Source organism: Hypanus sabinus, chromosome 9 (assembly GCF_030144855.1).
Source record: "Hypanus sabinus isolate sHypSab1 chromosome 9, sHypSab1.hap1, whole genome shotgun sequence".
NCBI lineage: Eukaryota > Metazoa > Chordata > Chondrichthyes > Myliobatiformes > Dasyatidae > Hypanus > Hypanus sabinus.
In genome coordinates, this window is record NC_082714.1 from 142,420,823 (window position 1) to 142,637,991 (window position 217,169).

At 41.2% G+C, this 217,169-nt stretch overlaps 1 protein-coding gene across 5 annotated transcripts; it reads right to left on the reverse strand.

Annotated features, from left to right (window-relative positions):
- Nucleotides 1–72,534: 72,534 nt before the first annotated feature.
- On the reverse strand, nucleotides 72,535–205,788 carry LOC132399865 (rho GTPase-activating protein 18). 5 transcript variants are annotated; one of them, XM_059980716.1, is made up of 16 exons: nucleotides 205,560–205,788; nucleotides 200,079–200,145; nucleotides 116,911–117,104; nucleotides 106,141–106,361; nucleotides 100,984–101,086; nucleotides 93,289–93,449; nucleotides 91,566–91,731; nucleotides 91,009–91,100; nucleotides 90,578–90,655; nucleotides 90,305–90,464; nucleotides 86,482–86,564; nucleotides 82,604–82,810; nucleotides 81,277–81,402; nucleotides 78,564–78,718; nucleotides 75,830–75,888; nucleotides 72,535–74,650 (listed from the first exon to the last, which is right to left on the reverse strand). In XM_059980716.1, exons 3-16 carry the CDS (start codon nucleotides 117,080–117,082, stop codon nucleotides 74,544–74,546), a joined length of 1,890 nt encoding a protein of 629 aa, XP_059836699.1. In that variant the 5' UTR covers nucleotides 117,083–117,104; nucleotides 200,079–200,145; nucleotides 205,560–205,788; the 3' UTR covers nucleotides 72,535–74,543. The 5 variants fall into 5 exon arrangements, with proteins under 5 accessions (XP_059836699.1, XP_059836698.1, XP_059836697.1 ...); XM_059980715.1 differs by lacking the exon at nucleotides 200,079–200,145 and having other exon boundaries at nucleotides 116,911–117,107; XM_059980714.1 differs by lacking the exon at nucleotides 200,079–200,145 and having other exon boundaries at nucleotides 205,560–205,787.
- Nucleotides 205,789–217,169: the final 11,381 nt, after the last annotated feature.

Below are 217,169 nucleotides of genomic sequence, written 5' to 3' on the forward strand. Positions count from 1 at the left end.
GAAGACATATCCCTGAATGTGAGCATGTTTAATAATAGATGTGGCCTTCTTTAGGCACCATCTCTTGAAGATGTTCTCAATGGATGGGTGTGTTGTGCTTGTGATGAAGCTGCCTGAGTCTACAAACCTCTGGAGTCTCTTGTGATCCTTTACATTGGAGGTACTAAACCAGACTGTGATGGAACCAGTAAATTTACAAGAATTTTCATTCCCTTTGGGAACTATGATAAAGCAAGGTTGTTGTGTATTTTACCAGAAAAAAAATTATACAAAACGCAGCTGGTCTAGAAAGTCATCTCTCGATAAAAACTGAGCTAAATTGGCGTTTTGTTGGACACATGCTAATTTTGTGTGGGGATTGATTTTCCCACACACAGACAATGTAATGTACTGTTCTATGAAACAACAGATCTCAGGTTCTTTCTTTGTTAATATGTTAGCTGCAAATTAGAGTGTGAAGTTGGAAATTCACAGTGTCAAAGCTCTCCATTACTGTTACTCTTAAAGCTACGGACTTCTGCTTCTTCACTCAGGATTAGATTTGAAGCCAGTGGCTGATGGAAATAAGCAGTAACCGACATTGCAGACTCATTATAGTCGCGACTCCCTTGCGGAGAAAACCAACAACTTCAGCGTTGGGACTGACTGTTGTTACGAATGTGCCACAACTCTGAGGGGCCGAAGGGTACAAAGTCACCCCCTCCTTTTTGAGAATCGCAAGATCGCTATTAATTCGGGTCTGGGACCCAGGAAATGAGAGAGAATCCACAAGGTTTGGAATGTGTCCTGGCCTCAGCAAAACAAAACCATTGATAATGGCTATTGTCTCTTGGAGATGGAATTGTGTATTGAGTACTGTACTATTCATTGAAGGCCCTCAGGGGATGACCAGAGTGGGCTGGTTGAGGAAATGAATCATCCCAAAATGATTGATATCTGAGACCCCATGAGTAAGGATAAAAGAGGGTCTGGGGAACAACCCCTTTAGACGCACCGGGAGAAACGCTAGAAATCTCGTGACAGCGTTTAATAGCGACAGCCGGTGGGAGACTCGTGTGCGTCCTCCCTTGCCTGGGATTGGTGGGCTCGCCACGGAAGAACGGCTTAGCTAAAGGAGAGGCCACAAGTGAACGGCCACACCAACGAGACTCCGACAGATCAAAATCATAAAAGGAATCGGCAAGTTTTTCTCCAAATCTCTCTCTCTCTCCAACCATTGCAAACCCAGCGGTCCCCAAAGGCTGCAGCCTGCATGAACTGAATGACTTTTATATGTCCATCGGACAATACATTATCCCCTAGACAAAGATAGAGCTTATTTCTTATTGATTATTATTATACCCGTACTTTTAGATTTAGTATTGATGACGTATATTATCTGTATATTTGCATTGATATTATTTTTGTGTATTTTTACTAATAAATACTGTTAAAAATAGTACCATCAGACTTCAACAGACCTCTCTATCTTTGCTGGTAAGTGACCCATTTAAGGGGTTTGTAACACTGTGAACATTTCAGGACTTGCTTCAGTTGTGCAGTCCCCCAGTAGCATCTCAGGTGAAGAGCGTAGCAAAGGTGAACTGAAACAGACCTTCCTCCCGAGTAAAGACTTGATCCTGCATTTGAGGTCTACAACATCATGTATCCACACTGCAGTACGGCATCTGTGATATCAGTTGGCAATTGCAATAACACAACGAATTTGCTAAAGCACATTTTGATGGCAGTTAGAGCTTTTTGCAATCAACTTTAGAAACAAACACTATCACATTATGTAAAAAATGTGAACACAAGGTATTCTATAGATGCTGGAAATCCAAAGCAACACATACAGATTAGATTTGTAGCCTAATGTAAAAATTAGCTCAGTATTCATATGTTTCTTTACTTGTATTTTCTCTTAAGACAATATTTAGCCAAAAGCAATAATAATAATAAAAAAAGAAAATACCAGAAATATTTGTAACACTCACTAAATGCTGGAGGAACTCAGCAGGCCAGGCTCATCCATGAACCCATGACACCACCTTGTTATTCTTCTTTTGAAAGATATTATTTCAGATTCAGAATATTTGAGAGAACAAGCTATAAATTTACTTAAAGCAATGCTGAAAATAGCTGAATACCCAAACACAACAAAGCTGCAAATCAGCTCAGTGAGAAGAGATCAAGAGATTAGAGAAAGTGGAGAGAACAAAAATACAGTCATTGGCCACCTCATTACAGACAGTTGTACACCAGCTCAGTAATGCAAATCATGATGCAGCAATTCAATGCATAAAAGTAGACAGGCATAGTCAAAAGATACAGTTGTTGTTCAGACCAATCATCAGAATGGGGAAGAAATATAATCAAAGTGACTTTGACCATTGAATGATTGTTGGTGCCAGACGGGGTGGTTTGAGTATCTCAGAAACTGCTGACCTCCTGGGATTTGCATGCACAGCTGTCTGTAGAGTTTATAGAGAATGGTGTGACAAACAAGTCAAGTCAAGTCACTTTTTATTGTCATTCTAACCATAACTGCTAGTACAGTACACAGTAAAAATGAGACAATGTTTTTCAGAACCATGGTGCTACATGAAACAGTACACAAACTACACTAGACTACAGACCTACTCAGGAATGCATAAAGTGCACAAAAACAGTGCAGGCATTACAATAAATAATAAACAAGACAATAGGCACAGTAGAGGGCAGTAAGTTGGTGTCAGTCCAGACTCTGGGTATTGAGGAGTCTGATGGCTTGGGGGAAGAAACTGTTACTTAGTCTGGTCGGGAAAGCCCGAATGCTTTGGTGCCTTTTCCCAGACGGCAGGAGGGAGAAGAGTTTGTATGAGGGTGCGTGGGGTCCTTCATAATGCTGTTTGCTTTGCGAATGCAGTGTGTAGTGTAAGTGTCCGTAATGGCAGGAAGAGAGACCCTGATGATCTTCTCAGCTGACCTCACTATCTGCTGCAGGGTCTTGTGATTAGAGATGGTGCAATTTCCGAACCAGGCAGTGATGCAGCTGCTCAGGATGCTCTCAATACAACCCCTGTAGAATGTGATGAGGATGGGGAGTGGGAGATGGACTTTCCTCAGCCTTCACAGGAAGTAGAGACACTGCTGGGCTGTCTTTGCTATGGAGCTGGTGTTGAGGGACCAGGTGAGATTCTCCACCAGGTGAACACCAAGAAATTTGGTGCTCTTAACGATCTCTACCGAGGAGCCATCGATGTTCAGTGGGGAGTGGTCGCTCTGTGTCCTCCTGAAGTCAACAACCATCTCTTTTGTTTTGTTCACACTCGGAGACAGGTTGCTGGCTCTACACCAGTCCGTTAGCCGCTGCACCTCCTCTCTGTAAGCTGACTCGTCGTTCTTGCTGATGAGACCCACCACGGTCGTGTCATCGGCAAACTTGATGATGTGGTTCGAGCTGTGTGTTGCAGCACAGCCGTGGGTCAGCAGAGTGAACAGCAGTGGAGTGAGCACACAACTCTGGGGGGGCCCTGTGCTCAGTGTGATGGTGTTGGAGATGCTGTCTCCGATCCAGACTGCCTGAGGTCTCCCAGTCAGGAAGTCTAGAATCCAGTTGCAGAGGGAGGTGTTCAGGCCCAGTAGGCTCAGCTTTCCAATCAGTTTCTGAGGAATGATTGTGTTAAATGCTGAACTAAAGTCTATGAACAGCATCTGAATGTATGTGTCTTTTTTGTCCAGGTGGGTTAGGGCCAGGTGGAGGGTGATGGCAATGGCGGCTGGGATGGTATGCAAACTGCAGGGGGTCCAGTGAGGGGGTAGCAGGGTCTTGATGTGCCTCATGACGAGCCTCTCGATGAGGCTTCATGATGATGGATGTGAGTGCAACTGGATGGTAGTTATTGAGGCAGGACGCTGAAGACTTCTTTGGCATGGGGACGATGGTGGCAACCTTGAAGCACATTGGAACAACGGCGCTGCTCAGAGAGACGTTGAAGATGTCAGTGAGAACATCTGCTAGCTGGTCTGCACATCCTCTAAGCACTCTGCCAGGAATATTGTTTGGTCCAGCAGCATTTAGTGGGTTGACCCTGCACAGGGTTCTTCTCACATCGGCCATGGTGAGACACAGCACCTGGTCACTTAGAGGAGGGAAGGATTTCCTCGCCGCCACGAGAAAGAACATCCAGTGAGTGGCAGTTCTGTGAGCAAATACACCTTGTTAATGTGATAGTTCGAAGGAGAATGGCCACACTAATTCAAGCTGTCAGGAAGCAATAGTAGCTCAAGTAACCAGATGTTACAACAATGGTGTGCAGAAGAGCATCTCTGAATGTACAGTAAGTTGATCTTTGAAGCTACAGCTGATGACCATGAATAAACACTCAGAGGCCCTATGCTAGGTACCTAATAGTCTGATGGGGAGTACCTAATAAAGTGGCCATTAGTGTAGAACCGGGCTTTAACCTGCTGTCTTGGTAGCTGGCAAACATGCACTTGGCAGAGAAAGTCTGCAAATCAGAACTACAATCATTACTTCAGTCTTGATAATGGTTTTAACAATGAATACGAGGAACTGTTCCAGACTATTATGAAGCACTGTTTACCATGTACACAGTGCTATTCTCAGGAGATCTCCTGGCAGAAAAATATCAATAAAGGAGAAAAGAAATAGACTCCAATCTGTGTATTAGTCCAAGGGAAATATTAATTAAAGCTGAAATAGTTTCCATTATCTTTAAATACAGCTAGAAATGAATTCACAAATAAAGCTGATTGCCAGATTGATTGTTTTCTGTTCTCTGAGGACTACCTCTGGATATATGTTTGCAATCTTTTTCCACACTGATAAATAGTTAAGAGGCAATTACAATGTTAATTTGTTGAAATAATTCGCTGCAGGGAGCAGGAAGTGAAGGCAAAATATATGACCTAATGGAATCAGACAGTGGATGTTAACAGCTTAGACCTCTGTGGGAGCTCCCTGTCCGAAGGGACAAATTGTCTCTTATCAGTTTTGACACAGAAAATGATGCAATGATCCATTACAATCCCAGTAGGCCATAGGTGTGATAAAATCTTAACCAGTTAAAAAAAAGACAGCCATTGTTCAGGGTTGACTCACAGATAAAAATGTTTCTTTTTAAAAGCACCATAATTAGGAAATCATGCATCAGAAATCAATTTCAAATGCACTTTTTTATTTTTAGTTATTTAGAGAAATAGCACAGTAACAGACCCTTCTGGCCCAATGACTTTGTGCTGCCCAGATACCACCATGTGACCAATTAACCTACGAACCTTCTAATCCTTACATCTTGTGGACATGGAGAGGATATTTCCTATGGTGGGGGAGTCTAAGACCAGAGGACACAGCCTCTAAATAGAGGAGTGTCCTTTTAGAAGGGCAATGAGGAGGAATTTATTTAGCCAGGGTGATAATTCTGTGGAATTCACTGCCACAGGCAGCTATGGAGGCCTAGTCTTTAGGAATATTTAAGGCAGAGGTTGATAGATTCTTGATTAGTCAAGGCATGAAGGGATATAGGGAGAAGGCAGGAGACTGGGACTGAGAGGGAAAATAGATCAGCCATAATGAAATGGCAGAGCAGATTAGATGGGCCGAAAGGCCAAATTGTGCTCCTATATCGTATGGGTTTATGGTCTTTGCAATGTGAGAAGAAATCAGAGCAGCTGGAGGAAACCGGGGGAGAACGTACAAACCCCTTACAGATAGTGGCAGGAATTAAACCTGGGTTGCTGGTACTGTAATAGCATTCCTGAACTGGTACACTACTATGCAGCCCCTTCTATTTTCGGCAGGCAGAGTAGCAAGATTTTTTAAAAATCTTAATGTGCTTAAACATCAGGTATTCTGCCATTACTCTGACTTAGTAGAATGTGACCTTGAAAGATTAAATGATTTCCTTCTATAATATAATAATCCAATAATTTCACAAATTAGAAGCTGCATCTTGTCCATGACCATCAAAGATATTTAGAAGCACTGCAAAAGACCTTTGATACCTTGAGCTGAAGCGGGAAATTTAATTTCCATCGCTTGTGGCTTGATGAGTGTACACAGTCTAGTCTGTCTTCAGAAGTACTGGTGTGCAACTCCAGAAGGACACTATTAGCCATGCGGCTATGAGTGGTGGGTCTGACTAAGATGGCAGCGCATGTGATTACAGCAGCTTCTATGGCGTCAGTCAAAGGTGTTATTGTCCTTCTTAAACATTTTTTTTTACGATCACAGGACCCTGCTGGACATTAAAAACTTAAAATACCTCGGGTCTACCCCATCGGCAATTGCTCATTGGTGGAGAAAATGAAGGAGCTGGACTTGGTGCGTCAGAGGAGCTGGTGTATGAAGGAGGTGTGCAGTCCAACAATAGGTAATCCTCTTAGTCGCTTTTCTCGTGATTGCAAGACCCTGTTGGACATTGTTGATGTGGGATGTTGCAAGGTCAATTCACTGAGTTGTTGACGGATGGCAGGGGGGAATGGTGAGGGAGCACAGTGTCAGTCATAGCAGGGATTAGATCTCAGCCCACGGTGTCACCTATTTACAGCTGTCCAGGAGAGAGGCTGGAAGCGGTGCAGCATTGGATCCAAGCTGGAGTCAGTACTACCTCCCAATGTTTGCTCGGCAGAAGACAAGCTGTATTGTGTTTGACTGCAGATATCTGCAACATTCATAGGCTCAGGGTCTTGGACAGCATATGTTTTTGTGTGACTGTTTTATTAGTATCTTGTGTGTGACTGTTAGTTCTTGGCCCTGGAGTAATGCTATTTCATCTGTCTGTATTCCTAAGTATTCTTACATAGTTCAATGAAAATTAAACTTAAGCTTGACTTTGACCCCAGAGCTAGCAAATGGCCAATGTGAGGCACCAGCTGCCCCTGCACATCCAGCCCTGTTGAAACACAGGGTTTTCATAAATTATATCAACTCTTTCAAAAGAACATAAAAATCATGTTTCTTTGGTTCATACGTATTTATTCATTTTAAAAAGTCTTTCTTCCTTAAGTTAATGTTCAAGTTTAATCATTGTTCAAGCATACATAAATACGGCCAAATGAAACCATGTTCCTCCAGGGCCAAGGTGCAAAACACAGCACCAATGGTCATACACAGCACATATAAGGTAGCAATAAACATACAGTCACACAAAAAACTATAATATAGCCCCAAGTCCCTGAGTGATGTGTCCTGTACATTGATGGTGCATGGAAGTTAACGGCAAGAATAAGCCCTCAGCATTCTGCAGACGAATGAACACACGTACGCTTTCACTCATACAATCCAACTTGTTTCCCACTGAATGAGCACTGGAGGGTAGCACTAATGGGAGGTGCTGGCCCCCAGTCCAGCATATGCTGTGCCACACCACCTCGAGTGTGTTCCCTCCTGGGCAGCTGCAACAGGTGAGCCTGCAGCATGAGGCCCAGTCTGTGCTTTCGCCAAGGCCATGAAGCTCCAGCTCCCCACTGCGGTACTCTTCACTAAACCAGTGAACTGGACTTGCAGTATTCTACATTACCAATGTCCAACAGAAATAATTTGTTATGTTCTTAAGGAGAATTTTTACCTGTATTATACAGTATACACAAATTAAAATATGCACCTAGATAATCCACTTATTGAATAAAAACAGAGAGTGTTGGAAATACTCATCAGGTCTCAGAAAAACACGGTTAATGTCAGAAGTGATTGCTGTTTAAAACAAATGGGTTGTATTTCCTGAAATAAAATGCTGTGGCATGGAATGACTATGTTTACAGGAAGTCAAAAGTTAGTTAGTTGGTTTTATTGTCATTGCTCAGGTCAAAGAAATTACAGTGCTTCTGCATTCAGTGCAAAACAGCCTACTGGCAATTCAATTACTAAAAACACAGTGACTAAATTTAAAATAACGTCTGAGTTATTTTGAATGACATCTAAGTTACAACTGAATTAAAAAAAACATCTCTAAAATTAAAATAAACAGTGGCTGCCCCATTCAGGTATTGTACACGTCCGTGTTATAAAATGCAATAATTAAACAGAAAATAGCATCAAGAATTAAAGCTGAAAATGAGTTCTGAAATCAAAGGAAGGTAGCTGCCCCATTTAGACCCAAATATAGCATGTGCCCATGTATTGCAGTAGAGGTCACCCATAGTGCCTATGGACTATGGGTGGGCGGAAGGGGGAGGGCACTGTTCAGTTGTACTACAACCCTGAGGAAAAAGCTTTTTTTTTTCAGTCGGGATGTCCTTGCAAAGATGTTCCTGACTCAGCTGTCGGATGGTAGGAGATTGACCAGGTGATTCCTGGAGTGGGATGAGACAATCACTGTAACAGCATGCCTACTGTAGACCTGTAGGCAGCATGCACTGTAGATAGTTTCCATATCTGGTAGTTGTGTCCCATTGATGTTCTGTGCAGTTCTGATCACTCTTTGAAGTGCTTGCTGGTCTTGTTGCAACTCGTGTATGCCCTAAAGGGCATATTGGTAAAAGTTTGCCAGCAGTTTTGGGGGCAGATTTGCTCTCTTTAATCTCCGAGGAGTTCAGTAGGTACTGATGAGCCTTTCCTACTATCAAAAAGGAGTTGGTGGGTCACTGCCAAAAAATTAAAACAGGAGAACCTTTCCACTGCTTCACCGCTTAGGGGTAGTGGAGCTTGTTCATACCTTCTTGAAAGGATGTGCTGACATTAGAGAGGGTTCAAAAGAGCTTCATGAAAGATCCTTATCACCCAGGAAATGCTCTTTTCTCCCTGCTGCCATGAGGTAGAAGGTATAGGTACCTCAGGACTCACAATGTGAGGTTCAAGAACAGTTACTACAACCATCAGGCTCTTCAAAAAAACGGGATAAACACACTCATTCTGCTTCTGGTGTTCTTACAACTGATGGTCTCACTTTGAGGACTCTTGTTATTTCATGCTCATTATTTAATGCTATTTGGTTATATTTGCATTTGCACAGTTTGTTGTCTATTGATCCTGATAACAGTTACTGCTCTATAGAGTTGCAAAGTATGCCCACAGGAAAAAGAGCCTCAGGGTTGTACCTGGTGACATGTATGCAGTCTGATATTTAATTTTACTTTGAACTTTGTACATGAACAAAGAATGACTGGGCTTTCTGTGACTTGCTCAACAGTTATTCCCCATCTGATCTCTGTTGTTGGATTCCTCAAGGAATTCTCCTTCTCTTCCCTCAAACTTCTTATATTGACTTCTTTCCCCTTCTTTTCCATTCCCAACAAAGGGTCACAGTCTGAAAAGTCATTAGTTTATTCCTCTCCAAAGCTGGTGCCTGACCTGCTGAGTTCCTCTAGCATTTTGTGTGTGTTACATTAATTCATTTTCTCTTTCCGCAGAATCTGCCAGTCCTGCTTGGTGCTTCCATGTTTGTGACATCAATCTCACTGCTGGACATGTGTTATGGAATGAAAACTGTTTCTATTTTAGTTCATAACTGAAGTGATTATTATTGTCTGTGAATAGTATTTGTTATCGTCATAGAGTCAAATCACAGCAGCTGAAAGATTTTATAAATACATATGTATTGAAAAATCATGACAATTCAGTGTAAATTTAGTTGGCTGCACAAGTAGGAAGGATTGTTATCATCACAGTGATTCTTCATTCGACGTTAAAAGGATTTAAAACGTCCTGATTTCCAGTGGAAATGTATTTGTACAAGGAACACTCGGGATTTCCCTGCATAAGAGCCAATAAATTTGGGATTCTGCTTATGCAAGTGCCAATGTATAATTCAAAAAATTGTTCTGTCATCTTTTGTCACTCCCCACTTCACTCTTCATTGTGTCTAACAGTGGCACATGTTGTCATGACAGTTCCCTCAGAATTATGCTGGTGAACTATTTGGCAGTCTTTTGCTGTCTTTGACCTGGTGCAGCAAAGAGCACTTCTCAATTCAAGCAGAAAAGAATGACCTTGAGATGCTGCACAGAAAATATTTTTTTTTTGAAATTTTAATGAGGTAAGTTAAATGCTGCTGATCATTTAAGTGTTCTTAAATATTTTAGCTTATAGTTGTTTTTATTTTAATTTGTTTTAATTTGGTACATGAAGAGTCCTGATGAAGGGTCTTGGCCCAAAATGTCAACTGTTTACTCTTTCCCATCGATGCTCCATGGCCTGCTGATTTCTTCCAGCATTTTGTGCATGTAGTCAGCATTACCCTATTGTTCAGTAGAAGCATGGGTAAGACAATGGCAGCAGATTCTGTGCCAATAACACATTGTAGGATTTATGTACAGCAACTGTCCTTAATTTGATTAGTCATAAATTGCTACTCCTTCCTTCTGTAACTTCTGAAAAACAAAATTCAGCCGTCAAGGCAAAAATCTAATTGACTGTAATGATCTGCAAAGCTTTGCTGGAAGAGGTTCACTGAGCTGAATATCTAGCATTACTGAAATTGCAGTTGACAGCAAATAAAGATGCAGAGAAAAATGCTTGGAGAGATTTGAATTCCTATTAGTTTATGCTTCAATAATAGTGAAAATGTTATTATTGAGATGAACATTGATGCTAAGGAAAGATACATTTGAAAAATTAGCTATATAGTGAACAAAAATAGAAACAATAAGTTACAGCTAAATTCTAGAAATCATAGTAATTTGATAAAAGTGGGATTGTTTTATATTAAAAGGTCTAGTTTTTTTATTGTATTTTTGAATTAGCTGTCATGTGCTTTCCGAACCTGAAGGAATGCCATTATATAAAGGTTTATGTCAAAGCCAATAAAAGCTTGGTAATGACAAAATAAAAGATTGCTAAATGATCAGATATTATTTTAAAATCTTGCACAACCTCAATGCATCAATCTAAGAATTTCATCTAGAATCTGCTGCCATTGAGAACACATTGAGAACATAGTAAAAATAAAGAGATGTGCAGAAATGTTACTGACAGACCCTTCCCTCAAAATTTACTCACAAATTAATCTCCATGTGTCCCTTCAAAGCTCTTTCCCACAGGGATCATTTGAATTCAAGTACAAAATGTGATCAAGTTAAAGAGCTGTCCCCAAGTAGCTCAACATCTTTGTGCTCCAAAATATAGGGACATAATGTGAAAGGTCCTGAAGTATAATCTTCAAAAACTGGGGAAAAAATCAGATCTAAATTGGTAAAATAATAGTTAAATTCATAGCGTGTATGAATGTGTTTTGCAATTTTAAGGATTTATTCTGCAAAAAAAAGAAGACATGTTCATTAATCTAGTCTTCAGGACCTCAAATATTATGACATAATTATATTCAGCTGCCTTGCCGGTAATCTTTCTTCCATCATGATCTTGGATCTGGGGATGTTTGCTGTTAATTGCACAAAGTCCAATTCTATTTGTAGCTCCTCAGCAGATGAAGCACTCCATGCCTGCATTTTGGCAAGACCAAGACAACAGTGAGGCTTCAGCTGAAATATGACAAGTAATGCACCTCTTATATCCCAGACATTGACCAGTGAAAGTACCCAACCATTTATCCCTTCTATTCAATGATATTATCGTCAGAGAGATGGCACCATTAAAATTCTTAGGAAGAATTTTCTGAGGAGACCTTAACTGGACCAGACACACAAATACGGAAGCCACAGAATGGATGATATCCTAAACCTCCAGCAGCAAGTGATTTACCTCCTGACAAATAAAGACAAGCAAGAGAATATGTAGGCAGTGGCAGTCTTGATCAGTAAATGGATGAGATAATTGTACCAATGGTCTTAGCGGGATGCCCAAATAAAGAGGGACTTTGAGACTCATCTCCAGGAAAGTGGTCAATGCATATGCCATTTTGGTTTGTGTATGCAGTTTTGCCAATAAGGGCCTGAAAATTTTCAACTAGTTGCAATGCCAAGGAACCAGAGATGGATCTTGAGAGAAAGGGGCAAATTGTGAGGAAGAGAAGCAAGTCTGAGCTAGTGGAGGTTGACGAATTTTCATGCGCTATCAAAATAAAGCCATATTCTTTTGTGGAAGACCACTGGAAGTATAAAAAAAAGCAGTGTAATATCAGCCAGCTGACTATCATGTTACTGCAGCCAATGGAAGGGACTAAATTAGCATTTTCTAGACATGTTGGCTTAGCCAACATTTTTTTCATTCCCAAGACATGAGCAGCACTAGTGTGGCTCCAACAGTGTGCTGAAATAGTCAAAGCTGGAGAAATACAAGGTGTAGGCGAGGTACAACAGCAGCTGAGACAACTGTGGAACTGGGTGATGTTCCAGAGGTGCAAGTATGATGTAGATATGGGGCCAAAACCACTCAGCAGTCAAGTTTGCAAATTATCCTTGTAAAATGATGGAGGTAACGGCCAGAAAAATGACTTTGCCACGGGGACTGAAAAATGGCGTCAGCTTTCTCAGTATTTACAGAACCTGAAGCAAACATCTGCTCATCCATGCTACTGATAATTTGGAGATGGGGAAGAGGGGGGGGGGAGCATGAAAATGGAAGGGAGCTAAGGCTTTATCTTTAGAAAGTTCAGCACTACAGAAAAAGAAGCTGAATGGATTTAACAGTTAATGAGAATAGGCATGATAAAGCACGAGGTGGTTCACACTAATTGTTTGAAGATTGAAGGAAAACAAGGGAGCAAGGGTAGGGAAGAGCAAAAGATGTAAGTTCAGTGCTGAGTCTGAGGAGGACTGTTATAAGTTGAACCTGATGGACAAGGTGGTGTCAAAGATTGATGGATGGGTAGTCTTAACTTTAATGAGATGAGCTCCAGTGCTTCAGTGGTGCCAGTGGTCATCTCAGCTGAGGAGGGAATCCACATCTGTATTGTGCAAATGATAGAGACCTGAGGTTCTGAAACACACTGATATTATCAGTGTGTTAATATCTTTAAATCTTTAATTGATATTATCTTTAAATCCTACAGAAATATTGTTTGAAAAATGTTATTAGCTTGACTTTATGTATCCAAAATATCATAGTTAAGTTCAAATCCTTAGAAAAACACTTATGCCCTTTGAAGCAGCCGGGTTATCTGCAAGATTGAAAACCATAAATAGCACTTTGACAGTTGTAATAAATCTTACAGATTGCAGAAGAAACCTTATTATTAACACAGCAGAATTGGATACAAATATTAGTCAAGATAGAATCAGATGAATACTTATCATTGATATATATTGCAATAATAATAAGACAAAAAGACAATTAACTATAGCACTTGTCACTTTTCCCACCCCCACACCACCCTGCGTTCAGTTTGTTTAAGTAAGGGAGTGACTATTTTACTGAAATACACTCAGTGTCCACTTTATTAGGAACAGGAGGCTCCTGACCATATGTTTGTGGTCTTTTGCTGCTGAAGCCCATCCATTTCAAGGTTCGATCTGTTGTGTATTCAGCAATGCTCTTCGCCACATCACTATTGTGGCCATAAGACATAGGAGCAGAATTCAGCCATCGAGTCTGCTCCTTCATTCCATCATGGCTGATCCCAGATCCCATTTAACCCATACACCTGACCTCTCACCATATCCCTTGAAGTCCCGACCAATCAGTAATCTATCAACTTCCACTTTGAATATACCCACAGACTTGGCCTTCACTGCAGTCAGTGGAAGACCATTTCACAGATTCACCACTCTTTGGCTAAAAAAAAAAAGTTCCCACTTACCTCTGTTCTAAAAGGTCGCTCCTCAATTTTGAGACTGTGCTTTCTAGTTCTGGATACCCCCACCAGAGGAAACATCCTCTCCACACCCTATCTAGTCCTTTCAACATTCAGTAGGTTTCAATGAGATCCCCACGCATTCTTCTACGTTCCAGTGAGTACAGGCCCAAAGCTGCCAAATATTCCTTATATGTTAACCCCTTCATTCCTGGAATATTCCTCTTGAACATCCTCCGGACGGTCTCCAATGACAATACATCCTTTCTGAGAAAAGTGCCAACTGCCACTTTTTTGCCCATTTTTCCAATTTATCTAAGTCCTGCTGCAATCACGTTGCTTCCTCTGCACTATGTACTCCTCCAACTATCATTGTATCATCTACCAACTTTGCTACTTACTTGCTACCAAATCTACTACTTACTATTGGCTAGTTTGCCCTCATATTTCATCTTTTCTCTTTTTTTAGCTTTATTGCTTCCAATTCATCCAACACCCCACTCACTTTTGCTACCTTATATATCCCTTCCTTGGCTTTTATGCATTTCTTAACTTTCCTTGTCAGTCACGGTTGCCCAGCTCTGCCATTTGAGAACTTCTTCCTCTGTGGGACACATCTACCCTGCACCTTGTGAACTATTTCCAGAAACTTCAGCCACATCTGTTCTGGCATTATCTCTGCCAATATTCCCCACCTTGCCAAGCACGACTCTCATTTCCTTTATTCCAACATGATTCTGATACATGTGACTTATGCTTCTACCTCTCAAATTGCAGTATGAATTCAATCATATTATGATCACAGCCTCCTAAGGGTTCCTTAATGTTAAGGTGACTAATAAAATCAGGGTAATTTCACAACACCCAACCTAGCCTTTCCCGAGTAGGCTCAAGCACAAACTGCTCTAAAAAGCCACCTCGTAGGTATTCAACAAAATCCCTCTCTTGTGATCTGACACCAACCTAGTTTTCCCATTACATATTGCATATTGAAGTCCCCCATTACAATTTTGTCATTACCCTTATTACATGTCCTTTCCAGCTCCCTTTGCAATCTCCACCCCACATCTGTTCAGAGGCCTATATATGATTCCAATAATGTTTTTTTCACCTTGGCAGTTTCTTAACTCCACCCAAAGAGACTGAGCATTCTCTGACTCTATGTCACCTCTTTCTAAAGATGTAATTGCATTTCTTACCAATAGACACACACCTAGGACTTCCTGCCTGTCCTTTCGATACAAAGTAGATCCTTTGTTAAAATCCCAACTATAACCTTCTTTCAGCCATGACCTAATGATACCACAATGTCATACTGATCAACCTTTAATTGCACCATGAGTTCATCCACCTTATTCTGAATGTTCACATATTTAAATACAGCACTTTCATTCCTGCATTCTTCGCCCTTTTGAATTTTGCTTCTGTGGTGCAACTTAACTCTTTGTACAGTCTGCAGTTGTACCCAATCATTGGCTTGTCCTTCCTTCCATTCACATTACATATTACATCCATGATCTACTTGTAAACCTGCTGGCTCATCCTCAGCTCTATCATACTGGTTCTCATCCCTCTGCCATTAGCTTAAATGACTCTCAGCTGTATACAGTATATCTGCCCGTAAGAATATTGGTCCCCATCAGATTCAAGTGCAACACTTCCTTTTTGTACAGATCATACCTGCCCCAGAAGAGTCCCAATTATCCAGAAATCTGAATCACTGTCCCTGCTCCAATTCTTCAGCCACTCAGTTATCCATCACCTCATTCTATTCCTATCCTCACTGTCACATGTCACAGGCAGCAACACTGAGATTACTACCCTTGAGGTCCTGCTTCTCAGCTTCCTTCCTAACTCACTGTATTCTGTTTGCAGGATCTCCTCCCTTTTTCGATCTATGTTGTTGGTACCAATTTCCATCACAATTTCTGGCTGCTCACCCTCCCTTTTCAGGATATTGTGGATGTGTTCAGAAACTTCGCAGGCCCTTGCACCTAGAAAGCACACTACCATTTGTGTTTCCTTTTCGCATCTACTGAATCACCTATATTTCCCTCTAACTATGGAGCCCCCCCCCCCCATTACTGTTGCCACCCTCTTCCATTTCCTGCCTTTCTGAGCCACAAGGCCAGACTCAGTGCCAAAGGCATGGCTGCTGTTGCTCCCCACAGGTAGGCTGTTCCCCTCTGCCCGCCAACAGTAGTCAAAATGGAGTGCTTATTGTTGAGGGGGATGGCCACGGGGTGTTCTCCACCATCTGATGTCCTCCCTTCCCTCTCCTGACAGTCACCCATTTATCTGTCTCCTGCAGTCTAGGGGTGACTGCCTCCCTGCAGCTTCTGTCTATCATGGCTTCACTTCCCCTATCAAGCTGCAGCTCCAGTTCTTTAGCACGTTCCCTAAGGAGCTGTACCTTATTCCACTGGCGCAGATGGGGCCATCAGGGAGGCTGGTGGTCTCCCGGAAATCACACATCTGACACTTAGACCAGAACACTGGCTCTGCAGACATACCCCCTATACTCTGAAGAGTTAATTCAGAAAAAAAGAAATAAGAAAAAAGAAATGAACTTACCTACTTACTTTGCCTGTTCTCGCCAAAGCCCTGTTGAACCAAAGCCGTACTACTCTGACTCAGACTACTTCGACGACAACCGCTCCCATGATGACCAATCCACTAGGTAGTACCTCCCTTTTATAGAGACTGTGTTTTTCAACACTTCGCAGGACATGCGTGGGAATGCTTCTGTTGTGTCTGCACGGTACTCTAATCAAAGACTCCGGCCAAAAAACTTTCTACTTTTTAAATCTCTTCACTGGACCTGCACAGGAACACTTCTATTGCATCTGTGCAGAACTCCAATCTAAGATGTGTGGTTATTTGAGTTACTGCCACCTTCCAACAGCTTGAATCAGTCCAGCCATTCTCTTCAGAAATTTCTCATTAATAAGGCCTTTTCACCCGCAGAACTGTCACTCTCTAGATGTTTGTATATTTCTTCACACCATTCTCTGTAATCTGTAGAGACTAGTGTGTAAAGTTCAAAAGTTCATGTTCAAAGTAAATGTATTATTGATGTATATGTCACCATATATACCCTTGAGATTCATTTTCTTGTGAACATACTCAGTAAATCCAGAGAATAATAACCATAATGGAATCAATGAAAGACTGCAACAACTTGGACATTCAACCAGTGTGCAAAAGCCAACAAACTGTGCAAATTCAAATTAATAAATAAATAAGCAATAACTTTTGAGAACATGATATGAAGGGATATTGAAAGTGTGTCCATAAGTTGTGGGAACATTTCAATGATGGAGTAAGAGAATTTGAGTGAAGCAATCCCCTCTGGTTCAAGAGCCTGGTGGTTGAGGGATAATAACTGTTCCTGAACCTGGTGGTAGGAGTCCTGAGGCTCCTGTAAGTTCATCCAGCTGGTAGCAGTGAGAAGAGAGCACGTCCTTGATGATGGATGCAGTTTTCCTGCAATAGTGTTTTGTATGGATGTGCTCAATGGTGGGGAGAGCTTTACCCATGATGGACTGGGTCATATCCATTACTTCTTATAGGACTTTCCATTCAAGGGCACTGGAGTTTCCACACCAGGCTGTGATGCAGCCAGTTGATATACTCTCCACTACATTATCACTGTTACCATCAGCTAGGAGATACAGAAGCCTGAAGGCACACACTCAGCAATTCAGGAACAGCTTCTTCCCATCTGCCGTCCGATTCCTAATTGGACATTGAATCTTTGGACACTACCTCACTTTTTTTAATATACAGTATTTATGTTTTTGCAAATTTTGTAAAATAATCTATTCAATATATGTAATTGGTTACTTGTTTATTATTAAGTTTTATTTTTTTATAATTTTCTCTCTCTCTCTCTCTCTCTCTCTCTCTCTCTCTCTCTCTCTCTCTCTGCTAGATCATGTATTGCATTGAACTGCTGCTGCTAAATTAACAAATTTCACATCACATGCCAATGATAATAAACTTGATTCTGATTCTGAAGTATTCGACATCATGCCAAATCTTCACAAGCTCCTAAGGAAGTAGAGGGTCTGCCATGCTTTCTTTGTACTGTCACTTACGTGCTAGGCTCAGGACAGGTCCTCCAAAATAATAACACCAAGAAATTTAAATTTGCTGACCCACTCCACCTCTGATCCTCCGATGAGGACTGGCTCATGGACCTTTCATTTCCTTCTCCTGAAGACAATAATCAGCTTCTTGGTCTTGTTGATAACTGAGCAAGATGTTGTTGTTATGACAGCACTCAGCCAAATTTTCATTCTCCCTCTTATCACTACATCTAGTTAGGCCTACAACAGTGCTTGTTGTCAGCAAAACTGAATATGGCACTGGAGCTGTGCTTAGCTACACAGTCATAAGTGTAAAGCAAGCGGAGCAGGGGGCTAAGCACACAGCCTTGTCATGCACCTGTGCTGAGGGAGATCGTGGTGGAGATGTTGTTGTCAAACCAAACTGAGAGGGGTCCACATGTGAGGAAATCAATGTATCAATTGCACAAGAAGGTCAAGGTCTTGAAACTTATTGACTAGGTTTAAGGGGATGATGGTGTTGAATACTGAGCTTTAATAGATAAAGAACATCTTGGTGTATGCATCTTTGCTGTCCGGATGTTCCAGGGTTGAGGGAAGAGCCAATGAGGTGGCATCTGCTATAGACCTGTTACATCTGTGCATGTAAATCCCAGGAGATCAGCAGTTTCTCAGATGCTCAACTATCATTTGACAATCAAAGTAACTTAGGTTATCATTCTCATTGGCTCTCCACTCAGCATTGGATCATTTAGACCATAGCAGTACTTACGTAAGGCTGCTGTTTATTGACTGCAGCTCAGCATACAGCATGGCCATATCCTCCGTCCTAATCAAAAAGCTCCAAAGCCTGGGCCTCTGTACCACTCTCTGCAACTGGGTACTTGACTTTCTCACCTGGTGACAACAGTCAATGCAAATCAGAAATAACATCTCCTCCTCCTCCTGTTAGATGTTTGTAACAGAATTTGCAACTTTCTGCAGCCCGTCAAATGACAGCAACTCATTGCACAAAAGCATGCAGATGTGGTCAAGACATTCAGTTGTTGTTCAGACCAATCATCAGAATGGGGAAGAAATGTCCTCTAAGTGACTCTAGCAGTGGAATGATTGTTGGTGCCAGGTGGTGTGGTTGAGTATCACAGAAACTGTTGATCTCCTAGGATTTTCATGCACAACAATCTCTCCAGCTTCCAGAGAACGGTGAAAGAAACAGAAAAAATCCAGTGAGTAGCGGTTCCATGGGTGAAAATACTTTGCTAATAATGGAGGTCAGAGGAGAATGGCTAGACTGGTTCAAGCTGACAAGAAAGCGACAGTAACTTAAGTAACTATGGATTACAACTGTGGTGTGTAGAAGAGCATCACTGAATGCACAACATGTCAGACCTTGAAGTGGATGGGTTACAGCAGTGAAAGAGCACAAACATACACTCATCCACTTCATTAAATACAGGAGGTATCGAATAACTAAACCACTGAGTGTTTGTCACCATATGCTATCCTGAGATTCATTTGCATTTTCTTGCAGGCATTCACAGTACAACAAAGAAATACAATAGAATCAATGAAAATTTATACATGAACAAAGACTAACAAACAATCAATGTGTAAAAGAAGACAATCTGTGCAAATACAAAATAAACAAACAAACAGGCAGACAGGTAAATAAATACTGAGAAGATGAGTAGTAGAGCTCTTGAATGTGAGGCAGTGGAATCAGTTCAGTTTTGATGAGAGTGAAGTTATCCCAGCTACTTCAGGATGGTTGAAGTGTAATAACTTCTTGTATCTGGTGGTGTGGGACCTATGGCTTCTGTAGCTCCTTCCTGATTGCAGCAGTGAGAAGGGTGTAAGGGGACTGGATGGTGGGGGACTTGATGCTGGATGTTGCATTCTTGTTGCAGCACTCCTCATAAATGTGCTCATGGTGAGGAGGGCTTTGCCTGTGATGGACTGGGCTATATGGTTTTTCCATCCTTTGGCATTGATGTTTCCATACCAGACCATGAAGCAACCAGTCAGGATGCTCTTCACGTGTATCTAAAGAAGCTTGTTAAAGATTTAGATATCATGCTGATTCTGTACAAACTTCCAAGAAAGTAAAGATGTTGTTGTGCCTTCATTGAAGTAACACTTTCATGATAGTCCCAGAACAGATCCTGAGATATGATAATGCCAAGGACTTTAAAGTTATTGATGAGAAATTGCAAATCCAAATCAATTGTGTTACTGGATCTTGCCATCGGAGTTTCAATTTACTCTGGACTGTGATATAAACAGTACAATAAAATTCTGTAAAGCTACAATGAGAGTGCTACAATACTAAACTGGTGCTGATTCTCAAAAACTTAAGTTAAATGAAAAGCTGTCATTGGCTGGTTGTAGCTCAAGGTGTTCCTGTATCAGCTAAGAGTTAAATTAATCTTCTGCTATGTAGGAGATTAATTTAAGTGTAATGAGTTAGTGATATCATAATGCATGTTTAGTGCTTGCAACCAGAGAAGAATTTCTAACCCTTAATATCTATTACTTTACACCCTTTTGGAACAACAGTTGTATTACAAATATCTCTGGTAATTTTTCATTTAACATCACATCTTCAAAATACTTGATGGAAATCATTACCTTGGAGACGAAAATAAATGTGATTGTAAGTTATAAATATAGTGCAGTTTTTATCTCAGTCTACAGACAATCTAGGAAGAGATTGTTTTATCTTAGAAAATGAATCATTAATCATGTTGAGATATTCACATTAATCTGTATGATTCAGTGAACCAATTGTACCAAAAATTAAAAAGGAGAAAAAATATACAAATATAACCTAACAAAGAAGATGAGAACGGACAAAATGAACTTCTTTAGGTGTGCGGTATATGGAGGAAGAAAGTAACTGAAGTAAAATTTATAAAACCATAAGATATAGGTGCAGAAATAGGCAATTTGGCCTATCAAGTCAGCTCTGCCATTTTATCATGGCTCATCCCGTGAGACCATACAATACAGGAGCAGAATTAGGTCATTTGCCCCATTGAGTCTGCACCACTATTTCATCACGGCAGATCCAATTGTCCTCTCAGTTCCAATTTCCTGATTTCTCCCTGTATCCCTTCATGCCCTGACTAACCAAGGACCTATCAACCACCACCTTAAATATACCCAATGACTTGGTCTCCATGCTGCCTGTGGCAATGGATTCCACAGATTCACCACTGTCTGGTTAAAGAAATTCCTCCTCATCTTCATTCTAAAAGGACATCCCTCTATTCTCCGACTGTGTTCTCTGGTCCTAGATTCCTCCACCATAGGAAAGATCCTCTCCACATCCACGCTTTCGAGGCCTTTAAACATCTGATAGGTTTCAATGAGATTCCCCCTCCCCATTCTTCTGAATTCCAGTAAGTACAGGCCCAGAACCATCAAACACTCCACATATGATAAGCATTTCAATCCTTGAATCATTTTTGCGAACCCCCTTTTGGTTGCTTGGAAAAGCAGACAGAAATCGTTATGAGGAAATAGATGGTAGAGATTCCAAATGATCAATTTGGATCATTCAGCAGAAAGCACTGGAAGCATCCTAATTAAAATAGACCATCAAGCATTTATAGGGAGGAGGAGTTTAAAACAATCATTATCACTGAAACAAATGTACAGTTTCGGGCAGACTAATGGGTCCAAGGATCAACAGGACCTGATGGACTGTCTCCCACTTTAATTCCACTTCCCATTCACATTTTGACATGTCAGTCCAAGGTCACTTCTACTGTGGCGATGTGGCCACGCTCAGGAGCAACACCTTATATGTTTATATATGTAGCCTCCAACCTGATGGCATGGACATTGATTTCTCAAACTTCCAGTACTGCTTCCCCTTTCACCAATCCTATTTTGCTCTCTCACCGTATCTCCTTACCTGCCCATCAGTTCCCTTTGGTGCTCCTCCCCCTTCCATTTCTTCCATGGCATTCTGTCCTCTCCTATCAGATTTCCAGCCCTTTATCTCTTTCACTAATCGACTTCCCAGCTCTTTACTTCACCACTTCCCCCTCGCAGTTTCACCTGTCACCTTCTACCTTGTATTTCTTCTGCCCCTCCTCCCACCTTGAACTCTAACTGCTCATCTTTTTTCTTCAGTTCTGATGAAGGGTCTCAGCACAAAATGTTGACTGTTCACTCTTTTCCATTGATGCTGTTTGGCCTGCTGGGTGCCTCCAACGTCTTGTTTGTGATGTCTAGGGTAATACGTGCGGTTCACCCACCACCCCCCCCCCCCCCCGCGCCCACCCCATGTTTAAGGAAAGATAACCTTTAATGGAGCTTGTGCAGAGAAGGTTTATGGGATAAATGGGGTGATGTTGAACAGCTTGACAAATTGAGTCACAGAGCAGCTCAGAGATATTGCTGTGTCTATGCCCCCTTCTCAGATGCTTCAGAAAATACATAAGAAAAATTGTGAGTGTTAAGTTGTGCCAGGTGTAATTCACAGTTCAAATTCCAATGGATGTATCTATACTGTTGGAAATGCTACCTAATCTTACTATACAGAAGGAACTATTCAGCCCATTGGTCTATACCTCCCAGGGGATGGATCACATCACGCTCACCTTTTTTCACTATACTGAGCAATTTAGTCTCTGTTACATTTCCATCAGCTCCAGTTACAGTGAACTCCATCAACATAGCAACATGTTTTGCAGATTTGGGGGGAATCTGGACAGACATGGAGAAAATACAATCTGTAGATCAGCAAAGGCAATACCCAAGATCAAAATCAAGCCTTCAGTAGGTCCATATCTGTGAAAGCAAGAACACTAACAGTTCCACCATTTTACCTTCCAGGTGCTAAAATATTGGAAGAATCAGGAGGAAACTGCTGGATATTTATTTTGTAAAATCATCAGAGCCAATTATTGAAATATAAAATAATCGTTTGAAATTTTAACTTTGATCCTACCAAAAATATGACTGAAATTCACCATTTCCATTCTTCTAATGTAGTTTGTCATAATTGTTAAAATTAATTTTGAGCTATAGGAACCTGAATATGCATTTTATTTAAGGGCCTGTTAGTCAATAAAGCATATGTTCAGCAGATCATCCTCCGGGATTTTCTTAAAATACATGAGAAATAAAATAAAACATTTTTGAGATGAAGAGAAACAGCAAATATTCCCCAATTAAAGCATGAAATACAATAAAGTTGAAGGTTAGATTATGTCTTTTTTACTTCGAATTCATGATTTTGCTAAAATTGCTATAAAATGGTTGCTGTGGAAACTGTAGTCATCCATTCAACATATGTATCTAATAAAAATAAAATGACTGCTACCGGGGCATGACCTGATAATAGTGGAGTGCAGGTGACAAGCTACAAATGCAGATAGTTGCTGTGGAAACCGAATGATTACTGAAACCCATAAATGTTAAAAGCCCAATTATCCATCAATTAGGACGATGTAGCCAAAATCACATTTCTGAAAGGGAGATTGAAATGCATTACCACAAAGTGGTAAAAACAAAATAATTTTACACAATCTTGGAAAGCACACATGCAAGAATATCCACAAACGGCCCACCTTGAAGTTCAGAGTTTCAGCATTTGAGGGGGCAGCTGTCATGTTTTATTTTCTGTGCCCTAATTAGCAAAATTACAGAAGTTGCCTTTTAGTGCTCCCAAAGAAAATTTCACACTCCGCCTTGGAGATTAGAATGGATAACCAAATGTTTGCTCAAAGAATGAAGATGCTTAGAAACTAAAAGTACAACACACAAAATTCTGAAAGCACTCAGCAAATTGGAGAGTATCAGAGTTCGTTCCATAATGCACTTTGCATGCTCACCAGTATGGTCTTTATTTAACTCCTCACTTATGCATGATGATGTGGTTGACTCTAAATCAGTCCTTCGTTACATTTTGTTTTGGTGCTAGGACCATCTATTTTTGACCACAGTCACTCTTGTCTATTTCCGTCTGTTTTTTAAGGGAAAAGCAGACAAAATGCTGGAGGAAATCAGCAGGTCAGGCAGCATCTATGGAAAGGGGGTCTGATGAAGGACCTTGCCCAAAACACCAACTCTTCATTCCATTCTGTAGATGCTGCTTGATCTGCTCAGTTCCTCCAGCATTTTGTCGTTGTTGTTCTTCTTCTTCTTCTTCTTAAACCCATCATCCACACTGGGTCCCAGGCCACCGACAGCAGCTCACCAGCATTCTCTGCCCTAGGCCAGTTTTTCAAGGTGTGGTCCATCTGAGGTCCTTCCTCTCCCAGCTTCTGATTGGAGTCTCTGTAGCCATGGGTTTTTATGGGATGGGGTCACCTAGCCCCATGCCTAAGCTTCATCTTTTAACAGCTAGCCACAGGATCCATGGCGGGGGGGGGGGGCGGGGGGAGGGTGTGTGTGTGTGTGTGTGTGCGCGCGCACACGCTGAGCATGAAAACTTCTCATTAAAACATAGGGCATATTGCTTTGGTAAATTTGTCAGGGAGGTCTTTCATGCACATTTCATTCCTCAGGTAAACTGCAAATACAAGTACATCATTTTCACATCTCTCTCTCACACACACACACACACACACACACACACACACACACACTCACACTCACACACACACACACACACACACACACACACACACACACACACACACACACACACACACACACATACCACCACCACCACCACCACCACCACCACCACCCCCCCTGAAAGATCTTGGCCTCTCGCATTACTTTTTGCCCCTCATCAACATTCCTCCCTACCTCCGCTCTCCAACGTTTATCCCAGCCACACACCTGGCCAATGCTTTCAACCTGGATTTAGCTGCCTTCCTGACCATTTTCTCCATGTCTCTGGTAACCATCTGGTCTAATCTCCCAAGGTGCTTCAAACACATGGATCTTGACTTAAAACTTCCCACATTCTTAATCTTTTAATCCTGTTTACTGGAAGAGCAAAGTGGAGCTATATAATTCCACTCCACTATTTTTTTCTCAAAAACATATTTATTTATAGAAATCTACAGCACATTACAGGCCCTTCGGCCCACAATGTTGTGCTGACCATGCGACCTACTCTAGAAACTGCCTAGAATTACCCTACAGCATAGCCCTCTATATTTCCAACCTCCATATACCTAGCTAACATAAGGTCTCTTAAAAGACCCTATTGAACTTGCCTCCACCACCACTGCTAGCAGTACATTCTATGCACCTACCACTCTCTGTGTAAAAAACTTATCCCTGATATCCCTTCGGTACCTGCTTCCAAGCACCTTAAAACTATGTCCCCTCGTGTTAGCCATTTCAGCTCTGGGAAAAAGCTTTGATCGTGTCAGACTATCCACATGGTCAATGCTTCTCATCATCTTATACACCTCCATCAGTTCACCTCTCATCCTCTGTCACTCTAAGGAGAACAGGCCGCCAAGCTCACTCAATCTATTCTCATAAGGAACACTCCCTAATCCAGGCTGAATTGGATTAGGCCTGGTCCTTCTGGTCCTCGTCAATCTCCTCTGCACTCTTACACATCCTTTCAGTAATGAGGTGACCAGAACTGAACGCAGTACTCCAAGTGGGGTCTGACCAAGGTCTTAAATAGCTGTAACATTACCTTATGGTTCTTGAACTCAATCCCACAGTTGAAGAATGCCAGCGCACCATATGCCTTCTTAACAACACTGCCAACCTGCACAGCAGCTTTTAATGTCCTATGGACACAGACACCAAGATCTCTCTGATCCTCCACACTGCCAATAGTCTTACCATTAATGCTATATGTATTCTGTCTTCAAAATGGACTACCAAAATGAACCACTTCACGGTTCAGCCAAGACAGAATGAGAATCAGATTCAGGATTAATATCACTGGCATATGTCATGAAATTTGTTGTTTTGCGGAAACAATACATTGCAAAACATCATAATAAAAATTATAAGTTACAAAAGGAAGTGTATACAAAAACTTGAAATAAATAAGTAGTGCAAAAAGAAGGAGAAAATAGTGAGGTTATGTTCATGAGTTCATTGTCCATTCAAAAGTCTGATTGTGGAGGGGATGAACCTGTTCCTGAAACTTTGAGCCTGTGTGTGTTCAAGCTCCTGAACCTCCTCCTTGATGGTAATACTGAGAAGAGGGCACATCTGGTGATGAGGGTCCTTAAAATGGATGCCACCGTTGCCTTTTGAAGGTATCCTGGACGTTAGGGAGGCTACTGTCATTGATGGAGCTAGCTGAGTTTATAACTTTCTACAGCTTTTTCCAATCCTGTTCATTGGCCTCTCCATCCCAGACAGTGAAGCTAGAATGGTCTCCACTGTACATGTCTAGAAATTTGTGAGTGTCTTTGGTGACAAACCAATTCTCTTCAAACTTGCGATGAAATATAACCACTGTGATGTCTTGTTTGTAATTGCAGCAATTTCTGTTGTTGAAAAGCACTGATCTAAACTACACGCTAATCTATTTTCCCCTTCTCAACTCTAATGCAATTTGGTTTCCTGGAGGTGTTAGCTGAAGTTAAGTACAGGTCATAAATTGGGATGCATCTGAAGATTTACTTTCAGACACCATTTTTTTTGTGGAAAATCTCAAATCATTTGTAGAGTTAATTGTGTACTCTTTTGATATAGTCATACAGTCGTTGCAATGTAGAGAAAATCCATGAGTAGTGGTGTGTTAATAATCCCATAATCAGATTGAGACAAATGGGGCTCCCTCCTCCCATTCTCACCACATTCTTCTGGAGTACCATCAAGAGTATCCTGACCAGGAGCAGCACCATTCGGTATGGGAACTGCAATGCATCAGGTCGCAAGACCATGCAACAGATAGTGAGGACTGCTGGGTGCCTCTGTCCTCATGCAGCACATCTATCAGAAACACTGCATATGTCATGCCTCCAGAATTGTCAAGGATTCCTCCCACCCTTCCCTCAATCTCTTTGACCTCCTGCCGTCAGACAGAAGATACCCAGTATAAGGACCAGAACTGTCAGGCTGGATAACATCTTCTTCACCCGGGTTTTAGACTTCTTAACACCCTTCTGCCACCCAGGACACATACACCCTGTCTGAATGCCCAGCCACCCTAACCCTCCCTCCCCACTCCCCAACACACTCTCATCCTGCACTGGTCGCCTTTTATCTTTTATTGCTGCTATTTTACATATTCATACAACTGCTTGGTTTATTATAATAGTCTCAGTAACACTATAGTTACTGGGCGTGACCACATGTACTGTGTGTGATTATACGTACTGGGTGTGACCATATGTACTGTGTGTGACCATATGTACTGTGTGTGACCGTATGTACTGGGTGTGACAACATGTACTGGGTGTGACAACATGTACTGTGTGTGACTGTATGTACTGTATGTGACCGTATGTACTGTGTCTGATTATACGTACTGGGTGTGACAACATGTACTGTATGTGACCGTATGTACTGGGTGTGACAACATGTACTGTATGTGACCGTATGTACTGGGTGTGACAACATGTACTGGGTGTGACAACATGTACTGTGTGTGACCGTATGTACTGGGTGTGACAACATGTACTGGGTGTGACAACATGTACTGTGTGTGACCGTATGTACTGGGTGTGACAACATGTACTGTATGTGACCGTATGTACTGGGTGTGACAACATGTACTGTGTGTGACTGCATGTACTGGGTGTGACAACATGTACTGGGTGTGACAACATGTACTGGGTGTGACAACATGTACTGTGTGTGACTGCATGTACTGGGTGTGACAACATGTACTGGGTGTGACAACATGTACTGGGTGTGACAACATGTACTGGGTGTGACAACATGTACTGTGTGTGACTGCATGTACTGGGTGTGACAACATGTACTGGGTGTGACAACATGTACTGGGTGTGACAACATGTACTGTGTGTGACTGCATGTACTGGGTGTGACAACATGTACTGGGTGTGACAACATGTACTGGGTGTGACAACATGTACTGGGTGTGACAACATGTACTGTGTGTGACTGTATGTACTGGGTGTGACAACATGTACTGGGTGTGACAACATGTACTGTGTGTGACCGTATGTACTGGGTGTGAAAACATGTACTGTGTGTGACCGTATGTACTGGGTGTGACAACATGTACTGTGTGTGACAACATGTACTGGGTGTGACAACATGTACTGTGTGTGACTGTATGTACTGGGTGTGACAACATGTACTGGGTGTGACAACATGTACTGGGTGTGACAACATGTACTGTGTGTGACTGTATGTACTGGGTGTGACAACATGTACTGGGTGTGACAACATGTACTGGGTGTGACAACATGTACTGGGTGTGACAGCATGTACTGTGTGTGACCGTATGTACTGGGTGTGAAAACATGTACTGTGTGTGACCGTATGTACTGGGTGTGACAACATGTACTGTGTGTGACAACATGTACTGGGTGTGACAACATGTACTGGGTGTGACAACATGTACTGGGTGTGACCGTATGTACTGGGTGTGACAACATGTACTGGGTGTGACCGTATGTACTGGGTGTGACAACATGTACTGGGTGTGACCGTATGTACTGGGTGTGACAACATGTACTGTGTGTGACTGTATGTACTGTATGTGACCGTATGTACTGTGTGTGATTATACGTACTGGGTGTGACAACATGTACTGTATGTGACCGTATGTACTGGGTGTGACAACATGTACTGGGTGTGACTGCATGTACTGGGTGTGACAACATGTACTGGGTGTGACAACATGTACTGTGTGTGACCGTATGTACTGGGTGTGACAACATGTACTGTGTGTGACTGCATGTACTGGGTGTGACAACATGTACTGGGTGTGACAACATGTACTGTGTGTGACCGTATGTACTGGGTGTGACAACATGTACTGTATGTGACCGTATGTACTGGGTGTGACAACATGTACTGTGTGTGACTGCATGTACTGGGTGTGACAACATGTACTGTGTGTGACCGTATGTACTGGGTGTGACAACATGTACTGTGTGTGACCGTATGTACTGGGTGTGACAACATGTACTGTGTGTGACAACATGTACTGGGTGTGACAACATGTACTGTGTGTGACCGTATGTACTGGGTGTGATTATACGTACTGGGTGTGACAACATGTACTGTGTGTGACCGTATGTACTGGGTGTGACAACATGTACTGTGTGTGACCGTATGTACTGGGTGTGACAACATGTACTGTGTGTGACAACATGTACTGTGTGTGACCGTATGTACTGGGTGTGACAACATGTACTGTGTGTGACCGTATGTACTGGGTGTGACAACATGTACTGTGTGTGACCGTATGTACTGGGTGTGACAACATGTACTGTGTGTGACCGTATGTACTGGGTGTGACAACATGTACTGTGTGTGACCGTATGTACTGGGTGTGACAACATGTACTGGGTGTGACAACATGTACTGGGTGTGACAACATGTACTGTGTGTGACCGTATGTACTGGGTGTGACAACATGTACTGGGTGTGACAACATGTACTGTGTGTGACAACATGTACTGTGTGTGACAACATGTACGGGGTGTGACAACATGTACTGTGTGTGACCGTATGTACTGGGTGTGACAACATGTACTGTGTGTGACAACATGTACTGGGTGTGACAACATGTACTGTGTGTGACCGTATGTACTGGGTGTGACAACATGTACTGTGTGTGACAACATGTACTGGGTGTGACAACATGTACTGTATGTGACCGTATGTACTGGGTGTGACAACATGTACTGTGTGTGACAACATGTACTGGGTGTGACAACATGTACTGTGTGTGACAACATGTACTGGGTGTGACAACATGTACTGTGTGTGAATGTATGTACTGGGTGTGACAACATGTACTGGGTGTGACAACATGTACTGTGTGTGACTGTATGTACTGGGTGTGACAACATGTACTGGGTGTGACAACATGTACTGGGTGTGACAACATGTACTGGGTGTGACCGTATGTACTGGGTGTGACAACATGTACTGGGTGTGACAACCTGTACTGGGTGTGACAACATGTACTGGGTGTGACCGTATGTACTGGGTGTGACAACATGTACTGGGTGTGACAACATGTACTGGGTGTGACAACATGTACTGGGTGTGACAGCATGTACTGTGTGTGACCGTATGTACTGGGTGTGAAAACATGTACTGTGTGTGACCGTATGTACTGGGTGTGACAACATGTACTGTGTGTGACAACATGTACTGGGTGTGACAACATGTACTGGGTGTGACAACATGTACTGGGTGTGACCGTATGTACTGGGTGTGACAACATGTACTGGGTGTGACCGTATGTACTGGGTGTGACAACATGTACTGGGTGTGACCGTATGTACTGGGTGTGACAACATGTACTGTGTGTGACTGTATGTACTGTATGTGACCGTATGTACTGTGTGTGATTATACGTACTGGGTGTGACAACATGTACTGTATGTGACCGTATGTACTGGGTGTGACAACATGTACTGGGTGTGACTGCATGTACTGGGTGTGACAACATGTACTGGGTGTGACAACATGTACTGTGTGTGACCGTATGTACTGGGTGTGACAACATGTACTGTGTGTGACTGCATGTACTGGGTGTGACAACATGTACTGGGTGTGACAACATGTACTGTGTGTGACCGTATGTACTGGGTGTGACAACATGTACTGTATGTGACCGTATGTACTGGGTGTGACAACATGTACTGTGTGTGACTGCATGTACTGGGTGTGACAACATGTACTGTGTGTGACCGTATGTACTGGGTGTGACAACATGTACTGTGTGTGACCGTATGTACTGGGTGTGACAACATGTACTGTGTGTGACAACATGTACTGGGTGTGACAACATGTACTGTGTGTGACCGTATGTACTGGGTGTGATTATACGTACTGGGTGTGACAACATGTACTGTGTGTGACCGTATGTACTGGGTGTGACAACATGTACTGTGTGTGACCGTATGTACTGGGTGTGACAACATGTACTGTGTGTGACAACATGTACTGTGTGTGACCGTATGTACTGGGTGTGACAACATGTACTGTGTGTGACCGTATGTACTGGGTGTGACAACATGTACTGTGTGTGACCGTATGTACTGGGTGTGACAACATGTACTGTGTGTGACCGTATGTACTGGGTGTGACAACATGTACTGTGTGTGACCGTATGTACTGGGTGTGACAACATGTACTGGGTGTGACAACATGTACTGGGTGTGACAACATGTACTGTGTGTGACCGTATGTACTGGGTGTGACAACATGTACTGGGTGTGACAACATGTACTGTGTGTGACAACATGTACTGTGTGTGACAACATGTACGGGGTGTGACAACATGTACTGTGTGTGACCGTATGTACTGGGTGTGACAACATGTACTGTGTGTGACAACATGTACTGGGTGTGACAACATGTACTGTGTGTGACCGTATGTACTGGGTGTGACAACATGTACTGTGTGTGACAACATGTACTGGGTGTGACAACATGTACTGTATGTGACCGTATGTACTGGGTGTGACAACATGTACTGTGTGTGACAACATGTACTGGGTGTGACAACATGTACTGTGTGTGACAACATGTACTGGGTGTGACAACATGTACTGTGTGTGAATGTATGTACTGGGTGTGACAACATGTACTGGGTGTGACAACATGTACTGTGTGTGACCGTATGTACTGGGTGTGACAACATGTACTGGGTGTGACAACATGTACTGGGTGTGACAACATGTACTGGGTGTGACCGTATGTACTGGGTGTGACAACATGTACTGGGTGTGACAACCTGTACTGGGTGTGACAACATGTACTGGGTGTGACCGTATGTACTGGGTGTGACAACATGTACTGGGTGTGACAACATGTACTGTGTGTGACCGTATGTACTGTGTGTGACCGTATGTACTGGGTGTGACAACATGTACTGTGTGTGACCGTATGTACTGGGTGTGACAACATGTACTGTGTGTGACCGTATGTACTGGGTGTGACAACATGTACTGTGTGTGACAACATGTACTGGGTGTGACAACATGTACTGGGTGTGACAACATGTACTGTATGTGACCGTATGTACTGGGTGTGACAACATGTACTGGGTGTGACAACATGTACTGTGTGTGACCGTATGTACTGGGTGTGACAACATGTACTGTGTGTGACAACATGTACTGGGTGTGACAACATGTTCTGTGTGTGACAACATGTACTGGGTGTGACAACATGTACTGTGTGTGACTGCATGTACTGGGTGTGACAACATGTACTGGGTGTGACAACATGTACTGTGTGTGACTGTATGTACTGTGTGTGACCATATGTACTGTGTGTGACCATATGTACTGTGTGTGACCGTATGTACTGGGTGTGACCATATGTACTGTGTGTGACCATATGTACTGTGTGTGACCATATGTACTGTGTGTGACCGTATGTACTGGGTGTGACAACATGTACTGTGTGTGACCGTATGTACTGGGTGTGACAACATGTACTGTGTGTGACTGCATGTACTGGGTGTGACAACATGTACTGGGTGTGACAACATGTACTGTGTGTGACCGTATGTACTGGGTGTGACAACATGTACTGTGTGTGACCGTATGTACTGGGTGTGACAACATGTACTGGGTGTGACAACATGTACTGGGTGTGACAACATGTACTGTGTGTGACCGTATGTACTGGGTGTGACAACATGTACTGTGTGTGACCGTATGTACTGGGTGTGACCGTATGTACTGGGTGTGACAACATGTACTGGGTGTGACTATATGTACTGTGGTTTGCACCTTGGCCCCAGAGGAATGATGTTTACTTTCACAGAAATAACCCCAAAGTACTGGGGGGACGTTACACCATATTTACACCAAAGTATCACACTATTGGTGGAGCTATGGTGGTTCACCCTAGGTGAACGGGGGTAAATTGGAGGCATGGAGGCTACACATAGAAGAATTCAGACTTACTGTATATAGGGCTTTATGCTTTGGCTCTTGGAAAAGTCCCCAGACAGACGAAGAGTGGTCCACCAATCCTCCAGGTTTGAGGGTTCAGCTCAGGGTTAACAACCCTGACTGGTCAAACAAAACTGTTATGGAAACAGCAGTGAAGAATCCTTCTACATCTGTGTGTGACAGGATTCTTGAGTCTCCATCCAGGACTTGCATGACTGACAGTAAACTGAGAGGAAGTTACTGACATGATGAAAGAAGCCATGAACGCTACCATTCATGGAGGACCTTCATTGCTGCTCTCAACACCAGTGGCGTAATGGGCAAAACAAGAAGCACATTCATGCATCCAACTGTAATGTAACTTTTCCCACGCAATGCCACAGCTTCCATTGCGGTACAAGCAAGAGCTACCCAACATTTTGATGCTGAGAAGCTGTAAGCTCAGAAATCCATATCCAATAAACTTTGCCAGATGTTATCACTGGAATTACTACTGAATAGCCTATTCAGCTTATTTTGATATATGCTGGGCAAAGATATGATCTTTGGGCACAAGTATAATGGCATCTCCAGTAATCAGAGTGATCATTTAAGACTGCAGAATGAGATTGGTAGATTTTACATTGAGGGATAAGCTTTATACTGATTGCGGAGAATGCTCACATTACAAGATGCTGAAACAATATTTGGATTATGATACAATGCTCAAATCTATCTAATCATCTAGTCAAATTGGTTATTTCTGTGAAAATTGAGTCATTTTTCAATCATTAAGGAATGCATATTGCTTGAACATCAAGAGGCTGGATAGCATCTTTCTGATAAATTTTCTGCCTATTTTCTTTTTATAGAAGAAATAATCATTTGTCAATTGAATCTCTCAAATAAATTCAAATTTGAAGAGATTGAAAATTGTTGCAAGTGCCCAAAACTGTAGACACACTTAACTGAACAGATTGCATTCTCTGTGTAATATGCATGCCATATAACTTCTCAACGGCTACTTATGTATAAGATAATGGCATCTGGTGTGTAGTGAGCACATGACTTGAGGAACTTCAAGTGTGTGTGTGTGTGTGTGTGTGTGTGTGTGTGTGTGTTTGTGTGTGTACACAGTGGTAGAGATTGTGGAGGCATTAGTAATGATCTTTCAGAAATCATTGGACTCTGGTATAGTGCCAGAGGACTGGAAAATTGCAAATGTCACTCTGCACTTTTATGAAAGGAGGAAGGCAGTAGAAAGGCAATTATAGACCAGTTAGCCTGACCTCAGTGGTTGAGAAAATGTTGGAGTCAATTGTTAAGGATGAGGTGATGGAGTACTTGGTGACACAGGACAATATAGTACAAAGTCAGCATGGATTCCTTCAGGGTAAATCTTTCCTGACCAATCTGTTGGAATTTCTTGAGGAGATTACAAGTAGGATAGATAAAGGGGATGCAGTGCATGTTGTATATTTGGAGTTTCAGAAAGCCTTTGACAAGGTGCCACACATGAGACTGCTTACCAAGTTAAGAGCCGTTGGTATTATAGGAATGTTACTGACATGGTTAGAGCATTGGCTGATTGGTAGGAGGCAGCAGGTGGGAATAAAAAGATCCTTTTCTGGTTGGATGCCAGTGACTAGTGGTGTTCCACAGGGTTTGATGTTGGGAACACTTCTTTTTATACTGTATGTCAATGACTTAGATGATGGAATAGATAGATGGCTTTGTTACCAAGTTTGAAGATGATATGAAGATTGATGGAGGGGCAGGTAGTGTTGAGGAAACAGGCAGGATGTAGAAGGACAGATGGATTAGGAGAATGGGCAAGAAAGTGGAAGCAAAATACAATGATGAAAAATGCATGGTCATGCACTTTGGTAGAAGAAATAATTGAGCAGACTATTTTCTAAATGGGGAGAAAATCCAAAAATCTGAGATGCTGAGGGATTTGGGAGTCCTTGTGCAGAACATCCTGAAGGTCAACTTATATTCAGAGTTGGTAGTGAGGAAGGCAAATGCAATAGCATTCATTTCAAGAGGTCCAGAACAAAAGAGCAGGGATGTGGTGCTGAGGTTGTATAAGGCACTGGTGAGTATTATGAACAGATCTGAGCTCCTCCATCTATGAAAAGTTGTGCTGGCATTGGAGAGTGTTCAGAGGAGGTTCACAAGGATGATTCTGAGAATGAAAGGGTTATTATACAAGGAACACTTGATAGCTCTGGGCCTGTACTCACTGGAATTTAGAAGAACAGAGGGGATCTCATTGAAACCTTTCAAATGTAGAAAGGCCTAGGCAGAGTAGATGCAGAAAGGATATTCAGCATGGTGGGGGAGTCTAGGGCAAGAGGGCACTGCCTCAGGATAGAGGGGCGTCCATTTAAAACAGAGATGCAGAGAAATTTCTTTTGTCAGAGGGTGGTGAATTTGTGGAATTTGTTACCACAGGCAGCTGTGGAGGCCAGGCCTTGATTGGACACTGCATCAAAAGTTATGGGGATTGGGGCTGAGGAGCAAGAAAAAGGAGTAGCCATGATTAAGTGGTGGAGCAGATTTAATGGGCCAAATGGCCCAATTCTAATCCTATTTCTTATGGTCTTATGGTAAGACTTAGTTCCACAATTTTAACGACAACTACCGAAGATACAGTGCGTATCCTGTCTATAAGATGCAGACTTGCTTGGAATGGTCATGTATGTTAGCTTCCTCTTGTAGCTCTTAAGCTACTCAGCAGCACAATAAATGTCATCTGCATGCAGCAGCAAAGTAAATGGGCAGCACAATGTTGGCAGGCTGCCTGCAACAGAATGACTGATCACAGCTTCATTGTACATTGTAATTGCATCATCCATTCTAGCAGATGAATAATTTTAGCTCAGCTCTCTCACTTGACTTGTGCAAAGGTGTAAAATAGATCTTGATGAGCTTGATATACAGTATATTTCTTCTGGCTCTTATCTTGACTGGGGACTTCTGATTTACATTAGGGAGAATACATCAAGAGTAGTGTCTTTGTTAGTAATCTTTTCTGGTAATTCCCTTCCCAAAGAGAAATGGAACAATCCATAAGCATTTCCATGATTAGCCATCATCTTGAGCTCTATCTTGTAATTGAGTTGATGCAGTTAGTGGAACACCCTTCTGTGCATTGAAAATTGACACCAGTGGTTGGCGATCAGTAATGAGGGTAGACTGTCTCCATACAAGTTCTCATTTTACAACTGAGTCAGACTCAAGGCCATTCTGAAAATCTTTGTGTAATTTTTCTCAGCAGCAATAAGGGAACGTAATGCAAAGACTATGGGGCATTCGCTTTCATCACTCATAACATGTGACATGATAATACCTCTACCAGAAAACAAGGCAAGCTTCACTGAATGATGTGGATTATAATGTGTGAGTACAGTGTCCAACATTACCACTTCCTTTGTCTTTTGGAAAGCAACCTCACACTGCTTTGTCCATCGCTTTTACTTCCTGATCTGCAGTAATGGTTTCAAGGGGTGGAATACAGTCAACAGGTTTCGCAGGAACCTGTTATCAAGTCAAGTCAAGTCAGTTTCATTGTCATTTAACTATATACATGCATACCTTCAAATGAAACAACATTTCTCCAAACCAAGATGTAAAGCACAGTCATATACATAACACACAATAATTTGGGAAAATAAGAATAAAATCTACAAATGAATTACATATAAATAAGATGCATAAAATTAAATATTGTAGGGTACAGAACAAATCCTAATTGACAGATTGACAAATCCTAAACTGGACCACAACTGTGACACATCCTTTGGCCTTGGGGCAATTACCACTACTGAAGTTCCTTAGCACACTTGTGTAAACCTTGTGCATCAATGGCATGACAACAGTAAGTAATGCTTGATGTAAAGAATTCACATTTGTTGTGTCATGCTCTGAGATGATAATCTTCTAATCTTTATAACGCTGAGCTGAGATTTTGGAAATATTCCTCATAATTATGTCATCCAGGTAACACAGAGTGGCTTGGCCATCTTGGAGCACCTGGTCCATAGCTTTCTGTGAAAGTGCAGTTGCAGATGCTACTTCCAGAATATGTTTATATTAGCAATAAAGCCATTCTGTGTGTTTATACAGTGAGAAACATTTTGGACTGTTTTTCCATCTCTATCTATAGGTAGGCCTCAGCTAAGTCCACTTTGCTAAACTACTTCCCTCCAGAAAGGTTTGCAAAGATCTCCTCTATCATGGGCAGAAAATATTGAATTACTTTCAGTACTGGTTTGATGGTAACCTTAAAATCACCACGGGTCCTAAAGGACCCATCTTTATTATTTACTAGGACTGCTGGCATTGTCCATAGTCTCCACTCAATCTTGGAAAAAATTCCTTCAGCCTCCATGTGATCTATCTCACTGGCTACTTTATCATGCATGTTATAAGGAATCAGACAGGCTTTGTAAAACTTGGGTGTGTTTATTTCATTTAACACTGTTCCTCGTGAGGTGTTTGAGCTTTCCAAAGCCATCCTTGAACGCTGCTGTGGCATCATTCAGTACCTTTATAATTTGTTTTCAGTTGACTCAATTGCAGGGGATGTGGCATGCAAATTGCAGATGGATCTCCAATCAAGTTGCAGTTGTCTCAATAATCATGTCCCACAATGCTGGATCTCCTATTTGTACCACATACATGCCCAATATGGCTTGTTGGTTGTTGTATTCCCATTGGAGTTATCTTTTCTCCAGTATAAATTCTTAGATGGATTTCTGCAGGACTCAGTTCAGTATCTTTGAAATGCCATTCAATCTCATTTTGTTAAAGGTCTGAAACAGCCAAGCCAGGGTCCAATTCCATTTTCATTAATTTGCAGTTCATTTTCAGTGTAAGCCAGATAGCTGGTCTATTCTTAGTTTTCACGCTGTAGTTCTTAGGGCTATCCAGTCCTGTGTCAGGACCAGGTAGCCTGGAAGAAGAGGAGGAATATAGGGTAGCAAGAAAGGAGTTTAAGAAGGGGCTGAGAAGAGCAAGAAGGGGGCTCGAAAAGGCCTTGGTGAGTAGGGTAAGAGAAAACCCCAAGGCATTCTTTAATTATGTGAAGAACAAAAGGATGACAGGAGTGAAGGTAGGACCGATTAGAGATAAAGGTGAGAAGATGTGCCTGGAGGCTGTGGAAGTGAGCAAGGTCCTCAATGAATACTTCTCTTTGGTATTCACCAATGAGAGGTAACTTGATGACAGTGAGGACGATATGAGTGAGGTTAATGATCTGGAACATGTTGATATTAAGGGAGAGGAGATGTTGGAATTGTTAAAGTACATTAGGATGGATAAGTCCCCAGGGCCTGACGCAATATTCCCCAGGCTGCTCCACGAGGCGAGGGAAGAGATTGTTGAGCCTTCTGACTAGGATCTTTATATCCTCGTTGTCCACGGGAATGGTACCGGAGGACAGGAGGGAGGCGAATGTTGTCCTCTTATTCAAAAAAGGTAGTAGGGATAGTCCGGGTAATTAGAGACCAGTGAGCCTTGCGTCTGTGGTGGGAAAGCTGTTGAAAAAGATTCTTAGAGATAGGATCTATGGGCATTTAGAGAATCATGGTCTGATCAGGGACAGTCAGCATGGTTTTGTGAAGGGAAGATCGTGCCTAACAAGCCTGATAGAGTTCTTTGAGGAGGTGACCAGGCATATAGGTGAGGGTAGAGCAGTGGATGCAACCTACATGGATTTTAGTAAGGCATTTGACAAGGTTCCACACAGTAGGCTTATTCAGAAAGTCAGAAGGCATGGGATCCAGGGAAGTTTGGCCAGGTGGATTCAGAATTGGCTTGCCTGCAGAAGGCAGAGGGTCACGGTGGAGGGAGTACATTCAGATTGGAGGGTTGTGACTAGTGGTGTCCCATAAGGATCTGTTCTGGGACCTCTACTTTTCGTGATTTTTATTAAAGACCTGGATGTAGGTGGTTTGGCAAGTTTGCAGACGATACAAAGGTTGGTGGTGTTATAGATAGTGTAGAGGATTGTCAAAGATTGCAGAGAGACATTGATAGGATGCAGAAGTGGGCTGAGAAGTGGCAGATGGAGTTCAACCCGGAGAAGTGTGAGGTGGTACACTTTGAAAGGACAAACTCCAAGGCAGAGTACAAAGTAAATGGCAGGATACTTGGTAGTGTGGAGGAGCAGAGGGATCTGGGGGTACATGTCCACAGATCCCTGAAAGTTGCTTCACAGGTAGATAGGGTAGTTAAGAAAGCTTATGGGGTGTTAGCTTTCATAAGTTGAGGGATAGAGTGTAAGAGTCATGATGTAATGATGCAGCTCTATAAAACTCTGGTTAGGCCACACTGCGAGCACTGTGTCCAGTTCTGATCACCTCACTGCAAGAAGGATGTGGAAGCATTGGAAAGGGTACAGAGGAGATTTACCAGGATGCTGCCTGGTTTAGAAAGTATGGATTATGATCAGAGGTTAAGGGAGTTAGGGCTTTACTCTTTGGAGAGAAGGAGGATGAGAGGAGACATGATAGAGGTGTTCAAGATATTAAGAGGAATAGATAGAGTGGATATCCAGCACCTCTTCCCCAGGGCACCGCTGCTCAGTACAAGAGAACATGGCTTTAAGGTAAGGGGAGGGAAGTTCAAGGGAGATATTAGAGGAAGGTTTTTCACTCAGAGAATGGTTGGTGCATGGAATGCACTGCCTGAGTCAGAGGTGGAGGCAGATACACTAGTGAAGTTTAAGAGACTAACAAACAAGTATGTGGAGGAATTTAAGGTGGGGGGGGGGGTTATATGGGAGGCAGGGTTTGAGGGTCGGCACAACCCTCAAACCTTGAGGGGCAGATAGTGTTGAGGAAACAGGTCGGATAAAGAGGTGGCAAATGAAATACAATGTTGGAAAATGTAAGGTCATGCACTTTGGTAGTAGAAATAAACATGTAGACTATTTTCTAAATGGGAAAAAATCCAGGAATCTGAGATGCAGGACTTGGGAGTCCTTGTGCAGAACACTCTGAAGGTTAACTTGCAGGTTGAGTTGGTGGTGAGGAAGGCAAATGCCATGTTAGCATTCATTTCAAGAGGTTTAGAATACAAGAGCAAGGATGTGATGCTGAGGCTTTATAAGGCGCTGGTGAGGCCTCACCTTGAGCATTGTGAACAGTTTTGAGAAAAGATGTGCTGGCATTGGAGAGGGTCCAGAGGAGGTTCACAAATATAACACTCGCTTCGCCTAGCGGTTTGATCTCGGGGGTGATAAACCCCTGCCCGGCTAAACTTAAGAAATCTCATTTGGGTGGATGCTACACGATGTGTCCGGTTACAAATCAATACCCTGAAATAACAAACAGTACACAATATGCAATTAAATGATTAAGCTTTATAACTCTTACTTTGACTATGTGGTTAGTATAGAAACAAAATATAAAAGAAAAAGGGCCCAAATCTTATTAAACAGTCTGTGCACAATCATTGGAGCTCACTCAGTAGTCTTTCTTCCACCATTCGATCCCCTCCGAGTATTGCCATCCTTCAGACCCCCACTTGGGGTCCACCCTGTCCTGCAGCCTACCTTATCTCTCCATTCGTCTCTTCTCTCTTCATCCTTCTCGCGCCTTCTGGCAAAAGCCAGTGAAACCAAAAGCTTCCAGAATCACCAGACAGGGCAACAGAATCCTGATTGGCTAACATGCATAATTATTCCCAGCCATAACCCAAACATTTCTGCTACAGAGAAACCATTACCTCATCAGTAAACATTACAGAGAAGCCATTACACAAGGATGATTCCAGGAATGAAAGGGGTTATCATACAAGGTACGTTTGATGGCTCTGAGGCTGTACTTGCTGGAATTCAGAAGGATGAGGATGAATCTCATTGAAACTTTTCGAATGTTGAAAGACCAAGACATAGTAGATGTGGTAAGGATGTTTCCCATGGTAGGAGAGTCTAAGTCAAGAGGGCACAGCGTCAGGATAGAAGGGCGCCCTTTCAAAACAAGAGATGCAGAGGACTTTCTTTAGCCAAAGGGTGGTGGATTTGTGGAATTTGTCACCACATGCAGCTGTGGAGGCCAGGTTGTTGGGTGTATTTAAGGCAGAGATTTATAGGTTCTTGATTCAATGTGACATCAAAGGTTATAGGGAGAAGGTCAGGAACTGAGGTTGAGAAGGAGATAGAAAAAAGGATCGGCCATGATTGAATGGTGGAGCAGACTTGATGGGCCAGATGGCCTAATTCTGCTGCTATGTCTTATAGTCTTATTTTCTGAAAATTTCAACTTTAAATCTGCATTGGTCTGATGTATGTGAGCCCCTGCCACAATGTTAACACAATTTGTCCAGCCGGGCAGTTTTCTGTTTAGATGTTGCAATTTTGTTTACACTTTCTTTCAATCCTGACTGCAACTCAATTGCATCTCAGTCTATTATTTCCATTGATACAGCTATTTCAACTGCAACACACACAAAATGCTGGAGGGACTCAGCAGGTCAGGCAGCATCTATGGAAGAGAGTCAACTTTTCTGGCCTAGACCCTTCTTCAAGACAACTATTTAGTCTGCCCTTTTAACTGTGAGCTTCAATTAGGAGTCATTTTTGAATGTATTCTTGTAAGATTCCACAAACTAAACAGTCTCTCAACACACAATTAAGCCCATTTCTGACCTGACAATGCTCAGACAATATCATCAGTACAGCCACGTATGATTCCACTTCTAAAAACAAAAAAAAATTCTACAATCAACAATGCATTACTTTCACAATGTCAGCAAAGCTCATTTGGCTGATGTGGTTGGAGCAGTCGAACTTCTAAACAAACTGTATGCCTTTCCACCTAAAGTACTCTGCCAAAACTGACACACATTTTGCATTGGCTATTTCATTTGCTTCATAATACTGTTCAATTCATTCAGTGTACAATATCTGGTTAACACCCGTGCAATCAAACACATCTATTTTTCCAATGTAGCTAGCTAATTCTGCTTTTTATCATTTATTTTTATTATTACCTGGTTCTTGGTGTTTATGACCCCATGAATTTCATCCACTTGATCGTATCACTGCAAGAAAATGTGCTGTGTTTTATTTTTTAACTCAAACATATTTCTCTACAACCTGAGAAGAAAAAAAAACATGCTGCACTTCAATGGGTAGATAGTTGTCATGGCATCTTGGATTTATTTTAATATTTACTTGTCACCACTGTTATGTTTTGTAACTCCAAAATATAAAACTAATTGAAAGAAAAACACAGGAAAAACCTGTGATATCTTGTGTTCATTTAGTTTTTTTTTACTGAAGCATGCACTTATGATGTATGACATTCATGTGCTTCTTACATATAACCTGTAATGAACTATGTAAACAAAGTATGCTTAATCAAACAACATATATACAACATATTAAATATTACTGAAAGATTAAATACACAACAGTGACTGAGACTACCCAGTACGTGTACTCGTTCCATATGCATGCGCACGCACATACACACACACACACATTCTGCTGTCATGGCACTGGGTGTATGCACTTCAGTATATTCACATAATAACCCACTGTTTTCCCTCCTACACTGCTACATACCTGCAGAGTCAGACATCAAAGTTTAGTTCAATTTCATTCTTGATTTGTACTTAACTGTAAGTGTGCAATTGTGTTGAGTGTCCTACTGTTCCATGCTGCCATCTTCCAACAGTTCCATGGCATTGACTGGGTGCTAAACCATGCTGATGCACTCGGACTGGGTTGATGGTGCGTTTTCTGCCATATATAGCAGAATATTCCATTTCTTTAGTAATGGGGATATGTAAATACGTGTATGTTATTAGTATACTCTACTTAATGTAGAGATTTCTGTTTATTTTGTCATATATATGTAATTACTTTATGGGGTGCATAATATGCTAATTCATGTGTAGTCTTAAGTTAACTTTGCTGGCAAATAAAGGTGGTATGTCTTTGCAGTGCCTATAAAAAGAGCTCATCGCCTTCAGTATGAGGGAGTTATTGGGGCTGCCATGAGTTCCCATTGGACAAGAGTAAGTATGGGGCTATTATAGTGTTTTCTTGTAGGTATCCTTTTGTAAACACTTGTACTTTTGCACTATTTTCAATCATTTTCACTAATTTTTGTAAGTTTGGTTTTTGACGCACCTGATAAACACCCTTACATTGATGAAGGGTCTCAGCCCAATATGTTGACTGTTTAATTCCCCTCCGTAGATGTTGCCTGAGCTGCTGAGTTCCTCCAGCATTTTGTATTTGTTACTCCTGCATGCAGACTGCAATGGCCAGCCTGAAGACCTAGTTACTGATCATTTCAACTCCCCTTCCTTTCCCAAGCTGATATATCTATCCTTGCCCTTCTCTACTTCCAGGATGAAGCTAATGCAACTGGATGAACAACATCTTATAATCTGCCGGGATAACCTACAACTATTGAGTTTTCCAAAATTAGGTTTACCCCCCCCCCCCCATTTCCTTTCATCCCCTCTCCTCTTTCCTCTTTCTGGTATCCCGTTCCCTCACCTTCTGATCTTCTAGTTCTTCTATTTTTGTCTCCTTTCCCACACTTCCACCATCTTCATCTTCTTCCCCTTCTGGGCTCCCTTATTCAGTTTAGACTGAGGTTTCCCCACCCTACTCCCTCCATCCCCTGTCTGATTCCAATGCTCATTCATCTTCCCCTTCATGGTCCCCATTCTCAGATCCTTACCCAAATCCAGCTCTGGTAGTGCTTTGTGTTCCTGCTTATCTCCCTCCAAAAGCTGTCTCACATCTTCATGCTCACCTCCCCCCGCCTTCCTTCATACTTATCCACTCTTTTTTTGTCTGCCTTCATCTATCAGTCACCTGCCCCAATCACCCCCTCTACCTGGTAGCAGCTGCCTGACACCTTCCACCACTCCTCAGTTCACCAATCATCTCAGAATCCTTTCTTGCCGTTCCCCTTCTGCTCTTTATATTGGTGTTCTTGCCTCTCCATTATAAATGCTGATGCAGGTTTTTGACTCAAAATGACTACAATGTCTTTCCTCCCACAGGTACTGCATGAGCTGCAGAGTTTCTCCAGCAGATTGTTTTCCCGGATATTTGTGCTGGCCAATACAATGTGAAAATTGCTGTACTTTCAATGGTGAATGCCACTGATCCTGCTTGCAACCACCTGAGAAAAGAAACATTTGATCCAATCTATTATTTTTCAGAAGAGCACACGCAAAATGCTGGAGGAACTCAGCAGGTCAGGCAGCATCTATAGAAATGAATCAAGAGTTTTGGACCCAGACACTTCTTCTGGACTGAAGCTATTATTTATCATGTTGTATACCGCCTTAGTTGTCAGAGTACTTTGCGTCAGTAATTGAGCGATTTCAAGTGTCCAGTACAATTCCATGCATTAGGGTCACTCTGTGTACTAAAAAACATCTTACCATTTTCAGTCATCCATTTATGATCAAGTTTACATAGACTGACTGTAGGTAACTGCTCATCCATCTAAGCATAATCTTTAGAACAAAGAACATAGAAATCTACAGCACATTACAAGCCCTTTGGCCCACAATGTTGTGCCGACCATTTAACCCACTTTAGCAACTACCGAAAATTACCCTACCGCATTGCCCTCTATTTTTTTAACCTCATGTACCTATCTAAGAGTCTCTTAAAAGACCCTTGTTCTCATTGAGATCAGGTATTATTTAATTCATTGGGCAGCCAAATTAATAAGTCTCAGCCACGATCCAGATGATGTGCTCTTCCCTTGATGTAATGAGATTGTAAAGGGCCAAAGGATCTGACCCAGCACCCACAGACAAACGTCCCTGAGGTGGATTGGGCTTGAGCAGTAAATTGGCTTCAGGTTCTGTAATCTGAGGCCTCATTCCTGGAATGTCCTAATGGACCACGGATAGCTCAGAAATATGCTTCAAAACTAGTCAACAAGAGTTAAGTAACTAAAAAACCAAAATAATTTTAAAATATTCTAGAATATATTTATTAAAATGTTAACCAATAATTTAAAGCATTAAAATGAAGTAAAATAACTCTTCTTGTATTTGATATGGCCAAACCTGTTTCTGTGCTCTATGACTTTACAACTAACTCAAATGTTTACTTGCACTTGCATCTCCAGACAATCTGTGGTTCTGTCTTAAAGTTCAGGGACTGGATGTTTCCAATCTTCAACACATCCATGCTTCCTTGCTGGACTCAATACTGATTCCATACTTCGACCATACTGATGTCAGACATAAACTGAACCACAAAGAGTTGTCAGTCAGTGGTTCCCTATATTTCATGTATTTGATTTAGCACAACAATTTTGAAAGAAATCTGTAACTTTCATGGAAATTCCTTATACCCATTAACAAGACTAAACATTTTTCTCAGTTTTATAACAGTGCAAATGTACTTTCTTTCAATGTTATTGAGTAGAATACCAAATTTGAAATAAAACCATTCCTAACTTGCTAGCTCCAAGATAATTACAGTGCCATGCTGCTTTGTACATCATTATTTATTACTGCTATAAGTAGATACATAACAGCAAATCTTATTACCAGTTTACACCATGATGGAAACTGAGCATGGATCGGAATAATGAGCAGGTTTCTGTCTATGGGATTAATTACCACATTGAAAAGGTTTCCAACCGATTTTCTCAAAAATCAAAGATAGTGTTAATACTTCTGTTTAAAAAAATCTAGACTTTGCAGTGAAGAAGATCAATTGTAAGAAGCAAAATCCGTACATTAGCTCTGCTATGAAATTGAAAAGGGATGTTTTTTTGCAGGCCCAGACTGAGGATTAATCTGCGTTGCTAGGTAACGTAGGAACCTGCATGCTGCTGATAACACTTAAGGCGTCATTTGCCCAACCAACTGCACCGAATCAGAACAAAGCTGAGTTAATGAAGCTTTCAGCCACTGCAGGCTCTTCCTTTGACAGCTAACCAAGGTTTCCAGCGTGTGTGACATCCAAAAGCTTTAATGCTGTGAGACTGAGTATCCCCTGCAACTATTGTACCTTAGGTTTAATCCCAGAACATTGCAATGAAATGTGACAGCAAGACAGAATGACACTGGCTGGCATAAGAGACCTACAACAAATAACAATAAAAAAAAGAATATTTACATTGTAGTTAACTTTATATATGATGTTTTGAAATAAAATTTCAAACACTTTAGATGAATCCAACTGCAGGAATGCATACAGTATTTATACTACAGATTGTTTGAGTTTAAACATGTACAATCATTACATTTTGCTGGTTAGAAGATGTAAGTAACTTGATGACAATAATCAACCATTTACTCTCATTCTCCTTTACATGGTCAGTTAATATGGAAATGCAACCTAATTCACTAAAATTGATGTGCACTTTATATCATAATAGGGACAGATATTTTGGGTAAAAGGCATATTACATTAGGTTTCTATACAAACCTAAGGCATGTATGGAATCACAAAAATTAGAATGCTTTCTTTAGCTTAAGTGTACTCTCTATCGAAACTGCCAGCACCCAGTTACACATTGAATTTTTAATAAATATGCATTCAGTTCATTGCATTTTATTGAACGTTTGACAGAAAAAGATAATTCCTGACTTTGATCATATGAAGTTTATCTTTGAAGTTGAAATTCACCACTGTATGTCTCATATGTGTAATCACTTTAACATGCAAAACTGAAAATTCCACACAAGGCTGAACAGTGTATATTTTAAGTCATTATTTTTTTAAAATTGTGGTGTTCTCTAGCTTTCCATATCTGCCCAAGCTGAGTTGGCCTCACTTTGGAAGGCCAATGACTGTCATGCTGGAACAGGAATGAGGAGCAACACCTCATATTCCACCTATGCACTTGCACTGTCTCTCTGTTCCTTAATATTTCCCAGGGCCCAACCATTCACTGCACAAATCTTACCTCGATCTGATCTCCCAAAATGCAATACTTCTCATTTATCTGGATTGAAAGTCATTTACCAATTAATATCACTAGCTTATGTCATGAATTTATTGTTTTGCGGCAATTGTACATTGAAATACATAATAATAAAACACTATAAATAACAATATTGTTTTAATTAAATGAATTAAGTTGTGCAAAATGAAAACAAAACAAATTGAGGTAGCATACATAGGATCCTTATCCATTCAGAAATCTGATAACAGAGAAGAAGGTGTTATTCCTAAAATAATGAGTGTGTGCCTTAAGGCTCCTGTACCTCCTCCTTAACAATATAACAATTATAGCATGGAAACAGGCCATCTTGACCCTTCTAGTCAGTGCCGAACGCTTACTCTCACCTAGTCCTACCGACCTGCATTCAGCCCTTAACCCTCCATTCCTTTCCTGTCCATATACCTATCCAATTTTTTTTTAAAGACAATACCAAACCTGCCTCTACCACTTCCACGGGAAGCTGGTTCCACACAGCTACCACTCTCTGAGTAAAGAAATTCCCCCTCATGTTAACCCTAAACTTTTGCCCCTTAACTCTGAACTCATGTCCTCTTGTTTGAATCTCCCCTACTCTCAATGGAAAAAGCCTATCCACATCAACTCTATCTATCCCCCTCAATTTTAAATACCTCTATCAAGTCCTCCCTCAACCTTCTACGCTCCGAAGAATAAAGACCCAACTTGTTCAACCTTTCTCTGTAACTTAGGTGCTGAAACCCAGGTAACATTCTAGTAAATCTCTTCTGTACTCTCTCTATTTTGTTGACATCTTTCCTATAATTCGGTGACCAGAACTGTACACAATACTCCAAATTTGGCCTCACCAATGCCTTGTATAATTTTAACATTACATCCCAGCTCCTATACTCAATGCTCTGATTTATAAAGGCCAGCATACCGAAAACTTTCTTCACCAACCTATCCACATGAGATTCTACCTTCAGGGAATTATGCACCATTATTCCTAGGTCACTCTGTTCTACTGCATTCCTCAATGCCCTACCATTTACCATTATGTCCTATTTTGATTAGTCCTACCAAAATGTAGCACGTCACATTTATCAGCATTAAACTCCATCTGCCATCTTTCAGCCCACTCTTCTAACTGGCCTAAATTTCTCTGCAAGCTTTGAAAACCTACTTCATTATCCACAATGCCACCTATCTTAGTATCATCTGCATACTTAGTAATCCAATTTACCACCCCATCATCCAGATCATTAATGTATATGACAAACAACATTGGACCCAATACAGATCCCTGGGGCACTCCCTGATGTTAGCAATGAGAAGAGAGCATGTCCTGGGAGATGGGAGTGCTTAATGGTGGATGCTGTCTTTTCGAAACATCACCTTTTCAAGACACCCTTGATGCTAGCGAGGCTAGTGTGCATGATGGAGCTGATGAGTTCACAACTTTCCGCAGCTTTTTCCAATCCTGTGCAGTCGCCCCTCCATACCAGATGGTGATGCAACCAGTTAGAATGCTCTCCACAGTAGATCTGTAGAAAATTGTGGGTGTGTTTGGTGTCATAACAAGTCCCCTCCAATTCCTGATGAAATATAGTCACACTGTGCATTCTCTGTAATTGCATCAATATGCTGGACCCAGGGTAGATCTTCAGAGATGTTGATACCCAGAACGTGAAACTGCTCATTCTATCCATTGCTGAACCCTCAGTGATGATCAGTGTGTGTTTCCTTGACCTCCCCTTCCTGAGGTGAACAATCAATTCCTTAGTCTTACTGATGTTGAGTGCAAGATTGTTGTTACAACACCACTCATCCAGCTGATGTATTTCACTTCTGTACACCTCCTCATCACCATCTGAAATTCAGCCAACAATAGTTAAGTCATCAGCAGATTTCTAGTTGGCATTTGAGCTGTTGTGTGTGTAGAGAGAGTAGAGCAATGGACTAAACATGCATCCTTGACGTGCACTACTGTCAATTGTTAGCAAGGAGATATTATTTCCAACCCCACAATGCAGCATCATTTACTCTGTAGATGAGGATGTCAAGGATCCAATTGCAGAGGGAGGTACAGAGGCTCAGGTTTTGGAGCTCGGTGATTAGTGCTGAGGGTATCATGGCGTTGAACACTGAGCTGTAATCAACATCCAGTCTGCGATTGTCCAGGTGATCCAATGCCGAGTAGAGAACCAGTGATATTGCAATTGCTGTAGATACATTGCAGCAATTGACAAATTACAGTGATTCCAGGTCCTTGCTTAGGCAGGAGTTAGTTCTGGCCATGACCAAGTTCCCAAGGCACTTCAGCACAGTCAATGTGAGTGCAATGGAGCAATACTCATTGAGGCAGCTCACCCTGCTTTTCTTGGGCACTGGAATGATTGTTGCCCTTTTGAAGCAGGTGGAGACCTCCAATAGCAGTGCCAAGAGATTGATAATGTCCTTGAATACTCCCACCAGTTCATTGGCACAGGTTTTCAATGCCCTACCAAGTACACCATCAGGGCCTGACACCTTATGAGGATTTATACTCTTGAACAATATTCTGACACTGGCCTCCAAGTTGGAGATTATAAGGTCACCAGATGCTGCAGGAATTTCCACATGTGCATAAAAGATATTGAGCTCATTTGGAAGTGAAGCATCACAGCCATTCATGATGTTAGGTTTCACTTTGTAGGAAGCAATTGCCTGAAAACCCTATCAGAGCTGATATACATCTACATTCCATCTCTAAATTCAATTGGGATTGAATTCTCAGCCCTGATCCCTAGCTGATTAAAATCATCTGTAATTTTTCTTAGCCCCTACACTACCTGCAACACCATCTATTTTAGTTTCATCTGCACACTTACTAACTATGCCTTGTATATTCACATCCAAAACTTTTATATGAATTACAAACAATAAAAATCCCATCACTCGACCCAGGCCTCCAGCCTGAGAAACAAACCTCAATCATCACCTTCACCACTGAGCTGATTATGAATCTAATCTATTGTCTCCCCCAGAATCTTCTGTGACCTAACTTTCTTGACTTACTTTCCATGAGGGACCTTATCATAGGCCTTGTTAAAGTCCATATAGTCAACATCCATTGCCCTACCTTCATCTATCATTTAACTCCTCAAACAATTCTGAGGGGTTTGTCAGAATGACTTTACAGACTCTAAATCAGGGGTCCCCAGCCCGAGGTCTACAACCCCTTGCTTAATGGTATTGGTCCATTACATAAAAATGATTGGGAACTCCTGGTCTGAATGTTGGTAGAATCTCTCTGAAACATCTCCAGCAATTTACCCACCACCGATGCCAGACTCACCGGCCTGTAACTTTCTGGCCTCTTTTTGCTGCTTTTTTCAAAATCAAATGATACTATATTAACCACATTCCAGTCATCCAGAACCTCAACTGTGGACAGAAATTAAGCAAAATTATCTGCAAAAGCTTCTGCAGTTTCTCTCTATGGTGATGAAGCAGTGAAAGTTCAGAAATAGGCAGCAAAGATGTAGCAAAGGCAGGCACAATGGTTTCAGCAGCAGATGAACTATTAGTGATCAGAGCTTCATATAAACAGTGTCAGACAAGGGAATGTTACAGGGTTGGAATCAATGATATTTCATATGGAAATGGTGACTATTAGCCATAGAAAATTCAATGATTATTGTAAGTCAGAGAGCAGCAGATAAATACTTCACAGAAAAAGTGATTAGGATTCTGGAAGATGAAGAATATCAGGAACACATTCATCAACATCAAGTAGGGTTGAACTACAATTTCTTTAATGCCTGGGGATTTTTTTTCCCCAAAGAAACTGATTTGAAACTTTGCATGTTGAAATCATCGCCAAACAACTAATCTAAAATGTGCATATAAGATTTTACATGCTAACTTGATGTGCCAGGTTCCAATGCATGAAAGGAGAACAAACTTAAAGTATTATATTGATCTCTGAAAATGGTTTAATTATGTTAGTGATTTCTTTGATTATCCATGATATTCAGGTACTGTTTCTCACTAATCTTCTAAAATAGAAATAATAGCAAGCCGAGATATATCAACACAATTAAACAGATCAACAGCCAAACAGTCAAGAAGACAGACTTCAAAATGCTGATCATTTTACAGGCAAATAAATCAATAAAGAAGTCATTACATTCTGCAGTAGGAGGCACCAGAGAGTCAAATGAGTCTAGCTCTAAGAGAGGGTAAGGGCATTGTGTCCAGTTTTTCCAGGGGTAAGTAACATACAAAATAATTAAAAGCAACTGGATAGGATTCACAGAAGTCAGACCAATCATCCCATGAACTGTCCTTATCAATCAGACATGATACTACTGTAGATGTTACTTCAGATTGTATTTTTTAACAATATCTTCCACATTAAATTAAGTCCAATATGCAAAGTTTCAATTTGAACAATGGCTTGGGTCTAAGGTGCATATGATTCCCACATTATTGCTTTTTGGCTATTGGATGAAATGCAGATTGTTAAATCTCACAAGTATATTGTTAATGGTAATGCTATTATGTTTCTTCAGTACAATATTGTCCAAAATACTTGTGGCTGCCTGCCTGTGAGGAGACAGATCTAAGATTGTATATAGTACATGCACCTTCATAATAAATGTACTTTGAACTTTGAACACCAACTGAGAGAAAAATATATAATTGTTGTGTGAAAACACAGCAATTGCTTTCAATATATCTTCCAAATTCAGTTAAGCAAATAAAAGCAAAATAGGTAACTGGTTACAAACTAGTGTTCACAATGCACTAGATTAGGTTAAAATCGCTTTGAATTTCTTATTCATTCAGAAGTGGGTAAAGAGAATTTATAAATTAAGCTTGTTGTTTTGCAATCTGTCTATTATTTCATCAAACAATCCAGAGACAGTAACAATTATACAGAAATAATTACTTACAGTGTAGTACTCTCTCTCTGTGCTGTCCATCATAAACGGCATTGTCCATAATCAGACAGAGCAAAGCTACGCAGCAATTCTTGTTCTCTCATGTATCTGGATTGGTTGTTTTATTGTTAGAAAATAAATAAATCTAAAAACAGGTATTAAAGTGTAAAGTTCCTTCCTCCTTTGGAAATATTACATACTTTAACTTTTCAATGGTGACACAAAGAGCCTAATCAGTCAATAAATTTTTACTTTATTATCAGTGCAATCCGATCCAACATCTTCAAACACCATCTGTATCTATATCACTGTTGCCTCTAAGATGCGCGGGTGCGCGGCTGCACAGTAACAGAAGTGCTCCCATGCACATAGAATCTGTTGCCGCACAGCAGAAATGTTCTTTTATATGATGTTTTATGAAAGTGCCACATGGTTTTCAGGATATGTAAAAATTGCCTGCTCAGTACAATGGTTGGTCCACGCAGCTCTAAAACAAAATTAGTGGGAAAATTGATCCATATGTTTAGACTACACGTGGGATTCGTGACTGGTTTCTCAAATGAAAATGTCTTCACCTATTGTGCTCTCAAACATTCAATGTTGATCTAGTTTTCATTCAGTACTGAGAATTAAATATGGCATGTAACAAAGTATGTTGAAAAATGCAGAAATTACACAATGATTGATATATCTAACCAAATATCATATTGGAACTCATCTTGTTCCTCATTAGAAAAAAAAACCATTTTCACAATCTCCATTGATGCGGAGTGAAGGGATAAAGTGAAAACACACAAAGGTAGAAAATAATTTCTTCACTTCAAAGAGCTGATGAAATAATTAAAATATTATTTTTATCCTTTAAAATGAAACACTAATTGACCTGCATTAAATGCCAAAGCATAACTAACACAAAGTGAACAATGCTCAATCAAGTATTTTTCTGCAACTGAAGGGTAGCTAGATGTAAACACTTCACACCATTGCAGAGTAATCTTACATCATTATGTTCTTTACATCTATTATACTTGTATTGATAATGTCAGGAAGATTATAGTATTTTGCATTCATTATTAATCTATTATTAAGTTTGAGATGTACATTCCTTCCTCTTTAAAATTTAATCCCTGCAACTAAGCTAGACATTAAGTCAAATAGAATACTGTATTTCTTATAAAAGTCAAAAAGTAAAGACCTTAATGAGACTCCCTAATAATTTTGGATTGTAAAATAAATCAGAATCAGATTTAATATCACCAGTATATGTTATGAAATCTGTTGTCTTTGCGGCAGCTATACAATAAGTAGATAATAATAGAGAAAAAATGTGAATTACTTTAAGCATGTATATATTAAATAGTTAAATTAATTAAGTAGTACAAAATATTTGAAATAAAATGTATTCATTTCCATTCAGAAATCAGATGGCAGAGTGTAGAAAGTTGTTCCTGAATTATTGAGAGCTTCAGTACCTTCTAGCAACGAGAACAAGGCATGACCTGGGTGATGGAGATCCTTAACAATGGACGTCACTTTTTGAGGCATCACTCCTTAAACAAAGGCTAGTTCCCTAGAAGGAGTTGACTAAATTTACAACTCTCTTCAGCTTATTTCAATCCTGTACAGTAGCCCCCTGAAATCAGATGGTGATGCAGCCAGTTAAAATGCTCTCCACAGTACATCTGTAGAAATTTAAGTTTTTGGTGATATATCAACTCTTCTCAAACTCCTCATGCCTTCTTTGAAGGTGCATCGATACGTAGGGTTCAGGTTAGATCCTCAGACATATTTCTGTGGATGACCAGGATGCTCGTGGTCAGCTGAGGGTTAGATCAGTGGCATTTAAGTCTGGTGACCCAGGTCTGTACAAGAAAATCAAATATGACTTTAAGGCTATTTCAAGAGTGAAGGAACAATTCTGAGCAAGGTTGGAGCTGACATTGGATGTGCATCAACTCCTACAAAGCAAAACCCAACATCATGAATGGCAATGATGTTTCACTACCAGATCAGCTCAATGCCTTCCATGCCTGCTTTGAAAGGGAGAAGAGGACTACAGCTGTGAGGATCCCTGCTGCACCCGGTGACCCTGTGATCTCTGTCTCAGAGGCCAATGTCAAGCTCTCTTTAAGTCGGGTGAACCCTCGCAAGGCTGTAGGCCCCAAAGGAGTACCTGGTAAGGTTCTGAAAACTTGTGCCAACTAACTGGCGGGATTATTCAGAGACATTTTCAACCTCTCTCTGCTACAGTTGGAAGTTCCTACCTGCTCAAAAAGACAACAATTTCACATGTGCCTAAGAAGAGTAGTGTGAGCTGCCTTAGTGTGAGGATGAGAGATGACCTGATAGAAGTGTACAAGATGATGAGAGGCATTGATCATATGGATAGTGTTACGCACCCCGTAAAAGATTAAAAAGAACCAGCAGAAATGGGCACACCTGGAGTCTGAGTCTTCCATTATGAACTCTATTTTACTAGTAACTACGTGAATAAAGTAATATAAAACAAGATAAAGTAAACAGGTTAGCAAAGTATATGCATGTATATAGGTGAGTAGATAAGGTTCCCAAGCTTTGCCAGCTCAGGTGATTAGGTGATAGTCTTACTGTGGTACAGTAAGTAATCAGTTCAGTTTTGGAATTTGGTTTGAGTAGAATTGGAGAGAGAGAGATAGAATGTTGATTTGTCTTCCCAGCTGATGCCGATGCTGATCCTCTACGTCATCCTCCTTGGTCCTGAAACTTACAGTCACCAATTTGAGACCACAAAAAAGGGGACCGTTTCCACGGTAACACTATCAACCCAGGCCAGGATTGAACACACCAATAGTGTTCCACCGGCCACTCCTTTGTCCACACTGAGAGCAAACACCCCACCCTTGTCATGGGCACACAAAGCTCACCAGTGCCCTTCTTGCCTCTGGAGTTGTGTGTCTTGTGTGTCTGATTAAAAAGTCAACTGACCTTGTATATACTGTAACTCAGTAGTGCGGAACAGCAGCTGTCCATTATATAGCTCCGCCTTTCAGTTTCCAAGGCAACTCACCGACCCTCTCTCTCATCCCTGCTGCTGAATTAGCAAACAAGCTGTTTGCTCCCTCTCTCTCTCTCTCTTTTAAAGGAACAGTCCACTTTAGAATAATCCTTCAGGTCTCATCACAATAGTCAGAGGCTTTTTCCCAGGGTTGATACAGTTGCCACAAGAGGACACAGGTTTAAGGTACTGGGGAGTAGGTACAGAGGAAATGTCAGGGGTAATTTTTTTACGCAGAGAATAGTGAGTGCATGGAATGGGCTGCCGGCAACAGTGGTGGAGGTGGATACGATAGGGTCTTTTAAGAGATTTTTGGATAGGTACATGGAGCTTAGTAAAATAAAGGGCTATGGGTAAGTCTAGTAATTTCTAAGGTAGGGACATGTTCGGCACAACTTTGTGGCCAGAAGGGCCTGTATTGTGCTATAGGTTTTCTATGTTTCTATGTTTAATGACTATCACCCAGTAGCACTCACATCTACGGTGATGAAATGATTTGTAAGGTTGGTCATGGCCAGAATGAACTCCTGCCTCAGTAAGGACCCGGACCCACTGCAATTTACCTATCACCCCATCACCCACAGCATGCCCTCTTCTCATTGTTACCATCAGGAAGGAGTACAGAAGCCTGAAGGCACACACTCAGCGATTCAGGAACGCTTCTTTCCCTCTGCCCTCTGATTCTGAAATGGACATTGAACCCCTCAACACTACCTCACTTTTTTATAAACATGTATAATTTCTGTTTTTGCACTATTTTTAATCTATTTAAAATGCATATACATATTTACTGTAATTGGTTTATCTTTTTCTTCTTCTATATTATGTTTAGCATTGAACTGCCACTTCAAAGTTAACAAATTTTACGACACATGCCAGTGATAATAAACCTGATTCTGATTCTGATATTGACACTCAGAAACTTGAAATTGCTCACCCTTTCCACTTCCGTTCCCTCTATGAGGACCGGTGTGTGTTCCCTCATTTTACCCTTTCTGAAGTCTACAATCAGTTCTTTAGTCCTAATGATGCTGAGTACAAGGTTGCTGATGCGACTCCACACAATTAGCTGATACATCTCACCTTTGTATGTTTCTGATATGTTTGTTTTTTGTTAATTCAAATTTTTAATTTGGCTCAAGACAGTCAAGCACTTTGTTTGACTGATCTGAAGCATTTCCTCATGATTTTAAGCAGATTCGAAATGCAGAACTGAATGTAACTTGGTGTTAATTCACTCCAAGTACAGCATTGGAAGAAAAACTCTGAATAGTTGGAACACTAAAACGATAGTGTGCATGAACATGTGTTTGCCTTGGTACAATTCCTCAATGTTATTAGTTAAATACAAAACAAAATGGATCTAAAGTTCATTATTAAGCATACAATGAAAGATTAAGGGAAAATTCAGTGCAAGGCAATGTTATTGTAAGGGAAGATTTCAATCTCAGGTTGTATAATCTTAGGCATGTCTTGGGGTTACATGGTTTACCATAGATTCAATGGGTCAAATGACCTAATTCTGCTCCTCTATCTTATGGATTAGCCCAGCATGGTAACTGGTGAATGAATCATGGGCAAAAGTTTGCTTTCAGCAGGACATCCATGCTCACCACTGATCTATCTGCTAAGTTCAAACTTAACTATTTGGGATCTGCTGCTGCTTGGTATGTTGTTCCAAAATAGCGTTGTCCAGAGTGCCATATGTAATGTCATGCTATCACACAAGCTGACCCAAGATATTGGAACCAGTAAACCTGTACTCCCAAACTTTGTCAAAGCTATCAAGAACTCAATGGCTCCAAATCGCTTTGATATTCAAAAAACATTAAAAAAAAATATTAAGTTCAAATTAGGCAAATTGAAATACTTAAAGATCATTAATATTGAAATACTTCTCAAAAATTTTCAACTCTTAAACATTGGATAAGCACAAATCATTAATCATTCACACTTTCTAATGTCATTTGAAGCTCTCCATTTAAATGATTGCTCCCTTTTCGTTGCGATTTTGTGCGATTTTGATGGGGGATGACTGGCTCTGCAGCCTGAAGTTAGCAGACGACACAGAGCTAGATTGAACATAATTGAGCTGAACAGAGTATGCCTGGACTAGTTGGATGACTGGTGGTTTGGTGTTTTATATTCTGCGTTTTTCACTCATTTGTTTGCCGATTGTGGAATTTGTTCTTTTTTTTTATATGTGTTGGGGGGGTTTGATATTTTACTTTAAACAGGTTCCATAGTTTTTCTTTCTTTGTTTCGTGGCTGTCTGTGGAAAGATGAATCTCAGGGTTGTATACTGCATACATTCTTTGAAAATAAATGTATTTTGAGTCTTTGAATTTTAATGCATGGAATTGACTTTCTGCACCAGGTTTATCTCAGTTTAGGATCAGTAACCAGATTTTCCAGTCAGCACTATGGAACTGCAGCTAGACCACACTCTATACACTCCAGCAGATGTTCAAATGAACAGCAGTAATAGAAAGTCCAGCAAAGAAAATATAAATTCAATACCATAAAAAGGGCAAATTGAATAGAAGCATTTGATTTCTGGGAGAGTCAGAGGATAAAAACTAATGTAGAGGTAGAAGTAGTCCACTTGACCTCTGTGACTGTTAAATATTCAATTATATCATGACTAATCTTTTACCTCTGCATCATTTTTCTGCATTAATCCCTCAGCCTCAATTCTCTTTTTATCTTAAAATATACTGATCTCTATTTTGACTGGACTCCGCAAATGAGTTTCCACTTCCCACTTGTGCTGAAAATTCCAAAGAGTCACTAACCTCCAGATGAAAAAAAAATCCTTTTATTTCTCTGCTGAATGACTGATCACACATTTTGAGTCTGTTCATGCATTAACTGGGATAAGTATCAAACCTGTTTTTATTCTGTCAAGCCCATAGGAATCTAGTATATTTCAATGAGATCATCTTGTATTCTTCTGAACTCCAGATAATAAATTCCTTCATATCTACTCATACAACAAAGTGAAAAAAGTAATTTCTGATGATCAATGATAAAAGGGGTTTGATAATAATAGTAATCATATTCATCCAAGCATTTTAAAAATAGAGCATCTATTACCATACATAGCTACTAAAACTGATTCAAAGATGTTCAACTTCTACAGAAAGGATAGAGTTCCAAACTGAATGTTGCACCCAATATTTATCCAGGGTCAGAGTTACTGTTATGTCCATCCTGACATGGTTTGTTATTTTATTTCTAAGTACTAGATCTCACTACTTACTTGTAAATTCACAGCAGTTGTTGATTATTTATTATTGTGTTGTTCAGCAACTATGGGACAATTAAGCAAGTAGCCTTCAACATTAGGTCAGCAATTATATAATCACTTTTATATTCACTCATTCATCAGAAGCACCTTGTTAGAAGTCAAAGGAATTTTAATCAATAATTGAAACTACCTTTTGTGAGAATGCTGAGAGGTGCTGTCTTTTCACATCAACTCCTTGCATAAAGTAACGTGCTGGTGAATAATAAAACCGTCTTCAAGCTACAACTTTGCTGGGACTGAAGTTTACCTATCTGTCTAGCTTAAGAAAATAGGAAGACTCTTGAGCGATGGCAAAATAGTTACATCACTATTAAAAACAAACAAGGAAATGGGATTAGGAACTGATCTCCACAGATGTCTTCTACCTTAATCTTCATGTTTGATATAAATGTAGATTAATGAAGATTGCAGTACAAATAATATGGGTCAAAAAAATATAAATGGGCCAAGAGTCCTTCATGTATTGTGTGTAGTCTGTTATCCGTAATTAATAAGTTCTTTGATCAGGAATATGATATCTATTCACGTGCATGTCCTACACCATGCTGCATCTGTCACTGGGACGCAGGTTTCGTTTCCAGGACGTCAGGGATGTCCTGCTTCTTCAAAGAATCTGGTTTCCCTTCCTCCACTCTTGATGCTGCTTTCGACGCCTCCATTCCCTGAACAACCTGGCTCATCCCCTCTTTCTGCCACCTGAACAGTGACAGAGTTCTTCCTGTCCTTACCTACCACCCCACGAGCCTCCGTGTCCCACGCATCATCCTCCGCGACTTCCACCACCTCTAAAGGGACCGTACCGCTAAACATGTCTTTACCTCTTCCCCTTCACTTTCCACAGATATTGCTCCCTCCACAATTCCCTTGTCCATTTATCCCTCCCTACTAATCAGCCTCCCACCATCTATCCCTGCAAGTGGCTCAAGTGCTACACTCATCCCCCTCCTCCACCTCCTTTCAGGGCCTCGAGCAGTCTTTCCAGGATACGTAACATTTCACCTATCAATCTGCAGGGGTTGTCTATTGTGTCCCATGCTGCTGACACAGACTTCTGTGCATTGGTGAGACCCTTCATGAATTAGGCAGTCACTTTGTCAAGCACCTCCGCTCCATCCGATAAAAAACGGAACCTCCCAGCGGCCAGGTGTTTTAATTCCATTTCCCATTCCCATTCCCAAACCAACATCGGTTCATGGTCTCCTATTGTGCCAAGATGGGTCATCCTCAGGATGGAGGAACAACACTTTATATTCCATTTGAGTAGCCTCCAACCTGATGCATGAAGATCGATTTCTCCTTCTGGTAAAAATTATTTTTTCCCTACCCCTCCCCTCTTTTTTCTATTCCCCACTCTGGCTTTTCACTTTTTCTTAACTGCCCATCACTTCCCCCTGGGTCCCCTCCTCCTTCCTTTTCTCCAATGATCCACTCTCCTCTCCTATCAGATTCCTTTTTTTCCATCCCTTTACCTTTACCACCCTTCTATCACTTTCTAGCTATCCTTCTTCCTCTCCCCCCACCTTTATATTCTGGCATCCTCCCCCTTCAGTTCCAGTCCTGAAGAAGTGCCTCAGGCCAAAATATCAACTGTTTGTTCTTCTCCTGACCTGCCAAGTTCCTCCAGCATTTTGTGTGTTTTACTTTGGACTTCCAGCATGTGCAGACTTTCTTGTGTTTATGTGTACGCCAACGCCTAGACCCCTGACCTCAGTTGCAGAAGTACTGACCAGAAGCATACACTTTCTCAAGACACCATTGTTCAAACCTATTTGAGTGTCAGTCTGAGCGAGATTCTAAATGAAAGGCAGTCTCGACCCACCTGAAGAACTTGTCAGTGTGTCCCAGGTTGCAATGGCTATTTAACTATTTCATCAACAGGTAATCAATAACACTTTATTTTACTCTAGTATTGAGGCTTTGAAGGTTATGAGAAACCAGACATATCCACAATCTAATTATCAAGAAATATTTTAAAGGAAGTCATCAGGGGAGAAGGACTCGGAATATCCAGTGCCACTTATTGCCTACAGGCACTTCTCAAGTTGGAAATTGTCCATCACAATCAACAGCCTCAGAGTGGTATTCTCACACAGGGCATTTATTTTAAAATGCAGCCTGAACAGTAAGAACCATTGAACCCTGCAGAAAATCTGAAATGTGAATTATCTCTCCGTGCTCCCATGCAATGATACAGCTGTGCAAACAATTTGTTTTTGACCTTCAGGCTTCATGTTTTACCTCTGGAGCCTTCAGTTCTCTTTTAATCCTGGTTCACTGAATCCAAACAATATACTACATTCTTGGAGATCAAACATCACAGTCTATTTTAAGGGCTCCTGAGTCATCTGCACATTTGCCATCATCCCTCACTTCTAGAAAAAGTTACATTCATGCAAAGCCTTCACCCAGTGGCACATTTCACCACAAATTATTGTTAACTGTTTCTAATGGTTACAAAATGAAAAATGTGTGATAAAATAATTATTCTATGCATAGATTTAGCTGAATGTGATTCCGGCAATTGTGATGTCATTTTTTTAAAATACTCAAATTTTCTGATTTCACTACCTTTCTTCAGACACAAGATAATCAAAATATTGAATATAAGATTAATTTATAGTTTGCACTCAACAATAACAACAACAACTGAGCCTAAGTCTCATACCTCAGCCACAATGAAATTCCTCTACTATATAGATCAGACTCGAGATGTCCTGTCACCTCACCTGATTTGCCAAAAGCCTGTCCGTCATCTACGAGACACAATTCAGGGGACAGAGGAAATACTTGCCACTTTTCTGGGTGACTGCAGCTCCAAAAAACTAAGCAGGAATTCTATAAGCATCAAGGCCTAAACATTCCTGTATGCCCAATGCACAATGGCTGTATTGTCAATCCATTGTGTAGATATCTCCTGCCAAGAGTACTCAGAAAACCATTTCCAAACCTCTGCCTCTGCTGTCAGGAAGGACCTGAGCTGTAGCCACTAACTCCAGCTTTCCTTCCCAGTTCCACACGATTCGGACTTCGAAAGATATTGCTGCTCCTTTCTTCCCATTGGATCTAAGTCTGGAACTCCATACTCAACTATGCTGTGGAAATATCTTCAGCAGATGAACAATAACAATTCAAGAAGGTGTCATAGCAGAAGAGATTCTGGCAATGTTGAAAATCTTGAGCAATATCTTGCACTCTCCTCCATCTGCAGAATCTCTTGTGACATCCATAGTTCTATGAAGATTAATTTCCCCTGTGAGTGGCCAACTAGATCTTCACAAACTAATCTGTGTGACCAAAGGTACCAAAAGCTATCACTGCCTTTCAGAGTGCCCTCATCAAACATCATGCCCATTAGCACAGACAATAAAATGAAGCCCAAAAAGCATGCTGGTAACAAAGTGGCCAGTGCAATATTTACAAGATAGTTGCACTGATAAGAAATTTGATTTGCATTCATTCCTGCTGACATGCAAAAGAAATTACTTAACTGTCAGTACCTCCAGATGAACTGTCTTTTTGAATATTTTCCCCCAAGCCATCAGTCTGGTTTTGTATTGCCATGTGCTGTTGTTTGTTTTCATGCTCCATGTGCTCCTGTCCCCGGTCCTGCTCTACTCTGGCCCCTGTATCACTGAGTACTCCACCTCTCATCTGTTTCTCATTATTACCTGTTTTGCTGCCGCTTCTGTCTCATCGTGCTCCACCTATCATCTGTCTCTCTGTTTATTGTTCAGTGGATTTCAGTCCTGTGGTTTCACCTGTTTGTTGCCAGGTTGTGCCAGTGAGTTTTCCTGATCTGTTCCAGCATTTGTATCTGCACTCTGTCCATCTGAGTGTCAACTCTGCCTGCTTCCCGATTCTGGTTTATGGATTTCTCTGGAATTTCTGATCTCCGCCTGAACTTTGACACTGACTTTGATGCACCCCCCTCCCCCGCCACTCCCTGGATTTGTTACTCAGTAAATATTACAGTGCCTACAGTACATGGTCTGCAATTGGGTCCCTTCTTCAGTGTCCTGACACTTAACATTGTATCCCATATGAATTAGCATGTTTGGAATGGAATTTCAGTGCAGGTCATGCATCAAAATCTTAAGTTATTGGAAATAAGTCAAAGCACCATCTTTTGGCAGTTAAGGAATGAAGAAAATTCAAACAGAAACTTTACTGATCTGAAGTAGTGAAGTGAGCTCCTCTTGAGAGAGCATAATAAGCTATAATTTTGCTGCGGCACAGTATCCAACATCATCTCCTGTTTATCGATAAAATTATTAATAGTATTAAGCTTGTCATTTTAATTCTTACTTTTTTCATGGAAGCTGATAATGTCACAGTTCAAAGAACTTGGGGTCTGTGTGAAGAAGACAAGCAAAAGTGAACCCTCTTACTCAGACTGACAAATTATGTCCTGAGCTAGAAAGGCAAGTGAATCCAACTCCCCAAGCAAGGCAAAAAGAAACAGAAAGGAGGAAGGATTAAGAGAATGAGAGAAAATAGAGAAAGGGCAACAAGTATGAAACAAAAATTGGCGTCATGAAGTAAAATGATGTCTTAAAATGGACAAGGGCTGAACTTTCAGTGACCTATTTAATTTGCATATATCACAAATGCAGGAAATTTCACCATTTTAACCATTTCAATATTAAGGTACATCGATGTAAGATTCCTTGTCACAATGATTATTTGTCTTTATTATGAAGCTTTATTTGAGTTTAGTGATGTTTGGTTGTGGAAAAAGTGATCATTTTAACAACAACATATTTTGGCTCAATATGAGTATGTCTAACCACAGAGTATACACATGTTAATTTTTATTTAGAAATACAGTGTAGAACAGGCCTTTTTGGCCTAGTGAGCTGAACTGCGCAGCAACCCACCTATTTAATTGTAGCCTATTGGAGGACAAGATATAATCACCAATTAGCCGACTAACCAGTATGTCTTTAGATGTGGGAGGAAACTGGAACACCTGGAGGAAACCACACACTCATGGGTAGGAAGTACAAACTTTTTACAGACAGAGTCAGAATTGAACTGCAAACTCTGATGAACCAAGCTGTAATAGTGTTAGGCTAACTACTAGGTTGTGATGGCACCCCAACATGTAGAGCAGTCTTTGCTTACTCAGTTTGGTTGATGTGTCTCTATTTATATTAAAGTACAAATGTGAAAAGGAAATAGGCTCATTCATGACAGAACGTTCGACCTGTGCACTTCTTTTTAAAGGTTTCTGTTGCAAATTTGCTGAGATCCTTCTTAATTTTTGTCTTAATTTTGTCTTAAGCACATGTAAAAATAATCTGTAAGCAGAGATCCTTTCATAAATAATGAAATGAAAACTTACTATAAAGACCAGTAAACAGTTTAAAAAAAACTAAATCAAATCACTATTTGGTGTGACCACCCTTTGTCTTTAAAACTGCATCAAATCTCTCAGATGAACTGTTGTGCCCTTTTATAAGAAAATCAGTTGGTAGGTTTTTCCAAGCTTCTTTGAGAACTTGCCGCAGTTCTTCTGTAGACTTTGGTTGTCTTGCTTGCTTCTGTCTCTCCAGGTAATCCCTCGCTAATGTTGAGATCAGGGCTCAGTGGAGGCCTTACCATCCAAAACCATATAAAAAAAATCTAGGGTGCCTGAGATACTAAACTAAAATACTTCAACATTTTGCTAAGAACATCTCTTCCGGGCAGGATTTTTTAACTAAACAGGGATAGAGACAACCAGTTTCTCAATTCTCAAAGCACATGTTATTTAATTGCTTAGCATTAAATTTTAAACAAAGAAAGATTTAATATGTGAAATTTAGCAACGGATTAACTATGTTTAGAGGGCTAAATGTTTAAAGCGAGATAATTGGCTAACATTTTATGCTTGGATTAAGAGGTCTGTGTTTAAATGTCATGCTTGGACCACAAATTTTGTAAAATAGGAATAAATGGCAAGGGAACTACAACTTGGACTTTGCGAGATGGGTGACTCAAATGCTCCTAGATACCCTTCTGTACTTGTTGAAGATAATTGATACAGACGCAACAGGTGACAACTTGACAGGTTATTGTGAACAATTGCCTCAAGGCTTAGTATGACTTTACTTACCACTTGGCATTTCTGATAGCTTTCAACAATGACTGCACAAAATATACAGTACTGTGCGAAAGTCTTAGATACATGTGGGGGAAAGAAAGCTCTGTACAGTGAAAAGGCTTTTAAAAGTCATGAAATGAAAAAGTGTTTAAATATCAGAAAAATATTATAAAGAACATTAAACTGTAAAAAACTAAATCAAATCAATATTTGGTGTGATCACCATTTGCCATTCCAGCAAACCCTCTTCTTAAACCCTACCCCGTCACCTCTACTCTCACCTTCAGTGACATGTGTAGAGCTCATTTTGACTATTTTATCATTGAAATAATCCAACCGGTCACATATACTGATATTCTTGCCCTCTGGGGCAAATATCTGAAGAGTTTACCCCTGCTCTAGCGGCCAATTTGGGCCTTTCTCTATTTAGTCTTGTATTTATCTTCATGCCTGTCTTGAGGTCACAGAAACTACCTGCTGCTTATCAACTTTGCCAGGGTCAGACTTTGTATGGTAACCTTGAGGAATTTGTATATGTCAGAGAAATCATGCAAGTGCAAGATGATGCTTATCTATGACTTCTTGATCTATAGTTCCTATTTTTTGCTATCTATTAATTTTAATCTCATGCAAAAAATAAACCTGTTGCATCATCTCTTCTTCCTCATTACACTGCTACTTTACTCAGCTCTGTATCTGAGCATCTTTCATCAACAATCATTTGTGACGTCATTAAATGATAGCATTGAAGATGAGTTTGGTTGTATTTGAACTTCAATTCCTAGGTAGAAAGGATATCACATCTCTCCATTCAAATTATCTTTCATTTGTAGGCATTTTGTTTTATATATTGAATTGTGTGGTTGAAACAATGACTTTCAATTGGATCCTGGGAGAAACTGACAGAAACATGACAATATGACATAAAACACACGATACATGAGCTGTACCCCACAAAGGTGGGTGAGATAACAGCAATGGTATGGAAGATAGACTTAAAGGCAGAGCAGCAAAATTCTGGAGGAACAGCAAGTTAGGCAGCCTCTATGAAGGCAAATAATCAGTCAATGTTTCGAGCCTGATGAAGGGCCTTAGCCTGAGACATTTACTTCCCTTCATAGGTGCTCCCTGAGTTGCTGAGTTCCTCCAGCACTTTGTGTGTGTTGCTCTGGATTTCCAACACCTGCAGGATCTCGTGCATAAACACAATCCATGGACAGAGTTTCAAACAGCAACATAAACATATCAACTGTCCACATCTAGCAAATGAATATCTATTTCCACAGAATCTGTGTTTTAATTTTCTGTTTTTAGAGTTTGTTTTCAGTGAATTATAATATTAAAAGTTAAAATCATGCATTTTTGGCATTTACTTAAAATTGCTTTCAGTCAAGCATTTGTCAATGGTTAGAATAATTAGTTATTGGTTGCATTAGCTTACTTATTACTGTATAACCATTCTGTATGTAAAATATTATTCATGGGATTCTTTCATAATTATACAAACAAAAGCAAGTATTATAAAATTTTGCCCAGTTGCAGTCTGAACTATACTAATGGAATTTGACTATCTGGATGCTTGGAATTAAGATTTATTTATTAGTGAGGCAATGCTATTAATTCTTTAAATTTGAAATGGTTAAATTTCATGTAATATTGAAATGATATTGATAGTTCCTCAAAGAAATCTCTTTTGCTGCCTACTAATGCATGTTTTGCCCAAGCCCTATCCATTTTTTTCTGGATTTTCTCTGCCACTATTAAGTTCAAACCTGTCTTCACCCATGGTCAGGAACACTGGCTGTTGGTCACTACCTGTTGGAGTGCTTGGAAAGCATGAGGCTACACCTTACAAGTGTGGAGCAGCATATGTCAGCCAGACGGGACGCAGGGTGGAAACCCGCAGCAAGGAGCACAGGAGGTGTACCTCCTTGGGTTACCCAGAGAAATCAGCAGTAGCAAAACATTACATTTGCAATGGCCGTAGGATTGACTTCAATAGCAGAAAACTATTGTGTTGCGTTAATAGCTTCTGGGGCCGCCTGGTAAAGGAAGCTATTGATATAGAACTAGAGAAAAAGAATTTTAACAAAGACAAAGGTTTCTCTCTAAGTAAGAACTGGAATTCGATTGTAAGAAGGTGAGAGAGCAGAAACCTGCTTGGATGAGGAGTTTTTCAAGAGAGAAATCAGGAGAGGTAAAAATACCACCAGACTAGACGATGAAAATGACAGAGTTTGTCATTGAAACGTTGATTATAATCAATACCTGAACCCGGCTAGAAGCCAAAGAAGAGTGTAGTCATCATATACACCAGGAAAGCACTAGATCTTTTTTCCCTAATAGTGTTATACAATATTATCTACCAAACTACCATCACTTTGACAAAATGTAGGGTTGCAGCAATATACAACTATTCTATGAAAATTCCAATTTGAACTCTGAACAGTTTAATCAGATTGCTCCATATACTTTTTCCAAATTTTTTTCAATTGATCCTGTGTTACATTTAAGATTTCTGCAGACTTCAATTTTTTCAGCTGCTTGATGAGGCACTTGTGATTTTATCATCTACCACAAGAGGGAGACAGCAGTACAACAATAATTTTATTTATTTCGAGATACAGCATGGTAACAGGCCCTTTCAGCCCTACAACCCCCCACACTGCCCAACTACACTCATGTCACTAATTATCCAACTAAACTGGACATCTTTAGAATATGAAACAACCTAAAGCACCCGGAGCAAACCCATGCTGTTATGAGAGGAGCATACAAACCCCTTAAAGACAGCGGCGTCTTTGAACCCAGATCACTGGCCGCATTACAGAGTTGCCCTATGTGTAGCTATTAAAAGAAATTGTAACTGGAAGCTGAGTATTAAATTGTGTCTCTGCATTCCCCACTGAGCACTGCAGCTTGCATCAAAAGATAATTTTCTCTGGTAGCAATTCTGAATTGAATTGACTTTATTTCTTACATCCTTTACAAGTAACAATCTTTATGCTATGTCTCCATTTAAATGTGCAATGTGCAATCATAGTCATTTATAATAAATAGAACAGTTAATGTAACATAGGAATACACGCAAATCAGCGTGAGTTAATCAGTCTGATGGCCTGGTGAAAGGAGCTGTCCCAAAGCCTGTTAGTCCTGGCTTTTATGCTGTGGAACCATGTGGTTGGGGTGGCACGGGTCCCCAATGATCCTACGGGCCCTTTTTACACACCTGTCTTTGTAAATGTCCTGAATCACGGGAAGTTCACAACTACAGATGCACTGGGCCATGTGCACTACTTTCTGCAGAATCCTGAGATTAAGGGAGGTACAATTCCCAGTCAGTGATGCAGCCAGTCAGGATGCTCTCAGTCATGCCCCTGTAGAAAGGATTTGAGGGCCCATACCAAACTTCCTCAACCATCTGATGTGAAAGAGGTGCTGTTGTGCCTTTTTCACCACACAGCTGGTGTGTACAGACCACGTGAGGTCCTCAGTGCAAAGGAACTTGAAGGAACTTGAAGCTGTTCACCCTCTGAACCCCAGATCCATTGATGTCAATAGGGATGAGTCTGTCTCCATTCCTCCTGTAATCCCACAACCAGCTCCTTTGTTTTTGTGACATGGAGGGAGAGTTGTTTTCCTGACACCACTGTGTCAGAGAGATGACTTCTTCCCTGCAAGTCACCTCATTATCGTTTGAGATTAGGTCAATCAATGTAGTGTCGTCAGCAAATTTAATTAGCAGATTAGAGCTGTGGCTGGTGACACAGTCATGGGCATACAGGGAGTAAAGGAGGGGACTTAGGACACAGTCCTGAGGGGTTTCTGTGTTGAGAGTCAGAGAGGTGGAGGTGAGGGAGCCCACTGTTACCACCTGCCGGTGATCTGACAGGAAGTCCAGGATCCAGCTGCACAAGGCAGAATCAAGGCCGAGGTCTCTGGATATTTCCCATTATCATTAGCAAATTTTCAATGAATCATTGGAATTGCAACCACAACATATGCACATGCCTACATCAAAGTATGCAGCTATCAATGGGTGGCACCCGGTGCATCTGTGGAGCAACGCTAGTACATCTTCCTTCTTTATCCCCAGAGGGCTGCAAGCTCTTTTGATTCATGAACTTAACCAGTTTCTGTAAGAAATTGTTTATCTGCACTTCCATCAACCGCAACAGTAAAAGTTTCCTGCTCATTGTCGGTCATTGACGAGAGATGTTCTTCCTGGCACCTTTCATGTATCTTTTCTCTGAAAGCTTACATTTCTCCCCATACCATTAGATAAAGGGAAGAGATTTCATTTAACTACAACATATCACAGCTCTATCATAACTCCACTCAACCCCAACCTCTCTTACTAGACCTGGAAATATTCCAGTCAGTAAAAGCACAGCTGAACATTCCAGAGGAAGGTTCATTTTGGCTATGTTGGTAAATTTCCTCTGCATCCTCTCAAGGACTCCTAAATCCTTCTTATGCTAGTAATGAGAACTTTAACCACATTATTCCTTTTATAACATTTTGTAGTTTTAATTCTTTATGAAAAGCATTAAATTGTGGATAAATTCTGTAATTTTAAAACAAAATGAATACAAACAGCTTTAAAACCACGGTTTGATCAAGGAACAAGTGCATGCAGGTCAGTGAGTTAGACCAGTGGAATGAATTTAGAAGGAAGACAGCTTTATAGAGCGAGCATCTGAGGAGTGGGTGACAGAGTAGGAAGGCTTCGACTCAATGGAGCTTCAGTGATAATGGGATGAGGCGATGTAAATTACTTGTGAAGATTAGGAATAGGCAGTATGACTGCGAGGCCAGTGTTCTGTACCGGATGTCAGACGCAGGATGTCCAGGAGACTCCCAGCCTACAGGGCAGCCACATCTGCACCAAGTGCATCGAGCTGAAGATCCTTAGGGACCGGTTAGGGAACTGCAGATGCAGTTCGATGACCTTCATCTGGTCAGTATAAGTGAGGAAGTGATAGAGAGGAGTTATAGGCAAGTAGCCACACTGAGGTCTTGAGAGACAGATAATTGGGTAACAATCAGAAGTAAGGGCAAGAGTCAGATACTAGGGAGTACCCTAATGCTGTCCCCCTCGACAATAAGTACTCCTGTTTGTGAACAGTTGTGGGGGGGAGCAACTGTGATCACGCCTCTGGCACAGAGTTTGGCCCTGTGGCTCAGAAGGGTAGGGAAAGGAAGATGAGGGCAGTGTTAGGGGATTCTATAGTTAGGGGGTCAGACAGGCAATTCATGCATGGTAGCTTCCCCCAAGGTGCCAGGGTTCGGGATGTTTGTGTCCACGATATCCTGAAGTGGGAAGGTGAACAGCCAGAAGTTGTGGTACATATTGATACCAATGACATAGATAGGAAAAGTGGGGGGGAAGTCCAAAAACAGACAACAGGGAGTTAGGAAGGAAGCTGCGAAGCAGGACCGCAAAGGTAGTAATCTTAGGATTACTGCCTGTGGCATGCAACAGTGAGTACAGGAATAGAGTGAGGTGGAGGATAAATTTGTGGCTGAGGGATTGGAGCAGGGGGCAGGGATTCAGATTTCTAGATCATTGGGACCTCTTTAGGTGTGGCCTGTACAAAAAGGACGGGTTGCACTTGAATCCAAGGGGACCTATATCCTGGCAGGGAGGTTTGCTAAGGCTATTGGGGGGAGTTTAAACTAGAATTGCTGGGGGGTGGGAAATGAACTGAAGAGATGGAGGAAGGGGCGGTTGGCTCACAAATAGAGAAACTTGTAGGCAGTGTGAGAGGGAGGGCAGGCAGGTGATACAGAAGGGATGCACTCAGACTGATGGTTTGAGATGTGTCTATTTTAATGCAAGAAGCATCATGAACAAAGCGGATGAGCTTAAGAGCGTGGATCAGTACTTGGAGCTATGATGTCGTAGCCATTACAGAGACTTAGGTGGCTCAGCTTTGGAACTTCTTAATCTACAGGTCACATCAGCTGCTTAATGTGGTCTTTGAACAGCATTGTAATGACTTTGATAATACATTCTGGGTGGTGGGTTGGAGATATACCTCTACCAAAAGAGGCGTAAGATGCTCCTTCCCGCCGCTGGCCTGCAGGGCACCCTTGTGCAAGGTGTTGCACCTGCTCAGCCTGTCGATCAGGATCACGTGCAGCCATAGGAGCAGATAGTAGGTGGCTGTATGAACAGCTAGTGCAGATTACAAGCCCTGCTAATGCGGCCACTGACACCAGGCAGACAATCTCTGAAAAGTATTGGTAATGGTTTGGCAGGGGGAGGGTCACCCGCCTTGTAAAGACACTGCCGAGAAGAAGGCAATGGCAACCACTTTGGCACTTGTGTAGAAAAACTTGCCAAAAGCAATCATAGTCAAAGACCATGAATGCCCACATCACACAACACAGCACATAATAAAGATGATGAATGCACTTAATTCTGTGTTTCTTAGCTAAGTCAATTAATAACCAGGTGAAATTGGAATCATAAAACTAATGTGAAAATTGGTGTTAAATGAGCAAGTAAAACCCTGGTGGACATTTCAGGAGCTTTCAAATTCTGAATAGGTTCAGTTGTTTATAGGCAAAGGGACCTTGGGCAAGTGGGAGTAAGATATTGAGAACTCATTGGGAAGGCAAAAAGGAGCCAGAGATAACTTTGGCAGAGAAAATTAAGGAGAATCCAAAGAGATATCACAAGTACGAACAAGAGAAAATCTGCAGATGCTGGAAATCGAAGCAACACACACAAAATGTTGGAGGAACTCAGCAGGCCAGGTAGCATCTATGGAAAAGAGTACAGTTGATGCTTTGGGTTGAAGCCCTTCATTAGGACTGGAAAAAGAAGATGAGAAGTCAGAGTAATTCGAGAGAAAATGCAACCCCTTAAAAGACTGATGTGATAGCTTTGTGTAAAACTACAGGATTGAGCTAAGTCCTGAATGAATATTTCTCCTGTTTTTTCTGTGGAGGACACAACGACTTTAAAACTAAGAAACATAGATGGAGAAGTCTTGGAAATAATCTGCATAACCATAAAGGAAGTGCTGAACATCCTAACATGTATGAAGGTAGACAAATCTCTAAGTCCTGACCAGGTATACCCAAGAACAATCTGAGAAGATTGAGAAGAAATTGTGGGCACCCTTGCTGAGATATTTGCTTCACTGTTAGCACTGGGTGACGTGCCTGAAGACTGAAGGGTAGTGAATACTGTGCATTTATTTAAGGATGACAAAGAAAAGTGTGGGAATTATAGGTCACCAAGTCTAACATCCATGGTAGGTAAGCTACTGGAAAGGTTTCTACAGGACAAGGTACATTTGCATCTGAAAAGACAGGGGCTGAGTAGTTAACATAGCTTTGTGTGTGGGAAATCATGTCTTACAGACGATTGAATTTTTATTTTGAATGATCTGATCAAGAAAGTTATGGTTTATACAGACTTCAAAAAGGCTAATGTTCCACGTGGTAGGCTGTTCTAGAAGGTGAGATCACATGGAATTGAGGGAAAGTTGGCTTATTGGATATACGATTAACTAGATAGCAGAAAGCAGAAGGTGATGGTGCAAGGTAGTTTTTCCAGACAGGAGGCCCATGACCAGTGGTGTTCTCTGGATTGTTTGTCATTCTTGTCAACAATTTGGATGATAATGTACAAGGCATGGTTACTAACTGGACAATGAAGATGGCTATTGCTTCATGCCAAAACCACATTTCATGTCATACGAGATAGTGATAATGAACTTGATTCTGATTCTCTAAAAAACACAGGAAGATCTTGATCAGCTGAGTAAGTGGGCCAAAGAATGTTAAATGGAGTTTAATTCAGATTATTAAAGTGTTGTGCTTTGAAAAGTCAAATCAATATAGGACTTCTACAGTGAATGGCAAGCTCTGGGAAGTGTTATGGAACAGATGGACATTGGAGTTCAAGTATATGGTTCCTTGGAAGTTGAGACAAGGTTAGACAGGGTGGGGAAGATAGCATTTGACACATTAACGTTCAGAGTTTGGGCATTTGAGTATAAAAGTTGGGAGATCCTAGTGAAAGGTACAATATGCTAGCTCAGGCTGAATTTGGAGCACAGTATTGAAAGAGGAAGGATTTACTATGATCCTGAGGGGCAACACTTTTTTTAAACCATACTGGAGTGTATCTTTGTGAAATGAGCCGCCAGAGAAAGTGGTTCAGGCTTTTAAAAGTCATTTGGAAAGGTTTAAAACGTTATGGGGCAAATGGGACTAATTTGGATGGGGTATTTTGTTCACCTTTGGCCCAACTGGCCCATGTCCTGTTTCCATGCCTTATTGTACCTTGGCTATTTCATAACAGTTTTCATTTTGGGTTCAATATTTATCTCCCATTTGTGAAGCAGTGGCTCAAAATTTCATTCAGACTCATTCATGCAATAACAAATACTAAATTTTCCAACCATCCAGTAACTTAAGTTTATTCTTCACTCTGCATCAAAATTTAAGTGTTCAAGAGTGGTAATCAGGTTTTATATATATATATATATATATATATATATATATACACACACACACACACACACACACACACACACTTTCACAAAAATAGTCTGAGAGTTGTCATCCACCTGTAATTCATTTTAACTTTATTATAAGTAATAATTAGAAAACTATAGTGAACCACCTCCTTTAGAGTATAAATGTCAGTTCTTTCAGTAAATTAACTACTTTTAATGCACATACAACATTTAAAACACATGTCCTGATGATTATGCACCAAAAAAACACTAATGTGAAAAACTTTCTGCTATGCCCACAAGTAGACACTATTAATTCTGGTTTGCAGGAGCGGAAATTTTGTGAGTAGAATATTTTTATTACTTAGCTTTGAAGACCACTGGATTTTTGTTTGTGCTTTTTTTTTAAAATAATCACTTCCACAGGTTTGACCAAAACCAACACAAAAATGCAGCAGCATTTGACCACGTTTAGAGTACTGACCGAATCATGCCATACATTCAACAATAATTCAAAGTTTCAATATATTCAAAGTTTTCACTGCTCTTTACCTGTTGTAATGCATCTCCAGAGAGTGGTTATATTATACCTGTAGTTGTTAAGAATAAGCTGAATGTTTGAAAAGACCATGCTTTATAACTTCTGTATATTATTATTGGCACTAGCATTTACTGGACATTATCAATTGCCCTAAGGAAGGAGGCAGTTAAGAGCTCATCATATTGGGAAGTCTGGAGTCATATGTACCAGGTACAAATGACTGATTTCCTTACCCAAGGGATACTAGTGAACCTGGCGGGTTTTTGTAACAATTTGACAGCGTAATAGTTTTTCTTTAAATTTGAATTCCAGATTAATTTAAAGTATTGAATTTAGAATCCAATCACGAAAGCTAGGAAGCTATGTTTTTATCTCTAGATCAAAGGTCTAGAACATTGGTTGTGAAATTTTGTAACTTCACCATACTCATTATTGGACATATCTGAATAAGAGAAATTCTTGGAATTTAAGATCATCTCTTAAAATCAAAAGTGTTCAGCTGAACATTTTTAAACTGACACAATTGCAAAATTTCTCAATTGCTTTGTTAATTCTTGCAAGCACTGACATCTGGGACATTGTAAAGCTTATACTTCTTTAAAAAACAACCACCACCTCAGACACAAATAACAGATTAAAATAGTCATTTAACCAGACTGTAAAAAAAATCTGGTTGTAGATATATAGAAAATAAAAACCCAAATGTAAATATAGTTATAGTAACATTATTCAGCAGGAAAGTTTATCAGTAATTACAAGTAGGCTCGCACTTCAAAAAATTGCACAGCCCATGGATTTCAAAAAATATTATACACAATAAGGCCTGTAAGTTACATCGGTTTGATTGCAGTTGTTTTTTTTTCACACAATCATGTCACATTCTCTGTAACGAAGCCCTGACAATTATAGTTCTCTGTCTCAAGATGAAGATCCCCAGTTGCTTTGAGGAGTTTGATGTGTGCAAGTAAAAATGGCTTTGTCACAAATAAACTGCATACACAGATTCATGTTTCAGTTCTCATCCTTCAATAAATAATTAACAGGCAGGATATTTTGGCACAAGCCAAGATTTTCCTCTCTGTTCCATTTTCTTCTCCTTATTTATTTTTTTTTATTCCAAGCATGTCCAAGTTAGGCAAAAGAAACTTTAAAATAAAATTCCAAGAAAATATATATAATCATGAAGGAGATACACTTTTCTCTTCCAGGATGCTAAGTTTTCCTTGCAAAATTTGGCAGTGCTTAATGAATGTCATGCAATTAAAAAAAAATCCATGGTTAAATATAAATTGCATATAAAATTCAAGTTCTCAAATTCACCTGCCAAAAGATCTGCAAATAAGAAAAGCCAATCTGATTTTACCTTCATTCAGTGGTAAATATCCCTTTGTTTAATGAAAGTGCTGTGCTTTACTGAATAAACTGCTTCATGCATTGCTTTGAAAAAGTATTCTTACTCCTTTTCTTCACCTTGATCAGGTCACACACTTCGAACAATAATCTGAAGTACAGATATTATTTAACCAGCAAATTGCAAATTCTGTGGTTTTAGATGGCGAATGCTCACAAAAAAAAGTTAGCTTTCCTTTGAGAATGTTGCACATTGTCTTATGATCCACTCAGCATGAGGATTAACCTTGTAAAGTTCACATATGTTTATGTCTGGGTCAAGACACCGTTCACCTAACAAAGGAAAGAAATACACAATCATTTCAAAATACTTGAAAAGGCACTCAATACTTTTGCATACAAATACAGAAACGTTAAGGTTACCAAAATAATTCAATGCATTTTTACACAACTGCATTCAAGATTCACGGATTTTGGTGTTAATTGCATGTATTAAGGGATTAGTTGGTTTTAGACTTTTGAGACCCTTGATTACAAAACAAAATTGGTCAGCAAAGGCTTAACTGGGATGAAATCGCACAGAAATGATTCCAATTGATTACCTTCACACAAAACTAAACTGGGGAAAAAGCCAAGAGAAAAAAAAAGTAATTAAAGAGATACTTACCTAAAATTTAATTAAAATATAATTAAATTAATCTAGTAAATTATTTAAAACAAAGATGTATCCAAATTTTAAAGAGATATTTAAAGTAAGAGTAAAGGAGCTTACTTCAGATCACAATTTGTTAATACCTTGTGGTGGGATGACTGGAGCAGAGGTATCAGAGAAAAATGATAATCCAAGGATTTGACTAAGCAGCAGGTAAGGATATAAAAATTGAATTATTTACATATTTAAAATATACAGCAAACATTACAATCTATTGTATAAATTAGTGCTAGATATTTACCTTCAAGGTATAATGTTGCTTCAAGGTAGATATCTTTCTAAAAGGAAATACCTTATTGCAGAGCTAATGTGTCTGCATTGTAACCAAATTGCTGTGTTATTGCATAAACATTTTACTTATATTCCAGTGCAGTAAAAATATTACCAATACTCATCATTCAGACAAGATTCTCACAGTGTGAAATGTTAAAGTTTTTTCTCCTTAATTTTGTTGTCTTCCAGTATATTACACCTAGAGAGGAGTGCTAAAAGCTTTGGGAATATGTCCAGACTGCTCTTTACATTAGTAGTTCGGCAGATGCTAGACTTGGAAGGAAAATCCTACACTTCATGGAGCTCATAATAGGGCAAGAGAATTGTTTATTAAAACTGAATCATGTTAAGTATATGCTGCTCTACAGAATCCAGTTTCTTGGCTATGACATTGTCTATGAATTGCCACGCTAAATAAAAGCAATTTTGTCCATCACCTCTTTTAAAAAATTTGAGCAACTTATTCACTTTGACACAAAATGTCAGAAAGATATTGATGTTCACATTATGTTTGGTGTATTACTCACCTATATTACCACCCACTTCATACAAGCAGAACTCTGAACATTCTGTGGAGTCATTGCTTCTGAAAAGAAAAAGACATCATGTTCAATGATAATGGATTTATTATGTCTCAACAAATATTACTGACCTAAAATGAAGTTTGCATGAGTTCTCATTTTACATAATTTCCATGCTGAGGTTGTGTTCCAAGTGTGGAATGAAAGTTGAGCTACCACTGGATGCACATTTCTGTACCACTGTATCACCTTGGTTGTGTCACATCCAAAGCAATGATCCAACAAATGTTGTTTGTATTCAATAGTGCATTTAAACCCACCTCAGTAACCAAAAGCTCATCACTGGTCATGACACAATAATGGCCAAGCTTTGACTGAAACTGCCTCTAGCTACTTACTGGTACAAGTAGAGTCTCTTGGGTCGGATAAATTTAGAATGGATTTTTGTATAGTCAAGCTGTGGTATAGAATAACTCTGCTGCCCCACTTCTGTCTGAAATTGGAAGTGTACTGAAGTCAAGTTCCTTCTACATAAACTGTTTGAATAGAGAGACTAATTAGCTTTCTTTAGGTTCTCTGTGACTGCATTATTTTGGCCAAGATATATATAGTGTGACATTGTTCACCCAGACTAAGTGGACTGCATTTTCAGAAATTCACAAACATGTAACTAAACATTGTTTTGCAGATGCTGTTTAGGAGATGTGTTAAAGAACTCCTGCCAAATGAATAATTATCATAAATAAAAACAATATTTTCCCGTCTCCTTCACCACATCTCTCTACCTCAACTTGCTTCCAAAACCTTCATTTCACTTTTTTTCCTATATAAATTTAGATTTAATTTGCATAGAAGATAGAACATTGCAGCACAGAAAAGACTCTTCTACAAAGGAATACTTTCAACCTCTCCAAGATCAACCTAACCCTTCCTCCAACCCACACCCCAACACACAGCCCTCAAATTTTCTATCATTCACATGCCTAAGAGCCCCTTAAATGCCCCTAATATATTTACCTCGACCACCACCTCTGCCAGTGCATTTCACTTTCTGTGTAAAAAAAATCTTATCATTGACATCCCCCCTATACTCTACTCCAATCACCTTAAAATTATGTCCCCTCATTTTAGCCATTTCTGAATGGGAAAAAGTCTTTCGCTGTCCAATCTACCTGTTGCTATCGTATTTTTTGCAGTTTACTTGTTTTGATGAGAATTATTTAACTGAATGAATAAATAGCTTCCCTGGTTCTTTACTGACTTAATGATATCAAAGATCACCTCATGCAATAACCTGTTGTTAGTAGGAACCCATTAGCCTTGAAGCAAATGATAAGCATTCTCACTTATAACCATGTAACAATTACAGCACGGGAACAGGCCATCTCGGCCCTTCTAGTCCGTGCCGAACACTTAATCTCATCTAGTCCCACCGACCTGCACTCAGCCCATAACCCTCCATGCCTTTCCTGCTCATATACCTATCTAATTTTTTTTTTAAATGACAATATTGAACCTGCCTCTACCACTTCTTCTGGAAGCTCATTCCACACAGCTACCACTCTCTGGGTAAAGAAGTTCTCCCTCGTGTTATCCCTAATCTTCTGCCCCTTAACTCTCAACTCATGTCCTCTTGTTTGAATCTCCCCTACTCTCAATGAAAAAAGTCTATCCATGTCAACTCTATCTATCCCCCTCATAATTTTAAATACCTCTAACATGTCCCCCCCTCAACCTTCTACACTCCAAAGAATAAAGATCTAACTTGTTCAACCTTTCTCTGTAACTTAGGTGCTGAGACCCAGGTAACATTCTAGTAAATCTCAAATTACTATTAGAACTTCTAATAGAACTTCGCTATTACCCACAACAGTTATAAGACTTGGGTAGAATTTATAGTTTTACAGTGGAAGCAAAGAGCCTTCAAAGGAATTTAAACAAGTTGAATGAATAGGCAATACATGTCAGCTACAGTATACTGAGGACAAATATGAAGTTCTTCCACTTTGGTAGAGAAAACAAAAAGGCAAGATAGTAATTAAATGGTGGTAGATTGGGTAATGTTAATGTACAAAAGGGTCAAAGTGTTTTGTATATACGTCACAGAAAGTAAATACGTAATAAGCTGGTAATTAAGCAAATGACATGTTGGTCCTCATTGCAAGAGGTTTTGAGAACAAGAGCAGAATTCCTTACTACAATTATACAGGGACTTGCTGACACCACAACTTAATGTTAGTATTCTTACATGACAAATGAAATATCTTGCCACAGATGAAGCAAAAATTCATCAGACCAATTGCTGGGATTACAGGATTCCCCAAAGTGGAGAGACTGAGTTGAATTTGTCTGTGCTCACAAAGTCAAAAGAATGAGGAAAAGTCTAATTAAAATGTACACAATTCCAATAGACTGGGATCAGGGCGTTCAGAATGCATCGATTTCTCAGGTTACAGGAAAAGAAATTAAGAGTGAGATGAAGAGAAATTTCTTTACTCTGACAGTGAGGAGTCTGTAGAATTCCCTACCACAGATGATGCAGGAGGCCAAGTCACTGAATACATTTCAGAAGGAGATGGACTGATTTCCAGACATCTAAAGGAATGGGGAGTGAGCAAGAATGTGGAACTGAAGTAGAGGATCAGGCTCGAAGGATACTCTTTATCCCACTTTTCGATGCTTCCAATATTCTGACACACAACTGAAGCATTAACTCTTGTGCCTTGGAAGAACTAGTTACCGTTTTGTAAGATTGGTGCTTGTGGCATCACAGTCTAACTTCTTCCGAAACTGAGCCAAAAGATCCCAAATAGTCATCTCCGGTTCCAGTTGAATATCCAATGTACCCTTCAGTAAATTGGGGGCTTGAACTTTTATTGTCTTGTTATATGGTAGCTGAAGATAAAAAGATAAGGTTTCATTTCACATTATTGAAAAGCTTAAACAATTGGGTTGGATTGTGTTTGGCACCACCTGTGCCTGTCACCTGCCCCAGTCAGATTCCCACGACTGCATTTGTACGAATCCTATACAGCACTATGCAACGGTCTTAGACAAATAAATACTGCATATAGGTAGGGTGCCCAAGATTTTTGCACAGTACTATAGTAATTTTATGCATGGCACTGTCTTGCTTCTGTTTAAAAATTCATAACATATGTGAGTGATAATAAGCCCAATTCTGATATGGGTCTCTATTGTAGACTGAAAGTGGGAAGGGGGCAGGGAGAGGGATGGTTGGGAAAAGGGCAAGGGAGAGGTAAGGGAGTGGGAAGCACCAGAGAGACATTCTGCAATGATCAATAAACCAACTGTTTAGAATCAAATGACCTTACCTCCTGTATAAGGGCTAGGTGTATCTGCACCCACACCAGCCCCCATCCCTGGCACTCCTTCTCTACCACCTGTCCCACACACCTCCTCTCACGGCACTCCACCCTCACCGTTCCCAACATCTTACACTCCCACCAAATTTTCAAACTTGCCTTCTGCTCCACATTGACAAATACAGTACTGTGCAAAGGTCTTGGGCACCCAAGATTGTCAGTTTGAGGTTGACAATCAGAAATAGTTCATGTGGTGCTCCAGAGGGGTCTGTGTTAGGACCAATTCTTAAATTACATGTAAATGATTTGGATGATGGAATTGATGGCTTTGTAACAAAGTTTGCAGATGATATGAAGATAGGTGGAGGGACAGGTAGTTTTGAGGAAGTAGAGAGGCTACAGAAGGACTTCGACAGATTAGGAGAATGGCAACGAAGTGGAAGCTAGAATACTGTTACAGGAAGTGTAGGATCATACTCTTTACTTGAAGACTTGAAAGAGTTGACTATTTTCTGAATAGAGAGAAAATACAAAAAACTGAGGTTCAAAAAGACTAGGGAATCCTTGCGCAGGATTCCCTGAAGATTAATTTGCAGGTTGAGTCTGTGGTGAGGCAGGTAAATTCAATGTTATCGTTCATTTCATGTGGTCTAGAATATTAAAACAAGGATGTAATGTTGAGACTTTATAAAGTACTGGTGAGGACTCACATTGAGTACTGTGAGCAGTTTTGGGCTCCTTGTCTTACAAAGGATGAGCTGAAACTGGAGAGAATTCAAAGGAGGTTCACAAAAATTATTCCAGGATTCAATGGCTTGTCATATGAAGAGCGTTTGATGTTCCTGGGCCTGTATTCTCTCAAATTCAGAAGAATGAGGGGTGACCTCATTGAAACCTATTGAATAGTGAAAGGTCCTGATAGAGGGTTGTGGAGAGTCTAAGACTAGAGACTGCAGCCTCAGAATAGAGGGGTGCCCTTTTAGAACAGCGATGAGACGGAATTTCTTTAGCCAGAGAGTGGTGAATCTGTGGACTTTTTGCCACAGGCAGCTGTGGAGGCTTAGTCTTTATATATATTTAAGGCAGAGTTTGATTGATTTTTGGTTGGTTAGGGCATGAAGGGTTATGGGAGAAAGCAGGAGATTGGGGCTGAGAGGAAAATTGAATCAGCCATGATGACATGGCAGAGCAGACATGATGAGCCAAATGGCCTAATTTCTGCTCTTATGGTCTTACTTAACATAAATGAATTTTATATTTATATATATATACACATACATACATACATAAAGTACATTGATATGGATTTTCAGACAGGGGGTGTTAGAAGATAAAAAAGACTATAGATATCTTGGGTAGTGTAACTTCCCAAAGTATGGGGGAATAAGTTACGTATGCATGTGAGTTATTTCCCTTAGGAAGCATTTCCATTTCAGCACTGGTTCCTTATGAAAAACTAGTTTTCTCATCACCCAGCTGGAAATGACTAATAATATGCACTCAATTGCCACTTGACTAGGTACACATGCACATGAGAATATCTAATCAGCCAATCACGTGGCTGCAACTCAATGCATAAAAGCATGCAGACATGGTCAAGATGTTCAGTTGTCATTCAGCCAAACATCGGAATGGGGAAGAAATTTGATCCAAGTGACCTTAACCAGGGAATGATTGTTGGTGCCAGACAGGATGGTTTGAGTATCTCAGAAATTGCTGACCTCCTGGGATTTTCATGCATAACAGTCTCTAGAGTTTACAGAGAATGGTGTAAGAAACAGAAAACATCCAGCGAGCAGCACTTTTGTGGGTGAAAATGAGTTTTCATGAGCGAGGTCAGGAGAGAATGACCAGACTTGTTCAAGCTGACAGCAAGGCAAAAGTAATTCAAATAAACATTCGTTATAACAGTGGTGTGCAGAAGAGCATCTCTGAATGCACATGTTGAACCTTAAAGTGGATGGGCAACAGCAGCAGAAGACCATGAATAAACACTCAGGGCCACTTTATTCGATACAGGGGTAGCCACTGAGCTTAAATCACAACTGTACAGTACGCTTAGCATAGTGACAAAGCAACCTGGCCCGAAGCGGAATTGTAATAAAAATTCAGACTGCATATGCGTACTTCTGTTAATTGTCTGTCATGCTTGTCTGTGTGAATCTTCTTCAGCAGGTTTTTAATACGCTTATCATACTTCTTGGTGCTGTTCTCATTCAGTTTTCTCACTTGTGCTACAAGGAAGCATGGAACCTAAAATACAAAATTATTGGGAATATATATGTCAGCCTTCTATGTTCCTCTTATGCTTGGCCAAAAAATAGAGAACACTTCAAATTCAGCTGTATTCAAATTTGTCTAGTCTCAATGTATTTAATTGCAGAAATAAACTGATCCCAACAAATAAAATGCTCGAGTTCCATTTGTGTGGTAAATGCTGTTTATCTGTGATATTTCAGCTATAAGACTTACACCTATTTGTCTGTGTCCTTCTGTATTCGTCTGTGTTATGTTGGGAGAACAGAAATACTAAAAAACTGGCATATGTCATGAAATTTATTGTTTCGGATAACAGTAATTTTTTTGTCATGCACTGTTTTTCTGCACACAAAAAAACAAATTTCATGGTATATGTCAGTAATAATAAATCTTATTCTGATTCAATTCTTTATCTCCTTCATAAATCTTACAGCCAATATTAGGAATCCGTTCTATTCTAAGTTGAGGGCTGGATTTATTCTTTCCATGCTTTGCCATATAATGTTGGCAATCACAGTCTTTCCATAACCATGATTATTCTTGTCAAATTTTTCTACAGAAGTGGTTTGCCATTGCTTTCTTCTGAGCAGTGTCTTTACAAGATAGATAATCCCAGTCATTACCAATACTCTTCAGAGATTATCTGCTGGCATCAGTAGTCGCAACACCAGGTCTTGTGATATGCACCAGCTGCTCATACGACCATCCACAGTCTGTTCCCCTGGCTTCACGTGACCCTGATTGGGGGGCTAAGCAGGTACTACACCTTGCTCAAGAGTGACCTGCAGGCTAGTGGAGGGAAGAAGTGCCTTACACCTTCTTTGATAGAGACATAGCTCCACCCCGCCACTCTTTTAAAGAGGGCTGGGTAGTCAGTTTCAAATGCTTATACAAGTTTTCCTTCAATTTGTGAAGTGTCCAGAGAATACAATACAGGACTGAATAATAATTTAATAAAATTTGACGCAGATCTGAAGTTACTCCCATTCAATGTCAAGGTGTTGCGGGACCACTTGTGGTGTAAACAGGGTCTTGCAAGCAGATTTCAGTTTTACTTCTGTATGACCTTATGTAGACTGCACTTTTAACCAAACTTGTAAATTGTTGATAAGCAAGTAATTTGCATTTTTTTCTAGAACAAAGAGAGTTAGAAAATAAATGCTTATGCATATTTATGTGCAAAATTTTAACGTACAGTCCAAAGAAGATCCTGGTAATGGATAAGCAACCGGACAACATTTGCAGCCTTTTCCGCGTGCTGTTTTTCATTTCCGTTAGGCGCCTTGTTTGTCATTCCCTTGTGCATGAAAAGGTTGGGAGCAATTATAGTGGATACATTCCAGAGGTTCATCTTGTTTCGCTGCTCTTTTTTAATCACCTTGCGAAGAAACTCCAACAGCACCTACAGAAAGTGAAGCATTTTGTTATTTATGGAACGGTTACTCATCAGCTTTGTGACTAATACAAATAAATGCTACAAATAGGCATGTTTTAGCCTTTACAAGTGTTTTTATACAAGTTATCTGCTGTGCTAAATCACAGACTGGAACCTGGGAACCTGTATGAGCTCATTCAGCCTTTGTAGATAAGCATCATCTCTCATTAATATCATACTATCTACAGTGCTCTTTCTCACTTTTCATCATCTCAAAATGGGAAAAACACATTTCAACCAATTGTATTTTTAATGAATAATCAATACAAGAAACTCTTAAAAACAGCCATTTAGGCACATCACCAAGTGCTGTCCTTGTTATCAATTCTGAACTAATATGGCAATTTTTTCAAAGTTCAAAGTGAATTTATTATCAAAGTAGATACGTGTCACCATATACAACCCAGAGGTTCATTTTCTTGTGGGCATACTCAGTAAACCCATAATAGAATCAATGAAAGACTGCACCAACTTGGGCATTCAACCAGTGTGCAAAAGAGAACAAACTCTGCAAATGTGAAAAGAAAGAAAAAAGAATACCTGCAATAATAAATCAGTAAGCAATAAATATCAAAAATATGAGATGAAAAGTCCTTGAAAGTGAGCCCATAGACTGTGGGAACAGTTTAGTGATGGAGTCAGTGAGGTTGAGTGAAGTTATCCACTCTGGTTCAGGAGCCTGATGGTTGAGGGTTAAAAACTATAACTGTTACTGAACTTGATGCTGTGAGTCCTGAGGCTCCTGTACCATCTTCCTGATGGCAGTAACGAGAAGAAAGCATGACCTGGGTGCTGGGGTCCCTGTTGATAGATGCTGCTTTCCTGCAACAGCTCTCCATGTGCTCAATGAAGTGGAGGGCATTCCTACAATGGACTGGGCCGAATCTGCTACTTTCCATTCAAGGGCATTGGTGTTTACATACCAGGCTGTGATGTAGCCTGTCAACATACTCTCCACCACACATCTATACAAGTTAGTTAAAGTTTTAGATGTCATGCTGAATCTTCACAAACTCCTAAGAAAGAAGAGCCACTGCCATACTTTCTTCACTTACATGTTGGACCCAAGGGCAGATCCTTCAAAACAATAACATTAAGGAATTTAAAGTTGCTGAGCCTCTCCACCTCTGATCCCAAAGTGAGGATTGTCCATTAACCTCCAGTTTCCTCCTCATGAAGTCAATAATCATCTGCTTGATCTCGCTGACATTGAGTAAGGGGTTGTTCTTATGTCACCACTCAGCCAGATTTTTAATCTCCCTCCTGTATGCTGATTCATCACTACCTTTGATTCAGTCTAGGACAGTGGTGTCATCAGCAAACTTAAATATGTTCACAAACAACAGCAAGTCTGTAGATGCTGTAAATCCAAGCAACACTCACTAAGTGCTGGAGGAACTTCAATTCCTCCAACATTTTGTGTGTGTTGCTTAAATATGGCATTGGAGCTATTCTTAGCCACACAGTCATAAGTGTAAAGCAAGCAGAGCATGGGGGCTAAGCACACAACCATATCTAATAAATTCACAATATTTTTCTTGTCAAAGTTTATTTGTATTTATGCACAAAATAAAAAAATAATTATATCTTGGGGGAATTAAAGAATCACTTTCCTTTGAGTCTGTATGTTTGTCTACCTCCTGGTAAATATTTAGTTTATCTGCCTTTGTACTGCAACATTTTATTTACGTCTTACCAATGAGTAACATCAAATGTATTGTATTTTCGGTAATGTGCTTAATATCTACAAAACTTACTCTCACATTTGCTTTTCGTTTCCTAGATGTACTTACCCAAGCAACTGACAACCCACTTCCACTCAACTCCACAGCATCCACTTTCCTCACTGCCAAATAACACCTTTCATATATGTAGCTAACCCCAATACAGATTTTCCCTGTTCTATCCCTGCTTCCTGCTTTTACAAAACAATTTGCCCTCTCTTCCTTTGCTTTATTTCCTTGCATCTCCTTGCATCTCCACTTGTACTGAATTAATGGGGAAAACGAAGTGAGCGAGCCAGATCAAAGCAGGATCTGAAAAGGCAGTGAGTGGCAATGAAGCTGATCTGTGTCCAGGGGAGTCATATTATTAGAGAATTGGATGCAGACTGAAGTAGGAAAGAAAGTTATCATGTCCCTAATGGTAATTATATAACTTTCTGATCTTGACAATAGTAGGTAAGAGAACAGGAGCTTCCAGTCTGTTTGTAACAAATCAGATGGTCAAGCATTTCACTGTTTAAAGGAACAAAGATGAAAAGCATGGACACTCCTCTGGTTTTTATCCAGGAAACCATTATCGAGTAAGCTTCAAGCCCTGTATAAAGGAGTGTGAATGTTATCTTTCTGTTTTCTACATAATTTACAGATTAATAAAAAAAAGAAATAGGGATTTGTCTCCATACATTGGTTTTAAATTAAGTTTAGGATTATTTTGAAATAAAAACATCCATTTTATTCAAATTTATTGCCCAGGACCCAAAGTTGTAACTACAGCAAGAATGCCACTACCTGCAGGTGTTACCGTCAAACTGACATCAACATCTTTAGCTGCTATCAGTGTTAATATCGTCAAACACTCATCTTGCAACAGCAGCCCTGGCAAATGCATATCTTCAGTGCAGGCAATGGATTGGCGTTTTTTTTTTCTGTGCACTATTGTCACCACCAAGCAGCACACTGAACCATTATTGCTGAACACCAAGCTGGCACTAAGAAGTTAATCATATATTATATTTTTTTTCCCTCACCCCTTATGGGTGGTGTGTACATGTATTACTTTTTCCTCAATCTCCAGTCCTCTACCAGAAGCTTGGGAGCTTGAGGATTTGGTGCAGTATCCTTATTGTGTGATCTTCTGGACTGAGATCATAAATACTGTTCCCAGGATTTGTTGGAACCACTCTCCCAGTCCAGGTGTCACAGCACAAAGTGCTCCTATTTTATTACTCTGGTTTTAACCTTTCTAAGTGCTCTTTCAAGCATTGGTATTTCTCCAGCTTCTCATATTCTTTCCTCCCGATGTTATTGTCATTTGAGATGGCCACATCTATTACTATTGCTTTCTTCTGTTCCTTGTCCAGTATTACTATGTCTGGTTGATTGGCCAGTACCTGCTTATCAGTCTGTATTTGGAAGTCCCACTGGATCTTAGCTCTGTCATTCTCCACTACCTTCTCGGGTGCTTGCCATTTTGACTTGGAGTGTCTAATCCATACTAAGTGCAGATGTTCTTGTACACGATTCCTGCAACCTGGTTGTGCTGTTCAGTGCATGCTGTCCTTGCCTGCATACGGCACCCTGCTATTACGTGCTGGGCAGTTTCGGTGAACTCCTTGTTAAAGAATTCTTCAATATGAATCCCTGAACATCCTGGTGCATGGCTTCACAATTGCTCAACAGTAGGAGCCCATCACAGATGTGACTAAAATCAAATTAATTTTGGGAAAAGCATAATCCATGATCAGATCTTGGGCAGAATGGGCACAGTTGATAGTGCCGATGTTATCTTTCAAAGGCAGACAGTATAGGAGTCATTAAATTTTGCTAAGTGATTATGCAACATAGGATGTTCTACCATCAATACCCAGCAGATCATGGTTTGGTCTAAGTTTTCACTTCCATTATAAATCCTACCTTTAATGTGGCTCTATATACATCTGGAAGGATCAGCACAAGAAGATTTAGAGAATGTATCATCTGGACTTGATCAGTGATATCTGAGAAGAAAAAAAAAGTTGCATTAGGAAAAATTATTAATTATATGTTTGGAACAATAAATGAGACATCATAATTTTAAAAACTGCCCAATATTGTGTTCTTTGTTTAGTAAAATTATGTGTACAAACTATCGGTCCATATAGCCTGTAGGAGAAAAATGAAAGTCTCATAGAACATAGAACAGTACAGCCCTTCAGCCCACAATGTTGTGCTGACACTCAAACTCTGTCTCCCATATAACCCCCCATGCTAAATTCCTCCATATACCTGTCTAGTAGTCTCTTAAAATTCACTAGTGTGTCTGCCTCCACAACTGACTCAGGCAGTGCATTCCACACACCAACCACTCTCTGAGTGAAAAACCTTCCTCTAATATCCCCGTTGAACTTCCCTCCCCTTACCTTAAAGCCATGTCCTCTTGTACTGAGCAGTGGTGCCTTGGGGGAGAGGCGCTGGCTGTCTACTCTGTCTATTCCTCTTAACATCTTGTACATCTCTATCATATCTCCTCTCACCCTCCTTCTCTCCACAGAGTAAAGCCCTAGCTCCCTTAATCCCTGATCATAATCCATTCTCTCTATACCAGGCAGCATCCTGGTAAATCTCCTCTGTACCCTTTCCATTGCTTCCACATCCTTCCTATACTGAGGCGACCAGAATGATTCTAACGGAATCATTGAGCAAAATAACAGGTTGAAAAAACTCTTGTTGAACTTCAAACTGGGGACAGGTATCAGTTTTAACTAACATTTCAATAACAGAGTCTGTCACTGAAACGTCATTTAAAATCAATACCTGTACCTGGCTAGAAGCCGGTGAAGAGCTTATTTATCATATATGCTGGGAAAGCACAAGATCCATTTTTTTTAAAAAATAATGAGTCATTTATCAAAGCTGGTGTGCACCATGTCATAGCTGATCCACCTGAGCATAAACTTAGCAAAAATTTTACATTCTCAGCTGAAAAGATTACACAGAAACTTGATTTACAGTAAAACTAGGCTTTGATAGCAGAATGGTGATTACAGAAAGAATTAAGTAACATACTAGATCTTGATTACTGAATAACTTATTACTGCAAGTTTAATTTAGTTAGCAATAAATCTGGTTTACTGTTACAACATGGCTGCCTACTATAATATAATAAATGAAGTTCCTGAAACTTAGATGTCGTCACTGCTGAATTCATGTCTCTACTTTTAGACCGTCTGCAAGTTCCATTATCACATTTCATATCTCTAGTAGTTATTAGCCCTCACTGTTCTTCCGCTACAACATAATCAAAACCTAGTCAGCCCAATAGCTCTTTTGGTAGAGCTATCCAGACATTCTCAAAGCCTTGTCATCTTATTGCCCTTGCCCTTGCTAAGTGACCATTGAATCTACAGCCAGCACCAATTTCAGGCAGTTCATTTCAGAACAGATCTTTTCCAGGATGGTATGGGCAGCAGGGAGAGAGAGTGAGAAAACATTGAACATAAAACAGTAGTGCGCAGGAACAGGATGTTTGGCCCACGATGTGGGTGCCGAACATCTGCTTACACAAGATCTATATCCCTCCATTCCCTGCCCATTGACATGCATGCCTAAATGTCCCTTAAAAGTAGTTCCTTCCAGTAATTCCACGGCAACACATTTCAGGCACCTCATGCTACGAATCTGTGAGCCTTACATCAGTGTGTTATTGGAAAAAATGCAAAAGGACAGGACAAAGTGCATACTTAGAAAGGCAGGGGATGATCAGGAATGGTCAGGATGACTTTGTGGAATGTGGAGAGGGGCAGGTTTCCTGTCTCACTAACTTATTTGAGCAAATTTTTAAGATACAGGGAAGATTGATGAAGACAGGGTAACAGACAAGGTGGACCTGTAATTAGTATTAAACACTTAATGTAGCTAATCATAAACACAAGACATTCTGCAGTTGCTGGAAATCCAAAACGACATACACAAAATACCGGAGGAACTCAGCAGGTCAGGCAGCATCTATGGAAATGAAAAAACAGTTGATGTTTTGGACCGAGACCTTTGCCAGGACTGGAAATGAGGGGGATGATGCTAAAATAAAAATGTAGGAAAGGTGGATAACTAGAGGGTGATGGGTGAAGCCAGGAGGGTGGAAAAGATAAGGGGCTGGAGATAAAGGAATCTGATAGGAGATGACAGATGACATAGGAGAATGGGAATGAAGAGGGGCACCAGGGGGTGATGATACACAGGTGAGAAGAGGTAAGAGGCCAAGGTGGGGAATAGAAGAAGAGGGGAAGAGGAGGAATTAGCTTGGTGAGAGGAATCAAAGGATAGTGCTGCAAAATTGCTTTTCAGACTTGAAGTTTATATCAAATGGTATACTGCAGGGGTAGGTGTTGGGAATTTATTGTTTGTCACTTTCTAAGTTACTAGGAAGACAAGATCTGTGTCCTGATAGTAAGTTTGCTGATCACACAAAATTTGGAGGATGTTTGCCCAAGGGTACAGAGGGACATAGGACCAGATGGCTGGTGGATTTAATTTAATCCAGAGATGGTTGAGGTAATACTGGTTGGTCATAAATGGTACACAATAGGGACCTTAGAAGCATTGATGCACAAAGAGATCTTGAGTGAAAGTTCATTGCTCTCTAAACATGACAAAATAACTGGATAGGGTAGTAATGAAGGAGTGCAGCTTAATTGCCTTCTTATGCAAGGACATCAAGTGTAAGAGTGTGTGCACATGATGTTGCAGCTGTACAAGATGTTTGTTAGGCCTCACTTGGAATACTGTGTGCAGTTCTGATCACAAAAGCAATGCGTTAGCACTCGAAGGAGTGCTGGTGGGATTCACCAGGATGTTATCCAGAACGGAGGGCTTTAGTTTCAAGGAGAGATTGGACAGCCTGGAACTGTTTTCAGTGGAACACTGGAAGCCAAGACGTGATCTTATAGAGGGTTATAAAACTACTCAGGGCATAAATCAGTAGAGAGTTAGACTTCTTCCCAAGAGATGGCACAGGGTTAAAGCAAGAGGAGAAATATTTAAAGGGGATCTGAGGGACAAGTGTTTTCATAAAGTATAAGACGGGAATTTAAAACAAACTGTCAGGGGAGGTGGCAAAGAAAGGAATCAATTAAATATTGGCAGATAGGGAGGAAATGGGCATGTTGGCCCATAACACCACAAGTCACAGGAACTGAATAAGACTATTCGGCCCATAGAGTCTGAAGCACCATTAGATCATGGCCAATTTCTTTTCACTCTCAACTACATTCTCCTGCCTTCTACCTGCAACCTTTGACACTCTTTCTAATCTAGAACCTTTCACTTTCCTCCTTAAATAGACTCAATATCTTGGCCTCCACAGCTATCCGTGGCAATGAATTCTACACATTTGCCACCATCTGACTGAAGAAATTCTTCCTCATCTCTGTTCTGAAGGGATGTCCTTCTATTCTGAACTTGTGCCCTCTAGACCCTCCCACTATGGGAAACATCCTCTCCACTTCCACTCCATTTAGGCCATGAAATACTTGGTAGGTCTCAGTCAGCATGTACAAATTGGCCAAGAGCCATGTATACTGTATATATACTCTATGACTGCACCTATTCAAAGCCCACACCACCATCTACATTGTAATCACATGAATCAAGGAACTCAAGCAATATTTGGCTCCAACTAATAATGACCGACTTTCACCATTTGGCATATATGGATGATTATTTTTTCTTAAAATAAGCGATAGAATGAGGAAGGACATACCTCCGACTGTTGCAAAAGCAGTTACATACTCTGTTGTTAACAAGGGACACGGCATTTCACGGATAAATGTTTTCAACAAGCTTGCCCCGTCATTTTGTTGAACTTTCTTCCAGTCAAAATTATTTTGGTAAAAATTTGATTCCAGATCCTGTTGCAGAGTCTGTGAACAAGGCAAAAGTACATACACTTAGGTCAAAAGATTGCTGGATGTTACTAATAGTTGGTAATTAACTTTTATCTTTTCTCTATTTTCCACCTGCTTAGCAGCACTACCTTTATTCTGGCAAGAGAACCTGAAATACGAAGAATTCCTTCAGTTTCCAAACCCTTATCTTCCAGACTGCAGAGCAACTGTGGGGAAAATTGAAATTTTGCTTTATTTTTGAGGACTGAATGTGTGCTTAACTCACTCATTTCAAACTCCTGCTGGTGAAGGAATTAACCCATCTGTATGTTGACAGGCTGCTAATATGCAGATGATCAAAATACAGACAAATGTCTCAAGATGTCATAAGAACTGCAAAACAAAATCTTAAATGACCACATTTTCTTCTGCTGCTAGATGTTATTTTTAATACTTGAAGCTCTGCGCTTTGGATTTTCTAGATGTAAGGTACTTCAAATTGTTTAGAGATTTTACATTCCATACACAGCATAAAGTGCTCATTTGTTTTTGAAATGCCCAGTGCTATAGAAGGACCCACCTCTTTAAGAAACAGTGGAACTTTGGTATTGGGTTCAATCTTCTGATCATTTTCAATCAGCTGTGTGAGCGGGACACCAAAGAGTTTATTTTCTGTTCAGAAACAAACGCTGTATTAGTACTGTGTTCCTGGTTAGACCTTCTAATGACAATTCTGCAATCTCCAATGTTATTATAACATAACATTAACTCAAATGTGGTGGGCACTATCTGCGTCTACAAACCTTCCTACTGTGAGATGATCCATGCTAAGTAAGATGAAAGAAACATCTCAGTTCTTAGTGTCCATATTTAGAGGACTATTGGGAAAGGGTTCAAGCCAAACTACATGCTTCAAATTAAGAAACTGTATTAAACCTCTGATAAACATAAGCAACTGGTGCTTCTCCACAAAGGCTTGATAAAATTTGCTAAAAACTTCCCCAAAATTTTCAATTACTCTATGCTGACCAGCGCAGCGTAATTTACTGTTCACTTGATCACACTAAATGCACACATCGTAACATCTTCACAAAATATTTTTGAGTAGAACTGAAGGAGTATGAACTTGGCACCGACCTGGTGTTTTCACTTTTGTTGCTTTGTTACGCTTCACCTCTATGTCCAAGACATCAAAGAGAGCTGTAAGCTCAATTAGTGCCAAGGTGCGTATTTTTTTCATGTCCTGCTCTGAGAGATCCTCCATCCTGGTTGTTCCAAGTTTACTCTTGTGTATTCTGAATTGCTGTTAAAACAGGCAGAACAGAGTATTTACTTAGCAGGCACAGTAATGCAACAGTATTATCAAGATCTGCTTATATAACCAAATATTATTTGATAATGACTGCCTTCATTCAATACCTTCATAGTACCTCACTGGTTGAAATAGTAAAATTGTTTTATTTACACTCCTGGTCGTTTCTAGCATCTTTAAGCCTGAGTACTTAAAACCGCAGTGAGTAAAGTAGTTCTAAATTGTCTTACTGTTTATCTCTTGCCAACTATCAGTGACAAAAAATCACTTCTCTTTGAATGGAAACACATGCAGCTGGCACTGTTTAAAAGCTGTTTGCTCTAAATGTGTTATGGTGGTCTAACTGCCATGCAAGTCCATGGGGCTGACACTAGTTAGAAACTGTTCGGCAACAGCCGCCTGTGCCAATTAAGTGGCACAGTGTCCCAAATAAGTGAAGGGAATCCTGGCTTTTTTCTCAATTACCTTGTGTTGAGTTGTCTCAAATAAGCAGCTGCCCTGTTGAACTGATGGACCAATTAACTGGAATCCACTGTACTTTCATCCCAAAGAAAAAGGAGAAGGTCAAGTGAGGAAAGTATAGCTTATCTCCCGTGAGCTCTGTATTCCATCCTAGGCCTCCTGTCATTACGAGCCAGTGGCCAAGAGCTAAGTTATCTGAAGGTGACAATGCAATTTGCTTCAAATAACTTAAAAACTGATCTAAACAAAAAAGAGTGGAATACATTTGTAATCCCTCAAGTAAGCAGATGAAAGATAAAAGATTAGCTTTATTTGTCACATGTACATTTCAATGTACGAGGCTCACTGGCTACCATCATCTGGTTTAGCCTGCCTGTTGAAATGGTGTACCGGGGAATGGCCGCTGCTGCATGCAAGCAGTTACTTGGAGCCACAGGTGAGATCTGACTGTCCAGTGGGGTCTAAAGGTGAATGAGCTGCCCCAGAATGGACATGATAAGCCTCTTCACCAGAGGCATTAACCCTCCTTGTATACCCCATACACCACCGCAGAGGCAACATGAATGCCTCCATTGATAACTATTAGGAACTAATACACAGTTTTATAGTATTGTAATAGCACTGGTAGTGTTTCAATTTGTTTAGCACTTCATTTAGTACATAATTTGTTACTCAGTTAAATGGTAGTTTGTCTTCTTTTATATCTTTCTCCACAAAACTTTAACTAATCGGCCAAAATGTATTGGACCCAATGAATCCCAATTGGCCAATATCCACTGTATTTTTCTTCCTTTACTTCCACTGCATATTTCTTCCTTACCAAGTGGATTTTTAAAAGTGCTTTCTACAGAGCAAGGCAATGCCTAAATTTAACACACAGTATATTTATTTTTAAAGAAAATCATGATTCAAATGCCTACATTACTGAATTACAACTCCCTTCTGTGCACAACATAGTGACTGATTCAAAGTGAGAACAATAGTTTCTCTCTGATAATAAGTAAGCGTTCAGCATTAAAGAGCTGTTGAGTTTTTGTTTAAGTTGCTCTCTGAACAAGTACAGGGAAAATAAGAAAAAATACTTACAGGCAAAGTTCCATCATCCTTTTGCTTCCTCTCTTTGCAAAAGTACATTCTATTTCGTAAAATCTGCGCTTGTTCAGAATAAGAAACATCAGAAAATAACATTTCCTTTTTGGAAAGTTCATATTGCCCTGGTGATGAATTCCCATGTTCATCAGAACAAGCTGGAGAAAAATAAGGCAAAATAAATAAAATAAATTCAGTGTCAATATCAATGGGCTTTTGCAAAATAGTTCTGTAAGCAAAGACAGATATCCAGCAGCAAAAGTTCTGGCATGACTAAGTTTAAGTTCTAACCATAATACACTTGTTTCAAGCAAAAAGGATTAACATGCAAACATAAGAAAACACATGTGAGGAGGAGGAGTACTTGACCCCTCAAGCCTACTCTGTCACTCAATATGACCATTGCCGATCCAATTACACATTCTTGTCCAACTACAGGAACTTTTCAATCCCCTATTAATGAAGAACCTGTTGACCTCTGCCAGAAAAAATATACAAAGCCAATGCCTTTGAGAGAGAAAAAAAGCTGAGAAGACTCACAATTCTGACAGGAAAAATTCCACTCTGTCTTAAATAAGCAACCAAAATTAAATTCATGAAATACACTTAAGACATGTCTCATTTCCTACATTTTGAGCATTTCTTATTTCAAAAAAAATTTAGATTTCCATTTATTTTTTAAATTGCCATTAGAGAATGTTAGAGAAGTTGTTTTTCCATTTCCATAGACACAGAAAATAAGATGAGTGAAATACTATTTATGAATCTGAGGACCAATATTATACAGTACCGTAACTGAGCAATAGACTGAAGTAGCTGCTTCCATGGGAATATTCTCTCCCTCCTCGAAAAACACTCTAACATTCTATCTTTATGCTGTCTGGGACTTCCCATGTAAATATATTCAAACTGGAAGAATTGAGGCACTTAAAGAATAAACTTAATGAATTTGCAAAAGTTAATGTGTGGCATCTCATCTGGGTGGATTAATGGTGATACATTTGTCAAATAATATTTCATAGTAATTTTGGCACTCTAATTGATAACACATGGTTATGACTGGAGAAAATATGAGGGAGTAAGTTTACTAGCAAAAATAATTATGCAGACTGTTCTAGTCTTCAAACACAAGTCCTCATGGTGCAGCTGGTGAAAAGTGAAAAATATGTATTTCCATTTAAATGAAAGAAAAAAAACAAATTACAATTCCATAAAAAATAAAAATACTAAAACCAAAGTAAGCCTGAAACAGTACACTCATTTCTGATGGAATTAAAAACAGGCCTAAAAATCTAGATGGAGAGCTGATTTCACAACAAGGCAGATTCATGCAGCCATTCATTCAACCACTAAGAGATCACAATACTGTGAGCAACATAACAAAAGCAGACACGACTTTTAAAAAAAACTGAAATATTCTCTTGCAAAGCTAATAACCATATAACAATCACAGCACGGAAACAGGCCATCTCGGCCCTCCTAGTCCGTGCCAAACTCTTAATCTCACCTAGTCCCACCTACCCGCACTCAGCCCATAACCCTCCACTCCTTTCCTGTCCATATATCTATCCAATTTTACCTTAAATGACACAACTGAACTGGCCTCTACTACTTCTACAGGAAGCTCATTCCACACAGCTATCATTCTCTGAGTAAAGAAATACCCCCTCGTGTTTCCCTTAAACTTCTGCCCCCTAACTCTCAAATCATGTCCTCTCGTTTGAATCTCCCCTACTCTCAATGGAAACAGCCTATTCACGTCAACTCTATCTATCCCTCTCAAAATTTTAAATACCTCGATCAAATCCCCCCTCAACCTTCTACGCTCCAATGAATAGAGACCTAACTTGTTCAGCCTTTCTCTGTAACTTAATTGCTGAAACCCAGGTAACATCCTAGTAAATTGTCTCTGCACTCTCTCTAATTTATTGATATCTTTCCTATAATTTGGTGACCAGAACTGCACACAATATTCTAAATTTGGCCTTACCAATGCCAATGCTGAAAAGTTACACAAAAGTGAAAGCGGCATGAATGGGACAAAAATCCAGGAATACCTTAATTCAAAAGAAATCCAATTTCAGTCCCAAAACACTGAAAACAAACTTAATTCTGACGAGGAAATATAGGAATGAGACCAAAACAAGAAGTTGAAAATACAAGTTCATTTTGGATGGCAAAGGTTTTAGTGAATGGAAAGTGCAAAGTGCTAGCCTGTACTTTGGATGATTAAAAGGAAGTTTCAATTCCCCCTCTGAATTCTGACCGAATTTCCCATATAAATGGGAACGGAGCAAGTATATTAGTATTGATACCCCACCTCGCCACTCTTCTTCAAAGGGAAGAGGGGAATAAAACCAAAAAAAAAAGAGTCAAAGTGCTCTTTAGTAGATTGGGGTCTTTTTTGTCCAATAATAGTGACATTTACAACTGACAGACAGCAGAGAAGTTCTTCCTGGTCAATAATATCATACACTAATGGTAGCCATTTTGGTTTGAGTACAAAAATTAATTTCTTTTTGGGGCACACTACTGCCACTATATTGTTTTAAACACTTTCAACCAAGGTTGAACTTGTTCCATTGCAATACACCAATGGAGAAAATGGGCGATAACTCTTCTAACAACAGAAAATGTCAAAACTGAACTTCAGTAATCTTTATTGACTAACTACTGCAGAAAATAAAGTCAGAAAATTAAGATTAGTATTCATTTGTAAAGCAAGAGAATTTAGGATTATGGGAAAAGGCAGTATTTGATTAGACTGTTTAATTATTACTTTCCTTGCAGCTTAACAATTAATTACCTGCTTGTATTTTATAAAATTATTTACACACACATAACTTCTTGGTATGTTTCTTAGTGGTCACAGTGTGGTGACCCACTTTACAGTGCACTCGAACCGGCTCACAAAATGGCGCACGCCGGCAGAGAGGCCGGCCCCAAAAAGAGCGCCAGACCTCCAGCAAGGGGAAAAGCCCGCGCGTGGGAAGGGGCTGTGAATATGCGCCCCCTATAGCATTCCCGCCCGGGGAGGGTGGAAACAGGAAGGCTTAAAAGCGAGGCCACGAAGTTTGAATAAATCTTTTACGCAACTGCAACTCACCGTCTGCGTGTTGTTATTCCAGCGCTGTGTGTAGCACACCGCTACAATTGGTGTCCCCGACGGCCTAAATGATACTTGGACCAAAGATGAATGATGCCGCATCTGTTCATGCAGTTTCGTTAAAACTGTCAAGCTTCTGGTCACTGCAACCTTACCCATGGTTCCAACAAGCAGAAGCCCAATTCCGCATTCGGCAGATAACCTCGGATTCCACACGTTACTACTACGTGGTGAGCTCCCTCGACCAGGAGACAGCAACCCAGGTTGAGGAGTTCATACAGTCGCCCCCGGAGGATGGCAAATACACAGCTTTCAAAGCCCTGCTCATAAGGACTTTTGGACTCTCACAGCGCGAGCGAGCTGCCCGCTTACTGCACCTGGATGGTTTGGGAGACAGGCCGCCGTTGGCATTAATGAACGAGATGCTGTTCCTGGCCGGAGGTCACAAGCCCTGCCTCATGTTTGAGCAGGCATTCCTAGAGCAGCTGCACGAGGACATACGCCTGCTGCTGTCCGACGCGGATTTCAGCGAGCCAGCCCCGGAAGGTGACAGCCTAGGTAGATGTGCTGTGGAAAGCCAAGGAGGAGAGTGGGGCGTCCGTCGCACAGATCACCAAGCCACGCGCCCAACAGCAGACCAGACCAGGCCTGGCAGCAGAGCCCATAAAACCCAGAGGCAGGAGTGCGGAGGCCAACAAACAATGGTGCTTCTACCACCAGCTGTGGGGCACAGAAGGCCACTGCTGTAGCCGGCCCTGCAACTTCCCAGGAAACGCCAGGGCCAGCCGCCGCTGATAACTACGGCGGCTGGCCATCAGGATAGCCTCCTGGATGTCTGGGACAAACAGTCGGGACGCCGCTTTTTGGTCGACACTGGGGCTGAGATCAGTGTCTTACCTCCGACAAGTTACGACACCCGCAACAGAGAACCGGGTCCCACCCTGAGGGCCACAAATGGCAGCACAATACGGACCTATGGCATCCATATGGTGCAAGCTCGCAGCCTGCTGGTCGACCTGCAAGGGAAGAGACTAGTCCATGCCAAGACATCTCAAACGTTCTCCCTGGCTGAAGCCAAGTTGCCAGCCCCACACCTGGCCTCCATCACGCTGTCCAACAACGAATTCACCCAAGTCCTGGCCGACTTCCCATCAGTTCTGGCACCGCAGTTCACGGCAGCCATGCCCAGACATGGAGTACAGCACCACAGCCCGACCCAGGGACCACCCCTCCATGCCCGTGCTCGAAGGCTTCCCCCAGACAAGCTCTGACTGGTGAAGGAGGAGTTCATGAGGATGGAGGAATTGGGGATCATACAGCAGTCCAACAGCCTGTGGGCTTCCCCCCTGCACATGGTGCCCAAAGCAACAGGGAACTGGAGACCATGCGGCGACGACCGCAGACTGAACGAGGCTACAACACCAGACCGCTACCCTGTGCCACACATTCAGGACTTTGCAACAAACCTGCACGGTGCAAGGATCCTTTCCAAGGTAGACCTAGTCCCGGGATACCATCAAATCCCGATGCATCCAGACGACATCCACAAAACAGCAGTCATCACTCCGTTCGGCCTTCTCAAATTCCTCCGAATGCCATTCGGCCTAAAGAATGCCACACAGACATTCCAGCGGCTCATGGACGCGGTGGGACGCCACCTGGTCATTGCATTCATCTATTTGGACGACATCCTCATAACCAGCAGCAGTCGTCAGGAGCATCTGTCCCACCTCCGTCAACTCTACGCCCGACTGAGTGAATACTGCCTGACAATCAACCCAGCCAAATGCCAGTTTGGACTCCACACCATCAACTTCCTGGGCCACAGGATTACTAAAGACAGGGCAACCCCTCTGCCCACCAAGGTAGACGTGTGGTCCGCCACTTCCCCCGACCCAACATAATCAAAGACCTGCAGGAATTCATGGGTATGGTGAATTTCTACCACCGCTTCCTCCTCTCAGCAGCTCAAATCATGCGTCCCCTGTTCGCCCTGATGTCGTGTAAGGGCAAGGACATTACCTGGGACGAAGAGGCTGCAGCCACTTTCATTAAAACCAAAGAAGCCTTGGCAAACACCACGATGCTAGTGCACCCCAGAACGGACGTCCCTACCACCCACACAGTGGATGCATCTAACAGGGCAGTCGGTGGAGTGTTGGAACAACTCGTCAAGGGTCATTGGCAACCCCTGGCGTTCTTCAGCAAACACCTACGACCACCCGAACTCAAATACAGTGCTTTCGACCAGGAGCTGTTGGCACTATACCTGGAAATCCAGCATTTCAGGTACTTCTTAGAAGTTAGGCCCTTCACTGCATTCACGAACCACAAACCGCTTACCTTTGCATTCACAAAGGTGTCCGATCCCTGGTTGTCCCGCCAGCAGCGACGTCTGTCCTACATCTCCGAACACACGACAGACATCCGGCATGTCTCAGGAAAGGGCAACGTCGTGGCGGACGCACTATCCAGACCTACCATCCAGGCCCTGTCCCGGGGGGTGGACTATGCAATGCTGGCGGAGGCACAGCAGGCAGACGATGAGATACCTAGCTACAGAACTGCAGTCTCCGGTTTGCAGCTCCAAGACTTCCCCTAGGCTCAGGTGAGAGGACCCTACTGTGTGACATAGCTACTGGCCAACCTCGCCCCATCGTCCCGGCAGCCTGGTGGCGGCGAGTTTTCAACACTATTCACAACTTACTGCACCCCTCCATCAGGACAACCGTCTGGATGGTCTCCAACAGGTTCGTTTGGCAAGGACTCCGGAAGCAGGTCAGTGAATGGGCCAAAACGTGCATGCAGTGCCAAACAGCCAAGGTGCAGCGGCATACCAAAGCCCTGCCACAGCAGTTCCACCACACCTGCTGGCGTTTCGACCACATTCATGTGGATAATGTGGGGGCCCCGCCTGTGTCACGAGGAGTGTGGCACTTCCTCACTATCGTAGACCGGTTCACAAGATGGCCAGAGGCAGTCCTGCTCACCGACACCACCTCCGAATCCTGCGCCCGAGCACTGATTGCAACCTGGGTATCTGGCTTTGGTGCACTGGCCCACATTACCTCCAACAGAGACACCCAGTTCACCTCCAGCCTGTGGTCAGCTATGGCCAGCCTTTTGGGAACACAGCTACACCACACAACTGCCTACCACCCACAGTCGAACGGACGAGTGGGACGCTTCCACCGTCACCTGAAGTCGGCTCTCATGGCCCACCTGAAAGGGCCCAACTGGGCGGACGAACTTCCCCGGGTCCTGCTCAGAACCCGCACGGTGCCCAAAGAGGATCTGCACACCTCGTCGGCCGAGTTGGTGTACGGCGCACCCCTGGTCGTCCCAGGGGAGTTCATACCAGCCCCAAGGGGGCAAGAGGAAGAACCCGCAGCAGTCCTGGGCAGACTACGCGAGAGGCTCGGTGACCTGGCCCCCATACCCACTTCACAGCATGGATAGAGCCCGACCTGCATATCCAAAGACCTGCTGCACTGTAAGTTTATTTTTGTACGATGGGGTGGACATCGGGCACCGCTACAGCAGCCCTACGAGGGGCCATTTAAGGTGATCAGGAACAACGGGTCCACGTTCGTGCTGGACATTGGGGGGAAAGACGAGATTTTCACAGTGGACTGACTCAAATCGGCCCATGTGGACTTGGAGCAGCCGGTCGGAACTCAGGCACCACGGCACAGAGGCAGACCTCCCAAACAGAGGCCGACTCAGACTGTGGACATTGGGGGTGGGGGGGGGGGTGTATCGCCAGTTGTGGGGGGGGGTGATGTGATGACCCACTTTCCAGCGCACTCGAACCGGCTCATAAAATGGCGTGTACCGGCAGAGAGGCCGGCCCCAAAAAGGGTGCCAGGCCTTCTTCACCAGCAAGGGGAAAAGCCCACACGCGGGAAGGGACTGTGAATATGTGCCCCATACAGCATTCCCGCCAGGGGAGGGCGGAAACGGGAAGGCTTAAAAGTGAGGCCGCGAAGTTTGAATAAATCTTTTACGCAACTGCAACTCACCGTCTGCGTATCGTTATTCCAGCGCTGTGTGTAGCATACCACTACAACAGTATGTATATGCAGTTGCTCAGTGTGTTCCCAGTGGTTACAGTTCTGGAAAGTTTTGGAGGCTTCTTTGCTGTTATTTAAATAGGAGCTATCTGATTTGTTAACTCTTACCTACAAACTTTAACAGAATACTTCTTACCTATGGGTATTAAAAAAATGCTAACCACGTGGCACCACCGTATTTGCTTCTTCTCTCCCTTCCATTACTTGCCTCTGCTCCTGTTACTGTCAGGTTTCTATTTTCTTTGTTCCGTTAACACTTAATAAAACAATTGTGAAGCAACAAGTTTTCTGCCTCCTTTCTGACTTCCAAAAGAATCTTAAATTAAAAACATCAGAATCCAACAGCAGGTATGTAGACAAAAGAGTCCACAGCCAGATCATCTTTGCTGAATGGAGGAGCAGGCTCAGTGGACCAGATGGCCGTCTCCTGCTTCTTGTAAGTTCCTATGTTCTTATAAATTCACCATTCCACTCTTCAAGGTAAACATCTGATAAAATGAAATGCAATATTACCTTCATGTTTGTCGTCTCCTGGAAGCATCTGCTCAAGTTGTTGATCTTGTTGTAATGGGGAAAGAACAGAACCATGCTTGTTTCGATGCTCAGAATCACTGCCCTAAAAGAAGCAAATTACAGAAAGTTAGTATGCATTTTGTATTTTATGTATATACTGTGCTATCATAAAAGCATGCACAACATCAACGGCTGGGACGATACTGGAAAATATTCTGAAGGACAGAGTCAATGATCACTTGGAAAATCGGGGACTAATCAGAGACGGCTAACATAGCGTTGTCAAGGGAAGATACAGTCTGAATAATTTAATTCAATTGTTTAACGTGTATCAATGAGGGCAGGGCAGTGGATGGGATTACAGGGACTTTAGCAAAACCTTTGACAATGTTCAACATGCAGGGCTGGTTCGAAATGTTGGGGTCCCTAGAATCCACAGCAAGTCAGCAAATTGGATCCAAAACTGACTTCACAAGGAAAGACAAAGGATGATGTGGTAATTGTTATTTTTGAGATTGGATGTCTATGACTGGTAGTATCTCACCAGTACTGGGACCCCTGTTGTATGTAATACATGTTAATGAGTTGGATGTCGATAATGGGAAGAATAAGACCGTAAGACATAGGAGCAGAATTAGGTCATTCAGCCCATTGAGTCTGCTCCACCATTCCATCATGACTGATCCCAGATCTCACTCAACCCCATACACCTGCCTTCTCACCATATCCTTTGATGCTTTAACCAATCAGGAAACTATCAACTTCCACCTTAAATATACCTATGGTCTTGGCCTCCACTGCAGTCTGTGGCAGAGCATTCCACAGATTCACTACTCTGGCTAAAAACAATTCCTCCTTACCTCTGCTCTAAAAGGCCACCCCTCAATTTTGAGGCTGAGCCCTCTAGTTCTGGATATCTCCTCCATAGGGAACATCTTCTCCACATCCATCCTATCTAGCCCTTTCAACATTCGGCAGGTTTCAATGAAATCCCCACGTATTCTTCTAAGTTCCAGTGAGTACAGGCTCAAAGCTGCCAAACATTCCTCGTAGGTTAACCCCTTCGTTCCCAGAATCACTCTCGTGGACTTCCTCTGGACTCTCTCCAATGACAACACATCCTTTTTAAGATATGGGGCACAAAACTGTTGACAAGACTCCGTGCAGCCTGATTAGTGTCTTATAGATGCTCAGCATTATCTCCTTGCTTTTATATTCTACTCCCCTTGATATAAGTGCCAACATTGCATTTGCCTTCTTTACCGCAGACTCAATCTGTAAATGATCTGTCTTGAAGTCTTGCATGATGACTCCTAAATCCCTCTGCATCTCTGATGTTTGAACCTTCTCCCCATTTAGATAATAGCCCACGTTATTGTTTCTTTTACCAAAATGCATTAACATATATTTCCTAATAATGTATTCCATCTGCCACTTCTTTGCCCATTCTTCTAATTTGTCTAAGTCCTGCTTCCTCAGCACTACTTATCCCTCCATCTATCTTCGTATCATTTGCAAAGTTTCCCACGAAGCCATCAATTCCATTATCCAAATCACTGATAAAAAACGTGAAAAGTAGTGGTCCCAATACTGACTCCTGAGGAACACCACTAGTCACTCGCAGCCTCCTCCCTGTCAGCCATTCCATTATTCATGCCAGCATCTTTCCTGTAATATCATAGGATTTTATCTTGTTAAACAGCCTCATGTGTGGCACCTTATCAAATGCCTTCCAAAAATCTAAGTAAATGACATCCACTGCCCCTCCTTTGTCCACCTTTCTTGTTACTTCCTCAAAGAACTCTAACACATTTATCAGGCAAAATTTCACTTTACAGAAACCATAATGACTTCGACATTTTATCATTAACCTCCAGATACCCTGAACCTTGATCAGTGAGTTTGTAGATGACACAAAGATTAGTGCAGTTATTGATAGTTTGGAAGTACTCAGGCTGGAGTGAGATAAGCAGTGTTAGTGAGATGAGCTGAAAGATGGCAACTAGAGTTTAATCCAGACAAATATAAGGTGATGCATTTTGTTAATACTATTGAGTCTTAAAAATATAGCATGAATGTGCTACTGAGTACTGAGAAACAGAGGAACCTTGTAGTACACCCAAACAGATCCTTGAAGCTGACAACACAAATGGATAATGTGGCAAGGAAAGATTCCAGGATATTGGCCTTGATTAGTCAGGGAATGATATAGAAGTGGGAAAATTCTACCCCAACTTTATAAAACCTCAGACAGACCTCAGATTCAATATTACATGTTTACTCAGGCAAAGACATGACTGTGCTTGAGAGGTTGCCTAGGATGTTGTAGCTCTGCTGAGATTGAAGACACTGGGTCTATTCTCCCTGGAGCGGAGGAGGTGAAATGGGAAATAACCGAAGTACAAGAAATGATGAGAGGTACAGATAAAGAAGACTACAAGAAACTTTTCCCTATGTCAATAATGGATAAAACTATAAGGTAGAGCTTTAAGGTAAGGAGAAACAAATTGAGAGTGGATATGAAGGGGACCTTATTCATTCAGAGAGTGGTAGGTACCTGGAATGCACTGCCTGAATTTGGTTGAAGCTGGGATGCAGACAGTCTTTAAGAAGTGTCTAGATGAACACTTGAATTGCCAAGGCATCGACAGCCATGGACCAAGTGTTGGGAAGTGGAATTAATGTGGAACGTGCCCATCGGTTAGTGTGGATGTATTTTCATGTTGTACAATTCTATGAATCCAAAACTAAAAAATATTTATAGAACTGTAAAAACAATATTTAGGAGGCAGAATCTTTTTATGCTGATCTTGGATGTTATTCCATTCAAACTGTTGCATTTTTAATAGAATACACAGCTGCTTATTATTGTTATTGCACAATCTAGTACCCCAGTGCAAGCGTACAATAATAATCAGCCACATTCAGTCGGTTGCTCAAAATCTTCATCAGGATTACTATAAATGCTTTGTTTAGGAATGTTCAAGTTTGTGGATTACGTATCCCTATGAGTAACGGGCAACAGCAGAAATTTTACTTTCTAAAAATTGACTTTAGTTAGTTCACACAAACTCCAGGCATTATGTGCAAAGTAGGAAATGCACAAGATTTGATTCCTAGTCTATCCTAATCTCAGCCAAGGTAAGATTGGACTACTTTAATGACTTTAAAGACTCCTCACTGAAAGGTCAAGTCTTTGGAATTTCTGCAGTTGATCATCAACCAGGATTGTCTGGGGCAAAAAATGTGTGGGAAACAGGCTCAATTGGATGTCTGCCCAAAATGTTGCTGATTCTAAAATAAAGTTAAAATCTGGGTCAAAGAACAAAGAACAATACAGTACAGGCCATTCAGCTCACAATGTTGTGCCGACCCTTAAACCCTGCCCCCCCCCCCACCCCATATAACCCTCTACCTTAAATTCCTCCATATACCTGTCCAGTAGTCTGGAGGATTTTAAGGTGGATCCAGAAGTTTAATAACCAAGCATGAAGTTCACACTCAGTAAATGGGGGGGGAGACATAGTACAAGTGGGCCAGGAAAATAATCAAAATTTTTGCCTCAGATTACTTTCCTGGTATGTACCAGTGAACAGGTACTACTTCAGAAGGAAGTCAGCTTTTACCCGTATTCTTTCAAATAAACTGAATATAGCTGGTTTAGTAAATTTCTATGACTCTCTATTAGACAATTCTCTGGTACTTGGCTGAAGAACTCAGGACAATACTCCCAGAGGTAGCCATTCATGAGCGATTCATTTGAATAACCGTTCCTCATCTGACCTTCCATTTTTGCTGCAGGACTTCAACGGATAATAACACACAAAATGCCTTAGATTTGAATTTCACTTTTGACATGTTCCAGTCTTCTCAAGTTCTCTGGCCAAAGGTAGAATTCTGATAAATCTAACCGAAGTGTTGTCCACCCACGATCATTTAGTTTCAGTCTATGCTGAACCTTAGTGGTCAGTGGTGACACTCACATCTTATTTAATTCCCTTCAATTCATTTTCCAACAACAATCAATCATGGAAAGCAAGAGCCAAGGCCTGGAGGGAAAGGGTCTAGTTGGAGGCCTCCAATTGTATCTTATCAGGATCAACCTAGTAAATAAAAAATTGTAATCAAATCATGAATGCATTTTTGAAGTGATGCTTGTGTCAAATGTTCCCTATTTAACTGAAACCACTATACTGTAAAACTGAAGAAATGTCCATGGAATAATGTCAAAGTACTACATGAAAGTCTACCTTCACCAGTTCTCTCATAACTCCATGAAGCAACCCTACTAACCCACCCCCAACCACTCATGGCAATGGTAGAAATGCATTGTTAATGAGTTAGGTATAGGAGCACAGGAAGTCTATCAACTGGAAATTCTAAGTGCCAAATGTGAACATCAAACAAGGGCTCAATATAGAGGCATCATGGTCACTACAAAATGAAAACAAGAGCATTCCGTCATGTAGGATGCAGGGTATTGATCCAAAATACTGACAATTCCTTCTCCACCCCCTTGCCTGAGACACTGCTTTACCCAAGTTCCTCTAGCAGGCTGGCTGCTGCTCCTCATTCCAGCAGCTACAATTTCTTGTGTCTCCATTCAATCTATCATCGTCCAACCACCTAATGAGGTGAAGAGAAGAGGTGGAGATTGACATTACCAAGGATATGCAAGAACATGTTCCAACAGTCAGACATTCTTGGGTACTTTGGGATCAGTGTAGCAGTACTGGCAAGAAAGTGGAAGAAATCCAGGGCAGAGGAGACACAAAGTTATTTTGCAAGTAACATTCCTTAACATTCTTGATAGCACCAAATTTCCTGGGCAATACCAAGACCAGGCATCCAACATTGAGAAGAGCTTAAAACTTTATAAAATCCAAACAATTAAATGGATTCACAACTTTTTTCAGGAGGGTTTCATTTGCCTGAACAAAATTACAATTGTGCTCACAACAAGCCTTAAGTATTGTGCAAACATGGAGTGTAAGTGAGGCAAAAGTCACTGTCAATATTTTACTATTCCACTCCCTTCTCTCCCATTAGACATATACCAATTAAAAAGCTAAACGCAGGCCATGTTAGTTTTTAAAGCAGCTTTACAAATGAATTAAAACTTTTGTAATTGGTTAATAATAGATAATTGAGACTTACTGAAAACTTCTGTCCTTGAAAAACATCCCTGACATCACGTACAGGTTGTTTGCTCTTTACCCGCAAAGACAAAGTATAGCTGTTGACTCTGCGCTGTACTGCTGCTGACTGAGTACGTGTTAGAGTAGAAAGCAGAAATATACTGTCATCATCTTGACTGTTTTCATTGATAAGAGTGGACAACCCAGTATCCTTCAGCCAATCAGCATCCAGCTCCGCATCTATAAAGGAAAAACAGAAGTATTTAAATTTAACAATAGACTACAAGTTACCCAGACCAAATCTATGTGGGGTGAACTTTGCATGAAATTACGGTAAGATCCTCATGAAAGTATAAGCAAATAGGTGTTTCCCACACATGCAGGCCCAAGAATTCTTCTTTGTGGACTGATGCTTGCCCAAGTTATTTTGATTATGCTCCAACAAAGCATTTTTTGTAGAGTCTAGTTTCAGAGCATAAACTTGCAATGGATCTCCATCACTGACGATGAGGAATCCAAGCAAGCAACCTGCATTAAGTTGGTCCCAGCACAAAGTTCTTCCTGGATTTCAATTGAAGAGAATGGATACCTAAACAAAAGTTAAACGTGATTGATTTGGTTTTTTTTTTGGGGGGGAGGGATAGTTTAATGTTTTAGTTTATTAATTATTTGGATTTTTAAATAATTTATACTTTTCAGATAGGTGATGTAACTACTGTAGGTGAGATTGAATACGAAATTTTTCGTAAGTTTCTGTTATGTTTTGTAACTCCAAAATATAAAACTAATTAAAAGAAAAATACAGAGCTGGGAGATGGGTGTCTTAATTTTGTTTTACTTTTAGCCTAGCATGCACTTATGACATAGCAGTATAATGACATATGCTATTCATATACTTTTACATATACAGGTGTCACCTGCTTTACAAATGTTCGCTTTATGCCACTTTGCTTTTACAAAAGACCTACATTAGTAACCTGTTTTCTCATTACAAAGAGGATTTTCACTTCCACAAACATTTTTCCCATATAAATTAATGGTTCTTTGCTTTACGCCATTTCGGCTTAAGAAAGTTTCATAGGAACACTCTACCTTTGTAAACCGGGGGGACACCTGTAATCCATAATTTGTCAAAGAGATTTGTCACAGTGCTGAACAGAAGTATATTCCAGTTAAAAGTAAGAACAGTAAGGGTGGGGAGAGCCAGGTTTGGGTAACTAAGGAAATAACAGAAGGCATCAAACTAGAAGCTCCTGAATACAAAGCCGTCAAGAGTAGTGGGAAACTGGAAGATTGGGAAAACTTTAAAAAGCAGCAAAGTTCCACTAAGTGAGCAATAAAGAAAGGGAAGCTAGATTATGAAACTAAACTAGCACAAAATGGATAGTAAATGTATTCATAATTACATAAAGCAAAGAAGGATGGCTAAAGTGAATGTAAATCCCTTACAGGACGAGAAGGGGGAATTGATATTGGGTAATGAGGGAATGGTCGAAACTTTGAATGACTATTTTGTGTCAGTTTTCACGGTAGAGGACACATCGAACATGCCAAAGAGAGATGTTATGGATGTGATGGGAGGTAAGGACCTCAATATAATAGCCATCACTAAAGAGGCAGTGCTGAGAAAACTTGTGGGCCTGAAGATAAATAAGTCCCCTGGTCCTGATGGAATGCATCCCAGGGTACTGAAAGAAATTGCAGAAGTTATGGTAGAGGCTTTGGTAATAATTTAACAAATTTCTCTGGATTCTGGGCAGGTCCCGGCAGATTGGAAGACAGTGAATGTCACACCACTATTCAAAAAAGGATGTAGGTAACTGTAGGCCGGTTAGTTTAACATCTGTAGTTGGGAAAATGCTTGAAGGAGGCATCCGGAAAAAAATAGATCCATCAGACAGACGTAGGATGGATTCTGCAAAGGTAGGCCCGGTTTGAAAAACTGACTGGTGTTTTTTGAGGATATAGTGAGCACAATGGATATAGGGGAATAGATGGATGTTATTTACTTGGATTTCCCAAAGGCATTCGATAAGGTGCTACATAAAAAGCTTATCCACAAGATAAGGACACATAAGGTTGGGGGTTAAGTATTAGCATGGATAGAGGATTGGTTAGCTAACAGAAAGCAGAGAGTTGGGATACATGGGTGTTTCTCTGGTTGGCAATTCTTGGTGGGTGGTGTGCCACAGGGGTCGGTGTTGGGCCTGCAACTGTTCACGATATACATTAATGATCTGGAAGAGGGGACCGAGTGCAATGTATCTAAGTTTGCTGATGATACTAAACTGAGTGGAAAAGCAAATTGTGCAGAAGATGCAGAGAGTCTGCAGAGATATAGATAGGTTAAGTGAGTGGGCAAGGGTCTGGTAGATGCAGTACAATGCTGGTAAATTTGAGGTCATCCACTTTGGAAGGAAAGATAAAAAAGCAGATTATTATTTAAATAGTAAAAAATTACAGCATGCTGCTGTGCAGAGAGACTTGGGAGTACTTGTGCATGAATCACAAAAGATCGGTTTGCAGGTGCAGCAGGCTATCAAGAAAGCAAATGGAATGTTGTTCTTCATTGCTAGAGGGATTGAGTTTAAAAGAAGGGAGGTTATGCTGCAACTGTACAGGGTACCGGTGAGGCCGCACCTGGAGTACTGCGTGCAGTTCCGGTCTCCTTACTTGAGTAAGGATATAATGACTTTGGAGGCAGTGCAGAAGAGGTTCACCAGGTTGATTCCAGAGATGAGATGGTTAGACTATGAGGCGAGATTGAGTCAACTGGTACTGAAATCACTGGAATTCCAAAGATTGAGAGGTGATCTTATAGAAACATACAGAACTATGAAAAGCATAGATAAGATAGAGCAGGAAAGTTGATTCCACTGGTAGGTAAGACTAGGATTAGGGGACATAGCCTCAAGAATCAGGGAAGTAGATTTAGGACTGAGATGAGGAGGAACTGCTTTTCCCAGAGAGTGGTGAAGCTATGGAATTCTCTGCCCAATGAAGTAGTGGAGGCAACCTCAGTTAATATATTTAAGACAAGTTTGGATAGATTTTTGCATAGTAGAGGAATTAAGGGTTATGGGGCAAAGGCGGAGAGGAGTCCAGGGCCAGATCAGCCAGAATCTTATTGAATGGCGGAGCAGGCCCAACAGGCCAGATGGCCGACTCCTGCTCCTATTTCTTATGTTTCTTATACAGCTCCAACTACAATATGCAAGAGGGTCAGGAAATGTGACACTCTTTGTAGAGACTAATCCCAAATAGAACTTTATGCTCGACGAGCTATTCTTAGAACATATGTAGAGAGAGAATACAACAAGCTCCTTTTACCATAACAGAAGGAAGGACTTGATGCCTGTCCAAAAAAAATTCTTCAGCATGGCACGTAATGAACAAATTTTGTAAGCAATGAAATAATGTGACTTGTTCTGTAGCTTGTGTATGAATGTGCTCTATTTTGTATTTACAAATTTTAAAACAGAATATATTTTGAAGGGAAAAAAATCTACCCAACACTTTTGCAGGCTTCGCACACAATCATTACTACCTCTTGCCTCGGTAGTGACTACGCCCTACATTCTCCTTATCTTAACCACTTACCTCCATGCAGGCCCAACCACAGTTTGCAGAGCTGACACCTCTCCCCCCCCCCCGCCTCCATCCTTTAATCTACCAACACAACTCCACTGCAACCAGCAACTTAAAAAATTGAGCCCCTCATACCACTTCGTCCAATTATAATAACATGACAGAACAAGTCAGCAGCTCTTTCAATTTTTTATGTGGGTTGTCCACAGTGATGAAAGTTGAAACCGTGATGTTAAATGAGCCAAGCAAAAATGACAAACCAAAATAAAATATAGTCCAAGTCGATAGCAACCCACAAAGGCTCCAGCAAAAATAAGCAAGACTATCAATTTTGATATGTTGAAGCAAAAATTCAAATTCTAAATAGCTTTATAACACAGATTTGTGCAATAGAAGATACAATATAAAACAAAAAAAATTCTGAAATCATGCAACCAAGTGGATACAAACACCCCTAATGACTAAACTTAAATCATCTGATCAATAAACTAAAGATTCAAATCAAAAATGCATAAAAGCATTTAAATTATCAATAGTCCGGGCTCAACCAGGGATAAGGTCAAAAAATTCAATATTGAGAAGCTCAAAGGAGTAATTTTCAAGGACCATTTAACCCCAGCACAAACAACATAACTGAAAAACTTGACATCATCCACTATACAGAATTCTGTTATGTTCCAAAGGTAACAATACTTCTATGATTTCTCGCTATGTGCCTTTCCAAGCACTCCATCGTTGTCCACAGACAGCATAGCATTGATGAAGGGGAAATGTTAGAAACATAGAAAACCTACAGCACAATATAGGCTCTTTGGCCCACAAAGCTGTGCCGAATATGTACGTACTTAGAAATTACCTAGGGTTAACCATAGCCCTCTATTTTTCCTAAGCTCCATGAACCTATCCAGGAGTCTCTTAAAAGACCCTATCATATCCGCCTCCACCACCGTTGCCAGCAGCCAATTCTACACACTCACCACTCTCCACATAAAAAGCTTACCCCCGACATCTCCTATGTACCTACCTCCAAGCACCATAAAACTGTGCGTTCTTGTATTAGCCATTTCAGCCATGGGAAAAAGCTTCTCTGACTATCCACACGATCAATGCCTCTCATCATCTTATATACCTCTATCAGGTCACCTTTCATCCTCCGCCGCTCCAAGGGAAAAAGACGAGTTCACTCAACCTATTCTCATAAGGCATGCTCCCCAATCCAGAAAACATCCTTGTAAATCTCCTCTGCACCCTTTCTATCATTTCCACATCCTTCCTGCAGTGAGGTAACCAGAACTGAGCACAGTACTCCAAGTGGGGTCTGACCAGGGTCCTATATAGCTGCAACATTACCTCTCAGCTGTTGAACTCAGTCCCATGTTGATGAAGGTCGATGCACTGTATGCCTTCTTAACCACAGAGTCAACCTGCGCAGCAGCTTTGAGTGTCCTATGGACTCAGACCACAAGATTCCTATGATTGTCCACACTGCCAAGAGTCTTACCATTAATACTATATTCTGCCATCATATTTGACCTACCAAAATGAGCCACCTCACACTTATCTGGGTTGAACTCTATCTGCCACTTCTCAGCCCAGTTTTGCATCCTATTGATGTCCCGCTGTAACCTCCGACAGCCCTCCACACTATCCACAGCACCCCCAACTTTTGTGTCATCAGCAAATTTACTAACACATCCCTCAACTTCTTCATCCAGGTTATTTATAAAAATCACGAAGAGAAGGGGTCACAGAACAGATCTCTGAGGCAAACCACTGGTCACCAACCTCCATGCAGAATATGACCACTCTACAACCACTCTTTACCTTCTGTGAGCAAGTCAATTCTGGATCCACAAAGCAATGTCCCCTTGGATCCCATGCCTCCTTACTTTCTCAATAAGCCTTGCATGGGGTACCTTGTCAAATGCCTTGCCAAAATCCATATACACTACATCTATGGCTCTACCTTCATCAATGTGCTTAGTCACATCCTCAAAAAATTCAATCAGGCTCGAAAGGCACGACCTGCCTTTGACAAAGCCATGCTGACTACCCCTAATCATATTATGCCGCTCCAAATGTTCATAAATCCTGCCTCTCTTGATCTTTTCCATCAATTTACCAACCACTGAAGTAAGACTCACAGGTCTATAATTTCCTGGGCTAACTCTACTCTCTTTCTTGAATAAGGGAACAACATCTACAACCGTCCAATCCTCCGGAACTTCTCCTGTCCCCACTGATGATGCAAAGATCATTGCCAGAGGCTTAGCAATCTCTTCCCTCTCCTCCCACAGTACCCTGGGGTACATCTCATCCAGCTCCGGAGACTTATCCAACTTGATGCTTTCCAAAAGCTTCAGTGCATTCTCTTTCTTAATGTCTATATGCTCAAGCTTTTCACTCTGCTGCAAGTCATCCCTATAATTTCCAAGATCCTTTTCCGTAGTGAATACTGAAGCAAAGTATTCATTAAGTATCTCTGCTATTTCCTCCAGTTCCATACACATTTTTCCACCGTCACACTTGATTGGTCCTATTCTCTCATGTTTTATCCTCTTGCTCTTCATATACTTGTAGAATGCCTTGGGGCTTTCCTTAATACTGCTTGCTAAGGCTTTCTCATGGCCCCTTCTGGTTCTCCTAATTTCATTCTTGTTCCTTCCTACTAGCCTTATAATCTTCTAGATTCATATCATTGCCTAGTTTTTTGAACCTTTCCGTAAACTTTCTTTTCTTCTTGATTAGATTTTCAACAGCCTTTGTACGGTATGGTTCCTGTACCCTACCATCCTCTTCCTGTCTCACTGGAACGTACCTATGCAGAACGACACACAATTATCCCCGAACATTTATCTACATTTCTGCCATACATTTCCCTGAGAACATACGTTCCCAATTAATGCTTTCAAGTTCCTGCCTGATAGCTTCGTATTTCCCCTTACTCCAATTAAGCACTTTCCTAACTTGTCTGTTCCTATCCCTCTCCAGGGCTATGGTAAAGGAGATAGAATTGTGATCACCATCTCCAAAATGTTCTCCCACTGAGAGATCTGACACCTGACCAGCTTCATTTCCCAATACCAGATCAAGTACAGCCTCTCCTCTTGTTGGCTTATCTACATATTGTGTCAGGAAACTTTCCTGAACACACCTAACAAACTCCACCCCATCTGAACCCATTACTTTAGGGAGATGCCAATCAATATTAAGGAAATTAAAATCTCCCACCTTGACAACCCTGTTATTATTACACCACTTCAGAATCTGTCTCACTATCTGCTCCTCAATGTCCCTGTTACTATTGGGTGACCTATAACAAAACACCCAGTAGAGTTATTGACCCCTTCCTGTTCCTAACTCCCACCCAGAGAGAATCAGTAGACAATCACTCCCTGACTTCCATCTTTTCAGCAGCCGTGACACTATCTCTGATCAACAGTGCCACGCCCCCAACTCTTTTGCCTCTCTCCCTGTCCTTTCTGAAACATCTAAAGCCTGGCATTCAAAGTAACCATTCCTGCCCTTGAGCCATCTAAGTCTCTGTAATGGCTACATCATAGCTCCAAGTACTGATCCACACTGTAAGCTCATCTGCTTTGTTCATGATGTTTCATGCATTAAAATAGACACATCTCAAACCATTAATCTGAGTGCATCCCTTCTGTATCACCTGCCCATCTTCCCAGTCACACTGCCTACAAGCTTTCTCTATTTGTGAGCCAACCGCCCCTTCCTCCATCTCTTCAGTTAGGTTCCCACCCCCTCCAGCAATTCTAGTTTAAACTCTCCCCAACAGCCTTAGCAAATCTCCCTGCCAGGATATTGGTGCCCTTGGATTCAAGCGCAACCCATCCTTTTTGTACAGGTCATACCTGCCCCAAAAGAAATCTGAATCCCTGAACCCTTCTCCAATCCCTCAACCACGCATTTATCCTCCACCTCTCTCTATTCCTATACATAATATACATATTCCCATGTTATTATATTTTATCCACAACATAATATAATGTTATGGATATAACATTATCCCTCTTGAAAAAATACTTCAGCCACCTACTATTCTCACAAATAAACTGAAGTTCTTTAAAGACCAGCCACCTATACTGCGTAACCTTGTTCAAAGAAGATCCACTATCTGGTTGTGCTGTGCCTCCTAATTTTGGCTGTCTTCACAGCTAAGCATTACTTCAACATGTGACCTAAAGTCTGAATATCACCACCTGAAGATTATATCAAGATTGGGTCTTAACTATGGAGAGACATTATATCATAACAAAGGAAATTTACATAATCATTCTTTTTAAAGGCATAAAATTCATTTAATATAGTCATATGACTTTGGAACGTTATTAAAGTGACTTACCTCAACTCCCTGCTTTGGCAAACAAGTCTATCAAATAGACTTCCCATCCACCAACGGAAATTAAAACTCCCATCTTGATTTCCTGTATTATTCACATTTCTAACAAGATATCCCCTCCATCAACCCTCAAACACCTTATCTCTACCAAGTTTAAGGACTACACCTGGATGTGTAAAGGAATGCACAACTTCTAAGGCAGAAACTCAACTTATTTTTTGAATGTTTTCCTTGTTTCATGTTCAGAACCTAGCTGTTTCTAGGGAAGGTCCTCTTCACCAGCACCTTAGCCTTTACCACTGTTTCCTAGGATGTACCACACTGAGGAGGGACAGCCTAACTACTACGCTTAGTTTGCCATGACACACTGGAAACTCAAAATCAAAATAACTGATGGACCTCCACCTTGCTAAGGCCCAGCAGCAACTCTCAGACTCCTCCTCTTATTTACCTCTCAAACAGAATCCCACTAAGGAGCACCAGGCCATTGTTTCCCACACCAGCAATCTGGGGATCTCCCATCCACTGCCACCAACCTCATTGTTCCCTCACCCTGCACCTCCTGTTTCTACCTCCTACTCAAGATCCACAAACCTGCCTGTCCATGCAGATCCATTGCTTCAGCTCATTCCTGCCCCAATGAATCAATATCTGCATACCTTGACTCAGTTTTATCCCCATGGTTCAGTCCTATCCCTCCTACACCCCTGACACTTCTCACGCTCTTAAATCTTTTTTTGTCACTAATTTTTATTGCAACACCAACAAATTACATTCAATACAACCAGTTGCCGATTACATTTTGACTGTTTAACCCAGCCACACCCCAACCCTCATCCCCATCCCCACCCCTCATCCTCTTCTTCATCCCTCTCCCCTCCACCAAACAACTGAATAGTAGTGCATACACAGACAGAGCATTCGTATTTTAACAGAAGATCTTTTAAGTTAGATATCAAATTTGTCCACATTAAGATTGTGTTTGGTTATGCATCATTTACTCTTGCTGTTGATATTTCCAGGTAAGAAATGTCCAAAAAGCTCCGAAGCCAGTGAGTACTTGAAATATCACGAGGAGGTTTCCAATGCTGGACTACATTCTTCCTCGCTTCAGTCAAGCCTGCCAGCCAGATTTTGCATGTATTTTCCATAAGGGAAAGGTATGAGTCATCATTTAGAAGATGTACAGTGGGATCCATTATTAATTGTACCCCAATTAGTTCTGTAAGAGCACTGATAACCTTCCCCCACAAACCAAAAACCCCTGGACATTCCCATACAACATGTATAAAAGAGCCAATTGTTCCACGGGGGCAAAATGAGCAATATGGGTCAGGAACCAGTCCTATTTGATGTCTAATTCTCAGTGTTATATATGCTCTATGACAAAATTTCAAGGGTATATACTGATGATTTGGGTTTTCCAAAGCACCAGCAGCATTATCCTAAATTGCATCCCAGTCTAAGTCTTGTCCCAATTCAGATACCCATTCTTAATCTTTTTAATGATTTCAGGTTCCCTGGTCCGAGCAACTCCATCGACCACCAAGAAGGCCTCAAAAATCTCTGTTTCTTTCTGGACACCAGACCTAACCAGTTCCCCTCTACTTCCACTCACTTCTGTCCAGCAGTCTCAATAATTTCTCCCTCGTCTCCTCCCACTTCCTTCAAACAAAAGTGTAGCCGTGGGTATTCGCATGAGTACCAGCTATGCCTGCCTTTTTGACAGCTACATGGAACAGTCTATGCTCCAAGCCTACACTGGTGTCACTCCCCTCTCTTCCTGTGCTACAGCAATGATTCCATTGGTGCTGCTTCCTACATCCACGCCATGTTTGTCGACTTCATCAACTTTGCCTCCAACTTCCACCCTGCCCCCAAATTTCCCTGGTACATTTCTGACCACTACCTCCGCTTTCTTGATCTCTCTGTCTCTGGAAGCATCTTATCCACTGATGACTATTACAAACCCACCGACTCTCACAGCTACCTGGACCATACCTCTTCCCACACTGTTACTTGTAAAAATACCATCCCCTTCTCTCAATTCCTCCATCTCTGCCACATCTGCTCTTAAGATGAGGCTTTCTATTCCATAATGAAGGAGGTGTCCTCCTCCTTTAAAGAAAGGGGCTTCCCTTCCTCCACCATCAACACTGCCCTCATACGCATCTCTTCCATTTTGTGCATGCCTGCCCTCGCCCCATCCTCCCGCCACCCCAACAGGGACAGGGCTGTTCTAATCTACCACCTCACAGGCCTCCATGTCCAACACATAATCCTCCATAACGCTCACCATCTTCAATGGGATCTCACTACTGAGCACATCTTTCCCTCCACACCACATCCTGCATTCTGCAGGGTTCACTCCCTTGTCCATTCATCCCTCCCCACTGATCTCCCTCCTGGCTCTTATCCTTGCAAGCAGAACAAGTGCTACACCTCCTTCCTGACTACCCATTCAGGGCCCCCAACACTTCACCTATCAGCCTGTTGGTGTCATTTATTGTTCTTGGTGCTCCCAGTGTGGCCTCTAGTGTATTGGTGAAATCCGACATAGACGGGGAGACGACTTCGCTGAGCATCTATGCTCTGTCTGCCAGGAAAAGTGGGATCTCCCAGTGGCCAGCCATTTTAATTCCAGTTTGGTTTGAAGGAAGTGGGAGGAGCCGAGGGGAAATTGTTATGGGTGTGGACCAGTTCCACCAGATGGAGGAGAGCGACAATGGAAGGGGACTGCTTGTCCAGAAAGTAGCAGAGAGCTTTAAGGCTCATCTAACCTAATCCCATTTCATCTACTATATATCATTGTTAAACAGAATAGGTCTTAAAACATACCATCTGATGTTTTCACATCACTGTTTTCATCCACCTCTGTCTCACAACTCTCCTTAATGTTCTCCACCTCTGTCCAGAAGTCATCCAGTGACTGGTTGTCCAGAGAATCCTGGGAACTGGAGCAATCAGAAGACAGCTGATCTTGGAAATGGTGTGCTTGAAAGTGGCTCATAATTGAAGGACTTGACTCACTTCTGCTGTCCACAAAAACATAAAATCATGACTCAGACAGACACATTTTTAGAAACATAATTACCACCTTTGTCTCAACAAAGGTCTATTAACTTAACTATTCATTCTATTTGATGAGTTGGTGACATCTAAAAGTGTTGTCATGACTGTTTAGGAAATTAAAGCAGCTAATGAAACTGTATATTAACATTCACTGACCAAGATGTTAATGTGGAGTGAACGTCAGCTAACGTTTTCAGTTGTGAGTCAGGCTCCTTGAATGAAATGTTTAGCCAAGAGTTCAGTTACATCAACCAACTAACGCAACCAACTTTCAGTGAGCAGTACTTCTCCCAGGAGAAATACTAGCATGTTTATTGAAAAATGAAATAGCATGGATGCCTCAGTACCGTAGTGGTTAGTGTGATGCGATTATGGCTCGGGCTGTTTGAGTTCGGAATTCACTTCTAGCGCTGAAATGAGTCTCTATACATCCTCCCCGTGAAACGCAAGGGTATTCCCCGGGTGCTCCCATCTCCTCCCACAGCCCAAAGACTTACTCAGTAGGTTAAATGGTCATTGCAAATTGTCCCTTGATTAAGTTAGGGTTAATTGGGGTTGTGGGGTTTACTGGGGCAATGTGGCTTGAGGCTGGAAGGGTCTAATCCATGCTGCAATGCCAATAAATCTATTAATAAATTAAATCTGTACCCAGGCCTTTCTGCTCATGAAAAAGAAACTCGAGCTGTCATGTACAATACACTGGTACTTTGACATTGTAGCACGCTACCAAGTAGCAAGGAAGTGATCATGGTACATCCAGATGAGATCCTACATCACAATGACAACACACCAAGTCTGTGCCTGATTTCCCATACTGGCCCTGTAAATTTGCCTGTTCTCTCTGTGGCCTTGTGGATTTCTTCAGAGTGTTCCAGTTCCCTCAAACATCCCAAAGACATGTAGGTTAATAGATACATTGACTAGTGCAAATTTTGTTAGGGTGTAGATGAGCAATGGAATCTGGGATGTGTTGATAGGAAGACGAGGGAATAAAATGGGACCAGAGTATGGTTAGTGTAAATGGGTGATGGATGGCTGGTACAAACTCAACAGGCTGAAGTTTTGTGTCCTTGTTCCATGACTATATTTACTGCAATCCACCCCACAATACAACTCCAAGTCCAAGCAAAACAATCCTTAAGGGGAATAAAGTACAAATATTAAATGCCATGTGAGCAAAATTGTTTTTACAGCCTCTGGACATTGGGTCAAAGATATGAAACTAATTATTTTATTTTCAAAATAACTGAAGGTATGTTTGAACATTCGAAATAAGCACAGCAAAGAGCAACAAATCACGTACAACAAGAGTACAATTTCACAATGGGTTATTATGGCATTTCATGACATCCATCTAAAAAACTTGGAAACTCTAAATGCCAAATGTGAACACTGAACAAGGGCTCAATATAGAGCCCTATTACAAGGATGTTGCTGGGTCTGGAGGACCGGAGTTATAAGGAAAGATTGAATATCCGGAGAACATTGTCTCATTTTTAACTGCATTGTATTTGTGGTTATAAATGACAATAAACTGATAAAGTTATGATGGATGTAGATGAGGTAAATGCAAGCAGGCTTTTTCCACTGAGGTTGAGTGGGACCACAACCCAGAAGTCAGAGGTTACCATTAAAAGGTGAAAAGTTTAAGGGGAACATGAGGGGAAACTTCACTTAGAGGACTGTGAGAGTGTGGAACAAGCTGCCAGCACAAGTGGTGCATATGAGTTCCATTTCAACATTTAAGCTAGGTTCAGATAGGCACATGGAGGGCTATGGTCCACATGCAAGTTGATAGAAGTAGGCAGTTTAAAATGTTTTGGCATGGACTAGATGGGCTGAAGGGCCAGTTTCTGTGCTGTACTTTTTCTATGACTCTATATAATATATGTGCTTGTCTATTAAATAAATTTCTTCCTCAACTTAAGCATCAGAAAGTACATCATTCACATATGTAAATACCAAGCGAGTCAGGAAATTCCAGTTAACCCTGCACCAATCAAATAAATGTTAAACTCCATTCAATTACAAAGAGGGCAGTGGGGGACAAAGTGATAATATGCACCATACCCTTAACCATGTGGAATATAATGACAGAGCAAAACATATTCCAATCTCTACCTCATGGTGGCAACAAAACAATAAACTTAACAAATTGAACAATATTCATTTTCATATTCCCTCTCTCTCTCTCTCTGATCCTCCCTCTCTACATATATCATCTTTCATCCCTCATCTCTGAAAATGTCATACAACACCATATTACTCAATAAATTTACAAATGTTTGCTCAAAAATCATTATAATAACATCACCATATCTACTAATTGGACAGAGTCTCACTTGAGAATTAACGCTGTGTAAACTATGTTCCCCAGTAGTTATTGGCATTAAAGGACATTGAAATACATCACTATCTGAGGGGGAGGGGTGGGGTGTGGCTACTGCATAAGATTGAAATAAGATGCAAAAACTTGTAAAATTAGTAAATTTTTAAAAATTGTACAATTAGCTTCATCATGGGTACCAGCCTCTGTAGTATCCAAGACATCTTCAAGGAGCGGTGGCTCAGGAAGGCGATGTCAATCATTAATCATCCTCACCACCTAGGACATGCCCTGTTCACACTGTTACTGTTGGGAAGGAGGTACAGAAGACTGAAGGCACACACTCAGCGATTCAGGAACAGCTGCTTTCCGCCCCTGCCATCTGATTTATAAATGGACATTGAACCCATGAACACTACCTCACTACTAAATTATTTCTGTTTTTGCACTACTTTTTTTAACTTATCACACACACACACACACACACACACACACACACACACACACACACACACACACACACACACACACACACACACACACACACCCACACCCACCCATCCACCCACCCCTGGTGGAATGCAGCAGGCCAGGAAGCATCTATAGGGAGAAGCACTGTCGACATTTCAGGCTGAGACCCTTCATCATGACCACCAGCATTTTGTGTGTGTTGCTTGAATTTCCAGCATCTGCAGATTTCCTCATGTTTAAATATAGTAGTAGGCAGCATTTTAGTCTGTGACAAACTGTAAACAGACTAATTACAACTACTTGCCAGTATTAGTATATGGTGCAAAGCAATTGGAACTCTTTGCTGCAAGCAGAAAGGAAAAATAAGAGAAACTCAACAAACTATTCCCCACTTAAGGATCTATGGAGAGATCAACAACGCAATCCAATTTAATGAAAATGTATAAATCGATTCTGCCATCCTTCAACTTCATTAGCAATGGATTCCATGGTAATTGTTCAATTAACTTTCCAACCACTTACCCCCTAAGGCACTCTTACTCTTTCTCCCTCGACTACTCTTCCTCCGAGCTCCTATTCTAATATCCCTCTAATTGCTCTCACTTTGTCCACAAACATCCTACTTTAATCAATCTCCTAAATCTAGCTTGTCCAATTTATCCCCTCAATTTCTATGTCCTACACTTCTTTTTTTATTCTTATTGCACAATCAATAAGAAGTCATTGAGCTCAATAATGGCAATTGTAAAAAAAATTCATCCAGTTCTAAGGATCAAACCAGCAAAAAGGTAAAAACATTCTAAAAACCTTGTAAACAATTGTCTTAAAACATTGCATTATTGATGGCAGATTAAAAATATCTTCAAATTCGATTTTGTGAAAAAAAAATCCTGATTACACTGTCAGGGTGTTGTTGGGAGTTAGGGTATATAACAAGTATTCCATTTAACAGCAGCTTTTCACCAAACATGAAAATAGATTGTAGATTAAATATAAGATGCAGCCCTGAACAATGGCCTTCCTGAAACTGTGGACACAATAGTTGATTGAAAACCAGACAACGCTGATTAACATTCATTTTGGGTGACCAGAGTGTGGGTGTGAAAAAGGACGTGTATGAAAAACATGTGTAATTCAAATGAAGCATTCTAAGTATGGAATAGTACTGCTGTTGCCTTTGATCTTTTAGCATATAAAATGTCATGTAACATTGGGTTGAGCAGGCCTCTTACTCCCAGAGTGTCTCATTTTGTTGAATATAACACTTCTATATCACTAGCTTCAGTATTTTTCCAGTGACTTTGTCCTCATTACAAACAATTCTTTTTTTAAATGCATGCACTATCCCAACTCATGAGAGGGTATTAATGTTTTTAAACTGGCAGCAGTTTTTTTGCAGTAAAATTAAACATCTTATAAAACAGCACTGAAAATATAATAAAACTTTGTTCTAATCATTTATCACTTGCAGAACATTTGACCAAGACAGAGATTTGCAACTTACTACATGGAGTATTCACACAATGAAAGGAACAGCATAATACTAGATTTGCTTTTAAAATATTTTTCTTTTTATATTAAGCAATAACAAAATGTAACAACATCCCCAACAAAAATTGAAAAGTAGTCGGAGCAGCTGAATATCTGTGCCTATGTAAACATGAATCCAAGTCAAACTAGTTTGGTTTGGTCCAAACATGAACTGGTAAAGATCTCGTGGATGAATTTATTTTTGTCTATGGCTTGGCATTGGTATGCCTGGCTTCTTCTGAAACCCGTGGGAAAGCAGGATCAAGGATCAGAAAGCAGGGAAAGCAGAAACAAGCTCCAGGATAAAAACCAAGGGATACTGCCATATCACGGATACTGTACTTAGTAGCAGTTGGCACAATGACAAATCAAAACTTATCCCCAAAACTGATACGTTTGCAACAATTTAGTACCAATTAGCAACACATCTGTGGTGGCCAGTGGCAGTAACAATGATTATTGAGAGTGACCTCAAACCTAAACAAAATTGAAAGATGAAGGCCTGACGAAGGGTCTCGGCCTGAAACTTCGACAGTGCTTCTCCTTATAGATGCTGCCTGGCCTGCTGTGTTCCACCAGCATTTTGTGGGTGTTACTTGAAAGATTACCAAGTATGTAATAACATGGCATTTGAGAAATTGGTCATATGTCACTCAAAGCATATTGACCAGAAGATGAGTTCCAAGGCTTTGTTGAAGTTTGAAACTAATAAGGCATCCTGCTCCCTTCAACCATTGTTCTACCATCAGTAATAATGACTAAATCATAAAAAATACTTCATACAGCAGCTTTCCCCACCTTGGGTCATCCCAAAACTGTTTTTACCCAATTAAATATTATTTTGGGCTTCAGTTATTTTTTAATGCAGGAAAACATGGCCAGATATCACATACAGCAAGCATCCACAAATAATATTATGATTGCTGCCCATGTAACTTGGTTTAGTGAATATTGATTGCTAAAGAGATGTTGGCTTTGATAACAGAGGAGATTCCGGTCTTCTTCTAAATAAGACCATGGAAACTTTAATGTCTGCCCAAAAGAGCAGACATGGCCCAGTTTAAATGTTTTGTCTCAAAAAGAGCATGTATGACAATTCATCATTCTCTCAGTAACACAGGAGTTCCCAACCTTTTTTATGCCATAGACCAATAGCATTAAGCAAGAGGTCTGTAGACCCCAGGTTGGGAACACCTGCAGTAGCAGATTGCCATTCCAGATTTTTGTGATCAAGTCTCTAGCATGTGCCAAGATTGTGTTAGCATTATTAAGACTAATAGCTAGAGTGCTGGGCTATTAATTCAAAGACACAAGTTTGAAGCCCTCAGCTGTGCATTTAAAATTTTGAATTACTAATCTCACATTAATCTAAATGCTGGAGTCAATAATGGAAACATAACCACTTTCAGGCAAATGGCAAATCTCTATCAGAGATCACAATACACACCAGATGGACTTCTCAGTTGGACACTCAAAGCTGCACCATAGAAGCTGCCGAGAAGCAGGATATTTTTGGACATGAAGCAAAGGATGTGATAGGTGTATGCAACCTCTCATATGTGTAATGTGTCACTGTCAAATAACTGGAGGAATTGAATTCCCACGGGTGGCATGATGCTGCAAGTTTCTGCAATGACATCTTCGGTCGTGGATGAAGTGTCTACTTGAATGGATCAGGCATGCTATTCTAGTAAATGCATGTAGGCCTTCACTGAAAGCCCGCACTCTTTCATTCCCAACCATAGAGTTACCAATACTTAGTCACTTACTGCAGCAAATTGTAGAGAAGTGCTGTGAGAGGGACTCTAACTGAGGAAGAATGGTGCCTGGAGAGTGGATATAGAAGCTCAAATCAAAGCACAGCTTTATCAACTTCCATAAAGTCACAAGTTGCCAGAACAGCCAGATAGTGGTGTCTACACTGTATAGCTGCAGGTTAGGTAATGGACAGACCCGTGCGAGATACAAATGATGCTGTCGACCATTTCAGCCATCAGAACACAGCTATATGGACCCAACATTTGCCTTTATTGTGCCCCACAAGGTGGCCACAAAGCTTGTAGTACCAGGGATTTCCAGAAAAATGAAGAATGGGTATTGGGAATTGGTGTTTTTTTTTTAAACAAAATATACTTTATTCAAGAATAAAATTAGTTACAATGGACCATTCAATGACTTTCAATCCGTTACAGACGTTTCCTCTACATTCTATACATTTCCACACTTCCAGCCACTCACGTGGCTCTATATTGGGTCATCTTTGCACACCATTGTTGAGGGTTATACTCCCCACCACCCCACTCCCACGGGAGAAGAACCCTAAACTGTGGTCCTTCCCCACTGGGCCCTTGCCGTGGCTGCACCAAGTTTCAGTGTGTCCCTCAGCATGTACTCCTGCAGCCAAAAATGTGCCAGTCGGCAGCATTCCCCCACGGACATCTCCATGTGCTGGTAGACCATCAAGTTTCAGGCCGACCAAAGAGCGTCTTTCATCGAGTTGATGATCTGCCAGCAGCACCGGATGTTGGTCTGTCTGTGTGCATCCCCGGGAACAGCCCGTAGATCAAGGAGTCCTTTGTTACGCAGCTGCTGGGGATAAATCTTGACACTAACCCTTTCGCCCTCCTCCACACCTTCTCCACAAACTCACATTGTGCAAAGAGGTGTGTTACTGACTCCTCCTCACTGCAGTCCTCCCGTGTGTAGCGGGGTGTGGAGACAAAGTCCCAGGCATACAGGAGGGTTCTGACTGGGAGGGCCCCTCTCACTGCCAGCCATGCAAGGTCTTGATGCCTGTTGGTGAGGTCTGGCAATCAGGCATTTTGTCAGATAAACTGGACAGTCTGCTCAGGGAACCACCCCAATGTGTCCATCACGTCCTTCTCCTGCAGTGCCTGTAGGACATTACATGCTGACCACTGCCTGATGGCCATGTGGTCAAAGGCATTGATCTGGAAGAACTTTTCTATGAAGGACAGGTATGGCAGCAACGACCAGCTGACTGGAGCGTTGCATGGTAGTAGGGCCAGACCCATCCTTCATAGCCAGGGTGACAGGTAGAACCTGAGCACATAGTGGTACTTGGTGCCCACATACCTGGGTTCCACACACAACCTGATGCAGCCACACATGAAGCTGGCCATCAGGGTGAGGGCAACATTGGGAACGTTTTTATCCCCATTGTCCAGGGACTTGGGCATGGTGGCCCATCTGACCCGCTCCCATCCTCGATCCCCAGACGAATCTGAAGACGGCTCGGGTGATTTCCGAGCTGCAGGAGCGGGGGATGGGCCACACCTGTGCCAAGTACGGCAGCCCTGAGAACACCTCACACCTGATGACCAGGTTCTTGCCCGTTATCGAAAGGGAGTTTCTGTTTCACCTTGGCAGTCCGCTCCTGCCAGTATACAGCAGAGACACAAGAGACTGCTGGCAACCTGAACTGAGCAACAAGCTGCTGGATCTACTCCAAGGGTCCGACACAATGTCCCCTCTGATTTGTAATAACCAGTGTGTGCAAAACTCTTGTGCTGTGCAATTTTTTGCCCAGTGACAACAATGTGCGCACAGAATAAATTCTGCAATAAAAACAGTACAAAATAAGCCAGCTCTAAAATCTGCAGATAAATCATCGCAAACTCCATATCATCAACAACATTTGCATCAAAAACCGGAAGAGGAAATGTGATTGTGTTAGATCGTGAAATATACTTAACATGCAAACAAGGTAGAAGATGACAGCCTTTTGTGTGCAGTTTCAATTCCTTTGTGCACTAGTAGCAAAGGAAGTATGCACGTGCACAAGCGCACAACTTAAATGGAACACTGGTCAGGCAGCATCTGTAGAGGAAAACAGATCATCAATGTTTCAGGCTGAGACCCCATCCTGATGCAGGGCTTTGACCCAAAACATCGACTGTGCCTTTGCCTCCTCAGATGCTGCCCAGCACACTGACCTCCTCGAGTTGCTTGTTGTTTACACTGTTGAAGTACGACGGGTCCCTGGTCTGCATATTCTGAACAAAATCATTTGGACATCCCTTTCAGAACTGCAGCAATTATTATCACTTGCATGGCATAGAAAAGCATGGACTGGTGTTTGCAAAGTGCACAACATTTTCTCCACATGCATTAATTTCTACCTAAAACATAGTACTCGGAGATGTTCAGTATTCGCAAACTTTGGTCTCCTACTGAAACATGACATCTCCCCTCCCTTACTATAACTCTTTCCGTTATATTCTGTCCCTTGTTAATGACACTTAATGGTCTACAGTATAGTACTGTACATGAACTCAGAAGTTTATTTGGGCCACAAGCCCCTTTAGCTTTTTACTAATTCGGAAGTTCCCTTATCAGGTCCAAGATAGAAGATTCAACATCGTCTTTTGTCATTCTTCAGTGCAGGAGTATAAAAGCGAATGAAATGATTATTCGTCTGGATCTGATGCAGCATAAAAATACAATAAGCATAACGAAGTGGGTAACTTCAAGTTCATCTGTAATGAAAATCATTCATTCAAATTTTGTCTACTTCCATGTAAGGATGTAAGAAATCATTAAAAACATTAATTATAGCTGACATCATCATTAAAAGCAGAGAGATGAAACTTCTTTTTGAGGTGAATGCATGCATTGAAACATAACTGCATAAAAAAACTAAGTAATTGGATGCAGTGCTGGAGGGTTGTAATGCTCCAGACAGACAGACAGACATACCTTATTGATCCCGAGGGAAATTGGGTTTCGTTACAGTTGCACCAACCAAGAATAGAGTAGAAATATAACAAAATAAAACCAGAAATAATTAAATAATAATAAGTAAATTATCCCGAGTGGAATTAAGTCCAGGACCAGCCTATTGGCACAGGATGTCTGACACTCCGAGGGAGGAATTGTAAAGTTTGATGGCCACAGGTAGGAATAACTTCCTATGACGCTCAGTGTTGCATCTCGGTGGAATGAGTCTCTGGCTGAATGTACTCCTGTGCCTAACCAGTACATTATGGAGTGGATGGGAAACATTGTCCAAGATGGCACGCAACTTGGACAGCATCCTCTTTTCAGACACCACCATCACAGAGTCCAGTTCCACCCCCACGACATCACTGGCCTTACGAATGAGTTTGTTGATTCTGTTGGTGTCTGCTACCCTCAGCCTGCTGCCCCAGCACACAACAGCAAACATGATAGCACTGGCCACCACAGCCTCGTAGAACATTATCAGCATCATCCAGCAGATGTTAAAGGACCTCAGTCTCCTCAGGAAATAGAGACGGCTCTGACCCTTCTTGTAGACAGCCTCAGTGTTCTATGACCAGTCCAGTTTATTGTCAATTCGTATCCCCAGGTATTTGTAATCCTCCACCATGTCCACACTGACCCTTTGGATGGAAACAGGGGTCACCGGTGCCTTGACCTTCCTCAGGTCCACCACCAGCTCCTTAGTCTTTTTCACATTAAGCTGCAGATGATTCTGCTCACACCATGTGACAAAGTTTCCCACTGTAGCCCCGTACTCAGCCTCATCTTCCTTGCTGATGCATCCAACTATGGCAGAGTCATCAGAAAACTTCTGAAGGTGGCAAGACTCTGTGCAGTAATTGAAGTCCGAGGTGTAGATGGTGAAGAAAAAGGGAGACAGGACAGTCCCATGTGGAGCCCCAGTGCTGCTGACCATTCTGTCTGACACACAGTGTTGCAAGCGCACATACTGTGATCTGCCAGTCAGGTAATCAATAATCCATGACACCAGGGAAGCATCCATCTGCATCACTATCAGCTTCTCACCCAGCAGTGCAAGGCGGATGGTGTTGAATGCATTGGACAGGTCAAAAAACATGACCCTCACAGTGCTCGCCGGCTTGTCCAGGTGGGTGTAGACACGGTTCAGCAGGTAGATGATGGCATCCTCAACTCCTAGTCGGGGCTGGTAGGCAAACTGGAGGGGATCTAAGTGTGGCCTAACCATAGGCCAGAGCTGCTCCAGAACAAGCCTCTCCAGGGTCTTCACGATGTGGGAGGTCAATGCCACCGGTCTGTAGTCATTGGAGTTCCATAGCATGCAATGTGTAACGTATTGTTTGTGGCAAAATCACCAACTAGTCCTTCAGATATTAGCCACATACTAAACAAAGTATGAACTTTGCTGCTTGATTTTCTACTATCATGCAAGCTCTTAAAGCAGAAGTTCCCAACATGGCACAGGCTGTGCTTCTGAGACAGATTTTCTCTTGGATGCCAGGGGTAAGATAATGGGGCCAACCATCATGTCTTTAAATATTCACATGATATCTTCCCTACAGATCTGGACACCCAGATAAACCAGTCACTAGTCCTGGGATTGGAATGGACAGTTTCAGAAGAACCCAGCTTGATTAAAGATACTGCTGCCCTGTCTGAGTCAAGAGCTGGGTCAGGTAAAAGTAAGCCATTTGTGTACGCCTTCATCCTCTTGTCTTCAAGTACAAGGTCTATACCACTGATAAAATGGGCAGTAAAAATTGTGCAAATGACCTAAATGTACATAAAGAACACCATGTAAAAGAATCTCTAGGCCTATCCATGGCCTCCTCTACTGTTGCAATGAGGCTACACTCTATTTGGAGGAGCAACACCTTATATACTGTCTGGGTAACATGAACATCGATTTCTTGAACTTCTGGTAATTGTCTACTTCCCCCCCCCCCAACCATTCCTCATTCCCATCTTTCACCTTATCCCCTTACCTGCCCATCACCTCCCTCTGGTGCTCCTCCCCCTTCCCTTTCTTCCATGGTCTTCTATCCTCTCCTATCAATTTCCCCCTTCTCCAGCCTGTTATCTCACCAATCAACTTCCCTGCTCTTTACTTCACCTTCCCCCCTCAGTTTCACCTATCACCTCGTACTTCTTCCTCACCTCCCTCCACCTTCTTACTCAGACTTCTCATCTATTTTTTCTCCAGTCCTGATGAAGGGTCTGGGCCTGAAACATCAACTGTTTAGGCTTTTCAATACGTGCTGCCTGGCCTGCTGATTTCCTCCAGCGGAGTATGTGAGAAACTAAGTATATACAGCTTATGCGTTTCTGGTGTATATACTAATTTAGATATTTCTGACTGCTTTCTAACAGGTTTGGGGCACACGGCATGTTATCATTCACTGGACAGCTTTGTTCAATTATCCCTTGCATTTTGCTTTATTTAACTGAAGCAAAGTGAACTCCTATTATAAACTGAACCTGACACTAGGTGCTCAACAGAAAGGCATTTTGCATTGCTTGCTAACACTCCTTAAATTTACTCACTAATATCCTGACTGAGAGCTGTTAAAAGAAACAATAGTTCAAATCCTCCCTTAAATATCTGTTTTAGGATAAAATGGGTACATCTAACAGATATTGTTTTTCAATTTATTCCCAAGATGTGGCAATTCTATAAAAGCTGCATTTTGCTTATCCTTAGTGGCTTTTCTTTTGGATGAAATACAATTTTGTACATTGATACTAGTTTATTATTGTCACGTGTATTGGGACAGCTTCCAAAGGACCACAACCTCGTCTGGGTTTGGAAGCTCAATGACCTGGAGAGCTATGTTGGCTGGAATCAGGGAGTCATGCTTTGGCTCTTGGTATAGTCACCCATGCCAAACAGGTCAAAGAGTAGAGGCCAGACTAAAAGTGGTCCACCAGTCCTCCAGGTTTGGGGGTTCAGCTCAGGGCTAACAACCCTGATTGGTATAACAAAATTACTGCAGAAACAGCAATGAAGAATCCTGCTACATCTGAGGGTAATGGTATTCTTGAGTCTCCTCCTGGTACTTGCATAACTGACAGTGAAAACCAAGAGGAAGCTACTGGCACGGTGAAGGAAGCCCTAAATTCCAGCAGTGTAACGGGCAGTAAGTAAATGCTGGGAGATTGTGAAAAGCTGTTCTGCATGCTATCCAGACAGCTCATGTCATAGACCAGTACACCAAGGTAGGAAAATGAAACTGAATTCAGAGCAGTGTTACACAGGGAGTATGGTGCAGTAGACAAAAGTGACAGGCCTATAACAAAGTAGATTCATAAACTAATAGCTTATCTTTTATTGTACAAGAAGCCATTCAAGAGTGTGATAGCTGTCCTTGAATCTGGTGGCACATGCTTTCAAGAGGAAGAGGAGTGAATGGCCAGTTTGGAAGAGGTCCTCGATTATGTTGGTTGCTTTCCTTAGGCAGCGGAAAAGCTAGACAGAATCAATGATAGGTAATCTTCTTCACTGAGCACCAATGAAGAGCTATGACCAACAATGACTGCATTGACTGCAGAATGACTGCATGCATGAGGGAACTAAAGCTTCCTTATATGTACTGAATGACTGGCACTGGCAGCATCAAGGAAATGAGGTTGTGGCCAATTGAAAAGGCAGCACATACAACAAACTGGAGGAACTCAGAAGGTCAGGCATCATCCGTGGAAACGAGCAGTCAACGTTTCGGGCCGAGACCCTTCGTTAGGACTGGAGGAGGGGAAGCAGGGAGGGGATAGGCAGCTTAACACTCAAATCTCCGTCTGATATGCAGTGAAGTGTCAGTGCTGTAAAACACCACTAAGTAGCTGAGCTCAACATTCTACAAGGAAGGAAAAGAAAGAATGAACAGTTTTTGTGGATTTGTGGATCCTCAAAAGCACATGAAATTAAATACCAGATATGGCAGCTGCTATGACATAGGACTAATATTTTGCAACACTGGAAAGTTAAAGGCAGAGGGATATGATGACATATAGGGATACACAGACTGTCAAAACATATACATCATGGCAATTCATGTGTGGATGGGAGGATACCTTGCAGCTATTTAAAGACTACCAGCAAAAGAAGCAAAGCGATGGCTACATGAGGACTTCAAGAAAGGCAGCATCAAAGATGAGCATCAACTAACAGAGGTCTTGAGAGGATATTGAATCATGGTAAGGGCCATAGCTAGAGAGGATCAAAAGTTTAAGTGGTAGAATTAACTACAAGTCCAGTTTTGAACAGCATTGACATAATGTGCCCAATAGTCACCTTCTTCGACACAAATTCCAATGAATCAGTGATTCCATGAAGGTTGGGGTTATTTTCAGGAAAATGCACGGCAGTTAGAGCTGATTGACATTTAGCACTGGGTCCAGAATTAAATCCATTACCCACCTGGGTAACTTGGCTGTATTTCCTCATCTGCAGACCCCAGTCAGTTCCGATTGGTACCAATGTCTCCTCCACAATCTCCATCAGCAGAGTGCATCAGAAGGCTGTGTGCTTAGTCCCCTGCTCTACTCACTTCACACTGTGTGGCTAAGCACAGCTCCAAAATCATATTCGTGTTTGTTAATGACACCACTGTCTTGGGCAGAATCAAAGGTGGTGACGAATCAGCATATTGGAGTGAATTTGAAAATATGGCTGAATGGTATCATAACAACAACCTCTTACTCAGTGTCAGCAAGACCAAGGAGCTGATTTTAGACCAGGAGAAGAAACCACAGGTCCATGAGCCAGTCCTCATTGGAGGATCAGGGGTGGAGAGGGCTAGCCACTTGAGTTCCAAGGTGCTATTGTTGCGGAGGACCTGTCTGGCGCCCAGCACATATGTGCAATTATGAATAAAGAATGGCAGCACCTCTATTTTCATACGAGTTCAGAGATTTGGAATACCATCTGAAACTCTGGCAAACTTCTACGGATGTATATTGGAGAGTATATTGACTGGCTGCATTACCACCTGGTATGGAAACACCAATGAATGACCTTGAACAGAAAAATCTTACAAAAGGTACTCAATATGGCCCAGTCCATCAGAGGTAAAGGCTTCCCAACCATTGAGCACATCTACATGAAATGCAATCACAGAAAAACAGCATCAGTCATCTGGGACCCCCAACTCCCAGGTCATGCTTCTTTCTCACTGCAGCCATCAAGATGGTGGTAAAAGAGCCTCAGGACTGACACCACCAGGTTTAGGACAATTATCACTCCTCAACCATCAGCCTCTTCAACCAAAGGGGATAACTTCACTCAATTGCACTTTCCCCATCATTGAAATGTTCCGACAACCAATGGACTAACATTCAAGGATTCTTCATCACACGTTCTGGATAGTTATTACTTATTTATTTATGATTATTATTTCTTATTTTTGTATTTGCACAGTTTGTTGTCCTCTGCACTCTGGTTGAATGCCTTAGTTGGGTGGTCTTACATTGATTCTATTATGGAAATAATTCTATAGATTTATTGAGTATGCCCACAAGAAAATGTGACATATATGTATTTTCATAATAAAATAAACTTTGAAATTTGAGCCTTCTAGCCACTGAACTCTTGCACTGTAAACATATTTCATTGTTTCAGATGTCACTAGGAATATGGCTGAACCAGTCTAATTTACATCCAAGAAAACAATAGTGAATTGTTTGGCTGTTTTACTGCTTTTCATACTAGGTTAAAATATCTACCAAAATGTCTCCAGGAAACTTTGTATCCACAAAACAGGAAGTAGGGGATGAAAGAGTTTATTTTTCTATTCAAAATACAACTTTGCATAATAGAATTCAAGATCTGTAATCTCTTGTGGCTTGTCACATAATGCACTTTGTTTACCAATACAGTGTTCAGTTTCAGGATATGCAGATAGTGAATAAAAATACTTCTATTGACATATAAACAGCTTCTTCAACCAATAGACCCAGCATAAGTGCTGGGTCTGTTGAAATAAGCTTATGTGAGGTTTATATTCGCAATTTTCTTTCCAGAGCCAATAGAACTTCCTGCATATTTTCACAGTAAAATCAACTGTGAACACTTTAATTTGATAAAAGTGTGTTTTTTGTTGCATATTAATTAAGTTTTTCTAGGAATAATCCTCAAAGCAAACTTTGAAACACTAAGACAACAATGCATGTTCTGATTCGCGGGGAAAGATTCAGCCCCCATGCCCTGAAAACAGACAAAACTCTGTTTTCAGTTTCCTTTGAAAGGTGCAAAGTACCCACTTAGTGGCCTTGTGTTTGTGAGAATAAATAAGCTAGTCCCTGTATTGTCCTCTATTTCAAGAATAGTTTCCCCTATAACAGGGTCAAGTACATGCTACAACAGTTAGAGTAAGTTTTACCTGCTGAATATGGAATCAGCAGGAGAGCTGCACTCACAGGTGACTGGACACTGACAGTTGCCCATTTCATGCCCCAATGATTGTTGATGCTCCCTCCAATATTCCAGTAACATTCCATCCAATCAGCAGATACATCTAAAGATCACCAATACTTTTTGATCCAGATGAAGCGCCTTGGCCAAAACTTTGTTTATTTTTCTCCATAGATGCTGCCTGAACTGCCAAGTTCCACCAGCGTTCTGTGTGTGTTACACTGGATATCCCACATCTGCAGAAATCTCTTGTGTCCTTATTATATTATTCTGCAAATAGCTCTGGCCAACTTCTTGCCAGCAACATTGATTGTTGGTTTGCTTTCACTTATTTCGAGATACAGTGTGGAACAGACCCCATCGGCCCAATGAGACGCGATGCTCAGCAGCCCACCTGTTTAACCCGAGCCTAATTACAGGATAATTTACAATGGCCAATTAATCTACCAACCAGTACCTCTTTGGAGTATGGCAGGAAACTGGAACACCTGGAGGAAACCCATGAAGTCACAGAGAGAACATACGAATTTCTTACAGATGGATCTCCGAACTCTGACACCCAGAGCTATAATAGCATTGCGTTAACTGCTACACTATCATGGCACCGCTTTGAAAATGTTCTTTGAAAATTAAAGCAGAGACCAATTTTAGTGTGGAAGGCATAGGAAGGATGGAATTTTTAAATTGCTTTGAAGAGAGATTCTTTTCTGTAAGAGTACAACAGTAGTTCAAAGTAGCTATTATCAATGTATATACTGTATAAGTGTACTACTCTGAGATTCATTTACCTTGTGGGCACACTGTGCAAATCCAAGAAACACCATAGAATCAATAAATGACCTCACCAACTTGGGTGTTCAACCAGTGTGCAAAAGACAACAAACTGCAAATACAAAAAAAATAATAAATAAACAACCAATCTTGAGGACATGAGATGAAGAGTCTTTGAAAGTGACTCCATAGGATGTCAGAACAGTTCAGTGATGGGGCAAGTGAAGTTATCCCCACTAGATAAAGAGCCTGGTGGTTGAGGGTAGTAGTAGTAGTAGTAGTTCTGTTAGTGAAAGAATATAACTGAACCTAATCTCAAGGAATGTGGCTGGACAAGTGGTTGAAGTACAAGTGGCATAACCTTGCAAGCTTCAAAGTAGTTAAGGAAAGAGATGAAGACTGCCCAGAAATTAAGGGCCTGAATTGAGGCAAGACCAATTTAGAAATAATTAGACAGGGCTTGGCAAAAGTAGACTGGTAGCAGTTACTTACAGATAAGTCTGCACTGGACAAGTGGGAGTCATTTAAAAGTGGAATAATGAGAATTGAGGGCCATCATATTCCTATATAAAAAAAAAGGAGAAGGGTATCGACATCCAGTCCAAGGAACCCTGCATATCAAGGGCTAGACAAGGAAATAAATATAAATGCTTGGCAGGTACAGAGAATGGAGAGCCAACAATGTCCATTAGGACTATGAAAATTGTACTGGGAAACTTTAAGGGCAAGGAAGTGAGATGTAATTTTAATTGTGTACAAATAGCAAAAAATCTTGAAGCATTTTATAAATACATTAAGGACACTGGGGAGCAAAATGACAATCTCTTCATGGGAGCCGGAGGATGTAGGTGAGGCCTTAAATACCTGGAAGTACTTTTCTTCAGTATTCCTGAGAAAAAGGACATTTTTATGTCGAAAACATAAACTGCAATTTCACAAAACAAAAGAGGCATTAGATGGTTTAGTCAGCTTAAAGGTCTATAAATCTAAGTGGTCTGATGAGATGTATCTCAGACAAGGGACAAAATTTCAGGGTCCCTGACACAGATTTTTAAACCTTCATTGGCTACAGACAACTAGAGGGTGGCAATGTTCTGAAAATCTTACTGTTCGCTGCATATTCATGCTTTGGATATGAATGCAGGAAATGTGATTAGTCATTTCAGAGATGTTGATAATAGAAAGAATGATAGGAGTAGCCTGTAGTATATTTAGAGTGCAGGACATGGGTTCAGGGTGCTCCAGTTTTCTTTAGGTTAATGAGTTGTGGACATTCCATGTTGGCCCCAGAAGTGTGGCAACACCTACAGGTTGCCGACACAATCCTCACTGATTTGATTTGACACAAAATGTATTTTCACTGTACATTTCAATGTACACATGACAAATAAAGCTAATTTCTTTTCTTTAATATTATTGATCATTCGGTAAGATGGATAGATCGGTGGCTGGTTGGTATTCATATGGAGCTCTTTCTGTATTTTATGACTATGACTTCCCATTCAGCTGCACCCCTCCCTCCCCAATTAAATGCACATGCTGATACAACTAATCAGTTCTTTAGTTTTTCAAGGCATAACAATCTCATTTACACAACTATATTTGTTCATGTAATGCAGTGAAGCTGTTGAATGGTATTTATAACCAAAGCAGTCATGCAAAAACTTTACTGCACATGTAATACAGTTGAAGCATTAACCTGGCTTTCACAATGTTGCCACAATGAAGAAACCATGTATGTGACTCAAAGGGCCTCAAATTCAACATCTAATATTTCTACTGATCTCAGCAATGTATGGAGAAATACAGAACGGCAGCAGAGTTTCTGGCCTAGGGCTTAGGCCTAAAGACCCATAACCCTATTGGAAGTGAGCATTTATAGGCATTAATGAGCACTGGGCCCTCATGTACAGTGAGAAGACACTTATTGCTTCTCAATTCAAAGGATACACACAGTTGTGATTTACAAATATGGTCTATTCCTTCACCATCATTGGCTTGATCCTGAAAAATCTCCATTCAACACAAGAACTAAAGTGGTTCAAGAAAATAGCTTAATACCAGCTCTTCAACAGTAATAAGAGTCATGGAGTCATACAGCATGGAAACAGGTCCTTCAGCCCACCTCCACCATGTTGCTCAGAGAGCTTGACCTATCTCTCTACATTTGGCTCAAAGCCCTCTAAACTCTCCCATCCATGTATTCATCAAGATGGCTTTTAAATGTTGCTAATCATTAGCCACTGTTTCTGTTATCTCATTCCAAACAGGCACTGTAACACGAATATGCTGTCCTGATGTTCCTTTTAAAACTCTTGTCACTGTTCTTAACCTTAACTCTTTTGTTTTAAGCATTCCCTCACTAGGAAAAAGGCCCTACTTTTACCCTCTCTATGACTGTCATGATCTTATATGGCTCTATCAAGTCACCCCTTAATCTCCTACATTCTAGGGAATAAGAGAAATGGGTATTACGTTCCAGGTTTGCCCAAGGTATCTATGTCCTTTGAATGAATACAAAGCTGAAATGCTAAATCCTTTATTACTCACGCAGTTTCAAGAAAACAAATGGATTGATTTTTCCTTATCAATCCCAGGCATGCTTTGCTAACAAAGAGCATCTTGCAACTTTTCTACAGCACAGGTGAACTGCAAGCCTGAAGTTGCGATGGACAGGTGTATCTGCAACTGTCAAGTTGGGGAGCATTGTCTTCATCAGCTGCTACAAAATTGCCACCACAGATCAGCAAATTTGTTTTCAAACCTTGGCCAATATTAAATGCCAAGGTCTGCACTCCGCTGGATCGTCTAACACCCAAAATTAAAGTCCATTTTAATTCTAAAAGTTTATCATCAAATTCTTCAAGAATGGCTTCTAAATTATTTCCACATCATGGACAGTACCCAGGAAGAAGAAAGATGCAACTACAAGTTGAACTTAAGATCAGCAATTTTTTAACCATAGAACACTACGGCACAGTACAGGCCCTTCAGCCCTCCATGTTGTGCCAACCCATATAATCCTTAAAAAAAAAGTACTAAACCCACACTACCCCATAACCCTCCATTTTTCTTTCATTCATGTGCCTGTCCAAGAGGCTCTTAAATACCCCTAATGTTTTAGACTCCACCACCATCCCTGGCATTTCATTCCAGGCACTCACAACCCTCTGTGTAAAAAATGTATCCCTGATGTCTCCCCTAAACTTCCCTCTCTCAATTTTGTACCTATGTCCTGGAATTACTGGAATTCTGAAATAATTCTGAAATTATTACTGGAATAAACTGGGAGAAAATGGTCGTGTAACAACAACATTTTACCGGAATATGAACGAAAGTATTAAATTTATTTGTATGATAGTAATTGAGCAAATAAAGAAACCCCTCAAGCCAACACTTCCCACTAATTCAATAAACAATTTTTCACATTGTAATTCAGTGACATCAGCAATAAACTGGTAATAGTGTTACAGCACAGAAACTGACCCTTCAGCCCATCTAGTCTATGTTGACCTGACCTGTCTTGTCCCATCTACTTGCTCCCAAACCATATCCCTCCAAACCTCTTCCATCTATGTACCTACCCAAATATCTCAAAAATGTTACAAGAGAATCTGTATCCTACCACTTTTGCTGGCAGTTCATTCCACACTCACACAACATCCAAATGAAAGAGTCAACACATCTTCAACTTTATCAGCCAAATCTTTGAAAGGATCATGCATCTGTGTCATTCAGTAAATACAGAATGGTCTGATTTATCTACATTTTACGATTGCACTTTCTCTGTAGTTGTCTACGTAGATAACACTACTAGTAGCCAACAACAAAGGCAAATGTAATAATAGGCATCCTTTAGCCTCATGAGACCATGGATTTGTGCCTTGAAAGGTTTCCAGGGCGCAGGCCTGGGCAGGGTTGTATGGGAGACCGGCTGTTGCCCAAGCTGCACGCCACCAATGTTGTCCAAGGGAAGGGCACTAGGACCCATGCAGCTTGGCCCCAGTGTCATCGCAGAGCAATGTGTTATTAAGTGCCTTGCTCAAGGACACAACACGCTGCCTCAGCTGATGCTCGAACCAGTGACCTTCAGATCACTAGACCGATGCCTTATCCACTAGGCCATGCACCAACACAAAGGCAAATATAACCTCTCTACTAAACTACAATATTTCCTCATCACAGCTACTGATGTCTACTGAATGATCCTAAGTTTGTTACCTCTATTAAATGACCCAGAAAACAATAAAAGATATTAACCATACTTTAAGTAAAGACATGTTTTCTGATACCATTGCATGTGTTGTGCTCTTTTGTCCCCTTTGTCTTGCAGTTACACTCTAATGAGAAATATGTGAAAATTAACCTTCCACAAGTATTAGGTATTTTTAGGGTACCACAGCAGCCTAGCAGTTAGCACAACCCTATTTTAGCTCCAGGCATTCAATTCTGGCAATGTCTGCAAGGAGTTTGCACATTTTCCCTGTGAACTGCGTGGGTTTCTTCTGGGTGCTCCAGTTTCCTGTCACAGTCCAAAGATGTCATTGTAAACTGTCTTGTGGTCAGGCTAGATAAAATAGGAAGGTTGCTAGGGGTTGCAGATCATTGGGCCAGAAGGGCCTGTTCTACACTGCATCTCCAAATAAATAAGTAAATATTTTCTATTCCTTCCCATTTTACATGCAGCAGGAACTCCTTGCATTTGCCTTTTTCCAAAGTTGACAAATACAATATTTCAAATGTTTTATCATAAGCCATATTAAAACATCTTAAATCATGTTAGACACTAGTAATTCGATGCTTTGAGACTTCATGGCACTACTTCAATGGTTTGATATTTTTTGTGCCTCAGGAACCCAGATCACCCATACTACAACATGGTGTTGGTTCAGTTTCATGGGCTCAGATTTAAGACTGCCATTTATTTTCCCTTCAGCAATGTATCTCATTTGCGTCTCATTCATTTTAAATACACCTGCTTAACATTTTCATTTATATCCTTAACCAAAATAAAATACTTCATCACTTTACAATCAACAATGATTCCACTTGCATAACCTGTGATATTGTGCATCGTGTTGCTACACTTTTGGAAGGATGTGTTTAAGCTAAAAAGAGTGAAAAGTTCAGAGTGGATTTATGATCAAAGCATATATACCATATACAACCTTGAGATACATCTTAAGGAATCTGCTGGAAAAAATTCACAAGTGTGTTGCAGGAACTGAATGGTTTAAGAAAGACTGGATAGGTTGGGACTGTTGTCCCGGAAGCAAAGGAAACTAAGGGATAAGCTTACAAAGGTTTGTAAAATCATAAGGAACACAGATAATGTACATGGTCATTACACAAGATAGGGGAGTGTAAAGCTAGAGTATATTTGTTCAAATTTGAAAAAGGAAAGGGGAAGTTTTTTCACACAAAGGGCATTGGTGATATGGAATGTGCTTCCCCTGATATGGAGGCAGGTACAAGTAAAATGCTTAAAAGACATTAAGGTGGATTCTTAAATAGGAAAGGGATAGGGATCAAAGGCCAGCAAATGGGACTAGCTTAGTAATGGATAAGTTGGGCTTGCTTCCTTGCTGTATAACTCAATGACTATGAAATGATGGGACTCTGGATTGAAAAGAGTATGGTCACCAGGTCTTCAGGGCATTCAGGGCACAGGAACCAGCACCCAAGTATGTTAAAAAGTTCAAAGGAACCAGGGTCTTGGTGAATTAAAGGATGCACAGGAATCACCACACTTTGAGCCAGACAGTGAATCAACAAGATTTCTAAACTTTTCTATTGAACTTTATTGGAGTTTTACTATAGAAAGAACTAAAAGTAACATTAGGAAATTTGCTGATGACACAAAGCTGGGTGGCAGTGTGAAATGTCAGGAGGATGTTATGAGAATGCAGGGTGACTTGGACAGGTTGGGTGAGTGGGCAAATGTACGGTAGATGCAGTTTAATGTGGATAAATGTGAGGTTATCCACTTTGGTGGCAAGAACAGGAAGGCAGATTACTATCTAAATGGAGTCAAGTTAGGAAAAGGGGAAATACAACGAGGTCAAGGTGTTCTTGTACATCAGTCAATGAAAGCAAGCATGCAGGTACAGCAGGCAGTGAAGAAAGCGAATGGCATGCTGGCATTTATAACAAGAGGAATTGAGTAGAGGAGTAAAGAGGTCCTTCTGCAGCTGTACAGGGCCCTGGTGAGACCCCACCTGGAGTACTGTGTGCAGTTTTGGTCTCCAAATTTGAGGAAGGACATTCTTGCTATAGAGGGAGCGCAGCATAGGTTCACAAGGTTAATTCCCAGAATGGCGGGACTGTCATATGTTGAAAGATTGGAGCGACTGGAATTGTATACACTGGAATTTAGAAGGATGAGAGGGGATCTGATTGAAACATACAAGATTATTAAGGGATTGGACACACTGAAGGCAGGAAGTGTGTTCCCGCTGATGGGTGAGTCCAGAACTAGAGGCCACAGTTTAAGAATAAGGGGTAGGCCATTTAGAACAGAGATGCGGAAAAACTTTTTCACCCAGAGAGTGGTGGATATGTGGAATGCTCTGCCTCAGAAGGCAGTGGAGGCCAAATCTCTGGATGCATTCAAGAGAGAGTTAGATAGAGCTCTTATAGATAGCGGGTCAAGGGATATGGGGAGAGGGCAGGAACAGGGTACTGATTGTGTATGATCAGCCATGATTACAGTGAATGGCGGTGCTGGCTCGAAGGGCTGAATGGCCTACTCCTGCACCTACTGTCTATTGTCTATAGTCTATAATGGACATTCTGTTCTAAAATACAATAAATTCTATCAGAAATTAAACATTTTTAAAGTTTAAAGTTCAAAGTACACTTATCATCAAAGTATGGATATTGTCACCAAATACTACCCTGAGATTTTTCTTGCAGGCATTCACAGTAGAACAAAGGAGCCATAGGTTAAACCCACTGATTCTCACACCGACCTGGACTATATCTTTTCCTACCCTATGACTTGTAAAATTGCCATTCTCTTCTCTCAGTTCCTCCATCTCCGACATATTTGCTGTCAGGATGAGGCTCTTCATTCCAAGAACTAATGAAATGTTATCCATCTTCAAAGAAAAGGACTTCCCTTCCTCCACCATCAACCTGCAACTCTTCCATTTCACACATGTCTGCCCTCACCCTATTTTGCTGCCACCCCACCAAGGATAGAGTTCATCTTATCCTCGCCTACCACCCCACCTGCCACATCCAGCACATAATTCTCCATAACTTCTGCCATCTTCAATTGGATCCCACCACCAAGCACATCTTTCCCTGCCTCCCACTTTCTACTTTCCGCAGGGATTGCTTGCTGCTCAACTCTCTTGTCCATTCATCCCTCCCCACTGATCTTCCTCCTGGTTCTTATTCTTGCAGAAGGAACAAGTGCAATACCTGCCCAAACACCTCTGCCCTCACTACGATTCAGGGCCCCAAACACTTGAGGTGACACTTCACCTGCAAGTCTGTTGGGGTCATCTACTGCATCCAGTGCTCCCGATGAGGCCTTCTGTATATCAGTGAGATCCAACATAGATTGAGAGACTCGTTAGCTGAGCACCTACACTCTGCCAGGAAAAGTAGGATTGCTTGCTGGTCACCCATTTTAATTCTACTTCCCATTCCAATTTGACAGTCAATGGCCTCCTCTGCTACCATGATGAAGACACACAGGTTGGAGGGGCAAGACCTTATATTCTGTCTGGCAAGCCTCCAACCTGATGGCATGAACATTGTTTTCTCAAGCTTCTAGTAATTGTTTCCACGCCTTTCACCATTCTCGTTTCCACCTCTCACCTTGTCTCCTTACCCGCCCATCACCCTGCTCTGGTGCTCCTCCCCCTTCCCTCCCCCCCCCCACATGGTCTTCTATCCTCTTCTATCACATTCCCCAGCTCTTTATCTCTTTCACTAATCAACTTCCCAGCTCTTTAGTTCACCACCCCCCCCCATCCACCAGAAGGCTTTACCCATCATCTAACACCATACTTCCTCTTACCGTTCTCTACTAATTAAAGAGTAAGTAGTAGAAATTGGTGTAAGGATTTGAATCTTACAGCCTCAGTAACTTTATTCTTTAAAAATATAAATTATAGAACAGTTCAAATCAACTTAATTGAGAAAATAAGTAAAAGAGTATGTTGTACCAAGTTTTAAAATACTTGGTTCTGGGTTTCCATCGCCCTAGGGATCTGGTTCCCATGCTCCCTTTAAGTCCTATTGGAATAATGAAGTCCTGACTTCAATGATTGTGAAAATGTTGGGAATCCATTATGAAGGATGAGGTTTCAGGGTACTTGGAGGCACATAATAAAATAGGCCAAGGTCAGCATGGTTTTGTTGAGGGGAAATCTTGCCTGACAAATCTGTTGGAATTATTTGAAGAAAAGACAGGCAGGATAAACAAAGGAGAGTCAGTGAATGGTGTTTACTTGTGTTTGCAGAAGGTCTTTGACAAGGTGCTACACATGAGGCTTCTTAACTAGAGCCCATGGTATTAGGGCAAATACAATAACATGGATAGAAGGCTTCTTATGGCACATGTGTACAACATTCATTCAGTCGACATCTTCTAGATAGATCATGAAACCATATATTTAACTTCTTTTATGTTGTTTATATTTGTTTTTTATCTTGAAGTTGATTCTGGAGCCTGTGATTTGCAGTTTGAAGATCGTTTGGGTGTTTCAGCGCTGCACAATCTCTCAGAGGATTCTGGGAGACAGAGGCAGTGTGCACAAACCTTGTGGCGAGAAGGCTACAGGATGTGGCGCGACCTGATTTTCAACTCCATTTTGCCAATTAAAGCTTCCATTGTTTGCTGATCAAAACAACGTGGGAGATTGAAAACTGAGGTGAATGCAGAAGGTGAGCACCGGCTGCCTACCTTCTGATCGCTGGTGGAAACACTCTGCTGCTGGAGAGGGGAGACTGCCTTTTGATCACTGGTGGGAATGTTCTGCTGTCGGAGAGGGAAAGGCAAACTGCTGTCCAGAGACTGTTACCCAGGTTTTCTGTATTTTTGATATGGACTTGGACTATGGTCTTCTTGTTTCAGTCTAAAAGACTTTTTTTTATATTCAGTGTTTTCCACCCAATCTTTCTTGTTTTTTTTTGTGTGCAAGTGAGGGGCATTTGAAGGTCAATGTGGCTATTCTATGTTTGTTCATTTTTTGGGTAGCGAGGAGGGGTTTGAGGGTTGATAATTGTGCTGTCATTCTTTTTGGTCTTGGGTTTTGTGGCTATCTGGAGAAGAAGAATTTCAGAGATGTATACTTTGATAAATGAAACTTTGAAGACTAACTGACTCAGAGGAGGCAAAGAGAGTGGAAATAAAGGGAGTGTTTTCTGGTTGGCTGTCAGTGACTAGTGGTGTTCCACAGGGGTTTGGTTTGGGGTTACTTCATTTCACATTATATGTCAATCGTTTGGAAAATGGAATTGATAGCTTCATGGTTAAGTCTGCAGATAATACAAAGAAGAAGGGCTAGTGGTGTTGAGGAAGCAGGAAGTCTGCAAAAAGATGAACAGATTGGGAGAACGGACAAAAAAGTGGCAGATGTAATGTAGTGTTGGGAAGTGTATGGTCACACACTTAAGTAGAATAAATAAGACCATAAGATTTAGGAGCAGAATTAGGCCATTTGGCCCATCTAGTCCGCTCTGCCTTTTCATCATGGCTGATCATTTTCCCTCTCAACCCCAATCTCCTGCCTTCTCCCCATATCCCTTCATGCCCTGACCGGTCAAAAACTTTATCAGCCTCTGCCTTAAATATACATGAAGACTTGGCTGCCCCAGCTGCCTGTGGCAAAGCATTCTGCAGACTCACCATAATCTGTCTATAGAAATTCCTCCTCACCTTTGTTCTGAAAAGGACATCCTTCTATTCTGTGGCTGTGACTCTCCTACAATAGGGCACATTCTCTTCACATCCATTCTACCAAGGCAGTTCACCATTTGGTAGTTTTCAATTAGGGAACTCCTCATTCTTCTATATTCAATTCCAGTGAATACAGACCCAGACCATCAAATGGCCTTCAAGTCACAAGTCATTTAATCCTGGAATCATTTTCATGAACTTCCTTTGAAAGCTCTCCAATTTCAGTATATCCTTTCGAAGGTAAGAGGTTCAAACTGCTCACAGTACTCCAAGTAAGTCCTCACCGGTGCTTTATAAAGTCTCAATGTAATATTCTTGCTTTTATATTATGGTCCTCTTGAAATTAATGCAAACATCATATTTGCCACTGACTTCACTTGCAAATTAATTATCAAATTAATTCTGCACACGGACTCCCAAATCTGTTTGTATCTCAGGTTTTTTGTATTTTTTCACCATTTAGAAAATAGTCAATCCTTTCATTTCCTTTACTAAAGTGGATGACCATACATATCCCAACACTGTGTTCCATCTGCCATTTCTTTGCCCATTCTCCTCATTCGTCTAAGCCCTTCTGAAGCCTCTCAACTTCCTCAAAACTACCTGCTTCGCCACCCATCTTCATATCATCTGCAAACTTTGCAACAAAGCTATCAATTCCATAATCCAAATCATTGATATATAACATAAAAAGAATCAGTCCCAACATAGACCCCTGTGTAACACCACTAGACATCAGCAACCAACCAGAAAAGGCTCCCCTTATTCCCACTCTTTGCCTCCTGCCAATCAGCCACTGCTTTATCCATGCTAGAATGTTTCCTCTAATACCATGGGCTCGAAGCTTTTTAAGCTGCCTCATGTGTGGCACCTCATCAAAGGCTTTCTGAAAATCCAAGTATACAACATCAACCAAATCCCCTTTGTCTATGCTGCTTGTTATTTCTTCAGAGTTCTAACAGATTTATCAGGCAAGATTTTCCCTTGAGGAACCCATGCTGACTACTTTATCACGTGCCTCCAAGTACCCCAAAACCCCCCTCCCTAACAATCTAATCCAACATCTTCCCAAACACTGAGATCAGACTAACTGGCCTATAATTTCCTTTCTTCACTTCTCGAAGAGTGGAGTGACTTTTGCAAAATTCCAGTCTTCCAGGACCATTCTAGAATCTAGTGATTCTTGAAAGATCATTAATGCCTGGACAATCTCTTTAGCCACCTCTTTCAGAACCCTGGAGTGTTCACCATCTGGTCCAGGTGACATCTACCTTTATCGTTTCACGTTCCCAAGAGCGATCTCCTTAGTAATTGGAGAAATAACTCACACTTCGTGATCCCTGACAACCTGGAACTTCCACCAGTCTGCTAGTATTTTCCACAGTGAAGATGATGTTCAATTCATCTGCCATTTCCTTGACCCCATTACTACAGCATTGTTTTCCAGTGGTCCAATATCCACTCTCACCTCTCTTTTACATTTTATGTATCTGAAGAGACTTTTGGTATCCTCTTTAATATTATTGGCTAGCTTACTTTCATATTCCATCTTTACCTTCTTAAAGATTTTTTAGTAGTTTTCTGTTGGTGTTTAAAAGCTCCCAATCCTCTAACTTCCTACTAATGTTTGCTGTATTATATGCCCTCTCTTTGGCTTTTATGTCGGCTTTGGTTAGCCATGGTTGTGTTATCTTGCCTCTAGAATACTGTTTCCTCTTTGGAATGTATATATCTGGTGCCTTCCGAATTGCTTCCAGAAATTCCAGCAATTGCTGTTCTGCCATCATCCCTGCCAATGTTCTTTTCCAATAAATTCTGGCCAACTGCTCTCTCATGCCTCTAATTTCCTTTACCTCATTGTAATAGTGATACATCTGACTTTAGCCTCTCCTTCTCAAATTTTGGGTGCACTTGATCATATTATGATCACTTGGTCCCAAGGGTTCTTTTACCTTAAGCACTCTAATCAATTCCGGTTCATTGCACAATACCCAATCCAGAATAGTTGATTCTCTAGAGGGCTCAACCACAGGCTGCTCTAAAAATCTATCTTGTAGGCCTTCTAGAAATTCTCCCTCTTGGAATCCTGCTCCAACCTGATTTTCCCAGTTTATCTGCATATTAAAATCCCCCTTGACTATTGCAACATTGCCATTTTGGCAGGCATTTTCTATCACCCTTTGTAACTTGTAGGCCACATCCTTACTACTGTGTAGGGGCCTGTATATAACTTACATCAGGGTCTTTTTACACTTGCAGTTCCTTAGCTCTATCCACAATGATTCAACACCATCTCACTCATGTCACAGCATTCTAATGATTTAATTTCTTTTTTTTACCAACAGAGCCACATCACCCCCTCTGCCATCCTGCCTATCTTTTTGATACAATGTGCATCCTTGGACACTGAGCTCCCAGCTATCATCTTCTTTCAGCCATTATTCAGTTATGCCTAGAACATCATACTACCAATCTCCGACCGTGCTACAAATTCATTGATCTTATTCTGTATACTGCACGCATTCAGATATAACATTATATTGTTATATACAAATACAACAGGGAAGAATTGGATCAGCCCATGATCGAATGGTGGAGCAGACTCAATAGGCCAAATGTCCTACTTCTGCTCCTATATCTTATGGTCTTATCTTTCATCCTGTATTCATCCTTTTCGATTTTGTCTGCCTTTTACATTGCAACACCCTGTTGACTGTGATTTTGCCCTATCAACAGCCTCTTCCTGTTAGGAATTTCACGCCACATTGATTGTAGCCCAACGACCTTATCTTCAGCACTATCACTCCAGTTCACATCCTCCTGCCTCATTTGCTTAAACCCACCTAAGCAACTCAAGCCAAACTGCCTGCAAGGATATTGAACCCCTCCGGTCCAAGTGTAACCCTTCCTTTTTGCATATGACATACCTATCCCAAGGTCAAAGAGATTCCAATGATCCATAAATCTGAACTCCCTTCCCCCACACCAGTTCCTTACCCACGCATTCAGCTGCCAAATCGTTCTATTTATAACCTCACAGGCACGTGCCACAGGCAGCAATCCAGAGATTACTACCCTGGAGGTCCTGTTTCTCAATTATCTTTCCCAGCTCCCTAAAATATCTCTTCAGGACCTCCTCACCTTGTCTACCCATGTCATTGGTGCCAATGTGCACCAAGAGTTCTGGCTGCCCAACCTCGCCCTTGAGATTGCTATGGACACGATCCAAGGCATTCTTGATCCTGGCACCAGGGAGGCAACATACTACAGATCCTCATCTCTGACTAAGGAATCGCCTATCAACACTGCAGCCCTCTTCACCTCTCTACACTTCTGAGCCACAGCACCAGACTCAGTGCCAGAGACCTGGTTGCTGTGGCTCTGCCCGGTAGGTCAACCCCCTCAAACGTATCTAAAGTTATATGCTTATTATTAAGAGCAATGGCCAGAGGTGTACTCTCCACCGGCTGTACATTTCCCCTCCTTCTCCTGACAGTCACCCAGTTACCATTCTCCTGCTATCTCAGACTGACCACCTCCCTGTAGCTCCTTTCCATCACCTCTTCATTCTCCCATATGAGTCCAAGGTCTTTGAGCTGCAGCTCCAGATCCTTAATACATTATCTTAGATGTTGTAGCTCGGTACACCTGGTGCAGATGTGCTTATGTGGGAGAATGGAGCTCTACCAGACTTCCCACATCCAGTATAAACTACAGCCCCTGGAGCCATTCTCACTATACTATGCACTAAAAGAGGAATGAACAAACAAGAACACAGAGAGAGTAACTTACAAGACAATCTACCTCACCCAAGCCCAAGCCTGATGAAACAAAGCCACCCTAAAGACTGGCACACTCCAGAAAGAATGGCTGCTCCGTTTGCACCTGCATTTCTTGTATTCCCCCTTTCTAATGAATCCCTCTTGCTGATTCGTCACTCCTCAAATCAGGAAAAGCTGCTGCGAAATTCTGCTTTCAAACTCTCGATCACCGCCCTGATTAAAAAGTATCTCTTCTCATGCGCTACTGGTGTGGACTCTCCGAACAAAAGGAACAGACCATTTTCTAAAGGGAGAGAAAATTCAAGAATCAGAGGTGCAAAGGGACTTGGGAGTCCTTGTGCAGGGTTCCCAGAAGGTTAACTTGCAGGTCAAGTTGGTGGGAAGGAAGGCAGATTCAATGTTGTCATTCTTTTTTCAAGGGGACTAGAATATAAGAGCAAGGATGTAATGCTGAGGCTTTATAAGGTATTGGACAGACTGCATTTGAAGTATTGTGCATAGTTTTGGGCCCCTTATCTAAGATGTACTGGCATTGGAAATGGTCCAGAGGAGGCTTACATGAATGATTCCAGGAATGAAATGGTTAACATACGAGGGGTGTTGGATGACTCTGAGCCTGTAATCATTGGAATTTAGAAGAATGAGGGGGATCTAACCTATTGAATATTGAAAGGTCTGGATAGAGTGGGCGTGGGGAGGAAGTTTCCTATAGTGGATGAGTCTAGCACCAGAGGACACAGCCTCAGAACAGAACACAAGAATGAGGAGGAATTTATTTAGCCAGAGAATGATGAATCTGTGGAGCCCAAATCATTAAATATATTTAAAGGGAAGCTTGATGGGTTCTTGATTTGGCAGGGTGTACAAGGTTACAGGGAGAAAACAGGAGAATAGGTCTGAGAAGGATCATAAATCAGCTATGAAGGAATGGGTCAAATGTGCTGAATGGCCTAATTCTGCTCCAATGTCTTACAGTCTTAATGATAAAGTTAAAAGTAGCAAATTCAGGAGTAGTGCATCTATACATTTAAAAGTAGCAAGATTATTTCAGCAGAAGTGATACCGTAATTCTGTGGTGGTGCATCTGAACAGTTGCTATCAGATTTGGCCCATTCCATTGTTAGTTATGCAAAATTGACACCTCACTTCCTGCTCCACCACTACAGTACTTTAAATGAAGTATACAACTATAGTAAATGTGTGGTGAGTAAATTTTCAGATGACATTGAAATTGGTGGTCTCTCTTCCCACTATTACAGACATTTATACCACATGCTGCACCCACAAAGCTAACAGTATTGTGAAGGACCCCACACACCCCTCACAGAAACTCTTCTCCCTCCTGCCATCTGGCAAAAGGTACCAAAGCATTTGGGTTCTCATGGCCAGTCTGTGCAACAGTTTCTTCCCCCAAACCATCAGACTCCTCAAAACTCAGAGTCTAGACCAGGCATGGGCAAACTACGGCCCGGGGGCCATATGCGGCCCGTTAAGCTTTTTAATCCGGCCCGCAGAACTTGATGAAATTATATTAATAAACCTTGTTAACGTTTTTCCCCCCGCAATTCTGGCGTTTTCCCAATAGATGACGCACTCTATATACATTGACCTTTGTTGAGGTGCAGCGTATTACTCCACATTTGCGCTTTACTCTTTGTTCGGCTCGACCTATTTGTGTGAACAGGCGTTCAGCGTCATGAACATCAACAAAGCCAGCCACAGATCCAAGTTAACTGACCAACACCTCAGATCCATCCTGAGAATCGCCACAACAAAACTAAATCCAGACTTTGATGCGCTGGCTAAAAAGGGAGACCAACAACACTGTTCCCACTGAAATTAAAAATAAGTTTCTTCGTTGTGTTATATAAAAAATGCATTTGAAAATATTTTTCTCAATAAGCCTTACATGTTACATGTCATTTCTGTTAAGTGATGGACATGAGTAGTGCGCAGGTGCACGTACGTTCTCAAAATAAAAAATGCGCTCCAGATCAAATAACACGCTCCGCATACTGGCGCGCTGTCACTGTTCTGTCCTTGTGCTGGTCGTTGTTGAGTTTTGGCACAGGGGACAATTGAATAAGAAGGAGCAGGACAAGTAGACCTGCATCTCCTACCGTTTTTGAAATACAGTCAGGAGGAGAGTGATGATGATAATATCTTGAAGGATAACAGAATTTTCAGTGCTTTAAAATAATAACTGTTACTATTAAAAAAGCTGTATTTTATTCATTTAATTTTCAGTGTTTTAAAAGTCATTTCAATAAATAGCTAAATACCATGGGACTTCAAAGACAGATATTTTGTTGTAATGCATTTGTTCATTTTCAATTGAAATTAAAGCACATGCTTTCTACATATCCCATGATATTTTATTTTCTGTTATGAAGTGTATTACCAAAACACTCCGTCCATCTGCTCCTGGTCCGGCCCCCCTGTCAAATTTTAGAACCCTTTGTGGCCCACAAGTCAAAAAGTTTGCCCACCCCTGGTCTAGACTGACATCTACATCATTTATTATTATATTGTGATTTGTCCTCTGCTGTGCCTATTGTCTTGTTTATTAATTACTGGTCTGCCCTGCACTGTTTTGTGCACTTTATGTAGTCCTGTGCAGGTCTGTAGTCCAGTGCAGTTTTTATGTTGTTTTACATAGAGTAGCCTTGTGCTGTCTTACGTAGTCTACTGTAGTTTTGTGTTGTTTCATGTAGCATCAGAGTCCTGGAGGAACATTGTTTCGGTTTTACTGTTTACTGTACCAACAAATTATGGTCGAAATGACAATAATCATTTTCGCTGTCAAGTTAAGTCGTTTATCATGATTAATAGAGAGATCATGATGAGTAAGTGTGCCAAGGAATGGCATATGAAGTTTAATTTGGATAAGAGGTGTTGTTGCATTTTGGAAAAACAATTGATGGAAGGAATTTCACAGTGAATCAAGTCAAGTCTTTTATTGACTTTTATTGTCATTTCAACCATAACTGCTGGTACAGTGCATAGTAAAAATGTGACAATGTTTTTCAGGACCATGGTGTTACATGACACAGTACAAAAAACTAGACTGAACTACGTAATAAAAAAAAAGAGAAAGCTACACTAGACTACAGACCTACATAGGATTGCAAAAAGTGCACAAAAACAGTGCAGGCATTTACAATAAATAATCATCAGGACAGTAGGGCAAGGTGTCAGTCCAGGCTTCTGGTTTTGAGAAGTCTGATAGCTTGGGGGAAGAAACTGTTACATAGTCTAGTCGTGAGAGCCCGAATGCTTCTGAGCCTTTTCCCAGACGGCGGGATGGAGAAGAGATTGTATGAGGGGTGCATGGGATCCTTCATAATGCTCTTTCCTTTGCGGATGCAGCGTGCAGTGTAAATGTCCATGATGGTGGGAAGAGAGACCCCAATGATCTCAGCTGACCTCACTATCCGCTGCAGGGTCTTGCGATCCGAGATGGTGCAATTTCCGAACCAGGCAGTGATGCAGCTGCTCAGGATGCTCTCAATACAACCCCTGTAGAATGTGATGAGGATGGGGGGTGGGAGATGGACTTTCCTCAGCCTTCACAAAAAGTAGAGACGCTGCTGGGCTTTCTTTGCTATGGAGCTGGTGTTAAGGGACCAGGTGAGATTCGGGTGAACACCAATAAATTTGGTGCTCTTTACGATGTCTACCGAGGAGTCGTCGAAGTTCAGCGGGGAGTGGTTGCTCCGTGCCCTCCTGAATGATAAAACCGTAGTAGTTTTGTGGAAAAGAGGGAGCTAGGAGCACAAGTACACAGTTCCCTGAGAGCAGGTAAATAGGGTGATGAATATGACTTTTGACACACTGGTCATCATCAGCCAGGGAACTGAGAAGATGGGATGTTATGTTGCAGGTCTACAAGATGTTGCTGAGTTCATGTTTGAAATACTGTGTTTAGTTTTACTGTCAGAAAGAGGTATTGAGCTGTAAAGAATGCCAAGGAGATTTACAGAGCTTGAGGAGTGACTGAATCAAGGAGAAAGATTGAGCAGGTTGGGACTTGGGAAAATATTCATTGGAGCATAGAAAAATTGTTGGGTGATCTTTTAGTGATGTATACAATTATGAGAGGTATACACAGATGAACATGCACACATTCTTTTCCCCAATGATTGAGGAAATTGAGAATTAGATGACATAGGTTTAAGGTGAGAGAGTAGAGATTTAATAGAAATATAAGGGACAACTTTTCACTCACAGGGTGGCCAGTACCTGAAAGAGCTGCCAGGGGAAGAGGTTGAGGCAGGCTCATTAACAACATTTAAAATCTACTTGGCTAGGTACAGAGATCAGGACGGTTTGGAGGGATATGCTCCAAAAGTATGCAAAGGGTTCTAGCTTAGGTGGGAATTTTGGTCAGTAAAGACCAGTTAAACCTGCTTCTGTGCTATATCAGGGGTCACCAAACTTTTTTGCACCACGAACCAGTTTATTATTGACAATATTCTTGTGGACCAGCCGACGGGAGGGGGGTGGGGGGGAGGGTGTTAATCACGAACAGAATATAGATGATAAGTCAACTATAAATCACTTATCAGCGGCTAATACACTCAATTTTGTTTCAAAAAGGGTTTATCTAACGAATTTAATATTAAGCACACTGCGCATATTTTCCTCGCATGAATATAGTGATAAGTCAATTATATGTCACTTATAAGTCAATAGCATCATAACATCTTAAGTTTGGATATTAAACACCACATATTTTCCTCGTATGAACATATAAAATCATTGCAACACACCAATATCGCTGAATCACTTAAGTGTTTTTGAAAATATTGTCATTGAACATTTTTGTTGCTAGACATTAAAATTCTCAGATTTAAAGTGTTAGAACTATTTTAAATTGCCTTATTGTCTTTATCCAATATTTCATTCTATACCAGTATATCATCTCTTATTAAATTCAATGATTTTATACTACCTTTTCCCTCAGGCAAATCTTTTAATCTGTGATAAGCAGGTTCTTAGTTGACTACACTTCACTCGGATCCCAAAGCCTGGCTTCCTTCAAATCACACCTTTTAACATATTATCATACAGAAGACATACAAATCGAAGTGTGCTGTCTAAATAGATAACAAGAGAAGATTATAGATGTCTAGCTTCTGCAAGCTATGGACCCATTGACAAATTCAGCATCACTACTGAATATAAATCTAAAAATTATTGTTTGCATGAATGTACTTGAAAAGTTACTAGAAGGTAAAGTGTAAAATTTTGTAAGTAAAAAAGTATAATTTTGAAGGGTATAACTTTAAATTCCTTGGTGTTATCATTTCAGAGGACCTATCCTGGGCTCAGCATGTAAGTGCTACTACAAAGAAAGCACAGTCATAACTCTACTTCATTAGAAGTTTGTGAAGATTCAGCATGCCATTTAATACTTTGACAAATTCTATTGATGTGTGTTGGAGAGTATATTGACTAGTTGTATCACAGCCTGTTATGGAAACACCAATGCCTTTGAACAAAAAAAATCCTAGGAAAAGTAGTAGATAGAGCCCCCTCCATTGTGGGTGAATCCCACCCCTTCACTGAGCACTTGTGACATACATGTACTTTGATAATACATTGAACTTCGATTATTTTGTGGAATAAAGTTAACGACAATGTAATAATGCGAAAACATACATAACATATATGTTATATCCTTCAATGATATGCTGCAAAACAAATCTCCAATTGAGAAAGTAACAGATCTGGAATCCCTTTAAAAATTACCTTTAAATAGTACTGTAGCTCTAAATTTGATCTAAATGATAATCGCTTATGTACATAGATTTAATGCTTAATAACACTAATACAGAATGCTATGAATGACACAAAACAAATGATTTTCTAGCTCCATCTTATACTACTTATAAATCAGCAATAGCGAAGTTACACCATGAAATACATTACAAAATACCTGCGGGAATATCTTGGATGTGAGCAATTGCAGGTAGCAGATGCCATTGAATCCGTATACAATTTTGGTCTTGTGATACGAGAGTAAGTTTTGGAAATGAAGTTACTTTTCTTCCTGTCCATTGTTAGCTGACGAGTTTATCTTTCACAGTATCCAAAACTCTACACCCAAAACAGAAAACTCAATAAAAGAAAATATTCTATCTGACACTTCTTTTCTGGCCGAAGTTTGCTCAGGAGGAAAGCATTGTCAAGCTTTCTGCTATAGCAGCTCTGTACAGCTGGGAGCAATGACTCCACCCCCTTGTTGAATGCATGCACGTCAATAATTTACTATCAGCCATTCTACATATTTCTACGCGCTTCCTCAAAAAAATCATTTGCGTTCTTTATTTCATCCAATCAGCTTAAAATTTTTCATAGTGTTATTTACTCTGAATTTAAAAGAAGGAAATGTTTCATTGAAAAATCTATCACAAGATATAGGGTTGAAGCATGGGCTGAACAGGTTTTGTTTCATTCTTTTGCAGGGTTTAATCACATAGCAGATCACTGGCATGGTCTCAATAATTCTAGTTTTGTTAATGATTCTATGAAGCTGCAGTAGAAATAATAGGGCTCTATCTTTCAATGACAGACTACAGTCCTTGGATTGAGTGAGGGCACCTGGACTTGCTTTATTAAAACTATAATTAATTTGTCAACTTCAGCTTCATTTACAAATGGATTGGGAAGGCGAGAAGCCAGGAGGGGCAAATTGCTAGACCACTTATTTTTACTATACAGTGGCATGCAAAAGTTTGGGCACCCCTGGTCAAAATTTCTGTTACTGTGAATAGCTAAGCGAGTAAAAGATTACCTGCTTTCCAAAAGACATAAAGTTAAAGATGACACATTTCTTTAATATTTTATGATTTTTTTTTATTTCCATCTTTTACAGTTTCAAATTAACAAAAAAAGAAAAAGGGCCTGAAGCAAAAGTTTGGGCACCCTGCATGGTCAGAACTTAGTAGCACCCCCTTTGGCATGTATCACAGCTTGTAGACACTTTCTGTAGCCAGCTAAGAGTCTTTCAATTCTTGTTTGGGGGATTTTTGCCTATTCTTCCTTGCAAAAGGCTTCCAGTTCTGTGAGATTCTTGGGCCATCTTGCATACACCACTCTTTTGAGGTCTATCCACAGATTTTTGATGATGCTTAGGTCAGGGGACTGTGAGGCCTTGGCAAAACCTCTTGAGGTAGTCTACTATGGATTTTGAGTTATGTTTAGGATCATTATCCTGTTGTAGAAGCCATCCTCTTTTCATCTTCAGCTTTTTTTTAGACAGATGGTGTGATGCTTCCAAAATTTGCTGTTATTTAATTGAATTAATTCTTCCCTCTACCAGTGAAATGTTCCCCATGTCACTGGCTGCAACACAAGCCCAAAGCATGATCGATCCACCCCCATGCTTAACAGTTGGAGAGGTGTTCTTTTCATGAAATTCTGCACCCTTTTTTCTCCAAACATACCTTTGCTCATTGCGGCCAAAAAGTTCTATTTTAACTTAATCAGTCCACAGGACTTGTTTTCAAAATGCATCAGGTTTGTTTAGATGTTCCTTTGCAAACTTCTGACGTTGAATTTTGTGATGAGGACACAGGAAAGGTTTTCTTCCAATGACTCTTCCATGAAGATTATATTTTGCAGGTGTCGCTGCACAGTAAAACAGTGCACCACCACTCCAGAGTCTGCTAAGTCTTCCTGAAGGTCTTTTGCAGTCAAACGGGGGTTTTGATTTGCCGTTCTAGCAATCCTAAGAGCAGTTCTCTTGGAAAGTTTTCTTGGTCTTCCAGACTTCAACTTGACCTCCACCATTCCTGTTAACTGCTATTTCTTAATTACATTACAAACTGGGGAAACGGCTCACACTTTGCTATCTTCTTATAGCCTTCTCCTGCTTTGTGGGCATCATTTATTTTAATTTACAGAGTGCTAGGCAGCTGCTCAGAGGAGCCCATGGCTGCTGATTGTTCGGATAAGGTTTGTAGAGTCAGGGTATTTATAAAGCTTTGAAATTTGCATCACCTGGACTTTCCTAAAGATGACCGTAAACAAGCCATAGCCCTAACAAGTTAATTAAGGTCTGAGACCTTGGTAAAAGTTGTCTGAGAGCTCAAATCTCTTGGGGTGCCCAAACTTTTGCATGGCAATCCCACTCTAAAATTGTACAAAACAAAAATCAGAATCAGAATTTATCCGGCAGATGTTGTCTCTCTGCTCATAACAATAATAATGATAAATATAAATGAAAATATAGATTATACATACAAGTAGTGCAATCCAAGTAATAGTTAGCCAACAGTTAACCGGCAGTTAACTGTTCAGCAAAGTGACCACAGTAGGGAAAAAACTTCTCCAGTGCCTATTAGTCTTAGTCTAGAGGGATCTGAAGTGCCTACCAGATGGAAACAGTCCGTGCGCAGGATGGGAGGAGTCCTTTATGATGTTCCCCGCCCTCTTCTTCAACCTGGAAGAGTACAGATCCACAATAGAGGGCAGGGAGGCTTCAATGATGCGCTCAGCAGTCCTCACTGTGCGCTGTAGTCTGGTTCTATCCTGCTTGGTGGCGGCTCCAAACCACACAGTGATGGAGGTGCACAGGACAGACTCAATGACTGCAGTGTAGAACTGCAGCAGCTGTTCCTGAGGCAGACCATATTTCCTCAAGAAATACACTAATCGTGCTTAAAATGTTGAAAAGAATGTTTCAGCTTTAACTTTATGACTTTTGGAGATCTGTTCACCTTCTACTCACTTAACTATTCACAGTAACAGAAATTTTGACCAGGGGTGCCGAAACATTTGCAAGCCACTGTATATTCAAGCAAACGATAATGAAACAGGTCAGGAAAAAGGGTACAGGCTGTTTCCCTTGGTCTTATATCAAACAGCACAGAACAGGTGGAGGGCAAGACAATGGATGAGAAACTTTTTTTTTAAATGAAAATTTAAATTATTTTTATTACTTATCTTTCAAGTCCTCCACTTTTATGGTACATTCCCAGCCATTAGTTAGGGGACAAGCAATCTATCATCAGGATTCCTCGCCAGAAACAACTACAGAATGGTACACAAAATCATGCCTCTTACCATCATTCTTTCCTACTCCTGTACATCATCTTATCTTCTGACTGGATAGATTACAAGCGCCTGGACTCAACAACAAACTCAACATTGATGGGCCATTTCAGCCCTGTACATCACATTTCCAGTCCAGAAAAATTAACCTATTAACATCTTAAGCAACAATTACAAAATGCTGGAGGAGCTCAACAGGCTGGGTGGCATTTATGGAGAGAATAAACAGTTGGTGTTTTGAGCCAAGACCCTTCATCAGGATGGGGAAGGAAGAGAGGAAGAGAAGAAGTCAGGGTAAGAAGGTTGGGGGGGGGGGTGAGGGAGGAAAAAGTACAAGGTAGGTGACAGGTGAAACTGGGAGAGGGTGAGGGGTGAAACAAAGAGCAGGGAAGTTGATTGGTGAAATAGATTAAGGGCTGGGGAAGGGGGAATCTAAAAGGAGATGACAGAAGACCATGTAAGAAAGAAAAGGGGGAGGAGAACCAGAGGGATGTATTACGCAAATAAGGAGATAAGATGAGAGAGGGAAATGGGAATGGGGAATGGTGAATTAGAGCATGGGGGGGTGGGTGGGCAATAACCACAAGTTTGAGAAACCGATGTTCATGCTGTCAGTTTGGAGGCTTCCCAGAGAGACTACAAGGTGTTGTTCCTTCAACATGAGTGTGTCCTCATCACTGCAGTAGAGGATGCCATGGACTGGGAAGTGAAAATGGAAATGGGAAGTAGAAATGAAATGGGTTGCCACCAGACAATCCCATATTTTGTGGCGGATGGAGTGATGGTGCTCAGTGAAGCAGTCTCCAAATCTACTTAGGGTCTCATCGATATATAGGAGCCCACACTGGGAACACCAAATACAGAGGATGACCCCAACAGACTCGCATGTGAAGTGTAACCTCACCTGGAAGGACTTTTCAGGGCCCTGAATGGTAGTGAGGGAGGAGGTGTAGCACTTGTTCTGCAAGGGTAAGTGTCAGGAAGGAGATCTGTGGGGAGGGAGAAAAGGACAAATAAGTTGTATAGGAAGCATTCCTGTGGAAAATGGTAAGTGGCAGGGGAGGGAGAGATGTGCTTGGTGGTGGGGATTGCAGACATTGTGGAGAATTAAGTGCTGGATGCAGAGACTAGTGGAGAGGTAGGTGAAGACAAGAGGAACCATATCCCTGGTATGGCAGCGGAATGATGGGGTGAAGGCAGCTTTGAAGGTAGAGGAAGGGAAGCATCTTTCTTTGAAGGAGGAGGACATCTCATTAGTTCCAGAATAAAAAGCCTTATCCTGATAGTAGATGCGAAAGAGACAGAAGAACAGAGAGAAGGGCGTGGCATTTTTTTTTAACAAGTGATATAGGGTGGGAAGATGTATAGTCCAGACAGCTGTTAGAGTCAGTGGCTTTGTAATAGACATCAGTAGATAAGCTGCCTCCAGAGATAGAAACAGAGGGATCAAGAAAGGGGAGGGAGGTGTCAGAGGTAGCCCAAGTAAATTTGAGGCAGGGTGGAAGATGGAAGCAAAGTTGATGAAGTTGACGAGCTAAGCATGGGTGCAGGAAGCAGCATCAATGCGGTTGTCGACGAAGAGCTGGGAAGCGATGTCAGTGTAGCCTTGGAACATGGACTGTTCCACGTAGCCGACAAATAGGCAGGCATAGCTGCGACCCACGTGAGTGCCCATGGCTACACCATTGGTTTGAAAGAAGTGCGAGGGGCCAAAGGAGAAATTATTGAGAGTGAGGACCAGTTCCACCAGACAGAGGAGAGTGGTGGTGGAGGGGAACTGGTTGGGTCTGTCTACTAACATCTTTCTGGGTACAAATCATTTCCATGATTGACATGAAGCAATTAGCCCAGATACTTTAGTGACACACACATTCACTGAAGCCTCGGTGGTGGAACTACAGTCAGGAAACAGTTACAGTTACACAAGATTGGCTAGTGCCTCAGGTGAGGAGGCAAACAAATGTTCATCATGAAGGGACTATTCCCACAGAGACATCCCACCACTGCTTGGCTCTCTGATGAAACTGCACTCAAAGTCTCAGGTTTGGTAAATTCATTTATTATTGTCACATGTACAGAGGTTCAGTGAAAAATAACTGTGGTGGACCTTTGCTACATCTCCAGATCTAGTGCTCATGGCACCATGAGGGACATTACTAAGGCACCAAAAAACAAAACAGCAGTAGGAACAAGGTCAAGCAGGGGGACAAGGAAGGCCATCACTGGGAAGTCCTGACAGAATACCACCAGCCTTTTGTTTCCAGTAGAGCAGGATGAGACTTAGCACATGGGCAGTGAAGGAATACATGATGGAGTCATTTCATAGGCTAACATTAAAATCTAACTATATTGATCATACTCCAATGCTTTACAGAGAATAGTTCACTGGTTGTTGTCCAAGAGAGCCCAGATGACAAACTCTCTTTCGCAGGAACACCCTCATGATCATATAACACCTGGCTATAACAACTGACTCTATGAACCTGTGAACGTTTACAGAAATAACCTCATACAACTTCTTTAAGTTAAGGGGAGCCCCTCTTGACATACTTTGTGTGTGTATATTAGATGAAGGAGAGGAGATTTTCTGACCTGAATAGGACAGCTGTAGGCCATCTGTCAGTTCCTTCTCATAGCTTCCTGAACCAGCTGAAATGCAGGATCTCACTGTGAGTGCCATTTCCCTTTCAGTAAATTTGAGGGTCTCTCCCTATAGTCTGCAGAGCTAATCTCCTATATCATGTGCATTGTTGGTATCTGGCTCTATGCCGTTAAAGGTTAACATCCTTCTCTGTTAGGTGAGCAATAAAATATCTAAGATAGTATCAAACTCAATGAGCTCCCATCAAAAACATCACATGACCCATTTTACTATACCAGTCCAAGTGTAATCTGCTTCTTAAAGACTTGGGGCAAATTTCACAGTTTGTTTACATGGGATTAATGAGCATTAGCACTCTAGGTAGCACATGTTCAGTACGTCAAAATAATATTCAAATCAAATTCTAAACATCAGTTTCTTTTTCCTTCTCTTCCAGTTAGAACAGATTTCATTCACTTCTTCCTGTTTGTACTACTTCAGACATTTTTTTGATGTTATTCACTGGCTTGTATCTTTTTTTCTCTGTCAGCACCACTACCACTTACATCTTCTGGGCACCACCCCATTAGAATTTTTACTGTTCTCTCTGCCATTCTGCATGCCTCTGCCACTTAAAAACTGTTTGGTTTGGTTTTGCCCGACTGTAATTTCTGTTATATTGCAGGTGGTTTTATGTAAATGGTTTCTGAGACTGAGGGAACTCAACTCTGATTGAACGGAGAACCTGACCAAAGGCTAAATCACTCATTGCTAGGTCCAAGGATTTTACTTTGAATAGTTATGCATTGATGATTCATAACCAGAAGGATGTCAACACAATCATGCACTGTTGAACTTCAAGATGCTTTTAAACAAATGGCTTTTTGAAACTAACTGCTCCAAACTAAAGATGTGCATATATCCAAGAAAAAAACAAGATTGCTGTTAGCTGACAGACGAAAGCATTTCACAGGTATGCAGATTTATAAATATCTATCAATGTCTTTATTTGGTTTCTAGGAATATCCCAAATTTGCTAAACAATATCTTCTTCTGATGATACAGTTGTCAAAAAGAATATTAAATAATTATTGCATTGCCAAACATTTATTGCAGGGGCAAAATTAAAGATTAAATAATGATTTTGTTTTCATTTTATTGAACTTATAAACTTAGATTCAACTCCAACTTATAAATCTCCATTAATTAACCCATAAAGGTTGCAGAAATGACACCAAAAAAAAAAGAGCTTGGGGGACCATAAATAACAGTTACTTGTTCCTTCCAGAATGATGTATTTAACAACCTCGTAGATGTACTGGTGTTAATCTGACATTGGTTATGGATAAAATCCCAGTACTTGGTAATTATCTGATAATTTCCAATTTGTGGAATAGTTTCAGCTTCACTATCGGAATTGTGATCCAAACTCCTAAACTGACAGTTAATTTTTTTTAAATTTGGCTTCATAGCTGGCACATTTAAAGGTGAAGTGTCAAATAAATTTATTTGCTTTTAGGTTGGGACAGCAGTGTAAACATATATTTTAAAAACTACAGCTGCTTAAACTTTTAAATAAAAACAAAATATGCTCATAAAATGAACAGCTTAAGTAGCAACAGAGGGAGAACAAAGTCAGAAATGTCAGCATAATACACCAAACCACTGCCAGAATATTCAGTTACAATAACTCCTTTATAACCATGTAACAGTTACAGCACAGAAACAGGCCATCTCAGCCCTTCTTGTCCGTGCCAAATGCTTACTCTCACCTAGTCCTACTGACCTGCACTCAGCCCATAACGCTCCATTCCTTTCCTGTCCATATACCTATCCAATTTTAGTTTAAATGACAATACAGAACCTGCCTCTACCACTATTAATAATACTATTATAATAATATTATAGTATTATAATATTATACTATTAAATTTCCTCAGTGCATGCACGTTCACATACACATACACACACACTTACTTCAGCTGGATAATTAGACTTATATGTCACTGATAAAAACTAAGTTTGAGAGGTTAATGAATGAGATTTTATTTTCTGCAGATGGTGAAACAGAAACCAATGAAAATAATAAGTATTTCAAGTGCAATTGGTAGAGTGGATGATTTCAGCAAACCAAACATTTGGGTTTTTTTCAAGGGGGGTGGGTGGGAATTAAAAGTAGAGAATTTATATCATTGATGTAAGAAAGAAGATAAATAGAGTGTTGTTCTGGACTGTGGTTCTGGCCACAATATTTTTGAGAGGCATAGAAGTAGAGAGTTATGTTACACGAAGATTCCAAGAAATTAATTTTATCTACTGCAGAAGGCTGAGCAGCCGTGGCCTTTTTGGTTAATGAAACTGAAAAACTGACAACTTTAAAATTGGACAGGGAGAGAGCATTTCCAATCCAGACGAAGAACAATATAATCATTCTGAGATACTGATCAAAAGAATTGGGAAATTAAAAGAAAACCACTCCCAGAGATAAGTGAGAATGTGGAACAAGCTATACCAAGTAAGGGTTGAATTGAATTGTACATTGTACTGGCTGACACAAATTGTCTTTATCTCTGCAATGTATGTATCCCTGAAAGTTATAGCAGCATTCTCTTCCTGTGAACTGGTTGCAACCCAAACAGTTTGCAGGTCAGAAGTAAAGATAGATAGATACTTTATTGATCCCAAAGGAAATTGCAGGTCACAGTAGCATTACAACTGTATAGATATACAAATATCAGAAGAGAAGTAAGAAAGAATTGAAAATGTTACCTCAAGAAGTCTAACAGGAGAAGTCACCACTTGCCCAGCTATAGGTTGACTCATTATAGAGCCTAATGACTGAGGGAAAGAATTACCCCATATAGCACTCTTTGGAGCAGCGCAGCTGGCTTTTACTAGAAGTGCTCCTCTGTTCAGCCAAGGTGGCATGCAGAGTAAGAAACATTGTCCTGAATTGCTAGGATTTGCCGTGGGATCCTTTGTTCTACCACAGCCTCCAGTGTGTCCAGTTTGACTCCTATAACCAAGCTAGCCTTTCTAGTCAGTTTATTGACCCTATTGGCATCACCCTGTTGATGCCATTGCCCCAGCACAAGATTGTACTGGCAACAGCAGACTGGTGGAACATGTGAAGGAGAGGCCTGCATACTCCAAAGGACCACAGTCTCCTCAGGAAGTAGAGGTGACTCTGGCCCTTCTTGTTCACAGCCTCTGTATTAGTGCTCTACTCAAGTTTGTCATCCAGGTGCACACCCATGTATTTGTAGGTCCTCACCACATCGACGTCCTCACCATCACAAGTAACAGGAAGCAGTGTAGGCTTAGTCTTCCAAAAGTCCATCACCACCTCCCTTGTCTTATTGATGTTGCTAAACAAGCTAAGAACCCATGGAATTACAGGGAAGTTACTAGCAATGGTGGAGCATTGCCTGATCAGCAGAAAACAAAGAGTGGAAATAAAGAGATCCTATTCTGGCTGGGGGCTGTTTACCAATGGAGTTCCAGAGGGGTCAGTGTTGGGACCATTGCTTCTTATGGTGTATGTGAATGATTTGGACTATGGGATTAATGGATTTGTGGCTAAATTTGCCAATGATACAAAGATAGGTGGAGGAGCTGTAGTGTTGAGGAAACAGAGAGCCTGCAGAGAGATTTAGATAGTTTAGGAGAATGAGCAAATAAGTGGCAAATGAAATACATTGTCGGAAAGTGTATGGTCATGCACTTTGGTGGAAGAAATAAATGGGCAGACAAATATTTTGATGTGGAGAGAATTCAAAATGCAGAGTTGCAAAGGGACTTGCGAGTCTTTGTGCAAGATACTATAAAGGTTAACCTCCAGGTTGAGTCGTTGGTGAATAAGGTGTACGCAATGTTGGCATTCATTTCTAGAGGTATAGAATGTAAGAGCAGAGGTGTGATGTTGAGGCTCTATAAGGCACTCATGACTACTGTGTGCAGTTTTGGGTTCCTTAATTTAGAAAGGATATTATAGAGGGTTCAGAGAAGATTCACAAGAATGTTTCCAAGAATGAAAGGGTTACCATATGAGGAGTGTCTGGCAGGTCTTGGGCTGTATTCCCTGGAGTTCAGGAGAATGGGGGGGGGGGGGGAGGGGTATCTCAAAGAAACATTCAAACATTCAAAATGTTAGAAGGCCTGAACAGACTGGATATCACAAGGTTATTTCCCATGGTAGGGGATTCTAGGACAAGTGGGCATGACTTCAGGATTGAAGGACAACCATTTAGAGCAGAGATGCGGAGGAATATCTTCAGTCATTGGGTGGTAAATCTATGAAATTTGTTGCCATGAACGACTGTGGAGACCAAGTCATTGGGTGCATTTAAGGCAAAAATAGATAGGTTCTTGATTAGCCAGGGCATCAAAGGGTATGGGGTGAAGGCAGGGGAGTGGGGATGACTGGAAGATTAAGATCAGCCCATGATTGAATGGCAGAGCAGACTCAATGGGCCAAATGCCCGTTACTTCTGCTCCTATATCTTATGGTTTTATATTCTATCAATTAAACAATTTCATCTTTTGCCACTGCTGTTTCATCTGGGCAATGTTAGTGGTAATATCAATACCCAATTCTGATATAAATTATGAATTGTGACATGAGAATTTAGCCAGAAACAGCAGCATTCATAAAATGATGTCACTGAAACAGGAAGGGAACCAATGTTTACGAAAAAAGGGAAGTTGGATTAGGCAAGACCATACTGTAAAGCAGAGCAGGCCCAAGCAACAGAAGGACACACAGTTCTTTCTAACTCTTTTGGTGCCATGGTCTTGCAAGTGTAATATCTCCCATGCAATGCATAGAGTGCACCACCCTCTACCCTCCACATTGCAGCATCAGCAAAGAAAACATTTCAGTCACCTGCACCATGATCATTAATTGATAGAAAAGGCATTGAAGATATAATTGATGATGCATACATTTTTCTTAATACACCTTTGATTTACTTGATTTGAAAATTGTTTTGTTAATTGAAACTAAAACTTAACTTCTGATTCAAAATGGATACTTTCATGCTCATTTAATAATTTGATCCCAACAACATTCAATATTCATATTAAAGCAACATGATGAGGCAATAAACCCTGACTGCCTATGATCAACTCCAGCATACTTATAGTTCCACAGCGCACATCTCAAGCACGATATTCCGATAGGATTTCAAGATTTATCCAAATTACTGTCACCTAGTGGTTATTAGAGGAAAACAGTTTGTTGTGCTCTGTCAAGTATAAAATTCAAATCAAGGGGAATGTTTACAGGATGAAACTGCCGGTCATATTACTTTTACAGAATCAATTAAGGATTCAAGATTCAGATTGATGATCTGAAGGATTAACTCTCTCCCCTTCAGTGTCCTTTGCACTTAAACAATTTCATCTTTTGCCTCTACTATTCCATTAGATTATTAATCATTACATAAAGAACATACTAAAACCATTCCCTTTTTATATAGTGCAGAATTTGCAGTGGCCACAGAAGAGAAATTAAATCATCCTCACAGACAGATGAGGTCCTGGAGGATTGGGGGATAGCTAATGTCGTTCCGCTATTTAACAAAGATTCTAAGATTAAACCAGAAAATAGTAGGCTATTAAGCCCGACATCAGGAACGTTATTGGAAGGCATTCTGAGGGACCAGCTACCTGAGTAATTGGTTAGACAGGGACTGATTAGGGATAGTCAGCATGGATTTCTGTGCAGTAGATCGTGTCTAACTAATCTTATAGTTTTTCGAGGCAGTTACCAGGAAAGCTGATGAAGGCAAGGCAGTTTATGGATTTCAGCAAGGCATCTGACAAGGTCCCACGTGGGTGGTTAGTCAAGAAGGTTCAGTTGCTTGAGGGTGGTGAGAGTGTGGAATGTGCTGTCAGCACCAGTGGTGGGTGCGATTTCAATTTCAATGTCTAAGAGAAGTTTGGATCGGTACCTGGATGGGAGGGGTATGGAGGCCTATGATCCAGGTACAGGGTGTTTAAATGGTTTGGTATGGTCCACAGGGGCGTAGGACCTGTTTCTGTTCTGTAGTTTTCAATGAATTTATATCTTGTAAATTTTACATGTATAATAAAAATTCTACTTCCAAAGGCATCCAGTCAAGTGGGTAAGAGGATGGATGATGTGAAACTTAAGGCAACCACAACAGACACCATTCGGTAAGGCCGAATTTGCCGAATTTGGAATATTGTGTGCAGTTCTGGTCACTGAATTATAGGAAAGATGTCAACAAATTAGAGAGAGTACAGAGAAGATTTACTAGAATGTTACCTGGGTTTCAGCACCTAAGTTACAGAGAAATGTTGAACAAGTTAGGTCTTTATTCTTTGGAGCGTAGAAGGTTGAGGGGGGACTTGATAGAGGTATTTACAATTATGAGGGGGATAGATCGAGCTGACGTGGATAGGCTTTTTCCATTGAGAGCAGGGGAGATTCAAACAAGAGGACATGAGTTGAGAGTTAGGGGGCAAAAGTTTAAGGGTAACACAAGGGAGATTTTCATTACTCGGAGAGTGGTAGCAATGTGGAACGAGCTTCCAGTAGAAGTGGTAGAGGCAAGTTCGGTATTGTCATTTAAAGCAAAATTGGATAGGTATATGGACAGGAACGGAATGGAGGGTTATGGGCTGAGTGCGGTTCAGTGGGACTCAGTGAGAGTAAGCATTCGGCACAGACTAGAAGGGCCAAGATGGCCTGTTTCCGTGCTGTAATTGTTATATGTTTATATGGTTATAATGACACCAGCAGGACACTCACTGGCCTTCATCAATCATGGGATTGAGTTGTTGCTTTTACGCAAAGAGTGGTGGGTGTATGGAATGGGCTGCCGGTGGCAGTGGTGGTGGCAGAAACGATAGGGTCTTTTCAGAGACTCCTGGATGGGGGCATGGAGCTTAAAAAAAATAGAGGGCTATCGGTAACCCTAGGTAGTTTTAAGGTAAGGACATGTTCAGCACAACTTTGTGGGCTGAAGGGCCTATATTATGCTGTAGGTTTTCTATGTTTCTATATTTTATGCAGTTTAACACACAAATTGTTGGAGGAACTCAGCAGGCCAGGCAGCATCTATGAAAAAGAGTATAGCTGAAGAGTTTCAGCCCGAAACATCGACTGTACTCTTCTCCATAGATGCTGCCTAGCTTGCCGAGTTCCTCCAGCATTTGCTCGAACTTCTGGCACCTGCAGATTTTCTCATATTTGAAAACGCTGGAGGAACTCAGCAGATCAGGCTGTATTTTTTTTATTTTAGCCAATAATAAATAAAAATAATCCTTAGTAGGTCCATTGAAATAGTAGTTTCATTTTGGTCACAAATCAAATTCTGTCATAACACTAAAGGTTAAACGTGCAGCTTTCAGAATAGGGATCTATATTATTGAGTAACATTTGCTTTTGGGATATGCTTATCATAAGTGTGTTGTAACTAAGTAAACAGTTCTGAATTTACGGCTTTTAATATGCACACATTAGTATCATCAGTGATAAAGACCAAATGTTGATGCATCCCAAGTAAAGTTTTTTTGAACAATGTAAATACTCCAGTTAGCAAACACAATTTAAAAAAATCAAAATATACCTCTAAACAGAACAATAATAGTCATGCTAAACAGTGTCCATATAGCCAGCAATACAAATGTAATACAGATTTGAAACAATGAATTTCCATTCTTTTTATAACCCAAACCACACCCCCTCCGCTCATTCATGCAATTCTGCTTAATATATTCATTAAAAATTGGGGAACCATTTTTTAACAGGGACATAGATAAATAGTCCTTAAGCTGTTAAGTATATCCAAATCAGGTGGCTTATCATTTGAGCAGTCAATACTTCAGATAAAGACAGAAAATGGTACACATGTAGGCCAGGAATCATTTGTGAAGAGAGTCACAGTTATTTTTCTCACCATGAATGTTGCTTGACTTGGTATTTCTTTATTTTTCTTTCCAGACTTCTATTGTCTATAGTAGTTTCCTTTTAAATCTATAAACTCTGTTCAATATTGTTTGGGTGAAACAACTTACTTCCAAAAGATGCATTGCATGAGATTATTTGTATGATATAAAAACATTGCATCTCTAAAAATTAATGATGCAGTATGCATCTGTGTATTGTATGAACAATAATTGGAAAACAAAGGCTACATGCCACTACACTTCAGAGGTAAAACAATGTTTGTTCCCATTGCCAAATGTTGTCTAAAATTCAGCTCCCCAGGGCTTCGTTAGTTATAACAATAACTCACAAACATGGCATTTCTGTCAGCACATTAAGTATCCTGTAAAAAGCAGTGAAAAATAAAAATAATAACCAAAAGGAACACGCTTTTCATAATACACAAAGCTTATTTTTTTAAATAAGATGCTTATGTCCTGATTTGCACCATTAAAGTTATTTTATTTTTACTACTTTCCCCTCACTTTAATAATTTTACACTTACATTCAAAAATAACTTTAATGAGATACTGCTGACTATCTTGCGATTTTATGTACAGTATGCGCTTCTAGACAAATCTTGCAATTTGGATCATTACTTTTCCCTGCATAGACAGGCTGTAAGCTTTGAAGAAGGTGGCATCAAAATCTCAATTGCATCAACTGAAGCAAAATAAAAGGAAAAAAATCTTCAAGTCTACATTGCCAAGGCAATATTCTGGCTCTCATGGTGGAAGGTCATCAGAATTTCAGCTTGATGGCCTGTACTAACCCTTCTTGTCCACTAGAGGGAAACAAATAACCAACAAATATAATACCTCTTCATTGTAACATGCAACGCATATCCTTACATCTGTCTGTCATTGCCTTTGAAAGATTTCAGAATCAAGTTTATTATCACCAGCATGTGATGTGAAATTTGTTAATTTAGTAGAGCAGTTCAATGCAGTACATCTAGCAGAGAGAAAAAATAAAACAAAACAAGTAAATCAATTACATATATTGAATAGATATTTTTTAATGTGCAAAAACAGAAATACTGTATATTAAAAAAATGCGAGGTAGTGTCCAAAGCTTCAATATCCATTTAGGAGTTAGATGGCAGAGGGGAAGAAGCTGTTCCTGAATCGCTGAGTGTGTGCTTTCAGGCTTCTGTATCTCCTACCTGATGATAACAGTGAGAAAATTGCATGCCCTGGGTGCTGGAGGTACTTAATTATGGATGCTGCCTTTCTGAGACATCACTCCCTGAAGATGTCCTGGGTACTTTGTAGGCTAGTGCCCAAGATGGAGCTGACTAGATTTACAACCTTCTGCAGTTTCTTTCTGTCCTGTGCAGTAGTCCCTTCACACCAGACAGTGATGCAGCCTGTCAGAATGTTCTCCACGGTACAACTATAGAAGTTTTTGAGTGTATTTGTTGACATGCCAAATCTCTTCAAACTCCTAATGAAGTATAGCCGCTGTCTTACCTTCTTTATGACTACATCAATATGTTGGGACCAGGTTAGATCCTCAGAGACTTTGCCACCCAGGAACTTGAAGCTACTCACTCTCTCTACTTCTGATCCCTCTGATGATTCTTTCCTTCGTCTTACCCTTCCTGAAGTCCACAATCAGCTCTTTCGTCTTACTGATGTTGCATGCCAGGCTGTTGCTGCAGCATCACTCCACTAGTTGGCCTATCCCGTTCCTGTACACCACCTGAGATTCTACCAGCAATGGTTGTATCGCCAACAAATTTGTAGATGATATTTGAGCTATGCCTAGCCACACAGTCATGGGTATAGAGAGAGGAGGATATGTTATCATCATTCCACACAAACTGTGGTCTTCCAGTTAGGAAGTCAAGGATCCAATTGCAGAGGGAGGTACAGCAGCCCAGGTTCTGCAATTCTCAATCAGGATTGTTGGAATGATGGTATTAAATGCTGAGCTACAGTCTATGAACAGCATCCTGGCGTAGGTGTTTGTGTTGTCTAGGTGGTCTCCAAGTTACATAGTAATAAAAGCTTGTACTCATTCCTTTGATATGATAACCACATTGCGCTTTTTTCTATGAAGATTCATTTTAGAAATCAATTATCACAATTCTCACTGATAGTACTTCAGAACAATTGCTACCCATTTGAATGAATTCATCATAAATCTCTGTGTAATTTAAAGAAGAGATCTGAGCAACTGCAACTGCAGAAAATTTTATGGAAAGCTCACCTTTCAGATCGCACTCCCTCCTCTCCCACTTCCCCCACCTTCTTATTCTGGATTCTGCCCCCTTCTTTTCCAGTCCTGATGAAGGATCTCGGCCCAAAATGTTGAATGTTTATTCCTCTCCATAGATACTGTCCGGCCTGCTGAGTTCCTTCAGCATTTTAAGTGTGTTACTCTACAACTTAAAGAATCAGAGCTTCATGTTACATAAATGTCTTCGGTAGCTCTCAATAAATGTGATGCCTGTGGAAATAGCAAGGAATACCAAGACTTCAACAAACCTGGAATTGTCAAATTGAGGAGGAAACAAATTATAACATATAAAAATATACTGTAGATGTGTAAATGTTTGAGGTTAATGTTTATATTCCACAACATCAGGTGGAAGTAAAATATAGGTGACTAAAAGATATCAAAGGTTAATAGTCCTTGTTTCCCTGTGAGAGGGAAGAGTAACTATTTCTCTGTCCATGACAAATACCCGAAATTTCAGTGGGGAAATATGACAGCTAATTACAATTATTTAGCACTTCATAGGTAAATGTTATGATGATTTACACAGTATCTTCTATCACTCATAAAACAAAGCCAATTTTGTTTTATTTCTGAACCTTCGCTTAACTTTCTAATACGTACCATTTGATGTAAATTATACAAGTTTGTGCCTTGCTGGCAGTTCCACAAGGAATTTTTTGGCATGATACAATTGTTTTAGAATCTATCCCCATGTAAATTTTTTCCTGGATTCTTTTGAGGGTCAGATTCCTTCAGGTTCAAAGACTTTCCTTGCCCTTTTTGAGAGAACAGTCCTTTTCAATACTAGTCACTCCCTTCTGCTTCTTACAATCCCATTATGGCCGTGTTACTCAGATGTTCTTCCTTATTAGTTCCCTCATCTTAAACTGAACATCAATGTGCATGTAAAAAAAATCCAAATTAAGACTCAGACTACTTCATTATTGTAGTTTATCTCATCTGTAATAATATTCAATTTAATGAAACCTTATTTTCCTTTTGAATCACAATCATGAGAAAATCTGCAGTTGCGAGAAATCCAAAGCGACACATGCAAAATACTGGAGGAACTCATTAGGCCAAGCAACAGCTATGGAGAAGAGTAAACAGTTGGTGATCCGGGTTAAGAGTCTCAGCCCAAAACATCAGCAGTTTATTCTTTGCCATAGATGCTGCCTGGCCTGCTGAGTTCCTCCAGCATTTTGTGTGTGTTGCTTTCCCTTTTGAATCTCCACTTGAAGCTCACTTTCACTTCAAAATAATCCATAATTGATGCACCATCAATAACTCTCTGAGACATGAAGGCGAGATATCAGCTTTTATTGACTGGAAGACAGAACAAGCAGTAGTTAACCACCATACTACATCCTGGAGGCTGAGGGCCGGGCTCAGGCCTTGATCGCCTTTATACCGGGGTCTGTGGGAGGAGCCACAGGAGCAGTCAGCAGGGGGCGTTTCCAGACAGGTATATGTAGTTCACCACAATAATATAGAAGAAAAATTCTTTCTCTCATCACTCCCTCTCCCCCGAATAAACCTGCCATAATTATAGGATGACAATAATTCTGAAAACAAAATTGCATAATTGGCCAGTCACTTCACACTTTGTTGTAAAGCAGGGTAAATGTGATACAGTATTTGCATAACTTCATTTGTACGAGTGAGGCCAATGTGCAGGAGTTCATATTTCTCTGCTCTAACAATTCTATGGAAAAACCACACAATTCTCAGTTGAGTTACTCTATTTTCACATGGTTTTTAAACCCAAGTGACAGACCAACAAGGAAATTCACCGTGTCTACCAGTTTTTTTCCCAAATTCTTTCTTCCATCCACCCTTCTCCACAATGACAGAAGTTTCTACTGAAATGACAGAAGATTCTACTTCTACAGAAATGTTTAATAAGTAAAATAGCACATATCCCCCAAATAGAACAGAATGGGCCTGGTTCGCTAATTACTTCTCCTCCTAACAGACAAATCCCATCAAAATGTCTGTTTTGAGATTCTGCATTTTTACATAAAGTTCCCAAAATCAGCCTTGCTCCAGGATTGAAAAGATAAGACTTCCTTTTCATAATAAATTGTTAAGAGCCTACACTGATTTGGGATTCCTTAAATAAATGCAGACACTCAAGAGATCACAGAAGTGAAAAGACAAACCACAGAAGTAACTGGGGGGTGGGGGGAGGGAAGAAATTGTTGAGTACTCGGTGGGTTCATTGGCGTTCAAAGACGACAATATAGGAATGATCAGCAATTAGTGACAAAATGTAATTGTTGACAGATCACGAGTCAAAATCCAAACAAAAATTAAAGGAGCATATTAAGTTTAGAGGTGTGAAAGACAATGACAAGGTGATGACCAATGGCTGCTGTCAGAGAAAATGGTAAAAGTGAAGGGCAGAAATTATTGAAATCAGTGTTGAGAGAAACAAAAGGTTGTAAATTGCCTGTGAGATGAAATTCTGTTTCTCACATCTCTGTTAAGTTATATTTGAGCAATGTAAAAGGCAAGGAAAATGAATAGTCAAAATGCAAGTGAGGTGGAGAATTCAGGCAACCAGAAGCCCGAGGTGACACAGATTGTACAGAGATATTGCACAAAATTCTCCACACATCGACATTTGGTTTCCAATGGAGATGAGACAAAATAGAGACATAAAAAGCAAATGCCTGCGAGGGACATGGACAGCATGTAGGAAGTAGTAAAACTGCATCCAATTCACTTACACGGGAATCTACCATGGATAGGTGTGGAAGGGTAATTGAAGAAATGAGTTTTTGAATTGAATTTTATTCAAATCCTCCTCTTGATGTTATGTTGATTCATGAAAGCATTATAGGAAGCATGGACTTGATGCATGTAAATTTCTTTTGTACTTTGGTTTCAATTACTCAGTATCACTGGTATGTCAGCCATATGGCAGGCCCTTTCAGAGAACCTTTAGCCCATCTCGACACCTATCTTCAGTACTAATGGGAGACTTTTCAAGAGCCACAAATCCCATTCGTTCAGCTTCTTAGCGAAAGCTATGCTAGTCACCCTGTCAGTCAGAAATATCTTCCACTATAAAGACAAAGATCAAATTCCAGGGCATGGTGGGTCCGGAGGTAGAAGCATGAAAGTCAAAGACTGAAGGGAGAGGCCCAAAGGAGTCACACTTTGGGTCACTGGGGTTGGAGGTCTGTGAGAGTCTATAAGTCGAAGCCCAAAAGGTCAAACCAACGTTCAATGCCTGGGGGTGACGTCTAAAGTTGGAGGCCCAATATCTGTGTGTCTGAGAATCCTGAGATGAGGCTTGTGCGTGTGAGTGGATTGGAAGAGATAGGAAAGAGGCTTGTTTGGCTGTTGTTTGTTGGTGTTATTGTTGTTTCTGCTTGTGTTGTTCTCTGCATCATTTTGACCACGCTACTTTAGCACTAGAATGTGTGACGACACTTCAGGCTTGCCACTTGACACTTGAGCATGCTAGTGGTGAACACAAAATGACACACTCTACTGCATGCTACAACATACAGTATTGTGCAAAAGCCTATGGCGCATATAAATAGCTAGGGTGCCTCAGACTTTTGCACAATACTGTATTTGACAATGCAGAGTGGAGAGCGAATTTGTAAATGTAGCAGGAGCAAAGGATGTTGGAAATGGCATGGATGGAGCACCGCAGGATGGTTGTGGGACAGGTGGCAGAGGAATGCCAGGGCGATGGGTGGCGTGGGTGTAGGTACACCCAACCCATAGACACCAGGCTAGGTCATTTGATTCAAAGCAACTGGTTTATTGATCATTACAGAAAGTCTCTTTGGTATTTCCCACTCTCTCCCCTGTCCCTTCCCTTTATCCTAACCATGATTCCCCTCTTCCTGTCCCCTTCCCACTCTCAGTCCACAATTGAGACCCATATCAGAATCAGGTTTATCATCACATACATCTGTCATGAAATTTGTTATACATAAAATTACTACAGTACTATACAAAAAGTCTTAGGGCCCCTAGCTACAGTATATGTGCCTAAAACTGTACTGTATGCATGATAAATAAATCCAAGTCTGACACTGAATTTGCTTTCATTTATCAATATTACCTCGGGGCTTAAATCTTCCATAGGACAAAAAAAAAGCACCTGTACTGACATGCCCAAAGGTTCAAAACCGAAAATCATTATTACATTCCCATACACTCTTCAACATTAAAAAAATGAAAAATGCAAGTTAAATTCTCTCTCTAGAACGGTTATGAAATTTATGAACAACAATCTACAATATTAATCTCAGTGTAACTCTATCAGAAGCTGGCTGCCAAGCAGAACTGAGCTTGCACTGTCACACATTGCTGCCTATGAATGAACACTGGAAAGTTTAAAACAAAACAAGGAGCACGACGGTTAGTCTATAATAAGATCAACACACAAAACATGCCATCTCCACTGATTGATGCTTCCATGCCAACTTTCCCATCATTAACGATTTTTTTGTTACATCAAATTACTACTGAATAATGAGGATTAATCTTTTAGAACCAAGCACCTGGCAGTAGATTTGGTTTCATTTCGCTTTAGAGCATTATCACTGAAAACGTACAAACGATAGATCAAAATATTCATCTAAGAATCTCAAAGCAGGCTGTAAAGCAACTTTGTAAAAGACAGCATCTTCAAGCAATAAATGAGAGTGTGATTTTGCAAAATGCCTTTATTATTTATATTGTACAATCCCCAGTCCAGTGCTCACAACAACATGGAAGTGCTTGCTGTTCACTGGGCTGCAGCTGTTTAGAGAAGCATTGCTTCAAATTCAATGCTATCTTTTAAAGCTGGTTTCCTAGAACTCTTGAGTCATGGAACTATAAGACTGTAATAAACTGACCCATAATGACTAATTTTTAAGTTTTCTTAATAAATTGAGTCTCAGCAACATTGAATTTTATAAACTGTAAATTCAGCAGTTCTGAATATCCAGTCTGTACGTACTAAATATTATTTCAAACTTATTCTCACGTTGTAAGGTCCACAGGAACAATGAAAATAGTAGAAAGGGAAGAGCAGCTTTAGTGATTAGGAATGAAATCATTTTAATTTCCATATACAAACAAACTGCGTGTGTATTATTGGTAGCTTTGAGAAATGTTAAAGGATTTAGTGCTATCATGGAAGTTATGCATAAGCTTATTGGCAATAAATGTGGAGAGTGGACAACGATGCAGCATCTGCAGAGCAAGTTTGAAGTAGGATTTTAAGCACACAGACACAAGTTTGTGTAATTTCAACACAATGATAATATGGGCTGTTTACGGTAAATGAGCACATGTTCTCAATGTGTAATATAATCAATGGGGCTGGCTCAGAAATATTTAGTATGATACACCATCCGAAAGGATATATACTTTGGATGAGGAGAGGAACACTGTAAACATAAAAAACTCTACAAATAAAACGTACATCTGGTACTAAGAACAACAAACATTCACAAATTGTTAGCAGCTTTGGGCCTCACATCAAAGAAAGGATGTATTGACATTGGAGAGGGTTCACAGGAAGTTCATGAGAATGATTCTGGGAATGAAAGGGTTACCACATGAAGACCAATTGATGGCTCTCGGCTCTCATTCTTTTGAATTCCACTGGAATTCAAAAGAATGAGGATAGATCCCAAAAAAAAATTATCAAATGTTGAAAGGCCTCAAAAGAGTGGTTGCGGAGAGGAGGTTTCCTAAGGTGGGGAAGTCTAGGACTAGAGGGTACAATCTCAGAATAGAGGGACATCTACAGTATTTAGAACAGACATGAGGAACTTATTTAGCCAGAGGGTGGTGAATCTGTGGAATTTGTTGCCACAGGTGGCTGTGGAGGTCAAATCAATGTGCATATTTAAGGCAGGGTTCTTGATTTGTCAGGGCATGAAGGGTTATGGGTAGAAGGCAGGAGACTGGGGCTGAGAGGGAAATGGATTAGCCATGATGAAATGGTGGAGCAGACTTGATGGGCCAAATAGCCTAATTCTGCTCCTATATTTTATGGTCAAATCAGTTTATGAAAATGGATTACAAAGAGAAGCTTGCAAAGGATATCAGAACACAAGGAGAAGAATTACTCCACTGTCCCGAGTCCTCTCTGCTATAAGGTTTAAAGGCCTTTGTCCTCAAATCAACTTCCTGATCGTATTTAATTGTGCTCAGATTGCCAGAACATCTGGAGTTGTCTATGTTCTTAAATCTAATCTGTTCCTCACGTGATCTGCTTGGGAGTTCAAAACTTGGAACAGCAGATTCAAGGCAGTAAAAAACAAATATTCCTACCAGTAGAAAGACCAGTTTAAGCAAGTCATCCACCAGTATTGTTTCATATGAAATGGATGTGTTATTTCACATGTTCAAGCTTTTATGCAAGGAAGAGTAAGTATATATATTTTGTAAAAAGCTATTCCCTACCCATGGTTTGAAAATCAATCTGCACAATAATTCTGTAGTTAAATGGTAGTTTACTAAAAATGTCATAACAATATCATATTTTAAAATAATTTGACACAAAACCAGAATGCACTATTTACATTATCATCCCACAGAATTCTAAGTATTAATTTGACTACTCTGAAATATTTCCTTCAAAATATCCTTGTGCATTAGATCCTTGCTTTCTTCACTTGCGGACCGTCAGTCTAAACTGGCAACAACATCACCTCCACAGTCTCCACAATCAGAGGTGCACCACAAGGCTGTATGCTTAGTCCCTGCTCTAGCCACTTTTGCACAGCCCCAATTTAAATTTGCTGATGATAGCATTGTTCTTGGTCAAATCAAAGATGGTGACAAATCAACATATAGGAGGGAGTTTGAAAATCTGGTTGAGTTGTGCTACAACCTCCCACTCAACGTTAGCAAGACCAAGAAGCTGATTACTGCCTTCAGAAGGAGGAATCCAGAGGTCCATGAGCCATTCCTCATCAGAGTATCAGTGAAGGAGACATCAACATTAAATTCCTCGGTGTTATCATTTTAAAGCAGCACCTTGACTTTCTTCAAAGTTTGCAAAGATTTGGCATGTCATCTAAAACTTTAACAAGTTTCTATAGATGTGTGGTGGGGGGAGTGTATTGACTGGGTGTATCCTGGCCTGGTATGGAAACATAGCAGGACCTTGAGCAGAAAATGGTACAAGCAGTAGTGGATATGGCCCAGTCCATCACAGATACAGCCCACAACATCACTGAACACATCTACATGGAGCACTGCCGCAGGAAAGCAGCACCCGTCATCATCTAGGACCCCACCACCCAGGCTATGCTCTCTTCTAGCTGCTGCCGTCAGGAGCTTCAAGACACACACAACCAGGTTATACAATAGTTATTACCACTCAGTCATCAGGCTCCAGAACCAGAGAGGACAACTTCACTCGCCCTATCACTGAACTATTCCCACAAACAATGGACTCACTTTCAAGGACTCTTCATCTCACATTCTATTTATTTTTGTATTTGCAGTTTGTTGAATTGTGCATTGGTTGTTTGTCCACCCTGTTGTGTACAGTCTTTCAATGATTCCGTTGTGCTTTTTAGAGTTGCTGTGTACAGTTGCAAGAAAATGAATCTCAGGGTTGTGTATGGTGACATATATTGTGTGTACTTTCATAATAAACTGACTTTCAGCTTTAAATTCAACACAAATGTGAATGGTGATTAGCTCTCTTACATCAAGTAATTTCTGTAACTATATGTGAAGGTAATTAATTCTGGCAGCAGAGCAAAATCTCAGTCAAGATTAGTTTGTACCTTCTCTATAAATCTTACTGTTTGATGTACACTAGGTTGGAGCCTCCTAAACTTTTTGCATTTAGAGACTCTCAATTCACAAGGCTTTTAGAGAGAGTTTTGCACCACCAGGTTATCGAGAGAATAGTTGAAAGATGGGTGTTTTATAAAAATATTAATCAAGCAAGACTCTTTCATAACAAGCTCCTACAGAACATCAACATTGGCAACATAATGCATCAGCTTTTATATTTCAATCAATCTGTTTGATCATCATACCATTGAAGATCTAATTAGTAGCACACATCAACAACTTCTTAAGCTCTTGCATCTCAAAGTTCACCGAAAAGCTGAGAGATGCAGATAGACAGCCCTTGAATTGAAGCAAGAGGTTCATGAATTGTGATTAATCCAAGCTTTCTGGATTTTGTGTAGTGAACTCAATAATGCCAGCTGCTTGCCAAAAGCTAGAAATCCTGTATATTCAGCAAGAGCACTGGAGCAGAAGCATCTAGTGTAGGAGTAAACAGGACAACTCAAACAGATGGCAGATACTGTATTAATGTACAAAGGTGATTAGCTGGCCATAAACACAAGTGATTACGCAGATGCTGATAATACAGAGTAATACACACAAAATGCTGGAGGAAGGCAGCAGGTTTCAAACTGAAACCCTTCATCGGAATGTTCCTGAAGGGTTTCCGCCTAAAACGTGACTCCTTATTCCTTTCCAGATGCTGCCTAATCTGCTGAGTTCCTACAGCATTTTGAGGATGATTAGTTGACAATGTGTACAGACAATGGTGTGACTTGTTTATAAACCTGCTTGATTTTGCATCACAGCAAGTGAATATTGAGGTGGAGACGGCTTATAGAATTGTTAGCGAATGAGGAATTTGAATTCTGATGCCTTCAGACCCATCCTCCTGCTCCAGAGCTGGTGACAAGAGCTATGCATTGTGAGTTTGTGCAGCAACAGAGAAACTAGAAAGGATCTTGACATCCATAAGGCTAAGTATTGGAAAGCTTCTTAATGCTTAAGAAAAGATACAAACTGAGTATTACTCTAATTGTTGTATGATAAATTTTGGTGACCATTCCGTCCACATATCCTGTCCTCCTTCACCATTTTTAAACTTTGAAAGGCTCTACTGATCCCTAAAAGCAGGTATAACTGAACCTAATCATATATCAATGATACTCTATTTTAAAATATGATAAAAAGCTCTCTAAAATATTTAACAGAAACCATCATTTCCAAGATTATTTCATCAGTGACAGGTGGACAATTGACAGAATTCAGTGAATGATAAGAGGGGAGATGCAGTAGAATTTCTTCCACATAATTCTAATAAAAATGACTGCCTCTTTGTTCACGGTTAACTGCTATATTAAGCAGATTATTGAAGTTCCATAACTTAGAGATAATTCATCTATTTTTTACTTTATCCTACAGAAATAAGCAGAATAGGCACAAACATTTGTCTCAAAGAGCAGGCACTCAAACTGCGCTGGTGTCCTTACACCAACATTCAGGGCAACATTTAAATCTCTTGTCTCTGATCTCTTGACAACTTCTTTCCATGAGTCCCAACTGTGACACTGGAGGGTCTCCAAGTTCCACTTAGATGAAAGATGTGCCTCCCAAGCCAGTGCTTTCCAGTAACATGATCAGGTTCCCTTCATCCCCAGGGAGCATGCTCTCTCCATTAAACTCCACACCCTCCTAACAATGCTTCCAATGGCAAATCTCCCAGCAGATGAAATGTCATGTTGTTTTAAGAGCTGCATGGAAAGATTGCATCTGCTGAGATATACTGAAACAACTATGTAATTGGGAATGCACTCCAACACTGGAAAATGGTGCATTACAGGAAATCTGGCATCACCGGTTTCTGAACTTCACATTGCTCTTTACATCATTTTCACTAATAGTATTAATCTGACCCATAAAACAGTTAAGTGCCAGAAGTTTCTGGGCCATACTTTTGCAAAAAAAAAAATTTAGTTGTCAAAAATCCAACAGGAACTTGAGAGAGAATTTATTGTATGTCTTCAAGCTTATCAAAAACTTAGTAACATCATTTTGGAACAACTGATAGAATTCTTCTCCTAACAAGGCTTTATACGTTGGAGTCCAAAGACACAGGAAAGGGTTGTCACTCTTCTGATGCCCCAAAGGTTGTATACTTCATTATAATGAAAATGGACTCGGGTCTCTTGTAGTGCCTACTGAATTATCACATGCGATAGCAGACAACATGCTTAACTAAAAAAGAAAGCCAAGGGGCAGAATTGTTCATCAACACTGGGAAAGGGTTAGTCTACGTGAGATAGGGGAGAGAAAAAAAACACAGAAACAAATCAATGGTTGGAAAGAAATGAAAAGTAAACACAAGGTTTTTTGCTGTATGCCTAAGTGTTATTGTGGAAGGCAATAACATTCATGCTGAATGTTACATTATACCCAGTGTGTACATTGCCAGTGTTATAAGGGTGTGGCAGAGAGCTTTGAACTACTTCAAATACCTTTCTTCCAGCTCAGATTCTGGCATGCTGATTTTCAAGGAAGCTGACCAATTCACTGTAATATTAATCCAACACAGGACAGGACAGCTTCTTCCCCTTTGCCATCATATTTCAGAATGGACAATAAACACGTGAACACTTGACTCAGTATTTCCCACTCCTTTTTTCACTACTTATTCTTATATATATATCTTTTTGTAGTTTGTAGTTTTTATTTTTGGGTATTGTTTTGCACTGGTGTCACAAAACAACAAATTTCACAACATATGCCAGTCATATTGATAGAGGTATTTAAAATTACGAGGGGGATAGATAGAGTTGACGTGGCTAGGCTTTTTCCATTGACAGTGGGGGAGATTCAAACAAGAGGACATGAATCAAGAGTTAAGGGGCAGAAGTTTAGGGGTAACACGAGGGGGAACTTCTTTACTCAGAGAGTGGTAGCTGTGTGGAATGAGCTTCCAGTAGAAGTGGTAGAGGCAGGTTTGATTTCGTCATTTAAAAAAAACAATTGGATAGGTATATGTACAGGAAAGGAATGGAGAGTTATGGGCTGAGTGCACATAGGCGGGACTAGGTGAGAGTAAGCTTTCGGCAAGGACTTGAAAGGCCGAGATGGCCTGTTTCCGTGCTATAATTGTTATATAGTTATTCATATAAAACCTGATTCTGATTCTGAAGTTAGGAAAGAACCCTAATTGGCTTCGGGAGATGAGATAGTGGGGGGAGAAGTATATCAGCCAGCATTTCTGTTCCTCAACAGCACCCAGTGACTTTTGTTGGAGAGCTTAAAAGTATGGGTTAAGGAAGGACCAGTGATTTTTCTCCTATGATTGAATGTGAAATACTATGCTCTGTGTCCAAACTAGAAGGCAGAGAATGGGGTCGACTAAATAAGTCAATGAAGTAAATGCTTAGGACAAAAAGGGGAATATTACATGAACTGCTGACCCCTTTCAGGAAGCATCCTCTTCTTCAGCATCAAACCATCACAGGGAAGAGGAAAAGAATCCAAGCTCAAACATGTCACAGTTAAAAATCCACACCATCCAGTAATATTGTTTAAGAAAGCATCTGTAGCTAATATACAAATAGTTAATGTCATTGATAATTAATACATTCCAGCTCTGAGATACTCCCTGAACAACTGGGTTTTTGTCTGGTGAATCCTATCAGTGGTTCTCCCAAGGCAGAAGTTGGATAGGAAGGTACCAAGAACATGCCAGCTCTCTACTTTGGGTCACAACAAGCAGGTTCATCCTCTGTCAGTTCACATTCCAATTCTGCCCCAATGAAGAGTGACTAAACATGTCCAGTTTCATGTCAAGATCCAGTTAATTAATGAATACGAAAAATATATATATTTACATTTATAAAGAAACTTGCACAACCTCACCCAAGAAGTTACTGCAGATAATAAAAGTACATTTTGAAGTGTATTCATTATTGCAATATAAGATACACAGCTAAAATGTGCAGACAAGCAGCAAATTGATGAGACAATAATCTGTTTTATGATGCTAGTTGAGGGGATTAAGAGGAAGTGGAGAGCCGTCTGAAAACAGAGCACTAACACTCACCATCTGTTCTGTACCATTCCTTCAACTTGCCTCTCTGAAGAACTCCTGTGTCTATCTGAGGGTTGGCATAGTCCACAACAGAATGAGCAATGTACAACGCAACCACTATTTCCCCTCCAGTTTTAGCCAATCTCTTCTGTAAAAGTATCCATGGAGGAAGCCACAGTATTAGCGGAAAAAAAACCTACTTCAGGAATGTGAGCACTCACAAGATGTCGAAAAGGCTGCCAATGATGTTCAGTTATGAAAGGCTACACTATAGATGGGATTAGAGAAGCCACCGTGATGGCTCCATGTTTTCAAGTCCATACATTAACATGCCACACAAGTTAGTCATGATCTTTTCCACAGATTAATCCTATCCATATAACCCAGTGTCTATCTTGCTCTAAGAACATTCCTCATTTGAATGCTGTGCAAGTCCCAGCACATTGCTTCTTCATCAGCTACACTCATTCTCCTTCTTTGCTCCCACTTCCTGCTGCTTCACTGCGAATCCTCTCTTGCAGTTCCATTGTCATAGAAACAAAGAAAATAGGTGCAGGAGTAGGCCATTCGGCCCTTTCAGCCTGCACTGCCATTCGGTATGATCATGACTGATCATCCAACTCAGAACCCTGTACCTGCTTTCTCTCCATACCCCCTGATCCCTTTAGCCTCATCTAACTTCCTCTTAAATATATCCAATGAACTGGCCTCAACTGTTTCCTGTGGCAGTGGATTCCACAGATTCACCACTCTCTGTGTGAAGAAGTTTTTCCTCATTTCGGTCCTAAAAGGCTTCCCCTTTATCCTTAAACTGTGACCCCTTGTTCTGGACTTCCTCAACATCGGAAACAATCTTCCTGCATCTAGCCTGTCCAATCCCTTTAGAATTTTATACATTTCAATAAGATCCCCCCCTCAATCTTCTAAATTCCAGTGAGTATAAGCCTAGTTGATCCAGTCTTTCTTCATATGAAAGTCCTGCCATCCCAAGAATCAATCTGGTGAACCTTCTCTGTACTCCCTCTATGGCAAGAATGTCTTTCCTCAGATTAGGGGACCAAAACTGCACACAATATTCTCGGTGTGGAATCACCAAGGCCTTGTACAACTGCAGTAGATCCTCCCTGCTCCTGTACTCAAACCCTTTTGCTATGAATGCCAACATACCATTTGCCTTTTTCACCGCCTGCTGTACCTGCATGCCCACCTTCAATGACTGGTGTACAATGACACCCAGGTCTCGTTGCATCTCCCCTTTTCCTAATCGACCACCATTCAGATAATAATCTGTTTTCCTGTTCTTGCAACCAAAGTGGATAACCTCACATTTATCCACATTAAATTGCATCTGCCATGAATTTGCACCTCACCTAACCTATCCGAGTCACCTTGCATCCTTTTAGCATCCTCCTCACAGCTAACACCGCCGCCCAGCTTCGTGTCATCCGCAAACTTGGAGATGCTGCATTTAATTCCCTCGTCTAAATCATTAATATATATTGTAAACAACTGGGGTCCCAGCACTGAGCCTTGAAGGTACCCCACTAGTCACTGCCTGCCATTCTGAAAAGGTCCCGTTTACTCCCACTCTTTGCTTCCTGTCTGCCAACCAATTCTCTATCCACATCAATACCCATACCCCTAATACCGTGTGCTTTAAGTTTGCACACTAATCTCCTGTGTGGGACCTTGTCAAAAGCCTTTTGAAAATCTAAATATACCACATCCACTGGCTCTCCCCTATCCACTCTACTAGTTACATCATCAAAAAAAATTCTATAAGATTCGTCAGGCATGATTTTCCTTTCACAAATCCAAGCTGACTTTGTCCGATGACTTCACCTCTTTCCAAATGTGCTGTTATCACACCTTTGATAACTGACTCTAGCATTTTCCCCACCACCGATGTCAGACTAACCAGTCTATAATTCCCCGGTTTCTCTCTCCCTCCTTTTTTAAAAAGTGGGGTTACATTAGCCACCCTCCAATCCTCAGGAACTAATCCAGAATCTAAGGAATTTTGAAAAATTATCACTAATGCATCCACTATTTCTTGGGCTACTTCCTTAAGCACTCTGGGATGCAGACCATCTGGCCCAGGGAATTTATCTGCATTTAATCCCTTCAATTTACCTAACACCACTTCCCTACTAACATATATTTCCCTCAGTTCCTCCATCTCACTAGACCCACGGTCCCTTACTATTTCCGGAAGATTATCTATGTCCTCCTTAGTGAAGACAGAACCAAAGTAATTATTCAATTGGTCTGCCATGTCTTTGTTTCCTATGATCAATTCACCTGTTTCTGACTGTAAAGGACCTACATTTGTCTTGACCAATCTTTTTCTTTTCGCGTATCTATAAAAGCTTTTACAGTCAGTTTTTATGTTCCCTGCCAGCTTTCTCTCACAATCTTTTTTCCCTTTCCTAATTAAGCCCTTTGACCTCCTCTGCTGGTCTCTGAATTTCTCCCAGTCCTCCCTCAGGTGTGTTGCTTTTTTTTGCTAATTTATATGTTTCTTCTTTGGACTTGATACTATCCCTAATTTCCCTTGTCAGCCACGGGTGCACTACCTTCCCTGGTTTATTCTTTTGCCAAACTGGGATGAACAATTGTAGTTCATCCATGCGATCTTTAAATGCTTGCCATTGCATATCCTTTAAGTCAACCCTTTTAAGTATCATTTGCCAGTCTATCTTAGCTAATTCACGTCTCATACCTTCAAAGTTACCCTTCTTTAAGTTCGGAACCTTTGTTTCTGAATTAACTATGTCACTCTCCATTTTAATGAAGGATTCCACCATATTATGGTCACTCTTACTCAAGGGGCCTTGCACAACAAAATTGCTAACTAACCCTTCCTCATTGCTCAATACCCAATCTAGAATGGCGTGCTCTCTAGTTGGTTCCTCAACATGTTGGTTCAGAAAACCATCCTGCATACATTCCAAGAAATCCTCTTCCTCAGCACCCTTACCAATTTGGTTCACCCAATCTATATGTAGATTGAAGTCACCCAGTATAACTACTGTTCCTTTATTGCACACATTTCTAATTTCCTGTTTAATGCCATCCCCAACCTCACTACTACTGTTAGGTGGCCTGTACACAACTCCCACCAGTGTTTTCTGCCCCTTAGTGTTATGCAGCTCTACCCATATTGATTCTACATCCTCCAGGCTAATGTCCTTCTTTTCTATTGCGTTAATCTCCTCTCTAACCAGCAATGCTACCCCACCTCCTTTTCTTTCCTGTCTATCCCTCCCGAATATTGAATATCCCTGGATGTTGAGCTCCCATCCTTGGTCACCCTGGAGCTGTGTCTCTGTGATCCCAACTATATCATATTCATTAATAACTATCTGCACATTCATTTCATCCACCTTGTTACGGATGCTCCTCGCATTGACACACAAAGCCTTCAGGCTTGTTTTTACAACACTCTTAGCCCTTATACAATTATGTTGAAAAGTGGTTCTTTTTGCTTTTTGCCCTGGATTTGCCTGCCTGCCACTTCTACTTTTCACCTTTCTACTTTTTGCTTCTAACCTCATTTTACACCCCTCTGTCTCTCTGCACTTGTTCCCATCCCCCTGCCACATTAGTTTAAAACCTCCTGAACAGCAGTAGCAAACGCTCCCCCTAGGACATTGGTTCCAGTCCAGCCCAGCTGCACACCGTCCTGTTTATACCTGTCCCACCTCCCCCAGAACTGGTTCCAATGCCCCAGAAATTTGAATCCCTCCCCCTTGCACCATTTTTCAAGCCACGTATTCATCTGAAATATCCTCCTATTTCTACTCTGACTAGCACATGGCACTGGTAGTAATCCAGAGATCATTACCTTTGTGGTCCTGCTTTTTAGTTTATCTCCTAACTCCCTAAATTCACCTTGTAGGACCTCATCCCATTTTTTATCTATATTGTTGGTACATATGTTCACCACAACCACTGGCTGTTCACCCTCCCATTCCAGAATGTCCTGCAGCCGCTCAGAGACATCCTTGACCCTTGCACCAGGGAGGCAACATACCACCCTGGAGTCTCATTTGCGGCCGCAGAAACGCCTATCTATTCCCCTTAAAATAGAATCCCCTATCACTATAGCTCTCCAACTCCTTTTCCTTCCCTCCTGTGCTGCAGAGCCACCCATGGTGCAATGAACTCGGCTGCTGCTGCCTTCCCCTGATGAGACATCTCCCCCAACAGTATCCAAAACAGTATATCTGTTTAGGAGGGAGATGACACGCTGCCTAGTGGCCACCCCTTCCCTTTCTGCCTGTATAGCCTTTACCTGCGGTGTGGCCAACTCACTGAACGTGCTATTCACGACTTTCTCAGCATCGCGGATGCTCCAGTATGAATCCAATCCAGTATGTCCTCTTCTTATCTGTAGCAAAACTTCTTCTGTTACATGCCTCCCCTTCTGTTATAAATAATTGTAGTATCTGGACAGACTACATCAATAACCACCTTTCAGAAGCTGAAGTTTCCTGCACCAAATCCCTGAAGATACGGGATATAAACCATGGCCCATTTAGTGTTTCATAACTCAATGTGGCTCCACGAGATGCTCATATTATGAACATAAACATTGGTGGCAAGAAGCACTTTCCAAAGTGCTTACATGTACACTATGTAAAGGTTCCCATTTACCTTTCCCTTCCTGCTGTGGTCATTACTGTCCTGGCAGTTATTCACGTGTTTGCCTGGTGTTGATGGCCACGGTCCCTCCTTGCCATGCTCAGAGTCCATTCCCACTCTTCCTTCCCATCAGGGAAACAAGACTATTTACCTTCCTCACCTGTCCTGTAAAAGGTCATAACAATCTGAACATCCAAGTCATCTGCTCTTGGGCAACCAGCTCTTCTCAAAGGCTATAATGATGCATTACCTGTACTGTTTTTTTCCCCACTATTACCACAAGGATCTTCCTTCTAGCACTTCACTCAATTTTCATGGAAAATACTTGGCCAGCAGATATGACTGCAGAAACCCTGCAGAATACTTGATCCAGGTCCAGGTTTTTACAACCTTTAGGAAATGTATTTCTTACAAGTGCTCTCTTAAAGCCCCAGTATCTTCAGTTTCCCAAATCAGCTGCTGGCTTTTCATGATTTAGCAATGTTTTAATTTCTCAAGATCTTCAAGTCTGCTCAATTGTCTTGTCTTGACCATACTGCACCAACTGCCACCACTGGGCTATAAACATGCAGGAGCAGAGTGTGGTTAAGTGCCTTGCTCAAGGATATAGACACTGCCTCAGCTGAGGTTCGAACTAACGGCCTTCAGATCACTAGCCCAAAGCCTTAATCACTTGGCCACACACCAAAGTGAACAATTGAACATGAGGGATCCCACATGTGGAATACTTGTAATGTGATCATTACTACTGACTGGAAATCAGGGCTCTGGGAAGAAACATCAGCTGCTGTTTCAACAAGCTGTGCACACTAAATGAATTGAGCCTGATCTGAACTGGAAGTCTGATTGATATCAATTGAGGAAGAAGATAGAAGTGTGACTTTGATGCATTACAGGCCACCAATTGTCATAATTTAAATTCACATGTGAAGAATTAACATGCCAATAGAATATGGCAATTGATCATGAATCAAACATCAAAACAAATAAACCTTCAAAAGAGTAAGTGGGAATGTTGAGATAGAAAGGGAAAACTGAAGAAAGGAGGAAGAAGAAATGTTTTGAGGTGGATGTTCTCATGAGTTTCCACACTATTGCATATACGCAAACAAAATGGAATAAACTTCCTTCCTGGAGATTGTAGCAAATCTGCCACTCAAATACAGTTCAAATGCTTCAAATATTTTGTTAGAATGTACAACAGGTACTGGATCACACAAGAAAATATTTGGCAATATGGACCGACATATTTAGATCATATATAGAATATTTTAGCACTTGCATTTAGGAGCTGCTGGCAAATTTCCCAATAAGCAAGAGTATTAACAAGTTATATGCTTGTTCCTCTGTGAACTATTTTCACTTGGACAAGCTTATACCTGCCTAAAGTAATTAGTAATTACCTGCCAACAGGGAAAGGAAGGAGAACAATGTTATATAATTATGCACAAACTTAACTTTATGCAAAATAAACCAGTTTCCAAAAGATTTTCATGAGACACAAGGTATGGTGAACTACAAATACCTGTCCGGACACGTCCCCCTTGCTGACTGCTCCTTTGGCTCCTCCCACAGACCCCGGTATAAAGGCGATTGGGGACACCGCCCCAGCCTCAGTCTCCAGGATGCAGTGTGGTGGTCAATTACTGTTTGTTCGTTCTTCTAGCCAATAAAAGCCTATATCTCGCCTCATGTCTCCGAGAGTTATTGATGGTGCATCAATTTTATTGGCTGGAAGTTTTAAAACATGGAAAGTATTTTACGTCTGGAAAAATTAGACTTGGACCCCCAAGCTCCAGAAGCAGCTCTTGCCTTTGAACTCTGGCTTGCATGCTTCCAATCATGCTTGGAAGCGATTCCAGTGACTGAGACTGCCACAATGTACAAAATCCTACTATCCAGAGTAAGTACGAAAGCATTCTCTCTTATCAGAGACCTGCCGACCTACCAGGGGGCACTGGACGCCCTCAAAAGACAGAACCTGCAGCCGGTGAACACCATCTACGCAAGACATCGCTTAGCAATGCGGCGACAGCAAACCGACGAGTTGAGTGGGCAGTTTCTCCGAGCCCTACAGACACTCATGCGAGCCTGTGACTGCAAGGGACTGACGGCGGAACAACATGCAGAACTGCTAGTACAGACACCTTCGTTATGGGGATCAAGTCAGTGTACGTGCACCAGCGGCTGCTGGAAAATGCCGATCTTACGCCCGGCGATCGAGACGGCCGACACGCTGGAAGCTGCTCTGCACAACGCTGACCAGCCACGCGATCCCCTGCCAGTTCCGTGGACACTGCAGACCTCGCCACCCGCGAATGAATTCACCACTGCTGCTGCCAGTCGCGAGTCCACGAACTCCCCGAAACTGACCACAGCTGCTGCCAGTCGCAAGTCCGTGCAGTGTTACTTCTGCGGACTTGAAAAGCTCCCCCAAAAACGCTGCCCAGCCTGAGAAGCTACCTGCTCCAGCAGCGGGAATAATGGCCATTTCACCAAGGTCTGTAAGTCTAAACCACGAGCAGGGTCGGGCAGCGCTGCGTGTGAGGCATGGGAGCCGCCATCTTGCCTGCCCGCCTCATGTGAGACATGGGGGTGGCTATCTTTGTCGGCACCACCACGCCTCGCCCCCGACCCACCAGTGCTTACCGGGCACCAAGACAGCGGTTCAACTCTGGCCTCCGTAACCCTCGACCAAAGCGCTCCACACCAGCTTGCAAGGTCAATGATGGACATCCTGGCGGAGGGGCACAGGACTAGCTACCTGTTTGACATGGGCAGCACTGAGAGTTTTATTCACCCGGACACAGTGCAACGCTGTGGACTCATGACATGGCCGGTAAGCCAGAGGCTCACCATGGCTTCTGGGTCGCATTGAGCAGACATCCGGGTGGGTTGTGTAGCGTCATTGGTGGTCCAGGGCACAGAATATCGGGACTTTGCGCTACTGGTCATACCTCAACTGTGTGCTCCTGGGCTATTGGGGCTGGACTTCCAGAGCCACCTCAAAAGTGTGACAATGGAGTATGATGGGCCCCTCCCACAACTCACTGTCAGGAATCCTCAGTTTTGTGGGACTTCGTCATATACCCGCTACTGACCACACACACACTGACCCGCACATCCCACCCAGCACCATGCCGACAGCTGCGCTACCGACACCACTTGCAGCCTCTCCACCCTCAAGATCCCTCCCCCATTGCTGTTCGCCAACCTGACCCCTGACTGTGAACCTGTGGCAACTAAAAGCAGGAGGTACAGTGCGGGAGACAGGGCCTTCATTCAGTTGGAGGTGCAGCAGCTGCTCAGGGAGGGGATCATTGAGCCAAGCACAAGTCCTTGGAGGGCCCAGGTGGTTGTTGTTCGGACTGGGCAGAAAAATAGGATGGTCGTGGACTATAGCCAGACCATCAATAGTTTCACGCAGCTTGTCGCGTACCCCCTACCCCGCATCGTGGATATGGTCAACCAGATAGCTCAGTACAAGGTGTACTCGACAATAGATCTGAAATCCGCTTATCACCAGCTCCCCATCCACCCAGAGGACCGGTCCTACACCACCTTCGAGGCGGGCAGCAGGCTCTATCACTTCCTGCGCATCCCCTTTGGTGTCACAAATGCTGTCTCTGTCTTCCAGAGGGAAATTGGCTGGATGGTGGACCAGTGCCAACTGAAGGCCACATTTCCCTATCTGGATAATATCACCATCTGTGGTCACAACTGGCCGGATCACAATGCCAACCTCCAACAATTTTTCCAAGTGGCCAAAGCCCTGAACCTTACTTATTACAGGGACAAGTGTGTGTTTGGAACCACCTGACTCGCTATGTCGTGGAGAACGAGGTCATTGGCCCTGATCCCGACCGGATGCGCCCCCTGTTAGAAGTCCCTCTTCCCACCACCCTCAGAGCCCTCAGACGGGGCCTGGGCTTCTTTTCCTATTACGCCCAATGGGTCCCCCATTACGCAGACAAGGCCCGCCCCCTGGTCAAGTCTACCATATTTTCCATCTCTGCCGAGGCCCGTGCGGCCTTCAGCTGAATTAAAGGGGACATTGCCAAAGCAACGATGCATGTGGTGGATGAGACCATTCCCTTCCAAGTAGAGAGTGACGCCTCCGATTTCACGCTGGCTGCTACCCTCAATCAGGCAGGCAGGCCAGTAGCATTCTTTTCTCGTACTCTTCAAGGCCCTGAAATTTGGCACTCCGCGGTGGAGAAAGAAGCCTAGGCCATAGTGGAAGCTATTAGGCACTGGAGGCACTATCTCGCCGGCAAAAGGTTCACCTTGCTGACTGACCAGTGCTCAGTTATGTTCATGTTCAGCAACCAACAGCGGGGGCAAAATCAAAAATGGTAAAATTTTGCAGTCGAGAATAGAACTCTCCACCTACAACTATGATATCCTGTACCGGCCCGAAAGGCTCAATGAGCCCCTGATGCCCTATCCCAGGGAACGTGTGCTAGCGCACAGCTCGACCAGCTATACGCCCTCCATGCACATCTTTGCCACCCGGGGGTCACCCGATTTTACCATTTTGTGAAAGCTCAGAACCTGCCGTACTCCCTGGAGGACATCAGGACAATGACCAGGGACTGCCAAATTTGCGCTGAGTGCAAACCGCACTTCTACCGCCCTGACACGGCGCAACTTGTCAAGGCCACCCGCCCCTTTGAGCGACTGAGTGTTGACTTTAAGGGCATCCTTCCCTCCACTGACCGCAATGTCTATTTTCTCAATGTTATCGACGAGTACTCACGGTTCCCCTTTGCCATCCCCTGCCCCGACACCACTACCACGTCAATCATAAAAGCCCTGCGCCAGCTCTTCACTCTGTTTGGATATCCCTGCTATATCCACAGTGATAGAGGGTCTTCCTTTATCAGTGACGAGCTGTGCCAGTACCTGCTGGCTAGGGGCATTGCTACTAGTAGTGTAGCGGTGTGCTACACGCAGCGCTAAAATTACGACACGGAGTCGGTAACTGCAGTCGAAGGAAAAAAACTTTATTCGAAAACTTCAGCCTCACTTTTAAGCCTCTGTCAACTGGCCCCCCATGGCACAGAGGCTCCAAAGCTCTGTGCTCGCAAACCCCCGTAGGCTATCTAATTGTGAGTCGGTTCGGATACGCTAGGAAATGGGTCGCCACAGTAGGACCACGAGCTATAATCCCCAGGGAAATGGACAGGTGGAGAGGGAGAATCCCACAGTGTGGAAGGCCACACTTTTAGCCCTTAAGTCAAAAGGGTTGCCGGTCCCAGAATGGCAGGAGGTCCTCCCTGAGGCTTCCACTCTATCCGCTCCATTATGTACGCCCACCAATGCCACCCCTCATGAGCGCCTATTCTCTTTTCCCAGGAAGTTTGCCGCTGGGACAACCTTACCGGCTTGGCTGACATCCCCATGGCCAATGCTGCACCGGAAACATGCGAGGAGCAATAAATATTTCCTGCTGGTCGAGAGGGTTCATCTTCTACATGCGAACCCCCAGTATGCCTACGTGGTCTCACCTGATGGGTGGGAGGACACGGTCTCCGTCCGCGACCTGGCGCCCGCAGGAGCAGCAGACCACTACCTCGAACACTCCACGGTAACTATGAACCCTGTACCCGAGGTGACACTGCGCACACCAAGCCCTACATAGACTCCTCATGACACTCCTATACCAGGCATCTCACACATGCATATGCCAGGTGCCTCGCACACGCATGAGAGATCACTGACGCCTAGTGGGCTGACACCTCCAGTCAGGCCGGAACCAGCACAACCACCGTCTCCGGTGCAATCACAGCCAGTGCTACGTAGAGCGCAGTGACAGATTCGACCACCTGATAGACTTAACCTGTAAATATACTTGTAAGAAACTTCGCCACATGGGGACTCTCTTTTTAAACAAAGGGGGGCTGAATGTGGTGAACTACATATACCTGTCTGGACACACTCCCCCTGCTGACTGCTCCTGTGGCTCCTCCCACGGACCCCGGTATAAAGGCGATTGGAGACACCGCCCCGGCCTCAGTCTCCGGGATGTTGTGTGGTGGTCACTTGCTGCTTGTTCTTTCTTCCAGCCAATAAAAGCCTATATCTCGCCTCATGTCTCCGAGAGTTATTGATGGTGCATCACAAGGTTTAGCTCCTGAATTTCTGTTCCCAAGTCCTGCCAAAGCGTTACAGCTAGAAACATTGACTAGAAACATAGATGTTGCCTGGCCTGCTTAGTTCCTCCCGCATGTCGTGTGTTGCGTTGAATTAACTGAGCTTCAATATGTATAAAAATAGTCATAACACAGACATAGATAATACAGGCTTGTGGTGACCCACTTTCTGCACAGGCAAACCGGCTCACAAATAGCCAGCGTGCAGGGGGAGACTTTGGTAATGCAACTCTGATGTCATTTCCGCCTGGAGAGGGTGGGCACTAGGGATTAAATGCCAGCGCCGCAAAGTTTAAATAAACTAGTCTCGAAATGACTTACCAACTGCATGTCGTTATTTCAGCGCTGTGTGTAGCACATCGCTACTTTGGTGACCCCGACGGTCCAAATGGGATTTGGACCAAAAATGACCGACTCTTCATCTGTTCATGCAGTTTCGTTAAAACTGCCAACTTTCTGGACGCTGCGACCACGCATGTGGTTTAGCCAAGCAGAAGCCCAGTTCCAGATTCTGCAGATATCCTCTGATTCCATGCTTACTACCACGTGGTGAGCGCCCTTGACCAGGAGATGGCCGCCCAGGTTGTGGATTTCATACAGTCGTCCCCGGAAGAAGGCAAATATGAAGCATTCAAGGCACTGCTCACTGGGACCTTTGGCCTCTCACGGCGTGAGCAGGGTGCCCGCCTGCTTCACCTGGACGGCTTGCGAGACAGACTGCCGTCAGCATTGATGAACGAGCTGCTGGCCCTGGCTGACGGACACAAGCCCTGCCTCATGTTCGAGCAAGCGTTCCTAGAACAACTGCCCAAGGACATACATCTGTTGCTGGCCGATGCAGATTTCAGTGACCCCCAGAAGGTGGCAGCCCGGGCAGATGTGCTGTGGAAAGCCAAGAGGGAGAGCGTGGCGTCCATCTGTCAGATTACCAGGCCACTCACCCAACAGCAGACCAGACTAGGCCCGACAGAGGGACGCACACAACACAGAGGCAGGAGTGAGGAGGCCAGTGAACAGTGGCACAAAAGCCCACCGCTGTCGCCCGCCCTGCAAGGGCCAGAGTCAGCTGCTACTAATGATTATGGTTAAATTTGCGTGGCACGGACTTCGCAAGCAGGTCAGTGATTGGGCCAGAATGTGCGCGCAGTGCCAAACAGCCAAGGTGCAGCGGCACACTAAGGCCCCGCTGCAGCAGTTCGAACCCACCCACCAGAGGTTCAACCACATTCATGTGGATATCATGGGCCCCCTACCAGTATCCTGAGGAGCGCGGTACCTCCTAACTATGGTAGACCAGTTCATGAGGTGGCCAGAGGCGGTCCCGCTCACCGACACATCTGCCGATTCCTGTGCCCGAGCACTGATCGCAACCTGGGTAGCATGCTTCAGGGTACCAGCCCACATTATCTCCGACAGAGGCGCCCAGTTCACCTCCAGCCTGTGGTCGGCTGTGGCCAGCCTGTTGGGAACGCAGCTACACCACACAACTGCCTACCACCCACAGTCGAACGTACTGGTGGAACGCTTCCACTGTCACTTGAAGTCAGCTCTCATGGCCCGCCTGAGAGGACCTAACTGGTGGACGAGCTTCCCTGGGTCCTGCTTGGAATTCGTACAACGCCCAAAGAGGATCTGCACACCTCATCAGCCGAGTTGGTGTATGGCGTGCCCCTGGCCGTCCCGGGAGAGTTCATACGAGCCCCAAGGGGGCAAGAGGAAGAACCCACAGCAGTCCTGGACAGGCTACGCGAAAGGCTCGGCAACCTGGCCTCCATACCAACTTCACAGCACGGACGGACCCCGACCCATGTACCCAAAGACCTGCAGAACTGTAAGTTTGTGTTTGCACGAAGGGGCGGACACCGGGCACCATTACTGCGGCCGTACAAGGGGCCATTCAAGGTGATCAACAACAATGGGTCCACGTACGTTCTGGACATTGGGGGAGAGAGAGGAGATTTTCACAGTGGACCGACTCAAACCAGCCCACGTGGACTTGGCGCAGCCAGTCGAGGTTCAGGCACCGTGGCGCAGAGGCAGACCTCCCAAACAGAGGCTGATCCAGACGGTGGACATTGGGGGGTGTATCGCCGTTCCGGGGGGGGGCTGTGGTTATTTAGCAACCCACTTTCTGCGCAGGTGAACTGGCTCACAAATAGCCAGCACGCGGGGGGAGACTTTGGTAATGCACCTCTGACGTCATTTCCGCCCGGAGAGGGCAGGTGCTAGGGATTAAATGCCAGCGCCGTGAAGTTTGAATAATCTAGTCTTGAAACGACTTACCGACTGCGTGTCGTTATTTCAGTGCTGTGTGTAGCACATCGCTACAGGCTGTTCCAAAGTTACAAATGCCTGAACTTGGGATAATATTTATGATTAGTACATATTTTACAGTACCTGAATAAGCACACAACCATAAGATATAGTAGCAGAATTACACCATTTCATCATAGCAAATCCAATTTTCCTCTCAGCCCCAATCTCCTAACATTTCCCAATATCCCTTCATGACATGACCAATCAGGAATCTGTCAACCCCTGCCTTAATTATACATAATTCTGAGGCCAAATTCTCTTGCCTTAGACTCTCCCACCATAGGAAACATCCTCTCCACATCCACTCATTCAAGGTCTTTCACCATTCAATAGGTTTCAATGAGGTTACCCCTCATTCTTCAGAATTCTAGTGGATACAAGTCCAAAGCCATCAAACGCTCTTCATATGACAAGACATTCAGTCCTGGAACCATTTTTGTGAATCCTCTTTGAACTCTCTCGAGCTGCAGCACATCCTTTCTTAGATAAGGGACCCAAAACTGCTCAGAATACTCCGAGTGAGGCCTCACCAGCGCTTCAACATTACATCCTTGCTTTTATATTCTAGTCCTCTTGAAATGACTGCTAACATTGTATTTACCTTCCTCACCACAGACTCAAACTACAAATTAATCTTTAGGAAATCCCGCACAAGGACTCCCAAGTCCCTTTGCACCTCAGATTTTTTGTATTTTCTCTCCAACCTCAGTAAGACATAATGTTTTCAAGTTCAAAATTACACATGTTCTTTCCTACAAAAGGCCAAACTAGTTCCCTCTCTCCACACTTTTCATAATAACTGTTCTCAGTCTTATGTGCTTTTGATGTTGTTCATTACTGTGGAGGTATTGGTTATTATATTAAGTATTTTTTGTGTATCTTCTGACTTGTGCACAAAATTTACTCATAGATGTCTATGTAAACTGAACCCAATCATTATCTGTTGATGGCCTGTACTCCGATTTTCTTTGCTTTGCACAGAATGGATAATACAAGTGGCTAAACAAAGAAAAACATTATAAATGTTACATCTGTAACTATACTTTGTTAATGGATGCCAACGTGAAGTCCAATAGCAGGGCTAGGTCTAGCTCAGTTCACCAGCAAAAACACTTGGGAAAAATCACCATTTTAGACCCAACCTTATAAAACCTTGATTTGAGACCGAATTACAGCAAATGATGTTGGCTTCAGACCATTGTTCATCAGTTTCCACTTCCCATATAAAGTCAGTGGCCACTTTATTAGTGTAGTGGTCCTGAATGTATTTTCCTGGTCTTCTGCTGCAGCTCATCAACTTCAAGGTTCAATGTGCTGTATATTCAGAGTTGCTCTTTTGCACACCACTATGGCCGATGCCAAAACTATTGTTGGCAGAATTTCTGATGGTGACAAAGAGGTGTACAGGAGGGAGATGGATCAGCTTAAGTGGTGTCACAACAACTATCTTGCACTCAACCTCAGTAGGTCTAACAAATTGATTGTGGAATACAGGAAAGAGAAGTCAAGACAATACACACCAGCCCTCATTATGGGATCAGCAGTGTTAAGTTCCTGGGTGTCAATATCTCTTAAGATCTATCCTGGGCCCAATATCAATACAATTACAAAGAAGACACAACAGTGGATACAGAGTCCTGCTATTTACTGTGCAGCAGATCATTGGTCATAATCTTCCATTTTGAGAAACAACCAGACACAACCCTGTCTCCTTCCACAAGCCAACCAGCTAGATCACCCCATATCCCATATGATCTATCCAACTAGACCAGCCTATGCAGAAGCTTCACAAAAGCCTTACGAAAGTCCATCTAGACAACATACCCTGCCCTAATCATCAATCCTCTTAGTGATCTTTTCAAAAAAACTCAAATTTGTGAGACATTATTTTCCATACACAAAGCCATATTGACTTCAGCTCTTGCTTTTCCAAATGCAAATATATCTGTTTTCTTAGAATACCTCCAGTAACCTTCCAACCAACAATGTTAGTTTCACCAGCCTATCGCTCCCTGACTTGTCCTCGCAGCCTTACTTAAATAAAGGTATTCGTTACCCTCCAGCATCTCATCTTTGAATACTTCACATATGCCTAAGGAAGACATAAATTTTCTGCCAGGGCCCCTGCAATTTCTTCCGTAGCTTCATCCTATGATACACCATAAGACCCTGGGAATTATCTTTCTTTACATGCCTCAATACCTCCAGCACTTTTTCTGAGTATGTTCTCAAAAAATATTTAAACTTAAGATAGAATTTTTTTTATTATAAAAGGTCACATTGCCTCATACCTCCTTTATTATTAATATAGTACAAATACATTGAATCCTGTTATCTACATTGGTTGTTCCTGTCTGCAGAAGTTATTAGTATGAGGAACCTTTGAAAAGTCAGAGATCAGATTACATCTCGTGTGCAGATGTGATGAGATCATAGTCATAAATTTCCTTCAGTAAGCTTTTTTGGTTTATTGTTCCTTATTAGAGGAAGTATTTGCAGTAAGAAAACTATCTTCCACACTTTTGGCAGCACAAAGTATATCTGACTCAGATCTTTGAGCAATCATTAAATTAAGATACAAAAGCACTTATAAAAGTATTTGTCATTGTAAAATAGAAAATATACCCTGTTTAAGAGTTGAAATCACATAAAATGAATATTTTCAAAAACTGTAAAAGAAAAACGCATTCATATTTTAATTATGATGAATGCATTAATCTGCTCTTTTCCATAACAGATGCTTATTCACCTTATGTTTTTCCCATTGCATTTGTTTCACATTTGTAATGAAACAATCGATAACTGCAAATCTTCCTTCACATTAAATGCAAACAAGTTGGGCAGGCTGTGTAATTAAATTATACTGCATAGTTTGCTTTTACTGATCTAAAACCATGGCTCTTGCAATGCTTCTTGGCAAAGGCACTCCCTTCACATGAATTCCAACAGTTGTGATTAGATATCATTGTAAAGTTACAACCCTTACATTTAAATCAGGACTTCAAAAAATGTGTGCAAGATTCCTAGGCATATTTAAATAATCTGATATCCCAGCAATTTGACAGTATGCTTTCAAATTTCAGTACAGGGACAATCTTCTTACAGTAACTTCTCATTACTGGATTCCTCAAGCAGTTCCAAGCTTATAAATGCAATTTCACATCGCATTAAAAATTGTATAAGTGTAGTCTCGAACTTCAATTTGAAGTCTTTAAATCTCCCCATTAAAAAAGATATTTATTTCAGTTTTATCAGTTTAGATCCATGTTAATGAAGAGAGCTGCAGCAGCAGAAGCCCCCTAAATAATCATTAAATAAATGAAATGCATACATACAAGGTGGATTCCAGTTAATTGGGACACATCAGGACCAGTACATTTTGGCCCAGTTAAGTGGCTGCTGCAATTAATCAAAATTTCATGGAAATTGTTCAAGAGGTATAAAGATAACAAACTACCATTTAAGAGAGTAATAAATTATGTACTTAAGTGAAATACAGAACAATACCTATACAGTACTATTAAAGTGCATTAGTTCCTATTACTTGTCAATGGAGGAATTCATCCAGAGTATGCTGCTGTGTTCTTTTGAACAAAATCAGTCCAGACAACTAGTGTAGATAATGGACAGCCTTCATACAATGCTTTTGATGATTGCATCCTCCAAATCTTCATTTTCATTGTAACATTTAATACCTTCAAATTCTCAACAGTTCCTAATTCATTTCATTTTCACTCCCAGCCATTTCCAGCATCTCCAGCAAATCACAGCTCAAAACAGTTCTGAACAGTCTTACTGCTTATTTCTCACCAACTATCAACAATAAAAATCTCTGCTTTTTGAACACAAACACGTGTAACTCCCGCTAGTTAAAAGCTGTTCATTCTAAGCTTGCTGTAGTGTCTAATGCAATTGCACATGACTAACATTAGTTAGAGACTGTTCGGCTACAGTGTCCTATCCCAATTAAGCTGCCGAGTGTCCCAAATAAACCAAGGGAATGCTGGCTACTTTTTCCAATTAGTTTTTGTTCTTTGATAGTTGTCGCAAATAAACAGCTGCCCCAATGCCCCAGTTAACCGAAATCAACTGCATTAATAGATCATATGTTTAAATTGGCTCTATAAAGCAGTTGAAATGGAGGAGCACTTTAATATTCAATAGAGTTGAATTTATCTCAACTGAAGAAAGCCACACACCCACAGATGGTGCTTGTTATATTAAATAAACACTGTGGAGTATTCATAATTGGCATTTGCTTTGAATTAAACTATTGATTGGAAAGAAAATATAGAACAAGTGAAACAGTCTGCAGAATTCACAAACTCATTGGCTATTCATAAAAAAGGCCACTTAAGACAACTGAACTCTCCTTCAAACAGCTACTCACCATGAATTGTGTTAATTTCCAGTAGCAGTACTTAAACAAAGAAGTGGTAGTAAGGTTCAAAAAATAAATGTTAATATTTGTCCACTAAGTATAGCATTTCTTTACAACTACATTGTAAATTGCAAGAAATAGGTTTCAACTGTTTGGTACAATTTTGCAGATATCAAACCAAATTAAATTCAAACACTTTTAGATTGCTGATCAGGATGAGTAAGGTCACAACTTATTAATAGCATACCCATTTTACAGGGCTCATGTGAGTAACTTCAAGAACATTTGGAAAAGAACATGTTTGCTACGCATTCAATTATTTCCATAACATTTTTAATTCATAAATTCACTGAAGCTAACTGGAACAGATAGAAAATATTAAAAACATCATTAAGATGCCAATTCCCTATAATGAGCACAAGCTTTCTTGTGCTTCCAACTGAATAGAAACTTGACAGAACTACCTGATTGACTCCAGACTTCTGACATAATTCAATGCCTGGGATAGGGAAATAATTATTTTCCTGGTTCTACCCTCCCAAGTCAACATCCATTGCTTTTCAATTAATGGTGCAACCAACCTCACTCTGATGGACACGTTTTCTATGCATGAATGCAGAACATTATCATTACAGCGAAAGAGCCCTGGTAAATTCTGCAACCATGGATGTTCATAAATTTGAGCCTGATGATGTGCTTACTTGATATCTACTAATGGATTACTGGGTGACAATGAGGAACAATGAGGGCTAACTTCTTTCAAAGCATGGGGGCGAGGATAATTATAGCTCTCCAATAATAAACTTCCTTCCATTAGTTGAGATCAGTAAATTTAACATGCTTGGAAATTAAACCTTAGGACCTCCTGCACTAGATAAATTCTTCATTCATGAAGTCATAAAAGGGATTGAGGCAGCTGTAACCTTTTTTTAAACCATGTCTCACTCTTGCCCAACTTGAATTTCATAAGCAAATAGAAAAGAGGTGCATTAAATTTCTTAATCAGGGTGTTAATCTGAGTGGGTGAACACTTAGGAGAGAAGCTCTAGTCAGTCCACTGTGCCTGCCATTCTAAATTGACATCATACTCTCAGTCTGTCACCTCCAGTACTGTCACACTGAGGCCCAACACAAGCTTGATAAACAGCAGTTTATTTGTTGTCAGGGCACGCTGCAGCCTATAGGACTTACCAACAAGATTTCCGAAGGAACATCAGTCTGTTGGCATCCCTGCCTCTGTAGGTTTGAGTCACACTCCAGATACACAAACAAAAAAATCAATGCTAGCACACCCACGCACTGCAAATGGGAGTTTCCCTGTGGAAGCTGCTGATCACTTGATAAGCCATTCTCCAAGATACCTTCCAAGTAAGCATGTAAATGAAAAAGATTCCGTGGTCATAATTTCAAAGAATAGGAGCAATCCCTGATCCCCTTCCCATGGTGATCTCTCAATACCCCAAATTTCCAGCATTTGCAAATTCTTTGTTTTCTTTTCATAGGAGGTTATCAGCAAACGAGATTCTATAAGTTCTATATTATTACAGTAACTGTGAAGGACCTTTGAATATCCAGATACTGTTAAAAGCTTCTTAAAAGTGCATTTAAAAAAACTACTAGAACTGTATTGCTGTTTAGTATACGTCAGAAACAGCAGGCAAGATTCCGTCTCCTCAATTTATAACCAGTGCTTTATAAACAAGCTCTAATTTTATAAACAAGAGATTCTGCGGATCCTGGAAACCCAGAGCAACAAAATGCTGAAGGGACTCATCAGGTCCGGGCAGCATCTACAGAAACAAATAAACAGTCGACATTTCAGACCTTGATCCTTCATCGAGCCAGGATTGGAATTGAAGAACCTCTTCTTCAACTCTCCACTCCAGGGCCCCTGTACATTTCCAACAGAAGACTTTTTCTTCAATTATTTCAAGATTAAGCTAAAAAAACATTTGCATTTGAAAATAAATTTCATTCATGTCAGTAACAATTTACATACTGTAACACTGAAATACAAGAAAATCATTCCCATAACCTCGTTTCATGCTGAACTACTGGGTTTCCAAGCTGGGGTCCACAGCCGCCTTGCTTAATGGTATTGGTCCATGGCATAAAAAAGTTTGAGAACCATGATTTTCCTTCATGCTCTTATCATATTTTTATAGTAGAGGGCTATGTAGGAGGAAAGGGTTGGATTGATCTTAGAATAGGTTAAAAGGTTCACACAAAATCATGGGCTGAAGGGCCTGTAATGTTCTATATTCAATCATTTTATTTGAAACCAATGCATCTCCCATAGCTCACGTGTAATTTGAAATCCAGATTCAGATTGTACTGTTAGCTGCTGACTAGTCCTTTATTGCTAAGCTTTAGAATTCTCTCTTGAAGCCTCCCTGTTTCAACCTCTGATTCCTCTTTGACAATAATGCTGAAATTCTACCACTGACAATATGTTTGCTTTAACATTCCTTTGGGGAGCTCAACATGTTTCACTAATACCCACCTGTAGGGTGCCTTAAGACATTTTTCTTTGTTTACTTATTTTAACTTTTTTACCATAAAGTATTTGCACTGGAGTAAGGAATAAGATTCATAATTACTTGGTTGAAATTGTGGGAAATTCTGGCACACCATGTTTACTGTCCATTCATATTTTATTAGTAAAACACTAGCAAGCTTTTACTTGTACTGCTGCATTCTTTGTGATGATGGTGCTTCCATACTGTACTTAGGGAATTTACAAATATTAGTTTTGCATTGAAAAGAGTGTTAAACATTTTCAGAAACTAGGCAAGGTGAAATGTGAATTAACTGGAATTTCCAAGTCGCCTTCCAGTTGATATGATCACTTATAAATCTGGCAGTAACTCATAAGTCTCTTTACTTGTCATGAGAAAACCTAATTTGGTATGTTAAAATGTTGGACAGATATCGATCCAGAAATAAAACATTCTATCTAAAGCTGAAAAGTGAGAAGTAACAATTCTTCCATAAGAGTGTCAGGAAATTATTAACATTGGTGAAAGAAATGATTACCACCTTTTCTCAGAGTTCAGTTGAACTGGACTCTTAATCCATTCCATACACCAATGTGGACATCAGAGCTTCAGTATCAGCCAACAATGTAATTGGTCTGACAGCATATACATGACTTTAAAAAAACAAGTCAGTGGCTGGATGTCCTCACATTTGACTCCTTGTAGAACAACCACATTCTTTTTTTTCTTTTCCAATATTATTATTGATTTCTTACAGAAAAAGAATACAGAGTACAGGAGGATATATATCATATATCAATTTCAATATACTGGGATCACACTTATAGCCTCATTACCCCATATTCAAGTAAATCAAATTGAATCATATCATTGAAAAGTAATAATTTTATTATACAAAACCCAATACCAAGAAAAGCTGTTTGGTAACGAAAGGAAAAAGGAAAAAACAATATCCTTATCATATTGGGCTTGTACACACTGGAATTAAGGAGATTGAGAGGTGATCTGATTGCAACTTATAAGATTATTAAGGGATTGGACAAGATAGAGGCAGGAAATATGTTCCAGATGCTGGGAGAGTCCAGTACCAGAGGGCATGGTTTGAGAATAAGGGGTAGGTCATTTAGGACAGAGTTAAGGAAAAACTTCTCCCAGAGAGTTGTAGGGTTCTGGAATGCACTGCCTTGGAAGGCAGTGGAGGCCAATTCTCTGGATGCTTTCAAGAAGGAGCTAGATAGGTATCTTATGGATAGGAGAACCAAGGGATATGGGGACAAGGCAGGAACCGGGTATTGACAGTAGATGATCAGCCATGATCTCAGAATGGTGGTGCAGGCTCGAAGGGCCAAATGGTTTACTTCTGCACCTATTGTCAGTATAGTAAAACATATTATTAGCCAACATCTGTGCTTGACAACAAATCAAAGATTTTGAAAATAATTCAAAAAAGGTCCCCACAATGTTAGAAAGTCTTGTCTTGATTCAGAAATTGAACAATGAATCTTCTCTAAATTTAAGCATGACATCGCTTAGCCATTGAGCATGAGTAGCTGGAGCAACATCCTTCCACTGAAGCAACAATGCCCTCCTAGCTCTAAGAGAAATAAAAGCCAAAATGTGCAAATCAGGTGTCTCCAAGATAATATCTTTTCCTCCAACAATACCAAATAAGGCAGTCAACGGGTTTGGTTTAAAATTTACTTTAAAAAGTACAAAAAAAGTTTGAAATACTTCCTTCTAGTATTTTTCAAGACTCGGACACATTCATTAATATGAATTAATGAAGCCTGTCCATGGTTACATCTGTCACAATAGGGAGATATATCCGAATAAAAACAAGACAGCTTATTTTTAGTCATGTAGGCCCTATGGACCACTTTAAATTGTACGAGGGAGTGACGGACACACAACAATGAGGTATTAACCAATTTTAGAATTTCATTCCCAGGTGCCTCAGAAATTGAAGTCTGTAAATCTTGTTCCCAGAGATTTTTAATTTTGTCTAAAGGAACGTTTCTCATTCCCAACAACAAACTGTAAATGTTAGATAATGTTCCATTATGAAAAGGTTGCAAATTAAAAAGTCAGAAGCTGGATATCCTCACATTTGACTCCTTGTAGAACCACCACATTCTAAACACAAGGAGCACAGAGCAATCTCCTCCAATTTTTGGGAAAGATGCATCTCCAGTAACGACTAAGACACCCGGTAACATCCAGAACAAAGCAGCCTACTTTTTAGTACTATTATCCATGGTCATAAATGTTCACTCCATCCATCACTACACACTTGGAGTCTGTGGTATCAACAAACACATTGCAATAGTTGTATAAGGCATTGGTGAGGCCTAACTTGGGAGTACTGTATGCAGTTTTGGTCACCTACCTACAAGAAAGATAGAAACAAGTTTGAAAGAGTGCAGAGAAAATTTACAAGGATGTTGCTGGGTCTGGAGGACCTGAGTTATAAGATTGAATAAGGTAGGTCTGTATTCTTAGAATGTAGAAGATTGAGAGGAGATTTGATACAGGAATACAAAATTATGAAGGGTATTGAGAGGGTAAATGCAAACAGGCTTTTTCTGCTGAGGTTGAGTGGGACTACAACCAGAGGTCATGGGTAAGGATGAAAGGTGAGAACTTTAAGGGGAACATGAGGGGAAACTTCTTCACTCAGAGACTCATGAGAATGTGGAATGAACTGCCAGCACAAGTGGTGCATTCTAGCTCGATTTCAACGTTTAAGATAAGTTTGGATAGGTACATGGAAAGTAGGGATATGGAGGGCTGTGGTACGAGTGCAGGTCAATGGGAGTAGGCAGTTTAAAAGGTTTCAGCATGGACAAGATGGACTGAAGGGCTTGTTTCTGTGCTATACTTCTGAATGATTCTATGACTAATGACTCATCAAATCTTCTTTGACAACAGTTTGCAGACCTTTGATCACAAACTCCTTGAAGAAAGAGAGAAGAAAGTACATGGGAACCAACCCACCTCAAATCACTTTTTACTTTCTAAAGTCTTATTGGTCATTGCTCAGTGCCAAACCTTTCTGAAATTCTCTGTTTGGACCCTTCCAAACATTTTTCTATATCTTCCATCGTACCTGGGTGGCTCCTGCTATAGTTACAAAAAGCCTCCTCTCTATCTGTAATGAATCATACCATCCCACTTGTTTTTTCTTAGACTATCTGTAGACTTTGATATCATCAACCATCTTTCTTCCACAGCACTCTGCCTTTATCTAGCTGGATGCTTGGATACACTACTCACTTACAGCCAGAGCACCACCTGTAAGTACTTCATTTACTCTTCCTATTACCTATCTACATACAAGCCCTTGACAACCTCATTCAGATATTATCAGTTTGCATGTGCCCATTGATAAAACTCAGCTTTATCTCACAACCAACTGTCTCAGCAAGTCCACAATCTAATAGTATCCAGAACAAAATGAGCTGTGTGGGCGCAGTAGGTTAACTCATCCAACCATCCGTAGCAAGGAAGTTTTCTTTTCTCAATGTATAGATGGCACAAAGCCACAGGGCCTGAATCATGAAGCTTGATATTCATGTTGCTCTTGTCACTGTAGTTTGCCTTAGTGGCTTGAGGGGAATGCAGTGGTTTGCTGCCAACTCTGGCGTGCCACCCATTAACACACGTGCTTACAATGTAAGCCATGTTGTCACACAAAACCCTTGCTCTGACTTGGCAGAAATGGTGTTTTTATTGCCTGGGTGAATACCAAATGGTACTAATATTGATTTATACTCTCCATTTTCCTGTACACTGTCAAATAATGTTAGATCAGGATGTTGTTCTTTTAAACTTTGGGAACTAATCACTTACAATAGTTACTGTCACTACAGTCTGAACTGGTAGCATTGACTTACAACTTTTGCCTTCACAGAGGCTGACTGATCAACTAAGTTCCAACAGCATTGGGTTTTTTTGTTCCCTATTCCAATATCTACAGTCTTTTTCTATCTTTACTATCCCAATATTACAATAATTCAAAGGCTATGTTTTTATGCCATATGTCAATATTAGTCTACAAGCACTCTCTCTGCAATAAACTGCACTGTCTGTTGCAAAACAAGGGCATAATTACAGATTAAGTGGCACCATTTGAGTAAGTTATACAGTGCTCCTCTCCAAAACAATAATAATTCCCTAGAACACTTCTCTTGAACATAAAGTCCTTTTTGCACAAGTTAACACAGCAACGCCACCAGTTCAATTTGACCTCAAAGATTAATCAACAGGTGCTTGGTGCTGCAAACTTCGGGCTGATTATAAAGCGGGAGTTCTCAGCCCGGAAATGCTGGTTTCCACAATTTAGATTTTGCTTAAAAAAATCGTCCGCCATGAAGTTACTTTTAGGTCAAGCCTTTTTTAACCGAGCAGAAGACTATAACATCAATGCCAAAAATAATCAGCATGGCCTTAATCCAAACAAGGAACTAAAACTGGAAACCCGATCGTCAAGCTGCTTCTTGTCTGTGCATTTGTCTTACTGAAAAACAAAACTGAGAGCGCACCTGGATTCAGTTATTTCCTAATGCCTGTTTCTTGAAAGAGGGAAAACAGCTAACACTTGTCCCCTGCACCCCCAAGTAATTCTGACCCAGCCCCTGAAAGGGCAATGTGTAAATCAACCAGACAACTCCATGGCAACCGAACCAGCTACCATTAGCAACCAGATCGAGCTGAGCAGCTGTCATTAAGCAGAAGTTAAAACCTTCCTGTCGCTACTTTCCTTGTGGAAATAACTCTCCACATACATATATTTTTTAAAAGCACTTACATTCAAATAGTAGAAGAAGCGGAGGGCAAGAACTGGGAAGGCAGCAGTCCAATTAAATGGAGGCGATCAGGCGGAATGAAGGGAATGGTTACCGCACCTCGGCGATTGCCCTGTGCAAGTGAGGGGGAGCAGCGAGAGAGGAACGAGTGGTGTGCAGAGCCCGCCTGACGTCAGTCTCCTGTTGCAACCCAAGCTCTGCTTAATTGCTGCCAAACAATTCCTTTCCGATTGACTGGCGGTGCATTCGTATCGCGCGCGAGTGTGTGAGTGCACCAATTCGGGAGCTCGTTTCATTCCTGCCATTCGGCCTCCGAAACTCTTCGAAGTTACTGGCTACTTTCTGTTTCATTTAGGATCCCCCGCACCCGCACCCGCAAAACAACCCACTTCAGAAAACAAAACAATTGACTTGCTTTCAGAAGAATTCATTTGTTTAACTTTGCGGCTGTCAGCAATTTTAAATCGGGACTGCAGCCTAACAACCACCTTTTGCAAGAAAAGTGTCCGACTGACGTTAATTAGAGGTAGGGCTAAAACTGAATTCACCTGATGAACTCGAAAATACTCCCGCGAGTGCGAGGTATTTGCACCATTTCTGCCCTAATCCCTTCACTCATGGAGTTGTTCTGGCAGCTGGTTTCTAGCTTCTGGAGCTGTATATTTTCACAATTTATATACTTAGAATTGCACTAAAGTCTGAGCGCACAAACTCAATTGCTTAATTATTTTTATTTATTAATAAATAATGAAAAAATTAGCTTCTTTTAAGTCTTCAAATATCAGAATCAGGTCTATTGTCACTGACATGTCGTGAAATTTGTTGTCCTGCAGCAGCAGTACAGAGCAAGACATAAAAATTACTGAAAGTTACAAAATTAAATGAACAGTACAAAAAGATGAAAAACAAGATGGTGTTCATAGCTTCAAGGACAGATGCAGAAATTGAGATTCTAGTATCCCATCTAACTTATCCCACTGAGGACAAATTCATTGCCACAGTCTTGATCCTCCAGGTTCATATCCTATTTTAATTTAGCAGAGGTAGAGGCTCCTGGTGCTATCAGGAACATAAAACATTCCAATGCTGGAAATCACGGCTCGGCAGGTCATGGGGGCTTTCTGTTCCATTCTCTCTCAGCTTGCTCAGTTTCATTGGCATGAAGCATCTGAGCTATCTGCCCAGCCATCTTCATGATAGGAAGAAGTCTAGCCACTCTCCTGCTCAAAATTTCTCTTTATTTGCTTTTTGGGGTTCATCCCCAACTCTATTTTGTCCATTGTTCCTAATACCGGATTTTCTCACAGAGACAGAAAAGAGCACACCACAACTAACAGATTGAACCAATTCATCATTCTAAAGACCTCTGCTGAGGTTGCCTCTTCATCTAAAGTCATTTTCCTTGTAGCTGTAATCTGATGTACCTCCATTCTAAATCCCTTTTGTACTTCCAGTGTTTTTTAGGCTGTCTCTCTGTCTTTCTTTACCTAAAATGCTTTCCCTTGCATCTGTAATCTTACACTACTGGCAACGCAATTCTAAACCCTTTTGGCACTTCCAGTGTTTTCTTTAAATGTCCTTTTATGGTATGGAGACATTTGCCCTCAGAAATCATGTACTATTCTTCTGAAATGCACAGGAACCAAGTTTTGGAAGTGAATCTATTTTAACACAGCTTCACCATATGACTGAAGATGAATATTTAACCACAAGATAACGTATAGCATGAGCAGGATCTCACACATTTAACATAATGTTGAAACTTTGATTTCTATACTGCAAGAAATACGTGCCAATGTGTAATTAATATTTTAAATTGCTTCTGTGACCTCTGAATATATCTTTGTCCAAAGATAGGTGCCAGTCAGATTTGATAAAATAGTATCAACAAAAAATTTTAATAGATGAATAAGTAGGGAAAGCTTATAGAAATAGAACCAGTTAGAAATGTAGAAGTAGACTGTATGAGCCGCATGGTTACTAAAGTAAATTATCAAACTGAGAGTGGTTCTCTGAAAGTCTCTGTGAAGAATTAGTACTGGAAAATAAGGAGTAAGTAAGAATTCTTTAAACCAACCTCATGTCCAATGGCTCATGTGAGCTAGATGAGAGACACCTAGATAACGTCCTCATGCAAGACTCCCAGAAGGTTAATTTACAGGTTGAGTCTGTGGCAAAGAAGGCAAATGCAATGTAGGCATTCATTTCAAGGGAAATAGAATATAAAAACAAGGGGATAATGCTGAGGCTTTATGTCGCTTTTGGAGTATTGTGAATAGTTTTTGGCCCCATATCTCAAAAAAGATGTGTTGTCATTGGAGAGAGTCCAGCGGAGGTTCATGAGGATGATTCTGGGAATGAAGGGGTTAACATCTGAGGAGAATTTGGCAGCTCTGTGCCTGTACTCACTGGAATTTAGAAACATGCAGGGGGAATCTCATTAAAACCTACCGAATGTTGAAGGGACTAGATAAGGTGGATATGGAAAGGATTTTTCCTATGGTGGTGGTGTGCATAAATAGAGGGCACAGCCTCAAAACTGAAGGATGACCCTCTAGAACAGAGGAAAGGAGGGATTTTTTTTTATTAGCCAGACAGCAGTGTACCTATAGAATGGCCTGCCACTGACTGCAGTGGAGGCCAAGTCCGTGGGTAGATTTAAAACGAAAATTGATAGTTTCCTGATTGGTCAGGGCATCTAAGGTTATGGTGCAAAAGCACGTGTATAGGATTGAGTGGGGTCCAGGATCAGCCATGATGGAATGGCAGAGCAGACACGATCGGCTGAATGTCCTAATTCTGCTCCTGTGACTTATAGTCTCGTGCCTGAGACGTTAAATACGGAGGATAACCCAGCACTAACAAAATCAGGAATTGCAAAGGAAGGAAGAACTACAGACAGCCCAGTGCATCTGTGGATGTGAACTTTCTGCTATTGAGGACATTCATAGCAGCAGGTGCGGAAAGAAGGCCCAGAAGATCATCAAGGACACCCGTCACCCTTTAGAACCTTTTTTTTTGAGGATGTAACTATGAAAATGGGCAAGGGAGAGCCAGTGGATGTAGTGTACCTGGACGTCCAGAAAGCTTTTGATAAAGTCCCACATAGGAGATTAGTGGGCAAAATTAGGGCACATGGTATTGGGGGCAGAGTACTGACATGGATTGAAAATTGGCTGGCTGACAGGAAACAAAGAGTAGTGATTAACGGGTCCCTTTCGGAATGGCAGGCTGTGACCAGTGGGGTACCGCAATGTTCAGTGCTGGGACCGCAGCTGTTTACAATATACATTAATGATTTAGATGAAGGGATTAAAAGTAACATTAGCAAATTTGCTGATGACACAAAGCTGGGTGGCAGTGTGAAATGTCAGGAGGATGTTATGAGAATGAAGGGTAACTTGGACAGGTTGATGAGTGGGCAAATGTATGGCAGATGCAGTTTAATGTGGATAAATGTAAGGTTACCCACTTTGATGGCAAGAACAGGAAGGCAGATTACTAACTAAATGGAGTCAAGTTAGGAAAAGGGGAAGTACAACGAGATCTAGGTGTTCTTGTACATCAGTCAATGAAAGCAAGCATGCAGGTACAGCAGGAAGTGAAGAAAGCTAATGGCATACTGGCTATTATAACAAGAGGAATTGAGTATAGGAGTAAAGAGGTCCTTCTGCAGCTGTACAGGGCCCTGGTAAGACCCCACCTGGAGTATTGTGTGCAGTTTTGAGGAAGGACATTCTTGCTATTGAAGGAGTGCAGCGTAGGTTCACAAGGTTAATTCCCGGAATGGAAGGACTGTCATATGTTGGAAGATTGGAGTGACTGGGCTTGTATACACTGGAATTTAGAAGGATGAGAGGAGATCTGATTGAAACATATAAGATTATTAAGGGATTGGACACACTGGAGGCAGGAAGCATGTTCCCGCTGATGGGTGAGTCCAGTACTAGAGGCCACAGTTTAAGAATAAGGGGTAAGCCATTTAGAACAGAGATGCGGAAAATCTTTTTCACCCAGAGAGTGGTGGATATGTGGAATGCTCTGCCCCAGAAGGCAGTGGAGGCCGTCTCTGGATGCATTCAAGAGAGAGTTAGATAGAGCTCTTATAGATAGTGGGGTCAAGGGATATGGGGAGAGGGCAGGAACGGGGTACTGATTGTGTATGATCAGCCATGATCACAGTGAACATTGATGCTGGGTAGAAGGGCCGAATGGCCTACTCCTGCACCTACTGTCTATTGTCTGTTGTCTATTGTCACCCCGACCATAAACTGTTTCAGCTGCTTCAATCTGACAAACAGTACCACAGCATTAAAGCCAGGACCAACAGCCTATGGGACAGCTTTTTTGTACAAGCCATTAAACTTTTAAATTTGCATGTCTGTGCATTGCGACGGAGTTATAACACAGAGTTTTTTACTCCCTCAAGTTGTGGGATGGATGTAAGATTTAAATAAATTCTAATTCTAATGAGAAGAGGTGGAGATGGATATGGACGAGTTTTAGATGCTTAAGCAATTTAAAGTTAAAAATCCAATCAATTGATTACCATAATGTTGCAAATATCAACCTAGAAGCTTACAAATAACATTAAAATCTATATCCACTTACTATTTCCAAAACCAATTTAAAAGGTAGGACTAGGTGTTAAATCACACAGCCAAATTCTGAACAATTAACTTCAACTCTATTTTGTCACAGTTGGTCACATCATTCAGATAGGCTTATTACACTTCAGAAATTACCATTGTTCCATGGAAATTATATTTGAAACTGCATGTAAATATACCTTGTAAATATTTACAGAGCTTGTTTCATTTTATAGCATTTGAACAGATCTCTTTCCTGCAAAACAATCACAGCTGACCACCTTTATGTACATTTTCCTGCAGATATCTGAACTGTGCCAAAAAAAATAAAGTGACACATAAGCATATTGCAGGGTTGTTTTTCCCAATTTAAAATTAGTCCTTCAATGCATGTTTTGTTTTCTTATTTATATCAGATAATACATATTTACTCTTGGTATTTTTACATCAGTCGGAATAGACCTATTACTAATGTGATGAAGCCATGGTGGGGTGGCACAGTAGCTTAGCGGTTAGCACAATTTACAGTACAGGCGATCCAGGTTCAATTCCCGCCACTGCCTGTTTGTACGTTCTCCCTGTGACTGCATGGGTTTCCTCTGGGTGCTCTGCTTTCCTCACACCGGTTGATGGGTTAATAGGTCATTGTAAATTGTCCTGTGATTAGGCTAGGTTTAAATCAGGGGTTGTTGGGCAGTGTGGCTCAAAGGGCCGGAAGGGCCTGTTCCAAATTGTATCTCAATAAATAGACATATAAAGCAAGCACAATTTGATCTGCAACATTGTTGCCTTTGATTTCTCTTTTGAGATCCTAGGCATCAAACCTGAGTTTAACAAAAGTGTCATAGAAAGAGCAAATAAACAAAAAGTGTCAAATCCCTGATTCATACTTAACTTCTAACATTTAATGCCACACTTAAAACCAGCTACTATGTAGAAACTGGCAGCCTTCATTGAATTGAATTGATCTTATTTCTTACATCCTTCACATACATGAGGAGTGAAAATCTTTACGTTACGTCTCCGTCTAAATTTGCAATGTGCAATCATAGTAATTTATAATGATTTATAATAAATAGAACAGTCAGTGTAACATAGAAATACACTCAAATCAGTGTGAGTTCATCAGTCTGAAGGCCTGTTGGTCCTGTTTTTTTATGCTACAGTACCATTTCCCAGATGGCAGCAGCTGGAAAAGTTTGTGGTTGGGGCGTCTCGGGTCTCCAGTGATCCTCAGGGCCCTTTTTACACACCTGTCTTTGTAAATGTCCTGAATAGTGGGAAGTTCACATTTACAGATGCAATGGGCTGTCCACAGCACTCTCTGCAGAATCCTGCGATTAAGGGAGGTACATACCAGGGTTACAATTCCCATGGTATGGAGCTGACAGTTTAATCTTTATATTCAACATTGTTTCAAATAACATGTCCTCCTGAACCATTCAACATTTCAACCAGAATTTCCTGTAAACAGAAATTTATATGACAGCTTTGTTCCAGTGCAATAAGATGCATGTCATTTGACTAAAGGGAATTGTTAAACAAAATGCTGAGGAACTTAATATCTGTTGTACAACGTGACTAATAAATAACTTTTAAGTTTAGCCAGTACTCTTGCCCTACATGAAGTAATGCAGTGAAATAGATGCCAGATTACTGAGAGCCAACATGATTTCAAAAGTGTCCAAAGTTTTACATTTCACAAGTTTTATATTGCTGATGTCACTTGTTTTATTGCATGTTCCCAAAGAGATTATGATACCATATTTCATTTAAGAAAAATAAAATGTTATAGTCTATCTGGGATGTTTTATTTCCAAGATATAGTGAAATGTATGAATAATGATTTACATACAGCAATTTATCAAATATCCTTAGAATCATATTTTAAATGCAAATGCTCAGTGCAAAATATGGTGGAGAAGTAAAGATCAGGGTGATCTTTTAATGATTTGATTTTAAATAATGTTATTCTTTTTCTACATTGTTTACAATTGAAGTATAAATGAACAATTTAGAATGACACTATTGAAGGTCAGATCATATTCACAGATTTTATTAAAGGAAAATGTCAATCAGCAGCAATGACAGATTATCAATCAAGGTTTTTTCTCTATCATTGAATCTTCCAAATAATACTATAAACTGTAAAGGCATTCTGGAAAACAGAACTCTTTCATACATACATATCTTCAAACATTACTTCAGTTTAATTCCCCAAGTGGAAGCACTTAACTCGAACCAAATACTGTAACATAAAACATAGAAGAGCTATGTCACTCGAAGACTAATTTATGGAAATGCATTTGAACATGAAGTGCAAATGACGTGTAAAACTCTTGCTGCATGCTATTTACTAAAGATTTGATTCTGCTTTTAAACCATTTAGTATTGAGAAAGGAGCTAAGTATTATGTTTTGTAACTCTAAAGCATAAAAGTATTTGAAACAAAAGCAAGGGGAGACCAGGAGAAATAGTATATTCTGTTTTTACTTTAAGTGAGAAACACATACACCTTGTGGCAGTGTGACAACATATGCCATTCATGTACTTTTATGTTTAACCCCAGTGCATATAGCCAGCTGGTGGTGTAGTGGCATCAGTGCTGGACTCCAAAGTGAGAGATCAAATCCAGCCTTGCACGCTTTCCATCCGTGCTGGGTTGAGTGTCAAGCTAGCAACTCTCCTCTCTGGAGAATGCTACAGATGAGCAATCACCAATAGGGTCAGTGCAAGAAGCCTGACTGCACTGTTAAGGGCATTCTTCTTCTTCTGATGAAGTGCATATATCCTCTATCCTGGGCAGTGGGTATTGATCTACTTTCAGTACTAGATTGATAGCAAATTAAAATCACCAAAGAGCCTGACAGACCCATTCACCGAGACTACTGGGACCATTGGCAATGCCCATGGGTTCAATACAAACTTGGAAAGAATTCCTTGAGCCTTCACGTAATGCAGCTGACCGGTTAATTTATTATGGATGGTATAAGGAACCAGACAGGCTTTGCAAAACTTGGGTGTGCCACTTTCATTTAACACAATTTTATCCTTGATATGTTTAAGTTTTCCAGTGCTATCATTGAACACTGCCGTGGCATCAGCCAGAACCTTTTTAAATTCAGTTATCTCTGTTGCAGAGGATATAGCATGCAAATTGCAATTCCAATCTAGATGCAGTTGTTTCAGCCACTCACATCCCACAATGCTGACCTTTGTGTTTTATTGCATTCAAACCCAATGTGGCTTTGTTGGTTGTTGTATTTCATTGTTACATCATTTCCCTGCAGTTTGCGTACTGTCCCAACCACTTAACAGATGACACCATTGCCATCACCCTCCACCTGGCCCTAACCCACCTGGACAAAAAGGACACATACGTTCGGATGCTGTTCATAGACTTCAGTTCAGCATTCAACACAATCGTCCCTCAGAATCTGACTGGAAAGCTGAGCCTACTGGGCCTGAACAGCTCCCTCTGCAACAGGATCCTAGACTTCCTGATTGGGAGACCTCAGTCAGTCCGGATCAGAGGCAGCATCTCCAATACCATCACACTGAGCATGGGGGCCCCCCAGGGCTGTGAGCTCAGTCCACTGCTGTTCACTCTGCTGACCCACGACTGTGCTGCAACACAGTTTGAACCACATCATCAAGTTCACCAATGACACGACTGTGGTGGGTCTCATCAGCAAGAACAATGAGCCAGCATACAGAGAGGAGGTGCAGCAGCTAACGGACTGGTGCAAAGCCAACAACCTGTCTCTGAACGTGAACAGAACAAAAGAGATGGTTGTTGACTTCAGGAGGGCGCGGAGCGACCATTCCCCACTGAACATCGACGGCTCCTCAGTAGAAATCATTAAGAGCACCAAATTTCTTGGTGTTCACCTGGCGGAGAATCACACCTGGTCCTTCAACACCAGCTCCATAGCAAAGAAAGCCCAGCAACGTCTCTACTTTCTGCGAAGGCTGAGGGAAGTCCATCTCCCACCCCCCATCCTCATCACATTCTACAGGGGTTGTAATGAGAGCAACCTGAGCAGCTGCATCACTGCCTGGTTCGGAAATTGCACCGTCTCGGATCGCAAGACCCTGCAGCGGATAGTGAGGTCAGGTGAGAAGATCATCAGGGTCTCTCTTCCTGCCATTACGGACACTTACACTACATGCTGCATCTGCAAACAGCATTATGAGGGACCCCATGCACCCCTCATACAAACTCTTCTCCCTCCTGCTATCTGGGAAAAGGCAGTCAGGCTCTCACAACCAGACTATGTAACAGTTTCTTCCCCCAAGCTATCAGACTCCTCAATACCCAGAGCCTGGACTGACACCAACTTACTGCCCTCTACTGTGCCTATTGTCTTGTTTATTATTTATTGTAATGCCTGCACTGTTTTGTGCACTTTATGCAGTCCTGGGTATGTCTGTAGTCTAGTGTTTTTTTCTGTGTAGCTTTATTTTTATCACATAGTTCAGTGTAGCTTTTGTACTGTTTCATGTAGCACCATGGTCCTGAAAAACATTGTCTCGTTTTTACTGTGTACTGTACCAGCAGTTATGGTCGAAATGACAATAAAAAGTGACGACTTGACTTGAGTTATCTTTTCTCTGGTATAAGTTCTTAGTTGTATATCTGCAGTTCAGTATTCCAGAATTGCCATTCAAACACATTTTGTGGAATGAATGAAACAGCCGAGCCAGTGTCCAGTTCCATCTTAATGAATTTGCTGTTTACTTCTGGTGTAAGCCATAATGCTTGTCTCTTGTTAGTTTTCACATTGTAAATCTCAAGACTACCTAATCCTGTGTCATTCTCATATTTTTCACAACAGCATGCAAATTAGTGCTTTTTCTGAAACTACATCTTAATTTGTTATCTTTTTCTCTTCTTCCCAGTACAGTGCTTTTATTTTTCTCTGCCCAACATGCTGTTTGTATGTGTCCTACGTTGTTGCATTTTTCTGCAAGTTTCACCTTTCAACCTGTATTGGTCTGGTCTGTGTGAGCCTCTGCCTCAATGGTGACAAGCCACATTGTTTGGCCAGACTGGTTTCTGTTTAGCCATTGTAATTTTGATCATGGTCACTTTCATTCATGACTTTAACTCAAATATGTTGCTGTCTGTTGTTTCCATTAATACAGCCATTTCAACTGTTCTCAGAAGTAGTTTTTGAATACTTTCTTGTAAGAGTCCACAAACAAAATGCCTTTTCAGAGGATCATTAAGCCCATCACTGAACTGACAACATTCATGCAATCTCTTCAAATCAGCCACAGAAACTGAAATGGACTCTCCTTCCTTTTGATTCTGGTTACAAAACCTGAATTGTTCAACAATGTTCTCAGTTCTAAATGATTTTGCGTTACTTTCATAATATCAGCAAAGCTCATTTTAGACGATAAGACATAGGAGCAGAATTAGGCCATCTGGCCCATCGAGTCTGCTCCACCATTCAATCATGGCTGATCCTTTTCTTTTCTCCTCCTCAACCCCAGTTCTTGGCCTTCTCCCTATAACCTTTGACACCATGTCCAATCAAGAACCTGTCAATCTCTGCCTTAAATACCCCAATGACCTGGCATCTGCAGCTGCATGTGGCAACAAGTTCCACAAATTCACCACCCTTTGGCTAAGAAATGTCTCCGGATCTCTAATTTGTCCTGAAGCTGTGCTCTCTTGTCCTAGAATCTCCCACTATGGGAAATTGAAATTTCTTTAGCCAAAGGGTGGGGAATTTGTGGAATTTGTTGCCACATGCAGCTGTAGAGGCCAGATTCTGTTCCTATGTCTTATGGAAACATCCTTTCCACATCTTCTCTATCTAGGCCTTTCAACTTGCGAAAGGATTCAATGAGATCCCCCCAATCCTTCTGAATTCCAGCGAGTACAGGCCCAGAGCCATCAAACGTTCCTCGTACGGTAACTGTTTCTTCCTGGAATCATCCTTGTGAACCTCCTCAGGACCCTCTCCAATGCCAGCAGATCTTTTCTAAGATGGGGGCCCAAACTGTTCACAACACTTAAGGTGAGGCCTCACCAGTACCATATAAAGCCTCAGCACTGCATCCTTGCTCTTGTATTCTAGACCCCTTGAAATGAATGCTAACATGGCACTTGCCTTCCTCACCACCAACTCAACCTGCAAGCTAACCTTCAGGGTGTTCTGTATAAGGACTCTTAAGTCCCTCTGCATCTCAGATTCCTGGATTTTCTCTCCATTAAGAAAGTAGTCTGCACATCTATTTCTACTACCAAAGTGCGAGACCATGCATTTTCCAACATTGTATATCATTTGCCACTTTCTTGCCCATTCTCCTAATCTAAGTCCTTCTGCATCCTACCTGTTTCCTCAACACTACCTGCCCCTCCACCAATCTTCATATCATCTGCAAACTTGCCAATAAAGCTATCTATTCCATCATCTAAATCATTTATATACAACATAAAAAGAAGTGGTCCCAACCCCTGCGAACACCACTAGTCACTGGCAGCCAACCAGAAAAGAATCCTTTTACCCCCATTTGCTACCTCCTACCAATCAGCCAATGCTCCAACCATGTTAGTAACTTTCCTGTAATACCATGGGGTTGTAAGTTGGTAAACCGCCTCATGTGTGGCATCTTGTCAAAGGCCTTCTGAAAGTCCAAATATACAACATCCACCACATCCCCTTTATCTATCGTACTTGTAATCCCCACAAAGAATCCCAACAGGTTTGTCAGGCAGGATTTTCCCTTAAGGAAAATATGCTGACTTTGTCTGATCTTGTCCTGTGTCATCAAGTACTCCATAAGCTCATCCTTAACAATTGATTTAAAAATTTTCCCAACCACTGCGGTGAAGCTAACTGGTTTATGATTTCCTTTCTGCTGCCTTCCTCCTTTCTTAAGGGGTGGAGTAACATTTGTAATGTTCCAGTCCTCTGGCACCATGCCAAAGTCCAATGATTTTTGAAAGATCATTTCTAATGTCACCACAATCTCTAACACAACCTCTTTCAGAACCTAAGGGTGCAG

What these genes read in the sequence shown, in the direction of transcription:
- LOC132399865 (XM_059980712.1), bottom strand. Translation starts at nt 153,152, where the DNA reads ATGGACAGGAAGAAAAGTAACTTCATTTCCAAAACTTACTCTCGTATC. An exon ending in AGGAGACGACAAACATGAAG is followed by an intron (nt 93,450 to 100,983) that starts GTAATATTGCAT and finishes ATTTTTCTCCAG; the next exon opens with CTTGTTCTGATGAACATGGG. An exon ending in ACCAGGATCTTCTTTGGACT is followed by an intron (nt 81,403 to 82,603) that starts GTACGTTAAAAT and finishes TTTGTATTTTAG; the next exon opens with GTTCCATGCTTCCTTGTAGC.